The sequence below is a fragment of the Salmo salar genome, chromosome ssa27 (assembly GCF_905237065.1).
Source record: "Salmo salar chromosome ssa27, Ssal_v3.1, whole genome shotgun sequence".
In the NCBI taxonomy this organism is placed as follows: Eukaryota; Metazoa; Chordata; class Actinopteri; order Salmoniformes; family Salmonidae; genus Salmo; species Salmo salar.
Window position 1 is genome coordinate 42,296,210 of NC_059468.1, and position 274,046 is coordinate 42,570,255.

The window sequence follows — 274,046 nt, forward strand, 5'->3', positions numbered from 1 at the left end:
AATAGACATTCATTAGGGTTACAGAGAGGTGCTGTACCAATAGACATTCATTAGGGTTACAGAGAGGTGCTGTACCAATAGACATTCATTAGGGTTTACAGAGAGGTGCTGTACCAATAGACATTCATTAGGGTTACAGAGAGGTGCTGTACCAATAGACATTCATTAGGGTTTACAGAGAGGTGCTGTACCAATAGACATTCATTAGGGTTACAGAGAGGTGCTGTACCAATAGACATTCATTAGGGTTACAGAGAGGTGCTGTACCAATAGACATTCATTAGGGCGTTACAGAGAGGTGCTGTACCAATAGACATTCATTAGGGTTACAGAGAGGTGCTGTACCAATAGACATTCATTAGGGGTTACAGAGAGGTGCTGTACCAATAGACATTCATTAGGGGGTTACAGAGAGCTGCCGTACCAATAGACATTCATTAGGGGGTTACAGAGAGGTGCTGTACCAATAGACATTCATTAGGGGGTTACAGAGAGGTGCTGTACCAATAGACATTCATTAGGGGTTACAGAGAGGTGCTGTACCAATAGACATTCATTAGGGGTTACAGAGAGGTGCCGTACCAATAGACATTCATTAGGGTTACAGAGAGGTGCCGTACCAATAGACATTCATTAGGGGGTTACAGAGAGGTGCTGTACCAATAGACATTCATTAGGGGTTACAGAGAGGTGCTGTACCAATAGACATTCATTAGGGTTACAGAGAGGTGCTGTACCAATAGACATTCATTAGGGTTACAGAGAGGTGCTGTACCAATAGACATTCATTAGGGGGTTACAGAGAGGTGCTGTACCAATAGACATTCATTAGGGTTACAGAGAGGTGCCGTACCAATAGACATTCATTAGGGGGTTACAGAGAGGTGCTGTACCAATAGACATTCATTAGGGTTACAGAGAGGTGCTGTACCAATAGACATTCATTAGGGTTACAGAGAGGTGCCGTACCAATAGACATTCATTAGGGGGTTACAGAGAGGTGCTGTACCAATAGACATTCATTAGGGGGTTACAGAGAGGTGCTGTACCAATAGACATTCATTAGGGTTACAGAGGTGCTGTACCAATAGACATTCATTAGGGTTACAGAGAGGTGCTGTACCAATAGACATTCATTAGGGGTTACAGAGAGGTGCTGTACCAATAGACATTCATTAGGGGGTTACAGAGAGGTGTTGTACCAATAGACATTCATTAGGGGGTTACAGAGAGGTGCTGTACCAATAGACATTCATTAGGGGGTTACAGAGAGGTGCTGTACCAATAGACATTCATTAGGGGTTACAGAGAGGTGCTGTACCAATAGACATTCATTAGGGGGTTACAGAGAGGTGCCGTACCAATAGACATTCATTAGGGGGTTACAGAGAGGTGCCGTACCAATAGACATTCATTAGGGGGTTACAGAGAGGTGCCGTACCAATAGACATTCATTAGGGTTACAGAGAGGTGCCGTACCAATAGACATTCATTAGGGGGTTACAGAGAGGTGCCGTACCAATAGACATTCATTAGGGGGTTACAGAGAGGTGCTGTACCAATAGACATTCATTAGGGTTACAGAGAGGTGCTGTACCAATAGACATTCATTAGGGGTTTACAGAGAGGTGCCGTACCAAGACATTCATTAGGGTTACAGAGAGGTGCTGTACCAATAGACATTCATTAGGGTTACAGAGAGGTGCTGTACCAATAGACATTCATTAGGGTTACAGAGAGGTGCTGTACCAATAGACATTCATTAGGGTTACAGAGAGGTGCTGTACCAATAGACATTCATTAGGGTTTACAGAGAGGTGCTGTACCAATAGACATTCATTAGGGTTACAGAGAGGTGCTGTACCAATAGACATTCATTAGGGTTTACAGAGAGGTGCTGTACCAATAGACATTCATTAGGGTTACAGAGAGGTGCTGTACCAATAGACATTCATTAGGGTTACAGAGAGGTGCTGTACCAATAGACATTCATTAGGGGTTACAGAGAGGTGCTGTACCAATAGACATTCATTAGGGGGTTACAGAGAGGTGTTGTACCAATAGACATTCATTAGGGGGTTACAGAGAGGTGCTGTACCAATAGACATTCATTAGGGGGTTACAGAGAGGTGCTGTACCAATAGACATTCATTAGGGGTTACAGAGAGGTGCTGTACCAATAGACATTCATTAGGGGGTTACAGAGAGGTGTTGTACCAATAGACATTCATTAGGGGTTACAGAGAGGTGCTGTACCAATAGACATTCATTAGGGGTTACAGAGAGGTGCTGTACCAATAGACATTCATTAGGGGGTTACAGAGAGCTGCCGTACCAATAGACATTCATTAGGGGGTTACAGAGAGGTGCTGTACCAATAGACATTCATTAGGGGGTTACAGAGAGGTGCTGTACCAATAGACATTCATTAGGGGGTTACAGAGAGGTGCTGTACCAATAGACATTCATTAGGGGTTACAGAGAGGTGCCGTACCAATAGACATTCATTAGGGTTACAGAGAGGTGCCGTACCAATAGACATTCATTAGGGGGTTACAGAGAGGTGCTGTACCAATAGACATTCATTAGGGGGTTACAGAGAGGTGCTGTACCAATAGACATTCATTAGGGTTACAGAGAGGTGCCGTACCAATAGACATTCATTAGGGGGTTACAGAGAGGTGCTGTACCAATAGACATTCATTAGGGGGTTACAGAGAGGTGCTGTACCAATAGACATTCATTAGGGTTACAGAGAGGTGCCGTACCAATAGACATTCATTAGGGGGTTACAGAGAGGTGCTGTACCAATAGACATTCATTAGGGGGTTACAGAGAGGTGCTGTACCAATAGACATTCATTAGGGGGTTACAGAGAGGTGCTGTACCAATAGACATTCATTAGGGGGTTACAGAGAGGTGCCGTACCAATAGACATTCATTAGGGGGTTACAGAGAGGTGTTGTACCAATAGACATTCATTAGGGGTTACAGAGAGGTGCTGTACCAATAGACATTCATTAGGGGTTACAGAGAGGTGCTGTACCAATAGACATTCATTAGGGGGTTACAGAGAGGTGCCGTACCAATAGACATTCATTAGGGGGTTACAGAGAGGTGCCGTACCAATAGACATTCATTAGGGTTACAGAGAGGTGCCGTACCAATAGACATTCATTAGGGGGTTACAGAGAGGTGCCGTACCAATAGACATTCATTAGGGTTACAGAGAGGTGCCGTACCAATAGACATTCATTAGGGTTACAGAGAGGTGCCGTACCAATAGACATTCATTAGGGGGTTACAGAGAGGTGCTGTACCAATAGACATTCATTAGGGTTTACAGAGAGGTGCCGTACCAATAGACATTCATTAGGGTTACAGAGAGGTGCCGTACCAATAGACATTCATTAGGGGTTACAGAGAGGTGCTGTACCAATAGACATTCATTAGGGGGTTACAGAGAGGTGCCGTACCAATAGACATTCATTAGGGTTACAGAGAGGTGCTGTACCAATAGACATTCATTAGGGGGTTACAGAGAGGTGCTGTACCAATAGACATTCATTAGGGGGTTACAGAGAGGTGCTGTACCAATAGACATTCATTAGGGTTACAGAGAGGTGCTGTACCAATAGACATTCATTAGGGTTACAGAGAGGTGCTGTACCAATAGACATTCATTAGGGGGTTACAGAGAGGTGCTGTACCAATAGACATTCATTAGGGTTACAGAGAGGTGCCGTACCAATAGACATTCATTAGGGGGTTACAGAGAGGTGCTGTACCAATAGACATTCATTAAGGGGTTACAGAGAGGTGCTGTACCAATAGACATTCATTAGGGTTACAGAGAGGTGCCGTACCAATAGACATTCATTAGGGGGTTACAGAGAGGTGCTGTACCAATAGACATTCATTAGGGGGTTACAGAGAGGTGCTGTACCAATAGACATTCATTAAGGGGTTACAGAGAGGTGCCGTACCAATAGACATTCATTAGGGGGTTACAGAGAGGCTTCTATACTACCTGCTTCACTAGGTGTTTCCTGTCTCTCCTTCCTCTGTATTACTGTCAGGCTATTTTCATGATCCCCACCAACCCACCACCGACGTTCAGGAAGCCTGAGTTATGGACAGACGACTTCACACACTTTGTAAAGAAATGTCTGGTGAAGAACCCAGAACAGAGAGCTACAGCCACGCAGCTACTACAGGTGAGATATACACTACTACTACTACTACAGGTGATATATACACTACTACAGGTGATATATATACACTACTACTACTACTACAGGTGAGATATACACTACTACTATTACTACTACTACTACTACTACTACTACTACTACTACTACTACAGGTGATATATACACTACTACAGGTGATATATACACTACTACTACTACTACAGGTGATATATATACACTACTACTACTACAGGTGAGATATACACTACTACAGGTGATATATATACACTACTACTACTACTACTACTACTACAGGTGAGATATACACTACTACAGGTGATATATATACACTACTACTACTACAGGTGAGATATACACTACTACTATTACTACTACTACTACTACTACTACTACTACTACAGGTGAGATATACACTACTACAGGTGAGATATACACTACTACAGGTGATATATATACACTACTACTACTACTACTACTACTACTACAGGTGATATATACTCTACTACAGGTGAGATACACTCTACTACAGGTGAGATACACTCTACTACAGGTGAGATATACACTACTACTACTACTACTACTACAGGTGAGATATACACTACTACTACTACTACAGGTGAGATATACACTACTACAGGTGATATATACACTACTACTACTACTACTACTACTACAGGTGAGATACACACACACTACTACAGGTGAGATATACACTACTACAGGTGATATATATACACTACTACTACTACTACAGGTGAGATACACGCTACTACTACTACTACTACAGGTGAGATATACACTACTACTACTACTACTACTACTACTACAGGTGAGATATACACTACTACTGGTGATATATACACTACTACTACTACTACTACTACTACTACAGGTGAGACACACACTACTACAGGTGATATACACTACTACAGGTGATATATACACTACTACTACTACTACTACTACTACTACTACTACTACAGGTGATATACACACTACTACAGGTGATATACACTCTACTACAGGTGATATACACACTACTACAGGTGAGATACACTCTACTACTACTACTACTACAGGTGAGATATACACTACTACTACTACTACAGGTGAGATATACACTACTACAGGTGATATATATACACTACTACTACTACTACTACAGGTGAGATATACACTACTACTACTACTACAGGTGAGATACACGCTACTACTACTACTACTACAGGTGAGATACACACACACTACTACAGGTGAGATATACACTACTACAGGTGATATATACACTACTACTACTACTACTACTACTACAGGTGAGATACACGCTACTACTACTACAGGTGAGATATACACTACTACTACTACTACTACTACTACAGGTGATATACACTCTACTACAGGTGAGATACACACTACTACAGGTGAGATACACACTACTACAGGTGATATACACACTACTACAGGTGATATACACACTACTACAGGTGATATACACTCTACTACAGGTGAGATACACTCTACTACAGGTGAGATACACTCTACTACTACTACTACTACAGGTGAGATATACACTACTACTACTACTACAGGTGAGATATACACTACTACAGGTGATATATATACACTACTACTACTACTACTACTACAGGTGAGATATACACTACTACTACTACTACAGGTGAGATATACACTACTACTACTACTACAGGTGAGATACACGCTACTACTACTACTACTACAGGTGAGATACACACACACTACTACAGGTGAGATATACACTACTACAGGTGATATATACACTACTACTACTACTACTACAGGTGAGATACACGCTACTACTACTACTACTACAGGTGAGATATACACTACTACTACTACTACAGGTGAGATATACACTACTACAGGTGATATATATACACTACTACTACTACTACTACAGGTGAGATATACACTACTACTACTACTACAGGTGAGATACACGCTACTACTACTACTACTACAGGTGAGATACACACACACTACTACAGGTGAGATATACACTACTACAGGTGATATATACACTACTACTACTACTACTACTACAGGTGAGATACACGCTACTACTACTACTACTACAGGTGAGATATACACTACTACTACTACTACTACTACTACAGGTGATATACACTCTACTACAGGTGAGATACACACTACTACAGGTGAGATACACACTACTACAGGTGATATACACACTACTACAGGTGATATACACTCTACTACAGGTGAGATACACTCTACTACAGGTGAGATATACACTACTACTACTACTACTACTACAGGTGAGATATACACTACTACTACTACTACTACTACAGGTGAGATATACACTACTACAGGTGATATATACACTACTACTACTACTACTACTACTACTACTACAGGTGAGATACACACACACTACTACAGGTGAGATATACACTACTACAGGTGATATATATACACTACTACTACTACTACAGGTGAGATACACGCTACTACTACTACTACTACAGGTGAGATATACACTACTACTACTACTACTACTACTACTACTACTACAGGTGAGATATACACTACTACTGGTGATATATACACTACTACTACTACTACTACTACTACTACAGGTGAGACACACACTACTACAGGTGATATACACTACTACAGGTGATATATACACTACTACTACTACTACTACTACTACTACTACAGGTGATATACACACTACTACAGGTGATATACACTCTACTACAGGTGATATACACACTACTACAGGTGAGATACACTCTACTACTACTACTACTACAGGTGAGATATACACTACTACTACTACTACAGGTGAGATATACACTACTACAGGTGATATATATACACTACTACTACTACTACTACAGGTAGATATACACTACTACTACTACTACAGGTGAGATACACGCTACTACTACTACTACTACAGGTGAGATACACACACACTACTACAGGTGAGATATACACTACTACAGGTGATATATACACTACTACTACTACTACTACTACAGGTGAGATACACGCTACTACTACTACAGGTGAGATATACACTACTACTACTACTACTACTACTACAGGTGATATACACTCTACTACAGGTGAGATACACACTACTACAGGTGAGATACACACTACTACAGGTGAGATACACACTACTACAGGTGAGATACACACTACTACAGGTGATATACACACTACTACAGGTGATATACACTCTACTACAGGTGAGATACACTCTACTACAGGTGAGATACACTCTACTACTACTACTACTACAGGTGAGATATACACTACTACTACTACTACAGGTGAGATATACACTACTACAGGTGATATATATACACTACTACTACTACTACTACTACAGGTGAGATACACGCTACTACTACTACTACTACAGGTGAGATATACACTACTACAGGTGAGATACACACTACTACAGGTGATATACACTACTACTACTACTACAGGTGATATACACTCTACTACAGGTGAGATACACACTACTACAGGTGAGATACACACTACTACAGGTGATATACACACTACTACAGGTGATATACACACTACTACAGGTGATATACACACTACTACAGGTGATATACACACTACTACAGGTGAGATACACTCTACTACAGGTGAGATACACACTCTACTACAGGTGAGATACACACACTACTACAGGTGAGATACACACACTACTACAGGTGAGATACACACACTACTACAGGTGAGATACACACACTACTACAGGTGAGATACACACACTACTACAGGTGAGATACACACACTACTACAGGTGAGATACCACACTACTACAGGTGAGATACACACACTACTACAGGTGAGATACACACACTACTACAGGTGAGATACACACACTACTACAGGTGAGATACACACGCACACTACTACAGGTGAGATACACACGCACACTACTACAGGTGAGATACACACACTACTACAGGTGAGATACACACGCACACTACTACAGGTGAGATACACACGCACACTACTACAGGTGAGATACACACGCACACTACTACAGGTGAGATACACACGCACACTACTACAGGTGAGATACACACGCACACTACTACAGGTGAGATACACACGCACACTACTACAGGTGAGATACACACGCACACTACTACAGGTGAGATACACACGCACACTACTACAGGTGAGATACACACGCACACTACTAGTACAGGTGAGATACACACGCACACTACTAGTACAGGTGAGATACACACGCACACTACTAGTACAGGTGAGATATACACACGCACACTACTAGTACAGGTGAGATATACACACGCACACCACTAGTACAGGTGAGATATACACACACACACCACTAGTACAGGTGAGATATACACACACACACACACACACACACCACTAGTACAGGTGAGATATACACACGCACACCACTAGTACAGGTGAGATATACACACGCACACCACTAGTACAGGTGAGATATACACACGCACACCACTAGTACAGGTGAGATATACACACGCACACCACTAGTACAGGTGAGATATACACACACACACACCACTAGTACAGGTGAGATATACACACACACACACCACTAGTACAGGTGAGATATATACACACACACACACACACACCACTAGTACAGGTGAGATATATATACACACACACCACTAGTACAGGTGAGATATACACACACACACACCACTAGTACAGGTGAGATATATACACACACACACACACCACTAGTACAGGTGAGATATATATACACACACACATCACTAGTACAGGTGAGATATATATATACACACACACACACACCACTAGTACAGGTGAGATATATATAACACACACACACACCACTAGTACAGGTGAGATATATATACACACACACACCACTAGTACAGGTGAGATATATATATACACACACACACACCACTAGTACAGGTGAGATATATACACACACACACACACACCACTAGTACAGGTGAGATATATATACACACACCACTAGTACAGGTGAGATATACACACACACACACCACTAGTACAGGTGAGATATATACACACACACACACACCACTAGTACAGGTGAGATATATATACACACACCACTAGTACAGGTGAGATATACACACACACACACCACTAGTACAGGTGAGATATATACACACACACACACACCCACTAGTACAGGTGAGATATATATACACACACCACTAGTACAGGTGAGATATACACACACACACACCACTAGTACAGGTGAGATATATACACACACACACACACCACTAGTACAGGTGAGATATATATACACACACCACTAGTACAGGTGAGATATACACACACACACACCACTAGTACAGGTGAGATATATACACACACACACACACCCACTAGTACAGGTGAGATATATATACACACACCACTAGTACAGGTGAGATATACACACACACACACACCACTAGTACAGGTGAGATATATACACACACACACACCACTAGTACAGGTGAGATATATACACACACACACCACTAGTACAGGTGAGATATACACACACACACCACTAGTACAGGTGAGATATATACACACACACCACTAGTACAGGTGAGATATATACACACACACACCACTAGTACAGGTGAGATATATATACACACACACACCACTAGTACAGGTGAGATATATATACACACACACACCACTAGTACAGGTGAGATATATACACACACACACACACCACTAGTACAGGTGAGATATATACACACACACACACCACTAGTACAGGTGAGATATATATATACACACACACACCACTAGTACAGGTGAGATATATACACACACACACACCACTAGTACAGGTGAGATATATACACACACACACACCACTAGTACAGGTGAGATATATACACACACACACACACCACTAGTACAGGTGAGATATATACACACACACACACACCACTAGTACAGGTGAGATATATATACACACACACACCACTAGTACAGGTGAGATATATATACACACACACATCACTAGTACAGGTGAGATATATATATACACACACACACCACTAGTACAGGTGAGATATATATATACACACACACACACCACTAGTACAGGTGAGATATACACACACACACCACTAGTACAGGTGAGATATATACACACACACACCACTAGTACAGGTGAGATATATACACACACACACCACTAGTACAGGTGAGATATATACACACACACACACCACTAGTACAGGTGAGATATATACACACACACACACCACTAGTACAGGTGAGATATATACACACACACACACCACTAGTACAGGTGAGATATACACACACACACACACCACTAGTACAGGTGAGATATATATATACACACACACACACCACTAGTACAGGTGAGATATATACACACACACACCACTAGTACAGGTGAGATATATACACACACACACACCACTAGTACAGGTGAGATATATACACACACACACACCACTAGTACAGGTGAGATATATACACACACACACACCACTAGTACAGGTGAGATATATATACACACACACACCACTAGTACAGGTGAGATATATATACACACACACATCACTAGTACAGGTGAGATATATATATACACACACACACACCACTAGTACAGGTGAGATATATATATACACACACACACACCACTAGTACAGGTGAGATATATATACACACACACACACACCACTAGTACAGGTGAGATATATATATACACACACACACACCACTAGTACAGGTGAGATATATATACACACACACACACACCACTAGTACAGGTGAGATATATACACACACACACCACTAGTACAGGTGAGATATATACACACACACACCACTAGTACAGGTGAGATATATATACACACACACACACCACTAGTACAGGTGAGATATATATACACACACACACACCACTAGTACAGGTGAGATATACACACACACACCACTAGTACAGGTGAGATATATATACACACACACACACCACTAGTACAGGTGAGATATATATACACACACACACACCACTAGTACAGGTGAGATATACACACACACACACCACTAGTACAGGTGAGATATACACACACACACCACTAGTACAGGTGAGATATATACACACACACACACACCACTAGTACAGGTGAGATATATACACACACACACACACCACTAGTACAGGTGAGATATATACACACACACACACACCACTAGTACAGGTGAGATATATACACACACACACACCACTAGTACAGGTGAGATATATACACACACACACACACCACTAGTACAGGTGAGATATACACACACACACACCACTAGTACAGGTGAGATATACACACACACACCACTAGTACAGGTGAGATATATACACACACACACACACCACTAGTACAGGTGAGATATATACACACACACACCACTAGTACAGGTGAGATATATACACACACACACACCACTAGTACAGGTGAGATATATACACACACACACACCACTAGTACAGGTGAGATATATACACACACACACACCACTAGTACAGGTGAGATATATACACACACACACACCACTAGTACAGGTGAGATATATACACACACACACACACCACTAGTACAGGTGAGATATATATACACACACACACCACTAGTACAGGTGAGATATATATACACACACACATCACTAGTACAGGTGAGATATATATATACACACACACACACCACTAGTACAGGTGAGATATATATATACACACACACACACCACTAGTACAGGTGAGATATATATATACACACACACACACCACTAGTACAGGTGAGATATATATACACACACACACACCACTAGTACAGGTGAGATATATATATACACACACACACACCACTAGTACAGGTGAGATATATATATACACACACACACACCACTAGTACAGGTGAGATATATATACACACACACACACACCACTAGTACAGGTGAGATATATACACACACACACCACTAGTACAGGTGAGATATATACACACACACACCACTAGTACAGGTGAGATATATACACACACACACACACCACTAGTACAGGTGAGATATATACACACACACACACCACTAGTACAGGTGAGATATTTATACACACACACACACCACTAGTACAGGTGAGATATATACACACACACACACCACTAGTACAGGTGAGATATATACACACACACACACACACCACTAGTACAGGTGAGATGTATACACACACACACACACACCACTAGTACAGGTGAGATATATATACACACACACACACCACTAGTACAGGTGAGATATATATACACACACACACACACCACTAGTACAGGTGAGATATATACACACACACACACACACACACACACACACACACACACCACTAGTACAGGTGAGATACACACACACACACACACACACCACTAGTACAGGTGAGATATACACACACACACACACACCACTAGTACAGGTGAGATATACACACACACACACACACACACCACTAGTACAGGTGAGATATACACACACACACACACACACACCACTAGTACAGGTGAGATATACACACACACACACACACACCACTAGTACAGGTGAGATATACACACACACACACCACTAGTACAGGTGAGATATACACACACACACACCACTAGTACAGGTGAGATATACCACACACACACACCACTAGTACAGGTGAGATATACACACACACACACCACTAGTACAGGTGAGATATTCACACACACACACACCACTAGTACAGAGATATACACACACACACCCACTAGTACAGGTGAGATATAACACACACACACCACTAGTACAGGTGAGATATAACACACACACACACCACTAGTACAGGTGAGATATACACACACACACACACACACCACTAGTACAGGTGAGATATACACACACACACACACACCCACTAGTACAGGTGAGATATACACACACACACACACACACACACCACTAGTACAGGTGAGATATACACACACACACACCACTAGTACAGGTGAGATATTCACACACACACACACACCACTAGTACAGGTGAGATATACACACACACACACACACCACTAGTACAGGTGAGATATTCACACACACACACACCACTAGTACAGGTGAGATATTCACACACACACACACCACTAGTACAGGTGAGATATACACACACACACCACTACACAGAGAGCAAACATTAATAATATGAATGTCAATCTCTCCTGGCTCAAAGTGGAAGAGAGATTGACTTCATCACTACTTGTATTTATGAGAGGTATTGACATGTTGAATGTACTGAGCTGTCTGTTTAAACTACTGGCACACAGCTCAGACACCCATCCATACCCCACAAGACATGCCACCAGAGGTCTGTTTAAACTACTGGCACACAGCTCAGACACCCATCCATACCCCACAAGACATGCCACCAGAGGTCTGTTTAAACTACTGGCACACAGCTCAGATACCCATCCATACCCCACAAGACATGCCACCAGAGGTCTGTTTAAACTACTGGCACACAGCTCTGACACCCATACATACCCCACAAGACATGCCACCAGAGGTCTGTTTAAACTACTGGCACACAGCTCAAACACCCATCCATACCCCACAAGACATGCCACCAGAGGTCTGTTTAAACTACTGGCACACAGCTCAGACACCCATACATACCCCACAAGACATGCCACCAGAGGTCTGTTTAAACTACTGGCACACAGCTCAGACACCCATCCATACCCCACAAGACATGCCACCAGAGGTCTGTTTAAACTACTGGCACACAGCTCAGACACCCATACATACCCCACAAGACATGCCACCAGAGGTCTGTTTAAACTACTGGCACACAGCTCAGACACCCATACATACCCCACAAGACATGCCACCAGAGGTCTGTTTAAACTACTGGGACACAGCTCAGACACCCATACATACCCCACAAGACATGCCACCAGAGGTCTGTTTAAACTACTGGCACACAGCTCATACACCCATCCATACCCCACAAGACATGCCACCAGAGGTCTGTTTAAACTACTGGCACACAGCTCAGACACCCATCCATACCCCACAAGACATGCCACCAGAGGTCTGTTTAAACTACTGGCACACAGCTCATACACCCATACATACCCTACAAGACATGCCACCAGAGGTCTGTTTAAACTACTGGCACACAGCTCAGACACCCATCCATACCCCACAAAGACATGCCACCAGAGGTCTGTTTAAACTACTGGCACACAGCTCATACACCCATACATACCCCACAAGACATGCCACCAGAGGTCTGTTTAAACTACTGGCACACAGCTCAGACACCCATACATACCCTACAAGACATGCCACAAGAGGTCTGTTTAAACTACTGGCACACAGCTCAGACACCCATACATACCCCACAAGACATACCACCAGAGGTCTGTTTAAACTACTGGCACACAGCTCATACACCCATCCATACCCCACAAGACATGCCACCAGAGGTCTGTTTAAACTACTGGCACACAGCTCAGACACCCATCCATACCCCACAAGACATGCCACCAGAGGTCTGTTTAAACTACTGGCACACAGCTCAGACACCCATACATACCCCACAAGACATGCCACCAGAGGTCTGTTTAAACTACTGGCACACAGCTCAGACACCCATCCATACCCCACAAGACATGCCACCAGAGGTCTGTTTAAACTACTGGCACACAGCTCAGACACCCATACATACCCCACAAGACATGCCACCAGAGGTCTGTTTAAACTACTGGCACACAGCTCAGACACCCATCCATACCCCACAAGACATACCACCAGAGGTCTGTTTAAACTACTGGCACACAGCTCAGACACCCATCCATACCCCACAAGACATGCCACCAGAGGTCTGTTTAAACTACTGGCACACAGCTCATACACCCATCCATACCCCACAAGACATGCCACCAGAGGTCTGTTTAAACTACTGGCACACAGCTCATACACCCATACATACCCCACAAGACATGCCACCAGAGGTCTGTTTAAACTACTGGCACACAGCTCATGACACCCATACATACCCCACAAGACATGCCACCAGAGGTCTGTTTAAACTACTGGCACACAGCTCATGACACCCATCCATACCCCACAAGACATGCCACCAGAGGTCTGTTTAAACTACTGGCACACAGCTCAGACACCCATCCATACCCCACAAGACATGCCACCAGAGGTCTGTTTAAACTACTGGCACACAGCTCAGACACCCATCCATACCCCACAAGACATGCCACCAGAGGTCTGTTTAAACTACTGGCACACAGCTCAGACACCCATACATACCCCACAAGACATGCCACCAGAGGTCTCTTCACAGTCCCCAAGTCCAGAACAGACTATGGGAGGAGCACAGTACTACATAGAGCCATGACTACATGGAACTCTATTCCACATCAAGTAACTGATGCAGCAGTAAAAATGGATTTAAAAAGCAGATAAAAAACACCTTATGGAACAACGGGGACTGATGCAACACAAACATAGGCACAGACACATGATAACATACGCACTATACACACACATGGATTTGGTACTGTGGTGGAGTAGGGGCTTGAGGTCACAGTGTGTTGTGAGATCTGTGAAGGTATTGTAATGTTTTTAACATTTTATAAACTGCCTTAATTCTGCTGGATCCCAGAAAGAGTAGCTGCTGCTTTGGCAGGAGAGACGCAGACAGACAAACGACTACCACAGGTCAGACAGACTCCTGTATACTAAGACAGACAGGCAGGCAGACTCCTGTATACTGGGTCAGACAGACACACTCCTCCTGTATACTAGGTCAGACAGACAGACAGACTCCTGTATACTGGTAGAGCATCATAGTGTGGTCTTCTGTAGCTCATCAGAGCGTAGCACCTTGACATGTATCTGTCTACGCTGTCCCTTCCTCTACCAACATATTAAACCACTGGCAGGCATGTGGAGCTTCACCAACTAACTGCCTTCCTCCTCTCGCTCTCTCTCTCTCTCTCCTGTAGCATCCCTTCATCACGGCAGCCAAGCCAGTCATCATCCTGAGAGACCTGATCACTGAGTCCATGGAGATGAAGGCTAAGAGACAACAGGAGCAGCAGAGAGAGCTGGAGGAAGAGGACGACTCTGTGCGTATAGTATAGTCAGGGATCTACGTACACAGCCATTAATGCAGCTGGGTTCAGACATGTTCACCAAGCTGTCTTAATGGCTGGGCTTCTAGGGCCGTTATAGTTCTGATGATAGTCAACTACAAGTAGAGATTGGTTGATGCTGAATGTTATATTCAAATATTCCTACCAGTCCATCTAAGCCAATGTGACACCACTAAAACGTATCGTAATAGTTAGCTAAAACCAGTCTGCTGAACAGGCACAGAAAAGGAAGCTTCATTGGGTCATGGAACGTTTACACACATTACTTTTACCGTTAGCTAGCTAGAGGTAGAGAACAGCTGACTTTAACACTTCACATACAAGCTACATGTAACTGTCAAAATAAAGGAAACACCAACAGTGTCTTAACAGGGCGTTGGTCCACCATGAGCCAGAACAGATTCAATGCGTCTTCGCATAGATTCTACAAGTATTTGCACGGCCGGATAAAAAAACGTACCCGATTTAAACTGGTTACTACTCTTGCCCAGAAACGAGAATATGCATATGAATAGAAAACACTCTAAAGTTTCTAAAACTGTTTGAATGGTGTCTGTGAGTATAACAGAACTCATATGGCAGGCCAAAACCTGAGAAGATTCCATACAGGAAGTGCCCTGTCTGACAATTTGTTCTCCTTCTGTGGCATCTTTATCAAAAATACAGCATCTGTGCTGTAACGTGACATTTTCTAAGGCTTCCATTGGCTCTCAGAAGGCGCCAGAAAGTGGAATGACGTCTCTGCAGTCTCTGGACGAAAAACAGCAGGAGTTTTTGTGAGTGGTCAGGCAGGGAACAATGACACTGGAGATGCGCGTCCACGAGACGACTCCATGTTTTTCTTTCAGTATTTGAATGAATACAACGTCCCCCGGTTGGATTATTATCGCTTTTTTACGAGAAAAATAGCATAAAAATTGATTTTAAACAGCGTTTGACATGCTTCGAAGTACGGTAATGGAATATTTTGAATTTTTTTGTCACGAAATGCGCTCGCGCGTCACCCTTCGGATACTGACCTGAACGCACAAACAAAACGGAGCTATTTGACTTTAACTATGGATTATTTGGAACCAAAACAACATTTGTTGTTGAAGTAGAAGTCCTGGGAGTGCATTCTGACGAAGAACAGCAAAGGTAATCCAATTTTTCTTATAGTAAATCTGAGTTTGGTGAGGGCCAAACTTGGTGGGTGTCAAATTAGCTAGCCGTGATGGCTGGGCTATCTACTAAGAATATTGCAAAATGTGCTTTCGCCGAAAAGCTATTTTTTTAATCTGACACCGCGATTGCATAAAGGAGTTCTGTATCTATAATTCTTTAAATAATTTATGTATTTTGTGAACGTTAATCGTGAGTAATTTAATAAATTCACCGGAAGTTTTCGGTGGGTATGCTAGTTCTGAACATCAAGTGCTAATGTAAAAAGCTGTTTTTTTTTTATATAAATATGAACTTGATTGAACAAAACATGCATGTATTGTATAACATAATGTCCTAGGGTTGTCATCTGATGAAGATCATCAAAGGTTAGTGCTGCATTTAGCTGTGGTTTTGGTTTTTGTGACATATATGCTTGTTTTGAAAATGGCTGTGTGATTATTTTTGGCAGGGTACTCTCCTGACATAATCTAATGTTTTGCTTTCGCTGTAAAGCCTTTTTGAAATCGGACAATGTGGTTAGATTAACGAGAGTCTTGTCTTTAAAATGGTGTAAAATAGTCATATGTTTGAGAAATTGAAGTTATAGCATTTATGAGGTATTTGTATTTCGCGCCACGCGATTCCACTGCCCAGGGAGCAAGCGTCCCACCTTGCCCAGGAAGGTTAAGACCAATGCTTATTTTTCACTTAAAAGGTTGTTTTTGTGTTAATAGATACCTCGTATGAAAGCAGTATAATGAGCCAGCACACACTTGATATATTTGCTGGGTAACATGTCCTTCTTCACAGCTCAGGTTTGGGCCCGCACTTTCCGCAGTTAGTGGGTATTTGTATGAATGAATCCCAGTACCTTACTGTCCACCTGCTGATGTAAAAAGGGCTTTACAAGTTAGTTTGATTCTCCTGACTGTCCTCTCTCTCTCTGCGACCAGGAAGAGGAGGTGGAAGTGGACTCCCACACCATGGTGAAGTCTGGACCAGAGGGAGCTGGGACCATGAGAGCTACCAGCACCATGAGTGACGGGGCTCAGACCATGATCAAACACGGCAGTACCATGTTAGAGGCAGACCTGGGAACCATGGTCATCAACAGTGATGAGGAGGAGGAGGAGCAACGACGAAGGCTCCATGAGGAGTGAGTAGAGCTTGTCAAGATAGTACCGTAGGCTGTAGCATAGTATACTTATTATATTTAATTATATTTAGTTATATTTATTATATTTAGTATATTTAGTTAGATTTATTATATTTATTATATTTAGTAATATTTATTATGTTATATTTAGTTATATTTGTTATATTTAATTATTTATTATATTTGTTATTTGTTATATTTAGTAATATTTATTATATTTAGTTATTATATTTAGTTATATTTAGTTATATTTACTACAGTGAGCTGTCAGCGTAGTGCTGTAGCTGACATTATCTAGATTTTGTGATACATTTTTATTTGATTTGAGACAAGATGCACATGGAGAAAGACTTAAACCCCCAAGCTCCAACCCCCATGCCCTGTCCTGTAGCTTTATCTGTCTTTAGTATAGCAATGTTGCTACTGTAAACAAATATATCAATGCAAAATACAACAATTCCTGAGTTACAGTTCATATAAGGAAGTCAGTCAATTGAAATAACTTCATTACACCCTAATCTATGGATTTCACAAGACTGGGCAGGGGCGCAGCCATAGGCCTACCCACTGGGGAGACAGGTCCTGCCAATCTGAATGAGTTTTTCCCCACAAAAGGGCTTTATTACAGACAGAACTATTCTATTTCATCAGCTGTCCGGGTGGCTGGTCTCAGAATATTCCGTAAGGTGAAGAAGCCGGATGTGGAGGTCCTGGGCTGGCGTGGTTACATGTGGTCTGCGGTTGGACGTACTGCCAAATTCTCTAAAACAATATGGGAGGCGGCTTGTGGTAGAGAAATTAACATTGAATTATCTGGCAACAGCTCTGGTGGACATTCCTGTAGGCAGCATGCCAATTGCACGCTCCCTCAAAAATATAGATATCTTTGGCATTGTGTTATGACAAAACTGCACATTTTAGTGGCCTTTTATTGTCCCCAGCGCAAGGTGCACCTGTGTAATGATCATGCTGTTTAATCAGCTTCTTGATATGCCACACCTGTCAGGTGGATTGTCTTGGGGGGGGGAAGGCTCACTAACAGGGATATAAACAAATTTGAACACATTTGTGAGAAATTAGCTTTTTGTGCATATGGAACATGCTAGCAGATACCCATAGGCTTCCAGTTTCGTGCGGCTCACGAAACTAGCTCCAACTTCCTTCATACTGGACACAGAAACTAGCTCCACCTTCCTTCATACTGGACACAGAAACTAGCTCCACCTTCCTTCATACTGGACACAGAAACTAGCTCCAACTTCCTTCATACTGGACACAGAAACTAGCTCCAACTTCCTTCATACTGGACACAGAAACTAGCTCCAACTTCCTTCATACTGGACACAGAAACTAGCTCCAACTTCCTTCATACTGGACACAGAAACTACCTCCACCTTCCTTCATACTGGACACAGAAACTAAAAGAGTAAAGTAAATGTTTCCTTCTTTCTATTAGGATACCCCACCCCCCAGCAGGCCCTGAGACCCTCCTTCATGGACTACTTTGACAAGCAGGACTCTAATAAGGTCCAACAGGAGAGCTATAACCATAACCAGCAGCAGGAACCAGCCTATCACATCAGCCAGGCTAAGAACGTCTTCCCTGACAACTGGAAGGTTCCTCAGGACGGAGACTTTGACTTTGTGAGTTACACCTAATCACCCTTCCATGGAACTACATATAGAACCATCTATACACCTAATCACCCTTCCATAGATCTACATATAGAACCATCTATACACCTAATCACCCTTCCATGGAACTACATATAGAACCATCTATACACCTAATCACCCTTCCATGGAACTACATATAGAACCATCTATACACCTAATCACCCTTCCATGGAACTACATATAGAACCATCTATACACCTAATCACCCTTCCATGGAACTACATATAGAACCATCCATAGAGTTACATATAGAACTACATATAGAACTACATATAGAACCATCCATAGAACTACATATAGAACCATCCATAGAGTTACATATAGAACTACATATAGAACTACATATAGAACCATCCATAGAACTACATATAGAACCATCCATAGAACTACATATAGAACCATCCATAGAACTACATATAGAACCATCCATAGAACTACATATAGAACCATCCATAGAGTTACATATAGAACCATCCATAGAACTACATATAGAACTACATATAGAACCATCCATAGAACTACATATAGAACCATCCATAGAACTACATATAGAACCATCCATAGAACTACATATAGAACTACATATAGAACCATCCATAGAACTACATATAGAACCATCCATAGAACTACATATAGAACCATCCATAGAGTTACATATAGAACCATCCATAGAACTACATATAGAACCATCCATAGAACTACATATAGAACCATCCATAGAACTACATATAGAACTACATATAGAACCATCCATGGAACTACATATAGAACCATCCATAGAACTACATATAGAACCATCCATAGAACTACATATAGAACCATCCATAGAGTTACATATAGAACCATCCATAGAACTACATATAGAACCATCCATAGAACAACATATAGAACCATCCATAGAGTTACATATAGAACCATCCATAGAACTACATATAGAACCATCCATAGAACAACATATAGAACCATCCATAGAGTTACATATAGAACCATCCATAGAACTACATATAGAACCATCCATAGAACAACATATAGAACCATCCATAGAGTTACATATAGAACCATCCATAGAACTACATATAGAACCATCCATAGAACTACATATAGAACTACATATAGAACCATCCATAGAACTACATATAGAACCATCCATGGAACTACATATAGAACCATCCATAGAACTACATATAGAACCATCCATAGAGTTACATATAGAACAACATATAGAACCATCCATAGAACTACATATAGAACCATCCATAGAACTACATATAGAACCATCCATAGATCTACATATAGAACTACATATAGAACCATCCATAGAACTACATATAGAACCATCCATGGAACTACATATAGAACCATCCATAGAACTACATATAGAACTACATATAGAACCATCCATAGATCTACATATAGAACCATCCATAGAGTTACATATAGAACCATCCATAGAACTACATATAGAACCATCCATAGAACTACATATAGAACCATCCATAGAGTTACATATAGAACTACATATAGAACCATCCATAGAACTACATATAGAACTACATATAGAACCATCCATAGAACTACATATAGAACCATCCATAGAGTTACATATAGAACTACATATAGAACCATCCATAGAACTACATATAGAACTACATATAGAACCATCCATAGAACTACATATAGAACCATCCATAGAGTTACATATAGAACTACATATAGAACCATCCATAGAGTTACATATAGAACTACATATAGAACCATCCATAGAACTACATATAGAACCATCCATGGAACTACATATAGAACCATCCATAGAACCATCCATAGAACAACATATAGAACCATCCATAGAACTACATATAGAACCATCCATAGAACTACATATAGAACCATCCATAGAACTACATATAGAACCATCCATAGAACTACATATAGAACCATCCATAGAACTACATATAGAACCATCCATAGAACAACATATAGAACCATCCATAGAACTACATATAGAACCATCCATAGAACTACATATAGAACCATCCATAGAACTACATATAGAACCATCCATAGAGTTACATATAGAACTACATATAGAACCATCCATAGAGTTACATATAGAACCATCCATAGAGTTACATATAGAACCATCCATAGAACTACATATAGAACCATCCATAGAACTACATATAGAACCATCCATAGAGTTACATATAGAACCATCCATAGAGTTACATATAGAACTACATATAGAACCATCCATAGAACTACATATAGAACCATCCATAGAGTTACATATAGAACCATCCATAGAGTTACATATAGAACCATCCATAGATCTACATATAGAACCATCCATAGAGTTACATATAGAACCATCCATAGAGTTACATATAGAACTACATATAGAACCATCCATAGAACTACATATAGAACCATCCATAGAGTTACATATAGAACCATCCATAGAGTTACATATAGAACCATCCATGGAACTACATATAGAACCATCCATAGAACTACATATAGAACCATCCATAGAACTACATATAGAACCATCCATGGATCTACATATAGAACCATCCATGGATCTACATATAGAACCATCCATAGAGTTACATATAGAACTACATATAGAACCATCCATAGAACTACATATAGAACCATCCATAGAGTTACATATAGAACCATCCATAGAGTTACATATAGAACCATCCATAGAACTACATATAGAACCATCCATGGATCTACATATAGAACCATCCATAGAGTTACATATAGAACTACATATAGAACCATCCATAGAACTACATATAGAACCATCCATAGAACTACATATAGAACCATCCATAGAGTTACATATAGAACTACATATAGAACCATCCATAGAACTACATATAGAACCATCCATAGAGTTACATATAGAACTACATATAGAACCATCCATAGAACTACATATAGAACCATCCATAGAACTACATATAGAACCATCCATAGAACTACATATAGAACCATCCATAGAGTTACATATAGAACTACATATAGAACCATCCATAGATCTACATATAGAACCATCCATAGAACTACATATAGAACCATCCATAGAGTTACATATAGAACCATCCATAGAACTACATATAGAACCATCCATAGAGTTACATATAGAACCATCCATAGAACTACATATAGAACCATCCATAGAACTACATATAGAACCATCCATAGAGTTACATATAGAACCATCCATAGAACTACATATAGAACCATCCATAGAACTACATATAGAACCATCCATAGAACTACATATAGAACCATCCATAGATCTACATATAGAACAACATCTAGGGCCATCCATAGAACAGCATGTAGAACCATCTATAGAACTACAGTACCAGTGAAAAGTTTGGACACACCTACTCATTCCAGGGTTTTCTTTATTTGTACTATTTTCTACATTGTACAATAATAGTGAAGACATCAAAACTATGAAATAACACATATGGAATCATGTAGTAACCAAAAAAGTGTTTGAGATTCTTCAAAGTAGCCAAGCTTTGCCTTGATGACAGCTTTGCACACTCTTGGCATTCTCTGAACCAGCTTCATGAGGTAGTCACCTGGAATGCATTTCAATTAACAGGTGTGCCTTGTTAAATTAATTTGTGTAATTTCTATCCTTAATGTGTTTGAGCCAATCAGTTGTGTTGTGACAAGGTAGGTTTGGTATACAGAAGATAGCCCTATTTGGTAAAAGACCAATTACATATGAGTCCAAATTGTAATTTTTTGGTTCCAACCACCGTGTCTTTGTGAGACTCAGAGTAGGTGAACGGATGATCTCCGCATGTGTGGTTCCCACCGTGAAGCATGGAGGAGGAGGTGTGGGGGTGCTTTGCTGGTGACACTGTGATTTATTTAGAATTCAAGGCAGACTTTACCAGCATGCTACCACAGCATTCTGCAGCGATACGCCATCCCATCTGGTTTGGGCTTAGTGGGACTATCATTTGTTTTTCAACAGGAGAACGACCCAAAACACCTCCAGGCTGTGTAAGGGCTATTTGACCAAGAAGGAGAGTGATGGAGTGCTGCATCAAATGTCCAGGCCTCCGCAATCCCTCGACCTCAACTCAATTAAGATGGTTTGGGATGAGTTGGACCGCAGAGTGAAGGAAAAGCAGACAACAAGTGCTCAGCATATGTGGGAACTCATTCAAGACTGTTGGAAAAGCATTCCAGGTGAAGCTGGTTGAGAGAATGCCAAGTGTGTGCAAAGCTGTCATCAAGGCAAAGGGTGGCTACTTCGAAGAATCTCAAATATAAAATCTATTTTGATTTGTTTAACACTTTTTTTTTTGGTTACTACATGATTCCATATGTGTTATTTCACAGTTTTGATTTCTTCACTATTATTCTACAATGTAGAAAATAGTAAAAATAAAGAAAAACCCTTGAATGAGTAGGTGTGTCCAAACTTTTGACCGGTAGTGTACATAGGTACATAACATATACAGATAAATACATTTAAAAAGTGGTATTTGGTATTTTATTAGGATCTCCATTTGCTGTTGCAAAAGCAGCAGCTACTCTTCCTGGGGCTCCACACAAAACATGAAACATAATACAGAACCTTAATAGACAAGAGCAGCTCAAGGACAGAACTACAAAACATTTTTTTAAAGGCACACGTAGCCCACATATCAATACACACAAACTATCTGGGTCCAATAGGGGAGAGGCGTTGTGAGGTGTTGCTTCATCTGTTTTCTGAAACCAGGTTTGCTGTTCATTTGAGCAATATGAGATGGAAGGGAGTTCCATGCAATAAGGGCTCTATATAATACTGTACCCTTTATTGAATTTGTTCTGGATTTGGGGACTGTGAAAAGACCCCTGGTGGCATGTAATGGCATGTCTGTGATCAATAGGAATATAATATTATCTCTGTGATTAGTAGTATGTGATGTCATCTCTGATCAATAGGAATCAAATTATCTCGGTGATCAATAGTCGCGTGACATTATCTGTGTGATCAATAGTCGCGTGACTTCATCTCTGTCCATCCCTTGGTCTTTACTTCCTAACTGACACAGTGATTTATGTTGTGCCGTGTTCTAAAGTTGCCTTTCTCCGTGTGTGTGTGTGTGTGTGTGTGTGTTCTCGTGTGTGTGTGTGTGTGTGTGTGTGTGTTCTCTGTCTAAGCAGCTGAAGAACCTTGACTTTGAGGAGCTGCAGCTCCGTCTGACGGCTCTGGACCCCATGATGGAGCGAGAGATCGAGGAGCTGCGTCGGCGCTACACCGCCAAGAGACAACCCATCCTCGACGCAATGGACGCCAAGAAACGCAGACAGCAGAACTTCTGAAGAGCATGACCTGAGGATCACATTCTGACCTGGGCCCGTGTTCATACAGTGCTGATCTGGGCTTAAGGTTGTCCACTTTCCATGTAATCTCATTCCTTACGATCTGAAAGACAGAACTGATCCTAGATCAGCACTCTGGCAGCAGAACTGCTGAGGAAGGCATTCTGACCTGGTGCTTTCTGTTAAGACCTGACCAAGGGAGAGGAGAGACCTGACACCTGTCTGGAATTTTATTCACCCTGTGCTCCTAAAATGTCCTCCATTTTTGTCTCTCATCACCACCCCGGTAGTCAGTGTGACCTGGAGTTATTCTATCTTCCCATGGCTCTGCTGGGCCTCAGGACTATTTTAAACAATTATTGTTAATTATGAACCTGTAGGTAGGTAACCTTATACCCCTCTGTTAATTATGAACCTGTAGGTAGGTAACCTTATACCCCTCTGTTAATGATGAACCTGTAGGTAGGTAACCTTATACCCCTCTGTTAATGATGAACCTGTAGGTAACCTTATACCCCTCTGTTAATGATGAACCTGTAGGTAGGTAACCTTATACCCCTCTGTTAATGATGAACCTGTAGGTAGGTAACCTTATACCCCTCTGTTAATGATGAACCTGTAGGTAACCTTATACCCCTCTGTTAATTATGAACCTGTAGGTAACCTTATACCCCTCTGTTAATGATGAACCTGTAGGTAGGTAACCTTATACCCCTCTGTTAATGATGAACCTGTAGGTAGGTAACCTTATACCCCTCTGTTAATGATGAACCTGTAGGTAGGTAACCTTATACCCCTCTGTTAATTATGAACCTGTAGGTAGGTAACCTTATACCCCTCTGTTAATGATGAACCTGTAGGTAACCTTATACCCCTCTGTTAATGATGAACCTGTAGGTAGGTAACCTTATACCCCTCTGTTAATTATGAACCTGTAGGTAGGTAACCTTATACCCCTCTGTTAATTATGAACCTGTAGGTAACCATATACCCCTCTGTTAATTATGAACCTGTAGGTAACCTTATACCCCTCTGTTAATGATGAACCTGTAGGTAGGTAACCTTATACCCCTCTGTTAATGATGAACCTGTAGGTAGGTAACCTTATACCCCTCTGTTAATTATGAACCTGTAGGTAACCATATACCCCTCTGTTAATTATGAACCTGTAGGTAGGTAACCTTATACCCCTCTGTTAATTATGAACCTGTAGGTAACCTTATACCCCTCTGTTAATGATGAACCTGTAGGTAACCTTATACCCCTCTGTTAATGATGAACCTGTAGGTAGGTAACCTTATACCCCTCTGTTAATGATGAACCTGTAGGTAGGTAACCTTATACCCCTCTGTTAATGATGAACCTGTAGGTAACCTTATACCCCTCTGTTAATTATGAACCTGTAGGTAACCTTATACCCCTCTGTTAATGATGAACCTGTAGGTAACCTTATACCCCTCTGTTAATTATGAACCTGTAGGTAACCATATACCCCTCTGTTAATGATGAACCTGTAGGTAACCTTATACCCCTCTGTTAATTATGAACCTGTAGGTAACCATATACCCCTCTGTTAATGATGAACCTGTAGGTAGGTAACCTTATACCCCTCTGTTAATGATGAACCTGTAGGTAACCTTATACCCCTCTGTTAATTATGAACCTGTAGGTAACCATATACCCCTCTGTTAATGATGAACCTGTAGGTAGGTAACCTTATACCCCTCTGTTAATGATGAACCTGTAGGTAACCATATACCCCTCTGTTAATTATGAACCTGTAGGTAACCTTATACCCCTCTGTTAATGATGAACCTGTAGGTAACCTTATACCCCTCTGTTAATTATGAACCTGTAGGTAACCATATACCCCTCTGTTAATGATGAACCTGTAGGTAGGTAACCTTATACCCCTCTGTTAATGATGAACCTGTAGGTAACCTTATACCCCTCTGTTAATGATGAACCTGTAGGTAACCTTATACCCCTCTGTTAATGATGAACCTGTAGGTAACCTTATACCCCTCTGTTAATTATGAACCTGTAGGTAGGTAACCTTATACCCCTCTGTTAATGATGAACCTGTAGGTAGGTAACCTTATACCCCTCTGTTAATTATGAACCTGTAGGTAACCTTATACCCCTCTGTTAATGATGAACCTGTAGGTAGGTAACCTTATACCCCTCTGTTAATGATGAACCTGTAGGTAGGTAACCTTATACCCCTCTGTTAATGATGAACCTGTAGGTAGGTAACCTTATACCCCTCTGTTAATTATGAACCTGTAGGTAGGTAACCTTATACCCCTCTGTTAATTATGAACCTGTAGGTAGGTAACCTTATACCCCTCTGTTAATGATGAACCTGTAGGTAACCTTATACCCCTCTGTTAATTATGAACCTGTAGGTAACCTTATACCCCTCTGTTAATTATGAACCTGTAGGTAGGTAACCTTATACCCCTCTGTTAATGATGAACCTGTAGGTAGGTAACCTTATACCCCTCTGTTAATGATGAACCTGTAGGTAGGTAACCTTATACCCCTCTGTTAATGATGAACCTGTAGGTAGGTAACCTTATACCCCTCTGTTAATTATGAACCTGTAGGTAGGTAACCTTATACCCCTCTGTTAATGATGAACCTGTAGGTAGGTAACCTTATACCCCTCTGTTAATGATGAACCTGTAGGTAGGTAACCTTATACCCCTCTGTTAATTATGAACCTGTAGGTAACCTTATACCCCTCTGTTAATGATGAACCTGTAGGTAGGTAACCTTATACCCCTCTGTTAATGATGAACCTGTAGGTAGGTAACCTTATACCCCTCTGTTAATGATGAACCTGTAGGTAACCTTATACCCCTCTGTTAATGATGAACCTGTAGGTAACCTTATACCCCTCTGTTAATGATGAACCTGTAGGTAACCTTATACCCCTCTGTTAATGATGAACCTGTAGGTAACCTTATACCCCTCTGTTAATTATGAACCTGTAGGTAGGTAACCTTATACCCCTCTGTTAATGATGAACCTGTAGGTAACCTTATACCCCTCTGTTAATTATGAACCTGTAGGTAGGTAACCTTATACCCCTCTGTTAATTATGAACCTGTAGGTAGGTAACCTTATACCCCTCTGTTAATGATGAACCTGTAGGTAGGTAACCTTATACCCCTCTGTTAATTATGAACCTGTAGGTAACCATATACCCCTCTGTTAATTATGAACCTGTAGGTAACCTTATACCCCTCTGTTAATGATGAACCTGTAGGTAACCTTATACCCCTCTGTTAATTATGAACCTGTAGGTAACCTTATACCCCTCTGTTAATGATGAACCTGTAGGTAGGTAACCTTATACCCCTCTGTTAATGATGAACCTGTAGGTAACCTTATACCCCTCTGTTAATGATGAACCTGTAGGTAGGTAACCTTATACCCCTCTGTTAATTATGAACCTGTAGGTAGGTAACCTTATACCCCTCTGTTAATGATGAACCTGTAGGTAGGTAACCTTATACCCCTCTGTTAATGATGAACCTGTAGGTAACCTTATACCCCTCTGTTAATTATGAACCTGTAGGTAACCTTATACCCCTCTGTTAATTATGAACCTGTAGGTAGGTAACCTTATACCCCTCTGTTAATTATGAACCTGTAGGTAACCTTATACCCCTCTGTTAATGATGAACCTGTAGGTAACCTTATACCCCTCTGTTAATTATGAACCTGTAGGTAACCTTATACCCCTCTGTTAATTATGAACCTGTAGGTAACCTTATACCCCTCTGTTAATTATGAACCTGTAGGTAACCTTATACCCCTCTGTTAATGATGAACCTGTAGGTAGGTAACCTTATACCCCTCTGTTAATGATGAACCTGTAGGTAGGTAACCTTATACCCCTCTGTTAATTATGAACCTGTAGGTAACCTTATACCCCTCTGTTAATGATGAACCTGTAGGTAGGTAACCTTATACCCCTCTGTTAATTATGAACCTGTAGGTAACCTTATACCCCTCTGTTAATTATGAACCTGTAGGTAACCTTATACCCCTCTGTTAATGATGAACCTGTAGGTAACCTTATACCCCTCTGTTAATGATGAACCTGTAGGTAGGTAACCTTATACCCCTCTGTTAATGATGAACCTGTAGGTAACCTTATACCCCTCTGTTAATGATGAACCTGTAGGTAGGTAACCTTATACCCCTCTGTTAATGATGAACCTGTAGGTAACCTTATATCCCAAAGTGTGATTGATTAACCATATTTCCTTAAAGATACGTTTTTCCACTTCAAAGCATCCTCTGATTGATCAATACTGTGGGTTTATTTGCCTCTTGGGAAATGACCGGCGATATGGAAATAATGTTAAAGGAGCATACAACAACGCATTCTAAACTGCAGACGTTCTAGTTGACAGGAAAAGCTAGTTTATGTTGTGAAGACGGGGAAGCTTCACCCTCCTGACGTCGGCGTCACTAAGAGGCGTGGTCGTCAACGAGAAATGGCAGATTGGGGGAAGCGGCCGATGTCGAAATGGCTCAGTCATTTCCAGGTGATAAAATTCTACACTCAATTTCAGTTTGTGAGAAAACAATAATGTTTGTGAGAAACCGTCTAAATCGCTATAAAATATATTTTCAATAACATTTTTTTTTTTTTTTTTTTTTACGGCTGTTGAAAGTTGGACGAAACTGAAAGTGAATTGTTATCCGGGGTCCTTCGGACGTCCACCACCATTGTCCATGCTATCCGGTATCCTAGTACAGTCTAGCCATAACGACAATAGGTCCTGAGAATGTAACTCTAACGTTACCCCATTTGAAGTTGAACATTTTAAAATGTTCACGGTTAGGTAAGTGTTATGGGTAGGGACATTCCCTGAAACCCAGATAACCACCATGTTACAGGGAAATGGGATGCGGGGCAGGGGATTGGAGTTGTTTGGAATGCAGCCTAGATGTTGCAGTTCACCTAGCTTCCACATGGGTGGGGGACGTTCTACATGTACCCTTGAATATAGCCCTACTATTCTACACCAGTTGGTACATTCCACTATGGTCGTGGCAGCCCGCCTGGGGGATGATAGAGCGGTGCATCGATGGAAACCCTGTGGTGTGTATTTGATATATATCATGATGTAATACTGTATATAATCCAGTTACAAAACAACTGTTGGAAGTTTGTCGGACTACCAAAGACTAACTTGATGAGAATAAATGCCTTAAAATACGTGGGGTTTTTTTTGTTTTTTTTTTAAAGGAATGAATTCATGTGATCTGAGTGGACAGAATCTTTTCTCCCGTTTAGGAACTCGACCTGAAAACCGAATGGAGGGGATGTGATCTTATGTGAATGTCTTCCATGAAGTTAACTCCTGTTCTGCTTGATATTCTGAGCCAGTTGTTTATCCTTCCCTGTTCTGCTTGATATTCTGAGCCAGTTGTTTACTATTGTTTTCCCTGTAATGCAGGGGTGAAAATCTGATATCAACTTTGGAGGGGACAATTACATGAAATTTTCTCAAGAGCAATTCCTGAGGGGGACACCACAAGTAGTGCTGTAACACATAGCCTACATTGTAATATGGTAAATGTATATTGAGGAACCAAAATAAATAAGGTGTTTGCCGTACTCCTAACTACCGGTACCCAAAACTACACAACTAATCACAACAGCAATACCATTGCCTTTAACAAATCTTAGTTCAGTCACCAGTTTAAGTTGAGAGTGGGGGTATCCGTGGCATTTTCCAATTGTGTTCCTATTTTACAAGTAAAAAAAATTGAGACCCTTTCATAATGTTACCAAACAAAGACTCAACAAACTTACCTGAGACTCCCTGTCTCTGCCAGTCTGTCCCTGCATATCTGTCCCCAACTCTGCTGTCTGTGTGCCATCTGTTGCCTGCTCTGCCTAATGACATCATTGTGAAACATTTCCATTAGAATTTCATTTCTTTCTTATGAACATTTTATCAACTTGTCTTTGATATATTAGGCTACTAGGGTTCTTACTATGCGTTTTGGTGTACTGAAAAATACTCTGATGTCCGTCTTTTATTTTTCTGCCATTTTTCTACCTGGCTGGCTGGCTACACACACAGTGTGTAGGTTATTTACAGTAGGAGATGGGCTTCTATCATCTTCAATCATTCTATATGGGCTTCGATCTAAAAGGTAGCTAGCAAATGTGAAACGGATTAAAATGACAAGAGTTGACAGCTGTATGAGTTCACCATTTACACAACATATGCTGCAACCTTTTGTAATTTTAATAGTTTGTTTCATATTGGCTGGCTTCCAACAATAGCTGAATTTGCAAAGCTAGCGAGCACCAATTCAGTTTCAGTGGTGTTTGCTATAATCTTTGCTACCCGGGTTAAATAAAGGTGAAATAAAATAAATAAATAAGTTCCCTTGCGACAATTTAGCTTTTGCAACGAGACCATTAAATATATTTAAGACAATGGTAGAAGAGAGTGTAGTTCTGTTCAGTTTGGACTTCAGTTTATCGCTAACCTTATCACAGGGACTTTGAAGCACTAACTTACATCATCTGCATGCTGATTCCATCTTTGACCACGCCACATAAATGGAATAGGTACTAGCTAGCTTAATAGTTAATATTTGCGCGCTAGCTCTGCATATTCAGCTAGTGTGTGTGTGCACGATTGACTGGATGAACCTCACGGCAGTTACGTAGCAAGCTAAGGAACTGGCAGTGGATCAAACCATTGTGAGGCAAAGGGTGGGGGGGGGGGGTCGCAATCTTTTGAAACTTAAAAATGCGCTATTAAGTGTCTATAATCAGCACAATTGCTTTCATTGCGTATTATTAATATTATTTAAATTACATAGTTATGTTCAGTGATATATTGGGGGGGGACAAATCATATTTTTCCCAGGATGGGGGGGTCGTGTCCCCCCCGGGATTTCCGCCCCTGCTATAATGTAGACACAGGCTTTAGGTTTCCTGTACTCTTAGTGCTTCATGAGTCTTAACGTGCTCTCATTGTCATAAGATTTCCATACTCTGGTTCTGTCCCAAATGGAACACTGTCCCCTATGTAGTGCACTACTTTTGACCCGGAACTATAGGTACTACACAGGGTATAGGGTGCATTTGGAACACTGCCTCTGACTGTATATTCCTACAGACAGAGAGCAGCTCCTATCAAATGTATTTATGTAGCCCTTCTTACATCAGCTGATATCTCAAAGTGCTGTACATAAACCCAGCCTAAAACCCCCAAACAGCAAGCAATGCAGGTGTAGAAGCACGGTGGCTAGGAAAAACTCCCTAGAAAGGCCAAAACCTAGGAAGAAACCTAGAGAGGAACCAGGCTATGAGGGGTGGCCAGTCCTCTTCTGGCTGTGCCGGGTGGAGATTATAACAGAACATGGCCAAGATGTTCAAATGTTCATAAATGACCAGCATGGTCAAATAATAATAATCATAGTAGTTGTCGAGGGTGCAACAAGTCAGCACCTCAGGAGTAAATGTCAGTTGGCTTTTCATAGTCGATCATTGAGAGTATCTCTACCGCTCCTGCTGTCTCTAGAGAGTTGAAAACAGCAGGTCTGGGACAGGTAGCACGTCCGGTGAACAGGTCAGGGTTCCATAGCCGCAGGCAGAACAGTTGAAACTGGAGCAGCAGCACGGCCAGGTGGACTGGGGACAGCAAGGAGTCATCATGCCAGGTAGTCCTGAGGCATGGTCCTAGGGCTCAGGTCCTCCGAGAGAGAAAGAAAGAGAATTAGAGAGAGCATACTTAAATTCACACAGGACACCGGATAAGACAGGAGAAATACTCCAGATATAATAGACTGACCCCAGCCCCCCGACACATAAACTACTGCAGCATAAATACTGGAGGCTGAGACAGGAGGGGTCAGGAGACACTGTGGCCCCATCCGATGATACCCCCAGACGGCCAAACAGGCAGGATATAACCCCACCCACTTTGCCAAAGCACAGCCCCCGCACCACTAGAGGGATGTCTTCAACCACCAACTTACTATCCTGAGACAAGGCCGAGTATAGCCCACGAAGATCTCCCCCACGGCACGAACTCGAGGGGGGCGCCAACCCAGACAGGAAGACCACGTCAGTGACTCAACCCACTCAAGTGACGCACCCCTCCTAGGGACGGCATGGAAGAACACCAGTAAGTCAGTGACTCCTCCCCTGTAATAGGGTTAGAGGCAGAGAATCCCAGTGGAGAGAGGGGAACCGGCCAGGCAGAGACAGCAAGGGTGGTTCGTTGCTCCAGAGCCTTTCCGTTCACCTTCACACTCCTGGGCCAGACTACACTCAATCATAGGACCTACTGAAGAGATGAGTCTTCAGTAAAAACTTAAAGGTTGAGACTGAGTCTGCGTCTGCGTCTCTCACATGGGTAGGCAGACCATTCCATAAAAATGGATCTCTATAGGAGAAAGCCCTACCTCCAGCCGTTTGCTTAGAAATTCTAGGGACAATTAGGAGGCCTGCGTCTTGTGACCATAGCGTACGTGTAGGTATGTACGGCAGGACCAAATCGGAGAGATAGGTAGGAGCAAGCCCATGTAATGCTTTGTAGGTTAGCAGTAAAATCAGTCCTTGCATTAACAGGAAGCCAGTGTAGGGAGGCTAGCACTGGAGTAATATGATCAAATTTTTTGGTTCTCGTCAGGATTATAGCATTATTTAGCACTAACTGAAGTTTATTTAGTGCTTTGTCCGGGTAGCCGGAAAGTAGAGCATTGCAGTAGTCTAACCTAGAAGTAACAAAGGCATGGATTCATTTTTCTGCATCATTTTTGGACAGAAAGTTTCTGATTTTTGCAATGTTACGTAGATGGAAAAAAAGCTGTCCTTGAAACAGTCTTGATATGTTCTTTAAAAGAGAGATCAGGGTCCAGAGTAACGCCGAGGTCCTTCACAGTTTTATTTGAGACGACTGTACAACCATCCAGATTAATTGTCAGATTCAACAGAAGATCTCTTTGTTTCTTGGGACCTAGAACAAGCATCTCTGTTTTGTCCGTGTTTAAAAGTAGAAAGTTTGCAGCCATCCACTTCCTTATGTCTGAAACACAGGCTTCTAGCGAGGGCAATTTTGGGGTTTCACCATGTTTCATTGAAACACATGTAGCCTAATAGCTTTGCTTTAGCTAACGCTTCAATATATATTGGTTGTTTGAAAAAATATATATCCTAATATTTAATAAAGCAATATGCAGTGTTGCCCGGGTGCCATTTATACTGCTGGCGGCAATAATGGAATTACTTGTTCAGTAATTAAAGTAGGAAATTCCAGTTTTTCAGGTTATATAATAGTTTTGTTTAAAACAAATATATACACACACAAACACACACAACTGTCCTGTACAGGCCACCTGAGCGTGGGCCACCTGAGCGTGGGCCACCTGAGCGTGGGCCACCTGAGCGTGGGCCACCTGAGCCTGCATGACATGAGATGTCCTCTCACTCTCTCCCAGCTTGGATAGAAAGTTAAGTACAACCTGTCTATTAATGTCAAATAATAGTCAGTCCACCCTCAGCACTAGTTAACTAGGGATTGTTTCATTAGGCAGTGTACTACCAGTCCACCCTCAGCACTAGTTAACTAGGGATTGTTTCATTAGGCAGTGTACTACCAGTCCACCCTCAGCACTAGTTAACTAGGGATTGTTTCATTAGGCAGTGTACTACCAGTCCACCCTCAGCACTAGTTAACTAGGGATTGTTTCATTAGGCAGTGTACTACCAGTCCACCCTCAGCACTAGTTAACTAGGGATTGTTTCATTAGGCAGTGTACTACCAGTCCACCCTCAACACTAGTTAACTAGGGATTGTTTCATTAGGCAGTGTACTACCAGTCCACCCTCAGCACTAGTTAACTAGGGATTGTTTCATTAGGCAGTGTACTACCAGTCCACCCTCAGCACTAGTTAACTAGGGATTGTTTCATTAGGCAGTGTACTACCAGTCCACCCTCAGCACTAGTTAACTAGGGATTGTTTCATTAGGCAGTGTACTACCAGTCCACCCTCAGCACTAGTTAACTAGGGATTGTTTCATAAGGCAGTGTACTACCAGTCCACCCTCAGCACTAGTTAACTAGGGATTGTTTCATTAGGCAGTGTACTACCAGTCCACCCTCAGCACTAGTTAGCTAGGGATTGTTTCATTAGGCAGTGTACTACCAGTCCACCCTCAGCACTAGTTAACTAGGGATTGTTTCATTAGGCAGTGTACTACCAGTCCACCCTCAGCACTAGTTAACTAGGGATTGTTTCATAAGGCAGTGTACTACCAGTCCACCCTCAGCACTAGTTAACTAGGGATTGTTTCATTAGGCAGTGTACTACCAGTCCACCCTCAGCACTAGTTAACTAGGGATTGTTTCATTAGGCAGTGTACTACCAGTCCACCCTCAGCACTAGTTAACTAGGGATTGTTTCATTAGGCAGTGTACTACCAGTCCACCCTCAGCACTAGTTAACTAGGGATTGTTTCATTAGGCAGTGTACTATCTATAGCTATATACAGTATTTAGCTGCTATTTATAAACTTGTAAAAATTACACATCAAATAGCCAAATTAAGAGGAACAATGTAGTCGGCTTGAGGATAAATTCACTATTTATTGTTGAACTCAGTGGGGTTTGTCTGACTAAATGCCTAAACAAATAGTCTTCTTCGTGGAGGCCTGTAGGAGCTACAGATCCTTTCACCACACGGCCTCTAGGTCCAGGTTTCGCTACTGATTATTGAAACCCAGACTCTCTTTCCTGAGACATTGTGCCTTCAGATTGTATTTACATCGCTCAACTTTTTCCGCATTTTGTTACAGCCTGAATTTAAAATGAGTGGGGAGCGTGGAGAGGCTGTCGGAGGGGTGAGGCTGTCGGAGGGGTGAGGCTGTCGGAGGGGTGAGGCTGTCGGAGGGGAGAGGCTGTCGGAGGGGAGGGAGAGGCTGTCGGAGGGGAGGGGAGAGGCTGTCGGAGGGGAGGGGAGAGGCTGTAGGAGGATAGAGGCTGTCGGAGGGGAGGGAGAGGCTGTCGGAGGGGAGGGAGAGGCTGTCGGAGGGGGGGAGGCTGTCGGAGGGGAGGGAGAGGCTGTCGGAGGAGTGGATAAGATTAGATATTCCTTTGTCTGATTTTCAGAGATATTTACTTTGCGTACTAGAAGATGCAGTGAGACATGACATAGGCCAGACATAACATCACATTAATGAAAAAACTAAACAAGAATGACAGCTTAATGTCTCTGACCCCTCTCTTCCACATAGCTGTCCCTCCTATCCCTTAATGTCTCTGACCCCTCTCTTCCACATAGCTGTCCCTCCTATCCCTTAATGTCTCTGACCCCTCTCTTCCACATAGCTGTCCCTCCTATCCCTTAATGTCTCTGACCCCTCTCTTCCACATAGCTGTCCCTCCTATCCCTTAATGTCTCTGACCCCTCTCTTCCACATAGCTGTCCCTCCTATCCCTTAATGTAACACATCCCTTAATGTCCAAGGTCCCTGAACAACCCTATAGTTTCAATGTCCATGATTAATTTACACAGTTAGTTATATTTCACTATTTCCCATTCTGGAATGAGTGAATCTATCCCTGTGTCCCTGCTTATTTCAAATCAAATCAATTTTATTAGTCACATGCCCGGATACAACAGGTGTAGACCTCACAGTGAAATGCTTACGAGCCCCTAAGGGGGGTACAGGTAAGTAATGAGGCTATATGCAGGGGGTACCGGTTAGTAATGAGGCTATATGCAGGGGGTACCGGTTAGTAATGAGGCTATATACAGGGGGTACCGGTTAGTAATGAGGCTATATACAGGGGGGTACCGGTTAGTAATGAGACTATATACAGGGGGGGCACCGGTTAGTAATGAGACTATATACAGGGGAACAGGTTAGTAATGAGGCTATATACAGGGGGTACAGGTTAGTAATGAGGCTATATACAGGGGGTACAGGTTAGTAATGAGGCTATATACAGGGGGTACCGGTTAGTAATGAGGCTATATACAGGGGTACCGGTTAGTAATGAGGCTATATACAGGGGGTACCGGTTAGTAATGAGGCTATATACAGGGGTACCGGTTAGTAATGAGGCTATATACAGGGGGTACCGGTTAGTAAAGAGGCTATATACAGGGGGTACCGGTTAGTAATGAGGCTATATACAGGGGGTACCGGTTAGTAATGAGGCTATATACAGGGGGTACCGGTTAGTAATGAGACTATATACAAGGGGTACAGGTTAGTAATGAGGCTATATACAGGGGGTACCGGTTAGTAATGAGGCTATATACAGGGGGTACCGGTTAGTAATGAGGCTATATACAGGGGGTACCGGTTAGTAATGAGGCTATATACAGGGGGTACAGGTTAGTAATGAGGCTATATACAGGGGGTACCGGTTAGTAATGAGGCTATATACAGGGGGTACCGGTTAGTAATGAGGCTATATACAGGGGGTACAGGTTAGTAATGAGGCTATATACAGGGGGTACAGGTTAGTAATGAGGCTATATACAGGGGGTACCGGTTAGTAATGAGGCTATATACAGGGGGTACAGGTTAGTAATGAGGCTATATACAGGGGAACAGGTTAGTAATGAGACTATATACAGGGGGGCACCGGTTAGTAATGAGGCTATATACAGGGGAACAGGTTAGTAATGAGACTATATACAGGGGGGCACCGGTTAGTAATGAGGCTATATACAGGGGGTACAGGTTAGTAATGAGGCTATATACAGGGGGTACCGGTTAGTAATGAGGCTATATACAGGGGGTACAGGTTAGTAATGAGGCTATATACAGGGGGTACAGGTTAGTAATGAGGCTATATACAGGGGTACAGGTTAGTAATGAGGCTATATACAGGGGGTACCGGTTAGTAATGAGGCTATATACAGGGGGTACCGGTTAGTAATGAGGCTATATACAGGGGGTACAGGTTAGTAATGAGGCTATATACAGGGGTACAGGTTAGTAATGAGGCTATATACAGGGGGTACAGGTTAGTAATGAGGCTATATACAGGGGGGTACAGGTTAGTAATGAGGCTATATACAGGGGTACAGGTTAGTAATGAGGCTATATACAGGGGGTACAGGTTAGTAATGAGGCTATATACAGGGGAACAGGTTAGTAATGAGGCTATATACAGGGGTACAGGTTAGTAATGAGGCTATATACAGGGGTACAGGTTAGTAATGAGACTATATACAGGGGAACAGGTTAGTAATGAGGCTATATACAGGGGAACAGGTTAGTAATGAGGCTATATACAGGGGTACAGGTTAGTAATGAGGCTATATACAGGGGTACAGGTTAGTAATGAGACTATATACAGGGGAACAGGTTAGTAATGAGGCTATATACAGGGGAACAGGTTAGTAATGAGGCTATATACAGGGGGGGCACCGGTTAGTAATGAGGCTATATACAGGGGAACAGGTTAGTAATGAGGCTATATACAGGGGAACAGGTTAGTAATGAGGCTATATACAGGGGGTACAGGTTAGTAATGAGGCTATATACAGGGGTACAGGTTAGTAATGAGGCTATATACAGGGGAACAGGTTAGTAATGAGGCTATATACAGGGGTACAGGTTAGTAATGAGGCTATATACAGGGGAACAGGTTAGTAATGAGGCTATATACAGGGGAACAGGTTAGTAATGAGGCTATATACAGGGGTACAGGTTAGTAATGAGGCTATATACAGGGGAACAGGTTAGTAATGAGGCTATATACAGGGGGTACAGGTTAGTAATGAGGCTATATACAGGGGAACAGGTTAGTAATGAGGCTATATACAGGGGGAACAGGTTTGTAATGAGGCTATATACAGGGGGTACCGGTTAGTAATGAGGCTATATACAGGGGGAACAGGTTAGTAATGAGGCTATATACAGGGGAACTGGTTATTAATGAGGCTATATACCGGTGGGTACCGGTTAGTAATGAGGCTATATACAGGGGTACAGGTTAGTAATGAGGCTATATACAGGGGGCACCGGTTAGTAATGAGGCTATATACAGGGGTACAGGTTAGTAATGAGGCTATATACAGGGGGTACCGGTTAGTAATGAGGCTATATACAGGGGTACAGGTTAGTAATGAGGCTATATAAAGGGGAACAGGTTAGTAATGAGGCTATATACAGGGGGTACAGGTTAGTAATGAGGCTATATACAGGGGGTACCGGTTAGTAATGAGGCTATATACAGGGGGTACCGGTTAGTAATGAGGCTATATACAGGGGGGAACAGGTTAGTAATGAGACTATATACAGGGGGAACAGGTTAGTAATGAGGCTATATACAGGGGGTACCGGTTAGTAATGAGGCTATATACAGGGGAACAGGTTAGTAATGAGGCTATATACAGGGGAACAGGTTAGTAATGAGGCTATATACAGGGGTACAGGTTAGTAATGAGACTATATACAGGGGTACAGGTTAGTAATGAGGCTATATACAGGGGAACAGGTTAGTAATGAGGCTATATACAGGGGAACAGGTTAGTAATGAGGCTATATACAGGGGGAACAGGTTAGTAATGAGGCTATATACAGGGGAACAGGTTAGTAATGAGACTATATACAGGGGAACAGGTTAGTAATGAGACTATATACAGGGGGTACCGGTTAGTAATGAGGCTATATACAGGGGGTACAGGTTAGTAATGAGGCTATATACAGGGGAACAGGTTAGTAATGAGGCTATATACAGGTTAGTAATGAGGCTATATACAGGGGTACAGGTTAGTAATGAGGCTATATACAGGGGAACAGATTAGTAATGAGGCTATATACAGGGGTACAGGTTAGTAATGAGGCTATATACAGGGGTACAGGTTAGTAATGAGGCTATATACAGGGGAACAGGTTAGTAATGAGGCTATATACAGGGGAACAGGTTAGTAATGAGGCTATATACAGGTTAGTAATGAGGCTATATACAGGGGAACAGGTTAGTAATGAGGCTATATACAGGGGAACAGGTTAGTAATGAGGCTATATACAGGTTAGTAATGAGGCTATATACAGGTTAGTAATGAGGCTATATACAGGTTAGTAATGAGGCTATATACAGGGGAACAGGTTAGTAATGAGGCTATATACAGGGGAACAGGTTAGTAATGAGGCTATATACAGGGGAACAGGTTAGTAATGAGGCTATATACAGGGGAACAGGTTAGTAATGAGGCTATATACAGGTTAGTAATGAGGCTATATACAGGGGTACAGGTTAGTAATGAGGCTATAAACAGGGGGTACAGGTTAGTAATGAGGCTATATACAGGTTAGTAATGAGGCTATATACAGGGGAACAGGTTAGTAATGAGGCTATATACAGGTTAGTAATGAGGCTATATACAGGTTAGTAATGAGGCTATATACAGGTTAGTAATGAGGCTATATACAGGGGAACAGGTTAGTAATGAGGCTATATACAGGGGAACAGGTTAGTAATGAGGCTATATACAGGGGAACAGGTTAGTAATGAGGCTATATACAGGGGTACCGGTTAGTAATGAGGCTATATACAGGGGTACAGGTTAGTAATGAGGCTATATACAGGGGGTACAGGTTAGTAATGAGGCTATATACAGGGGGTACAGGTTAGTAATGAGGCTATATACAGGGGAACAGGTTAGTAATGAGGCTATATACAGGTTAGTAATGAGGCTATATACAGGGGAACAGGTTAGTAATGAGGCTATATACAGGGGAACAGGTTAGTAATGAGGCTATATACAGGTTAGTAATGAGGCTATATACAGGGGGTACAGGTTAGTAATGAGGCTATATACAGGGGAACAGGTTAGTAATGAGGCTATATACAGGTTAGTAATGAGGCTATATACAGGGGAACAGGTTAGTAATGAGGCTATATACAGGGGGTACCGGTTAGTAATGAGGCTATATACAGGGGAACAGGTTAGTAATGAGACTATATACAGGCTACTATTATAATTATTTCGGTGACAACCTGTTTTTGTTTTTTATATAAATAAATGTGACACAAAAGGAAGTGTAGAACACCATTGCCCATCATGCATTGCTCTAATAACTTTCAAAAGTTTGTTCCGAAGTTTGCCCCCAATAATTACATTTTCCTACGAATTAAAGCCGCACAAAACTCACGGAATCTACTGAAATACTTTTTGTACATATGTACACAAATTGAGTGTGAGATTGTGTTGCGACAACCTGTCACAAGAAAAATGTAACCATGATGAGATGATGGGTCTACATGCATTGTGAACTGCACTCCGTACTGAAATGCACTGTCTGTCCCATCCCTGAGCGTTGATGATTGATCATGCAGATAGCAGAGAGAAGGCCAAAGAGAAGCCAGATTTAGACATTGCATATCATTTAACAGTTCCATATTACATCATGCTGTTCATATAAATAATGTATTATAATTTACCGGTTTCTCAGTTATTTATTCCTGGAAAAAGGAGTGGGTTTGAGTGGGAAATCTCAGTAACCCCGGCACTGCTATTCAATCCTAGTTACCATACACTCCTTAAATATCTCCGTGTCAGTGAAGAGCTTGATGTGTTAGAGGTAGAGATACTCTCAAAGATCGGCTATGAAAAAGCCAACTGACACTTACTCTTGTGTTACTGACTTGTTGCACCCTCGACAACTACTATGATTATTATTATTTGACCCATGCTGGTCATTTATGAACATTTGAACATCTAGGCCATGTTCTGTTATAATCTCCACCCGGCACAGCCAGAAGAGGACTGGCCCACCCCTCATAGCCTGGTTCCTCTCTAGGTTTCTTCCTAGGTTTTGGCCTTTCTAGGGAGTTTTTCCTAGCCACCGTGCTTCTACACCTGCATTGCTTGCTGTTTGGGGTTTTAGGCTGGGTTTCTGTACAGCACTTTGTGACATCAGCTGATGTAAGAAGGGCTATATAAATACATTTGATTTGATGTGTTAAATTAAAACCAGGGCTCGAAGTGAGGGGGCACGTGGAGGGTATTGTGGGTTTTTTGTTAAATAATTGGACCTGATTTCTATAAAGCGATCTATAGCAACGCTGTAGTACACAATGCTTTATGCTAGAAAAAAGCTGTAAAATGCCGGGGGAAAACGTGATCGATGCATATGGGATATCTTTAGTTTGTGTCTCTGATTATTATGGAGGCTACGCTACAACCTTCTATAGGAGACAAATTACTTTCCTTGAAAAGTAGCCTGATGTTGGATTCTTTCACTATCATGTTTGAGGATCATGTGGTGAGCTATGCATGACTAGTTTGGTAATTTAGCCTAGCATATGCTCTTATATTACCATGTCCTAACCAGTCAACACGCATCTAAACTCAGCAACAAAAAGAAACGTCCCTTTTTCAGGACCCTGTCTTTCAAAGATAATTAATAAAAATCCAAATAACTTCACAGATCTTCATTGTAAAGGGTTTAAACTCTGTTTCCCATGCTTGTTCAATGAATCATAACAACCATTCCACAGGTGCATGTTCATTAATTGTTTAAGGCACTAACAGCTTACAGACGGTAGGCAATTAAGGTCACAGTTATGAAAACTTAGGACACTAAAGAGGCCTTTCTACTGACTCTGAAAAACACCAAAAGAAAGATGCCCAGGGTCCCTGCTCATCTGTGTGAACGTGCTTTAGGCATGCTGCAAGGAGGCATGAGGACTACAGATGTGGCCAGGGCAATAAATTGCAATGTTCGTACTGTGAGACGCCTAAGACAGTGCTACAGGGAGACAGGACGGACAGCTGATCGTCCTCGCAGTGGCAGACCACGTGTAACAACACCTTTTCTCAAATAAGATGATAGATTCATGCAGTGCTTTTATTATAATGGTTATCTTTTCACACACCCTTGTCTGCGGTGGATTGCGAATCCACAACCTTCTGGCTACTTTGCCATGTAATGTTTACAAAATGAAGAACAGTTTATAAAACTACTCTGGTCTGCCCTAGACGTGAGGGTAAATGGTGGAATGTTCTCTGATATTCACTTTGTTTTGATTATTATTTTGGGTAGAGGGGAGGGTCACTAGTTTTTTTTTTTTTCAGGTATGGTAAAAATATATTTTACTGAAGGGAGGGCCATCCATTTTCATTTCAGAGAGATCCCTCATTTGAAATAATGTAGTCCCTTACCAGTGAAATGTCCAAACTGCATCTACATGCAAATCATTTGATCTCAATCAGTCTCATTGGAATATGGATGTAAATCTTCTTGAATTACTGTTAGTGAGCAGGTTAGAGCAGATGGTATTAACTAGCTATATAGCCTTAAGCACATTTTGCCTAGTGGCGTGCGCTGTTGAGTATGATAATTTTTTTAGAACTATTCAGCTAACCATCCTAAAATCTATTCATCTAACCATCCTATTCATCTAACCATCCTATTCATCTAACCATCCTATTCAGCTAACCATCCTATTCATCTAACCATCCTAAAATCTCTTGAGAAATTAGGTGGTGTTTTTGGTGTAACAGTAACGTTATACGATGCTATTATTTTTTTGTTAGTCAACTTGCCTATAATTAGATAGTACCTTCGAAAATTATTCAGAACCTTTACTTTTTCCACATTATGTTACAGCCTTATTCTACATTTATGAAATTGTTCTTTCTTTTCATCAATCTACACACAATACCCCATAATGACATCACAATACCCCATAATGACATCACAATACCCCATAATGACATCACAATACCCCATAATGACATCACAATACCCCATAATGACAAAGCAAAAACTTTTTTTTTTTAAATTTTTTGCAAATGTATTAAAAATGGGAAATATCACATTTGCATAAGTATTCAGACCTTTTACTCAGTACTTTGTTGAAGCACCTTTGGCAGCGATTACAGCCACGAGTCTTCTTGGGTATGACGCTACAAGCTTGGCACACCTGTATTTGGGGAGTTTCTCTCATTCTTCTCTGTAGATCCTCTCAAGCTGTCAGGTTGGATGGGGAGCATTGCTGCACAGCTATTTTCAGGTCTCTCCAGAGATATTCGATCAGGTTCAAATCTGGGTTCTGGCTGGGCCACTCAAGGACATTCAGAGACTTGTCCCGAAGCCACTCCTGCGTTGTCTTGGCTGTGTGTTTAGGGTCGTTGTCCTGTTGGAAGGTGAACCTTCGCCCCAGTCTGAGGTCCTCAGCGCTCTGGAGCAGGTTTTCATCAATGATCTCTGTACTTTGCTCCGTTCATCTTTCCATCGATCCTGACTAGTCTCCCAGTCCCTGCTGCTGAAAAACATCCCCACAGCATGATGCTGCCACCACCATGCTTCACCGTAGGGGATGGTGCCAGGTATCCTCCAGACGTGACGCTTGGCAATCAGGCCAAAAGAGTTCAATCTTGGTTTCATCAGACCAGAGAATCTTGTTTCTCATGGTCTGATAGTTCTTTAGGTGCTTTTTGGCAAACTACAAGTGGGCTGTCATGTGCCTTTTACTGAGAAGTGTCTTCCGTCTGGCCACTCTACCAATAAGGCCTGATTGGTGGAGTGCTGCAGAGATCGTTGTCCTTCTGGAAGGTTCTCCCATCTTCACAGAGGAACTCTGGAGCTCTGTCAGAGTGACCATCAGGTTCGTGGTCACCTCCCTGACCAAGGCCCTTCTCCCCCGATTGCTCAGTTTGGCCGGGCGGCCAGCTCTAGGAAGAGTCTTGGTGGTTCCAAACTTCTTCCATTTAAGAATAATGGAGACCACTGTGTTCTTGGGTACCTTCAATGCTGCAGAAATGTTTTAGTACCCTTCCCCAGATCTGTGCCTCGACACATTTCTGTCTCAGCGCTGGAGGGACAATTCCTTCGACCTCATGGCTTGGTTTTTGCTCTGACATGCACTGTCAACTGTGGGACCTTATAGACAGGTGTGTGCCTTTCCAAATCATGTCCAATCAGTTGAATTTACCACAGGTGGACTCCAATCAAGTTGTAGAAACATCTCAAGGATGATCAATGGAAACAGGATGCACCTGAACTCAATTTAGAGTCTCATACCAAAGGGTCTGAATACTTATGTAAATAAGGTATTTCTGTTTAGTTATTTTTATACATTTGCAAAAATGTATAAAAAAATGTTTTTTGCTATGTCATTATGGGGTGTTGTATGCAGATTAATTCGTTTATAAAAAATCCACTTTAAAATAAGGCTGTAATGTAACAAAATGTGGAAAAAGGAAAGGATCTGATACTTTCCGAATGTCAGACTCTCCTATATATATATATATCTCCTATATATATATTTTATAAATGTGCAAAAAATAAAAATGTTATCGTTTTGTCATTGTGGGGTATTGTGTGTAGAATGGTGAGGAAAAATAGTTTTTCAATCCATTTTAGAATAAGCCTGTAACGTAACAAAACTAGGAAAAAGTGAAGGGGTCTGAATACTTTCTGAATGCACTGTAGTTATGTAGAATACTAATTAATCATTGTGATCTTCCATGAAATTGATTCAGCTTTGATCTAACTTTACTAAATGAGCACCATTGTGAGATGTGGCGGACCGACGCCCTGGGAGACAGCACTGCACCCCTGAAGTCCACCGCACCCAATGAACAATTCAATCACAACTCCTACTCTTTTTTTCCCTCAAGCAAAATTTGGTGGAAATCTGGTAATATTTGGCCGAGGAAACTTTTCTGGTTGGTCTCAGGTAATGTAAATCAGTTAGGATGGGAGACTTTTAAAACAGGATTGAGTGGAGTAGCAGCCAATATGGTGAGCAAATAATGAGGATGGAGAGCCTCAAGTTTGAAGAAATTACCTTTCAGTCTAATTCGGCTATGTAGTTACTTACCTTTCAGTCTAATACGGCTATGTAGTTACTTACCTTTCAGTCTAATACGGCTATGTAGTTACTTACCTTTCAGTCTAATTCGGCTATGTAGTTACTTACCTTTCAGTCTAATACGGCTATGTAGTTACTTACCTTTCAGTCTAATACGGCTATGTAGTTACTTACCTTTCAGTCTAATACGGCTATGTAGTTACTGTTGTAGCTCTTAATCAGCAGCACGTGGTTTGTAAGTTGTTAGGCCTCACTGTCCTCTCCAAATTCAGCCCGAAAAGATGTGAGAAATAGGGTTAGTTGAGGATCGGCCTATTGACCTACATCTCCTCTTGTGCTCTGCAAAATATCAGAACTCAAGTGTTCAACATCACCAGGGGCTTCCTCTTCCACATCCCTTATGATAGTCTATAACTCTTTTCATAAGCTCAATGTGATTGCAAGAGACCAGTCGGGAATGTCTGACTGAAATACGGGACAAATCAACTTGTTTTGTTGTGTTTAAATTTGTTGATAAAATTTGGGACGTGATTGTTTGGGACAAGATGCGGGACTGTGCCGCACATGATAGGGCTAAATATTATTGAAATAATACTTTTTAAAATAATCGATAAAGGTTGATGATGTCAATGCAGAGAGAGATGCGACTACCCTCATGAATATGCATAGCCATGTCGAGACAACTCCGATATAAAGTTTCCGGGAAGTGACGTGGTCTACTTATATCAGTATCACTCTTATCAACTTCAGCATTACGAAACTTCTATTCCATCAAATAAACCTCACGTAGAAAATAACCCAGTCATTTTTGTTGTTGATATAATTCGACAAACTCATTGAGAGAGAGATATTATCCGCCGAGGTGGACCTTTCTCTTCCTTCTGTGCCATTTATTATGACACAAACAGCAGACTCTTAAAAACAGACCAAGGATCAGTTCTGTGTTTGTCCTCTAGTTGGTAAATTAACACTTTCCATTATAAAAGCTGTTTCTAGATCTGTAGCGTATTGACCTTTGCTTTCTCGCGATAACATGCTCGGGTTGGGAATTGCCGCTGTGTACCGGATCTGATCTCCAAATCACCTGAAACCGGCGCACACCGGTTTTATGTAGTACCCATTCGCCCCAGATCAGCGGATCCGCGCCGCCCCGCCCCGGGCGGTACCGCATGGTCACCCCCAACCGGCCGCAAAGCACGCTGGGACTTCCTTTCTTTCCCAGGCCATATTGGAGCGACGTACTTGTAAGTTGAGCTCTGTGTTTAATCTTTAAAAATGAATGTATTTACGCCATTTTGGTGCACATCACTCGGTTAATTACTAACGTAAGATTGTCCATTTGTCACATTTTGTTCAGAAAGACCAGAACGGAGTAAATCACAGCGATGGTTGCCGCTAAGAAGACGGTGAGTCGCGCTGAACGCGTGGTGCTATCTGGGCTAAACCATCACATGTTGAGCTAACTGCCTTATGTTAACCCGACATATGTTCAACTTAACCCGACATACACTTTTCTAATTCCCAGGACGTGTCTAGCTTTTAGTTTTGACCAACTTGTTTCATCTAGCCATATAGCTAACTCTACCGACTAGTTAACGTTTAATTCATCAGCCAAACGGCCATTTCAATGACAGCATTTTTTTTTGGGGGGGGGGGGGTATTTTGTGTTGGTTTTATCGAGAAACGCGATGTAACAGTACTGTTATCGTTTAATATGTCTGATTAAATCCACTTAGTTAATTAACAGCTGTTCTTCAACACCATGTTGGTGTGTAATTAGTTAAAGTTACTCTGCTGGCTGGTTGGTAATCAGCCAAACAGATGAAATAAACTAGCATGTTATATACACTGAAATCACATGTATCTCAATTAGAAGACCGACCGTATCATGTTTGGTTCACTGGATGTGGGATATATTCATAGTTGACATGTTTCTTCACATGACAGAAAAAGTCCCTGGAGTCCATCAACTCCCGTCTCCAGCTGGTGATGAAAAGCGGTAAATATGTTCTGGGATACAAGCAGTCCCAGAAGATGATCCGCCAGGGTAAAGCCAAGCTGGTCATCCTGGCCAACAACACACCTGCCCTCAGGTAACTACATCACAATTATGGAGCAGTATTACTTAAAACGATCAATAATACACTTCACGCAAACTTTGGTGAGCTAAAGTTTACTGTACTAGCCTGTACTAGTCACATACACATGGTTAGCAGATGTTAATGCGAGTGTAGTGAAATGCTTGTGCTTCTAGTTCTGACCTTGCAGTAATATCTAACAAGTAATATAACTTAACAATTTCACAACTACCTTGTACACACAAGTGTAAAGGAATGAATACGAATATGTGCATACAAATATATAAATGAGTGATGGCCGAACAGCATAGGCAAGATGCAGTAGATGGTATAGAGTACAGTGTATATACATACGAGATGAGTAATGTAGGGTAAGTAAACATTATATAAAGTGGCATTGTTTTCATTAGTCGGATTCTGTTACTAAACATTTTTGCACCGGAAACTGTTTACACCAAATGGAAACTACAGTTGCTGTTGGACGAATTCATGTAAGTCCCTGGAGTAAAAGGTTTTTAACAGTTCCCGTTGCAAAGGGTTTTAACATAGACATCGAGTCTTGCAACGGAATCCGATTTAATGAATACACATCAGGGCCCTCATCCACCATAGTGTCTGGGACCATTTGAATGCGTTTTCAAAGCAGCCCAGAAGTTAGGCTTGGTGTGATGGGGTAATCCTAGGAATACTTCAATTTCTACTTCCATAAGTGTTTCAAATAGATATCGAACAAGTCACATTGAATTAACCAAAAATAAGCATATCAAGTGTTGTTATGGGTAATTCATTTTTCTGTACTCCTCCTACAAAGGCACACCTGTATTGGTCTGCTTGCAGGTGTGTAAGAACAGGAGGAACATTCAAATGAGGGCTGATTGTGTTACTGGCTGCACCTGCAGTTGGTCATTCAGCAATCAGACACTTTGAGAAAACAACCTAGCCTTTTTGTACCTTTATTTAACTAGACAAGTCAGTTAAGAACAAATTCTTATTTTACAATGACGGCCAAACCCGGACGATGCTGGGCCAAATGTGCGCAACCCTATCAGCCGGTTGTGATTCAGCCCGGAATCGAACCAGGGTCTGTAGTGACGCCTCTAGCACTGACATGCAGTGCCATATACCGCTGCGCCACTCGGAGGGGGGGGGATGAGTAATGTAGGATATGAAAACATTATATTAAGTGGCATTGTTTTCATTAGTCGGATTCTGTTACTCAACATTTTGCGATGGAAACTGTTTACACCAAATGGAAACTACAGTTGCTGTTGGACGAATTCATGTAAGTCCCCGGAGTAAAAGGTTTTTAACAGTTCCCCTTGCAAAGGGTTTTGCAATGGAATCCGATTTTATGAATACACATCATATATATATACACACACACACACCTACCTACCCACCTGTGGTCATACTTTGCTAAAAGGTATTTGTCCGTCCTCAGGAAGTCTGAAGTGGAGTACTATGCCATGTTGGCCAAGACTGGCGTCCATCACTACAGTGGGAACAACATCGAGCTGGGCACGGCCTGCGGAAAGTACTTCCGGGTGTGCACACTGGCTATCATCGACCCCGGTAGGTGTCCAATCAGACTGCATGTCCTGTTTACCACGCCCATTCTGTGGACAATCCTTTAGTAGTGAGCAGTTTGATGCGTATTTTTCTTTATCGTTTTCAAAAGATGGTAAACAACCTTATCAAACTGCTCTACTTTCACATGAATATGTTTGATTTAATCGTTTTTCACGAATGTGTAGATCTTTTTGTCTTGCACTGTTGCTCACCAATTGGATATATGGTGGTCTGACCAGCGCTAGTGATTCACGTGCTAAACATCCAATGGTGCATCTGAACTGACTGGGCGTTCTGCTCCCGTCAGTTACTTCCTGCTTCATTGGTGACACTGCCTTAGTTCTCCTCAAGTTAAAGACGCACTATGCAGAAATTGCTCCACTATTTCCTGGTTGCTAAAATTCTATTAGTTTGCCTAATTTCATTTTGTGACAAAACAAGTATAGTGTAGAGTCATTGTGCCATCTAAACCGATGTGAAATGTTTTCTATAACCACAAATATTGTATTTTCTGGTGTACAAAACCCAAAGTCAGATGCAAAAAAAAAAAAAAAACACTACAGGGAAAATCCACTATAACCATCATTCCTGTCATTTACTGTTAAATAAAACTGTTTCATTTTGGCTTTTTAGAGTAAGGATGGTAGCAACATGGAAATCAAGTCGTCAACAAAATCCACAATGCTCTCTTATGGGCTGGCTAGTTACACCACAGAAGTATGTGGATCTGGCTATCAAGGGGTCTTAAATCAAACTGCAAAATGGTCCTTGGTATGACCTTAAAACAATTCCATATAGCTCAGACAGGGTTTAGACTCTGCCAAACTTAAGGTTTAAGCAGTTGTGGAAAAAGTACAGATACTTTAATAGAAAATGACTCAAGTCGCCCAGTAAAATACTATTTGAGTAATAGTCTGAAAGTATTGGTTTTTAAATATACTTGTACTTTTGATATGTGTAAATCATTTCAAATTCCTTATATTAAGCAAAGCAGATGACCACATTTTCTATTTACCGATAGCCAGGGGCACACTCCAAAAATGTACAAATGAAGCATATATGTTTAGTGAGTCTGCCGGAGGGAAGTTCCCTTTAAGTGTGTGAATCAGACCGTTTTCCTGTCCTAAGCATTCAAAATGTATGGAGTAAAATACAATTTTCTTTAGGAATGTAGTGCTTTACACACCTGGTTTTACCTATATCACCTGTTGTTGATTGGATCTTGTATGCTCATGTATTATTGGTCTGTTAACAGGTGATTCTGACATCATCAGGAGTATGCCAGACCAGCCGCAGGGGGAGAAGTAGACATTTCACTCTAAATGTTACAAATAAACTTGGTTGAAATGGTGTTTCTTTGGTCTGTCTTTCTGTGCACAAACATTTAGCTACTTGTCCTGTTGCAGTAGACTGTTAGAATACGGCCTACTGCCACAGGATAGAATAAAACTACATTCTATAATGACACGGCCTACAGGATAGAATACAACTACATTCTATAATGACACGGCCTACTGCCACAGGATAGAATACAGCCACATTCTATAATGACACGGCCTACAGGATAGAATACAGCCACATTCTATAATGACACGGCCTACTGCCACAGGATAGAATACAGCCACATTCTATAATGACACGGCCTACAGGATAGAATACAGCCACATTCTATAATGACACGGCCTACAGGATAGAATACAGCTACATTCTATAATGACACGGCCTACAGGATAGAATAGAGCTACATTCTATAATGACACGGCCTACAGGATAGAATACAGCCACATTCTATAATGACACGGCCTACAGGATAGAATACAGCCACATTCTATAATGACACGGCCTACAGGATAGAATACAGCCACAGTGACACAGGATAGAATACAGCTACATTCTATAATGACACGGCCTACAGGATAGAATACAGCTACATTCTATAATGACACGGCCTACAGGATAGAATAGAGCTACATTCTATAATGACACGGCCTACAGGATAGAATACAGCCACATTCTATAATGACACGGCCTACAGGATAGAATACAGCCACATTCTATAATGACACGGCCTACAGGATAGAATACGGCTACATTCTATAATGACACGGCCTACAGGATAGAATACAGCTACATTCTATAATGACACGGCCTACTGCCACAGGATAGAATACAGCCACATTCTATAATGACACGGCCTACTGCCACAGGATAGAATACAGCTACATTCTATAGTGACACGGCCTACTGCCACAGGATAGAATACAGCTACATTCTATAATGACACGGCCTACAGGATAGAATACAGCTACATTCTATAATGACACGGCCTACAGGATAGAATACAGCCACAGTGACACAGGATAGAATACAGCTACATTCTATAATGACACGGCCTACAGGATAGAATACAACTACATTCTATAATGACACGGCCTACAGGATAGAATACAGCCACATTCTATAATGACACGGCCTACAGGATAGAATACAGCCACATTCTATAATGACACGGCCTACAGGATAGAATACAGCTACATTCTATAATGACACGGCCTACTGCCACAGGATAGAATACAGCTACATTCTATAATGACACGGCCTACTGCCACAGGATAGAATACGGCTACATTCTATAATGACACGGCCTACTGCCACAGGATAGAATACAGCTACATTCTATAATGACACGGCCTACAGGATAGAATACAGCTACATTCTATAATGACACGGCCTACAGGATAGAATACAGCTACATTCTATAATGACACGGCCTACAGGATAGAATACGGCCACATTCTATAATGACACGGCCTACAGGATAGAATACAGCTACATTCTATAATGACACGGCCTACAGGATAGAATACAGCTACATTCTATAATGACACGGCCTACAGGATAGAATACAGCTACATTCTATAATGACACGGCCTACTGCCACAGGATAGAATACAGCCACATTCTATAATGACACGGCCTACAGGATAGAATACAGCTACATTCTATAATGAAACGGCCTACTGCCACAGGATAGAATACAGCCACATTCTATAATGACACGGCCTACAGGATAGAATACAGCCACATTCTATAATGACACGGCCTACAGGATAGAATACAGCTACATTCTATAATGACACGGCCTACAGGATAGAATACAGCTACATTCTATAATGACACGCCTACTGCCACAGGATAGAATACGGCTACATTCTATAATGACACGGCCTACTGCCACAGGATAGAATACGGCTACATTCTATAATGACACGGCCTACTGCCACAGGATAGAATACGGCTACATTCTATAATGACACGGCCTACAGGATAGAATACAGCTACATTCTATAATGACACGGCCTACAGGATAGAATACAGCTACATTCTATAATGACACGGCCTACAGGATAGAATACAGCCACAGTGACACAGGATAGAATACAGCTACATTCTATAATGACACGGCCTACCGGATAGAATACAGCCACATTCTATAATGACACGGCCTACAGGATAGAATACAGCTACATTCTATAATGACACGGCCTACTGCCACAGGATAGAATACAGCTACATTCTATAATGACACGGCCTACTGCCACAGGATAGAATACGGCTACATTCTATAATGACACGGCCTACTGCCACAGGATAGAATACGGCTACATTCTATAATGACACGGCCTACAGGATAGAATACAGCTACATTCTATAATGACACGGCCTACAGGATAGAATACAGCTACATTCTATAATGACACGGCCTACTGCCACAGGTAGAATACAGCTACATTCTATAATGACACGGCCTACAGGATAGAATACAGCCACATTCTATAATGACACGGCCTACTGCCACAGGATAGAATACGGCTACATTCTATAATGACACGGCCTACAGGATAGAATACAGCTACATTCTATAATGACACGGCCTACAGGATAGAATACAGCTACATTCTATAATGACACGGCCTACAGGATAGAATACAGCCACAGTGACACAGGATAGAATACAGCTACATTCTATAATGACACGGCCTACAGGATAGAATACAGCCACATTCTATAATGACACGGCCTACAGGATAGAATACAGCTACATTCTATAATGACACGGCCTACTGCCACAGGATAGAATACAGCTACATTCTATAATGACACGGCCTACTGCCACAGGATAGAATACGGCTACATTCTATAATGACACGGCCTACTGCCACAGGATAGAATACGGCTACATTCTATAATGACACGGCCTACAGGATAGAATACAGCTACATTCTATAATGACACGGCCTACTGCCACAGGATAGAATACGGCTACATTCTATAATGACACGGCCTACAGGATAGAATACAGCTACATTCTATAATGACACGGCCTACAGGATAGAATACAGCCACATTCTATAATGACACGGCCTACAGGATAGAATACAGCCACATTCTATAATGACACGGCCTACTGCCACAGGATAGAATACAGCCACATTCTATAATGACACGGCCTACAGGATAGAATACAGCCACATTCTATAATGACACGGCCTACAGGATAGAATACAGCTACATTCTATAATGACACGGCCTACAGGATAGAATAGAGCTACATTCTATAATGACACGGCCTACAGGATAGAATACAGCCACATTCTATAATGACACGGCCTACAGGATAGAATACAGCCACATTCTATAATGACACGGCCTACAGGATAGAATACAGCCACAGTGACACAGGATAGAATACAGCTACATTCTATAATGACACGGCCTACAGGATAGAATACAGCCACATTCTATAATGACACGGCCTACAGGATAGAATACAGCTACATTCTATAATGACACGGCCTACAGGATAGAATAGAGCTACATTCTATAATGACACGGCCTACAGGATAGAATACAGCCACATTCTATAATGACACGGCCTACAGGATAGAATACAGCCACATTCTATAATGACACGGCCTACAGGATAGAATACAGCTACATTCTATAATGACACGGCCTACTGCCACAAGATAGAATACGGCTACATTCTATAATGACACGGCCTACAGGATAGAATACGGCTACATTCTATAATGACACGGCCTACAGGATAGAATACAGCTACATTCTATAATGACACGGCCTACTGCCACAGGATAGAATACAGCCACATTCTATAATGACACGGCCTACTGCCACAGGATAGAATACAGCTACATTCTATAGTGACACGGCCTACTGCCACAGGATAGAATACAGCTACATTCTATAATGACACGGCCTACAGGATAGAATACAGCTACATTCTATAATGACACGGCCTACAGGATAGAATACAGCCACAGTGACACAGGATAGAATACAGCTACATTCTATAATGACACGGCCTACAGGATAGAATACAACTACATTCTATAATGACACGGCCTACAGGATAGAATACAGCCACATTCTATAATGACACGGCCTACAGGATAGAATACAGCCACATTCTATAATGACACGGCCTACAGGATAGAATACAGCTACATTCTATAATGACACGGCCTACTGCCACAGGATAGAATACAGCTACATTCTATAATGACACGGCCTACTGCCACAGGATAGAATACGGCTACATTCTATAATGACACGGCCTACTGCCACAGGATAGAATACAGCTACATTCTATAATGACACGGCCTACAGGATAGAATACAGCTACATTCTATAATGACACGGCCTACAGGATAGAATACAGCTACATTCTATAATGACACGGCCTACAGGATAGAATACGGCCACATTCTATAATGACACGGCCTACAGGATAGAATACAGCTACATTCTATAATGACACGGCCTACAGGATAGAATACAGCTACATTCTATAATGACACGGCCTACAGGATAGAATACAGCTACATTCTATAATGACACGGCCTACTGCCACAGGATAGAATACAGCCACATTCTATAATGACACGGCCTACAGGATAGAATACAGCTACATTCTATAATGAAACGGCCTACTGCCACAGGATAGAATACAGCCACATTCTATAATGACACGGCCTACAGGATAGAATACAGCCACATTCTATAATGACACGGCCTACAGGATAGAATACAGCTACATTCTATAATGACACGGCCTACAGGATAGAATACAGCTACATTCTATAATGACACGCCTACTGCCACAGGATAGAATACGGCTACATTCTATAATGACACGGCCTACTGCCACAGGATAGAATACGGCTACATTCTATAATGACACGGCCTACTGCCACAGGATAGAATACGGCTACATTCTATAATGACACGGCCTACAGGATAGAATACAGCTACATTCTATAATGACACGGCCTACAGGATAGAATACAGCTACATTCTATAATGACACGGCCTACAGGATAGAATACAGCCACAGTGACACAGGATAGAATACAGCTACATTCTATAATGACACGGCCTACCGGATAGAATACAGCCACATTCTATAATGACACGGCCTACAGGATAGAATACAGCTACATTCTATAATGACACGGCCTACTGCCACAGGATAGAATACAGCTACATTCTATAATGACACGGCCTACTGCCACAGGATAGAATACGGCTACATTCTATAATGACACGGCCTACTGCCACAGGATAGAATACGGCTACATTCTATAATGACACGGCCTACAGGATAGAATACAGCTACATTCTATAATGACACGGCCTACAGGATAGAATACAGCTACATTCTATAATGACACGGCCTACTGCCACAGGTAGAATACAGCTACATTCTATAATGACACGGCCTACAGGATAGAATACAGCCACATTCTATAATGACACGGCCTACTGCCACAGGATAGAATACGGCTACATTCTATAATGACACGGCCTACAGGATAGAATACAGCTACATTCTATAATGACACGGCCTACAGGATAGAATACAGCTACATTCTATAATGACACGGCCTACAGGATAGAATACAGCCACAGTGACACAGGATAGAATACAGCTACATTCTATAATGACACGGCCTACAGGATAGAATACAGCCACATTCTATAATGACACGGCCTACAGGATAGAATACAGCTACATTCTATAATGACACGGCCTACTGCCACAGGATAGAATACAGCTACATTCTATAATGACACGGCCTACTGCCACAGGATAGAATACGGCTACATTCTATAATGACACGGCCTACTGCCACAGGATAGAATACGGCTACATTCTATAATGACACGGCCTACAGGATAGAATACAGCTACATTCTATAATGACACGGCCTACTGCCACAGGATAGAATACGGCTACATTCTATAATGACACGGCCTACAGGATAGAATACAGCTACATTCTATAATGACACGGCCTACAGGATAGAATACAGCCACATTCTATAATGACACGGCCTACAGGATAGAATACAGCCACATTCTATAATGACACGGCCTACTGCCACAGGATAGAATACAGCCACATTCTATAATGACACGGCCTACAGGATAGAATACAGCCACATTCTATAATGACACGGCCTACAGGATAGAATACAGCTACATTCTATAATGACACGGCCTACAGGATAGAATAGAGCTACATTCTATAATGACACGGCCTACAGGATAGAATACAGCCACATTCTATAATGACACGGCCTACAGGATAGAATACAGCCACATTCTATAATGACACGGCCTACAGGATAGAATACAGCCACAGTGACACAGGATAGAATACAGCTACATTCTATAATGACACGGCCTACAGGATAGAATACAGCCACATTCTATAATGACACGGCCTACAGGATAGAATACAGCTACATTCTATAATGACACGGCCTACAGGATAGAATAGAGCTACATTCTATAATGACACGGCCTACAGGATAGAATACAGCCACATTCTATAATGACACGGCCTACAGGATAGAATACAGCCACATTCTATAATGACACGGCCTACAGGATAGAATACAGCTACATTCTATAATGACACGGCCTACTGCCACAAGATAGAATACGGCTACATTCTATAATGACACGGCCTACAGGATAGAATACGGCTACATTCTATAATGACACGGCCTACAGGATAGAATACAGCTACATTCTATAATGACACGGCCTACTGCCACAGGATAGAATACAGCCACATTCTATAATGACACGGCCTACTGCCACAGGATAGAATACAGCTACATTCTATAGTGACACGGCCTACTGCCACAGGATAGAATACAGCTACATTCTATAATGACACGGCCTACAGGATAGAATACAGCTACATTCTATAATGACACGGCCTACAGGATAGAATACAGCCACAGTGACACAGGATAGAATACAGCTACATTCTATAATGACACGGCCTACAGGATAGAATACAACTACATTCTATAATGACACGGCCTACAGGATAGAATACAGCCACATTCTATAATGACACGGCCTACAGGATAGAATACAGCCACATTCTATAATGACACGGCCTACAGGATAGAATACAGCTACATTCTATAATGACACGGCCTACTGCCACAGGATAGAATACAGCTACATTCTATAATGACACGGCCTACTGCCACAGGATAGAATACGGCTACATTCTATAATGACACGGCCTACTGCCACAGGATAGAATACAGCTACATTCTATAATGACACGGCCTACAGGATAGAATACAGCTACATTCTATAATGACACGGCCTACAGGATAGAATACAGCTACATTCTATAATGACACGGCCTACAGGATAGAATACGGCCACATTCTATAATGACACGGCCTACAGGATAGAATACAGCTACATTCTATAATGACACGGCCTACAGGATAGAATACAGCTACATTCTATAATGACACGGCCTACAGGATAGAATACAGCTACATTCTATAATGACACGGCCTACTGCCACAGGATAGAATACAGCCACATTCTATAATGACACGGCCTACAGGATAGAATACAGCTACATTCTATAATGAAACGGCCTACTGCCACAGGATAGAATACAGCCACATTCTATAATGACACGGCCTACAGGATAGAATACAGCCACATTCTATAATGACACGGCCTACAGGATAGAATACAGCTACATTCTATAATGACACGGCCTACAGGATAGAATACAGCTACATTCTATAATGACACGCCTACTGCCACAGGATAGAATACGGCTACATTCTATAATGACACGGCCTACTGCCACAGGATAGAATACGGCTACATTCTATAATGACACGGCCTACTGCCACAGGATAGAATACGGCTACATTCTATAATGACACGGCCTACAGGATAGAATACAGCTACATTCTATAATGACACGGCCTACAGGATAGAATACAGCTACATTCTATAATGACACGGCCTACAGGATAGAATACAGCCACAGTGACACAGGATAGAATACAGCTACATTCTATAATGACACGGCCTACCGGATAGAATACAGCCACATTCTATAATGACACGGCCTACAGGATAGAATACAGCTACATTCTATAATGACACGGCCTACTGCCACAGGATAGAATACAGCTACATTCTATAATGACACGGCCTACTGCCACAGGATAGAATACGGCTACATTCTATAATGACACGGCCTACTGCCACAGGATAGAATACGGCTACATTCTATAATGACACGGCCTACAGGATAGAATACAGCTACATTCTATAATGACACGGCCTACAGGATAGAATACAGCTACATTCTATAATGACACGGCCTACTGCCACAGGTAGAATACAGCTACATTCTATAATGACACGGCCTACAGGATAGAATACAGCCACATTCTATAATGACACGGCCTACTGCCACAGGATAGAATACGGCTACATTCTATAATGACACGGCCTACAGGATAGAATACAGCTACATTCTATAATGACACGGCCTACAGGATAGAATACAGCTACATTCTATAATGACACGGCCTACAGGATAGAATACAGCCACAGTGACACAGGATAGAATACAGCTACATTCTATAATGACACGGCCTACAGGATAGAATACAGCCACATTCTATAATGACACGGCCTACAGGATAGAATACAGCTACATTCTATAATGACACGGCCTACTGCCACAGGATAGAATACAGCTACATTCTATAATGACACGGCCTACTGCCACAGGATAGAATACGGCTACATTCTATAATGACACGGCCTACTGCCACAGGATAGAATACGGCTACATTCTATAATGACACGGCCTACAGGATAGAATACAGCTACATTCTATAATGACACGGCCTACTGCCACAGGATAGAATACGGCTACATTCTATAATGACACGGCCTACAGGATAGAATACAGCTACATTCTATAATGACACGGCCTACAGGATAGAATACAGCCACATTCTATAATGACACGGCCTACTGCCACAGGATAGAATACGGCTACATTCTATAGTGACACGGCCTACAGGATAGAATACAGCCACATTCTATAATGACACGGCCTACAGGATAGAATACAGCTACATTCTATAATGACACGGCCTACTGCCACAGGATAGAATACGGCTACATTCTATAATGACACGGCCTACTGCCACAGGATAGAATACAGCTACATTCTATAATGACACGGCCTACTGCCACAGGATAGAATACGGCTACATTCTATAATGACACGGCCTACTGCCACAGGATAGAATACGGCTACATTCTATAATGACATGGCCTACTGCCACAGGATAGAATACGGCTACATTCTATAATGACACGGCCTACAGGATAGAATACAGCTACATTCTATAATGACACGGCCTACTGCCACAGGATAGAATACGGCTACATTCTATAATGACACGGCCTACAGGATAGAATACAGCTACATTCTATAATGACACGGCCTACAGGATAGAATACAGCCACATTCTATAATGACACGGCCTACAGGATAGAATACAGCTACATTCTATAATGACACAGGATAGAATACGGCTACATTCTATAATGACACGGCCTACTGCCACAGGATAGAATACGGCTACATTCTATAATGACATGGCCTACTGCCACAGGATAGAATACGGCTACATTCTATAATGACACGGCCTACAGGATAGAATACAGCTACATTCTATAATGACACGGCCTACTGCCACAGGATAGAATACGGCTACATTCTATAATGACACGGCCTACAGGATAGAATACAGCTACATTCTATAATGACACGGCCTACTGCCACAGGATAGAATACAGCTACATTCTATAATGACACGGCCTACAGGATAGAATACAGCTACATTCTATAATGACACGGCCTACTGCCACAGGATAGAATACAGCCACATTCTATAGTGACACAGGATAGAATACAGCTACATTCTATAATGACACGGCCTACAGGATAGAATACAGCCACATTCTATAATGACACGGCCTACAGGATAGAATACAGCCACATTCTATAATGACACGGCCTACAGGATAGAATACAGCTACATTCTATAATGACACGGCCTATTGCCACAGGATAGAATACAGCTACATTCTATAATGACACGGCCTACAGGATAGAATACAGCTACATTCTATAATGACACGGCCTACAGGATAGATTATAGCTACATTCTATAATGACACGGCCTACTGCCACAGGATAGAATACAGCCACATTCTATAGTGACACAGGATAGAATACAGCTACATTCTATAATGACACGGCCTACAGGATAGAATACAGCCACATTCTATAATGACACGGCCTACAGGATAGAATACAGCTACATTCTATAATGACACGGCCTATTGCCACAGGATAGAATACAGCTACATTCTATAATGACACGGCCTACAGGATAGAATACAGCTACATTCTATAATGACACGGCCTACAGGATAGAATACAGCTACATTCTATAATGACACGGCCTACAGGATAGATTACAGCTACATTCTATAATGACACGGCCTACTGCCACAGGATAGAATACAGCCACATTCTATAGTGACACAGGATAGAATACAGCTACATTCTATAATGACACGGCCTATTGCCACAGGATAGAATACAGCTACATTCTATAATGACACGGCCTACAGGATAGAATACAGCTACATTCTATAATGACACGGCCTACAGGATAGAATACAGCTACATTCTATAATGACACGGCCTACAGGATAGATTACAGCTACATTCTATAATGACACGGCCTACTGCCACAGGATAGAATACAGCCACATTCTATAGTGACACAAGATAGAATACAGCTACATTCTATAATGACACGGCCTACAGGATAGAATACAGCCACATTCTATAATGACACGGCCTACAGGATAGAATACAGCCACATTCTATAATGACACGTTCTACAGGATAGAATACAGCTACATTCTATAATGACACGGCCTACAGGATAGATTACAGCTACATTCTATAATGACACGGCCTACTGCCACAGGATAGAATACAGCCACATTCTATAGTGACACAGGATAGAATACAGCTACATTCTATAATGACACGTTCTACAGGATAGAATACAGCTACATTCTATAATGACACGGCCTACAGGATAGAATACAGCTACATTCTATAATGACACGGCCTACTGCCACAGGATAGAATACGGCTACATTCTATAATGAAACGGCCTACAGGATAGAATACAGCCACATTCTATAATGACACGGCCTACAGGATAGAATACAGCTACATTCTATAATGACACGGCCTACAGGATAGAATACAGCTACATTCTATAATGACACGGCCTACAGGATAGAATACAGCTACATTCTATAATGACACGGCCTACAGGATAGAATACAGCTACATTCTATAATGACACGGCCTACTGCCACAGGATAGAATACATCTACATTCTATAATGACACGGCCTACAGGATAGAATACAACTACATTCTATAATGACACGGCCTACTGCCACAGGATAGAATACGGCCACATTCTATAATGACACGGCCTACAGGATAGAATACAGCTACATTCTATAATGACACGGCCTACAGGATAGAATACAGCTACATTCTATAATGACACGGCCTACAGGATAGAATACAGCTACATTCTATAATGACACGGCCTACAGGATAGAATACAGCTACATTCTATAATGACACGGCCTACAGGATAGAATACAGCTACATTCTATAATGACACGGCCTACTGCCACAGGATAGAATACAGCTACATTCTATAATGACACGGCCTACTGCCACAGGATAGAATACAGCTACATTCTATAATGACACGGCCTACAGGATAGAATAGAGCTACATTCTATAATGACACGGCCTACTGCCACAGGATAGAATACGGCTACATTCTATAATGACACGGCCTACAGGATAGAATACAGCTACATTCTATAATGACACGGCCTACAGGATAGAATACAGCTACATTCTATAATGACACGGCCTACTGCCACAGGATAGAATACGGCCACATTCTATAATGACACGGCCTACAGGATAGAATACAGCTACATTCTATAATGACACGGCCTACAGGATAGATTACAACTACATTCTATAATGACACGGCCTACAGGATAGAATACAGCCACATTCTATAGTGACACAGGATAGAATACAGCTACATTCTATAATGACACGGCCTACAGGATAGAATACAGCCACATTCTATAGTGACACAGGATAGAATACAGCTACATTCTATAATGACACGGCCTACAGGATAGAATACGGCCACATTCTATAATGACACGGCCTACAGGATAGAATACAGCCACATTCAATAGTGACACAGGATAGAATACAGCTACATTCTATAATGACACGGCCTACAGGATAGAATACAGCCACATTCTATAATGACACGGCCTACAGGATAGAATACAGCCACATTCTATAATGACACGGCCTACAGGATAGAATACAGCCACATTCTATAATGACACGGCCTACAGGATAGAATACAGCTACATTCTATAATGACACGGCCTATTGCCACAGGATAGAATACAGCTACATTCTATAATGACACGGCCTACAGGATAGAATACAGCTACATTCTATAATGACACGGCCTACAGGATAGATTACAGCTACATTCTATAATGACACGGCCTACTGCCACAGGATAGAATACAGCCACATTCTATAGTGACACAGGATAGAATACAGCTACATTCTATAATGACACGGCCTACAGGATAGAATACAGCCACATTCTATAATGACACGGCCTACAGGATAGAATACAGCTACATTCTATAATGACACGGCCTATTGCCACAGGATAGAATACAGCTACATTCTATAGTGACACAGGATAGAATACAGCTACATTCTATAATGACACGGCCTACAGGATAGAATACAGCCACATTCTATAATGACACGGCCTACAGGATAGAATACAGCCACATTCTATAATGACACGGCCTACAGGATAGAATACAGCCACATTCTATAATGACACGGCCTACAGGATAGAATACAGCTACATTCTATAATGACACGGCCTATTGCCACAGGATAGAATACAGCTACATTCTATAATGACACGGCCTACAGGATAGAATACAGCTACATTCTATAATGACACGGCCTACAGGATAGATTACAGCTACATTCTATAATGACACGGCCTACTGCCACAGGATAGAATACAGCCACATTCTATAGTGACACAGGATAGAATACAGCTACATTCTATAATGACACGGCCTACAGGATAGAATACAGCCACATTCTATAATGACACGGCCTACAGGATAGAATACAGCTACATTCTATAATGACACGGCCTATTGCCACAGGATAGAATACAGCTACATTCTATAATGACACGGCCTACAGGATAGAATACAGCTACATTCTATAATGACACGGCCTACAGGATAGAATACAGCTACATTCTATAATGACACGGCCTACAGGATAGATTACAGCTACATTCTATAATGACACGGCCTACTGCCACAGGATAGAATACAGCCACATTCTATAGTGACACAGGATAGAATACAGCTACATTCTATAATGACACGGCCTATTGCCACAGGATAGAATACAGCTACATTCTATAATGACACGGCCTACAGGATAGAATACAGCTACATTCTATAATGACACGGCCTACAGGATAGAATACAGCTACATTCTATAATGACACGGCCTACAGGATAGATTACAGCTACATTCTATAATGACACGGCCTACTGCCACAGGATAGAATACAGCCACATTCTATAGTGACACAAGATAGAATACAGCTACATTCTATAATGACACGGCCTACAGGATAGAATACAGCCACATTCTATAATGACACGGCCTACAGGATAGAATACAGCCACATTCTATAATGACACGTTCTACAGGATAGAATACAGCTACATTCTATAATGACACGGCCTACAGGATAGAATACAGCTACATTCTATAATGACACGGCCTACAGGATAGAATACAGCTACATTCTATAATGACACGGCCTACTGCCACAGGATAGAATACAGCTACATTCTATAATGACACGGCCTACAGGATAGAATACAACTACATTCTATAATGACACGGCCTACTGCCACAGGATAGAATACGGCCACATTCTATAATGACACGGCCTACAGGATAGAATACAGCTACATTCTATAATGACACGGCCTACAGGATAGAATACAGCTACATTCTATAATGACACGGCCTACAGGATAGAATACAGCTACATTCTATAATGACACGGCCTACAGGATAGAATACAGCTACATTCTATAATGACACGGCCTACTGCCACAGGATAGAATACAGCTACATTCTATAATGACACGGCCTACTGCCACAGGATAGAATACAGCTACATTCTATAATGACACGGCCTACAGGATAGAATAGAGCTACATTCTATAATGACACGGCCTACTGCCACAGGATAGAATACAGCTACATTCTATAATGACACGGCCTACAGGATAGAATACAGCTACATTCTATAATGACACGGCCTACAGGATAGAATACAGCTACATTCTATAATGACACGGCCTACTGCCACAGGATAGAATACGGCCACATTCTATAATGACACGGCCTACAGGATAGAATACAGCTACATTCTATAATGACACGGCCTACAGGATAGATTACAACTACATTCTATAATGACACGGCCTACAGGATAGAATACAGCCACATTCTATAGTGACACAGGATAGAATACAGCTACATTCTATAATGACACGGCCTACAGGATAGAATACAGCCACATTCTATAGTGACACAGGATAGAATACAGCTACATTCTATAATGACACGGCCTACAGGATAGAATACGGCCACATTCTATAATGACACGGCCTACAGGATAGAATACAGCCACATTCTATAGTGACACAGGATAGAATACAGCTACATTCTATAATGACACGGCCTACAGGATAGAATACAGCCACATTCTATAGTGACACAGGATAGAATACAGCTACATTCTATAATGACACGGCCTACAGGATAGAATACGGCCACATTCTATAATGACACGGCCTACAGGATAGAATACAGCCACATTCAATAGTGACACAGGATAGAATACAGCTACATTCTATAATGACACGGCCTACTGCCACAGGATAGAATACGGCTACATTCTATAATGAAACGGCCTACAGGATAGAATACAGCCACATTCTATAATGACACGGCCTACAGGATAGAATACAGCTACATTCTATAATGACACGGCCTACAGGATAGAATACAGCTACATTCTATAATGACACGGCCTACTGCCACAGGATAGAATACGGCCACATTCTATAATGACACGGCCTACAGGATAGAATACAGCTACATTCTATAATGACACGGCCTACAGGATAGATTACAACTACATTCTATAATGACACGGCCTACAGGATAGAATACAGCCACATTCTATAGTGACACAGGATAGAATACAGCTACATTCTATAATGACACGGCCTACAGGATAGAATACAGCCACATTCTATAGTGACACAGGATAGAATACAGCTACATTCTATAATGACACGGCCTACAGGATAGAATACGGCCACATTCTATAATGACACGGCCTACAGGATAGAATACAGCCACATTCAATAGTGACACAGGATAGAATACAGCTACATTCTATAATGACACGGCCTACAGGATAGAATACAGCCACATTCTATAATGACACGGCCTACAGGATAGAATACAGCCACATTCTATAATGACACGTTCTACAGGATAGAATACAGCTACATTCTATAATGACACGGCCTACAGGATAGAATACAGCTACATTCTATAATGACACGGCCTACAGGATAGAATACAGCTACATTCTATAATGACACGGCCTACTGCCACAGGATAGAATACGGCTACATTCTATAATGAAACGGCCTACAGGATAGAATACAGCCACATTCTATAATGACACGGCCTACAGGATAGAATACAGCTACATTCTATAATGACACGGCCTACAGGATAGAATACAGCTACATTCTATAATGACACGGCCTACAGGATAGAATAGAGCTACATTCTATAGAGACACGGCCTACAGGATAGAATACAGCTACATTCTATAATGACACGGCCTACAGGATAGAATACGGCCACATTCTATAATGACACGGCCTACAGGATAGAATACAGCTACATTCTATAATGACACGGCCTACTGCCACAGGATAGAATACAGCTACGGCTTACTGCCACAGGATAGAATACAGCTACATTCTATAATGACACGGCCTACAGGATAGAATACGGCTACATTCTATAATGACACGGCCTACTGCCACAGGATAGAATACGGCTACATTCTATAATGACACGGCCTACTGCCACAGGATACAATACAGCTACATTCTATAATGACACGGCCTACAGGATAGAATACAGCTACATTCTATAATGACACGGCCTACAGGATAGAATACAGCTACATTCTATAATGACACGGCCTACTGCCACAGGATACAATACGGCTACATTCTATAATGACACGGCCTACTGCCACAGGATAGAATACGGCCATATTCTATAATGACACGGCCTACAGAATAGAATACAGCTACATTCTATAGTGACACGGCCTATAGGATAGAATACAGCCACATTCTATAATGACACGGCCTACAGGATAGAATACAGCCACATTCTATAATGACACGGTCTACAGGATAGAATACAGCCACATTCTATAATGACACGTTCTACAGGATAGAATACAGCTACATTCTATAATGACACGGCCTACAGGATAGAATACAGCTACATTCTATAATGAAACGGCCTACAGGATAGAATACAGCTACATTCTATAATGACACGGCCTACAGGATAGAATACAACTACATTCTATAATGACACGGCCTACTGCCACAGGATAGAATACGGCCACATTCTATAATGACACGTTCTACAGGATAGAATACAACTACATTCTATAATGACACGGCCTACTGCCACAGGATAGAATACAGCCACATTCTATAATGACACGGCCTACAGGATAGAATACAGCTACATTCTATAATGACACGGCCTACAGGATAGAATACAGCTACATTCTATAATGACACGGCCTACAGGATAGAATACAGCTACATTCTATAATGACACGGCCTACTGCCACAGGATAGAATACGGCCACATTCTATAATGACACGGCCTACAGGATAGAATACAGCCACATTCTATAATGACACGGCCTACAGGATAGAATACAGCTACATTCTATAATGACACGGCCTACTGCCACAGGATAGAATACAGCTACATTCTATAATGACACGGCCTACTGCCACAGGATAGAATACAGCTACATTCTATAATGACACGGCCTACAGGATAGAATAGAGCTACATTCTATAATGACACGGCCTACTGCCACAGGATAGAATACGGCTACATTCTATAATGACACGGCCTACAGGATAGAATACAGCTACATTCTATAATGACACGGCCTACTGCCACAGGATAGAATACAGCTACGGCTTAATGCCACAGGATAGAATACAGCTACATTCTATAATGACACGGCCTACTGCCACAGGATAGAATACAGCTACATTCTATAATGACACGGCCTACTGCCACAGGATAGAATACAGCTACATTCTATAATGACACGGCCTACAGGATAGAATAGAGCTACATTCTATAATGACACGGTCTACTGCCACAGGATAGAATACAGCTACATTCTATAATGACACGGCCTACTGCCACAGGATAGAATACAGCTACATTCTATAATGACACGGCCTACAGGATAGAATACAGCTACATTCTATAATGACACGGCCTACAGGATAGAATAGAGCTACATTCTATAATGACACGGCCTACAGGATAGAATACAGCTACATTCTATAATGACACGGCCTACTGCCACAGGATAGAATACAGCTACGGCTTACTGCCACAGGATAGAATACAGCTACATTCTATAATGACACGGCCTACTGCCACAGGATAGAATACGGCTACATTCTATAATGACACGGCCTACAGGATAGAATACAGCTACATTCTATAATGACACGGCCTACTGCCACAGGATAGAATACGGCTACATTCTATAATGACACGGCCTACAGGATAGAATACAGCCACATTCTATAATGACACGGCCTACAGGATAGAATACAGCCACATTCTATAATGACACGACCTACAGGATAGAATACAGCTACATTCTATAATGACACGGCCTACTGCCACAGGATAGAATACGGCCATATTCTATAATGACACGGCCTACAGGATAGAATACAGCCACATTCTATAATGACACGGCCTACAGGATAGAATACAGCTACATTCTATAATGACACGGCCTACTGCCACAGGATAGAATACAGCTACATTCTATAATGACACGGCCTACAGGATAGAATACAGCTACATTCTATAATGACACGGCCTACAGGATAGAATACAGCTACATTCTATAATGACACAGCCTACAGGATAGAATACAACTACATTCTATAATGACACGGCCTACTGCCACAGGATAGAATACGGCCACATTCTATAATGACACGGCCTACAGGATAGAATACGGCTACATTCTATAATGACACGGCCTACAGGATAGAATACAGCTACATTCTATAATGACACGGCCTACTGCCACAGGATAGAATACAGCTACATTCTATAATGACACGGCCTACTGCCACAGGATAGAATACAGCTACATTCTATAATGACACGGCCTACAGGATAGAATAGAGCTACATTCTATAATGACACGGCCTACAGGATAGAATAGAGCTACATTCTATAATGACACGGCCTACTGCCACAGGATAGAATACAGCTACATTCTATAATGACACGGCCTACTGCCACAGGATAGAATACGGCTACATTCTATAATGACACGGCCTACAGGATAGAATACAGCTACATTCTATAATGACACGGCCTACTGCCACAGGATAGAATACAGCTACATTCTATAATGACACGGCCTACTGCCACAGGATAGAATACGGCTACATTCTATAATGACACGGCCTACTGCCACAGGATAGAATACGGCTACATTCTATAATGACACGGCCTACAGGATAGAATACAGCTACATTCTATAATGACACGGCCTACAGGATAGAATACAGCTACATTCTATAATGACACGGCCTACTGCCACAGGATAGAATACAGCTACATTCTATAATGACACGGCCTACAGGATAGAATACAGCTACATTCTATAATGACACGGCCTACAGGATAGAATACAGCCACATTCTATAATGACACGGCCTACAGGATAGAATACAGCTACATTCTATAATGACACGGCCTACTGCCACAGGATAGAATACAGCCACATTCTATAATGACACGGCCTACAGGATAGAATACAGCTACATTCTATAGTGACACGGCCTACAGGATAGAATACAGCCACATTCTATAATGACACGGCCTACAGGATAGAATACAGCTACATTCTATAATGACACGGCCTACTGCCACAGGATAGAATACAGCTACATTCTATAATGACACGGCCTACAGGATAGAATACAGCTACATTCTATAATGACACGGCCTACAGGATAGAATAGAGCTACATTCTATAATGACACGGCCTACAGGATAGAATAGAGCTACATTCTATAATGACACGGCCTACAGGATAGAATACAGCTACATTCTATAATGACACGGCCTACAGGATAGAATACAGCTACATTCTATAATGACACGGCCTACAGGATAGAATACAACTACATTCTATAATGACACGGCCTACTGCCACAGGATAGAATACGGCCACATTCTATAATGACACGGCCTACAGGATAGAATACAGCCACATTCTATAGTGACACAGGATAGAATACAGCTACATTCTATAATGACACAGCCTACAGGATAGAATACAGCTACATTCTATAATGACACGGCCTACAGGATAGAATACAGCTACATTCTATAATGACACGGCCTACAGGATAGAATACAGCTACATTCTATAATGACACGGCCTACAGGATAGAATACAGCTACATTCTATAATGACACTCCCACAGTTGTCAAGTTGGCTGGATGTCCTTTGGGTGGTTAACCATTGTTAATACACACAGGAAACTGTTGAACGTGAAAAACCCAGCAGCACTACTACCATAACCCCTTCAAAGACAATTCAATATTTTGTCTCTCCCATTCACCCTCTGAATGACACACAGACACAATCCATGTCTCACGGCTTCATAATCCTTTAACCTGTTTTGTGGAGGCTATACACAGGGGTACCGGTACAGAGTCATTGTGGAGGCTCTGTACAGGGGGTACCGGTACAGAGTCAATGTGGAGGCTATATACAGGGTGTTACAGTACAGAGTCAATGTGGAGGCTATATACAGGGGGTACCGGTACAGAGTCAATGTGGAGACTATATACAGGGGGTACCGGTACAGAGTCAGTGTGGAGGCTATATACAGGGGGTACTGGTACAGAGTCAATGTGCGGGGGCGCCGGTTAGTCGAGGTAATATATACAGTTGAAGTCAGAAGTTTGCATACACCTAAGCCAAATACATTTAAACTCAGTTTTTCCCAATTCCTGACATTTCATCCTAGTAAAAATTCCCCGTCTTAGGTCAGTTAGGATCACCACTTTATTTTAAGAAAGTGAAATGTCAGAATAGTAGTAGAGAGAATGATTTATTTCAGCTTTTATTTATTTCATCACATTCCCAGGGGGTCAGAAGTTTACATACACTCAATTAGTATTTGGTAGCATTGCCTTTAAATTGTTTAACTTGGGTCAAACGTTTTGGGTAGCCTTCCACAAGCTTCCCACAATAAGTTGGGTGAATTTTGGCCCATTCCTCCTGACAGAGCTGGTGTAACTGAGTCAGGTTTGTAGGCCTCCTTACTCGCACACGCTTTTTAAGTTCTGCCCACAAATTATCTATGGGATTGAGTTCAGGGTTTTGTGATGGTCACTCCAATACCTTGACTTTGTTGTCCTTAAGCCATTTTGCCACAACTTTGGAAGTATGCTTGGGGTCATTGTCCATTTGGAAGACCCATTTGCCACCAAGCTTTAACTTCCTGACTGATGTCTTGAGATGTTGCTTCAATATATCTACATAATTTTCCTGCCTCATGATGCCATCTATTTTGTGAAGTGCACCAGTCCCTCCTGCAGCAAAGCACCCCCACAACATGATGCTGCCACCCCCGTGCTTCACGGTTGGGATGGTGTTCTTTGGCTTGCAAGCATCCCCCTTTTTCCTCCAAACATAACGATGGTCATTATGTCCAAACAGTTCTATTTTTGTTTCAACAGACCAGAGGACATTTCTCCAAAAAGTAAGATCTTTGTCCCCATGTGCAGTTGCAAACCGTTGTCTGGCTTTTTATGGAGGTTTTGGAGCAGTGGCTTCTTCCTTGCTGAGCGGCCTTTCAGGTTATGTCGATGTAGGACTCGTTTTACTGTGGATATAGATACTTTTGTACCTGTTTCCTCCAGCATCTTCACAAGGTCCTTTGCTGTTGTTCTGGGATTGATTTTTTACCTTTTGCACCAAAGTACGTTCATCTCTAGGAGACAGAACGCGTCTCCATCCTGAGCGGTATGACGGCTGCGTGGTCCCATGGTGTTTATACATGCGTACTATTGTTTGTACAGATGAACGTGGTACCTTCAGACGTTTGGAAATTGCTCCCAAGGATGAACCAGACTTGTGGAGGTCTACAATTTTTGGTAGGTCTTGACTGATTTCTTTTGATGTTCCCATGATGTCAAGCAAAGAGACACCGAGTTTGAAGGTAGGCCTTGAAATACATCCACAGGTACACCTCCAATTGACTCAAATGATGTCAATTAGCCTATCAGAAGCTGATAGGAGAATTTGGCAGTACGTCCAACCGCAGACCACATGTAATCACGCCAGCCCAGGACCTCCACATCCGGCTTCTTCACCTGCGGAATATTCTGAGACCAGCCACCCGGACAGCTGATGAAATTGAATATTTCTGTCTGTAATACAGCCCTTTGGTGGGGGGAAAACTCATTCAGATTAGGCAGGGGCGTAGCCATGGATCAGGGCCTAATGAATTTATTTTAATTAAATATTTTCCTTCTATGAACAATAACTCGGTAAAAGTTTTGAAATTGTTGCGTTTATATTTTTGATCAGAGCTGGCTACTCACTAGATTCCCATGGAGATGAGCTGGCTACTCACTAGATTCCCATAGAGATGAGCTGGCTACTCACTAGATTCCCATGGAGATGAGCTGGCTACTCACTAGATTCCCATGGAGATGAGCTGGCTACTCACTAGATTCCCATGGAGATGAGCTGGCTACTCACTAGATTCCCATGGAGATGAGCTGGCTACTCACTAGATTCCCATGGAGATGAGCTGGCTACTCACTAGATTCCCATGGAGTTGAGCTGGCTACTCACTAGATTCCCATGGAGATGAGCTGGCTACTCACTAGCACGTGGGCTTGTGCTTGAGAGATTGTTGAGACCTGTGTTAATTTTCTATAATGCCCGCTACAACAAGTTAGTCATTATTAGTGAATGTGCATTATTATGCATGTCTCTGATTAAATTTGTAACAAAAGCGTATTTTCAGACAGACTTGAAAGCGACAGTGATTATTGCAACAAAAAAAAAAGCTGATTAAACTATTTTGATAGAATAATGTAGTTATTAAATGGGTCTTATGGTTGTGGAAGGTTTATATCTAGGTATAACTTAACATGCCCTGAATTCATTACATTATAGCTGACTGGTTTAAATGCAGTGTATTAAATTGTACAACAAAGAGAAAACATTTAATTTTTATATATTGTGAATTGGCCATATGTTTGAAAAAAAAAAAAGAATGGCGATATGATTTTTAGGCCAAATCGCCCCAGCCCTATTATGTATACATTAATTGCTGTGAATGTGTTGAATTGCTGTCGAATAAAAGACCGGTCGTAGTTGCAGTAAAGCATTAGGAGTTATATTGTTTTATTTCAACAAACCTTGAAAAAAATCATTGCATTTCTTCATAAACAAAATCATTCTTCTAAAGGAGAAGGTATAAATACATGATTGAATCATCTTTTAAAAAGGTTAATGATCAACAGAGAGAGTGCAGGTGAGTGCAGTGTCACCAGACTGATCTAGTCTACAGAGAACTATGGGCTGTAAAACACTGAGCCAAGAGCCTCCATTTTGGCAACGCTCTTCTTCACACACTCAAAAGCTACCAATAATACAGCCCATTTGATTTCAGCTAAAGCGTAGGCAGGCTGTCAGCCCTCAATCCCAGTCCTTCCGCTCATTCAAGGCTATATACAGTGAGTGATAAAGTACCAAATCAGAAGTAGTAACCTGCCCGTTCTTTAAATCATACTGTATGAGTGCGGTCGTCAGTCAAGAGACTAAATGCATTTTTTTTTTTTTAGAACCAAACTATGCAATAGGATGGATGCGGTAACCCCCCCTCAGCCCTTGATCTGAAAACTATCACAAAACAGATGTAAATAAATGCACTTACTAATATACTACAGGTTAAGGCAATACAATTCAGTTCACTGATACCTTTAAAATGACTGACATGGAATTAAAGCTGCTTCACACGACGTCTCATCTTCAGTACCTCCTCCTCCTCCTCCTCCTCCTCCTCCTCTCCCTTATCAGCACATTGACTTCCATCTAAAGTCACAACCAGGAATTACACCTTCACATTCTGCTAAACGGTATTTTTTTTAAAAAAGACAAGAATCATGAAAACATCAAAGATAAAGTATAGGATCCAGCCTGACAGTGCAATCAATCAATCCCAGAAAAATGACACATTAGGAAAAGCCCTTGTATTCTGTACATATGGCATGGCCTTTTCCCACCAGATAGGTTGGAAGAAGAGAGGTTAAGATAAGAACCCTCTCATACACAGCAGAGAACAATACTACTGGTGTCTAAGTACTTCCTGTCTCATACTGGTGTCTGGAAGTGCTTCCTGTCATACTGTCTCTACTGGTGTCTAAGTACTTCCTGTCTCATACTGGTGTCTGGAAGTGCTTCCTGTCATACTGTCTCTACTGGTGTCTAAGTACTTCCTGTCATACTGTCTCTACTGGTGTCTGGAAGTACTTCCTGTCATACTGTCTCTACTGGTGTCTAAGTACTTCATATCTTCACCCCTCTTTATACTTCAATTGGTCCATATTTAAGCTAGGACTCTGGTACACAGGTGGGTGGGGCGACACTGTACTAGCTAGCTAGCTAGCTAGGACTCTGGTACACAGGTGGGGTGACACTGTACCAGCTAGCTAGCTAGCTAGGACTCTGGTACACAGGTGGGTGGGGCGACACTGTACTAGCTAGCTAGGACCCTGGTACACAGGTGGGGCGACACTGTACCAGCTAGCTAGCTAGGACTCTGGTACACAGGTGGGTGGGGCGACACTGTACTAGCTAGCTAGGACTCTGGTACACAGGTGGGGCGACACTGTACCAGCTAGCTAGCTAGGACTCTGGTACACAGGTGGGGCGACACTGTACCAGCTAGCTAGCTAGCTAGGACTCTGGTACACAGGTGGGGCGACACTGTACCAGCTAGCTAGCTAGCTAGGACTCTGGTACACAGGTGGGGTGACACTGTACCAGCTAGCTAGCTAGCTAGCTAGCTAGGACTCTGGTACACAGGTGGGGTGACACTGTACCAGCTAGCTAGCTAGCTAGCTAGCTAGCTAGGACTCTGGTACACAAGCTACTTTTGAATAATTCACAAACTTGTACCTCACCGCAAGTTAACAACCTCCCTCCTAAACCCCCTATTCCACTTCAGTGTAGCATTTAGTGTACATAGGTTAGATTAGGCTGATAGGTCCCCGGGGACCCCAGCTAAATGAGCTGGTCCCCAGACCCCAGCTAAATGAGCTGGTCCCCAGACCCCAGCTAAATGAGCTGGTCCCCAGACCCCAGCTAAATGAGCTGGTCCCCAGACCCCAGCTAAATGAGCTGGTCCCCAGACCCCAGCTAAATGAGCTGGTCACTCACTGTTCTCTCTCTTTTTTTGGGGATATTTAAAAAGTACAGTAAAACTATTCTGTATAAAAACTCTGTACTTGCAAATGATTGATTGCATTTATAACACATTGAACAATCCTTTTGCATAATAATTCATGTGGGTTCTTGTTTCTTAACTTCCTGTCTCTTTCCGGGCCTTCTTCTTCTGGGACGGCTTGGGAGCATCGAAGCTCGGGTCGGATATTTCTGAAGAGAAAAGAATGGACAATGTGATATTTATTATGGAAATAAAAAAAAACTTCCATATTTAATTTCAGGGAGATCTTTGGAAAGCAAGTCAGCAGTAGTGACACCAACCATTGTAAGAAAATAGTTTGGCTTCACACAGAGATCTGATCTGCCTTCTGTTCGGTGTTGATACACATGAGGAGTAACACACTGACTGTCCCAAAATGGCACCCTATTTAGAAAGTAGTGCGCTATAAAAGGGAATAGGGTGCCATTTTGGACGTAGGCTACAGTTAAGGTTGCTACTACTACTACTACTACTACTAGTATCTTACTCTGTGAGGACGGCTGAGAGATGGACTGTTTGGTCCCTGCTGGGGGAAGCGCTGAACTCTCCACTGGTGTGACTGGCATGCTGCCGTCAGAGGTCACCTGTACAGAGAGGGACAAATCCCCCATGTCATAGCTGGTTACGCAACACACTACAGTCAAGGGCCCGCGTGCCAAATAGCACCCTACTCCCTTTATAGTGTACTACTTTTGACCAGGGCCTTGGTTAAAAGCACTGCACTACCGTATATAGGGAATAGGCTGCCAATATGACCAGGTACACACCTTTCGCATCCTGTTCCAACTGCTCAACACGTTACAATGTACCAGGACACTGGAAATACAACATCATTCTCTGTCATGTAGATGACTAGATATTCATTACAGCTTTCTTAGCCATCTGGGATGCAGACCCGTCTGTTACCCGTCCCGTAGCCCCGCCCGTCTGTTACCCGGCCCGTAGCCCCGCCCGTCTGTTACCCGGCCCGTAGCCCCGCCCGTCTGTTACCCGGCCCGTAGCCCCGCCCGTCTGTTACCCGGCCCGTAGCCCCGCCCGTCTGTTACCCGGCCCGTAGCCCCGCCCGTCTGTTACCCGGCCCGTAGCCCCGCCCGTCTGTTACCCGGCCCGTAGCCCCGCCCGTCTGTTACCCGGCCCGTAGCCCCGCCCGTCTGTTACCCGGCCCGTACCCCCGCCCGTCTGTTACCCGGCCCGTACCCCCGCCCGTCTGTTACCCGGCCCGTACCCCCGCCCGTCTGTTACCCGGCCCGTAGCCCCGCCCGTCTGTTACCCGGCCCGTAGCCCCGCCCGTCTGTTACCCGGCCCGTACCCCCGCCCGTCTGTTACCTGGCCTGTCTGTTACCTGTCCTGTAGCACCACCTGGCCTGTCTGTTACCTGTCCTGTAGCACCACCTGTCCTGTCTGTTACCTGTCCTGTAGCACCACCTGTCTGTTACCTGTCCTGTAGCACCACCTGTCTGTTACCTGTCCTGTAGCACCACCTGTCTGTTACCTGTCCTGTAGCACCACCTGTCTGTTACCTGTCCTGTAGCACCACCTGTCTGTTACCTGTCCTGTAGCACCACCTGTCTGTTACCTGTCCTGTAGCACCACCTGTCTGTTACCTGTCCTGTAGCACCACCTGTCTGTTACCTGTCCTGTAGCACCACCTGTCTGTTACCTGTCCTGTAGCACCACCTGTCTGTTACCTGTCCTGTAGCACCACCTGTCTGTTACCTGGCCTGTACCACCACCTGTCTGTTACCTGTCCTGTAGCACCACCTGTCTGTTACCTGTCCTGTAGCACCACCTGTCTGTTACCTGTCCTGTAGCACCACCTGTCTGTTACCTGTCCTGTAGCACCACCTGTCTGTTACCTGTCCTGTAGCACCACCTGTCTGTTACCTGTCCTGTAGCACCACCTGTCTGTTACCTGTCCTGTACCACCACCTGTCTGTTACCTGTCCTGTAGCACCACCTGTCTGTTACCTGTCCTGTAGCACCACCTGTCTGTTACCTGTCCTGTAGCACCACCTGTCTGTTACCTGTCCTGTAGCACCACCTGTCTGTTACCTGTCCTGTAGCACCACCTGTCTGTTACCTGTCCTGTAGCACCACCTGTCTGTTACCTGTCCTGTAGCACCACCTGTCTGTTACCTGTCCTGTAGCACCACCTGTCTGTTACCTGTCCTGTAGCACCACCTGTCTGTTACCTGTCCTGTAGCACCACCTGTCTGTTACCTGTCCTGTAGCACCACCTGTCTGTTACCTGTCCTGTAGCACCACCTGTCTGTTACCTGGCCTGTACCACCACCTGTCTGTTACCTGTCCTGTAGCACCACCTGTCTGTTACCTGTCCTGTAGCACCACCTGTCTGTTACCTGTCCTGTAGCACCACCTGTCTGTTACCTGTCCTGTAGCACCACCTGTCTGTTACCTGTCCTGTAGCACCACCTGTCTGTTACCTGTCCTGTAGCACCACCTGTCTGTTACCTGTCCTGTAGCACCACCTGTCTGTTACCTGTCCTGTAGCACCACCTTCCTCAGCTTTCTTCCTCTTCTTCTTCTTCTTCTTCTTGGACCTGGCAGAGTCATCCTTCTCCGTGTCATCGTCTGACCCCTGTGCCCCCTGGGGGTGGTTGGGTGCGGGGTCCTGGGGCGGGGATCCGGGGGCCTCTACCACCTGGGGTCCCTCATAATGCCCCCACGGCTCTGTAGGGGCGTTCCAGTCTGAGCTGGGGTCCGCTGCTGCTGCAATACCGTCTGGAAACAGAACAGAGAAAATACCAAGTTACATATCGTACCCACCCGGTGAAGGCAGAAATCACAGCACATTTACTCTAAACGAAGTGTTTCTTACTTAGTCCTGACCAGTCATCAACAGGAGAGGGGCTTTCCCACTGCAGCTCAGAGGCAGGATGGGTGATGTGCTCTGGAGAAGAGAGACAGAGAGCATCTTAGCCTTCCTAAACCATACAGAATAGTCCGTTCTACAGTCCCTGACATCAGTGATGTGTTAATCACCTATAGTCTTCAGTCCCAGTACAGAGGAGGGTAATGTGTTGAGTTCAGTCTTCATCCTCCCATCAACCCCACTCCACGACCCTGGAAGGAATAAACCAAGAGAGACTGTTGTTCCCACAGAATATCCAGAAAAAACACAAAAGCTTTGAAATTCAGTTGGCATTCTCAAATCCATCTAAAGGATGGAAACGTTAAGGGCCCGATTCAGACTTATGAATGTATAAATCAAATCAAATTGATTTATAAAGCCCTTCGTACATCAGCTGATATCTCAAAGTGCTGTACAGAAACCCAGCCTAAAACCCCAAACAGCAAGCAATGCAGGTGTAGAAGCATGTATACCTTTCGACTTCTCAGTATTTGGTATTCAGACTTACCTTATAGAGTACCATAGTATGAGTCATAATACCCATAAAACATAGCAGTCAAACAGGGTAATTTTTCCAATCGTTTATTCCACCATTTCTTATTCCCATAGGGAATTTTAGAAACCCTTGTAGGCTTACCCTGGCGTGACGTTTTGATAACCATGTAAATCTCTCTCGGACAAGGTGACTTTTATCATAATATCCGCTTATAATTAACCCCCCCAAAATGAAACGCTAATTAGCTGCTAATGTGGCTATCATAAAGAACTACAAATACCACGATGATCTGGACGAGACTACAGAATCGAGACAAAGTTAACCCAGAGATTCTTACCTATCTAAATGTTAGCTAACTGTAGTGTTAAGTTTCCCAGCAAGAAAACCAAATAATGTATCATCTCAAACAGAACAGGGAACTAACAGAATCATTAACAACCAATATGAAAACAGGTGGGATTTTAGGGGAGGTTCTGAAAGATACTCATGGGGGGGGTCCACTGAAAGATACTCATGGGGGGTCCACTGAAAGATACTCATGGGGGGGTCCACTGAAAGATACTCATGGGGGGGTCCACTGAAAGATACTCATGGGGGGGGTCCACTGAAAGATACTCATGGGGGGTCCACTGAAAGATACTCATGGGGGGGTCCACTGAAAGATACTCATGGGGGGGTCCACTGAAAGATACTCATGGGGGGTCCACTGAAAGATACTCATGGGGGGGTCCACTGAAAGATACTCATGGGGGTCCACTGAAAGATACTCATGGGGGGGTCCACTGAAAGATACTCATGGGGGGTCCACTGAAAGATACTCATGGGGGGGTCCACTGAAAGATACTCATGGGGGGTCCACTGAAAGATACTCATGGGGGGGTCCACTGAAAGATACTCATGGGGGTCCACTGAAAGATACTCATGGGGGGGTCCACTGAAAGATACTCATGGGGGGGTCCACTGAAAGATACTCATGGGGGGGTCCACTGAAAGATACTCATGGGGGGGTCCACTGAAAGATACTCATGGGGGGGGGTCCACTGAAAGATACTCATGGGGGGGGGGTCCACTGAAAGATACTCATGGGGGGGGGGTCCACTGAAAGATACTCATGGGGGGGGGGGTCCACTGAAAGTTGACTAGTAACAACAACAACTGGGACCTAAAAGACGCCCACCATGAGACCCACTAAATTTACCCAAGAAGAGGAAAACACAATTAAAACCCGCACCAGCTTCCACTCTTAAATATCACCTGGGCCAGCCACTCTTAAATATCACCTGGGCCAGCCACTCTTAAATATCACCTGGGCCAGCCACTCTTAAATATCACCTGGGCCAGCCACTCTTAAATATCACCTGGGCCAGCCACTCTTAAATATCACCTGGGCCAGCCACTCTTAAATATCACCTGGGCCAGCCACTCTTAAATATCACCTGGGCCAGCCACTCTTAAATATCACCTGGGCCAGCCACTCTTAAATATCACCTGGGCCAGCCACTCTTAAATATCACCTGGGCCAGCCACTCTTAAATATCACCTGGGCCAGCCACTCTTAAATATCACCTGGGCCAGCCACTCTTAAATATCACCTGGGCCAGCCACTCTTAAATATCACCTGGGCCTTCCACTCTTAAATATCACCTGGGCCTTCCACTCTTAAATATCACCTGGGCCAGCCACTCTTAAATATCACCTGGGCCTTCCACTCTTAAATATCACCTGGGCCTTCCACTCTTAAATATCACCTGGGCCTTCCACTCTTAAATATCACCTGGGCCAGCAAAGGTGTAACACATACTGACTAACGAGGTAATACCAAATCGGTGCGCCCTACGTGCTAATGTCCAACCTCGAAATATAAATGGAAAAACCAAAAGACTAACAGTAGTAAAGATTAAATAGGATAAATTGCTTTAAAAATGTACAATTCTGTGAACAGTCTTGTGTAAGTTTTAATTGACAAAATACCTGTTCGCAAAGGTATCAGCTAGAGATGAGGTGCAGGAGCATGCTGGGATTTGTAGTCTTGCATGGTGTCTACTTTGACGCTAATTAGCATTTTCCGAATCAGAGTAAATAGAGCTGAATATACTGATAAGTCACCTTGTCCTAGAGAGAATTACACGGTTATCAAAACATCATCACGCCAAGGTAAACCTACACGAAAAACACAGCCCTTATTTTAAAAGTTTCTAAAATCCCCTATGGGAAAAATAAAATGGTGGGAAAACGATTGGAACCATTTCCGTTTGACCACTAGGTTTTATGGGTATTATGACATCTACGGTGGGGCTCTATTCAGCCGTGTGACACGCTCTGTGGGTGTGGCTACCTTGCCCACTCTGAATAAATGGCATTTAAATTAAGTAATCTAAATATCTGTCTCCAGCTCAGCACCAATTGGTAGATTGAAAAAAAAATACTGATTTTGTAGATTATTTAGGTTTAGTTATTTATGAATCATAAACTGACCTGGAAAGCCTTCACACAAAATAAAGAAAATTGTGGTTTGATTTATTCAGTTCTTCAACCCATGGTAATGTACATATAATTATAACAGGGAGAATAGTGTTATAGTAGGTTATACCCTGGTCTATTACCTGTACTGACCATGGGACTGTTATAACAGGGATAATACTGTTCAATAGTAGGTTATACCTGGTCTATTACCTATACTAACCAAGGGACTGTTATAACAGGGATAATACTGTTCAATAGTAGGTTATACCTGGTCTATTACCTATACTAACCATGGGACTGTTATAACAGGGATAATACTGTTCAATAGTAGGTTATACCCTGGTCTATTACCTGTACTGACCATGGGACTGTTATAGTAGGTTATACCTGGTCTATTACCTGTACTAACCATGGGACTGTTATAGTAGGTTATACCTGGTCTATTACCTGTACTAACCATGGGACTGTTATAGTAGGTTATACCTGGTCTATTACCTGTACTAACCATGGGACTGTTATAGTAGGTTATACCTGGTCTATTACCTGTACTAACCATGGGACTGTTATAACAGGGATAATACTGTTCAATAGTAGGTTATACCCTGGTCTATTACCTGTACTAACCAAGGGACTGTTATAGTAGGTTATACCTGGTCTATTACCTGTACTAACCATGGGACTGTTATAGTAGGTTATACCTGGTCTATTACCTGTACTAACCATGGAACTGTTATAACAGGGATAATACTGTTATAGTAGGTTATACCTGGTCCATTACCTGTACTAACCATGGGACTGTTATAACAGGGATAATACTGTTATAGTAGGTTATACCTGGTCTATTACCTGTACTAACCATGGGACTGTTATAACAGGGAGAATACTGTTATAGTAGGTTATACCTGGTCTATTACCTGTACTAACCATGGGACTGTTATAACAGGGATAATACTGTTCAATAGTAGGTTATACCCTCATCTATTACCTGTACTAACCATGGGACTGTTATAGTAGGTTATACCTGGTCTATTACCTGTACTAACCATGGGACTGTTATAACAGGGATAATACTGTAATAGTAGGTTATACCCTCATCTATTACCTGTACTAACCATGGGACTGTTATAGTAGGTTATACCTGGTCTATTACCTGTACTAACCATGGGACTGTTATAACAGGGAGAATAGTGTTATAGTAGGTTATACCTGGTCTATTACCTGTACTAACCATGGGACTGTTATAACAGGGATAATACTGTTCAATAGTAGGTTATACCCTGGTCTATTACCTGTACTAACCAAGGGACTGTTATAACAGGGATAATACTGTAATAGTAGGTTATACCCTCATCTATTACCTGTACTAACCATGGGACTGTTATAGTAGGTTATACCTGGTCTATTACCTGTACTAACCATGGGACTGTTATAGTAGGTTATACCCTCATCTATTACCTGTACTAACCATGGGACTGTAATAGTAGGTTATAACCTGGTCTATTACCTGTACTAACCATGGGACTGTTATAGGTTATACCTGGTCTATTACCTGTACTAACCATGGGACTGTTATAGGTTATACCTGGTCTATTACCTGTACTAACCATGGGACTGTTATAACAGGGATAATACTGTTATAGTAGGTTATACCTGGTCTATTACCTGTACTAACCATGGGACTGTTATAGTAGGTTATACCTGGTCTATTACCTGTACTAACCATGGGACTGTTATAGTAGGTTATACCTGGTCTATTACCTGTACTGACCATGGGACTGTTATAACAGGGATAATACTGTTCAATAGTAGGTTATACCCGGTCTATTACCTGTACTAACCATGGGACTGTTATAGTAGGTTATACCCTCATCTATTACCTGTACTAACCATGGGACTGTTATAACAGGGAGAATACTGTTATAGTAGGTTATACCTGGTCTATTACCTGTACTGACCATGGGACTGTGTGATGAGACAGCCAACTATTGCGTCGGGTTCAAACTTAGGGCTTGATCTGCGCTGCATAACGATCAATTAGCCAACATGTCTTTTATATCAATATTACCAACTGGTACTAATGATTCTCAGCAACACGGCTGTGACAGCGTTTACAGGAAGCAAATGATAAGGTAGGCTATACCAACTGATGGGAACCATGTCATTAAATGGAATGATAAGGCGGGCTATACCAACTGATGGGAACCATGTCATTAAATGGAATGATAAGGCAGGCTATACCAACTGATGGGAACAATGCCATTAAATGGAATGATAAGGCGGGCTATACCAACTGATGGGAACCATGCCATTAAATGGAATAAGGTAGGCTATACCAACTGATGGGAACCAACAGCACAACCTTATTGACCGTAACCTGTTGGCTTTTCAACCTCTGCCATATCGTTGACTCCGAGCCAGGTACAGTGCACTCTTGGTTATTGTCCAGCCATGTGGTCAAGTGCTGTAAAGAACGACTGAGTTAAGGTGCTGCTGACCCAGAACAGAGCAGCACGTCTTGCTCTTAAATGTATTTAGAGGGCTAATGTTAACACGATGCGTGCCAGTGTCTCTTGGGTAAAAAGTTGAGGAAAGACTGACTGTTCCTTATAAAAAATATAAAGCGATGCAATGTGTTGGAAATTCTTCCAAGTTATTTGCGTAGTCAACTTACACACTGCACTGACACACACTGCACTGACACACACTGCACTGACACACACTGCACTGACACACACTGCACTGCACTGCCCACCGTATGCGTTACTATGCATATTTTGACAGCAAGATAAAACGCCTTCGCATCAATAATCCCCAAAGCATGATCTCCATGTTCATTGAGTTGAAACAGCGTGAAACTGAGACAAAAGACAATAACGTCTGCATAAAACAATAAAGTAATCTGTCCTAAAATACAAAACTAGATAAGAACGTAACCTGATATTTTGCTCACACTGACAACAAGCAACAGCTAGGCTAACATACTGTAGTAATTAAGCTAGTGCTGTCCATCTATTCCACAAAGTAAACATACACATCCAAAATAACGCTCTGAACGGAAAGACGTACGCGAAAGGAATGAAAATACTAAACTGACAAAGCTTCCTAAGGCATACAACGCAATGGACGGATGACGATCGTAAGCAGACAACTGAAAACAGAGCACTCTGAGCTCAACATGAGGCAACAATGAACAACTTCCTCCTAACAGGCCTATTTTCTCAGTAAAGGAAAATACTCCAGATCAACACTAGGGGGAGCTAGAACTAAAACAGAGCACTCCCCACCTGGTGTGACAGAACGCCACTCTGATAACTATGGAATGTCCATATAAGAGAACTTGTTTAGGGAGAAGGACCGTCTCTGTGACAGGCCTAAGAAAGAGCTTAGTTCCTTCTTGCTTGCAGAGTCTAACCTCGACTTTACCATCCTTGCCGGGGGGGGGGGGGAGACCAGTCCAACAGGCCATTCATTCCTCTTGACTTGTTTGTCTTTGAGGAGCACAATGCTTCCAGGTTCAAGGTTGGGCTGGTTTGACTGCCACTTCCTTCTCATCTGAAGTGAGGAAACGTATGGTTTCCTCCACCTATCCCAGAAGGTATTTTTCAAGATGTTGAAGCCACTGCCGCTTAAAGTGGCCCTTGGCTCCATAGTCGCCAGCAGGACTCGAAGGGATACTCACTTTCTGTGTGAGGAGAGTAGCAGGTGTAAGTATGAGGGGGTCATCTGGATCTGTTGAGACTGGAACCAGAGATCTGGCATTGATGATGGCAGCCACTTCTGCCATCAGAGTAATGAGCGTTTCGTGACTTAGCGTTGAATGACCCTGTTGGAGGAACATAGCAAGGAGAATCCTGGATTCTACACCAATCATCCTCTCCCAGGCACCACCCATGTGAGAGACATGTGGCGGGTTGAATATCCAGATGCAGCCCTGTTCTGACAGGTTGGTATCCACGGAGTCGTCGTTGATGTTCAAGTTCCTTGCAGGCCCTAATGAAATTGGCCCCACAGTTGGAACGAATCTGCTTTGCTGGGCCTGGGATCGAGAAGAAACGCCTCAGGGTGCTGATAAAGCTTGATGTATCCAGTGACTCAAGGACTTCGGTGGAAGTTCGGTGGAAAGACGATCAGCAGGAAGGCTGGCCATCTTCTGTGCCTAAGGAGGACCGCGAAGTCTCCCGACAGGTGACACACTGGTGGATGATGCGGTTCACGCACCTTTTACCGCCAACTATCCAAAGACCGGCTGTACGGATGGCTCCTTCTGTGAAAAGGCATCCCTGACGTTGGATCCGTTTGTGGTAATGCCTCACCAGTAAAGTTGCGACATGATGCTTCCCCGGGATGATCAGGGGGTTAATCTGGTCATGTCCAAGTTATGCTTCTGTGATGCGACCCCCAACTCTCAGAAGGCCGTCTTTATCAATAATTGGATCTAAGGCTCTCAGGAGAGCTTGCTTAGGGATTTTTTTTCCTGGTTCCTGATCCACTCAAACTCTTGGATTGATTTCCTCTTGGACTGTCCGTATGACGATATCCTTCGACTGAGAAAATCTGTCTGGTGTGCATGCTTTCTGACAGTTGTGCCAGCCCTTACAGTTGCTGTTTTTTCCCCGCTGTAGTGTTGATGAAGAGACGAGTGATGCGGACGACGTGAGTGATGGCAGGAGTCGGCGACTTCCACGTGGAGAACCTTGAAAAGCGCAAGGAAGTTGTCTTCAGTGTGGACACTTAGGGATCAAACGTCAGCATCTGAGGGGGAGGGGGGGGGTTTGATGAGCTCAAAAGCATCCCTTTCAAGACAGAACAGCGTGTCAGAAACGCTGGGCCAGAGAGCCAGGTTGTGTCTGAGAGGTATGCTGATCTGTAGGTAGATAACACCACTGTTCTGGATGTGTAGATCTCCTTATCCAATGGACTCGATTACTGACAGACGTAGAAACACCGGGTCTCATTGTAGACGTAGCCTAACACCACCTTGCTGTCTGTGTGGAAGGTTGTATCATCAAGCTCAAATGTCTATTTCTGAGGTGATGAGCTCGGCCAACTCGACTGCCAAGACTGCTGCGCAGAGTTCCAACCTTGAAACCTCGTGTGTTCTGGGCGTGGCGTCAGTTTTGCTTTACCCAAAACAAAAGCCCATGTGACTCAATCCTTTGACGTCTGTCACTTTGAGGTAGGCAACTGCGGCTATTGCCTTCGTGGATGCATCCGAGAATTTGCATAGTTCTCTTCGTCTCGCTTCTGAGGGTGAGACCTTAGTGTAGGCCCAAGGGATATGGAGGTTACATAGCTCTTTCAAAGACTCTCTCCATGCAACTCATGGCTCCTCCATTTCTGGAGGCAGGGGGGAGTCCCATTCGCCGTTGGCCATTGTGAGCTCCCTGAGAATAGACTTGCCTTGAATGGTGACAGGGGCCACAAACCCCAGTGGGTCGTACAGACTCTTCCCAGTTGATAGCACTCCTCGGTGTGTGAAGGGCTTCTCATCTTCGGCTACCTTGAAGGTGAAAGTCTCAGTCCTGAGGTCCCAGTTGAGATCCAAGCTGCACTGCATAGGCAGAGTGTCTGACCCTATGTCAAGATCTTTGAGGTCATTTGCATGATCTTGAGATTGAAATGCTTCCATTACCTCCTTGCTTGAGGCAATGTTGTGTAACCTCAGATTAGAGTTTGCGAGAATCTCTTATGCTCTCTTGACCAGGGTGACTGCATCTTGGACTGTAGGAATATTACTTTATGCAGGTTGATTGGAAGCTTGGGCATTCCGGAATCTTTCTTTCACCAAGCAGAGGTTGGGACATGGCTCGAAGAGAGTAGAGCGTCCTTCCCCCAAAGTGTTTGTGTAAAAAGTACTCACTGAGAGAGGCTTGTGGAACGCTCCCCAGGCAGACGCTGCCTATTATGACCCAACCAGAGGTCAAGCTTCTGGGCGTATGATGAGAGTCATGGAACCCATTAACTTGCTTGTGCACCTTGTAGACTCTGGATAAGGAGCATGATGAGAGCCTTGGGTTCGAGTTCTGGGATGAGGTGAGCAAAGGGTTTCCGGTGAGCATGGTGGAGCACTGCGTCTGGAGTTGTTCTGGATCTCATTACACGCGATGAGAGTTGACAGCGGAAGACTGACTTGCCCATCCATAGATTCTACCTGGTAGCCGTTGGCTCGTCTTCCTACTGTCTCCATCACTTCAGTGCAGGTCTTAAGGGAGTAGGGAGAGCTGGGGCCTTGTACACTGAAGATATCGAAGAAGAACCAATGATCTGTTGCTTTGCTCGTCGAGGATGGCATAGAATTTCACTGCTCTCTCTCGGTAGCCTGTCGGGTAGATTTCGACAAGGCAGATCTTAGAGCAAGACTTGTCTGTGAGGTTCCTACCGCAGACTTGCGTACACTGAGACGTTACGTCGAAAGGAGGTGCGAGCTCTTCCTCCCCACTGTGCTCTGTAGGAAGGTCTGCTTTTTGACCCAGGGGGGTGGTCCTAGATGAAGGCCGGTGAAAGCCCACAACTTAGGATAGGGAGTAAAAAGAATATGGAGCAAAACGAACAGGGGAAACCAAAACTCAGACTTCTTTCAACCTTATAGAGGTTGAGCTTGAATTCACACCTCAGCTGATGTGAAGTGTAGCTCTCCCCAACATCTCTCAAGCTCCACTGGAGCACTGGGCCAGCCACTCCTAAATAGCACCTGGGCCAGCCACTCCCTAAATAGCACCTGGGCCAACAGGTGAAACACTTTCCCACTAACGAGACGGCAACCAGCACAGGTGTAACACATACTGACTGACGAGGTGACACCAATCTGTGCGCCTTAGGTGCTAAAATGCTATACGTGCTAAAAGTCCAACTTCTTAAAATGGAAAAACCAAAACCTTTAACAGGACCAAGATGATGAATCCACAATCCAAACCCCAGCCTAGGTTACCTTCAGTGACCTATCCCCAGGTGGGTTAGGGTTAAGCCCCAGCCTAGGTTACCTTCAGTGTCCTGTACCCAGGTGGGTTAGGGTCAAACCCCAGCCTAGGTTACCTTCAGTGTCCTATCCCCAGGTGGGTTAGGGTCAAACCCCAGCCTAGGTTACCTTCAGTGTCCTATCCCCAGGTGGGTTAGGGTCAAACCCCAGCCTAGGTTACCTTCAGTGTCCTATCCCCAGGTGGGTTAGGGTCAAACCCCAGCCTAGGTTACCTTCAGTGTCCTATCCCCAGGTGGGTTAGGGTTAAACCCCAGTCTAGGTTACCTTCAGTGTCCTGTACCCAGGTATGGCTAGGTGTACCCCAGGTGGGTTAGGGTTAAGCCCAGTAGGTTACCTTCAGTGTCCTGTACCCAGGTGGGTTAGGGTCAAACCCCAGCCTAGGTTACCTTCAGTGTCCTATCCCCAGGTGGGTTAGGGTCAAACCCCAGCCTAGGTTACCTTCAGTGTCCTATCCCCAGGTGGGTTAGGGTCAAACCCCAGCCTAGGTTACCTTCAGTGTCCTATCCCCAGGTGGGTTAGGGTCAAACCCCAGCCTAGGTTACCTTCAGTGTCCTATCCCCAGGTGGGTTAGGAGTGGTTTTCCAACTTTTCTTTCCCAGGGACTCCCACCCAGGCAAACCGGCGACCCAGGGATCCCATAATATGTTATGTTAGCAACAAAGGTCACATCTTGTCTTATCAGGTGAATGATAAAGGCAAGTACAAGTAATCAACATTTTAAAATGAATAGATGGACCTCCCCAAAGTTAATTGGAAGAGGAAGAGTAAACTAACAGTCTATTAGCTAGAAAGGCATCCTTGCAGCGTAGAGAAAATGTTGCTCTATTGTAAAGCAAATTTTCAGCAATTCAATACCTTCAGTGTCCTGTACCCAGGTATGGCTAGGTGTCCCCAGGTGGGTTAGGGTTAAGCCCAGTAGGTTACCTTCAGTGTCCTGTACCCAGGTGGGTTAGGGTCAAACCCCAGCCTAGGTTACCTTCAGTGTCCTATCCCCAGGTGGGTTAGGGTCAAACCCCAGCCTAGGTTACCTTCAGTGTCCTGTACCCAGGTGGGTTAGGGTCAAACCCCAGCCTAGGTTACCTTCAGTGTCCTGTACCCAGGTGGGTTAGGGTTAAGCCCAGTAGGTTACCTTCAGTGTCCTGTCTCCAGGTGGGTTCGGAGTTCAAGTGTCGGGGTCCTTTAGGGATGGCCGGCCACTTCTCCCCGTCCGAAGAGCATATATGGGTGGGCAGCTTCATGGAGATATCTGGCCACCCTCCACCGTTCACTGACGGCTCCTCTCTCCAGCTGGTGGACACTATAGAGGGAGGGAGACATGGATCGGTCAGTGTTACTTTGGCTTTAGTGAAAATGTTATCCTTCCATGGACACACTCAGCTGGATGCAACAAGCTGTGTTCTTTACAGGAAAGGACCGTCCAGGATCAAATATGTCTGTACAGGATTGAACAGTTTAGTTGACGAGACAGGAGTCATCCTCTAAGAATCATCAGACTAGGAGACAGCGGTACTTTACCCGGTGTCGTGAAAGAATCTCCTTTCCCAGTCCTCGGGTGCAAGGGCTCTAAGGGGGAAGAGAAGACACAGTCTCAATGGAGAGTACAAACTGAAAATGTTGCTCACAAGGGAACTAACAAAGAAAAATCACTGACAACCAAACAGACAGGGGTTCTGAAAAGGCACCTATCACGGACCCCACAACACCGGGGCCCTCCTCCTCGGGAGACCCCACAACACCGGGGCCCTCCTCCTCGAGAGACCCCACAACACCGGGGCCCTCCTCCTCGAGAGACCCCACAACACCGGGGCCCCTCCTCCTCGGGAGACCCCACAACACCGGGGCCCCTCCTCCTCGGGAGACCCCACAACACCGGGGCCCCTCCTCCTCGGGAGACCCCACAACACCGGGGCCCCTCCTCCTCGGGAGACCCCACAACACCGGGGCCCTCCTCCTCGGGAGACCCCACAACACCGGGGCCCCTCCTCCTCGGGAGACCCCACAACACCGGGGCCCCTCCTCCTCGGGAGACCCCACAACACCGGGGCCCCTCCTCCTCGGGAGACCCCACAACACCGGGGCCCCTCCTCCTCGGGAGACCCCACAACACCGGGGCCCCTCCTCCTCGGGAGACCCCACAACACCGGGGCCCCCTCCTCCTCGGGAGACCCCACAACACCGGGGCCCCTCCTCCTCGGGAGACCCCACAACACCGGGGCCCCTCCTCCTCGGGAGACCCCACAACACCGGGGCCCCTCCTCCTCGGGAGACCCCACAACACCGGGGCCCCTCCTCCTCGGGAGACCCCACAACACCGGGGCCCCTCCTCCTCGGGAGACCCCACAACACCGGGGCCCCTCCTCCTCGGGAGACCCCACAACACCGGGGCCCCTCCTCCTCGGGAGACCCCACAACACCGGGGCCCCTCCTCCTCGGGAGACCCCACAACACCGGGGCCCCTCCTCCTCGGGAGACCCCACAACACCGGGGCCCCTCCTCCTCGGGAGACCCCACAACACCGGGGCCCCTCCTCCTCGGGAGACCCCACAACACCGGGGCCCCTCCTCCTCGGGAGACCCCACAACACCGGGGCCCCTCCTCCTCGGGAGACCCCCACAACACCGGGGCCCCTCCTCCTCGGGAGACCCCACAACACCGGGGCCCCTCCTCCTCGGGAGACCCCACAACACCGGGGCCCCTCCTCCTCGGGAGACCCCACAACACCGGGGCCCCTCCTCCTCGGGAGACCCCACAACACCGGGGCCCCTCCTCCTCGGGAGACCCCACAACACCGGGGCCCCTCCTCCTCGGGAGACCCCACAACACCGGGGCCCCTCCTCCTCGGGAGACCCCACAACACCGGGGCCCCTCCTCCTCGGGAGACCCCACAACACCGGGGCCCCTCCTCCTCGGGAGACCCCACAACACCGGGGCCCCCTCCTCCTCGGGAGACCCCACAACACCGGGGCCCCTCCTCCTCGGGAGACCCCACAACACCGGGGCCCCTCCTCCTCGGGAGACCCCACAACACCGGGGGCCCCTCCTCCTCGGGAGACCCCACAACACCGGGGCCCCTCCTCCTCGGGAGACCCCACAACACCGGGGGCCCTCCTCCTCGGGAGACCCCACAACACCGGGGGCCCTCCTCCTCGGGAGACCCCACAACACCGGGGCCCTCCTCCTCGGGAGACCCCACAACACCGGGGCCCCTCCTCCTCGGGAGAGGAGTGAAAGGAGTTTCAGGTGTTCAAATCCAACTAAAAAGGGAGTGAAATATGAAATCTGCTTTGGAATAAAACTGGCCCTATAAAACGGCTTCATACACATATGTTTCTGTTCAATGTTGTACATTTTTTAAACTACACACCGGTACATATCCTTGAGAGAGTCTCTGACACACTTTATGAAGACAAAAAGACACAGTGAGTCAGTGCTAGGGTTGCAAGCTCTGAGTCACAGATGTCCTATTTATTCCTTACTGATTCTGATGATCTTCCAACCAGGATTCCTGGGAAAGTTACCAGCCTAATACAGATGGGCATACCTCTGTTCTTCCTGTTGACCGGGGCGGTGAGAGGGGGCTGTTCCACCTGGCGGTGAGGTACCTCCACCCCCTCCGGGCTTCCTGACCCGTCAGGCCCCTTCTCCTTCCTCTTCTGCTGCCGCTTCTCCCGGTTACTTACCTTAGTCTCCCACGCACCTGGAAGAGAGAGCAGCGGTTTGGTTTCTTTAGATCTACTATGACTATAAATGTTGTTGCACCTGGAAGAGAGAGCAGCGGTTTGGTTTTTATAAATCTACTAGGATTATAAATGTTGTTTCACCTGGAAGAGAGAGCAGCGGTTTGGTTCCTTTAGATCTACTAGGATTATAAATGTTGTTTCACCTGGAAGAGAGAGCAGCGGTTTGGTTTTTATAAATCTACTAGGATTATAAATGTTGTTTCACCTGGAAGAGAGAGCAGCGGTTTGGTTCCTTTAGATCTACTAGGATTATAAATGTTGTTTCACCTGGAAGAGAGAGCAGCGGTTTGGTTCCTTTAGATCTACTAGGATTATAAATGTTGTTTCACCTGGAAGAGAGAGCAGCGGTTTGGTTTTTATAAATCTACTAGGATTATAAATGTTGTTTCACCTGGAAGAGAGAGCAGCGGTTTGGTTCCTTTAGATCTACTAGGATTATAAATGTTGTTTCACCTGGAAGAGAGAGCAGCGGTTTGGTTCCTTTAGATCTACTAGGATTATAAATGTTGTTTCACCTGGAAGAGAGAGCAGCGGTTTGGTTCCTTTAGATCTACTAGGATTATAAATGTTGTTTCATCTCCCAACCTTTAAGATATCTGGGGTGAATTTTCCCCTGGGTACAGATGTAGGATCAGCATCCCCTCCCTCATTCTAACCTTGAGGGTATTTCCAAGGTTAACGGATTTGCGCCGAGACTGATTTTCCACTTCAAATGTACAACTATGCAAAAAAAATATATTTTGAAGTTTAACAAACCATAAAACTCTATGCACAAGGACTACTTATAACATTTTACAAAAACATTTACTGAAAGAGCTGTGCGGATGCAAAGTTTGGTAACAGAAATACAGTAAAATCTCACAAAAAGTTGTGTCCACATTTTCCAAAAACTCTTTAAATATCTGCTTTGGATTAAGATAAAAAAAATGTCTGCAGAAAGAAAATGGGGTGTCAGCCATGACATGACACACTGAAAAAAAATCTATTATTTTGGGTAGCTCAGTTGGTAGAGCATGGTGTTTGCAACGCCAGGGTTGTGGGTTCGATTCCCACGGGGGGGCCAGCACAGAAAAAATAAAAAATAAATGTTTAGAAATGAAATGTATGCATTCACTACTGTAAGTTGCTCTGGATAAGAGCGTCTGCTAAATGACTAAAATGTAAAATGTAAGTGGATAGTGGTAACGGAGAGACTAGTGGTAACGGAGAGTGGATCCTTGATCTGAGCTATACAGAAATCCATAATTATGGATATAAATATTCTCTTCATGGTGATGTATCCTAAATAGGTATAAAAAAAAAAAAAAAAAAAAAAAGGTAGAAATACACAAATATCCTCCTTTGCATATTTTGGTATTATTCTACACACTGGCTATTATTTTAATGAGCCCAAACACAACCAAATTTGGTTGGTCCGGGCCAAACCTGAACCAATCGTAGACTTCCATGTTTCACAAGTTTGGACATCAAAGCATAGTAGATTAGACTACAGTCCAGTACTATTGTTGTCACAGTATCAGAATTTATACTTCGACACCAGGTTTAGTATCATGATACACGACACCATCATGACACAAAAACAAAGGCGTATTAGCCAAAAAGTCCCAGAATGCCACTTTATCCAGACAAACTCAGCTACTGCGCTGTTCAATATCATTACATTTGAAAATGTTTGTCAATTTGTTTTTAGAGACAGCTATGTATGTATTAATGAATCAATGATACAATCCATTTGACTTACCAATCTAACTACAAAAACAACAGTAAAAAAATGTCTCTCTTTTGATAAACTGGGTAAATCAAGATGTAGCCTAGGTCTAGTCACAATACAGGTTAACACATTCAATAGGAGTATGAATGCATTGATCTAGTCAGCTTGTTTTAGCTGGTATCAGATGACAAACCGCCTCTTACACTTAGGATGCGTTTTATTGGCAAACGCTAAGAGAACATGTTTTATTGTACTGATTAACATTTGCATAGAAGACAAACAAATCTCTTTTATAAAACGTGTGTGTTGTCTCTAAGAAAGTAAAGACTTTGTTCCGAGGCAGAACGTGGCCGTGGAATCTAGTGGAAACCAGACGGGAGGCAGAACGTGGCCGTGGAATCTAGCGGAAACCAGACGGGAGGCAGAACGTGGCTGTGGAATCTAGCGGAAACCAGACGGGAGGGAGAACGTGGCTGTGGAATCTAGCGGAAACCAGACGGGAGGGAGAACGTGGCCGTGGAATCTAGCGGAAACCAGACGGGAGGCAGAACGTGGCCGTGGAATCTAGCGGAAACCAGACGGGAGGCAGAACGTGGCCGTGGAATCTAGCGGAAACCAGACGGGAGGCAGAACGTGGCTGTGGAATCTAGCGGAAACCAGACGGGAGGGAGAACGTGGCCGTGGAATCTAGCGGAAACCAGACGGGAGGCAGAACGTGGCCGTGGAATCTAGTGGAAACCAGACGGGAGGGAGAACGTGGCTGTGGAATCTAGCGGAAACCAGACGGGAGGGAGAATGTGGCCGTGGAATCTAGCGGAAACCAGACGGGAGGGAGAACGTGGCCGTGGAATCTAGCGGAAACCAGACGGGAGGCAGAACGTGGCCGTGGAATCTAGCGGAAACCAGACGGGAGGCAGAACGTGGCCGTGGAATCTAGTGGAAACCAGACGGGAGGCAGAACGTGGCCGTGGAATCTAGCGGAAACCAGACGGGAGGGAGAACGTGGCCGTGGAATCTAGCGGAAACCAGACGGGAGGCAGAACGTGGCTGTGGAATCTAGCGGAAACCAGATGGGAGGCAGAACGTGGCCGTGGAATCTAGCGGAAACCAGACGGGAGGGAGAACGTGGCCGTGGAATCTAGCGGAAACCAGACGGGAGGCGAGGGAGACAAGGAAGTGATAAATAAAGTTTTGGGGACAATCAGCTTTGAAATCAGTATATTTTGCATATCACAAACCAGGTAGTAGGGTAATGAATTAAATGTTAGAGTCAACTGTCAGCTTGCAAGTGAAGTCAGCCTCTAATTAAAGCTGGAAGCTCCCATAGGGCAGCACACAACGGGCCCAGCGTCGTCCGGATTTGGGGTAGGCCGTCATTGTAAATAAAAACGTTCTAAAACTGACTTGGTCTGTCTGTCTGTCTCTCACTCCTGTCTGTCTGTCTGTCGGAGCAGGGTGGAACGACTGTCCCCTCTCATTGAAGCCAAAGTTCAAGGTCGATCCAGGCACTGCAGGCATTGTTTTCAGAAAACAAACAGTGAATGTGAAAAATGGCAATCTTCGTGTAAATAAATACACATTTCAAAAGACAATCATGGTACCAATAATTTATTCTATTACTCCAGATGTATTGGCCTTGAACCGATTACTTTAAGAATCAGTAGCTAATGGAAGCCTGCAGTACCCTGGTCGGCCTTCAACTTGAGATACTCAATGAGAGGGGGCAGCACTGAGCTAGCCTGCAACGTCACTTCCTGGAGTAGCTCAAACTGAGCATGTTTTGTCCACATACATCTCCCACATGAGACGCCATGTTTATCAGAATTCCTTGTTCGCAAATGCTCTAGAGTCTTCACATATACTGAACAAATATATAAACATGCCAAATTTCTAAGATTTTACCGAGTTACAGTTCATAAGGAAATCAGCAAATTGAAATACATTAATCAGGTCCTGATCTATGGATTTCACGACTGGAAATACAGACGTGCATGTTTAGGTCACAGTTAACTTTAAAAGGTAGGGGTGTGGATCAGAAAACCAGTCAGTATCTGGTGTGACCACCATTTGCCTCATGCAGCACGACACATCTCCTTCACATAGAGTTGATCAGGATGTTGATTGTGGCCTGTGGAATGTTGTTCCACTTCCTCTTCAATGGCTGTGTGAAGTTTCTGGATATTGGCGGGAACTGGAACATGTGGTTGTACACGTCGATCCAGAGCATCCCAAACATGCTCAATGGGTGACAGGTCTGGTGAGTATGCAGGCCATGGAAGAAATGAAACATTTTCAACTTCCAGGAAGTATACAGACCTTTGTAAGTCCCAGACTTCATTGTGTGTTATCCTCTATGATTTTATTCATATGCATGTATGGCAGCGGATGAATGGCACGGCAATGGGCCTCAATATCTCATCACGGTATCTCTGTGCATTCAATTGGATTTTATCGATGGCAATTTGTGTTCGTTGTCAGTAGCTTATGCCTGCCCATACCATAACCCCACCATGGGGAACTCTGTTCACAAGTTTGACATCAGCAAACTGCTCGCCCACACAATGCCACACACGCTGTCTGCCATCTGCCCGGTACAGTCGAAACCGGGATTCATCCAGAAAGAACACACTTCTCCACCGTGCCAGTAACCATCAAAGGTGAGCATTTGCCCACTGAAGTCGGTTACGACGTCGAACTACAGTCAGGTCAAGACCCTGGTGAGGACGACGAGCACACAGATGAGCTTCTGAGATGGTTTCTGACAGTTTGTGCAGAAAATCTTCATTTGTGCAAACCAACAGTTTCAGCAGCTGTCCTGGTGGCTGGTTTCAGACGATACCACAGGTGAAGAAGCCGGATGTGGCGGTCCTGGGTTGGCGTGGTTACACGTGGTCTGAGGTTGCGAGGCCAGTTGGACGTACTGACAAATTCTCTAAAATGAGGAAGCTTATGGTAGAGAAATTAACATTAAATTCTCTGGCAACAACTCTGGTGGATATTCCTGCAGTCAGCATGCCGATTATACACTCCCTCAACTTGAGACATTGTGACAAAACTCCACATTTCAGAGTGGTCTTTTATTGTGCCCAGCGCAAGGTGCACCTGTGTAATGATCATGCAGTTTAATCAGCTTCTTGATATGCCACACCTGGCAGGTGGATAGATTACCTTGGCAAAGGAGAAATGCTTAAAACAGAGATGTTAACAAATTTGGAAAATGTATTTTCTTTCAACTCATGAATCATGGGACCAACACTTTACATGTCGCGTTCATATTTTTGTTCAGTGTACACACAGTCATTGTCAGAGCTAACAATGCAGCCAGACAGCTCTAGCAATGAATGAGGAAGTGGATCAGGCACTTTGCTCTTGGTGCTATAAAGGGGCTATTCTGATTGATAAGGTCATGTCTATCCATTTGACAGAAGTACCAAACATAAATTCTAGTAGTGAACTTTTCTTTATTTTGTATCAAAAGTGCATTAGTTTCAGTATAGTGTGAAAAACTATTCAGTCCAGTCCACTGTAGTACATTATAGTGTACTCAACTCATGTGCTCTGCATTACAGTACTCTTTACTGTGCTGTCCAAACTTGTGAACCCGACTGGTTTGTGACAACTTTGATTTCCCATTGTAGCAAATTTAAAATTGCAGAAATTCTGTTACCAATTTTTTTTAACAGAATTGAGTTTTAATCACTTAATTCATAAACAAATTTGATATCAAACAAATTAATTGATAGGTCCTTTACTTGTTACTTCTGTGAACTTTCATTATCCTCCTTCATGAGGGAGATTTTTTAAAAATATCTTAAAGATGTGGGCTTTTGGTAATGGAATTAAGGCACAAGGCAATGTTTCTTAAAACGTACATAAAGGCAAAAAAATATCTAAATATAAGTGTTCATATTAGTTGGCAGGGGTCTCGTTACGTTACTGTGTTTTGTTCTTAGACTTCAGGTAGATGTTTCCTTTTCCTGTTTGACCAGAAATCAAAGCCTTGGCTTATTCCTATTTTTTTAGGTTGGAAATGTAAAATACAGTGCATTCGGAAAGTATTCAGACACCTTGACTTTTTCCACATTTTCTTACGTTACAACCTTATTATAAAAGGGATTAAATATTTTTTTCCCCTCATCAAATCAAAAAAAAAGTTGTTATTTTTAATACATTTGCAAAAATGTCTAACTGAAAGAAAACAATATCAGATTTACATAAGTATACAGACCCTTTGCTCAGTACTTTGTTGAAGGACCTTTGACAGCGATTACGGCACAGAGTCTTCTTGAGTATGACACGACAAGCTTGGCACACAGGTAGCCTAGTGGTTAGAGCGTTGGGCCAGTAACCAGCAGGTAGCCTAGTGGTTAGAGCGTTGGGCCAGTAACCAGCAGGTAGCCTAGTGGTTAGAGCGTTGGGCCAGTAACCAGCAGGTAGCCTAGTGGTTAGAGCGTTGGGCCAGTAACCAGCAGGTAGCCTAGTGGTTAGAGCGTTGGGCCAGTAACCAGCAGGTAGCCTAGTGGTTAGAGCGTTGGGCCAGTAACCAGCAGGTAGCCTAGTGGTTAGAGCGTTGGGCCAGTAACCAGCAGGTAGCCTAGTGGTTAGAGCATTAGGCCAGTAACCGAAAGGTTGCTGGATCAAATCCCGAGCTAACAAGGTAAAAATCTGTCGTTCTGGCCCTGAGCAAGGCAGTTAACCCACTGTTCCCCGGTTGCATCTCTCTGATTCAGAGGGGTGGGGTTAAATGCGGAAGACACATTTCATTTGAAGGCATTCAGTTGTACAACTGACTAGGTATCTCCCTTTCCCTGTATTTGGGGAGTTTCTCCCATTCTTCTCTGCAGATCCTCTCAAGCTCTGTCAGGTTGGATGGGGAGCGTCGCTGCACAGCTATTTTCAGGTCTCTCCAGAGATGTTCGATCGGGTTCAAGTCCGAGATCTGGCTGGGCCACTCAAGGACATTCAGAGACTTGTCCCGAAGCCACTCCTGAGTTGTCTTGACTGTGTGCTTAGGGTCGTTGTCCTGTTGAAAGGTGAACCTTCGCCCCAGTCTGAGGTCCTGAGTGCTCTGGAGACAGATTTCATCAAGGATCTTTAAGTACTTTGGTCCGTTCAGCATTCCCTCAATCCTGACTAGTTTCCCAGTCCCTGCTGCTGAAAGACATCCCCACAGCATGATGCTGCCACCACCATTCTTCACCGTAGGGATGGTGCCAGGTTTCCTCCAGACATGACGCTTGGCATTCAGATCTGTGCCTCGACACAATCCTGTCTCGGAGCTCTACGGACAATTCCTTCGACCTCACGGCTTGGTTTTTGCTCTGACATTCACTGTTAATGGTGAGACATTTATATAGACAGGTGTGTGCCTTTCTAAATCATGTCCAATCAATTGAATTTACCACAGGTGGACTCCAATCAAGTTGTAGAAACATCTCAAGGAAGATCAATGGAAAAAGGATGCACCCGAGCTCAATTTAGAGTCTCATAGCAAAGGGTCTGAATCCTTATGTAAATAAGATAAATAAAAAAAAAAAGATATATAAAAATGTTAAAACATTTCTAAAAACCTGTTTTCGCTTTGTCATTATGAGGTATTGTGTGTAGATTGATGATTTTTTAGATATTTTTTTATTTTAGAACAAGGCTGTAAAGTAACAAAATGTGGAAAAGGGGGTCTGAATACTTGGCGAATGCACAGTATATAAACACACCTTCATTTCTCACAAATACAAACTATCATAGCTTTCATTTGTCATGTTGGTGTGCTTTTATAATGGAAATGACCTGAACTGATCTGAGATCAGTATCTATGGGAAACATCATCCCCCTCCCCCCCCCTTGAGCACCTTTATACATTTCTTAATGAAAAAGATGATATCTACAGAACTAAAAGTATAGCTTGATAACCTTTTAAGTGTGATTTTTAAAGGTTTTAATGGACGTCATCATACAGATATCCAACTTATTGTTGTATATCCTTAATTACTGCTTGGCCAACAATGGAAGTGTATACACAGCTTGATGTTACATAGATCAAGGTCAAATTACATCAATCATTAAAAACTTTAGGGATAGCCCCCCTTTTCCCCCCCCAATTTCCACCTACCGTAAATTCCGGACTATAAGCCGCAACTTTTTTTCCCAGGCTTTGAACCTCGCGGCTTAAACAATGACGCGGCTAATATATGGATTTTTCCAGCTTTCAATTTTTTTAATCCCAAAAAAACACATTCTGTGATGTGCTCAGTTTTTTGGCGGCATGAAGCTTTCATTAGACCAATGAAATTGCCGAACGGGTTAAGGTCAAATAACTTTTTGGTTTACAGTTTAGATTAAATCGAGCGCTCTCAAACTTCCCATCATTCTGATTACGGTAGTCATTTTGTCACCCTCATCATGGCAAAGACACGGAGAAATGCATATGATGCAGCTTTCAAGTTGAAGGCGATTGATCTGGCTGTTGGTAAAGGAAATAGAGCTGCTGCACGGGAGCTTGGTCTTAATGAGTCGATGATAAGACGTTGGAAACAGCAGCGTGAGGAATTGACTCAGTGCAAAAAGACAACTAAAGCTTACTGCAAATTTTGTATTTTTTGTTACAAGCCGTGTTTCGTTAAAGCCTGTGTAAAGTTCATTTGTTTCAATGTACCGGTAGGCACCTGCGGCTTATAGACATGTGTGGCTTATTTATGTTCAAAAAAATATATATATTCAATTCAGTGGGTGCGGCTTATATTCAGGTGCGCTTAATAGTCCGGAAATTACGGTAAATGACATACCCAAATCTAACTGCCTGTAGCAAGGATATGCGTATTATTGGTACCATTTGAAAGGAAACACGTTGAAGTTTGTGGAAATGTGAATTGAATGTAGGAGAATATAACACAATAGATCTGGTAGAAGAAAATAATAATAAAATTCAAAAACAACCAGTGTTTTACCACCATCTTTGAAATGCAAGAGACAGGTCACTGTTATAGCCATAACTCTGGTTGTAATTCCGATAGTGTCCCCAAGATGGCAGCAGTGCATGTGCAATGTTTCAGATGGATAACTTGGAGTATGACTGATCCTCAAGACTTTATGTGAAGTCCACGGGTACATTTGGGCAAATCGTGAAGGAGACATTTGCATTCATATTCCATTTTTCTGCAAGAATATCGTCAAATCTGTATACTTGGACTTTGATTTAGCTTTCCCAGTATTAGTAGCCATAAGTTCTACATTTGCAAAACAACCAGTTTCCATAACTCTGAATATCCTTATATATTTTGTCCAAAATGAAAAGGCCTGCTGTCATACAAGGTTGGTTGCTACATTTTATGACATATACATGGTTTCCGGGTACTCCCGTAAAGCCCAGCTCATTGGCTATCTAGATAGCTTTGTTTGACCCCAATTGGTGCTTATTTGACAAAGATAGTCGTTCAAGTGACGGCTGCCCGCGTCATCGGCGTGCCATGAAGGCGTCGCTCTCTTACCAAATATGGTGTCCTGTAGGATATACTACACCCCGAATGAAATAGTGAAGTCTTGTTACCTTCTAGGATCTCTGAGGAATAGATACGAACGTGATTTGACTGGTTGAAACAACGTTTAGGGTTAGATTTTCACAGATTCCTTTCTTTGCAAATTGAACGAGTGGAAAAACAAAATCGATTGTGCATGCTATATGGACCTTTTTAGGATATGAAAAATGATTTTATCTAACAAATGACACTTCATGTTATCTCTGGGACCCTTTGGATGGTAAATCAGAGCAAGATTTCAGAATGTAAGTACACATTTCACAGGTGAATTTATCAAACCTATCGCGGCGAAAACTTCTGTTGTTAAGAGCTCTCCTCAAACAATAGCATGGCATTTTTTCACAGTAATAGCTACTGTAAATTGGACAGTGCAGTTATATTAATAACAAGAATTTAAGCTTTCAGCCAATATAAGACACTTATATGTACCGACGTTTGTTGTTTCTCTAAAATCTGTGATCTTGACATAACGCGCTGAATGATTTACAAACAACTGCCCCTTTCCAGATGAAGTGCCACTTTCCAGATGCGTCCTGTGAGTCACTGCCTAATCCCCTAACAATGCCACTGCGGCCTTATACAAGTGTCTTCAACGGCACAGTCTGAATGAAATCAGTAGAATTCTGCAGGATACATTTAGCTACAAGGGTATAAAGAAGTCAACCAAGGTGACGGGTTCATACAGGGGTTAAGGGTCATACCATCATCAGGCTCTTTGCCATCGCCAGCAGAAACCCTCTTGGCTGGTTTCACCTCGGGTTTGGCTTTCTTCTTGGTTTTCTTCACCTATTCAATTAAAGACAACAAAAAGTCCAACTTTCAAAAAGTGCAAGCAATAGCAGTCCTTATGCTCATTCACTGGTAATGGGTGTATTGAAATTATTTATATATATACACACACACTAGATGAACGATAGGGTTGCTGTGTTGAATCCACCATGTCTCCTTCTCGGCACAAAGCAATAGAAATGCATTTATTAAAATGTGGATACGGGGCTTTCATCAACTCTAACTACTGTGGAGACGGGGCTTTCATCAACTCTAACTACTGTGGAGACGGGGCTTTCATCAACTCTAACTACTACAGATGCTGATTTGCAGGTGCAAGGATCGCTTAGCCTTTTGGAATTGGATGACAAATACATTCCCCCTTGTCATCCAAAATACACTTTCAGAAGACTTAAAAATATATGTTATTGTTGGGTACTACAAACCTCAGTTTTAATCTCTGGAGAAGGTTTGGTAATTTCTTCTCTCACTTCCTCCTGAGGCTCTGGCACTGTTCGTCCATTATACTGAGCCTTCTGCTGGCAGAGAGAGAAACGACATATTAAACTATTACTGAAGCCTTGTGACTGACAAATAACATGATAAACCAAGACATCAGGCAGGCTGACCGTGATCAGACAAGCTGTCGCTAACCAGCCAGGCAGCTTACTACGCAAGCTAGCTAAACTGGCTAGCTAGCTAAACTGGCAAGCTAGCTAAACTGGCTAGCTAGCTAAACTGGCTAGCTAGTTAAAGTGGCTAACTAGTTAAACTGGCTAACTAGTTAAAGTCGCATGTCTAGTACTAACTAGGTCATGTATGATTCACATGGAATTGATAGCTAACTAACATTACATGAGAATATGATGACTCATACTAACGAAGAGTAGCTATCTGCAAGGTAAACTTTCAAAAACAAACCTAGATGTTAGAAAACGGTTTCGCCATTCAGCTAGCTAGACGGACAACAACACAAAACTCAGCTGAATGGAAGTTTGCCAGTGCCACGACAATGGCCATTTCCAAACTAGTTAGTTAGCTATATGTACCTTTTCAGTTGATTTCTTTTTCGTCTTTTTATTTTGTGCCTCGGGCTTCACAATCTTATTCACTTGGGCCTTGAGGGAATCACCACTGTCTTGTGTAACTGGAGCTCCTAGCTTCTTCCCAGCGAAGAGTCGGCCACAGACCGCGGCCCACGACAGAACCAGCACCGCCAACAGCCCAACCGCGGCCGTGGAGAGTATCACCCAGGACGGGTACAGCTCAGGCGTCAGTCCCAACTCCGACCGGATAAATCCCTCCCCGGTGGATAACAGGTCTCTGAGACGACTGGATATCAATTCGGCTTGCTCAATAGCTGAAGCTTGCCAGTCCGTTGCCATCTTCTCAAAGCGCCAGCTAGCATGTAGCTTAGCCACTGCTATCACTGCTAGCTGGGGGAGGGGCTCGGGACGGTCTGACGAGCTGTTCCAGGAGCTGGGGAACCGGGCACCGGGAAAAGGCCTGTTACGTCATCGAGAGAAAGCGGGGGACCGAGGAGCGCCCTGATAAAACCGGGATATATTATCTAAAAATACTTCGTTTTTAGAATATTGGTTCCTATATAATATCCTATTGGTGAGCCAACTTGTAAATGCAGAGTTAAAAAAAAAAAAAAAACGTAGTTATAAGGAATTCTGATCACTTTACAAGATCCCTGAAACACCTAAAGATTTTGCAATTGTTTTAGATGTTATTCCCTCAGGTGTTTTATTATTCAGGAACCTGACCCTCAGAGCCTACCTTCCACTAACCCCGTTGACTCATCAGTAGGATAGACTGGGTTCTCTGTTGGTCCATTCAACACCAGAATGATACGAGGATGTTATATCTAAACCCTTATCTCATGCCTTATTGGAACGGTTTTATTGATCATATCAGCTGGGGAAAAGTTTGGATGTTGCAACACACATACCTACTTGTTAACAAAATTAAGGAAGTTTCCTTTAAAATTATTCACAAATATTATCCTGCCAACCACTATATGAAGAAGTCTAAGAAAAACATCAATTAAAATTGCTCCTTTTGTAATGACCACCCAGAAACAGCGTTGCATCTTTTTGGGCATTGTATTCATGTAAGGAAACTGTGGTAAGACATCAGTAGATTTATAATTGAACACATTTCTAAAGATGTTACACTATTATGGAGAGATGTACTAGGATTCTTTACCTACGATATAAATAAGTTGAAACAATTTTATGTAATTCATTTCATTATTCTTTTGGACAAATTTCATATTCACAAATGTAAATTTACAAACAAAACACCACATTTTCTTACATTACAAAAATAAATGTAACTATATTTTAAGACAAATACTCTACTCACAAAAAAAGCTGTGTATGCCCCTTTAAGGGCCTTGTGTAATGTGATATTGTACCCCCCCCAACCCCGCCCCCAACCCCGCCCCTAGCCCAATTGTCCTTTGTATATTATTTATATATACACTGCTCCAAAAAATAAAGGGAACACTAAAATAACACATCCTAGATCTGAATGAATGAAATAATCTTATTAAATACTTTTTTCTTTACATAGTTGAATGTGCTGACAACAAAATCACACAAAAATAATCAATGGAGATCCAATTTATCAACCCATGGAGGTCTGGATTTGGAGTCACACTCAAAATGAAAGTGGAAAACCACACTACAGGCTAATCCAACTTTGATGTAATGTCCTTAAAACAAGTCAAAATGAGGCTCAGTAGCGTGTGTGGCCTCCACGTGCCTGTATGACCTCCCTACAACACCTGGGTATGCTCCTGATGAGGTGGCGGATGGTCTCCTGAGGGATCTCCTCCCAGACCTGGACTAAAGCATCCGCCAACTCCTGAACAGTCTGTGGTGCAACGTGGCGTTGGTGGATGGAGCGAGACATGATGTCCCAGATGTGCTCAATTGGATTCAGGTCTGGGGAACGGGCGGGCCAGTCCATAGCATCAATGCCTTCCTCTTGCAGGAACTGCTGACACACTCCAGCCACATGAGGTCTAGGATTGTCTTGCATTAGGAGGAACCCAGGGCCAACCGCACCAGCATATGGTCTCACAAGGGGTCTGAGGATCTCATCTCGGTACCTAATGGCAGTCAGGCTACCTCTGGTGAGCACATGGAGGGCTGTGCGGCCCCCCAAAGAAATGCCACCCCACACCATGACTGACCCACCGCCAAACTAGTCATGCTGGAGGATGTTGCAGGCAGCAGAATGTTCTCCACGGCGTCTCCAGACTGTCACATCTGTCACATGTGCTCAGTGTGAACCTGCTTTAATCTGTGAAGAACACAGGGTGCCAGTGGCGAATTTGCCAATCTTGGTGTTCTCTGGCAAATGCCAAACGTCCTGCACGGTGTTGGGCTGTAAGCACAACCCCCACCTGTGGATGTCGGGCCCTCATACCACCCTCATGGAGTCTGTTTCTGACCGTTTGAGCAGACACATGCACATTTGTGGCCTGCTGGAGGTCATTTTGCAGGGCTCTGGCAGTGCTCCTCCTGCTCCTCCTTGCACAAAGGCGGAGGTAGCGGTCCTGCTGCTGGGTTGTTACCCTCCTACGGCCTCCTCCACGTCTCCTGATGTACTGGCCTGTCTCCTGGTAGCGCCTCCATGCTCTGGACACTACGTGACAGACACAGCAAACCTTCTTGCCACAGCTCGCATTGATGTGCCATCCTGGATGAGCTGCACTACCTGAGCCACTTGTGTGGGTTGTAGACTCCGTCTCATGCTACCACTAGAGTGAAAGCACCGCCAGCCTTCAAAAGTGACCAAAACATCAGCCAGGAAGCATAGTAACTGAGAAGTGGTCTGTGGTCCCCACCTGCAGAACCACTCCTTTATTGGGGGTGTCTTGCTAATTGCCTATAATTTCCACCTGTTGTCTATTCCATTTGCACAACAGCATGTGAAATTTATTGTCAATCAGTGTTGCTTCTGTAACAGATGTATATCGTACTCTCCTTGCGTTGTGTTTTTTTCCTAATAAATCACATCAGCCAGCGGTCCCAGTTGAGCATCATTTATTCCTGTTGTTAAATGGGAAACAGCACGGTAGTTGTGCAGGGCTTAATGATACTGATGGCTGTCGATGGCAGAAGCCCTTGCATCACATTTTCATACTGGGTCACAAAATACAAAAATACAATACAAAATATAAGCTGTGTAAATACCTGTTGTTAAATGGGAAACAGCACGGTACTTGTGCAGGGCTTAATGATACTGATGGCTGTCGATGGTAAAATCTGTAGCATGAAGACAACTGTGTTAGCAGTGGGCTTATGTGACCATTACAACGGTGTATGCTAGCTAACACACTTATCTACAGCAATCATATGCCAAAGCACATCGCAGAAAGCCCCTCAATCCCTAACAGGTACCATATACCCACACATGTATAAATCAGTAACTTACAGCAAACTTGTACACGTTGTAAAATATAAAATATAAAACAGTATTCAGAATGTGACCTACCCCTTGCATCACATTTTCATACTGGGGAGATCTGACGTTCGCGATCTCATCCCTATCTGCAAGCGGGTCCAATCACAACACACCTTATTGTCATCAGAGTTGAACCAACCAATAAGAATGCTTGAACATTAAATACGCCTTTCTTTAGAGGCAAGTGGAAACATAACCAACCCTGTTACATTCTCCCCTGCTGAATTACACTTGCACACTATAAAGAAACAAAATGAGGTATGCAATACCTTGCAATACATATGTCACCAAATATTCCAGTGCAAAGACTATTCTCTAAAGAGAATTAGGGGAATTCAAAGAGCCCGTAGAAAAACATGCCTGTTACATGTCCAGTACACTCAGTGACAATAAGAACCTCAGACAGAAAAACCTTGGTCTACTTGACCTCAGACCCATGACCTCCATGGGGTCTCTTGAACGAGAAAAAAATAAAAAATAAAAAAATGGGCTACAGACTTGGATTCTAATCCGACACCCACACAGGTATTCTAATGAATTCTGTATGAAAAACCCTCTGTGTCTGCATTAGTCTCTATGAGTCTCACTGGGGCGTTTTCTTAACCCGACCAGCCCCTGACCTGACAGTCCTAACAGAGTTATTATGTTTAACCTGTTCACCTACAACCACCACTGGTGGGTCACTGTCCACAGTCGGTGGGGAGTCAAGGTCAAGGGTTCTGTGACTGTTGCTGGAGCTTGTGCCACCAGCGGCATCTTCAGAATGTGGTGAGTTCTGAGGGTCCCTCGCCAGTGGGCCATCTTCCAGCACATCTGGGGTTTCGACTGTGCTTCCCCCGAGGTCTGTTCTGATACCCACACACTAGTCCTCTCACCAATGTCCATTTCTGGTATATCGTTCATGGATGAGTCCTCCATCTCCTCACTCGGAACCCTGTTACACTTCCTAAGTGGACAGTTTGATTTCACAGAAGTGTGATTGACTTGGAGTTACATTGTGTTGTTTAAGTGTTCCCTTTATTTTTTTTTGGAGCAGTATACTTGTGTTCCCCCATGTACTTTCTGTATTGATTTGTTAATAAAAAAAATGTTTAAACAGCGCTCTGATAAATCGAACAGTAATCTGTGCCGCTCCGGTCAAAAAAGCAGCATGGTGCATCGTCCAGAAACCTACAACACCTCTTTTCCATAAAATAAATGTTTGAATTTTCTAATTCGTTTTCATTGGGAAGGCAGATAAAGCTCAAACGCCTTCACTTTTGCATGTGAAAACACAGAATGCGACTCATTACTCCACGTGTTCCTACATCACTTTTGTTTTGAGTCGACTTCGCTGTAGGAATGTGGTAACTGACTCAAGCCCGGGAAGCAGCCTTGTTCCAAAACGAATACAGTCAACTTTCACCCGGTGCCGACACAGGCGCTAATGCCAAGATGAATCGATTTGATCATTCATGGGGCTGGAAATATGCAGAGAAGACTGTCTGTTAAAGGAATAGTTCACTATTTTACAACTTGATGTTAGATGGTTCCTCACCCTGAAAGTAGTCTTTGGGCCAAAATAAACTGTAATCCATGGGTGAGTTCTTTAAATAGCCAAGATAAACTATAAACTTCAGCTAACTATCAATGGAATGGATGGGGGCAAGTGAGTATGTTTATTTTGGAAATGGCCAAATCACCTTTAAGTAGCCCTTTGCCCCACAGCCCTCCTCCTGTGCCCCGTAGCCCTTCTCCTGTGCCCCGTAACTCTTCTCCTGTGCCCCGTAGCCCTCCTCCTGTGCCCCGTAGCCCTCCTCCTGTGCCCCGTAGCCCTCCTCCTGTGCCCCGTAGCCCTTCTCCTGTGCCCCGTAGCCCTTCTCCTGTGCCCCGTAGCCCTCCTCCTGTGCCCCGTAGCCCTCCTCCTGTGCCCCGTAGCCCTTCTCCTGTGCCCCGTAATGCTTCTCCTGTGCCCCGTAGCTCTTCTCCTGTGCCCCGTAGCTCTTCTCCTGTGCCCCGTAACTCTTCTCCTGTGCCCCGTAGCTCTTCTCCTGTGCCCCGTAACTCTTCTCCTGTGCCCCGTAGCCCTCCTCCTGTGCCCCGTAGCCCTCCTCCTGTGCCCCGTAGCCCTCCTCCTGTGCCCCGTAGCCCTTCTCCTGTGCCCCGTAGCCCTCCTCCTGTGCCCCGTAACTCTTCTCCTGTGCCCCGTAGCCCTCCTCCTGTGCCCCGTAGCCCTCCTCCTGTGCCCCGTAGCCCTCCTCCTGTGCCCCGTAGCCCTTCTCCTGTGCCCCGTAGCCCTTCTCCTGTGCCCCGTAGCCCTTCTCCTGTGCCCGTAGCTCTTCTCCTGTGCCCCGTAGCCCTTCTCCTGTGCCCCGTAGCCCTCCTCCTGTGCCCCGTAGCTCTACTCCCTTAAAAGTCATGTTTGTTTGGCTGCTCAGTCTACCTAAGTTATCCCTCACCCATCAGAGCCCTGCCATTCCAAACCAATCAGAGCGCTTGGAAATGGGCATCTGGATACTGCTACCCGCCCACTCAGGTCATGGTCTTCCGAAGGGAGAATATGCACATTTCTGAGGACTTTTTATTGTCGACAGTAACACCAATGTATGATTGTGCTTGCATCAAAATGTAAGTTGCAAGGGGAATTTGTTGGTGAGTTTACATGCTGTGTAATAATAGGTAATTACCACTAATTACTTCCTGTTACTTTGCTAAGTTTCAGCCATATGTTTTACTGTATGGCTGTTACTACTCTTCAGTCATGTTTTGAGCCCCATATTGTTTGGGGGCTTGCCTGTTTTGAATGTTATTTTGGCATTAATACATGTCACATATCTGTTTGCAAACAATGTAAAAAATATATATACACTACAGTTCAAAAGTTTGGGGTCACTTAGAAATGTCCTTGTTTTCCATGAAAACATACATGAAATGAGTTGAAAAAATGAATAGGAAATATAGTCAAGACGTTGCCAAGCTTATAAATAATGATTTTTAATTGAATTAATAATTGTGTCCTTCAATCTTTGCTTTCGTCAAAGAATCCTCCATCCCACAAGTTGGATTGGCTTGATGGGCACTTCTTACATACCATACGGATGGTATGTACATACCATACATACCATACCATACGGGGAAGCTGCTTGAGCTACTGTCATTTATTCCCCTGAGCTACTGCCGTTTAGCATTTTAGAAATTATATGGTTAAGACAATTATAGGGTACCACACCTAACAGACCCTCTCGTCCATCCTACTTCTATAGGGTACCACACCTAACAGACCCTCTCGTCCATCCTACTTCTATAGGGTACCACACCTAACAGACCCTCTCGTCCATCCTACTTCTATAGGGTACCACACCTAACAGACCCTCTCGTCCATCCTACTTCTATAGGGTACCACACCTAACAGACCCTCTCGTCCATCCTACTTCTATAGGGTACCACACCTAACAGACCCTCTCGTCCATCCTACTTCTATAGGGTACCACACCTAACAGACCCTCTCGTCCATCCTACTTCTATAGGGTACAACACCTAACAGACCCTCTCGTCCATCCTACTTCTATAGGGTACCACACCTAACAGACCCTCTCGTCCATCCTACTTCTATAGGGTACCACACCTAACAGACCCTCTCGTCCATCCTACTTCTATAGGGTACCACACCTAACAGACCCTCTCGTCCATCCTACTTCTATAGGGTACCACACCTAACAGACCCTCTTGTCGTGTCTTTGGACATCATTCACTTGAAGACATGTTTATCAAATAACTCTCTGTAATTATTATTACGCGATTAACTGATTAATCGTGTAACTGTAATTAACTAGTAGGTTGGGGCACCAAGGAAAATATTCAGATTACACAGTTATAATTTTCCTAATATAACTGTCAGATATTATAACATTATATATTATATTATAAGATCTGATCTATTATCTTCTTGTTTTAATGATGTGTTATTACCTCGCGTCCAGTCTCATTCCAAAACGTCGTAAATTGTTGGTATATCTGCACGAACCCAGTCTTCACTAAGTCATCCATACATCAATTGTCTTAAAATCATTTATTTACTAAACTAAGCAATTCACAGAAAGGATACAAAACAGTAGGTATCGTTACAAAGCAATGGTAAAGGAATGTGCCCTAGTGGGCTAAACCGGCATGGCGGCTTGTTAAACAAAGGATGATAAGGGTCAGCTGAGACGGCACTACAGAGTTGATAAATATTAACAATTGATATGCTAACTCTTTGCACATGAACGCTCACTCATTCGGAAACAATTGCAATCAATATATGTATTTACGCTCAGTGTGTCGTCGTGATCTTTGTTGGAGAGTTTCGTTCTCTCTCTCTCTCTCTCTCTCTCTCTCTCTCTCTCTCTCTCAGAATGGATCTTTCAAAGCGACATTCATTAATGTCATTATAGAATGGATGTTTCGTCGGTCTTCGCGTTCAGTGATACCGAATTTCTAGCTGCAGACTAGTAATTAATATCAAAGACTTGTTATTATTCTGTCGGTATCGATAGTCTAAAAGTTTAACCACATGGTATGGTTAAAGTTCAGTAGAGGAATGCATGGTCAAACCTTGGCTCTCTCTCTTCTCGAGGTAAGCTGGTCTGCAGAAAGAAACCCTGGGTGGGCTTATATACTGAACGTAGAAAAGGCTGTCACATGACGCCTTGTCATGTCTGTGTCCCTGGGGGCGTGCCGATGACTTAAATACAATTCTCTGTTCAAAGCTTAACTATCACATTAACATAAGTACATAGCATCTCAACATATTCCAAATAGCTTTATCCTTATTCATAAATGTTATACAACCATTAGATGTAAGTCTCATCGCTGAGGCTAGTATGGTAATATGGCCATATTGTCTCTAATGAGTTTCACAAAATTGTACCAAGCGGATCAGTTCGTAGCTGGATTCTTCACTGATCTTTTATACCTTCTCCAGAACATAAATGTCGTTCAGTTCCCCCGTCCGGTGAGGTGGAAGAATTCCTTTGTCTCTATGAAACCATTCTGTCTCAAAACTGTGGCCTGTGAGGCAGGACATTCCCTTTGGAATTTACGACCGCCTTCTGACCACAGCAGCCTGGGTAGGGGGAGGTAGGTAGGGGGATGGTGCATAGAAAAGGCCTGGTGCAGAGGGAGGGGGTTCGACTGTGCTCGCTGTACCCAAAGAGGGAAACGTCATGACACTCTCATCCATCCTAGTTCTCCACTCCACCCTCACCACTGTAATTTTAAAACCCCCGAACACCCTCTAAAATAACATTGCGGTCATGTGTTGTACTGATTCTCTGTCTTCCTCCCTGACCAACAGGCCACTATGGACATCCCAGGGTTGAACCTGAGCCAGCAGGACTACTACCCTTATGTTAACTACAAGATAGACTGCAACCTGCTAGACATCAAGTAGAAACCACAACGTCACTTCCTGTTTCCTGTGACATCATCTCCCGCATGGAACGCCTCCCCTCCCCTCTCCCACCCCACCAGCGACTGTGCTTTAACGCTCAGACAACTCCAGCTTTCATTTACCGATCCTCTAAAGCTCTCTCTCACACAGCACACCTGCACCTCTTTTTGTCTTAATGTACTTGTCTTACTTCCCCTTTACGCCCTTTCGTAGACACTCACGCTCTCTCCAAGAGAACATTCACAATTGAATCTTCAAGTGTTTTGGAAATTCAATTAACATTGCTTTTCATTCCCATCATCTTAGCTTTTTCAGAGAGAGAAACACAACCAAGGTTTTTTAAATGTTTAGGGGAAGTGACAAGCTGTATGTTCCTATTTTTATATAGAATGAATCCTTAGAAATTACAGTTTTTTTTTAAAAAGGTGTTTTCCTCTCCACCCTGGTGTAAGTGGTGCAAGTTTTGTCGATATACAGTGTACAGTATTGTCTATGGTGGAACAAGCTCCCTCACGACGCCAGGACAGCGGAGTCAATCACCACCTTCCGGAGACACCTGAAACCCCACCTCTTTAAGGAATACCTAGGATAGGATAAAGTAATCCTTCTAACCCCCTCCCCCCTTAAAAGATATAGATGCACTATTGTAAAGTGGTTGTTCCACTGGATATCATAAGGTGAATGCACCAATTTGTAAGTCGCTCTGGATAAGAGCGTCTGCTAAATGACTTAAATGTAAATGTCTATATGCCGTGTTCGGTATTGTCTATATGCCGTGTACGGTATTGTCTATATGCCGTGTTCGGTATTGTCTATATGCCGTGTTCGGTATTGTCTATATGCCGTGTTCGGTATTGTCTATATGCCGTGTTCGGTATTGTCTATATGCCGTGTTCGGTATTGTCTATATGCCGTGTACGGTATTGTCTATATGCCGTGTTCGGTATTGTCTATATGCCGTGTACGGTATTGTCTATATGCCGTGTTCGGTATTGTCTATATGCCGTGTACGGTATTGTCTATATGCCGTGTTCGGTATTGTCTATATGCCGTGTATGTCACGTCCTGGCCAGTATAAGGGTTAATTAGTATTGTAGTTTGGTCAGGACGTGGCAGAGGGTATTTGTTTTATGTGGTTCAGGGTGGTGTTTTTGTAGTAAGGGCATTTGATTTAGTATTCCGGGGTTTTTGGGCACTGTTTGAAATTCACGTATTTCTATGTTGATCTAGTTAGTTGTATGTCTATGTTTGGTTAATTGGGGTGGACTTCCAATTGAAGGCAGCTGTGTGGTGTTGCCTTTGATTGGAAGTCCTATATTAGTTGGGTGTGTTCGTCTGTTTAATTGTGGGAGATTGTTCTGAGTTTAGCCTTGTGCCTTGCCAGACTGTTTTGTTGTTCGTAAGTTCGTTTTGGTGTTCATTTAGTTTGTAAATAAATACACACGATGAGCATCCACATACCTGCTGCGTTTTGGTCCTCCATTACCGACGACAACCGTGACAGTGTACAGTATTGTCGATATACAGTGCATTCGGAAAGTATTCAGACCCCTTGACTTTATCCACATTTTGCTACGTTACAGCCTTATTCTAAAATGTATTAATAAAAACAATTCCCTCATCAATTTTCACACAATACCCCATAATGACAAAGCAAAAACTGGTTTTTAAATTTTTTTACAAATGTATTAAAAATAAAAATGTATAATAAATTACCAGATCAAAAGTGTTCAGACCCTTTGGTATATTTACATAAATATTCCCACCTTCTGCCATGAGACTCTAAATTGAGTTCAGTTGCATCCTGTTTCAATTGATCATCCTTGAGATGTTTCTACAACTTGATTGGAGTCCACCTGTGGTAAATTCAATTGATTGGACATGATTTGGAAAGGCACACACCTGTCTATATAAGGTCCCACAGTTGACAGTGCATGTCAGAGCAAAGACCAAGCCATGAGGTCAAAGGAATTGTCCGTAGAGCTCCGAGACAGGATTGTGTCGAGGCACAGATCTGGGGAAGGGTACCAAAACATTTCTGCAGCATTGAAGGTACTCAAGAAGACAGTGGCCTTCATCATTCTTAAATGGAAAGAAATTTGGAACCACCAAGACTCGATGTAGAGCTGGCCACCCGGCCAAACTGAGTAATCGGTGGAGAAGGGCCTTGGTCAGGGAGGTGACCAAGAACCCGATGGTCATGTTGGTACCGTTTTTCTGTGCTCCGTTTTATTTACTTAACAAATAAGGAACACTCAAAATGTGCACTTATAAATCATAACAATTGTAATCAAAATACAGCTGTAGACAGAAGTCAAAGATCAAACATCACACATACAACTGGTGTCTCCTGAATTCTGCAATATAGGAAAAGTCCCAAGTTATTTTATTAAGCCCGAAGTCCAGCCCTAGTGACGTCACTGCATACGTCATTACCTTCTACTCATCAGACCAAGCCCATGCATACACAGCTATACAAACTTGCAAGAGAGATACAATAGTTCCAGTGTTTTCTAAGGTCTCAGCAGTCAATGTCCACTCCCCAATTTGATTTATAGAGGTATGTCTGACTAGTCTCTTATCTCTTCTACTCCCCTGCAGGGTTCTGTGTTTATCTTTGAAGCGCTTTCTCCCAGACCCCATGCAATAATTCACACATCTCTCAGACTGTTTCTTTATAAGAAGCAGAGACTAGAAAAGAACTGTAAAACTATTTTAAACCTTATAATGTATATATATATTGTTCATCTGTAGTCTAGGACCCTATAAATGTAGTGGGGGAGGGGGTCTTATAACCCTTCCCCTTCTATTAATACAACATAAGCATAATCAATTATTATAATACATCAAACATTTGGTGCAGACCCAATCATGACCCCAATTTGACCCCATCAGTCACTCTGACAGAGCTCCAGAGTTCTTCTGTGAAGATGGGAGTACCTTCCAGAAGGACAACCATCTCTTCAGCACACGACCAATAAGGCCTTTATGGTAGAGTGTCCAGACAGAAGCCACTCCTCAGTAAAAGGCACATGACATGGAGAGACCTGAAAATAGCTGTGCAGCGACGCTCCCCATCCAACTTCGCAGAGCTTGAGAGGATCTGCAAAGAAGAATGGGAGAAACTCTCCAAATACAGGTGTGCCAAGCTTGTAGTATTATACTCAAGAAGACTGGAGGCTGTAATTGCTGCCTAAGATGTTTCAACAAAGCACCTTTTATTTTTAATAAATTTGCAAAAATGTCTAAAAACCTGTTTTTGCTTTGTTATTATGGGGTATGGATTGATAAGGAAAGCAACATTTTAATCAATTTTAGAATAAGGCTGTAACGTAACAAAACGTGGAAAAAGTCAAGGGTTCTGAATACTTTCCGATGCATGGTAATTGAAAACAATCTACCAAATATCTAAATAAAATGATGCAGTAAAACTGTGTGATTTCAGAAGCACCAATGCAAGTAGGTTGTGACAGAAATTGATTTTGGGCTGAACAGGGCGGCTGCTGTCCATGGTTCCAGACTGAACTCTGACACGGAACCCAAACCGGGCTGCGCGCCATCGTCCGCTATCGTGCATAAATGTATTTTGTCCCCCCACACCAAACGTGATCACGACACGCAGGTTAAAATATCAAAACAAACTCTGAACCAATGACATTAATTTGGGGACAGGTTGAAAAGCATTAAACATGTATGGCAATTTAGCTAGTTAGCTTGCACTTGCTAGCTAATTTGTCCTATTTAGCTAGCTTGCTGTTGCTAGCTAATTTGTCCTGGGCTATAAACATTGAGTTGTTATTTTACCTGAAATGCACAAGGTCCTCTACTCCGACAATTAATCCACACATAAAACGGCGAACCAAATATTTTCTAGTCATCTCTCTTCCTTCCAGGCTTTTTCATCTTTGAACTTATATGGTGATTGGCATCTACACTTTACTAGTATTACCATGACAACTGGCAAAACATTTCGTCTTTCAATCACCCACGTGGGTATAACCAATGAGGAGATGGCACGTGGGTACCTGCTTCTATAAACCAATGAGGAGATGGTAGAGGCAGGACTTACAGCGCGATCTGCGTCAGAAATAGAACTGATTTCTATTTTAGCCCTTGGCCAACGCGAGCAGTGTGGGTGCAATAATTCCTTTCTACATTTATCGCGCACGCGATGTGTCCGGTCTGGTCAGCATGTGAGAAACATTGGGGAAACGATCTAACTTTCAAGCAATCTCAGAAGAGGTTTTTTTTTTTGTGATTAAATTGCAGTAACATTTAGAATTTAGCCTGTGTCTAATGAGTTCATTACATAATTCATGATTTTGACAGATTATGTGAGGGTCCTTACTATCTGGGATCATTGGGACATCCCCGTTGACGTTAAAATGTAAAATGGTCAAGGGTTAGGTAAGGGTTACGTTAGGGTGAGAGTTTAGGGTAGGGATGTCCCAACGACCCGGATAGTTAAACTGGTCTCAGAGCATGTATTACTATTCTGTATGTAAATCCGAGACTATTCTGTATGTAAATCCGAGACTATTCTGAATGTAAATCCAGGACTATTCTGTATGTAAATCTGAGACACCTCATCTATTATGATGTATTAAATGTCCTATGGTATGGATTAATTTGTGGATGTCCATCACCAATTTCGTTTGATATGTTATGAATTAATATTCGTATTATACGTTATGAATTTACAAAATGTATAATGTTAGGAATTGGCAAAACGTACTATATGTTACGAATTGAAAACATTTATACGTTATGAAATTCTATCTAGGTGGATAATTAGCTAAAATGCTAAATTTATCCCTGATAAGATTCGAACTCGCAACCTTTGGGTTGCTAGACGTTCGCTTTATATGTTATGATATGTTACGAATTCTAGCTAGGTGGCTAACGTTAGGCTAGGGTTTAGGGTTAAGGTTAGGAGTTAGGTTAAAGGGTTAAGGGAAGGGTTAGCTAACATTCTAAATAGATGCAAAGTAGCTAAAAAGTAGTAAGTAGTTAAACAGTTGCTAATTAGCTAACGTTGTCCTTGATGAGATTCGAACTCGCATCTTTTGGGTTGCCAGATGTTCGCACTATATGTAACCATACCAAATGTAACATATCATACTAAAGAAAAATATCAATGCAATATGCAACAATTTCAACAATTTTACAGTTCACATAAGGAAATCAGTCAATTGAAATAAATTAATTAGGCCCTAATTTCACATAACTAGGCAGGGGTGCAGCCCCAAGGGTGGGCCTTGGAGACTTGGGAGACTGGACCACCCACTGGGGTGAAAGGCCTAGCCAATCAGAATGAGTTTTTCCCCACAAAAGGGCTTTATTACAGGCAGAAATACTCCTCAGATTCATCAGCTGTCCGGGTGGCTGGTCTCAGATGATCCCGCAGGTGAAGAAGCCGAATGTGAAGGTCCCGGTTTGGCGTGGTTCCCCGTGGTCTGGAGTTGTGAGGCCGGTTGGACGTACTGACAAATTCTCTAAAACGACGTTGAAGGCGGCTTATGGTAGAGAAATTAACATTCAATTCTCTGGCAACAGCTCTGGTGGACATTCCTGCAGTCAGCATGCCAATTGCACACTCCCTCAAAACATCTGTTGCATTGTGTTGGGTGACAAAACTGCACATTTTAGAGTAACCTTTTATTGTCCCCAGAACAAGGTGCACCTGTGTACTGATAATGCTGTTTAATCAGCTTCTCGATATACCACACCTGTCAGGTGGATTGATTATCTTGGCAAAGGATAAATGCTCACTAACAGGGATGTAAACAAATTTGTTCACTAAATTTGAGAGTAACACATTTTTTTTGGCGTTTGACAAATTTCTGGTAACTTTTATTTCTGCTCATGAAAAATGGGACCAACACTTTACATGTTTAGTTTGTATTTTTGTCAGTATCATTTTAGTGTCCCGGAGTTACGTTTACTATGTTACGTCTGGTGTATGAGACTAGGCTGGGATAGCACTAACCATTCTGTGAGCTATGCGGTGCTGCAAAGCGCAGAATCTTCGCGGTGGATAGAGGCAAACGGTGTAATGGAAGATGCTTTAGCCTAGATGAATCTAACGGGCATTTCGTGGACAGCTGTGTGTCAGTAAAAATTGACACTTTGAAGCGAGCGGTGCAGTGGATGATATTCTGATGGGTTGTGGAGGAAGCCGGTCCGACACAATAATCGAACCGAGGTATCATGAAAGCTGGACCCGAGAAACCGAGTCGACATGGCTCACCAATACAGACGCCGAGGCTGCTCTTTCTACTATCAACAGTAAGAAGTGTCGTGATTGTGGAAAATATTCTGGATTTAAAGCTGAAAAATACGCATGTTGGGTTGGGTAGCTGCTATCATGTAGCTTGTCTATTATACTGCTGTATAAACCCACTGTAGTTTCCCGATACTTTTTTTTAATTGAGGCAGTGAGTATATCATGTATCCGTTCATTGTCATGGTGAATAGCGGCAATTTGGTGTAAATGTATTGGATAAAGACGGGTCAATAATAAGTAATACTGTATGCAGAATCATCTTCACACCAGTGTGCTGAGATGGCCCATATGAACTGTGTGGTTAAGATTGTTTCAATCCACCTCTGTTACAAAGGGTCAGTCTCTCAATGCCCCAATCTGTTTTCATGTACAGTACAGTCAAACTACATAAGGTTATAATCTCACTACTTCTGCCACCTTGTATTGATATGTAATCCCCTACTTCTCTGTGATTTACCTAGACAGCAAAGTACATGTTACAACCTTCATTTAAAATGGATTCAATATTTTAAAAAAAAATCTCACCCATCTACACACAATAACCCATAATGATAAAATGAAAACATGTTTTTAGAAATTGTTTTAAATTTATTGAAGATGAAATGCAGAAATGTAATTTACATTAAGTATTCACACCCCTAAATCAATACTTTGTAGAATCACCTTTGACAGTGATTACAGCTGGGAGTCTTTCTGGGTCAGTCTCTAAGAGCTGGGAGTCTTTCTGGGTCAGTCTCTAAGAGCTGGGAGTCTTTCTGGGTCAGTCTCTAAGAGCTGGGAGTCTTTCTGGGTCAGTCTCTTAGAGCTGGGAGTCTTTCTGGGTCAGTCTCTTAGAGCTGGGAGTCTTTCTGGGTCAGTCTCTTAGAGCTGGGAGTCTTTCTGGGTCAGTCTCTAAGAGCTGGGAGTCTTTCTGGGTCAGTCTCTTAGAGCTGGGAGTCTTTCTGGGTCAGTCTCTAAGATCTTTCCACACCTGGATTGTGCAACATTTGCCCATTTTATTATTTTCTAAATTCTTCAAGTTCTGTCAAATTGGTTGTTGATCATTGCTAGACAGCCATTTTCAGGTCTTGCCATAGATTTTCAAGTAGATAAACTTGGCCACTCAGGAACATTCACTGTCTTCTTGGTAAGCATCTCCAGTGTAGAGTTGGCCCTGTGTTTTAGGTTAATGTCCTGCTGAAAGGTGGATTCTTCTTCTTCAGGTAAAGGGCTGGAGGGTATTCAGAAGGAGAAGAGGATGATGGTGACCACAGGGACCCAGTGTGGGAAGCAGACCCTCACCAGCTCAGGACCCAACCACTGGCGGTCCTGCCACGATATAGGCCTCACTGTATGTCCATACCAAACGGGTAGTCTCCTGACAATCAGATGATGATTGTCATAATCAATGAAACCAGTGTCCTAACAATCAGGATTAAACAGGAGTGGTGGGATTATCATATATAACTTGTTGTTTTGTCTGCTCAGTATTTATCTAAACCATATAGTAGCCTATATAACATGGGTGGTTTATTAATGAATCAGTGCAACTCAAGATGACAGTGTGGGCCTATATACTAAACTATACTACTGTACAGGGTCTGTAATACTAAACTGAAGCCTCCATGTCTATGACTGTTAGGGTGAAATCTTCTCTTGTCCTTTTACAGCAAACAAAAAAGGAGTCCAGAAGAAGAGCATCTAAGGAGGTGCCTGCTCCGTCTAAAGCGGTCCAGTCTGTCAGTGGGGATACCGTCCCACTCAGTCAGGCCGGTGATGAAAGGTGAAAACAGCCAAAGGAGGCTGGAGAATGATGATCCACTGTCTGGTGGAGCTGGAATAGGACTGGAGGGTTGAGCTGGAATAGGCTTGGAGGGTTGAGCTGGAATAGGCCTGGAGGGTTGAGCTGGAATAGGACTGGAGGGTTGAGCTGGAATAGGCTTGGAGGGTTGAGCTGGAATAGGCCTGGAGGGTTGAGCTGGAATAGGCCTGGAGGCTTGAGCTGGAATAGGCCTGGAGGGTTGAGCTGGAATAGGCTTGGAGGGTTGAGCTGGAATAGGCTTGAAGGGTGGAGCTGGAATAGGCTTGGAGGGTGGAGCTGGAATAGGCCTGGAGGGTTGAGCTGGAATAGGCCTGGAGGGTTGAGCTGGAATAGGCCTGGAGGGTTGAGCTGGAATAGGCTTGGAGGGTTGAGCTGGAATAGGCCTGGAGGGTTGAGCTGGAATAGCCCTGGAGGGTTGAGCTGGAATAGGCCTGGAGGGTGGAGCTGGAATAGGCTTGGAGGGTGGAGCTGGAATAGGCCTGGAGGGTTACAGACAAGCCCTGATTCCTGGTGACAAATGTTGCTTGTGTCCCAAATGGCACCCGATTCCCTATGCAGTGCCCTATGCAGTGCCCTATGCAGTGCCCTATGCAGGGAATAGAGTGCCATTTGGGATGCATTCTTTATCTTCACCCCAGGGGTGTGAATTGGGTAAGGCAGACATACCCTAGTTTAACGCCAACTATTTAAAATAGGCTACTAAAATCAGTCCAATCCCCAGTAAAAAGGCAAATGCAGTTTAGTGGGTATTTGGACTGACTTTAGGACCATGCGGAGGGCAGGGAGTGGGAGGGAAGGCTGTTTGTATGTCTGGCTGGCTTTATGAAGAGCGCACACAGCTGCAGGGAACGTTTTCTCAAAACAGTGCAGAGTTAAGATGTCTTTGGCTTCTTTTAGCTGTTCTCCAATTTGCTTTTTAGAATTTTTAAATTGTGTAGAAATAAAGTAAATGAGCTTCAATTTGGTTCAGCTGAAATGACCACCTGCCTCACCCTGCTTCAGCCCCTGCTTCACCCCAATGCACCCTCTCACCCTCCCTCCCTCTCACCCTCCCTCCCTCTCACCCTCACACAGAGACATCGATTACACATGTGGAGGAGGTGCAGAAGGTTCTGGAATGGATGAACTGTGAGCTGGGTGAATGGGTGAACTGCAGATGGATGGATGGGTGAACTGCAGATGGATGGATGGGTGAACTGCAGATGGATGGATGGGTGAACTGCAGATGGATGGATGGGTGAACTGCAGATGGATGGATGGATGGGTGAACTGCAGATGGATGGATGGGTGAACTGCAGATGGATGGATGGGTGAACTGCAGATGGATGGATGGGTGAACTGCAGATGGATGGATGGGTGAACTGCAGATGGATGGATGGGTGAACTGCAGATGGATGGATGGGTGAACTGCAGATGGATGGATGGATGGGTGAACTGCAGATGGATGGATGGGTGAACTGCAGATGGATGGATGGGTGAACTGCAGATGGATGGATGGGTGAACTGCAGATGGATGGATGGATGGGTGAACTGCAGATGGATGGATGGGTGAACTGCAGATGGATGGATGGGTGAACTGCAGATGGATGGATGGGTGAACTGCAGATGGATGGATGGGTGAACTGCAGATGGATGGATGGGTGAACTGCAGATGGATGGATGGGTGAACTGCAGATGGATGGATGGGTGAACTGGGTGAAACAGAGTGGGTGAGTGGGAAGCCAATGAATGATTGAATGGTGTGTATTTACAGGTAGTTAAAAACACGTGTGTGTGTGTGGTCCTGTGAGGCTCAGTCGGTAGAGCTTAGCGTCTTGCAACACCAAGGGGTCGTGGGTATGATTCCCGATGGGGACAACCATATGTAAAATGTATACATGCTAGCTGTGTATACACGCTAGTATTTACACACTAGTGTTGCTGGGAATTAGCTTGCATGAAAACGGAATAGTCCACCGGAAGCCAGAAGTTAAATTTTAACTTACTCTGTTGATTGTCTGTATGTTCTGTCCTAATACAGGGAGGAATTTGAGAAAACGCGTCGAATAGCATATCAATTTACATTCCAAACCTGGGTCTGTTGTGGACCCGCTTCCCTCATGTCAAAAATAAAAGTCCTGCGTGTGTGCCATACCTGCACAAAATTTAAAAAACGCAAGAACTTGTGGGCGACTTTTATTTTGACATGAGGTAAGCGGAGAGAAATTGACCTCTGAGGAACTGTACGGGCCCACAACAGACCCATGTTTGGGAAGTCTGTTTAGTTATAGTACATTCCATGAGATGTTTTTCCTCTCTCATTCTCCCCTGCATAAGGACCAAGCCTACAGACAAAAAAAAAAAAATCGACAGAGTAAGTTGAAATTTTAATTTTGTTACCTGACAAACGGCTTCCGGCGGACTATTCTAATACCCAGCAACACTAGCGTGTAAGTACTGGCATTACTAAACGCAGCTAGATACACAATAGATACACTAAGCGACTTTGGATACAAGCGCCTGCTAAATGGCATGTTATCGTTAGACCAAAAGTGCTGTCCACCGACGACTACAGGGGGCTTTTACAACTAAATATAAATATCCCGCATGTGCCTATACAATAATATTGTCTTATTCCTCTGGGCTCGTATTCATAAAGTGTGTCCGAGTAGCAGTGCTGTTCTCGGATCAGGTCTCCCCTTTCCCATATAGTCTTACCCATTATCTAAAAACGTATCCTAGATCAGCAATACTACTCTGAGACACTTGATGAATACAGACCCTGATTCCTTGTTGAGTTTAGTTATTGTGAATATGATAAACTGCTCTGTAATGGGGTTTTAATCTAGCTGCTCTGTAATGGGGTTTTAATCCATCTGCTCTGTAATGGGGTTTTAATCTAGCTGCTCTGTAATGGGGTTTTAATCTAGCTGCTCTGTAATGGGGTTTTAATCTAGCTGCTCTGTAATGGGGTTTTAATCTAGCTGCTCTGTAATGGGGTTTTAGAGTGGTTTTAATCTAGCTGCTCTGTAATGGGGTTTTAATCTAGCTGCTCTGTAATGGGGTTTTAATCTAGCTGCTCTGTAATGGGGTTTTAATCTAGCTGCTCTGTAATGGGGTTTTAATCTAGCTGCTCTGTAATGGGGTTTTAGAGTGGTTTTAATCTAGCTGCTCTGTAATGGGGTTTTAATCTAGCTGCTCTGTAATGGGGTTTTAATCTAGCTGCTCTGTAATGGGGTTTTAATCTAGCTGCTCTGTAATGGGGTTTTAGAGTGGTTTTAATCTAGCTGCTCTGTAATGGGGTTTTATTCTAGCTGCTCTGTAATGGGGTTTTAGAGTGGTTTTAATCTAGCTGCTCTGTAATGGGGTTTTAATCTAGCTGCTCTGTAATGGGGTTTTAATCTAGCTGCTCTGTAATGGGGTTTTAATCTAACTGCTCTGTAATGGGGTTTTAAGCTGCTCTGTAATGGGGTTTTAGAGTGGTTTTAATCTATCTGCTCTGTAATGGGGTTTTAGAGTGGTTTTAATCTAGCTGCTCTGTAATGGGGTTTTAATCTAGCTGCTCTGTAATGGGGTTTTAAGCTGCTCTGTAATGGGGTTTTAGAGTGGTTTTAATCTATCTGCTCTGTAATGGGGTTTTAGAGTGGTTTTAATCTAGCTGCTCTGTAATGGGGTTTTAGAGTGGTTTTAATCTAGCTGCTCTGTAATGGGGTTTTAATCTAGCTGCTCTGTAATGGGGTTTTAATCTAGCTGCTCTGTAATGGGGTTTTAATCTAGCTGCTCTGTAATGGGGTTTTAGAGTGGTTTTAATCTAGCTGCTCTGTAATGGGATGCTGCTCTGTAATGGGGTTTTAATCTAGCTGCTCTGTAATGGGGTTTTAGAGTGGTTTTAATCTAGCTGCTCTGTAATGGGGTTTTAATCTAGCTGCTCTGTAATGGGGTTTTAATCTAGCTGCTCTGTAATGGGGTTTTAATCTAGCTGCTCTGTAATGGGGTTTTAATCTAGCTGCTCTGTAATGGGGTTTTAATCTAGCTGCTCTGTAATGGGGTTTTAATCTAGCTGCTCTGTAATGGGGTTTTAGTGGTTTTAATCAGTGGACAAAGTCCTCTACCATTCTGCTATCTCAGGACAAGCTTCTGAAATAAATGTATGACATGTTTTTATGCATTTAATTTGAAGTTTTTGCCAGCTGTGTATTCCAGTATGTGTGTTCTGCATGTGTTTGAACCATCTGAGCCTCATAAAGTGGTTTCATCTGACCAAGCAATCTTTGTTGATGACTGATTGGTTTTTTTGGGCTCTTTTCCTACACAAAACAAAGGGCCTCATCCAATCCTAGGCTTATCTTTCCTTCCTCGAAGTAATAATCACTAATTACAATTTCTAAATGGCTGGAGAGGTGAAAGGTCATCTGGTGGAGCCCTTGCGTACACCTTCTTTGGCAGGGTTTTAGGGAAATGGAGGAAAAAAAACAAACATACAAAACAAAATAATCATCAATCAAGTTTACTCGCAGCCCTCAGCAGATCCAGAGACCTGAGAGGACGTCACTGCCCGAGCAATGGACAGCGATGTCTCCATGGCAGCCAAACCACTCTCACCGCTTCAGCATAAGAGACATGTTGAACAGCTCTTATCCTACAATCTCTGCTTCTTTAACCCTTACCGGCCATTCAGTGGACTCAGGTTCAAACGCTTCCCATCACAGTGGAGACATTCAACCTCATCTTCTTTCAGAAAATTAAAAATCACTCGTGTCCGTCTCTCTGCAAACATTCATCACATGTCCAAAACATGCAATTAGAACTCTGCAGCCCCATGGGGACCAATGCCCTCACAGGGAACCTCACTATATCCTATCTATGTGTAGGGGGCCCTTGCATACACCTCTCCAAATCAGTGATTACTTAAAAGGAAGGGAGAAATTGTATTTATTTAACTACGCAAGCCAGTTAAGAACACACTCTTATTTACAATGACGGCCAAACCCGGACGACGCTGGGCCAATTGTGCGCTGCCTTATGGGACGCCTAGTCACAGCTGGATGTGATACAGCCTGGATACAAACCAGGTACTATAGTGACGCCTCTTGCAGTGAGATGCAGTGCCTTAGACCGCTGCGACACTCGGGAGTCCAAGGAAGACAGAGTGCACTTTAAAAAGAATTGGAATGGGGCCTGTGAGTTCAACACGACAGGAGTGCTTGATGTGAATGGACCATGATGGTTGGATAACAATACTGTGTCACCTGTCCAGTAGATGGTGGAGAGACCCTTTATGCTTGAGAGGGTTTGGTGATTGACCATCTTTCTACGGTAGCTTATTTGGACACAACTAAATAGACCTTTCTATTAGGTGGAGTATGATTGTTCCTTAAAAGATAGGGAGGGAAAAGGCAATCCTTTAGGTCATAAATATCTTTACTTTAATTAAATGTCTGACTTCTAGTGGAACCCAGGGTGCATCCAAAATGGCACCACATTCCCTATATAGTGCACTAGGGCCCACAGGACTCTGATGAAAAAAAAGTAGTGTACTACATAGGAAATAATAGGGAGCCATTTCTGCCTCAGTCACAGTAATGGGTAATGGCTTGTCCATGATGAAGGGTTGGTTGTACCAGTTGATGCAGTGGAGAAAAAAAAATGGCTCCTCTTTTGAATGAAGTGTCAAAACACATTAATTCAACTGAACCCACTGGGCACCCATAGAATCAACGTTGTTTCCACGTCAGTAGCCAGTGGGTATTTTTACAGTATGTACACTACATGGCCAAAAGTCCGTGGACTCACCTTCACATTTGTGGACTAGGCAATTTCAGCCACACCAGTTGTTGACGGGTGTATAAAATCGAGCATACAGCCATGCAATCTCCATAGACAAACATTGGCAGTAGAATGGCCTGTACTGAAGAGCTCAGTGACTTTCAAGGTGGCACAGACATAGGATGCCACCTTTCCAAACAAGTCAGTTCATCAAATTGATTCCCTGGTAGAGCTGCCCCCCGGTCAACTGTAAGTGCTGTTATTGTGAAGTGGAAGCATCTAGGAGCAACAACGGCTCAGCCGCTAAGTGGTAGGCTACAAAAGCTGTCCTTGGTTGCAATACTCACTACCGAGTTCCAAACTACCTCTGAAAACAACTGCAGCACAATAACTGTTCATCAGGAGCTTCATGAAATGGGTTTCTATGGCCGAGCAGACGCACACAAGCCTAAGATCACAATGCACCATGCCAAGCGTCGTCTGGAGTGGTGTAAAGCTCGCCGCCATTGGACTCTGGAGCAGTGGAAACGCGTTCTCTGGAGTGATAAATCAAGCTTCACTATCTGGCAGCTCGACAGGCGAATCTGGGTTTGGCGGATGCCAGGAGAACGCTACCTGCCCACACGCATAGTGCCAACTGTAAAGTTTGGTGGAGGAGGAATAATGGTCTGGGACTGGTTTTCATGGTACGGGCCCCTTAGTTCCAGTGAAGGGAAATCTTAATGCTACAACATACAATGACATTCTAGATGTTTCTGTGCTTCCAACTTTGTGGCAACAGTTTGGGGAAGGCCCTTTCCTCTTTCAGCATGACAATGCCCCTGTGCACAAAGCGAGGTCCATACAGAAATGGTTTGTCAAGATCAGTGTGGAAGAATTTGACTGGCTTGCACAGAGCCCCGACCTCAACCCCATTGAACACCTTTGGGATGAATTGGAAAGCCGACTGTGAGCCAGGCCTAATCGCCCAACATCAGTGCTCGACCTCACAAATGCTCTTGTGGCTGAATGGAAGCAAGTCCCTGCAACAATGTTCCAACATCTAGTAGAAATCCTTCCCAGAAGAGTTGAGGCTGTTATAACAGCAAAGGGGGGGGACCAACTCCATATTAATGACTTCCCTGAAGAGTGGAGGCTGTTATAGCAGCAAAGGTGGGGACCAACTCCATATTAATGACTTCCCTGAAGAGTGGAGGCTGTTATAGCAGCAAAAGGGGGACCAACTCCATATTAATGACTTCCCTGAAGAGTGGAGGCTGTTATAGCAGCAAAAGGGGGGGATCCAACTCCATATTAATGCCCATGATTTTGGAATGAGATGTTCAATGAGCAGGTGCCCACATACTTTTGGCCATGTAGTGTATTTCCTCTGTTTTTAGTTCAATAATGTCAACCCTCACCATGAATCTATCTGATGAAAAGCCCCTGAACATCAATGAATACGTGTGTGGACAAGTATAATGAATAATACGTGGACAACTACAAATACTTAGGTGTCCGGCTAAACTGTAAACTCACCTTCCAGACTCACATTAAGCATCTCCAATCTAAATCTAGAATCGGCTTCCTATTTCGCAAAACAAAGCCTCCTTCACTCGCGCTGCCAAACATACCCTCGTAAAACTGACTATCCTACCGATCCTTGACTTCTACGATGTAATTTACAAAATAGCCTCCAACACTCTACTCAGCAAATTGGATGCAGTCTATCACAGTGCCATCCGTTTTGTCACCAAAGCCCCATATACTACCCACCACTGCGACCTGTATGCTCTCGTTGGCTGGCCCTCGCGTCATACTCGTCGCCAAACCCACTGGCTACAGGTCATCTATCAGTCTTTGCTCAGTAAAGCTCTGCCTTATCTCAGCTCACTGGTCACCATAGCAGCACCCACCCGTAGCACGCGCTCCAGCAGGTATATTTTACTGGTCATCCCCTAAAGCCATTTCCTCCTTTCCTTCCAGTTCTCTGCTGCCAATGACTGGAACGAACTGCAAAAATCTCAGAAGCTGGAAACACTTATCTCCCTCACTAACTTTAAGCACCAGCTGTCAGAGCAGCTCACAGATCACTGCACCTGTACATAGCCCATCTGTAATTAGCCCATCCAACTACCTCATCCCCATACATATCTATTTTGCTCCTTTGCACCCCAGTATCTCTACTTGCACATTCATCTTCTGCACATCTATCACTCCAGTGTTTAATTGCTAAATTGTAATTATTTCGCCACTATGGCCTATTTATTGCCTTACCTCCCTTATCCTACCTCATTTGCACACACTGTATATAGATTGTTTCTATTGTGTTATTGACTGTATGTTTGTTTATGTGTAACTCTGTCTTGTTGTTTATGTCGCACTGCTTTGCTTTATCTTGTCCAGGTCGCAGTTGTAAATGAGAACTTGTTCTCAACTGGCCTACCAGGTTAAATAAAGGTGGAATAAAATAATTAATAAAAATACACTACCTTTGTCTGTCTGGATAAACCAGATATTTATAGATATGGATAAACTAGATAGTTATCATATCAACCAATCAAAACAGATATGGATAAACCAGGTAGTTTTTGATATGGATAAACCAGGTAGTTATAGATAAACCAGATATTTATAGATATTGTTAAACTAGATAGTTATCATATCAACCAATCAAAATAGATATGGATAAACCAGATATTTATCACAACAACCAATCAGAATAGATATGGATAAACCAGATATTTATAGATATTGATAAACCAGATATTTATAGATAAACCAGATAGTTACCAATCATCTATTTTCCTTTTCAATAAAAAAAAACCACATGTATGATGAACCTTAAACTATAACAACATCTATTTATCATAATCCACTGATGGAGAACAACATTTTGGTTCAAAAGGATGACATATTTGGATGTTTTATTTATTTTTTACTTTTATTTAACTAGGCAAGTCAGTTAAGAACAAATTCTTATTTCAATGATGGCCTAGGAACAGTGGGTTAACTGGCTTGTTCAGGGGCGAAACGACAGATTTTTGCCTTGTCAGCTCGGGGATTTGATCTTGCAACCTTTCGGTTACTGGTCCAACGCTCTAACCACTAGGCTACCTGCCATGGTTCACAGATAAGGTGCTGAAGAAAATGTAGATGTATGTATGTTGTAAGTCTTTGTACGCAATGCAAGGTATAAAGTACTTTAAAGTATTACTTAATTCATTTTTTGGGATATATGTACTTTAATTTACTATTGATATTTTTGAATACTTTTACTTCACTACATTGCTAAATAAAATTACATTTTGAATGCTTAACAGGACAGAATAATGGCCCAATTCACACACTTATCAAGAGAACATCCCTGCTCTTCCCGACTGCCTCTGATCTGGAGGACTCACTAAACAGAGAACATCCCTGGTCGTCCCTACTGCCTCTGATCTGGTGGCCTCACTAAACAGAGAACATCCCTGGTCATCCCTACTGCCTGTGATCTGGAGGACTCACTAAACAGAGAACATCCCTGGTCATCCCTACTGCCTGTGATCTGGAGGACTCACTAAACAGAGAACATCACTGGTCATCCCTACTGCCTGTGATCTGGAGGACTCACTAAACAGAGAACATCCCTGGTCATCCCTACTGCCTGTGATCTGGAGGACTCACTAAACAGAGAACATCCCTGGTCATCCCTACTGCCTGTGATCTGGAGGACTCACTAAACAGAGAACATCCCTGGTCATCCCTACTGCCTCTGATCTGGAGGACTCACTAAACAGAGAACATCCCTGGTCATCCCTACTGCCTCTGATCTGGAGGACTCACTAAACAGAGAACATCCCTGGTCATCCTTACTGCCTCTGATCTGGAGGACTCACTAAACAGAGAACATCCCTGGTCATCCCTACTGCCTGTGATCTGGAGGACTCACTAAACAGAGAACATCCCTGGTCATCCCTACTGCCTCTGATCTGGAGGACTCACTAAACAGAGAACATCCCTGGACATCCCTACTGCCTCTGATCTGGAGGACTCACTAAACAGAGAACATCCCTGGTCATCCCTACTGCCTCTGATCTGGAGGACTCACTAAACAGAGAACATCCCTGGTCGTCCCTACGGCCTCTGATCTGGAGGACTCACTAAACAGAGAACATCCCTGGTCATCCCTACTGCCTCTGATCTGGAGGACTCACTAAACAGAGAACATCCCTGGTCATCCCTACTGCCTCTGATGGAGGACTCACTAAACACACATGCTTCGTTTGTAAATTATGTCTGAGTGTTAAAGTGTGCCCCTGGCGATCCATAAATAAAAGAAAAAACAAGAAAATCGTGACATCTGGTTTGTTTAAAATACTTTAAAACTTTTACGCAAGTAGTATTTTACTTGAGTCATTTTTATGAAGGTATCTTTACTTTTACTCAAGTATGAGAATTGGGTACTTTTTACACCGCTGTTTGTACGTTGTTTAAGTCATGTGTAGCTTTTTTGTTTGTTTTGTTAATCAATGTATGTTATTCGTTGTTAAACGAAAACGTTAGAATATCTGGTAGGCTCTGAGACCATGCGGCACATGCCATCACTGGCGTCAAAGATGATCTATTATATTGACAAGAAAGCCGAGGGACCGCTCTACCTACATGTCCTCAAAGAGTTAAGGCAAGTGAGATCAGGTGGGCCCATTGTAGCCACTGACAGGACAGATACGCACAACTGAGTCGTTTTCCTCAAAGTTGCCGAAATGTCACCTGCATCCACTTATATCAGTACATTTGTAAAAGTTCAAACATTACGAACAGTCTATTCGATCAAATAAGCCTCACGTAATTCGACACTCTCTCGCAAACCTCCAATGCAAAAAGGTTTTAGCTCACGGAGACAGATTTTGGGCGGAGTAAATCCTCTCGCTTTTCTTCCTCTGTGTTGGCGGCCATAATAAACCCCTGTACGTGAAATCAGTGGATGAAACACTGTTGAGGAATACGGCCGTAACCATCTCTTTTTCAGTAACAACACGCGTTTCTCATACAGCTATATAGATATATGTTTTTCTCTCTCGAAGACTGCCATTATTTACGTGGATATAATATTATGTTGTTTAGATGGCTTAACGGCCGGGGACGGAATGTTAATCTCACCAACGCTTCTCCAAGATATCCGCGTTGACCAGTATCTGAACTCCTGGGACATGAACATGGACATCGCCGATGGATCGGAGGATCTTTCCTTGGAGGAGATTTTATCATTGTACAGCCAGCCGATCAACGAAGAGCAGGCGTGGGCTGTTTGTTACCAATGTTGCAGAACTTTAGCGCGGAAACACCGGAAGACAAATTCCAAGACTTCTGGCTCATCTGTTGGGGATTTGACGAGAAGGATAGAAGGACCTGGAGATGTACGGATTCTGAGAGATGGAACGGTTACATTGCACCACCAAGACAGCACAGGTAAACAACACAATGTCTGTCAAAATCTTAATACATTTTTGGTCCCACTAGGCTTTTTGATTACTATCTAGGTTCCCCTATTTGCATTATTACCTAAGGTGAACATATCTAAGTGGTTAGGATACATTTGCATTGGATACACAAATATTTGTATTTATAATTCCATAATCTATGGTGATAATAAAAGCTATACTTTCCTGTCGCACCCAAGGACAAGCTTTTGGAGACATCCTGCATCAGAGTGGCCATATTGTTTATTTCTGCCAGGTGTTGATATGGTTTACACACCTGCAATGCATTTTATTAGACAAGTCAGTTAAGAACACGTTGTTATTTACAATGACGCGCTACCAAAAGGCCTCCTGCGGGGGACGGGGGCTGGGATTAAACATATAGGACAAAACGCATCATGAGGAGACACACCACAATACTACATAATGAGACCTAAGACCAACATAGCATGTGACAGCAACACAGCGTGGCAGCAACACAGCGTGGCAGCAACACATAGTACAAAAATGATTGGGCACAGACAACAGCGCAAAGGGCAAGAAGGTAGAGAGAACAGTACATTACGTGAAGCTGCCACAACTGTCAGTAAGAGTGTCCATGATTGTGTCTTTGAATGAAGAGATAAAACTGACCAGTTTTAGTGTTTTTTGCAGCTCGTTCCAGTCTCTAGCTGCAGCGAACTGAAAAGAGGAGCGACCCAGGGATGTGTGTGTGCTTTTGTAACAGTGTAGGTTCCGTCCCTCTCTTCGCCCCAACCTGGGCTCAAACCAGGGACCCTCTGCACACATCAACAACTGACGACATCGGTTACACTTTGGGGACCTTTAACAGAATGTGACTGGCAGAACGGGTGTTGTATGTGGGGGATGAAGGCTGCAGTAGATATCTCCGATAGGGGGGAGTGAGGCCTAAGAGGGTTTTATAAATAAGTGTCAACCAGTGGGTCTTGCGACAGGTATACAGAGATGACCAGTTTACAGAGGAGTATAGAGTGCAGTGATGTGTCCTATAAGGAGCATTGGTGGCAAATCTGATGGCCAAACCACATTACCTTTTGTTTTGGAGGTGTTCAGAACAAGGTTAAGGGTAGAGAAAGCTTGTTGGACACTAAGAAAGCTTTGTTGTAGAGCATTTAACACAAAATCCGGGGAGGGGCCGGCTGAGTATAAGACTGTATCATCTGCATATAAATGGATGAGAGAGCTTCCTACTGCCTGAGCTGTGTTGTTGATGTAAATTGAGAAGAGTGTGGGGCCTAGGATCAAGCCTTGGGGTACTCCCTTGATGACAGGCAGTGGCTGAGACAGCAGAAGTATTCATGCAACTGGTGTGAAATGGCTAGCTAGTTAGCGGGATGCGTGCTAATAGTGTTTCAAGTGGTGACGTCACTCGCTCTGAGACCTTGAAGTAGTTGTTCCCCTTGCTCTGCAAGGGCTACGGCTTTTGTGGAGCGATGGGTAACGATGCTTAGTGGGAGGCAGTTGTCGATGTGTGCAGAGGGTCCCTGGTTCGAGCCCAAGTAGGGGCGAGGAGAGGGACAGAAGCAACTCTGTTACATTCACACCCCATAACCTTTTCCACATTTTGTTGTTACCGCCTGAATGTAAAATAGCTTAATATGAGATTTTGTGTCACTGGCCTAATACCCCATCATGCCAAAGTGGAATTATGCTTTTAGAATTGTTTACAAATGAATAATAAAAAATATGAAATGTCTTGAGTCAATAAGTATTCAACCCCTTTGTTATGGCAAGCCTTAAATTCAGGAGTAAAAATGTGCTTAACAAGTCACATAATAAGCTGCATGGACTCACTCTGCAATAATAGTGTTTACCATGATTTTGTAATGACTACCTCATCTCTGTACCCCTCACATCGAATTATCTGTAAGGTCCCTCAGTCAAGTAGTGAATTTCAAACACCGACTCAACCACAATGACCAGGGAGGTTTTCCAATACCTCACAGAGAAGGACACCTATTGGTAGATGGGTAAAAAAAAGCAGACATTGAATATCCCTTTGTGGTGAAGTTACTAATTATACTTTTGGATGGTGTATCAATACACCCAGTCATTACAAAGATACAGGTGTCCTTCCTAACTCAGTTGCCGGAGAGGAAGGAAACCACTCAGGGATTTCACCATGAGGCCAATGTTGACTTTAAAACAGTTACAGAGTTTAATGGCTGTGACAGGAGAAAACTGAGGATGGATCAACAACATTGTAGTTACTCTACAATACTAAGCTAAATGACAGAGTGAAAAGAAAGCCTATACAGAATAAAAATATTTTAAGGCACTAAAGTAAAACTGCAAAAAATATGCCAAAGAAATCAACTTTGTCCTGAACACAAAGCGTTATGTTTTGGGCAAATCCAAAACAACACTTCTGAGTACAATGGTGGTGGCTGCATCCTATTATGAGTATGCTTGTCATCGGCAAGGACTAGGGAATTGTTTTTAGGATAAAAATAAATGGAATAGAGCTAAGCAGAGGAGAAAATGTAGAGTAAGTTAAGGGGTATGAATACTTTATTTAGGCACCGTATACATTTATTTAGCCTAGGCAGCCGATAACGGTCGCTAGGTCTGCACTATCGCGACCAGGGGGTCTGTCTATAGTGACGCCGCATGCAGTGAGATGCACTGAGATGCAGTGCCTTACAGGCTTGACCACACCGCTCGCGTCACATGCACAAGCATTGCAAAATAAATTTAGAAATCTGTTATTGAAATATTGCACCCACACTGCTCGCGCGCACCAACGAGCGTCTGCGTTGCCAAGGGCTAAAATAGAAGTCAGTTCTATTTCTGACGCAGATCGCGCTGAAAGTCCTGCCTCTCCCATCTCTTCATTGGTTTATAGAAGCAGGTACCCACGTGCCATCTCCTCATTGGTTATACCCACGTGGGTGACTGAAAGACGAACGAGGTCGGTGGCGGTAATGCACCTAATTTATGAAAGTTGCCAATCGCAATATAAAGTCAAGAGAAGAAAAGGCCTGGAAGGAAGAGGGATGACTAGAAAATATTCGGTTGGCCGTTTTATGTGTGGATTAATTGGCGGAGTAGAGGACCTTGTGCATTTCAGGTAAAATAACAACTCAATGTTTATATCCCAGGACAAATTAGCTAGCAACAGCAAGCTAGCTAAATGGGACAAATTAGCTAGCAAGTGCAAGCTAACTAGCTAAATAGCCATAAATGTTTAATGCTTTTCAACCTGTCCCCAAATGAATAATTGGTTCAGAGTTTGTTTTGATATATTTAACCTGCGTGTCGTGATCACGTTTGGTGTAGGGGGACAAAATACATTTATGCACGACCCGCGCAGCCGATTTGGGTTCCGTGTCAGACCGCTGCGCCACTCGGGCAAATAAGAGCCACGTTAGCAGCCACCACTGATCTAATGTCATAGGTGCACAAACCACAAAGTGAAAAAGATAATTTTAGAGTATTTAGAACACCCACTGTCCTCTAAACAAGATTGTGCTGCTGATGCCAAGTCCCATAGCAGTCTCTTTCTGCTGTGAAGCAGAGGGTAACAACACAAGTAGTGCAGGTGATGGGAGATTGCTTGTGGCACAGAGTACAACGACGCCTCCCTGCTGTGCTCTTTTGGCCCTGAGGCACATTCAGGTCTGCAGTTATGTATTTTGGCAGGGGTGGGTGTGGAGCCAGAGACAGCAGCAGGGGTCAGACTGGAAGAACCAGTTCCTACATTTGAATGACTGGGGGATGGAGGACTTGAATGTGGTGTCTTTGGAGTCCCAGAGGCCATCGGAGTCTCTACCATGATTTAAAAAAAAATCAGTTAGAACTCAAGTTTACTTATTTTATTAACCTTCATTTTAGCAGGGGGTGAACCCTGCGTTTTTCATTTTTTATTTCACCTTTATTTAACCAGGTAGGCTAGTTGAGAACAAGTTCTCATTTACAACTGCGACCTGGCCAAGATAAAGCAAAGCAGTGCGACAGAAACAACAGAGTTACACATGGCATAAACAAACGTACAGTCAAAAACACAATAGAAAAAGTCTATATACAGTGTGTGCAAATGGCGTGAGGAGGTAAGGCAATAAATAGGCCATAGTAGCAAAGTAATTACAATTTATCAAATTAACACTGGAGTGACAGATGAGCAGATGATGATGTGCAGATGATGGTGTGTAAGTAATGATACTGGTGTGCAAAAGAGCAGCAAAGTAAATAAAAACAATATGGGGATGAGGTAGGTAGATTGGATGGGCTATTGACAGATGGGCTATGTACAGCTGCAGCGATCGGTTAGCTGCTCAGATAGCTGATGTTTAAAGTTAGTGAGGGAAATAAGTCTCCAGTTTCAGCAATTTTTGCAATTCGTTCAAAGGCCAAAGGGCCAAAGGAGGTGTTGGCTTTGGGGATGACCAGTGAGATATACCTGCTGGAGCGCGTGCTACGGGTGGGTGTTGCTATGGTGACCAGTGAGCTGAGATAAGGCGGGGCTTTACCTAGCATAGACTTATAGATGACCTGTAGCCAGTGGGTCTGGCGACGAATATGTAGCGAGGGCCAGCCGACGAGAGTATAAGGGGCTTTGGTAACAAAACGGATGGCACTGTGATAGACTGCATCCAATTTGCTGAGTGTTGGAGGCTATTTTGTAGATGACGTCGCCGAAGTTGAGGATTGGTAGAATAGTCAGTTTTACGAGGGTATGTTTGGCGGTGTGAGTGAAGGAGGCTTTGTTGCGAAATAGGAAGCCGATTCTAGATTGAACTTTGGATTGGAGATGCTTGATGTGAGTCTGGAAGGAGAGTTTACAGTCTAACCAGACACCTAGGTATTTGTAGTTGTCCACGTATTCTAGGTCAGAACCGTCCAGAGTAGTGATGCCGGACGGGCGGGCAGCGAACGGTTGAAAAGCATGCATTTGGTTTTACTAGCGTTTAAGAGCAGTTGGAGGCCACGGAAGGAGTGTTGTATGGCATTGAAGCTCGTCTGGAGGTTAGTTAACACAGTGTCCAAAGAAGGGCCAGATATATACAGAATGGTGTCGTCTGCGTAGAGGTGGATCAGGGAGTCACCCGCAGCAAGAGCGACATCGTTGATTATATACAGAGAAAATAGTCGGCCCGAGAATTGAACCCTGTGGTACCCCCATAGACTGCCAGAGGTCCGGTCACTACTTTAACCTTTATTTAGCAGGGGGTGAGCCCTGCATCACTACTTTAACCTTTATTTAGCAGGGGGTGAGCCCTGCATCAATACTTTAACCTTTATTTAGCAGGGGGTGAGCCCTGCATCACTACTTTAACCTTTATTTAGCAGGGGGTGAGCCCTGCATCACTACTTTAACCTTTATTTTAGCAGGGGGTGAGCCCTGCATCACTACTTTAACCTTTATTTTAGCAGGGGGTGAGCCCTGCCATCACTACTTTAACCTTTATTTTAGCAGGGGGTGAGCCCTGCATCACTACTTTAACCTTTATTTTAGCAGGGGGTGAGCCCTGCATCACTACTTTAACCTTTATTTTAGCAGGGGGTGAGCCCTGCATCAATACACAACACATCCTATTAAACAGAGCATTTGGAAAGTATTCAGACCCCTTGACTTTTTCCACATTTTGTTATGTTACAGCCTTAATCTAAAATGGATTAAATTGCCCCCCCCCCCAATCTACACACAATACCCCATAATGACAAAGCAAAAATAGGTTTTTAGAAATGTTTCCAAATATCGCATTTACTTAAGTATAAGTATTCAGACCCTTTACTCAGTACTTTGTTGAAGCACCTTTGGCAGCAATTGCAGCCTCGAGTCTTCTTGGGTACGATGCTACAAGCTTGGCATACCTGTATTTGGAGAGTTTATCCCATTCTTCTCTGTAGATCCTCTCAAGCTCTGTCAGGTTGAAGGCAGAGCGTTGCTGCACCGCTATTTTCCAGAAAAGTCCAGGTTCTGGCTGCGCCACTCAAGGATATTCAGAGACTTGTCCCAAAGCCACTCCTGCATTGCGTTGGCTGCATGCTTAGGGTCGTTGTCCTGTTGGAAGGTGAACCTTCTCCCCAGTCTGAGGTCCTAAGCGCTCTGCAGCAGCTCTACGGACAATTCCTTCGACCTCATGGCTTGGTTTTTGCTCTGACAAGCAATGTCATTGTGAGACCTTTATATAGACAGGTGTGTGCCTTTCTAAATCATGTCCAATCATTTGAATTTACCACAGGTGGGCTCCAATCAAGTTGTAGAAACATCTCAAGGATGATCAATGGAAACAGGATGCACCTGAGCTCAATTTAGAGTCTCATAGTAAAGGGTCTGAATACTTATGTAAATAAGGTATTTCAGTTCTTTTCACTTTGTCATTATTGGGTGTTGTGTGTAGATTCAGGGGACGATTTAATCCATTTCAGAATAAGGCTGTAACGTAACAAAATGTGTAAAAATGGAAGGGGTCTAAATACTTGCACTGTATGGGGAACACAATCACTACAATGAAATATGTGGACCAATGGGCAATAAGACACTCAACACCACAGCCAATGTATGTCACAGCCAACATCACATCACATCACATCACATAGGCTATGCTAATACATAGCCAACATCACATACACATAGGCTATGCTAATACATGGCCAACATCACATACACATAGGCTATGCTAATACATGGCCAACATCACATAGGCTATGCTAATACATGGCCAACATCACATACACATAGGCTATGCTAATACATAGCCAACATCACATACACATAGGCTATGCTAATACATAGCCAACATCACATACACATAGGCTATGCTAATACATAGCCCACATCACATACACATAGGCTATGCTAATACATAGCCCACATCACATACACATAGGCTATGCTAATACATAGCCCACATCACATACACATAGGCTATGCTAATACATAGCCCACATCACATACACATAGGCTATGCTAATACATAGCCCACATCACATACACATAGGCTATGCTAATACATAGCCCACATCACATACACATAGGCTATGCTAATACATAGCCAACATCACATACACATAGGCTATGCTAATACATAGCCAACATCACATACACATAGGCTATGCTAATACATGGCCAACATCACATACACATAGGCTATGCTAATACATGGCCAACATCACATACACATAGGCTATGCTAATACATGGCCAACATCACATACACATAGGCTATGCTAATACATTGTATACATCACATACACATAGGCTATGCTAATACATAGCCCACATCACATACACATAGGCTATGCTAATACATAGCCCACATCACATACACATAGGCTATGCTAATACATAGCCCACATCACATACACATAGGCTATGCTAATACATAGCCCACATCACATACACATAGGCTATGCTAATACATAGCCCACATCACATACACATAGGCTATGCTAATACATGGCCCACATCACATACACATAGGCTATGCTAATACATGGCCAACATCACATACACATAGGCTATGCTAATACATGGCCAACATCACATGCACATAGGCTATGCTAATACATGGCCAACATCACATACACATAGGCTATGCTAATACATTGTATACATCAGGTTATGTATGTCTGTAAAATCTCATGAATATGCAACCATATAAACAACTCCATTAGCATAAGAAGCAAAAACATATTTTTCTTACTGATCTAAAAGTGGATAGTTTCCTTCCCAAAACATTTTATTCTGCTCTGGAATCAAAACTGTGTTAACTCAGTCCTCATCCATTCGTTCCGTGTCACTCTCTCGGTCAATTTCTGCAATAATCTCATCCAATTTTGTATACTTGGACTTTGATTTAGCTTTAGCACTCTTATTGCTATGTTTTACTTTTTCAGTTTTTAAAAGTTATTAGAAGAGAACGAACCGCTGCGTAACGTAAACTACCGTTCATCCTGTTCGCTTTCGCCTTTAGAATGAACACTGGCTCATTGGCTATCTAGCTAGCTTTGTTTCAAAACGATAGGTGGTCATTGGACCAAGACACTGTCACTCAAGTTAACACCGCTCATCTCATTGGTGTGTAATGATGGCTGACCTTCATGGGCTAATTACGTAATGTAGAATGATGAAACAAGTTTGGTTGCCTTTTTTAGAGTGTCTGAGGATTGCACAGAAACCGGACTTGACCGGGTTAAGCCAGGTTTTGCCGACTAGTAAGCCAGAGAACAACTAGTCTAGCACAGGCAGGAACCCACCGAACACAACAACAACGGTTATCAAAACGTCACGCCACGGTAAGCCCACACAAAAGTGTTACTAAAATTCCCTTCGGGTTAAATGAATGGTAGAAAAACGTTTGGAACCATTTCCCTGTTTGACCCCTAGGTTTTATGGGTCTTATGACACCTTCACAGTGGGGCTCTATCACAGCCATTGAACTCTGTCACTATTTTTTTAAAGTCACCATTGGCCTCATGGTGAAATCCAGAAAGGTTTCCTTCCTCTCTGGCAACTGAGTTATTGATGCACCTTTCAAAGTCTAATTCATAACTTCACCATGCTCAAAGGGATAGTCACTTTTTAATTTTTGTAATGTTTTTGTAAAAATGTTTTACCCATGTACTGTACCAATAGGTGCCCTTTACGAGGCATTTGAAAACCTCTCTGATCTTTGTGGTTGATTCTGTGTTTTGAAATTCACTGCTCGACTGAGGGACCTTACAATTATCTTTATGAATGGGGTACAGAGATGAGGTAGTCGTTCAAAAATCATGTCAAACACTTTCACACGGTGAGTCCATGCAACTTATGTGACTTGTTAAGAAAAAAAATCTCAATTAATTTAGGCTTGCCATAACAAAGAGCTTGAATAATTATTGACTTGAGACATTTAAGCTTTAAATGTGACATTTCAGTTTTAAATGTGTAAAAATGTCGACAAACTACTCCACTTTGACATTATGGGGTATTTTGTGTTAATTTAATCAATTTTAAATTCAGGCTGTAACACAACAGAATGTGGAATAAGTCAAGGGGTGTGAATACTTTCTGAAGGCACTGCATTTGTTTCTAACAGTGAATGATTTCAGAACAATCTGAGATTGTGGATGTGGAAATCCTCTTGTGCTTTTTGAGGTGGAACGATCCACCTCTTGTTTTCCTGTTTGCGCTGTTCTGTTTGGCGCTTATTCACGATCCACCTCCCCCCTCTGAGACACACACACACACACACACACACCCTCCACTCTCTCTCCCTGTTGATACACAGCACGGGAGGCCATTTAGATAGTGAGACATAGTGTGACACCAGCTGGTTTCTGTTGTCTTTTGGGTTGTCAAACCTACGTAATATCACATCCAGAGCACAGTCTCTGAGTGGGCATTAGACACCTTTCATAGGATGACACGGGTCAGGCGTCAGAACATGAAAAATAACCTTCCTGTTTGACTGAATCAGAGCCTGAGTGAGGTATTTCGGCAAGGAACGTCTGCCTGTCCTGCCGCTGATTATGTCAGGATGAGAAAGACGTGAGGTTTATTAGGCAGATGCCTAGCGCTGGCTAGTTCAGGAGGTCGCTGGCAGATGCCTAGCGCTGGCTAGTTCAGGAGGTCGCTACCAGAGCGGAGCGCTGGCTAGTTCAGGAGGTCGCCACCACCAGAGCGGAGCGCTGGCTAGTTCAGGAGGTCGCCACCACCAGAGCGGAGCGCTGGCTAGTTCAGGAGGTCGCCACCACCAGAGCGGAGCGCTGGCTAGTTCAGGAGGTCGCCACCACCAGAGCGGAGCGCTGGCTAGTTCAGGAGGTCGCCACCACCAGAGCGGAGCGCTGGCTAGTTCAGGAGGTCGCCACCACCAGAGCGGAGCGCTGGCTAGTTCAGGAGGTCGCCACCACCAGAGCGGAGCGCTGGCTAGTTCAGGAGGTCGCCACCACCAGAGCGGAGCGCTGGCTAGTTCAGGAGGTCGCCACCAGAGCGGAGCGCTGGCTAGTTCAGGAAGTTACTACCCTATACTACCAGATAAGCAAATCAGTGGTTAGTCTGTTAGACTATGCCCTATTCCCTAGAGCTGACTGTAACCCAGGCAACCAGTGCTTAGACCTATCTGATCAATGACACTGACCCTTAGACCTGTCTGAACAATGACATACTGACTGTCGCAGCAAGGGCCTATCTTTCAGACAGAAGAAGACATTTGCATTCTGATTCAGGCCAGAAGGAATTGAACAAATCATCCTTGGAGATTGTTTCAGTATGTCCGGCTCTAGTATACACATAGCTGCGCTAAAGATCAGTCCGTAGAATGAAAATTGCTCTCACTCCCCCTCCTCATTGCTGCATCTACAGCAGTGTCTGAATACCCACTGTGATTTAAGAAGGAGAGGGGCGAGTAGAGCGAGCAGGAGACTGAGATGAAGAGAGAGGGGGAGGGAGATGAAGAGAGAGAAGGGGAGGGAGATGAAGAGAGAGGGGGAGGGAGATGAAGAGAGAGGGGGAGGGAGATGAAGAGAGAGAGGGGGAGGGAGATGAAGAGAGAAGGAGAGAGGGGGAGGGAGATGAAGAGAGAAGGAGAGAGGGGGAGGGAGATGAAGAGAGAGGGGGGAGGGAGATGAAGAGAGAGAGGGGAGGGAGATGAAGAGAGAGGGGGAGGGAGATGAAGAGAGAGAGGGGGAGGGAGATGAAGAGAGAGAGGGGGAGGGAGATGAAGAGAGAGAGGGGGAGGGAGATGGAGGGAGATGAAGAGAGAAGGAGGGAGATGGAGGGAGATGAAGAGAGAAGGAGAGAGGGGAGGGAGATGAAGAGAGAAGGAGAGAGGGGGAGGGAGATGAAGAGAGAGAGGGGGAGGGAGATGAAGAGAGAGAGGGGGAGATGAAGAGAGAAGGAGAGAGGGGGAGGGAGATGAAGAGAGAGAGGGGGAGGGAGATGAAGAGAGAAGGAGAGAGGGGGAGGGAGATGAAGAGAGAGGGGGAGGGAGATGAAGAGAGAGAGGGGGAGGGAGATGAAGAGAGAGGGGGAGGGAGATGAAGAGAGAGAGGGGGAGGGAGATGAAGAGAGAGAGGGGGAGGGAGATGAAGAGAGAGAGGGGGAGGGAGATGGAGGGAGATGAAGAGAGAAGGAGGGAGATGGAGGGAGATGAAGAGAGAAGGAGGGAGATGGAGGGAGATGAAGAGAGAAGGAGAGAGGGGGAGGGAGATGAAGAGAGAAGGAGAGAGGGGGAGGGAGATGAAGAGAGAGAGGGGAGGGAGATGAAGAGAGAGAGGGGGAGATGAAGAGAGAAGGAGAGAGGGGGAGGGAGATGAAGAGAGAGAGGGGGAGGGAGATGAAGAGAGAGAGGGGGAGATGAAGAGAGAAGGAGAGAGGGGGAGGGAGATGAAGAGAGAGAGGGGGAGGGAGATGGAGAGAGGGGGAGAGAGATGAAGAGAGAGAGGGGGAGAGAGGGAGATGAAGAGAGAAGGAGAGAGGGGGCACTGGCGTCATGTCTCCAACTAACAGACGGTCTGTGTTCTCTTGTTCTGGACTGGAGGTGAGCCTGGTGCTGTGTGTGTGTAGTATAGTGTCTTCCACTATAAATCGTAAGGCGAGGAGGTTCTTTGCTCTGAGCCGAGGTCATTTGCTGCCTGAATAGCTCAAGGTGATTCAGTCTTGATTTTGGCTTTCAATTAATTAACGTATTTTTTTTTTTTGCTAATGAATACGTCTACTACAAACCAAGCCGCTGCAGTTGAAGAAATTATTTAATTGAGGATCTGATGAACACAGCTTTGAATCCAATTTCCTTTTACTACAGCAGTATGTTAGTGTAGTATTCTCCATGTAGAGTTGTTAGTACTACAGCAGTATGTTAGTGTAGTATTCTCCATGTAGAGTTGTGTTAGTTAGTACTACAGCAGTATCTTAGTGTAGTATTCTCCATGTAGAGTTGTTAGTACTACAGCAGTATGTTAGTGTAGTATTCTCCATGTAGAGTTGTTAGTTAGTACTACAGCAGTATCTTAGTGTAGTATTCTCCATGTAGAGTTGTTAGTACTACAGCAGTATGTTAGTGTAGTATTCTCCATGTAGAGTTGTGTTAGTTAGTACTACAGCAGTATGTTAGTGTAGTATTCTCCATGTAGAGTTGTGTTAGTTAGTACTACAGCAGTATGTTAGTGTAGTATTCTCCATGTAGAGTTGTGTTAGTTAGTACTACAGCAGTATGTTAGTGTAGTATTCTCCATGTAGAGTTGTGTTAGTTAGTACTACAGCAGTATGTTAGTGTAGTATTCTCCATGTAGAGTTGTTTGTTAGTACTACAGCAGTATGTTAGTGTAGTATTCTCCATGTAGAGTTGTGTTAGTTAGTACTACAGCAGTATGTTAGTGTAGTATTCTCCATGTAGAGTTGTGTTAGTTAGTACTACAGCAGTATGTTAGTGTAGTATTCTCCATGTAGAGTTGTTAGTTAGTACTACAGCAGTATGTTAGTGTAGTATTCTCCATGTAGAGTTGTGTTAGTTAGTACTACAGCAGTATGTTAGTGTAGTATTCTCCATGTAGAGTTGTTAGTTAGTACTACAGCAGTATGTTAGTTTAGTATTCTCCATGTAGAGTTGTTAGTACTACAGCAGTATGTTAGTGTAGTATTCTCCATGTAGAGTTGTGTTAGTTAGTACTACAGCAGTATGTTAGTGTAGTATTCTCCATGTAGAGTTGTTAGTTAGTACTACAGCAGTATGTTAGTGTAGTATTCTCCATGTAGAGTTGTTAGTTAGTACTACAGCAGTATGTTAGTGTAGTATTCTCCATGTAGAGTTGTTAGTACTACAGCAGTATGTTAGTGTAGTATTCTCCATGTAGAGTTGTGTTAGTACTACAGCAGTATGTTAGTGTAGTATTCTCCATGTAGAGTTGTTAGTTAGTACTACAGCAGTATCTTAGTGTAGTATTCTCCATGTAGAGTTGTGTTAGTTAGTACTACAGCAGTATGTTAGTGTAGTATTCTCCATGTAGAGTTGTGTTAGTTAGTACTACAGCAGTATGTTAGTGTAGTATTCTCCATGTAGAGTTGTTAGTTAGTACTACAGCAGTATGTTAGTTTAGTATTCTCCATGTAGAGTTGTTAGTACTACAGCAGTATGTTAGTGTAGTATTCTCCATGTAGAGTTGTGTTAGTTAGTACTACAGCAGTATGTTAGTGTAGTATTCTCCATGTAGAGTTGTTAGTTAGTACTACAGCAGTATGTTAGTTTAGTATTCTCCATGTAGAGTTGTTAGTACTACAGCAGTATGTTAGTGTAGTATTCTCCATGTAGAGTTGTGTTAGTTAGTACTACAGCAGTATGTTAGTGTAGTATTCTCCATGTAGAGTTGTTAGTACTACAGCAGTATGTTAGTGTAGTATTCTCCATGTAGAGTTGTGTTAGTTAGTACTACAGCAGTATGTTAGTGTAGTATTCTCCATGTAGAGTTGTTAGTACTACAGCAGTATGTTAGTGTAGTATTCTCCATGTAGAGTTGTGTTAGTTAGTACTACAGCAGTATGTTAGTGTAGTATTCTCCATGTAGAGTTGTTAGTACTACAGCAGTATGTTAGTGTAGTATTCTCCATGTAGAGTTGTGTTAGTTAGTACTACAGCAGTATGTTAGTGTAGTATTCTCCATGTAGAGTTGTTAGTACTACAGCAGTATGTTAGTGTAGTATTCTCCATGTAGAGTTGTGTTAGTTAGTACTACAGCAGTATGTTAGTGTAGTATTCTCCATGTAGAGTTGTTAGTACTACAGCAGTATGTTAGTGTAGTATTCTCCATGTATAGTTGTTAGTTAGTACTACAGCAGTATGTTAGTTTAGTATTCTCCATGTAGAGTTGTTAGTACTACAGCAGTATGTTAGTGTAGTATTCTCCATGTAGAGTTGTGTTAGTTAGTACTACAGCAGTATGTTAGTGTAGTATTCTCCATGTAGAGTTGTTAGTTAGTACTACAGCAGTATCTTAGTGTAGTATTCTCCATGTAGAGTTGTTAGTACTACAGCAGTATGTTAGTGTAGTATTCTCCATGTAGAGTTGTGTTAGTTAGTACTACAGCAGTATGTTAGTGTAGTATTCTCCATGTAGAGTTGTTAGTACTACAGCAGTATGTTAGTGTAGTATTCTCCATGTAGAGTTGTGTTAGTTAGTACTACAGCAGTATGTTAGTGTAGTATTCTCCATGTAGAGTTGTTAGTTAGTACTACAGCAGTATGTTAGTGTAGTATTCTCCATGTAGAGTTGTGTTAGTTAGTACTACAGCAGTATGTTAGTGTAGTATTCTCCATGTATAGTTGTTAGTTAGTACTACAGCAGTATGTTAGTGTAGTATTCTCCATGTAGAGTTGTTAGTACTACAGCAGTATGTTAGTGTAGTATTCTCCATGTAGAGTTGTGTTAGTTAGTACTACAGCAGTATGTTAGTGTAGTATTCTCCATGTAGAGTTGTTAGTTAGTACTACAGCAGTATGTTAGTTTAGTATTCTCCATGTAGAGTTGTTAGTACTACAGCAGTATGTTAGTGTAGTATTCTCCATGTAGAGTTGTGTTAGTTAGTACTACAGCAGTATGTTAGTGTAGTATTCTCCATGTAGAGTTGTTAGTACTACAGCAGTATGTTAGTGTAGTATTCTCCATGTAGAGTTGTGTTAGTTAGTACTACAGCAGTATGTTAGTGTAGTATTCTCCATGTATAGTTGTTAGTTAGTACTACAGCAGTATGTTAGTGTAGTATTCTCCATGTAGAGTTGTTAGTACTACAGCAGTATGTTAGTGTAGTATTCTCCATGTAGAGTTGTTAGTTAGTACTACAGCAGTATGTTAGTGTAGTATTCTCCATGTAGAGTTGTTAGTTAGTACTACAGCAGTATGTTAGTGTAGTATTCTCCATGTAGAGTTGTTAGTTAGTACTACAGCAGTATGTTAGTGTAGTATTCTCCATGTAGAGTTGTTAGTACTATAGCAGTATGTTAGTGTAGTATTCTCCATGTAGAGTTGTTTGTTAGTACTACAGCAGTATGTTAGTGTAGTATTCTCCATGTAGAGTTGTTAGTTAGTACTACAGCAGTATCTTAGTGTAGTATTCTCCATGTAGAGTTGTTAGTACTACAGCAGTATGTTAGTGTAGTATTCTCCATGTAGAGTTGTTAGTTAGCACTACAGCAGTATGTTAGTGTAGTATTCTCCATGTATGTAGTGATGCTGCTGTGGTAGGGTCTGTATGTATTGATGCTGCAGTGGTAGGGTATGTATGCATGTAGTAATGCTGCAGTGGTAGGGTATGTAGTGATGCTGCAGTGGTAGGGTATGTGTGCATGTAGTGATGCTGCAGTTGTAGGGTATGTGTGCATGTAGTGATGCTGCAGTGGTAGGGTGTGTATGCATGTAGTGATGCTGCAGTGGTAGGGTGTGTATGCATGTAGTGATGCTGCAGTGGTAGGGTATGTGTGCATGTAGTGATGCTGCTGTGGTAGGGTATGTATGCATGTAGTGATGCTGCAGTGGTAGGGTATGTATGCATGTAGTGATGCTGCAGTGGTAGGGTATGTATGCATGTAGTGATGCTGCAGTGGTAGGGTATGTATGCATGTAGTGATGCTGCAGTGGTAGGGTATGTATGCATGTAGTGATGCTGCAGTGGTAGGGTATGTATGCATGTAGTGATGCTGCAGTGGTAGGGTATGTATGCATGTAGTGATGCTGCAGTGGTAGGGAATGTATGCATGTAGTGATGCTGCAGTGGTAGGGTATGTATGCATGTAGTGATGCTGCAGTGGTAGGGTATGTATGCATGTAGTGATGCTGCAGTTGTAGGGTATGTATGCATGTAGTGATGCTGCAGTGGTAGGGTATGTATGCATGTAGTGATGCTGCAGTGGTAGGGTATGTATGCATGTAGTGATGCTGCAGTGGTAGGGTATGTATGCATGTAGTGATGCTGCAGTGGTAGGGTATGTATGCATGTAGTGATGCTGCAGTGGTAGGGTATGTATGCATGTAGTGATGTTGCAGTGGTAGGGTATGTATGCATGTAGTGATGCTGCAGTGGTAGGGTGTATATGTGGTGATGCTGCAGTGGTAGGGTATATATGTAGTGATGCTGCAGTGGTAGGGTATGTATGTATGCATGTAGTGATGCTGCAGTGGTAGGGTATGTATGCATGTAGTGATGCTGCAGTGGTAGGGTATGTATGCATGTAGCGATGCTGCAGTGGTAGGGTATGTATGTATGCATGTAGTGATGCTGCAGTGTTAGGGTATGTATGTATGTTTGTATGTAGTGATGCTGCAGTGGTAGGGTATGTATGCATGTAGCGATGCTGCAGTGGTAGGGTATGTATGTATGCATGTAGTGATGCTGCAGTGTTAGGGTATGTATGTATGTTTGTATGTAGTGATGCTGCAGTGGTAGGGTATGTATGCATGTAGTGATGCTGCAGTGGTAGGGTATGTATGTATGCATGTAGTGATGCTGCAGTGGTAGGGTATGTATGTATGCCTGTAGTGACGCTGCAGTGGTAGGGTATATATGTAGTGATGCTGCAGTGGTAGGGTATATATGTGGTGATGCTGCAGTGGTAGGGTATATATGTAGTGATGCTGCAGTGGTAGGGTATGTATGTATGCATGCATGTAGTGATGCTGCAGTGTTAGGGTATGTATGCATGTTTGTATGTATGTAGTGATGCTGCAGTTGCAGGGTATGTATGTATGTAGGGATGCTGCAGTGGTAGGGTATGTATGTATGCATGTAGTGATGCTGCAGTGGTAGGGTATGTATGCATGTAGTGATGCTGCAGTGGTAGGGTATGTATGTAGGGATGCTGCAGTGGCAGGGTATGTATGTATGTAGGGATGATGCAGTGGTAGGGTATGTATGTATGCATGTAGTGATGCTGCAGTGGTAGGGTATGTATGCATGTAGTGATGCTGCAGTGGTACGGTATGTATGTAGGGATGCTGCAGTGGTAGGGTATGGATGTATGTAGTGATGCTGCAGTGGTAGGGTATGTATGTATGTATGTATGTAGTGATGCTGCAGTGGCAGCGTATGTATGTATGTATGTAGTGATGCTCTAGTAGCAGGGTATGTATGTATATAGTGATGCTGCAGTGGTAGGGTATGTATGTATGTATGTAGTGATGCTGCAGTGGTAGGGTAGGTATGTATGCATGTAGTGATGCTGCAGTGGTAGGGTATGTATGTATGTATGTAGTGATGCTGCAGTGGTAGGGTATGTATGTATGTAGTGATGCTGCAGTGGTAGGTTATGTATGTATGTAGTGATGCTGCAGTGGTAGGTTATGTATGTATGTAGTGATGCTGCAGTGGTAGGGTATGTATGTATGTATGTAGTGATGCTGCAGTGGTAGGGTATGTATGTATGTAGTGATGCTGCAGTGGTAGGGTATGTATGTATGTATGTAGTGATGCTGCAGTGGTAGGGTATGTATGTATGTAGTGATGCTGCAGTGGTAGGGTATGTATGCATGTAGTGATGCTGCAGTGGTAGGGTATGTATGCATGTAGTGATGCTGCAGTGGTAGGGTATGTATGCATGTAGTGATGCTGCAGTGGTAGGGTATGTATGCATGTAGTGATGCTGCAGTGGTAGGGTATGTATGCATGTAGTGATGCTGCAGTGGTAGGGTATATATGTGGTGATGCTGCAGTGGTAGGGTATGTATGTATGCATGTAGCGATGCTGCAGTGGTAGGGTATGTATGCATGTAGCGATGCTGCAGTGGTAGGGTATGTATGCATGTAGCGATGCTGCAGTGGTAGGGTATGTATGTATGCATGTAGTGATGCTGCAGTGTTAGGGTATGTATGTTTGTATGTAGTGATGCTGCAGTGTTAGGGTATGTATGTTTGTATGTAGTGATGCTGCAGTGGTAGGGTATGTATGCATGTAGTGATGCTGCAGTGGTAGGATATGTATGCATGTAGTGATGCTGCTGTGGTAGGGTATGTATGCATGTATGCATGTAGTGATGCTGCAGTGGTAGGGTAGTATGTATGTATGTATGCATGTAGTGATGCTGCAGTGGTAGGGTATGTATGTATGTATGCATGTAGTGACGCTGCAGTGGTAGGGTAATATGTAGTGATGCTGCAGTGGTAGTGTATGTATGTATGTATGCATGCATGTAGTGATGCTGCAGTGTTAGGGTATGTATGCATGTTTGTATGTATGTAGTGATGCTGCAGTGGCAGGGTATGTATGTATGTAGGGATGCTGCAGTGGTAGGGTATGTATGTATGCATGTAGTGATGCTGCAGTGGTAGGGTATGTATGCATGTAGTGATGCTGCAGTGGTAGGGTATGTATGTAGGGATGCTGCAGTGGTAGGGTATGTATGTAGGGATGCTGCAGTGGTAGGGTATGTATGTATGTAGGGATGCTGCAGTGGTAGGGTATGTATGTATGTAGTGATGCTGCAGTGGTAGGGTATGTATGTATGTAGTGATGCTGCAGTGGTAGGGTATGTATGTATGTATGTATGTAGTGATGCTGCAGTGGTAGGGTATGTATGTATGTATGTAGTGATGCTGCAGTGGTAGGGTATGTATGTATGTATGTAGTGATGCTGCAGTGGTAGGGTATGTATGTATGTAGTGATGCTGCAGTGGTAGGGTATGTATGTATGTAGTGATGCTGCAGTGGTAGGGTATGTATGTATGTAGTGATGCTGCAGTGGTAGGGTATGTAATGATGCATATTTGACTAACACTTTTTTTCTTTTCTCTTTCCAGATAAATCCAGACCTCCCAACACTTCCTTAGAGGTGAGTTACAGGTCAAGGACTGTTTTGGTTTGTCAGATGAGGTTTCTACTGGTAGAGAATGAATCACGTTTCCGTTGTTTTAAGGGTGCTTTAGAAACCAAGCTTGAATTTGTTCTACATCAAGGAGTACTGGTTACTCCGATGAGCCAATGAACAGTCATGTTTGTATGGTTTAATAGCATTGAATAAAAACACTACAATTGAGTTTAGGTGGATATACAGCACCATTGAGTTGTTTGAGATATACCATGCTTCCAGAACTGGGCTTTGTGTTTTTTCTCTTATGTTTCTTTAGTAGCGTCGGACTATTGTGTATTATTCCATCGTATGCATTTGTGTCTTACATGTAGTCAGCTGAGACTTGTTTCTATCAAGGTCCCACTGGGGGAATATTTGTTAAAGTGTGTGTTTTCATGGAACGGAAATCATCCCAAATACAGAGCCCAGTGCTCACCATGGAAACCATGAGCGACCATTTATACCGAGTTGGCGTGACAACTACGATACAATGTGAAGCCCGTGAACGGTTATGTTGGCGCTGAGATAAGGCGTTTTTCTCTCTCTTTCCTTTATCGCTGTCCAGCTCCCAGACATTTGATTGTCACACTGAATTGGAAAAAAGCTAAATCACTGAAACGGAAATTGAATCTCAATGGAATAAAACACTGACAGGAGTTGAGGCTGTGGAAATCTACCCACACTGCGCCTATGTCAATATATGACTTCTTTGGAAGGCCTCGCAGCAGGCGCAGATGGAGAGAGACAGGGGGGCATGCTTACATAGACACATTCACGATGCTTTGTCTCATAAAACACTTTAGTTTAGATAAAGACCAGCTGTACATGGTTTGTTTTTTTTAAAAGGGGAACAATGGCACAGTTTAGAGAAGGATTTTAGGCGAAGCATGAATATGTTAGCTACATGAAGTACCTAAGAGAACATTTTAATGTAGCCAAAAAATTATCGGGTGCCTTAGGAAACTTCTGACCAACACTTAGGTTCCTACCCTGTCACAATAACTCGTCCCTAGCATTTGCATTCGTTGTCATATCAAATACTGTATTTAAAGTGACCACTTATATTCTAACTATAGAATTATAATAAACATTTTTCCATGATTCCAACAGTTGACCTAAGTGTTTTGATCTAAATCGCAAGTCAAATTAACATGGTTAAAAATATGGTTAGACATATATTGCCAATATCGTGCAGCCCTATGTGGTAGTGTGGAATTCTTTTTATTATTATTATTATATATATATATATTTTAACCGTTCATTTAACTAGGCAAGTCAGTTAAGAACTAATTCTTATTTACAATGACGGCCTACCCCGGCCAAACCTGGACGACGCTGAGCCAATTGTGCGACGCCCTATGCAATGCAACTCCAATCATGAAATGATTACAGGAAATGCAGAAATCGATAAATGCTGAAAATTGTTTTTGGTTGAAGGTTAATTGAACAGTTTTTAGAAAAAAAAATAATATATATATATATATATATATATTATTCCAAAACATATATATATAATACCGGCATACTGTCAACATATTTAGAAAATACTGTGATATGATATTTAGGACATATCACCTGCTAGACTTGTTGTCCAAGAAGGTCATCTCTCTACTAACTAAGCCTACAAATAAATGATTTCCTCATTGCGTTGTTTACTGTAGTTCATTTTGAGACGTCGTAACGGGACAGTTAGTGAGCCCAATGTAACACTGTAGGCTAATGATGTTTATATCTTTAGAACAGATTCTTGAATATTCATAACGACTTACTGTTTGGCCTCTCCATTCGATCTATCCCAAAACGTAAAGGGTCAGGGAATATAGCATAGGTCTAACGGCTAGCTTGTGCTTCTTATTGCACATCATGATGCTCTTGTTGTTTATCATGGAAGTGAAGACGATATCGACTGGTCTCGTACTACATTAGTCTTGTTTATGCTCTACCGGTGGTGTTTTCATGAATGAGTCCGTTTCGTAGCGGGTATGTACACGATCAGTCCAACACCCCACCACTGTACAGCCATTGTTGACAGATGGTTTACAAGTGTACAAATTAAAAACGTAAAAGTACACCACACCAAACATCACACACTACCCCACACCATACTACCCTACACCACACTACCCTATACTACCCTATACTACCCTATACTACCCTATACTACCCTACACTACACTACCCTACACCACACTACACTACCCTACACCACACTACACTACCCTACACCACACTACACTACCCTACACCACACTACCCTACACCACACTACCCTACACCACACTACCCTACACCACACCACACCATACTACCCTACACCATACTACCCTACACCACACCATACTACCCTACACCACACCACACTACACCACACCACACTACCCTACACCACACCACACTACCCTACACCATACTACCTTATACCACACCACACTACCCTACACCACACCACACTACCCTACACCATACTACCCTACACCACACCACACTACCCTACACTACACCATACTACCCTACACCACACTACCCTACCCTACACCACACTACCCTACCCTACACCACACTACCCTACCCTACACCACACTACCCTACACTACACCATACTACCCTACACCACACTACACTACCCTACACCACACTACCCTACACCATACTACCCTACACTACACCATACTACCCTACACCACACTACCCTACACTACACCATACTACCCTACACCACACTACCCTACCCTACACCATACTACCCTACACCACACCATACTACCCTACACCACACCATACTACCCTACACTACACCATACTACCCTACACCACACTACCCTACACCACACTATACTACCCTACACCACACTACCCTACACTACACCATACTACCCTACACCACACTACCCTACACCACACTACCCTACACTACACCATACTACCCTATACTACCCTACACCACAACACACTACACTACCCTACACCACACTACCCTACACCACACTACCCTACACCACACTACCCTACACTACACCATACTACCCTACACTACACCATACTACCCTACACCACACCATACTACCCTACACTACACCACACTACCCTACACCACACTACCCTACACTACACCATACTACCCTATACTACCCTACACCACACTACCCTATACTACCCTACCCTACCCCATACTACCCTACCCTACACCATACTACCCTACACCACACCATACTACCCTACACCATACTACCCTATACTACCCTACATTACCCTACACCATACTACCCTACACCATACTACCCTACACCACACCATACTACCCTACACCACACCATACTACCCTACACCATACTACCCTACACTACCCTACACCACACTACACCACACTACCCTACACCACACTACCCTACACCATACTACCCTACACCATACTACCCTACACCACACTACCCTACACCACACTACACTACACTACCCTACACCACACTACACCATACTACCCTACCCTACACCACACTACCCTACACCACACTACCCTACACCACACTACCCTACACCATACTACCCTATACTACCCTACACCATACTACCCTACCCTACACCATACTACCCTACACCACACTACCCTACATCATACTACTGTATACTACCCTACACCACACTACCCTACACCATACTACCCTACACCACACCACACTACCCTACCCCACACTACCCTACACTACCCTACACTACCCTACACTACCCTACACCACACTACCCTATACTACCCTACACCACACTACACTACCCTACACTACCCTACACCACACTACCCTACACCACACCACACTACCCTACACCATACTACCCTATACTACCCTACCCTACACTACCCCACACCATACTACCCTACCCCACACTACCCTACCCTACACCATACTACACTACCCTACACTACCCTACACCACACCATACTACCCTACACCACACTACCCTACACCACACTACCCTACACCACAATACCCTACACCACACCATACCAACCTACCCTACACAATACTACCCTACACCACACTACCCTACACTACCCTACACCATACTACCCTACACCACACTACACTACCCTACACCACACCACACTACCCTACACTACCCTACACCACACTACCCTACACCACACTACACTACCCTACACCACACTACCCTACACCACACTACACTACCCTACACCATACTACCCTACACCACACTACACTACCCTACACCACACTACACTACCCTACACCACACTACCCTACACCACACTACCCTACACTACCCTACACCACACCATACTACCCTACACCATACTACCCTACACCATACTACCCTACACCACACCATACTACCCTACACCACACCATACTACCCTACACCACACCATACTACCCTACACCATACTACCCTACACCATACTACCCTACACCACACTACCCTACACCACACTACCCTACACCACACCATACTACCCTACACCACACTACACTACCCTACACCACACTACACCACACCACACTACACTACCCTACACTACACTACCCTACACCACACTACCCTACACCATACTACCCTATACCACACCATACTACCCTACACCATACTACCCTACACCACACCATACTATCCTACCCTACACCACACTACCCTACACTACCCTACACTACACTACCCTACACCACACTACCCTACACCACACCATACCACCCTCCACTACCCAATACTACCCTACACTACACTACCCCACACCATACTACCCTACACTACACTACCCTACACCATACTACCCTACACTACACTACCCCACACCATACTACCCTACACCACACTACACTACACTACCCTACACCACACCATACTACCCTACACCACACCATACTACCCTACACCACACCATACTACCCTACACCACACTACCCTACACCACACTACCCTACACCATACTACCCTACACCATACTACCCTACACCACACCACACCATACTACCCTACACCACACCATACTACCCTACACCACACCATACTACCCTACACCACACCACACTACCCTACACCACACTACCCTACACCACACTACCCTACACCACACTACACTACACTACACCATACTACCCTACACCACACCATACTACCCTACACCACACCACACCACACCACACCACACCACACTACACTACCCTACACCACACTACACTACCCTACACCACACTACACTACCCTACACCACACTATACTACCCTACACACACTACCCTACACCACACTACACTACCCTACACCATACTACCCTACACCACACTACACTACCCTACACCATACTACCCTACACCACACCATACTACCCTACACCACACCACACTACACTACCCTACACCACACTACACTACCCTACACCACACTATACTACCCTACACACACTACCCTACACCACACTATACTACCCTACACACACTACCCTACACCACACTACACTACCCTACACCATACTACCCTACACCACACTACACTACCCTACACCACACTACCCTACCCTACACCACACCATACTACCCTACACCACACTACACTACCCTACACCATACTACCCTACACCACACTACACTACCCTACACCACACTACCCTACCCTACACCACACCATACTACCCTACACCACACTACACTACACTACACCACACCATACTACCCTACACCACACTACCCTACACTACACCATACTACCCTATACTACCCTATACCACACTACACTACCCTACACCACACCATACTACCCTACACCACACTACACTACCCTACACCACACCATACTACCCTACACCATACTACACTACCCTACACCACACCATACTACCCTACAGCACACTACACTACCCTACACCACACTACACTACCCTACACCACACCATACTACCCTACACCACACTACACTACCCTACACCACACTACACTACCCTACACCACACGACACTACCCTACACCACACTATACTACCCTTTACTATAATACACCATACTACCCTATACTACCCTACACTACACTACCCTACACCATACTACCCTACACCACACCATACTACCCTACACCACACTACACTACCCTACACCACACTACCCTACACCACACCATACTACCCTACACCACACTACACTACCCTACACCACACTACACTACCCTACACCACACTATACTACCCTATACTATACTACCCTATACTACACCATACTACCCTACACCACACCATACTACCCTACACCACACCATACTACCCTACACCAAACATCACACACTACCCTACACCATACTACCCTACACCATACTACCCTATACTACCCTACACTACACTACCCTACACCACACTATACTACCCTACACCACACTATACTACCCTACACCACACTACCCTACACCACACTACACTACCCTACACCACACTACACTACCCTACACCACACTATACTACCCTATACTATACTACCCTATACTACACCATACTACCCTACACCACACTATACTACCCTATACTATACTACCCTATACTACACCATACTACCCTACACCACACTACACTACCCTACACCATACTACCCTACACCACACCATACTACCCTACACCACACGACACTACCCTATACTACCCTACACCACACCATACTACCCTACACCACACCATACTACCCTACACCACACTACACTACCCTACACCACACTACACTACCCTATACTACCCTACACCACACCACACTACACTACCCTACACCACACTACACTACCCTACACCACACTACACTACCCTACACCACACTATACTACCCTATACTATACTACCCTATACTACACCATACTACCCTACACCACACCATACTACCCTACACCACACCATACTACCCTACACCAAACATCACACACTACCCTACACCATACTACCCTACACCATACTACCCTATACTACCCTACACTACACTACCCTACACCACACTATACTACCCTACACCACACTATACTACCCTACACCACACTACCCTACACCACACTACACTACCCTACACCACACTACACTACCCTACACCACACTATACTACCCTATACTATACTACCCTATACTACACCATACTACCCTACACCACACTATACTACCCTATACTATACTACCCTATACTACACCATACTACCCTACACCACACTATACTATACTACACTACCCTACACCACACCATACTACCCTACACCACACTACACTACCCTACACCATACTACCCTACACCACACCATACTACCCTACACCACACGACACTACCCTATACTACCCTACACCACACCATACTACCCTACACCACACCATACTACCCTACACCACACTACACTACCCTACACCACACTACACTACCCTATACTACCCTACACCACACCACACTACACTACCCTACACCACACTACACTACCCTACACCACACTACACTACCCTACACCACACTATACTACCCTATACTATACTACCCTATACTACACCATACTACCCTACACCACACTATACTATACTACCCTACTCTACACTACCCTACACCACACTACCCTACACTACTACTAAATGAAGGAACCGCTTTTCAGATTTTGCTAGAAGGTGTCATGGGAATTATGACTCGCACTTTGGTAGTCAATTCTTACCATGCCCGTTATTAAAATAGGATTTCCTGCATATAGAAAGTTTTTGTTTTCAGCATTCATCACAGGTAACTTAAACTCTATTTTTATTATTCAAACAGTTGAGAGTATTTGTCTCCTAAGCAGACCCTTCAGTATCGTTGTCACTTCAGAGCTGTGTGTGTGTGTGTGTGTGTGTGTGTGTGTGTGTGTGTGTGTGTGTGTGTGTGTGTGTGTGTGTGTGTGTGTGTGTGTGTGTGTGTGTGTGTGTGTGTGTGTGTGTGTGTATATATATCATAATAATAATAATCGGCCGATTAATCGGTACCGGCTTTTTTTTTTGGGTACTCCAATAATCGGTATCGGCGTTGAAAAATCATAATCGGTCGACCTCTACCCTGCATCATACCACCCTACACTACACATCATACCATACTACACTATCCCCTGCATCATACCACCCTACATCATACTACACTACACTATCCTGCATAATACCACCCTACACTAAACTACATTATACTACACCAATCTACTCTACACTATACCATACTACTAGTGATGCACTGATATGGCATTTTTGCCTGATTCCGATATTTTCCTTAACAAAAAAAACGATACCGATATTTACAATTTTAACGGCCTTTAAGTTTTCAAGTACAGTTAAATAGTTAACACACCCACACATGGACACAGCATCTCAGTGCAAGAGGCGTCACTACAGTCCCTGGTTTGAATCCAGGCTGTATCACATCCGGCCATGATTGGTAGTCCCATAGGGCGGCACACAATTGGTCCGGGTTTGGCCAGGGTAAGCAGTCATTGTAAATAAGAATTTGTTCTTAACTGACTTGCCTAGTTAAATAAAGGTTTTACACACACACACACACACTGACCAAAAAGTTATTTTGTTTGCATTTACGGATGTCCCCATTATCAGTAAAACACAACTTATTTCTTGCACTTACTTGCTGTTTCGTTGTTCATATTTGTTCATATTTGTTCCAGGATTTCTATGGAGCGCCATTTGGGTCTTTGCATGTCAAAATATACTATTTGATGTGTCAAATAATTTGTTGACCAATTAGGACCTGGATGTGACTGCACGTCACATCATTTAATGCGTTCATATATTTCTTTACGTAGTTATTACACATTGATTACATTATAGGCAGGTTTCTATATTATGGTTGTGGACGCAACCTACATTTTCTCTCAGTGTGTGTTTAGCAACATGGCTGCCCGTGTTTGTTTTCTGGCTCTGTGTTGCCGGATGCGGCTGAGTTTCCTTCCTTCCTCCCCTCTCTCTTTCCTTCAGTAACTCCTACCCTCCTGCCTGCCTGCATCATTCCTCTGAGTCACAAGTCTTCAAATGAGATTGTGATGCAGATCTGTAATTGGAGAGAAGTCCTGTTTTTCCAGGAGTGTCTCTACACGCTTGAAGGGACTGAGTGTTACATTCTTACATTCTAGTCATTTTAGCAGACGCTCTTATCCAGAGCGACTTACAGTAGCGAATGCATACATTTCATACATTTATTTCTCCGTACTGGTCCCTCGTGGGAATCGAACCCACAACCCTGGCGTTGCAAACACCATGCTCTACCAACTGAGCCACACGGGACCACTAAGGCTGCATTTCACACCGTATGGGTCCTGCTCAAAAGTAGTGCACTACATAGGGAATAGGCTTCCATTGTGAATGCGTCCAGACCTCTAGCCAAACCAGAGGGGTATCATACGAGCAGGTTTGAGGAGTTATTAGCAAGGTAACTTTGGTCAACTCTGAATTCAACTCGGGATAACCGGTCATATGATAGTAGCTCACCTTTTAGCCAGGTACATTTCCATGGCAACAAATCCTTCAGAACGGTCCTGTTCTGGGGCAGGCTCGCACACGGCTAACTCCACTTATCCTGAATGAAATGACTGAGCCACGAGTTCAGGACCAATGAAATCAGATTCCCTCCATCTTGCAAAGATTATGTCATCATCCCCTTCATTTGCCGAAGACGACTGATTTTTATTTTATATATTTTTTTTGGTGTGTTAAATAGTCATGTTAAAATACCTTTCACATTACACATTTAGTAATGACAGAATGCATTTGAAACTTCACACACAGTATCACTTTTGTATGACTTCATAGAATCATTTTATCACAGAAGTGGGGGAAAAGGCTGCTTGTGCATTGCTAAGCACACCAAAGACTGTATTAACAATAAGTTATAAAATACAGACTGCACTTTATGTGGTGTTGTGGTGTCTTGTTGCGATGTCTGTTTGTGTCCTACATTTTTATTTTTAATCCCCGTTCCCACAGGAGGCCTTTTGGTACGCTGTCATTGTAAATTAAAAGTTGTTCTTAACTGACTTGCCAAGTTAAATAAAAAATAAATAAACGCCTATTTCACAACACAGCCTGCTGAATTTGCAAGAATATATTTTTGATTTCGGTACAAATGAAAATGTGGCTCTGGCTGGTCCATGGATAGATATTTCAGTATTGTCTCAATGAGGAGTTTGGCGTTCGACTAGCACGCGCAGTTACAAACCTGCTAAAGTTAGCGGCAGGCGGACGAGCAATATCCATTGTTGTAGGACGGATGAAGCCTGAGCTGGAATGTGAAGCTAACTGAAGCCGGTCAGCATTGGCTTGCTTCGTAGGATGGCCCTCAGATAGGTGAACTCAATAGTACCTAGTATAGGATTCAGATCCTAACATTTAGGTTTCAAACCTGATCATCTATTTACATTGTAGATGAGGAAGTCTTTAACATTCCTAACTAGCTTCATCTAGGTAGTGATTATACTACAGGAAACCCACCTTTATCTAGGTAGTGGTTATACTACAGGAAACCAACCTTTATCTAGGTAGTGGTTATACTACAGGAAACCAACCTTTATCTAGGTAGTGGTTATACTACAGGAAACCAACCTTCATCTAGTTTGTGGTTATACTACAGGAAACCAACCTTTATCTAGGTAGTGGTTATACTACAGGAAACCAACCTTTATCTAGGTAGTGGTTATACTACAGGAAACCAACCTTCATCTAGGTAGTGGTTATACTACAGGAAACCAACCTTCATCTAGGTAGTGGTTATACTACAGGAAACCAACCTTTATCTAGGTAGTGGTTATAGTACAGGAAACCAACCTTTATCTAGGTAGTGGTTATAGTACAGGAAACCAACCTTTATCTAGGTAGTGGTTATACTACAGGAAACCAACCTTCATCTAGGTAGTGGTTATACTACAGGAAACCAACCTTCATCTAGGTAGTGGTTATACTACAGGAAACCAACCTTTATCTAGGTAGTGGTTATAGTACAGGAAACCAACCTTTATCTAGGTAGTGGTTATAGTACAGGAAACCAACCTTTATCTAGGTAGTGGTTATACTACAGGAAACCAATCTTCATCTAGGTAGTGGTTGGGATACTCCACTACTGTGTAATCTGCACTTGGCCTTAAAAGTGATTGCAGAGATGGGCCATAATCAGTTGGGATTTGTGTCGGTCAGCCTCCCTGTCTTGGCATTATCAATGTGAGGTCAGTCCGCTATTCATTCACACTGACTGTGGTTCATCCCTTCCTCTCCCCGCCTGGTGACTCTTTGTCTGGGTCTTGGCATGGACAGGGGCCAAGCTGTCTTTATACCAGGGTGCTCTGGTACATTCTAATGCCTTGATTCCAGCCGAAATACACCAAAATGATTGAATATTTCAACGACTTTACCTCCCAGAGTTGTGGTATTGAGTAGAAAGACATTACGTGATCAAAAAAGATTATTGTAAATGTCTGAATTCAGTGTTTTGGATATCGTCTAGACTATATGATCAGAACTATTTTCTAAGGACCTTTTTTAACGTTCAACCTTCTCTTGAGATTAGTCAAATTTACAATTTTGTGACTATGAACGCTAAGGGTAAGGAAACCAATGTGTCATTTTGTGATTTAGGTCAACCAAACAAATGTATTTTTAGAGCCCTTTTTACAACAGCAGTTGTCTCAAAGTGCTTATACAGAAACCCAGCCTAAATCCCCCAAACAGCAAGCAATGCAGATGTAGAAGCACGGTGGCTAGGAAAAACTCTCTAGAAAGGCCAAAACCTAGGAAGAAACCTAGAGAGGAACCAGGCTATGAGGGGTGGCCAGTGCTCTTCTGGCTGTACTGGGTAGACCAGAGGAACCAGGCTCTGAGGGGTGGCCAGTGCTCTACTGGCTGTACTGGGTAGAGAGGAACCAGGCTCTGAGGGGTGGCCAGTCCTCTTCTGGCTGTACTGGGTAGAGAGGAACCAGGCTATGAGGGGTGACCAGTCCTCTACTGGCTGTAGTGGGTAGACCAGAGGAACCAGGCTCTGAGGGGTGGCCAGTCCTCTACTGGCTGTACTGGGTAGAGAGGACCCAGGCTCTGAGGGGTGACCAGTCCTCTACTGGCTGTACTGGGTAGACCAGAGGAACCAGGCTCTGAGGGGTGGCCAGTCCTCTTCTGGCTGTACTGGGTAGACCAGAGGAACCAGTCTCTGAGGGGTGACCAGTCCTCTACTGGCTGTACTGGGTAGAGAGGAACCAGTCTCTGAGGGGGGGCCAGTTCTCTTCTGGCTGTACTGGGTAGAGAGGAACCAGTCTCTGAGGGGTGGCCAGTGCTCTTCTGGCTGTGCCGGGTTGAGATTATAAGAGTAGATGGCCGTTAAGGTCAGATCGTTCTCGAAGACGTTGATAAAATAATAATCGGTGGATTTAGGGTTGTGCAGCAGCATATCTAAGATCACCCTGGACACCAGATAAGACAGGATCATTTCATCAGATAGGACGGACTGACCCTAGCCCCCTGGCACATAGACTATTGCAGCACATACACTGGAGACGGGGGGGGATATAACAGGCAGGATATAACCCCACCCACTTTGCCAAAGCACAGCCCCCACACCACTAGAGGGATATTAACAGACCACCAACAGCAGACAAGATTTAGTTAGAGTTCCATGGCATTATTTTATAGTATGAAGAATACAATTGAACAAAGCTGAATAAAATAGAAAGGATATTTATCCAAATGATTTGAGGGAGTGCGCACATGTGGCTATTCGGTGTTGAGCGGTTAACAAAGAAATAGGTCCTCCTATATGCTTCATTAAGAGATAATGTAGCTTTAGTTGTGATACAAATGTCGGGCTATATGTTTTGATTTGTATTACATTGTAATGCTGCCTGATGGGACTCTAATGATGATTTGAAAAAGTTGCATGAACGGCACGAGCTCTGCTTTGTTTTTTTTTGCACAGGCTGCACACACTTCATCAGTCTCTCATTCACAATTTGACAAGCACTTGATAATGCCTAGAATTTCCGGGCTCCATCCCCTTTGTGTGGCTGTAATGCCACGCCAACAAATCCATTCCTTTTGAGGCCAATGGCCGTTTTGCCCTTGGGCTGAAAATTAATAACCTTTTCCCTGCTGCATGCTCCAAAGCACCTCTGTCACGGGATTGGCCCTTTCTCACAGCCTACAAGTGAAGACGGACACATTGGGGACGCAACTGCGTGTATCCTTATCCAGTTCCAAGGTGCATATTGAAGATATTGGAAGAACTGTCTACATTTAACTTTCGTCAACCAACAAGATGAGCCTAACGAACAGCAAAGCACTAGCCTATGTCAATCTACTACCCCCCCCATAGTACAAAAGTTGACCTATTCTGTGCAATAAATAATTATTCCAAACAATAGTCAAGGACAGTTGTGGGATACGATAGATCCCAAATTAATACAACCACTAACATCAAAAACTCTGTTTTAAGCATTGAACCTGATGCAACAGATTTAATATTTAGCTTAAAATGTTGATAAACTATTTGGCTATTTATTCACATAAGCGCAACAATGCACACACGGCAGAAGGCTATAAGCACGTATGTTCCATTAGCAGGAAAACACCATTCTCAAATGTGACCACACATGCGATTTATGAATGTAATGCTTTTATTATAAAGGTACATTTGAAATTCACGAGCTGCGTATTTATGCCAGTTAGGCTCTACACCCGTTATAAAGCGGATTAATGTGCTTCATTTTTTAAAGTTATTTGACCACTTTAGTTGTGAGAAGATGGTGGCTGACGTTTTACACGTTTTACATGTCCTAACCAACTGTGCTATTTTGTTTCGTTTTTTGTTGTTGCGTTGTTTAACTTATTTTGTTCAGGTCCCGTGTGGCTCAGTTGGTAGAGCATGGTGTTTGCAACACCAGGGTTGTGGGTTTGATTCCCACGGGGGGGCCAGTACGGAGAAAAAAATGTATGAAATGTATGCATTCACTACTGTCAGTCGCTCTGGATAAGAGCGTCTGCTAAATGACTAAAATGTTAAAAAATAATGTTGCTGCTACCATCTCTTATGACCGAAAACAACTTTAGGACTCGCCTCGAACTGGAAGAAGCTTTTTTTCCTTTACAGTCCGACGAGAAGGATATACTGCTTTCCTCGGAAAAGGCCCAAATCTAATCATTGGAAAATTAAATTCATGACCTATGATTATCCTACCAACGGGACATTAAAAACTATAATATCTTATGTTTCACCGAGTCGTGGCTGAGCGACGACACGGCTAATATAGAGCTGGTGGGATTTTCCTGCACCGTCAGAAAACAGAAGCTACTTCTGGTAGACGAGGGGTGGGTGTGTGTCTCTTTCTGTCAATAACAGCTGTGATGTCTAATATATTAACTAAGTCTTGAGGTATTGCTCGCCTGAGGTAGAGTACCTTTATGATAAGCTGTAGACCACACTATCTACCAAGAGAGTTCTCATCTATATTATTCATAGCCGTCTATTTACCACCACAGACCAACGCTGGTACTAAGACCACACTCAACCAGCTGTATATGGCCATAAACAAACAAGAAAATGCTCATCCAGAAGCGGCGCTCCTAGTGGCCAGGGACTTTAATGCAGGCAAACTTAAATCAGTTTTACCCCATTTTTACCAGCATGTCAAAAGTGCAACCAGAGGGGAAAAAAATCTAGACCACCTTTACTCCACACACAGAGACGCATACAAAGCTCCTGCCCTCCATTTGGCAAATCTGACCATAATTCTATCCCCCTGATTCATGCTTACAAGCAAAAACAACTAAAGCTGGAAGTACCAGTGACTCACTCAATACGGAAGTGGTCAGATGACGTGGATGCTACGCTACAGGACAGTTTTGCTGCACAGACTGGAATATGTTCCAGGATTCATCCAATGGCATTGAGGAATACACCACCTCAGTCGCTGGCTTCATCAATAAGTGCATTGACGACATCGTCCCCACAGGGACTGTACGTACATATCCCAACCAGAAGCCATGGATTACAGGCAACAGCCGCATCGAGCTAAAGGCTAGAGCTGCCACTTTCAAGGAGCGGGACACTAATCTGGACACTTATAAGAAATCCCGCTATGCCCTCAGACGAACCCATCAATCAGGCAAAGCGTCAATACAGGATTAAGATTGAATCCTACTACACCGGCTCTGACGCTTCTCAGATGTGGCAGAGCTTGAAAACTATTACGGACTACAAAGGGAAACCCAGACGCGCGCTGCCCAGTGACGCGAGCCTACCAGACGAGCTAAATGCCTTTTATGCTTGCTTCAAGGCAAGCAACACTGAAGCATGCATGAGAGCACCACCTGTTCTGGATGACTGTGTGATAATGCTCTCGGTAGCCGATGTGAGCAAGACTATTAAACAGGTCAACATTCACAAAGCCGCGGGGCCAGACGGATTACCAGGACGTGTACTCAAAGCATGCTGCTGCTCCAGTTTCAACTGTTCTGCCTGCGGCTATGGAACCCTGACCTGTTCACCGGACGTGCTACCTGTCCCAGACCTGCTGGAACCCTGACCTGTTCACCGGACGTGCTACCTGTCCCAGACCTGCTGTTTTCAACTCTCTAGAGACAGCAGGAGCGGTAGAGATACTCTCAAAGATCGGCTATGAAAAAGCCAACTGACATTTACTCTTGAGTTACTGACTCGACAACTACTATGATTATTATTATTTGACCATGCTGGTCATTTATGAACATTTGAACATCTTGGCCATGTTCTGTTATAATCTCCACCCGGCACAGCCAGAAGAGGACTGGCCACCCCTCAAAGCCTGGTTCCTCTCTAGGTTTCTTCCTAGGTTCGTGCCTTTCTAGGGAGTTTTTCCTAGCCACAACTGGCAAAGGTCTTCACTGACATTTTCAACCTCTCCCTGACCGAGTCTGTAAAACCTACATTTTTCAAGCAGACCACCGTAGTCCCTGTTCCCAAGGAAGCGAAGGTAACCTGCCTGAATGATTACCGTCGGTAGCCATGAAGTGCTTTGAAAAGCTGGTCATGGCTTACATCAACAGCTTCCTCCCGGATACCCTAGATCCACTCCAATTCGCATACCGCCCCAACAGATCCACAGATAACACAATCTCAATCGCACTCCACACTGCCCTTTCCCACCTGGATAAAAGGAACACCTATGTGAGAATGCTGTTCATTGACTACAGCTCAGCGTTCAACACCATAGTGCCCACGAAGCTCGTCACTAAGCTAAGGACACTGGGCCCAAACACCTCCCTCTGCAACTGAATCTTGGACTAATTGACCGGCAGCCCCCAGGTGGTAAGGGCAGGCAACAAAACATCTGCCACACTGATCCTCAACACTGGGGCCCCTCAGGGGTGTGTACGACGGGGCTGTAGTGGAGCGGGTCGAGTTTTTCAAGTTCCTTGGTGTCCACATCACCAACGAACTGTCATGGTCCAAACACACCAAGACAGTCGTGAAGAGGGCACAACAACACATTTTCCCCCTCAGGAGACTGAAAAGATTTGGCATGGGTCCCCAGATCCTCAGAGTTCTACAGTTGCACCATGGAGAGCATCCAGACCGGTTGCATCACCGCCTGGTATGGCAACTGCTCGACATCTGAACGTAAGGCTCTACAGAGGGTAGTGCGTACGGCCCGGTACATCACTGGGGCCAAGCTTCCTGCCATCCAGGACATCTATATAAAGCGGTGTCAGAGGAAAGCCCATAAAACTCCAGTCCCCCAAGTCATGGACTGTTCTCTCTGCTACCGCACGGCAAGCAGTACTGAAGTGCCAAGTCTAGGACCAAAATGCTCCTTAACAGCTTCTACCCCCAAGCCATAAGACTGCTGAACAACTAATCAAATGGCCACTGGACAATTTACATTGACACCCCCACCACCCCTCCTGTTTGTTTTGTACTCTGCTGCTACTCACTGTTTATTATCTATGCATAGTCACTTCACCCCTACCTACATGTACAAATGACCTCGACTAACCTGTGACCCCGCATATTGACTTGGTACCGGTACCCCCTGTACATAGCCTCGTTATTTTTTTTTACTTTGTTTGGAAAATATTTGAACTATTTCTTGAACTGCACTGTTGGTTAAGGGCTTGTAAGTAAGCTTTTCACGGTAAGGTCTACACCTGTATTCAGCGCATGTGACAAATAAAACGTATAGTCCTATGGGCTACATGAGATGTGCGACTATGATTTTGAAAAATGTAGGAAACGACAGCAGTTGCCGTTTCCTTACGCTGTGCCTCAAGTGATAAATCCCATTTTTATTGGTCACACACATTTTTTGCAGATGTTATTGTCCTGTTGAAAAACAAATGATAGTCCCACTAAGCCCAAACCAGATGGGATGGCGTATCGCTGCGGTAGCTATGCTGGTTAAGTGAGCCTTTAATTCTAAATAAATCACAGACAGTGGCACCAACACACCTCCTCCTCCATGCTTTACGGTGGGAACCACACATGCGGAGATCATCCGTTCACCTACTTTCCGTCTCACAAAGATGAGTGTTATTTCATAGTTTTGATGTCTCCACTATTATTCTACAATGTAGAAAATAGTAAAAATAAAGAAAAACCCTGGAATGAGTAGGTGTGTCCATACTTTTGAATGGTACTGTACGTATCGTGTCTGAGCCGTTGAATTGCGACTCCATTTTGTCTCTGTACTGACGTTTTGCCTGTTAAGGTGAGAATAACTACACTGTTTGTATTCGGGCATATTCCCAGTCACCTTGCCATGGTTAAATGCGGTGGTTCGCACTTTCAGTTTTGCGCGAGTACTGCCATCTCTCCACAGTTTCTGGTTTGGGTAGGTTTTAATAGTCACAGTGGGAACAACATCCCTTAATACAATTCCTGATGAACTCAGTCACTTTGTCTGTGTAAATGCCAATGTTATTCTGAGGCTACCCAGAACACATCCCAGTCCTCGTGATCAAAACAATCTTGAAGCGTGGATTCCATTTGGTCAGACCAGTGTTAAATAGACCTTAACACAGGTACTTCCTGTTTGAGTTTCTGCCTATAGGAAGGTAGGAGCAAAACGGAGTTTTGATGTGATTCCCCGGGGCGTTGACATAGTCTCGAGGGATGAAGGCCTATATACTGAGGCCGATCGCCTATACACATTTCAAAATGTATTTTATAAAGCCGGTTTCTTTTCTTTTTTTATATATCACCTTTATTTCATAATTAAAATCTAATTGAGAATGATGTATCAGTTAGGTCATGACTCATGCTAAAGAAATATTCCACTGCCACACAGCTCAGTCAACACCTCTCCTTCCTTCAGACAGACTGGTGCTCTACCCAGCCAGATGAGACGTCTCCCTGGCAGCTACTGGGCCGTAGCCAGCCTCACCCTCTCTCAGCCTCACCCTCTCTCACCCTCACCCTCTCTCAGCCTCACCCTCTCTCAGCCTCACCCTCTCCCAGCCTCACCCTCTCTCAGCCTCACCCTCTCTCAGCCTCACCCTCTCTCAGCCTCACCCTCTCTCAGCCTCACCCTCTCCCAGCCTCACCCTCTCCCTCTCCCAGCCTCTCCCTCTCCCAGCCTCACCCTCTCCCAGCCTCACCCTCTCTCACCCTCACCCTCTCCCACCCTCACCCTCTCCCAGCCTCACCCTCTCCCAGCCTCACCCTCTCTCAGCCTCAGCCTCACCCTCTCCCAGCCTCACCCTCTCCCAGCCTCACCCTCTCCCAGCCTCACCCTCTCCCTCTCCCACCCTCACCCTCTCCCAGCCTCACCCTCTCCCAGCCTCAGCCTCACCCTCTCTCAGCCTCACCCTCTCCCTCTCCCAGCCTCACCCTCTCTCACCCTCACCCTCTCCCACCCTCACCCTCTCTCAGCCTCACCCTCTCCCAGCCTCACCCTCTCTCAGCCTCACCCTCACTCTCTCCCAGCCTCACCCTCTCTCAGCCTCACCCTCTCCCAGCCTCACCCTCTCTCAGCCTCACCCTCACCCTCTCCCAGCCTCACCCTCTCCCAGCCTCACCCCTCTCCCAGCCTCACCCTCTCTCACCCTCACCCTCTCCCAGCCTCACCCTCACCCAGCCTCACCCTCTCCCACCCTCACCCTCTCCCAGCCTCACCCTCTCCCAGCCTCACCCTCTCCCAGCCTCACCCTCTCCCAGCCTCACCCTCACCCTCTCCCAGCCTCACCCTCTCCCATTCTCACCCTCTCTCAGCCTCACCCTCTCCCTCTCCCATTCTCACCCTCTCTCAGCCTCACCCTCTCCCTCTCCCATTCTCACCCTCTCTCAGCCTCACCCTCTCCCACCCTCACCCTCTCTCAGCCTCACCCTCTCTCAGCCTCACCCTCTCCCAGCCTCACCCTCTCTCAGCCTCACCCTCTCCCAGCCTCACCCTCTCTCAGCCTCACCCTCACCCTCTCCCAGCCTCACCCTCTCCCAGCCTCACCCTCTCCCAGCCTCACCCTCTCCCAGCCTCACCCTCTCTCAGCCTCACCCTCTCTCAGCCTCACCCTCTCCCAGCCTCACCCTCTCCCAGCCTCACCCTCTCTCAGCCTCACCCTCTCTCAGCCTCACCCTCTCCCAGCCTCACCCTCTCCCAGCCTCACCCTGCAGGGCTCAGTTTGGGCACCTCACTTTCACACTACACCACCTCGGAACCAGAGATAATGGCCCACACTACACCACCTCAGAACCAGAGATAATGGCCCACACTCCACCACCTCAGAAGCAGAGATAATGGCCCACACTCCACCACCTCAGAAGCAGAGATAATGGCCCACACTACACCACCTCGGAACCAGAGATAATGGCCCACACTAGACCGCCTCGGAACCAGAGATAATGGCCCACACTACACCGCCTCGGAACCAGAGATAATGACCCACACTACACCACCTCAGAACCAGAGATAATGACCCACACTACACCACCTCAGAACCAGAGATAATGACCCACACTCCACCACCTCAGAAGCAGAGATAATGGCCCACACTACACCACCTCGGAACCAGAGATAATGGCCCACACTACACCACCTCAGAACCAGAGATAATGACCCACACTCCACCACCTCAGAAGCAGAGATAATGGCCCACACTACACCACCTCGGAACCAGAGATAATGGCCCACACTAGACCGCCTCAGAACCAGAGATAATGACCCACACTACACCACCTCAGAACCAGAGATAATGGCCCACACCGCCTCAGAACCAGAGATAATGGCTGTACTCCCAGTGGAGGCTGGTGTAACTTTAGATGGGAGGACTGGCTCATTGTAATAGCTGGAATCCTCCTGATTTCTCCAGCCTCCAGGGGTATGTCCGCTGACTAACCTGTTCATCTATGAACTTTAACACTGATCTGGACTGACTGGGGTTAACCTTTTTTGTTTGTTAGATAAGTATTAGACCTACCTCGTATTGTACTGTGTGGCTAAATATAGAGCTGAGCTGTTCCCTTGCCTGTACCAGCCCTTGCCTGTACCTGCTGTTAGCCAGCTGTCTGTCTGTGGACATAGCTGATTGTAGATGCCCTTTGTGATGTAATGCTCAAAGCCAATGCTTCCATGTTCAGTGCTGCATGACTGCAATCGGCCTTAGACAGTAATATCTCTTATCTCTGTGGTATCACCCACAATCACTTTCAGGTCCACAATTGTATTAGCCGTAATTGATGCCTCATGAAGTTTGTACAGGTTATGCCAGGTTCCTGGACATGTGTTCATAAAGCATCGGAGTCCTGATCTAGGATCCGTTTTGCCCTTTAGATCATAATAAGTAGGAAGACCTGATCCTAGACCAGCACTCCTACTCTTTGTGAATCTAGGTTCAGCTCTCTGTTTTGGTCTGCTTGTTGGCCCCTCCCTCTCACCTGGTTAGTGAGGACATGTCTGTAAATCAGATGCCTGGCCTTGTTGGCCCCTCCCTCTCACCTGGTTAGTGAGGACATGTCTGTAAATCAGATGCCTGGCCTTGTTGGCCCCTCCCTCTCACCTGGTTAGTGAGGACATGTCTGTAAATCAGATGCCTGGCCTTGTTGGCCCCTCCCTCTCACCTGGTTAGTGAGGACATGTCTGTAAATCAGATGCCTGGCCTTGTTGGCCCCTCCCTCTCACCTGGTTAGTGAGGACATGTCTGTAAATCAGATGCCTGGCCTTGTTGGCCCCTCCCTCTCACCTGGTTAGTGAGGACATGTCTCTAAATCAGATGCCTGGCCTTGTTGGCCCCTCCCTCTCACCTGGTTAGTGAGGACATGTCTGTAAATCAGATGCCTGGCCTTGTTGGCCCCTCCCTCTCACCTGGTTAGTGAGGACATGTCTGTAAATCAGATGCCAAGCCTTGGTGAGTTTTCACAGGGTCAAGGCAGGTTCCTGTTCAGCACTGTTTGTTCATTTAATATCTAGGAGAGTCATATATCCTGTCCATCTATGGTCCTGTAACAAACAAAGTTCCACATTTGGGATGATTGAGTTATTTTGCAGGACATGGGGGGCGGGGCACCTCCACCAACGCCTCCACCTCCACCTCCTCCACCACCACACCCACCTCCTCCATCTCCACCACCACACCCACCTCCACCTCCTCCACCACCTCCTCCACACCCACCTCCATCTCCACCTCCACACCCACCTCCATCTCCACCACCACACCCACCTCCACCTCCTCCACCACCACACCCACCTCCACCTCCTCCATCTCCACCACCACACCCACCTCCACCTCCTCCACCACCACCTCCACCTCCTCCACACCCACCTCCATCTCCACCACCACACCCACCTCCACCTCCACCTCCTCCACCACCACACCCACCTCCTCCATCTCCACCACCACACCCACCTCCACCTCCTCCACCACCACCTCCACCTCCTCCACACCCACCTCCACCTCCTCCACCACCACACCCACCTCCACCACCACACCCACCTCCTCCACCACCACACCCACCTCCACCTCCTCCATCTCCTCCTCCACCTCCACCACCTCCTCCACCTCCTCCACCACCACACCCACCTCCACCACCTCCTCCACCTCCACCTCCTCCATCTCCTCCACCACCTCCTCCACCTCCTCCACCACCACACCCACCTCCTCCACCTCCATCACCACAGTGTAGCTCTTTATGTTCTTAGTTTAATATCAGTTTGTATGAGGTGAGGACGGTCAGTGGCTGAGGTCGGATGTGACAGCAGTAGAGGGGTCCTGTCTGATTTGACGGCCAGTGGGTCATGTCTGATTTGACGGCCAGTGGCTGAGGTCGGATATGACAGCAGTAGAGGGGTCACGTCTGATTTGACAGCAGTAGAGGGGTCCTGTCTGATTTGACGGCCAGTGGGTCCTGTCTGATTTGACGGTCAGTGGCTGAAGTCGGATGTGACAGCAGTAGAGGGGTCATGTCTGATTTGAGTGACAGAACCAGTCACAGAATAAACCACCAAATAGACTACTTGGGTTCAGGAACTATTTTGTCACGGCTTCACGTGGGCCTGAGGTCATTTGTCTGTCTGGTTATTGAGGAGTTGGTTACCATCCTGATCTGGTCCAGGATGGTTGATCTGATACATGATGTATATGTCTGGACTGGTCTTCACATTGTGTCATTGGGGAATCCTAATGGTAGCAGGAGTTGGTAGCAGTTGGTTAGTGTCTACTGGCTCTGTATGTGACTGAGTTAACCGCCTGTTGTTTTTTTTGTCCTGTAGGTGATTGAATCTCTGGGAATCATGATCTACAAGGCGTTGGACTACAGTCTGAAGGAGAGCGAGGAGAGAGAGCTCAGTCCGCCTCTGGAACAACTCATCGACATGATGACCAACATGGCAGAGAAGGAGAGGGACAGTGACCCCTGCCCTGATGAAGGTTACGAGGCCACCGAGGAGGAGGAAGACGAGGGAGACCCAAACACTGTCTGTCACGTAAAAGGATTCAGAGACATCATCATGGTACGTCCTGTCTCACTGTATCAACTATAGTTACACGTTAGAGCGGTACGACGCGGTAGAGTGGTACGACCCGTTAGAGCGGTGCGACGCGTTAGAGCGGTACGACGCGGCGACGCGTTAGAGCGGTACGACGGGGCGACGCGTTAGAGCGGTACGACGGGTTAGAGCGGTACGACACGGCGACGCGTTAGAGCGGTACGACGCGGCGACGCGTTAGAGCGGTACGACGCGGCGACGCGTTAGAGCGGTACGACGCGGCGACGCGTTAGAGCGGTACGACGCGGCGACGCGTTAGAGCGGTACGACGCGGCGACGCGTTAGAGCGGTACGACGCGTTAGAGCGGTACGACGGGGCGACGCGTTAGAGCGGTACGACGCGTTAGAGCGGTACGACGGGTTAGAGCGGTACGACGGGGCGACGCGTTAGAGCGGTACGACGGGTTAGAGCGGTACGACACGGCGACGCGTTAGAGCGGTACGACGGGTTAGAGCGGTACGACGCGGCGACGCGTTAGAGAGGTACGACGCGGCGACGCGTTAGAGCGGTACGACGGGTTAGAGCGGTACGACGCGGCGACGCGTTAGAGCGGTACGACGCGGTAGAGCGGTACGACGCGGTAGAGCGGTACGACGCGGTAGAGCGGTACGACGCGGTAGAGCGGTACGACGCGGCGACGCGGTAGAGCGGTACGACGCGTTAGAGCGGTACGACGCGTTAGAGCGGTACGACGCGGCGACGCGTTAGAGCGGTACGACGCGGCGACGCGTTAGAGCGGTACGACGCGTTAGAGCGGTACGACGCGGCGACGCGTTAGAGCGGTACGACGCGGCGACGCGTTAGAGCGGTACGACGCGTTAGAGTGGTACGACGCATCAGAGCGGTACGACGCGGTGACGCGTCAGAGCGGTACGACGCGGTGAAGCGTTAGTATCCTATGATCCCTGGTCAACAGTAGTGCACTATAAAGGGAATAGGGTGCCATTTGCAGTAATAAGTCTAGAAGTTCTGTAGGTACTGCTACGTTCTAAATGAACCTATTAAAACTCACGGACGCTTAATCAAGCTCAAACCACGTTAATTCACCCATTGGGTCAATACAGCTGCATAAGACCAAATACATATTCACACAAGCACTGATATTTAACCTTTTTCTCCTATGCTGAATCTCCTCCTACACATCTGAACAGCCAAATGCATCTCTGTTGCTAGACAGAACCTTAATGATATCTGTTCTTCCTCACTTCATCTGACCTGACATCTGGCCCTTGTCTTTTCCTCCCGTAGGATCCCTGATTGGCTAACAATGACATATCCAGAATGTAAACATTATACATTCCCCTCTCCCTCAGTGACATGAATAAGTACATTTCATATTTTCAGAACACAATAGTAGACACAGCACTTCAACCCGGATGCGGACAAGAAAATGACTGGAATATGTTGATACACACCTATCACTTGTTTAACAGGTTGTTGTTTGGCTCATGTGGAAAAAATTGATTCACCAGAGCTTAGTGTCTGTCTGTCTGTCTGTCTGTCTCTGAGGAGTACATTCATACATAAATGGCATCCTATTCCCTATATAGTGCACTGCTGTTGACCAGGGCCCATAGGGAAAAGGATGGTATTTGGGATGCAGTCATTAGCAGAGCTTTCCCCACAGACCAGACTACTCCCTCTGGAGACCTCCCGTCACATCTCAAAGAGATGCAGCCGCACGGCTATATTAGATATGTCTGCATTCCTCATAAACTCTCCTTCCATCTCACTCCTTCCTTCCATCTCACTCCTTCCTTCCATCTCACTCCTTCCTTCTCACTCCTTCCTTCCTTCCTTCACTCCTTCCTTCTCACTCCTTCCTTCCTTCCTTCACTCCTTCCTTCTCTCTCCTTCTCACTCCTTCCTTCTCACTCCTTCCTTCCTTCCTTCACTCCTTCCTTCTCACTCCTTCCTTCCTTCCTTCACTCCTTCCTTCTCACTCCTTCCTTCGCACTCCTTCCCAGACTAAGGGATTGATAGGGTAGCTCGTCAGCATCCTAAATGACACCCTATTCCCTATGTGCCCTGGTCAATAGTAGTGTACCACATAATAGTGTACCACATGAGGGAATAGGGTGCCATTTGGGATGCTGACTAGGGTGAATCTAACTGACGTGACACGTTAACAGAAGCCTCCACAGGGACGTCTGAAACTGCTCTGTGTCCCGCGGTGCTCGATGCTCTCGTCTGAGAAAACACTTTCTGTCTTTTCCACACACTCAGACCTTTAGACAGGTTGTCTTTCACAAGGCCGCGGGGCCAAACAGACTACCAGGACGCGTACTCGGAGCATGCTTTGACCAGCTGGCAGGTGTCTTCACTGACATTTTCAACCTCTCCCTGACCGAGTCTGTAATACCAACATGTTTCAAGCAGACCACCATAGTTCCTGTGCCCAAGAACACTAAGGTAACCTGGCTAAATTACTATCGCCCTGCAGCACTTACATCTGTAGCCATGAAGTGCTTTGAGAGGCTGGTCATGGCTCACATCAACACCATCATCCCAGACACCCTAGACCCACTCCAATTTGCATACCTCCCCAAAAGATCCACCGATGACATAATCATAAACTGGATCCTGGACTTCCTGATGGGCCTCCCCCAGGTGGTGAGGGTAGGCAACGACATCCGCCACGCTGATCCTCAACACGGGGGCCCCTCAGGGGTGCATGCTCAGTCCCCTCCTGTACTCCCTGTTCACCCAAAACTGCTTGGCCAAACACGACTCCAACCCCATTAAGTTTGCCGACGACACAATGGTGGTAGGCCTATAGGGAAGGAGGTCTCAGAGACCTGGCGGCGTGGTGCCAGGACAACAACCTCTACCTCAAAGTGAAGAAGACAAAGGAGGTGATCGTGGACTACAGGAAAAGGAGGGCCGAACAGGCCCCCATTCATATCAATGGGGCTGTAGTGGAGCAGGTCCAGAGCTTCAAGTTCCACATCACTAAGGACTTAACATGGTCCACACACACCAACACAGTCGTGAAGAAGGTACACAGCCTCTTCCCCCCTCAAGAGGCTGAAAAGATTTGGCGTGGGCCCTCAGATCCTCAACAGCTGCACCACTGAGAGCATCTTGACTGGCTGTATCACCACTTGGTTATGGCAACTGCTTGGTATCCGACCGCAAGGCACTACAGAGGGTAGTGCATCCGACCCAGTACATGGGGCTGAACTGCCTGCCATCCAGGACCTCTATACAAGGCGGTGTCAGAGGAAGGCCCAACAATTGTCAGACTCCAGTCACCCCAGTCATAGACTGTTCTCTCAGCTTATTCTTAAATGGATGAAGTTTAGAAGCATTCCACCAATCAGGTCTTTATGGTAGAGCGGCCAGACGGCAGTCACTACTCAGTAAAAGGCACATGACAGCCCGCTTGGAGTTTTCCAAAAGGCACCTAAAGGTATCAGACCATGAGAAACAAGATTCTCTGGTCTGATGAAACCAAGATTGAACTCTTTTGGCCTGATTGCCAAGCAGGAGGAAACCTGGCACCATCCCCTACGGTGAAGCGTGGTGGTGGCAGCAGCATCATGCTGTGGGGATGTTTTTTCAGCGGCAGGGACTGGGAGACTAGTCAGGATAAAGGCAAAGATGAACGGAGCGAATTGCAGAGATCCTTGATGTAAACCTGCTCCAGAGCACTTAGGACCTTAGACTGGGGGGCGAAGGTTCACCTTCCAACAGGACAACAACCCTAAGCACACAGCCAAGACAACGCAGGAGTGGCTTCGGGACAAGTCTCTGAATGTCCTTGAGTGGCCCATCCAGAGCCCGGACTTGAACCCGATCGAACATCTCTGTAGAGACCTGAAAATAGCTGTGCAGCAACGCTCCCCATCCAACCTGACAGAGCTTGAGAGGATCTGCAGAGAAGAATGGGATAAACTCTCCAAATACAGGTGTGCCAAGCTTGTAGCGTCATACCCAAGAAGACTCGAGGCTGTAATCGCTGCCAAAGTTGCTTCAACAAAGTACTGAGTAAAGGGTCTGAATACTTATGTAAATGTCATATTTCAGTTTTTTACGAATTTGCCCAAAAAATTATAAAGCGGTTTTTGCTTTTTCATTATTGGGTATTGTGTGTACATTGTCCCCCCCATCAATGAAATCCTTTTTTTTTTTTTTTAAGGCTGTAACGTAACAAATTGTTGAAAAAGTCAAGGGGTCTGAATACTTTCCGAATGCACTGTATACAGTACCAGTGAATATTTTGGACACAGCTACTCATTCCAGGGTGTTTCTTTACTTTGGCTATTTTCTACATTGTAGAATAATAGTGAAGAAATCAAAACTATGAAATAATTATAACACATAATAATAACACATATGGACAATCTTGTAGTAACCAAAAACAAATCAAAATATATTTTATAGTCGAGATTCTTCCAACTACCCACCCTTTGCCTTGATGACAGCTTTGCACACTCTTGGCATTCTCACATGCATACTCACACACAAATATACATACTGTGTATATGCTTTTTTTCTCCAATTAATTCAGTTTCTTAATGTTCCTGTTAGCTTTCTGGGAATGAATGCTGCACCTTAATAACCCTGTACTGTTGTCTTTGATGTGAAAGCCGATTTCTAGATTTGATTTTGGACTGGAGATGCTTGAGGTGAGTCTGGAAGGAGAGTTTACAGTCTAACCAGACACCCAGGTATTTATAGTTGTCCACGTATTCTAGGTCAGAACCGTCCAGAGCAGTGATGCTAGGCGGGCGGGCGGGTGCTGGCAGCGAACGGTTGAAAAGCATGCATTTTGTAATCAAAGCGTCTTTGATGTGATTCGGCTGGTCTCGCTCTGTCTCTCTGTGTGTAACATAACAAATTGTGTAAAAAGTTAAGGGGTCTGAATACTTTCCATATGTAGTATATATTTTATAGGAACTCAGTCCGGCTCTAAACCTATCCGTGAAAGTTGTAATCGTAGAATGTTAGTGCATCATCCGTTCCTGTTGTCTTCCTTTAGAGAGCTATTTAAAACGTGTCAGAAATGACCAGAGCAGCCCATGTTGGCTGTTTTTTTTAGTTATGTTTTTTAGCCCATAGATTTTGTTGTACATTTTTTTTTTCTCTCACTCATATCACATGAATACACATTAGACATGACAAAATGTATAGAATTGCAAATAATCTATATTTTAAAACTGCAAAAATGTGAAGGCTCCCGAAGTAAGGCAGCAGTCTTAGGCACTGCATCTCAGTGCTGGAGGCGTCACTACAGACCCTGGTTCGTTCCCGGGCTTTATCACAACGGGCCGTGATCGGTAGTCCCATAGGGCAGCGCACAATTGGGTCTGCGTCGTCCGGGTAAGGGGAGGGTTTGTGGCGGGCCGGGTGACTGCAGGCTGACCTCAGCGTTTCCTCCAACACATTGGTGTGGCTTTCGGGTTAAGCAGGCGGATGTTAAGATGCGCGGTTTGGCGGGTCATGTTTCGGAGGACTCGTGACTCGACCTTCGACCCCCCCCTGAGCTCGTTGGGGAGTTGCAGTGATAAGAAGAGATCGAAATTGGGGAGAAAAAATGATAATGTGTAGAATTGCAGAAAATAAGCTTTAAACCTGCAGATTTCTCTCCACCAACAAGAAGGGTGTGTGTCATGTGTCAACAGTTTGTGTCATGAACAGTGCTTGTGCCGATAGAAATAGACGCAGGGGGGGGGGATCTTCCCCAATGCTGGAATGGGGTCCCTGAGTGAAAACGTTTGGGAACCCCTGCAATAGGGTGCCATTTAGGACTCAGCCATGGAAATACCCAGCAAATGGATTTGTAATGTGGTGTCCACACTCAGGCTGCGCTGCTGTCAGTTTACCTCAGAGGAGGAAGAAGAAAGATAACACCTTTATGTCCCAAATGGCACCCTATTCCTTATGGCCCCTGGTCAAAAATAGTGCACTTCATAGGGAATAAGGGTGCCGCTTGGGACAAAGCCCCCTCACCTGGCTGTTTCAGGCATTCCTGTTTTGGGTGGTGACATGCACAATAACAAAGACTTAAAACCAGACGAATTACATTTTCCAACTCCTCCTTGAATGCATCATTTGGCATGACAAGTCAGGTATCTAGCAAGACCTGTTAGTCACAGCAGCGTATCGTGGAGGGTCACAGCTTTTAAATGTCAGTTTTTTGCTAGTCATGCACTTACAGTAAGTATTCATACCCCTTTTCTCACCCATCCACACAACATAGCCCAAAATTACAAACTGAAAACATGTTTTTAGAAATTGTTGCAAATTTATTGAAAATGAAATACTGAAATATCTAATTTACATAATTATTCACACCCCTAAATCAATACTTTGTAGAATCACCTTTGGCAGTGATTACAGCTGTGAGTCTTCTGGGTCAGTCTCTAAGAGCTGTGAGTCTTCTGGGTCAGTCTCTAAGAGCTGGGAGTCTTTCTGGGTCAGTCTCTAAGAGCTGTGAGTCTTCTGGGTCAGTCTCTAAGAGCTGGGAGTCTTTCTGGGTCAGTCTCTAAGAGCTGTGAGTCTTCTGGGTCAGTCTCTAAGAGCTGGGAGTCTTTCTGGGTCAGTCTCTAAGAGCTGGGAGTCTTTCTGGGTCAGTCTCTAAGAGCTGGGAGTCTTTCTGGGTCAGTCTCTAAGAGCTGGGAGTCTTTCTGGGTCAGTCTCTAAGAGCTGGGAGTCTTTCTGGGTCAGTCTCTAAGAGCTGGGAGTCTTTCTGGGTCAGTCTCTAAGAGCTGGGAGTCTTTCTGGGTCAGTCTCTAAGATCTTTACACACCTGGATTGTGCAACATTTGCCCATTTAAAAAAAAAAATAATAATAATAATAATCTGAATTCTTCAAGCTCTGTCAAATTGGTTGTGGATCATTGCGAGACAGCCATTTTCAGGTCTTGCCGTATATTTAAGTAAAAAAAAAACAATTGAATCCATTTTAGAATACGGCTGTAACATAACAAAATGTGGGAAAAGTCAAGGGTCTGAATATTTTCAGATTTTTGGGGGAGGGGTGTATATTTATTTTTGTATTTATTTTTGTGTGTGTATACAAAAAATATGAGTGGGATTGGAAATGAAACAATTACATTGATAGAAGCAAAAATCTATATGAAAATATTGAAATGAGTTACCCCCCCCTAAAAAATAAACGTGACTGGCAGGAGTGGGCAACGGGTCTACGGTTGACCTAGTTAGCTACTGTTGTCGCCCCGCCTCTTTTTTCTGTGGAGTTTATCGGCGGTTGAAATCCAACGTTATGGTGCATTACCATCTCCTGGTGTACTGGACCTGTCCTGGTGTACTGGACCTCTCCTGGTGTACTGGACCTCTCCTGGTGTACTGGACCTGTCCTGGTGTACTGGACCTCTCCTGGTGTACTGGACCTCTCTTGGTGTACTGGACCTGTCCTGGTGTGCTGGATCTGTCCTGGTGTACTGGACCTCTCCTGCCTGTGTACCGGAGTCATAGCTTAGAAATGGACCAATAGAAGTATTAAGAGGACCGCCCACATGCAGGACCGCCCACATGCAGGACCGCCCACATGCAGGACCGCCCCGAATTGCGGGCTGCAATTGTACCCTTCTTGGCTGGACTGCCTCCTCTAAAAACTAAAGGATATGAATTCCATGTTCATGATGGAGAAAGAGACTACTTATCATTATTTTCTGAATTCCTTCATGTAAAATACAGTTCTCTTCATAGAAACACCACCTAGATCAATGGTCTGGAGTTCACTAGCCATTGATTTGTTATTACATAATCACTCAAATGTAGCCTAGTAGCAACAGGTGTAATTAGTGTTACTGCTGTTTATAAAAGCAACTTAATTGGTCAATTGTTAACGTGGTATTGGTAAGGTTTTCCGTGTTCAAAATAATATTTTTGTACTGATGATAATGGTTTACTGACTAGGGCCCGTTGCTCCCCAGGGAACATCAGGGTTTACTGGCTAGGGCCCGTTGCTCCCCAGGGAACATCAGGGTTTACTGGCTAGGGCCCTAGCCAGGGAACATCATGGTTTACTGACTAGGGCCCGTTGCCCCCCAGGGAACATCAGGGTTTACTGGCTAGGGCCCGTTGCTCCCCAGGGAACATCATGGTTTACTGGCTAGGGCCCGTTGCTCCCCAGGGAACATCATGGTTTACTGACTAGGGCCCTAGCCAGGGAACATCAGGGTTTACTGGCTAGGGCCCGTTGCTCCCCAGGGAACATCAGGGTTTACTGGCTAGGGCCCGTTGCTCCCCAGGGAACATCATGGTTTACTGGCTAGGGCCCGTTGCTCCCCAGGGAACATCATGGTTTACTGGCTAGGGCCCGTTGCTCCCCAGGGAACATCATGGCTTACTGACTAGGGCCCGTTGCACCCCAGGGAACATCAGGGTTTACTGGCTAGGGCCCGTTGCTCCCCAGGGAACATCATGGTTTACTGGCTAGGGCCCGTTGCTCCCCAGGGAACATCAGGGTTTACTGGCTAGGGCCCGTTGCTCCCCAGGGAACATCATGGTTTACTGGCTAGGGCCCGTTGCTCCCCAGGGAACATCAGGGTTTACTGGCTAGGGCCCGTTGCTCCCCAGGGAACAGCATGGTTTACTGGCTAGGGCCCGTTGCTCCCCAGGGAACATCAGGGTTTACTGGCTAGGGCCCTAGCCAGGGAACATCAGGGTTTACTGGCAAGGGCCCGTTGCTCCCCAGGGAACATCAGGGTTTACTCACTAGGGCCCGTTGCTCCCCAGGGAACATCATGGTTTACTGGCTAGGGCCCGTTGCTCCCCAGGGAACATCAGGGTTTACTCACTAGGGCCCGTTGCTCCCCAGGGAACAACAGGGTTTACTGGCTAGGGCCCGTTGCTCCCCAGGGAACATCATGGATAACTGGCTAGGGCCCGTTGCTCCCCAGGGAACATCATGGTTTACTGGCTAGGGCCCGTTGCTCCCCAGGGAACATCAGGGTTTACTGACTAGGGCCCGTTGCTCCCCAGGGAACATCAGGGTTTACTGACTAGGGCCCGTTGCTCCCCAGGGAACATCAGGGTTTACTGGCTAGGGCCCGTTGCTCCCCAGGGAACATCAGGGTTTACTGGCTAGGGCCCGTTGCTCCCCAGGGAACATCATGGTTTACTGGCTAGGGCCCGTTGCTCCCCAGGGAACATCATGGTTTACTGACTAGGGCCCGTTGCTCCCCAGGGAACAGCATGGTTTACTGACTAGGGCCCGTTGCTCCCCAGGGAACATCATGGTTTACTGGCTAGGGCCCGTTGCTCCCCAGGGAACAGCATGGTTTACTGACTAGGGCCCGTTGCTCCCCAGGGAACATCATGGTTTACTGGCTAAGGCCCGTTGCTCCCCAGGGAACATCAGGGTTTACTGGCTAGGGCCCGTTGCTCCCCAGGGAACCTCAGGGTTTACTGGCTAGGTCCCGTTGCTCCCCAGGGAACATCAGGGTTTACTCACTAGGGCCCGTTGCTCCCCAGGGAACATCAGGGTTTACTCACTAGGGCCCGTTGCTCCTCAGGGAACATCAGGGTTTACTGACTAGGGCCCGTTGCTCCCCAGGGAACATCAGGGTTTACTGGCTAGGGCCCGTTGCTCCCCAGGGAACATCAGGGTTTACTGGCTAGGGCCTGTTGCTCCCCAGGGAACATCAGGGTTTACTCACTAGGGCCCGTTGCCCCCCAGGGAACATCAGGGTTTACTGGCTAGGGCCCGTTGCTCCCCAGGGAACATCAGGGTTTACTCACTAGGGCCCGTTGCCCCCCAGGGAACATCAGGGTTTACTGGCTAGGGCCCGTTGCTCCCCAGGGAACATCATGGTTTACTGGCTAGGGCCCGTTGCTCCCCAGGGAACATCAGGGTTTACTGACTAGGGCCCGTTGCTCCCCAGGGAACATCATGTTTTACTGACTAGGGCCCGTTGCTCCCCAGGGAACATCAGGGTTTACTGACTAGGGCCCGTTGCTCCCCAGGGAACATCATGGTTTACTGGCTAGGGCCCGTTGCTCCCCAGGGAACATCATGGTTTACTGGCTAGGGCCCGTTGCTCCCCAGGGAACATCATGGTTTACTGGCTAGGGCCCGTTGCTCCCCAGGGAACATCATGGTTTACTGACTAGGGCCCGTTGCTCTCCAGGGAACATCAGGGTTTACTGGCTAGGGCCCGTTGCACCCCAGGGAACATCAGGGTTTACTGGCTAGGGCCCGTTGCTCCCCAGGGAACATCAGGGTTTACTGACTAGGGCCCGTTGCTCTCCAGGGAACATCAGGGTTTACTGGCTAGGGCCCGTTGCTCTCCAGGGAACATCAGGGTTTACTGGCTAGGGCCCGTTGCTCTCCAGGGAACATCAGGGTTTACTGGGTAGGGCCCGTTGCCCGTTGCTCCCCAGGGAACATCAGGGTTTACTGGCTAGGGCCCGTTGCCCGTTGCTCCCCAGGGAACATCAGGGTTTACTGGCTAGGGTCCGTTGCTCCCCAGGGAACAGCATGGTTTACTGGCTAGGGCCCGTTGCTCCCCAGGGAACATCATGGTTTACTGGCTAGGGCCCGTTGCTCCCCAGGGAACAGCATGGTTTACTGGCTAGGGCCCGTTGCTCCCCAGGGAACATCATGGTTTACTGGCTAGGGCCCGTTGCTCCCCAGGGAACAGCATGGTTTACTGGCTAGGGCTTGTTGCTCCCCAGGGAACATCATGGTTTACTGGCTAGGGCCCATTGCTCCCCAGGGAACATCAGCCATCAACAACTTCTCTCCATCACACTCTGTTCTGGGCTGTCTTCTCGATCTCCTTCCACTAATGATTTGTGTATACCTTATGTTATTATCAGTGTGTGACTTTGTCCTCCGTCCCTCTTCCCTCCAGCTGTGTACGTCCCACCTGCCCAGCCCCTCTGATGCCCCTAACCACTACCAGGCTGTGTGTCGGGCGCTCTACACCGAGACCAGAGAGCTACGCACCTTCCTGGAGAAGATCAGGAGTGCCAAAGAGGTGAGAACGCCCCTGACGTGTTTGTTCACCCAATCACTGACTCACTAGAGAGGTGAACGCCCCTTACACGTTTGTTCACCCAATCACTGACTCACTAGAGAGGTGAACGCCCCTCACACGTTTATTCACCCAATCACTGACTCACTAGAGATATTCACCCAATCACTGACACACTAGAGAGGTGAACGCTCCTGACTCAGCAGCAGTTTGACATAATGGGTGTTGGAGAGGCCTGGAGTCTGATCAACAGCTCTACCAGTAGAAAGAAGTGTTCAACTGATCAATTAGCTAGAATGATCTCATATTCTGCAGACCTGCTCAGAATATTACCATCTCAACCAGGAATGGCAAAAGGAGACAAAGCTGCTTGTAATCAGTTTATCCATATTTGACCAGAAAGTTGTGTCCAGTTCTCAGCCTAATCAGAATGGTTCCTTGACCAAATGAATTAGCCTACTTAATGCTAGTACTTACTGCTAGAAATCATTTCAATTAATTGAGCCAGTAAAGATTCACACGGGAGAGTTTCAACAGATTAGAGATTCACACGGAGAGTTATTTTGTATGACCTGCGTAGTGGACCAGAATACCGGCTCCTGACAGGTTAACTCTGTGATATTCAGGGTTGTAGGGGAGGAATGTAGTAGTAAACCCTGAAGTTAATGTTATTTTCTGGGGGAAATCACTACGCTGGGACTTAGAGTACACCAGAACAAAATGACATGTAAGAAATGAGAAACATTTCCCTACATATCCACTGTAAGCTTTGGTCATCATCTGTTCAAGAAGCTGCCTGCTTTCTAGAGTGCTGTATACACTCACTCCATGCATGTCTATGCATATCAGTCCTTGGCACTCATTTCCATATTCCTTAGGTTGTCATGCCAACTTACTTTGGGCAAGTTGTAGTGAGTAAGAACACTCCAATATAACGTTAACACACTAAGATTTGTTCTGCTGGCTGGCGGTTAGTTACAACAGGTGTGGACTGTATTGTGAAATGCTTGCTTACGAGCCCTTCCCAACGATGCAGAGTTTAAAAATAAAATGGTAACACGAGGAATAAAATAAAATACGCAAGAATGGAACTATATACGGGAAGTACCAGATCAATGTAGAGCTAAATACAGGAAGTACCAGATCTATGTGGAGCTATATACAGGAAGTACCAGATCAATGTGGAGCTATATACAGGAAGTACCAGATCAATGTGGAGCTACATACAGGAAGTACCAGATCAATGTAGAGCTATATACAGGGAGTACCAGATCTATGTGGAGCTATATACAGGAAGTACCAGATCAATGTGGAGCTACATACAGGAAGTACCAGATCAATGTGGAGCTATATACAGGGAGTACCAGATCAATGTGGAGCTATATACAGGAAGTACCAGATCAATGTGGAGCTATATACGGGAAGTACCAGATCAATGTGGAGCTATATACAGGAAGTACCAGATCAATGTGGAGCTATATACAGGAAGTACCAGATCAATGTGGAGCTATATACAGGAAGTACCAGATCAATGTGGAGCTATATACAGGAAGTACCAGATCAATGTGGAGCTATATACAGGAAGTACCAGATCAATGTAGAGCTATATACAGGAAGTACCAGATCAATGTGGAGCTATATACGGGAAGTACCAGATCAATGTGGAGCTATATACAGGAAGTACCAGATCAATGTGGAGCTATATACAGGAAGTACCAGATCAATGTGGAGCTATATACAGGAAGTACCAGATCAATGTGGAGCTATATACAGGAAGTACCAGATCAATGTGGAGCTATATACGGGAAGTACCAGATCAATGTGGAGCTATATACAGGAAGTACCAGATCAATGTGGAGCTATATACAGGAAGTACCAGATCAATGTGGAGCTATATACAGGAAGTGCCACTACCATATAATTTGAGGTAGATATGTACATGAAGGCAGGGTGTAGTGACAAGGCATCAGGATAGATAATAAGGTACAGTTGAAGTCGGAAGTTTACATACACCTTAGTCAAATATATTTAAACTCAGTTTTTCACAATTCCTTACATTTAATCCTAGTAAAAATTCCCTGTCTTAGGTCAGTTAGCATCACCACTTTATTTTAAAAATGTGAAATGTCAGAATAATAGTAGAGAATGATTTATTTCAGCTTTTATTTCTTTCATCACATTCCCAGTGGGTCAGAAGTTTACATACTCAATTAGTATTTGGTAGCGTTGCCTTTAAATTGTTTAACTTGGGTCAAACGTTTCGGGTAGCCTTCCACAAGCTTCCCACAATAAGTGGGTGCATTTTGGCCCATTCCTCCTGACAGAGATGGTGTAACTGAGTCAGGTTTGTAGGCCTCCTTGCTCGCACACACTTTTTCAGTTCTGCCCACAAATGTTCTATAGGATTGAGGTCAGGGCTTTGTGATGGACACTCTAATACCTTGACTTTGTTGTCCTTAAGCCATTTTGCCACAACTTTGGAAGTATGCTTGGGGTCATTGTCCATTTGGAAGACCCATTTGCGACCAAGCTTTAACTTCCTGACTGATGTCTTGAGATGTTGCTTCAATATATCCACATAATTTCCTGCCTCATGATGCCATCTATTTTGTGAAGTGCACCAGTCCCTCCTGCAGCAAAGCACCCCCACAACATGATGCTGCCACCCCCGTGCTTCATGGTTGGGATGGTGTTCTTCGGCTTGCAAGCCTCTCCCTTTTTCCTCCAAACATAACAATCGTCATTATGGCCAAACAGTTCTATTTTTGTTTCATCTGACCAGAGGACATTTCTCCAAAAAGTGTGATCTTTGTCCCCATGTGCAGTTGCAAACCGTAGTCTGGCTTTTCTATGGCTGTTTTTGAGCAGTGGCTTCTTCCTTGCTGAGCGGCCTTTCAGGTTATGTCGATATAGGACTTGTTTTACAGTGGATGTAGATACTTTTGTACCTGTTTCCTCCAGCATCTTCACAAGGTCCTTTACTCTTGTTCTGGGATTGATTTGCACTTTTCGCACCAAAGTACATTTATCTCTAGGAGACAGAACATGTCTCCTTCCTGAGCGGTATGACGGCTGCGTGGACCCATGGTGTTTATACTTGCGTACTATTGTTTGTACAGATGAACACGGTACTTTCAGGCTTTTGGAAATTGTTCTGAGGTCTTGGCTGATTTCTTTTGATTTCCCCATGATGTCAAGCAAAGAGGCACTGAGTTTGAAGGTAGGCCTTGAAATACATCCACAAGTACACCTCCAATTGACTCAAATGATGTCACTAAGCCTATCAGAAGCTTCTAAAGCCATGACATCATTTTCTGGCATTTTCCAAGCTGTTTAAAGTCACAGTCAACTTAGTGTATGTAAACTTCTGACCCACTGGAATTGTGATATAGTGAATTATAAGTGAAATAATCTGTCTGTAAACAATTGTTGGAAAAATGACTTGTGTCATGCACAAGATAGATGTCCTAACCGACTTGACAAAACCATAGTTTGTTAACAAGAAATTTGTGGAGTGGTTAAAACGAGTTTTAATGACTCCAACCTAAGTGTATGTAAACTTCCGACTTCAACTGTATTTGAGGTAGATATGTACATGAAGGCAGGGTAAAGTGACTAGACATCAGGATAGATGATAAGAGTAGAACAGCAGCAGCAAATTCTGAGTGTAAAAGTGTGTGAATGTGTGTAGGTTTTCTGTGGGAGTGTCAATGTAGTGTGTCTATAATACACTGAGTGAACATAACATTAGGGACACCTGCTCTTTCCATGACAGACTGACCAGGTGAATCCAGGGGAAAGCTATGATCCCTTATTGATGTCATCTGTTAAATCTACTTCAATCAGTGTAGATGAAGGGGGAGGAGACAGGTTAAAGAAGGATTTTTTTTTAGCCTTGTGACAATTGTGATGTGTGTGTCATTCAGAGGGTCAGTGGGCAAGACAAAATATTGAAGTGCCATTGAACAGGGGTGTGGTAGTAGGTGCCAGGTGCATTGGTTTGTGTCAAGAACTGCAACACTGCTGGATTTTTCACACTCAACAGTTTCCCATGTGTATCAAGAATGGTCCACCACCCAATGGACATCCAACACTACGGTGGGAAGCATTGGAGTCAACATGGGCGAGCATCCCTGTGAACGCTTTCGACACCTTGTAGAGTCCATGCCCGGACGATTGATGATGTTCTGAAGGCAAAAGGGGGTGTAACTCAATATTAGGAAGGTGTCCCTAATGTTTTGTACATTCAGTGTATGTAGTCTAGTGAGTGTGCGAAGGGGTGCTGCCGTGCCCTCTTCACGACTGTGTTGGTGTGTGTGGACCATGTTAAATCCATAGGGAAGTGGACATTGAGGTGTGTGTGGACCATGTTAAATCCTTAGGGAAGTGGACACTTGAGGAACTTGAAGCTCTGTCCTTTGGTCTTCTAGTGCATAACAACACCTCTCTGCATAACAATATCTCCCACAGTGTGTTACAATCTCTCTCTTCCTGTCTTCCTCTTCCTGTCTTCCTCTTCCTGTCTTCCTCTTCCTGTCTTCCTCCTGTAGAACCTGCGGCGGATGGAGGGTGACACGAGAGAGGAACCAGTCAGAGATCTCAACGAGCTACAGAACGCTGACTGGGTAAGAGAGTAACTGTAGCAGGTGTAAAAAAAAAAAAAGCAGCTGAAGCGCAGTCCACACGTCTGTTTTTTCAGAGGAAACGGAAGTTGGGTTGAAAAGTACTGTATCCCTGAAACCCGGAAACATTATTTTTCTGGGGACACCGTGGAGAGCGGACCACAATCCTCTCTCATATACAGTTTTGGCCATGTAGTGTACTATGTGGACACACCCCTTCAAATTGGTGGGTTCGGCTATTTCAGCCACGCCCGTTGCTGACAGGTGTTTAAAATTGAGCACACCGTCGTGCAATCTCCATAGACAAACATTGACAGTAGAATGGCCTGTACTGAAGAGCTTAGTGACTTTCAAGGTGGCACGGACATAGGATGCCACCTTTCCAACAAGTCAGTTCGTCAGATTTCTTCCCTGCTAGAGCTGCCCCCGGTCAACTGTAAGTGCTGTTATTGTGAAGTGGAAACGTCTAAGAGCAACAACGGCTCAACCATGAAGTGGTAGGCCACACAGTTGCAACACTCACTACTGAGGTCCGTACAGTCTCTGGTGCAACGTCAGCACAAGAACTGTTCGTCGTGAGATTCATGAAATGGGTTTCCATGGCCGAGCAGCCGCACACAAGCCTAAGATCACCATGCGCAATGCCAAGCGTCGTCTGGAGTGGTGTAAAGCTCGCCGCCACTGGACTCAGAACGCATTTCCACTGCTCCAATCAAGTGATGGATCAGGCGTCACCATCTGGCAGTCCTACGGACGAATCTGGGTTTGGCGGATGCCAGGAGAACGCTACCTGCCCCTATGCATAGTGCCAACTGTAAAGTTTGGTGGAGGAGGAATAATGGTCTGGGGCTGTTTTTCATGGTTCGGGCCCCTTAATTCCAGTGAAGGGAAATCTTAATGCTACAGCATATAACAACATTCTAGATGATTCTGTGCTTCCAACTTTGTGGCAACAGTTTGGGGAAGGCCCTTTCCTGTTTCAGCATGACAATGCCCCCGTGTACAAAGCGAGGTCCATATAGAAATGGATTATCGAGATCGCCCAACATCAGTGCCCGACCTCACTAATGCTCTCGTGGCTGAATGGAAGCAAGTCCCCACAACAATGTTCCAACATCTAGTGGAAAACCTTCCCAGAAGTGTGGAGGCTGTTGTAGCAGCAAAGGTGGGACCAACTCCATATTAATGCCCATTATCCACATACTTTTGGCCATGTAGTTTGTCTGATAGTGTAAATCTATTCACACTGTATAATTACTTCTACACCTTCTAAAACTCTTACAGTCTTCACACTATAATCCGAGGTTCGTAAACAAGTGTAGACTAAGAGTGAAATACTCTCTCCTACGGGCCCTTCCCAGCAATGCAGAGTGAAATACTCTCTCCTACGGGCCCTTCCCAGCAATGCAGAGTGAAATACTCTCTCCTACGGGCCCTTCCCAGCAATGCAGAGTGAAATACTCTCTTCTACGGGCCCTTCCCAGCAATGCAGAGTGAAATACTCTCTTCTACGGGCCCTTCCCAGCAATGCAGAGTGAAATACTCTCTTCTACGGGCCCTTCCCAGCAATGCAGAGTGAAATACCATGGAGAGGTAATAGTGTTCAACCGTGATCATAAATACACTATGAGGAATCGCTATGTGCAGGAGGAATCGCTATGTGCAGGAGGAATCGCTATGTGCAGGAGGAATCGCTATGTGCAGGAGGAATCGCAATGATGGCTTGCCAAAAATGTAGATTTTATACTGACAGTCCTGGTTATAGCTAACAATCCTTCGTAGGAAATGCCTAAATTATTACGCATATTATGCGACAGTTGTGTAAATAATAAATATCCGACATTTGTGTATAGTCAAAAGTTTGGACACACCTACTCATTCAAGGGTTTTTCTTTATTTTTACTATTTTCTACATTGTAGAATAATAGTGAAGACATCAAAACTATGAAATAACACATATGGAATAATGTAGTAACCAAAAAAGTGTTAAACAAATCCAAATATATTTCATATTTGAGATTCTTCGAAGTAGCCACCCTTTTCCGTGATGACAGCTTTGCACGCTCTTGGCATTCTCTCAACCAACTTCACCTGGAATGCTTTTCCAACAGTATTGAAGGAGTTCCCATGTTATGCTGAGCACTTGTTGACTGTTTGTCCTTCATTCTGCGGTTCAACTCATCCCAAACCATCTCAATTGGGTTGAGGTCGGGTGATTGTGGAGGCCAGGTCATCTGATGCAGCACTCCATCACTCTCCTTCTTGGTCAAACAGCCCTTACACAGCCTGGAGGTGTGTTTTGGGTTATTGTCCTGTTGAAAAACAAATGATAGTCCCACTAAGCCCAAACCAGATGGGATGGCGTATCGCTGCAGAATGCTGTGGTATCCATGCTGGTTAAGTGAGCCTTTACTTCTAAATAAATCACAGACAGTGTCACCAGCAAAGCACCCCCACACCTCCTCCATGCTTCACGGTGGGAACCACACATGCAGAGATCATCCGTTCACCTACTCTGAGTCTCACAAAGACACGGCGGTTGGAGCCAAAAATCTCAAATTTGGACTCATCAGACCAAAGGACAGATTTCCACCGGTCTAATGTTCATTGCTCGTGTTTCTTGGCCCAAGCAAGTCTCTTCTTATTGGTGTCCTTTAGTAGTGGTTCCTTTGCAGTAATTCAACCATGAAGGCCTGATTCACACAGTCTCCTCTGAACAGTTGATGTTGAGATGTGTCTGTTACTTGAACTCTGTGAAGCATTTATTTGGGCTGCAATTTCTGAGGCTGGTAACTCTAATGAACTAATCCTCTGCAGCAGAGGTAACTCTGGGTCTTCCTTTCCTGTGGCGGTCCTCATAAGATCCAGTTTCATCATCAGCGCTTGATGGTTTTTGCGACTGCACTTGAAGAAACTTTTAAAAGTAATTAATTTTCCGTATTGACTGACCTTCATGTCTGAAAGTAATGATGGACTGTCGTTTCTCTTTGCTTATTTGAGCTGTTCTTGCCATAATATGGACTTGGTCTATTTGGAAAAAGACCATCTTCTGCATACCACCCATACCTTTTCACAACACAACTGATTGGCTCAAATGCATTAAGAAGGAAAGGAATTCCACCAATTAACTTTTAACAAGGCACACCTGTTAATTAAAATGCATTCCAGGTGACAACCTCATGAAGCTGATTAAGTGAATACCACTGTGGCTACTTTGAAGAATCTCAAATATATTTAGATTTGTTTAATACTTTCTTTTGTTACAACATGATTCCATATGAGTTATTTCATTCACTAGTATATAGAAAATAATAAAAAAATAAAGAAAACCCCTTGAATGAGGTAGATGTTCTACTGTATATAAATAAATAAATTGTGTGTTTCCTGATCTTTTTTTTTTTATCTCTCAGATATAGGACAGACACTTCAGAACAAACTTCCTATTGGCTATCTGTTGTTCCATGTGGTGACTCTGTTATTCAATGCATTTCTATTGGCTAATAGTGGTAATGCCAAATTCAATGTTTCATCCAATAATTGTTTAAATATTTTTTTGTTTGTAGCTTATGGGGTCCTAAAATTCCAAATGAAATAGCTAAATGATCCTTGGTATGACCATCTTAAAACAATTCCATATGTTAGTTTAGAAACTCCCTCCCCTGGCTTAGACTCTAGAGGGTTAATACCCTCTCAATGTTGATGCTATTTATCCGGTTGGGGTCTGTTTTCAATTCAGGAAGTACACTGAAAGTTCAATTCCAATTATCTTCAATGAGGAAAATGTGGAATTGTGATTTGGTTTACTTTCTGAATGAACTGGAATTAGAAATGATATGGACCACGTCAGGTCCTAATGGCCTGGTACTCAGGGCTCTATCGTCCCTCCATCAGGTCCTAATGGCCTGGTACTCAGGGCTTTATTCTCCCTCCATCAGGTCCTAATGGCCTGGTACTCAGGGCTCTATTGGCCCTCCATCAGGTCCTAATGGCCTGGTACTCAGGGCTCTATCGTCCCTCCATCAGGTCCTGATGGCCTGGTACTCATGGCTCTATTGTCCCTCCATCAGGTCCTAATGGCCTGGTACTCAGAGCTCTATTGTCCCTCCATCAGGTCCTAATGGCCTGGTACTCAGGGCTCTACTGTCCCTCCATCAGGTCCTAATGGCCTGGTACTCAGCGCTCTATTGGCCCTCCATCAGGTCCTAATGGCCTGGTACTCAGGGCTCTATTGGCCCTCCGTCAGGTCCTAATGGCCTGGTACTCAGAGCTCTATTGTCCCTCCATCAGGTCCTAATGGCCTGGTACTCAGGGCTCTATTGGCCCTCCATCAGGTCCTAATGGCCTGGTACTCAGGGCTCTATTGTCCCTCCATCAGGTCCTAATGGCCTGGTACTCAGGGCTCTATCGTCCCTCCATCAGGTCCTGATGGCCTGGTACTCAGGGCTCTATCGGCCCTCCATCAGGTCCTAATGGCCTGGTACTCAGGGCTCTATCGTCCCTCCATCAGGTCCTAATGGCCTGGTACTCAGAGCTCTATTGTCCCTCCATCAGGTCCTAATGGCCTGGTACTCAGGGCTCTACTGTCCCTCCATCAGGTCCTAATGGCCTGGTACTCAGAGCTCTATTGTCCCTCCGTCAGGTCCTAATGGCCTGGTACTCAGGGCTCTATTGGCCCTCCATCAGGTCCTAATGGCCTGGTACTCAGAGCTCTATTGTCCCTCCGTCAGGTCCTAATGGCCTGGTACTCAGGGCTCTACTGTCCCTCCATCAGGTCCTAATGGCCTGGTACTCAGGGCTCTATTGGCCCTCCGTCAGGTCCTAATGGCCTGGTACTCAGGGCTCTATTGGCCCTCCATCAGGTCCTGATGGCCTGGTACTCAGGGCTCTATTGGCCCTCCATCGGGTCCTGATGGCCTGGTACTCAGGGCTCTATTGGCCCTCCGTCGGGTCCTAATGGCCTGGTACTCAGGGCTCTATTGTCCCTCCGTCGGGTCCTAATGGCCTGGTACTCAGAGCTCTATTGTCCCTCCGTCAGGTCCTAATGGCCTGGTACTCAGGGCTCTATCGTCCCTCCATCAGGTCCTGATGGCCTGGTACTCATGGCTCTATTGTCCCTCCATCAGGTCCTAATGGCCTGGTACTCAGAGCTCTATTGTCCCTCCATCAGGTCCTAATGGCCTGGTACTCAGGGCTCTACTGTCCCTCCATCAGGTCCTAATGGCCTGGTACTCAGGGCTCTATTGGCCCTCCATCAGGTCCTAATGGCCTGGTACTCAGGGCTCTATTGGCCCTCTGTCAGGTCCTAATGGCCTGGTACTCAGGGCTCTATTGGCCCTCCATCAGGTCCTAATGGCCTGGTACTCAGAGCTCTATTGTCCCTCCGTCAGGTCCTAATGGCCTGGTACTCAGGGCTCTACTGTCCCTCTAACCACTCTGACATCAAACACTTATCTTCTTTTAAAACTCACCTCACAGTGGTAATACATTTTGAAGTTCAACAGCAGGTTGAAACAGTGTTAAACATGGTTGTTGTGGATGTTTCAATGCCTAACTCAACGTAATGTGATGCCGAAACGTTGGTAAATACCCATTAAATTGCTGGGAGATTACACATTTTGATAACTCAACGAAATGAACAGCACTTTCTAAGGTGAATAATTCTCTCTCCTTTATTCCTGGGTTGTCAACAGTTTAGTGAAATGTTTTATTGCCAAAACATGTTACTATCGATGCTATTATCTGGTGTTCCTCAGGCGAAGTTCTGGATGCAGGTGATGGGTGATCTGCGTAACGGGGTCAAGCTGAAGAAGGTCCAGGAGAGACAATACAGCCCTCTACCTATAGAGTTCCAGCTCACACCTTACGAGATGCTGATGGACGACATCCGCTTCAAACGATACAAACTACGGAACGTCATGGTGAGGGGACGTGGAAGACTCTCATCTTAAGGAAGGGTTCATGTTTTAGGTCAGGGATGGGCAACTCCAGTTCTCTGGGGCCTGATCGGTGTCACACTAACATGCCTGACTTCAATAATCAACTATTCATGATCTTCAGTTTAGAATGCAATAAGTTTAATCAGCTGTGTTTTGTTAGGGATGGAGGGGGGAAAAGCGGTGGTTGGCCGTCCTTGTTTTAAGTCGTGGCGAGGGAGGGCCCAGTGAGGATGGGCGATGCTGAACTCCAATAGCATCTGATGTTATTCACTAGGAAGCAAACGGGGAGGGACCTGCATGAATCTGTCCAATAAAAACATTTGGTGTGCACTAATGCACTAATGAATACACCCCTGATATAGCTTAGATACCTCAGACTGCAGTGTAGATTTCTTATTTTAAATTTTATTATTCTTTTACTCCTTTTTCTTCCCAATTTCATGATATTCAATTGTAGTTCGTCTTGTCCCATCTTTGCAACTCCCGTACGGACTCGGGAGAGGCGAAGGTCGAGAGCCGTGCGTCCTCCGAAACACAACCCTGCCAAGCCGCACTGCTTCTTGACACACTGCTCGCTTAACCCAGAAGCCAGCCGCACCAATGTGTCGGAGGAAACACCGTACAGCTGGCGACCGAAGTGGAAATGTTGTTCAGTCTGGGTGTGCAAAGCTCTTAGACTAACCCAGAAAGACTCACTGCTGTAATCGCTGCCAAAGGTGCCATAGATTTTCAAGCAAAACTAAGTAAAAACTGTAACTCGGCCACTCAGTAACATCCAATGTTGTGTTGGTAAGCATCTCCAGTGTAGAGTTGGCCTTGTGTTTTAGGTTATTGTCCCGCTGAAAGGTGAATTCATCTCCCAGTGATTGTTGGAAAGCAGACTGAATCAGGTTTTCCTCTAGGATTTTGCCTGTGCTTAGCCCCTTTCATAAAAAAAATTCAAAACTCCCGAGTCCTTGCCGATGACAAGCATACCCATAACATGATGCAGCCACCACCATGCTTGAAAATATGAAGAGTGGTACTCAGTGATGTGATTGATTTTCCCAAAACATAACGCTTTGTATTCAGGACAGAAAGTGAATTTCTTTGCCAATTTGTTTGCAGTTTTACTTCAGTGCCTTGAGTGCATGCATATTTTGTCCAGTCTTCCTTCTATTCACTCTGTTAAAATCAAATTTTATTGGTCACATAAACATATTTAGCAGATGTTATTGCGGGTGTAGTGAAATGCTTGTGTTCCTAGCTCCAACAGTGCAGCAGAATCTAAAAACGATTCGCAACAATACACATATCGAAAGGTAAAAGAATGGAATTAAGAAATAAGTATTAGATCGAGCAATGTCGGAGTGGCATTGACTAAAATACAGTAGAATAGAATACAGTATATACATATGAGATGAGTAAAGCAGTATGTAAACGTTATTTAAACATTATTAAAAGTGGCCAGTGATTCCAAGTCTATGTTTATGGGGCAGCAGCCTCTAAGGTGCAGGGTTGCGTAACCGGGTGGAAGCCGGCTAGTGATGGCTGTTTTTCATACTCTCGGACCCAGGTTGAATGCACCTGTACTGACCTCACCTTCTGGATGATAGCGGGGTGAACAGGCAGTGGCTCAGGTGGTTGTTGTCCTTGATGATCTTTTTGGCCTTCCTGTGACATCGTGTGCTGTAGGTGTCCTGGAGGGCAGGTAGTTTTCCCCCCCGTGATGCGCTGGGCAGACCGCACCACCCTCTGGAGAGCCTTGCGGTTGTGGGCGGTGCAGTTGCCGTACCAGGCTGTGATATTGCCAGACAGGATGCTCTCAATTGTGCATCTGTAAAAGTTGAGGGTTTTAGAGGCCAAGCCAAATTTCTTAAGCCTCCTGAGGTTGAAGAGGCTCTGTTACACCTTCTTCACCACGCTGTCTGTGTGGGTGGATCAGTTCATATCGTTAGTGACGTGTACACGAGGACCTTCAAGCTTTCTACCTTCTCCACTGCGGTCCCGTCGATGTGGATAGGGGCGTGCTCTCTGCTGTTTCCTGAAGTCTACCATCAGCTCCTTTGTTTTGTTGACCGTTGAGTGAGAGGTTATTTTCCTGGCACCACACTCCCAGGGCTCTCAACACCTCCCTGTAGGCCGTCTCGTCATTACTGGTCATCAGGCTACTGTTGTCATCTGCAAACACCGCACCCTTGTGGGGCCCCAGTGTTGAGGATCAGCGAAGTGGAGGTGTTGTTTCCTCCCTTACCACCTGGGGGCGGCCTGTCAGGAAGTCCAGGACCCAGTTGCACAGTGTGGGGTTCAGACCCAGGGCTTCGAGCTTAATGATGAGTTTGGAGGGTACTATGGTGTTGAATGTTGAGCTATAGTCAATTAATAGCATTCTTACATAGGTATTCCTCTTGTCCAGATTGGACAGGGCAGTGTGCAGTGGCGATTGCATCGTCTGTGGACCTATTGGGGCGGTAAGCAAATTGAAGTGGGTCTAGGGTATCAGGTAGGGTGGAGGTGATATGATCCTTGACTAGTCTCTCAAAGCACTTCATGATGACAGAAGTGAGTGCTACGGGGCGATAGTCATTTAGCTCAGTTACCTTTGCTTTGTTGGGTACAGGAACAATGGTGGCCATCTTGAAGCAAGTGGGGACAGCAGACTGGGATAGGGAGAGATTGAATATGCCCGTAAACACACCAGCCAGCTGGTCTGCACATGCTCTGTGCCGGCAGCCTTGCGAGGGTTAACACGCTTAAATGTCTTACTCATATCGGCCACGAGGAAGAAGAGCCCTTGGTAGCGGACCGCGTCGGAGGCACTGTGTTTAATTCAAAGCGGGTGAAGGTGTTTAGCTAGTCCGGAAACAAGGCGTCGATGTTCGCGACGTTTCTGGTTTTCCTTTTGTAGTCTGTGATTTTTCTGTAGACCCTGCCACATATGTCGCGTGTCTGAGCCGGTGAAATTGCAACACCACTTTGTCTCTACTGATATTTTGCTTGTTTGATTGCCTTATGGATGGAATAACTACACTGTTTGCATTCGGCCATATTCCCAGTCATCTTGCCATGGTTAAATGTGGTGGTTTGTGCTTTCAGTTTTGTGCGAATGCCGCCATCTATCCACGGTTTCTGATTAGGGTAGGTTTTAATAGTCACAGTGGGTACAACATCTCCTATACACTTCCTGATTAACTCATTTACCGTATCCATGTATTTGTCAATGTTATTCTCGGAGGCTACCCGGAACATATCCCAGTCCGTGTGATCAAAACAATCTTGAAGCATGGTTTCCGATTGGTCAGACCAGTGTTAAATAGACCTTAGCACGGGTCCTTCCTGTTTGAGTTTCTGCCCATAGGAAAGGGAGGAGCAAAATGGAGTCGTGGTCCGAGGGGGAGGGCCTTATAGGTATATATATGGCCAGCATCCCAGAGTCGCCTCTTCACTGTTGACGTTGAGGCTGGTGTTTTGTGGGTACTATTTAATGAAGCTGCCAGTTGAGGACTTTTGAGGCGTCTGTTTCTCAAACTAGACACTCTACTGTACTTGTCCTCTTGCTCAGTTGTGCACCGGGGCCTCCCACTCCTCTTTCTATTCTGGTTAGAGACGGTTTGCGCTGTTCTGTGAAGGGAGTAGTACACAGCGTTGTACGAGATCTTCAGTTTCTTGGCAATTTCTCGCATGGAAAAGCCTTCATTTCTCGGAACAAGAATAGACTGATGAGTTTCAGAAGAAAGTCTTTGCTTCTTTTTTGAGCCTGTAATCGAACCCATAAATGTTGATGCGCCAGATTCTCAACTAGTCTAAAGAAGGCCAGTTTTATTGCTTCTTTAATCAGAACAACAGTTTTCAGCTGTGCTAACATAATTGAAAAAGGGTTTTCTAATGATCAATTAGCCCTTTGAAATGATAAACATGGATTAGCTAACACAACTTGCCATTGGAACACAGGAGTGATGGTTGCTGATAATGGACCTCTGTACACCTATGTAGATATTCCATTAAAATTCAGCCGTTTCCAGCTACAATAGTCATTTACCACATTAACAATGTCTACACTGTATTTCTGATCAATTTGATGTTATTTTAATGGACAAAAAAACGTGCTTTTCTTTCCAAAACAAGGACATTTCAAAGGGACCCCAACCTTTTGAACGTGTGTGTGTGTGTGTGTGTGTGTTGTGTGTTGTGTGGGTGTGTGTACTCACTACCTTTCCTGTTCCTATGTGTTGTTACTCCAGCTGAATGGAGACATCCCTCCCAGGTTAAAGAAGAGTGCTCACGACGTCATCCTGGACTTCATCCGCTCCAGACCACCTCTCAACCCTGTGAGTACTGCTGTGCTATGACCACCTCTCAACCCTGTGAGTACTGACCTGGTCTCTGACCACCTCTCAACCCTGTGAGTACTGACCTGGTCTCTGACCACCTCTCAACCCTGTGAGTACTGACCACCTCTCAACCCTGTGAGTACTGACCTGGTCTCTGACCACCTCTCAACCCTGTGAGTACTGACCACCTCTCAGCCCTGTGAGTACTGACCTGGTCTCGGACCACCTCTCAACCCTGTGAGTACTGACCTGGTCTCTGACCACCTCTCAACCCTGTGAGTACTGCTGTGCTATGACAGACATGATGGTGATAATGAGGAGGATGAATTGAGATGGTGTCTTGTCAGCTCCCTATTGCTAGCGTTGAGTGATACACACTAAACCGTAATTAGTGCCCTTACTGTGACACCTTGCCCCTAAGTGGATGAACCCAGTTGTATTGGATTGAACGTGAGCTGCCTCAGTACGTGTTTCATTGGTGATGGTTGATGAGCTGTCTCTCCTGCACATAATTCATTATCTCTGCATGTGTGTCTCGGCAGGTTGCTGCCAGGAAGTTGAAGCCCCACCCTGCGCGGCCGCGAAGCCTCCATGAGCGCCTCCTAGAGGGCATCAAACAGGAAAGGAAGCTACGGCCTGTATCACCTGACATGACCCGGCGCAGTCACCTGGGTGAGCAGGACACACACACACACACACACACACACACACACACACACACACACACACACACACAGAGAATGCTCTTACTCAAAGGGTAACACTTACATACAGTATCTCCATTTCACAGTCACATGTTCATGCACAGATACAGTGCAGTGGGAAAGTATTCAGACCCCTTTAACTTTTTATCCATTTTTGTTCCTTTACAGCCTTATTCTAAAGTTGATTTTAAAATAAAATTAAAGATCTCATCAATCTACACACAATACCCCATAATGACATCGCAATACCCCATAATGACATCGCAATACCCCATAATGACATCGCAATACCCCATAATGACATCGCAATACCCCATAATGACAAAGCAAAAACAGGTTTTTGGGATATTTTAGCAAATGTATTAAAAATAAAAATGTGTAAATCTAACATTTACATAACTATTCAAACACATACTTGTAATTGCGGTGTTAAAATACATGAAGATGAAATGCACGAAAGTTTCTGGATAAGAGTGTCTGCTAAATGACTGAAAAATCTAAAACATTTTGTTTTTAGGGTTGCTGGTAGTTTTGATAGGAATTGACGTAAAGTTATTTATTTATTCATATGGTTTATTTTCATCTTAGCAGCAGGCACTTATCTTTCCTGATATTCTTTCAAATTCGTCTTCCTCGATTGTTGTGAATTGAGTCGTTAAGAGTTCAGGCAGCTGTCGGCGTATGTTGTGAAAATAAGCTTGGCGTTCTTATCCCCTCATACTCGGATACATTTATATCCCTAAGAGGATCAATGTGTGACAGCATACTGTACAGCTCACAGGGCAGCCATTGTTAGGGGTAATTCTGGATGTTTGGTTTCTGGATTCTACTGAGTTGTTGTGTAATTAGTGAAGTACCTCAGGGAACTGTGGTTTTACTGCAGACATACCTTGCCTTTAATGACATGGATGTCGAGATTGTTTACAAATAGGTTTTCCGTCTTAAAGATTAAAGATCCAGTGTAGTCGAAAATGTGATTTTTTTTTCACGTTTTATATATATTTCCACACTGAGGTTGGAATAACACTGACAAATTTAGGAAATTATTATGCCTTTTCAGTGTAAGAGCGGTTTCAAAAACACGCCTGAAATTTCTGCTTGTTTTGGTGGGATGGAGTTTTTGCCTGCCCGCCCAGACCACACGGCCTGCCCGCCCAGACCACACCCAGACAGTCTCAGACCACACCCAGACAGTCTCAGACCACACCCAGACAGTCTCAGACCACACCCAGACAGTCTCAGACCACACCCAGACAGTCTCAGACCACACCCAGACAGTCTCAGACCACACGGCCTGCCCGCCCAGACCACACCCAGACAGTCTCAGACCACACCCAGACAGTCTCAGACCACACCCAGACAGTCTCAGACCACACCCAGACAGTCTCAGACCACACCCAGACAGTCTCAGACCACACCCAGACAGTCTCAGACCACACGGCCTGCCCGCCCAGACCACACCCAGACAGTCTCAGACCACACCCAGACAGTCTCAGACCACACCCAGACAGTCTCAGACCACACCCAGACAGTCTCAGACCACACGGCCTGCCCGCCCAGACCACACCCAGACAGTCTGACCACACCCAGACAGTCCCAGACCACTCTTAGACAGTCCTAGACCACTCCCCACCACACCAGGATCTGAGGACCCATGCCAAATCTTTTCAGTCTCCTGAGAGGGGAAGGTTTTTTCATGCACTCTTCACGACTGTCTTGGTGTGTTTGGACCATGATAGTTTGTTGGTGATGCGGACACCAAAGAATTTGAAGCTCTCAACCCGCTCCACTGCAGCCCCGTCGACGAGAACGGGGGCGTGCTCTGTCCTCCTCTTCCTGTAGTCCACAATAATTTCCTTTTGTCTTGATCACGTTGAGGGAGAGGTTGTTGTCATGGTACTACACAGTCAGATCTCTGACTTTCCTATAGGCTGTCTCATCGTTGTCGGTTATCAGGCCTACCACTATTGTCGTCAACAAACTTAATGATGGTGTTGGAGTCGTGCCTGGCTGCTGCTACCGTCATAAGAGACGGTAGCAACAACATTATGTACAAAAAAAGTTACGAACAACGTGAAAAAACTATCAAAATAGCACGGTTGGTTAAGAGCCTCTAACATGGCAGCCCTCCCCTCTGGCGCCATCATTCACCACCTCTCCCTCTGCTATGGTGTCTGTCTGAATCCCTCCAATCACTTTTACTGAATCAGGGTGATAGTTGTGTCAAGTGGAATCATTATTTTTTTGCTGTGCCCCCCCTTCTCGCTGTGCCCCACCCCTCCTTCTCGCTGTGCCCCCCCCCCCCTTCTCGCTGCATTCCGGGTGCTGATTGAGCTCACTGGCTGACCTGACTAACACAGACTGATGATTAGGGAGGAATACAGTGTTGATGATGACTGGACCATATTGAAGATGTTCCCTCCTATAGGAGCAGTCTAAAGACCTGACTGTAACAGACTGATGATTAGAGAGGAATACAGTGATGATGATGATGATGAAGATGTTCCCTCCTATAGGAGCAGTCTAAAGACCTGACTGTCTTTTACTACAGATTAAATGATATGACATGTTATTTTATAAAAATCTATTCTCTGTAATTAATATTACCTGATTAAACTAATCATGTAAATGTAATTAACTAGGAAGTCGGGGCACCACGGAAGAATGTTTATGGAGCTGTTGTCTTCCGAATAAACTCTTAAAGATCTGGTAATCTTTTATATCAATAGCAGTCAATTATTAATCGTCACCTTAGTCTTATCTGAACGTCGTACAATTCTTGGTTATCTTCACGAACCCTGGCTAATAGATTTAATCAGCAATACAAAATGTGGTTTATTTATTTACTAAATACATAAATAAATCACACAGAATTTTATATATACACAGGATGGATTGATTACTAATTATGTCATAAAAGAAAACGTCCCTTGTGGATGGAATCGATATGACGGCTGGTTACACAAAGAAAGGGGGTTGGGTTTGAATGAAAGCGCGGCAAGACTGAGGAACAAAATGATTGGGTCTCTATCGGACCTTATGAAGCTGTGCTATCGTAAATACACAATCTAATGCATTCTAAATAACCGCCCATTCGGAAAAGGAAAATGCAAGAAATATATTTACTTTGAGCTGCTCTTAGATAGATTGGTGGAAGATGGAAGGCTGGGTTGCCCAGCAGAGATCTCCCTTGTCCTTTGAAGAATATTTCTGGGCAGATACGTTGTAGTCTGTCGTCTTGTGGTAGAACGGATACATCGTCCGTACCCTGTCTTTCTGAAGAGATTGTTCATCCTTTCCTAGGCCACTCACGTTTACAGCGGCTGCTGATAACTCGACGTCTAGGATGTATCACTTCTTTAGTGAATGAGAGTTCAAAGTTCATACCAAGTTGCCATACTATAAGCTCATGCTATATTCTGGCTGGTGTAGTCAAAATTCATCCTTCCAGCGTGTCGATCGTCATCTCCATGTTGAAATTTGCCCTTCTAAACGTATGGACGTCAGTCCTCAACATCATCGGGAACACAATGTTAATTAGGTCAGGTTGTAGTCGTTCAACCATTCACAACCAGAGCTCACGCTGAGGTTGGCTTAGTTACGGTTACGGGTCACGGGTTAGGGTCACGGGTTAGGGTCAGGGTCACGGGTTAGGGTCACGGGTTAGGGTCACGGGTTAGGGTCAGGGTCACGGGGGCTCTTATAGAAAAGGGGTTGGGTCATCATTTCCAACCAATCACGTGGCCACTGATTTTGAGCATATTTTACTTCTGAAAGCAATTCTCTCATTTTAAAAACTAAAATTACATTTCATCTTTTCACAAATTGTTTCATATTTAAACATTTTAAATTGCACAACAATTCCATGTGAATCTGATAACTATAATGTGTAAACCTTCCAAGATTATTTTTTTCGTCCTGTCATCAGTAATCATGTCTCAGACGACAACTGATCTGACATCATATTCTTTAAGTACCAACGGATACTTTCAATTGGTTGGATTACCGAAATATTATTCGGTTCCCAGTCTTTTAATGTTTCAACACTCTTATGTTAACAAAGGGCTTTCCAAGAGTCCATTTTGTAGAGTACAGAGAGAGAAAAGGGGGAAAGGTATTTATGGGGGGGGTCATAAACCTCACCAACAGGGCAACGTCATGACAACAGACTGATGATTAGGGAGGAATACAGTGTTGTTGATAATGCCAGGACCATATTGAATGATGATGTTCCCTCCTATAGGAGCAGTCAAAAGCATCAGCACCCCTCAAGATCTGAACCGCTGCTCAGGTAAAGCATTGTTACTGTTCTACCACTTATCGCCTACACCTGTGGGGTGTGAGGATGTACACAGTGTTGGACTTGAATGAGTGTCAATAAACACTACATGACCAAAAGTATGTGGACACCTGCTTGTCGAACATCTCATTCCAAAATCATGGGCATTAATATAGAGTTGGTCCCCACCTTTGCTGCTATAACAGCCTCCACTCTTCTGGGAAGGCTTTCCACTAGATGTTGGAACATTGCTGCTATAACAGCCTCCACTCTTCTGGGAAGGCTTTCCACTAGATGTTGGAACATTGTTGCGAGGACTTGCTTCCATTCAGCCACAAGAGCATTAGTGTGGTTGGCATTGATGTTGGGCGATTAGGCCTGGCTTTCAGTCGGCGTTCCAATTCATCCAAAAGGTGTTAAATGAGGTTAAGGTCAGTGCTCTGTGCAGGCCAGTCAAGTTCTTCCACACCGATCTCGACAAACCATTTCTGTATGGACCTCGCTTTGTGCACAGGGGCATTGTCATGCTGAAACAGGAAAGGGCCTTCCCCAAACTGTTGCCACAAAGTTGGAAGCACAGAATCATCTAGAATGTTGTTATATGCTGTAGCATTAAGATTTCCCTTCACTGGAACTAATTTGACGAACTGACTTGTTGTGAAGTTTGCATCCTATGACGGTGCCACGTTGAAAGTCACTGTGCTCTTCAGTAAGGCCATTCTACTGCCAATGTTTGTTTATGGAGATTGCATGGCTGTGTGCTCAATTTTATACACCTGTCAGCAACGGGTGTGGCTGAAATAGCCGAATCCACTAATTTGAAAGGGTGTCTACATACTTTTGTGTATTTCAGACTATTACTAAAAATCAACAGTTGATTTAACAATCTTTGTGGGCACCTATTGTGTCTTCACTAACGCTATTATCAATTTATTATTCAGTTTTTCTTTTCACAGTAATTCATGTAAACTAGTTTATCGCTAAACACAACGTGATGAGCAGTTCTGATGAGAATGGGTGTGTTACTGTGTGTAGGGATGGTGTGTTACTGTGTGTTACTGTGTGTAGGGATGGTGTGTTACTGTGTGTTACTGTGTGTAGGGATGGTGTGTTACTGTGTGTTACTGTGTGTAGGGATGGTGTGTTACTGTGTGTTGGGATGGTGTGTTACTGTGTGTTACTGTGTGTAGGGATGGTGTGTTACTGTGTGTTACTGTGTGTAGGGATGGTGTGTTACTGTGTGTTACTGTGTGTAGGGATGGTGTGTTACTGTGTGTTACTGTGTGTAGGGATGGTGTGTTACTGTGTGTAGGGATGGTGTGTTACTGTGTGTTACTGTGTGTTACTGTGTTGGGATGGTGTGTTACTGTGTTGGGATGGTGTGTTACTGTGTGTAGGGATGGTGTGTTACTGTGTGTTGGGATGGTGTGTTACTGTGTGTTGGGATGGTGTGTTACTGTGTGTTGGGATGGTGTGTTACTGTGTGTTGGGATGGTGTGTTATGGTGTGTTACTGTGTGTAGGGATGGTGTGTTACTGTGTGTTGGGATGGTGTGTTACTGTGTGTTGGGATGGTGTGTTACTGTGTGTTGGGATGGTGTGTTACTGTGTGTTGGGATGGTGTGTTACTGTGTGTTGGGATGGTGTGTTACTGTGTGTTGGGATGGTGTGTTACTGTGTGTTGGGATGGTGTGTTGCTGTGTTGGGATGGTGTGTTGCTGTGTTGGGATGGTGTGTTACTGTGTGTTGGGATGGTGTGTTACTGTGTGTTGGGATGGTGTGTTACTGTGTGTTGGGATGGTGTGTTACTGTGTGTTGGGATGGTGTGTTACTGTGTGTTGGGATGGTGTGTTGCTGTGTTGGGATGGTGTGTTGCTGTGTTGGGATGGTGTGTTGCTGTGTTGGGATGGTGTGTTGCTGTGTTGGGATGGTGTGTTGCTGTGTTGGGATGGTGTGTTGCTGTGTGTTGGGATGGTGTGTTGCTGTGTGTTGGGATGGTGTGTTGCTGTGTTGGGATGGTGTGTTGCTGTGTTGGGATGGTGTGTTGCTGTGTTGGGATGGTGTGTTGCTGTGTTGGGATGGTGTGTTGCTGTGTGTTGGGATGGTGTGTTGCTGTGTGTTGGGATGGTGTGTTGCTGTGTTGGGATGGTGTGTTGCTGTGTTGGGATGGTGTGTTACTGTGTGTTACTGTGTGTAGGGATGGTGTGTTACTGTGTGTTACTGTGTGCTGAATGGTGTGTTGTCTTCTTTAAGCTGTGTGATTATTCATTCATGGACGTGGATGCTTCACTTCATGCCTGGAAAATTCCCTGCTAGTCGACATATTGAATGTGCAGTTGAGTCGACAGAAGAGGATAAATACATAGTAGCTGTTATGAAAACTGTAAATGTAACTTCATCCCCTTCAGGTGTATAATGGTTATCGTGTTCAACGTGCGGTCTGAAGACATTCTCCTGTCTTTGTCCTGTAACTGAACACCACACGTAAACCCTCAGTGGTCATGCTGAACAGTTGTTCAGACAGCCCAATGTTCAATGCTTGCATCTCAAATGGCACATTTACTCCCTATATAACGCACTACTTTAGCCTGTGCTCTGGTCAACAGTAGTGCACTATGTAAGGTGCCATTTGGGACGCGGACCAGTGAATCCCTGGAGTAGTGTTGTTCAGTTAGAGTTATTCCATGTTGAAGAGTATTGTCAACCTGTAACTGATGTCCTCTCTGACTCCTCCCACAGACCTGTCCAGTCCGGATGCCCTCAGAAAGCACGCCAGCAGCAGCAGTACCCAGGCCCTGTCCTGTCCACCAGCTCACGAGGTGGGAGGGGCTCTTGGTCAGAGGAAGAGGCTGCTGAAGGCTCCCACGCTGGCTGAACTCTACAGCTCCGAGTCTGACGTATGTGTGTGGTGGGGCTGACCCCATTTAGTCGACTGGTGAATTGTTTGGTCAATAGACTGTTAGTACCAGTCAAACGTTTGGGGTTTTTCTTCATTTTTAGACGTCTATGTTTGGTTCAGATTTGGTGCGGTCCAGACCGGCCTGGACTTCAACGTCCACGGACATGGATTTTTGGTCCGGACCAGATCTGAACCAATCATAGACGTTTATGTTTGGTTCAGATTTTGTCCGGTCTGGACCAGCCTTGATTTGGCCCAAACATAGACAATATAAATGACTTCTTTTCAACTTTCATTCGGAACCGAAAATTAACCTGATTTCAATGCCTGGAAAATATGCCTTTTCAACGTCCTCGAAAACATATTTTAAACATAGGGAAAATACCTTTTCACCTTTCATTCAGAACTAAATTGTACCGAGCTGTAACGTCTGGAAAATACTTATTTTAGAGGTCTTTTCGATGTCGTTTTGCTCTCTGGGACTATTCTAGTTTTGAGGGTGCAACATTTTTTGGTCTTGCCTATGGCAGCAGATCAGCACAGACCGGCCCTGGCTGTAATTATGTGCACGAGCACAAAATACCACATCTGTAATTTTAGTCCCGTTCGAATCTGCCATTTCAGTAATTTTTACATGGCGGTATTTATAAAAAACGTGTACATTTAAAAAAAATATAACCTTTATTTAACTAGGCAAGTCAGTTAAGAACAAATTCTTATTTACAATGACGGCCTACCGGGGAACAGTGGGTTAACTGCCTTGTTCAGGGGGCAGAACAACAGATTTGTACCTTGTCTGCTCGGGGATTCGATCCAGCAACCTTTCGGTTACTGGCCCAACGCTCTAACCACTAGGCTACCTGCTGGTTACTGGCCCAACGCTCTAACCACTAGGCTACCTGCTGGTTACTGGCCCAACGCTCCAACCACTAGGCTACCTGCTGGTTACTGGCCCAACGCTCTAACCACTAGGCTACCTGCCCAACGCTCTAACCACTAGGCTACCTGCTGGTTACTGGCCCAACGCTCTAACCACTAGGCTACCTGCTGGTTACTGGCCCAACGCTCTAACCACTAGGCTACCTGCTGGTTACTGGCCCAACGCTCTAACCACTAGGCTACCTGCTGGTTACTGGCCCAACGCTCTAACCACTAGGCTACCTGCTGGTTACTGGCCCAACGCTCTAACCACTAGGCTACCTGCTGGTTACTGGCCCAACGCTCTAACCACTAGGCTACCTGCTGGTTACGGGCCCAACACTCTAACCACTAGGCTACCTGCAGGTTACTGGCCCAACGCTCCAACCACTAGGCTACCTGCTGGTTACTGGCCCAACGCTCCAACCACTAGGCTACCTGCTGGTTACTGGCCCAACGCTCTAACCACTAGGCTACCTGCTGGTTACTGGCCCAACGCTCTAACCACTAGGCTACCTGCTGGTTACTGGCCCAACACTCCAACCACTAGGCTACCTGCTGGTTACTGGCCCAACGCTCTAACCACTAGGCTACCTGCTGGTTACTGGTCCAACACTCTAACCACTAGGCTACCTGCTGCAGTAGAGTAAAAATTCCAGCCAGAATAACCTACTTTTTTTGGCGAACTCCAATGTCCTCTGGTAATACTCGTATCGACATCTCTGTGTTTTGAGAGAAATGTCTGAGTTTCACAGGTGTTACTCGCGGTTTGAGCTAGAAAACTAGAACTGATTTGATAAATTGAACTAAGTGCTGCACATAAGAATGTTATATATGAATGGCCCACATGTAGCAATGGCCCACATGTAGCCTGTCAACTTTCACAGTGAATGCTTTCGTTTGTTTTGTGCGTATGATTGTATCTTACCAAAGGCATCCGTAAGAAATATTGAGCCTATTTAATCCCTTGCTGTTAATAGATCGCAGAGCAACTGACTTCGTTTGGAACAAGTTAACTTTCTCAACCATAACCTTAAAACGCATCACTATGAAACAAAGATAAATGACATAAAGATTGATAGTAAAAAGCTTTGGAGCACCTTAAATGACATTTTGGGGAAAAAGCCAACTCGGCTCCTTCATTCATTGAATCAGATGCTCATTCATCACTAAACCCACTGATATTACCAACTACTTTAATGACTTTTTCATTGACAAGATAAGCAAACATAGGGATGACATGCCAGCAACAAATGCTGACACTACACATCCAAGTATATCTGACTAAATTATGAAAGACAATTGTACTTTTGAATTCTGTAAAGTCAGTATGTAAGAGGTGAAAAGTTATTGTTGTCTATTAATGACAAGCCACCGGGGTCTGACAATCTGGATGGAAAATTACTGTAAGATAATAGCGGACGATATTGCCACTCCTATTTGCCACATCTTCAATTTAATTGTTACCTACCCAAAATGGTAGACATGTTATGTAAATCAAATGATACAAACCCCCTCCCCAAAAATCAATTTCAATTCCAGGTTGTAAGGCAACAAAATAAGAAAAATGCCAAGGGGGGGTGAATACTTTCGTAAGCCACTGTACATGTAAATCCGGAACACTCAAATTAGTAGGATATATTCCGTTTGATATGGTTACATAAGACAGATGGTTACTGAAGGCAACAAAACTAGTAGGGTGGATGGGTGGGCGTATAAAGCAAACCTCTAGCAACACAAAGAGTTCAAATCACAGACAACTTCATCATTTTAGTTTATTAGCAACTTTTCTACTACTTACTACTTTTAGCTACTTTGCATCTATTTAGAATGTTAGCCAACCCTTCCCTTAACCCTTTAACCTAACTCCATTTAAAAAATTCATAACATATCATACGAAATGGGTGATGAACATTTCAAATTAATACATACCATACGAAACGTAACATATCATAGTAAATGGAGTGTCTCGGATTTACGTACAGAATATTATGAAATGCTCTGAGACCAGGTTGTGCATGGCTACACTTATGAGCTCCACAGAGGCATTCGCATGGGGTAGAGAGAATCCTCTGGTCACCTATAGAGACCTGCCAACAGGAAGTGGTCACCTATAGAGACCTGCCAATAGGAAGGATGTTAAGTGTCTCATGTGGTAGAGAGAATCCCCTGGTCACCAATAGAGACCTGCCAACAGGAAGTGGTCACCTATAGAGACCTGCCAACAGGAAAGAGGTTAAGTCCTACATGCCTTTCAATGCATGACTTTGAACCTTGAAACGCATTTGTTGTAAGAAATGTGCAATATAAATCAAGTTTGATGACATTACAGCTGTGGAATATTTAATAAACGGATTTTCACGAGGACACATTTTCTGTTGGGGCGGTATGAGAATTGGAGTGGGTCTAGGGTATCCGGGAGGATGCTGTTGTGAGCCATGACCAGCCTTTCAAAGCACTTCATGGCTACCAACACTAGTGCTACGGGGCGGTAATAATTTAGTCAGGTTCCCTTCACTTCCTTGGGCACAGGGACTATGGTGGTCTGCTTGAAACATGTAGGTATTACAGACTCAATCAGGGAGAGGTTGAAAATGTCAGTGAAGATACTTGCCAGTTGGTCCGTGCATGCTTTGAGTACACGTCCTGGTAATCCATCTGGCCCCGCGGCTTTGTGAATGTCGACCTGTTTTAACCTGTTGGGGCTACAGGTTAGCAATGAACCCCGAGCCGGGATTGCTAACAAGGCTGGAAATTCAAAACATCAAAAATCTAATAATTTCAATTTCTCAAACAATCAACTATTTTACACAATTTAAATGATAAACATCTCCTTAATCTAACCACATTGTTCGATTTTCAAAGAGGCTTTACGGCAAAAGCATAAAGTTAGATTATGTTAGGACAGTACATAGCCACAAAAGTACAAACATCCATTTTCAATTCAAGGTCAGGCGTCACCAAAAGCAGAAACCAGCTTGAATTATGCACTAACTTTTGTCAATCTCCATCAGATGACACTCCTAGGACATTATGTTATACAATACATGCATTTTTTGTTCCATCAAGTTCATATTTATATCCAAAAACAGCATTTTACAGTAGCGTGAAATTCAGATTTTTTTCTTCTCTGAAATGCTTCCGGTGAACATAACAAAATTACTATTCGAAAACATTGGTAAATTATAATATTGTCATTCAAAGAATAATATATTATCATCTCGTAATTGCTACCGAATGGCCAGATCTCAAAATAACTTTACTGGGAAATCACATTTTGCAATAAACGGGGTGCTATGCTAAGAACAACAGGCTATGCTATACAGTTAGCATCATCTAAAATCGATAATAACATTGTAAATACCCCCTTACCTTTGATTATCTCCATCAGAAGGCAGGATCCCAGGTCCGGAAGGCATTCCAGGTCCGGAACAAATGTGGTTTCTTTTGACAAAGTTCATAATTTATGTCCAAATAACACCAAGTACTTAGCGTTCATTATGCTCCCACAAAACGTGGTTGGGGGGCTGGTAAAATCACGCCGAAAAGCTAAAAAAAACCAGTAAATAATCTATTTATGTTCGTTCAAACATGTCAAATGTTGTTTAGCATTAATCTTTTGGTCCATTTTTAACGTTAAACATCAGTAATATTTTCACACAACCTATCCTATGTCTAGATAAAAAATGATGACAAACTCACGTTTCTCAGATTTATGCGCAGGCGCAAAAAAATGAAGTGATGACATGTCAACTTCCTTGGATTCTAATTTGCTCTCTGTTTATCATAGATGCTTCAAACAACTTTATAAAGATCGTTGACATCTAGTGGAAGCCGTAGGTGTTGCGAAATGAATCCTTTCTCACTATGGTATCTATAAAACAATGACACTAAATAGTACAGTCACAAAATTCAAATTTTTTTTGATCTATTTTTCACAGGTTTTTGCCTGCAATATGAGTTTTGTTATACTTACAGACACCATTCAAACTGTTTTAGAAAATTCAGAGTGTTTTCTATCCGAATGTGTTAATAATATGCATATCCTAGCTTCTGAGTTGGTGTAGGAGGCAGTTAAAAATGGGCACATATTTTCTTCAAAATGTCTCAATACTGCCCACGAGCCCCAACAATGTCTTGCTCACATTGGCTACCGAGAGTGTTATCACACAGTTGGCCAGAACAGCTGGTGCTCTCATGCATGCTTCAGTGTTGCTTTCCTCGACGTGAGCATAAAAGGCATCTAGCTTGTCTGGTAGGCTTGCGTCACTGGGCAGCTCGCATCTGGGCTTCCCTTTTTATAGTCCGTAGTAGTTTAAGCATATAGGGAAGGACATTCAACAAGCACAGCACTTACACAAATGACTGATGATTGACAGAGAAATTGATGATTCAATTATTGTGGTGGGCTGTCTTGTTAAACTTCAGTGCAGCTTTTGACATTATCGATCATAGTCTGCTGCTGGAAAAACATATGTGGATAGAGAGTTACCTGTCTAACAGAGGGTGTTCTTTAATGGAAGACTCTCAAACATAATCCAGGTAGAAACAGGAACTCCCCAGGTAGCTGTTTAGGCCCCTTGCTTTTTTCAAAATTTACTAACGACAGGCTTTGAGTAAAGCTAGAGTGTCTATGTATTTTACTTTTTTTTTTTTTTTTTACATTTTAGTCATTTTAGCAGATGCTCTTATCCAGAGCGACTTACTCATGCATTTTTTTTTTTTTGTACTGGCCCCCCGTGGGAATCGAACCCACAACCCTGGCGTTGCACACACCATGCTGGCGTTGCAAACACCATGCTCTACCAACTGAGCATGACTCAACAGTATACATTAGCTTTAGCTACCACAGCGACTGAAATGACTGCAACACTTAACAAAGAGCTGCAGTTAGTTTCGGAATGGGTAGCAAGGAATAAGTTAGTCCTAAATATTTCCAAAACTAAAAGCATTGTATTTGGGACAAATCATTCACTAAACCCTAAACCTAAACTACATCTTGTAATGAATAATGTTGAAATTGAGCAAGTTGAGGTGACTAAACTGCTTGGAGGAGCCCTGGATTGTGAACTGTCATAGTCAAAACATATTGATACAACAATAGCTAAGATGGGGAGAAGTGTACAGGCCTAGTTTTGTCGCACGTAGACTACTGTTCAGTCGTGTGGTTAGGTGCAACAAAGAGGGACTTGGGAAAATTGCAGTTGTCTCAGAACAGGGCAGCATGGCTGGCACTTTCAAAAGTACACGAAGAGCTAACATTAATAATATGCATGTCAATCTCTCATGGCTCAAAGTGGAGGAGAGATTGACTTCATCCTTACATGTTTTGTAAGAGTTGTTGACAAGCTGAATGTACCGAGCTGTCTGTTTTTAAAATACTAGCACACAGCTTGGACACCCATGCATACTAGAGGGCCGATTTTAATCGGAATGGCCGATTTTAATTAGGGCCGATTTTCAAGTTTTCATAACAATCAGTAATCGTCATTTTTGGACACCTATTATGGCCGATTAAATTCCGCTCCACGAGGAGACTGCGTGGCAGGCTGACTACCTGTTATGCGAGTGCAGCAAGGAGCCAAGGTAAGTTGCTAGCTAGCATTAAACTTATCTTATAAAAAACAATCAATCTTAACATAACCACTAGTTAACTACACATGGTTGATGATATTACTAGTTTATGGAGTTTGTCCTGTGTTGCATATAATCGATGCGGCGCCTGTTAATTTATCATTGAATCACAGCCTACTTCGCCAAACAGGTGATTTAACAAGCGCATTCGCAAAAAAAGCACTGTCGTTGCACCAATGTACCTAACCATAAACATCAATGCCTTTCTTTAAAATCAATACACAAGTATATATTTTTAAACCTGCATATTTAGTTAATATTGCCTGCTAACATGAATTTCTTTTAACTAGGGAAATTGTGTCACTTCTCTTGCGTTTTGTGCAAGCAGAGTCACGGTATATGCAGCAGTTTGGGCCGCCTGGCTCTTGCGAATTGTGTGAAGACCATTTCTTCCTAACAAAGACCGTAATTAATTTGCCAGAATTGTACAGAATTATGACGTAACAGCAATATTTAGACTTAGGGATGCCACCCGTTAAATAAAATACAGAACGGTTACGTATTTCACTGAAAGAATAAACGTTTTGTTTTCTAAATGATAGTTTCCGGATTTGACCATATTAATGACCTAAGGCTCGTATTTCTGTGTGTTATTATATTATAATTAAGTCTATGATTTGATATTTGATAGAGCAGTCTGAGCGGTGGTAGGCAGCAGTAGGCTCGTAAGCATTCATTCAAACAGCACTTTCCTCTTCGCTGTGCTTCAAGCATTACGCTGTTTATGACTTCAAGCCTATCAACTCCCGAGATTAGGCTGGCAATACTAAAGTACCTATTAGAACATCCAATAGTCAAAGGTATATGAAATACAAATGGTATAGAGAGAAATAGTCCTATAATAACTATATATATATATATATATATATATATATAGGCCGATTAATCAGTACCGGCTTTTTTGAGCCTCCAATAATCGGTATTGGCGTTGAAAAATCATAATCGGTCGACCTCTAATGCATACCCCACGACATGCCACAAGAGGTCTCTTCACAGTCCCCAAGTCCAGAACAGACTATGGGAGGAGCACAGTACTACATAGAGCCATGACTACATGGAACTCTATTCCACATCAAGTAACTGATGCAGCAGTAGAATCAGATTTAATAAACAGATAAAAATACACCTTATGGAACAGCGGGGACTGTGAAGAGACACACACACACACACACACACACACACACACAGACACACAGACACACAGACACACACACACACACACACACACACACACACACACAAAGCTTAAAGGTACAGACACATTCATACACACATGGTGATATTGTTGTATGGTGGTATTGAACATGCTGTGGACATGTGGTGCTTTAGGGATGTTATATGATGTTCAGTACAAACAGTTCACTGTTTCATCTTTAGTTCATTCAGTTAAAACATAGTTCATCTTGTTTTATATGTAATGTGGGAGTTTTGGTGTGTTTGGACCTCAGGAAGAGTAGCTGCTGCCTTCCCTAATAAATAAAATAACAAATAAGTGCATTGTTTAGCTCACATCTGACGGCTGGGGGGCATTTAGGACGTACTGCGGGGCGTAAAATATCCTAATGATTATGATCACACTTCCTCAATTGAAATATTCTGGCCACACTATAGGAAAGATAGTTTGCTATGGTTTAGAAACTTGGGAGCTGGAGTTATCCGTGTGGCCCTGGACATTTTGAAATACTGTATTTTCACGTCTAGAATTAAAAACCTCCAGGCCTCCTGGAGTTCCATAACTCTCAATTTATTGGAAAAAATAAGAATTACAGTTTAGGGAAAAAAATACAAATCCCGTCTGAATTGTCTTCTGGAATAAGGGACATTCTGGAGTCAAATTAAATCCAGCTTTATTGTTCACATACACATGGTTAGCAGATGTTCATGCGAGTGTAGCGAAATGCTTGTGCTTCTAGACAGTGCAGTAATATCTAACAAGTAATTTAACAATTCCACAACAACTCCCTAATACACACAAATCTAAAGGGATGGAATATGTACATAAACTCAGCAAAAAAAGAAATATCCCTTTTTCAGGACCCTGTCTTTCAAAGATAATTCATAAAAATCCAAATAACTTCACAGATCTTCATTGTAAAGGGTTTAAACACTGTTTCCCGTGCTTGTTCAATGAACCATAAACAATTAATGAACATGCACCTGTGGAACGGTCGTTAAGACACTAACAGCTTACAGACGGTAGGCAATTAAGGTCACAGTTATGACAACTTAGGACACTAAAGAGGCCTTTCTACTGACTCTGAAAAACACCATAAGAAAGATGCCCAGGGACCCTGCTCATCTGCGTGAACGTGCATTAGGCATGCTGCAAGGAGGCATGAAGACTGCAGATGTGGCCAGGGCAATAAATTGCAATGTCCGTACTGTGAGACGCCTAAGACAGCGCTACAGGGAGACAGGACTGACAGCTGATCGTCCTCGCAGTGGCAGACCACATGTAACAACACCTGCACAGGATCGGCACATCCGAACATCACACCTGCGGGACAGGTACAGGATGGCAACAACAACTGCCAGAGTTACACCAGGAACGCACAATCCCTCCATCAGTGCTCAGACTGTCCACCATAGGCTGAGAGAGGCTGGACTGAGGGATTGTAGGCCTGTTGTAAGGCAGGTCCTCACCAGTAACAACGTCACCTATGGGCACAAACCCACCGTCGCTGGACTAGACAGGACTGGCAAAAAGTTCTCTTCACTGACAAGTCGCGGTTTTGTCTCACCAGGGGTGATGGTCGGATTCGCGTTTATCGTCAAAGGAATGAGCGTTAAACCGAGGCCTGTACTCTGGAGCGGGATTGATTTTTGGAGGTGGAGGGTCCGTCATGGTCTGGGGCGGTGTGTCACAGCATCATGGGACTGACCTTGTTGTCATTGCAGGCAATCTCAACGCTGTGCGTTACAGGGAAGACATCCTCCTCCCTCATGTGGTATCCTTCCTTTGTTCAGGGACACACTATTCAATTTATTAGTCACGTGTCTGTGGAACTTGTTCAGTTTGTCTGTTGTTGAATCTTGTTATTATGTTCATAGAAATATTTACACGTGAAGTTTGCTGAAAATAAACGCAGTTGACAGTGAGAGGACGTTTATGTTTTTGCTGAGTTTATAAATATATGGATGAGCGATGACCGAGCGGCATAGGCAAGATGCAATAGTTACATAATTACATAACCTACATTTCTAGTAATACTAGTCAAGTGCAAATGGGGGCTTTGGTAATGTGTATGCGATGCATACGTGTCACGTAAAGAGAGCAAAGGTTGAGGGAATAGGGAATGTTTTTCCAAAACAAATTAGAGAGTACTTTCCAGTCAGAAATGGCTGTGATTATGTTAGTTTCAGCAACACGGACAGAGAGAGAGAGAGAGACAGACAGCACTATACACACTGATGTTCTGTGGTGGTCACCTGCAGCAGGGAGGAGAGAGAGACAGCGGGTGCTAGTCAGTCACTCGCTGTTTTTTTAAATTTATTTCATCAAACTGTGTGCTTAAAGCATCAGACAAGCTCAGTGAATATATACTGCTCAAAAAAATAAAGGGAACACTAAAATAACACATCCTAGATCTGAATGAATGAAATAATCTTATTAAATACTTTTTTCTTTACATAGTTGAATGTGCTGACAACAAAATCACACAAAAATAATCAATGGAAATCCAGTTTATCAACCCATGGAGGTCTGGATTTGGAGTCACACTCAAAATTAAAGTGTAAAAACACACTACAGGCTGATCCTACTTTGATGTAATGTCCTTAAAACAAGTCAAAATGAGACTCAGTAGTGTGTGTTGCCTCCACGTGCCTGTATGACCTCCCTACAATGCCTGGGCATGCTCCTGATGAGGTGGCGGATGGTCTCCTGAGGGATCTCCTCCCAGACCTGGCTAAAGCATCCGCCAACTCCTGGACAGTCTGTGGTGCAACGTGGCGTTGGTGGATGGAGCGAGACATGATGTCCCAGATGTGCTCAGTTGGATTCAGGTCTGGGGAACGGGTGGGCCAGTCCATAGCATCAATGCCTTCCTCTTGCAGGAACTGCTGACACACTCCAGCCACATGAGGTCTAGCATTGTCTTGCATTAGGAGGAACCCAGGGCCAACCGCACCAGCATATGGTCTCACAAGGGGTCTGAGGATCTCATCTCGGTACCTAATGGCAGTCAGGCTACCTCTGGCGAGCACATGGAGGGCTGTGCGGCCCCCCAAAGAAATGCCACCCCACACCATGACTGACCCACCACCAAACCGGTCATGCTGGAGGATGTTGCAGGCAGCAGAACGTTCTCCACGGCGTCTCCAGACTCTGTCACGTCTGTCACATGTGCTCAGAGTGAACCTGCTTCATCTGTGAAGAGCATAGGGCGCCAGTGGCAAATTTGCCAATCTTGGTGTTCTCTGGCAAATGCCAAACGTCCTGCATGGTGTTGGGCTGTAAGCACAACCCCCACCTGTGGACGTCGGGCCCTCATACCACCCTCATGGAGTCTGTTTCTGACCGTTTGAGCAGACACATGCACATTTGTGGCCTGCTGGAGGTCATTTTGCAGGGCTCTGGCAGTGCTCCTCCTGCTCCTCCTTGCACAAAGGCGGAAGTAGCGGTCCTGCTGCTGGGTTGTTGCCCTCCTACGGCCTCCTCCACGTCTCCTGATGTACTGGCCTGTCTCCTGGTAGTGCCTCCATGCTCTGGACACTACTCTGACAGACACAGCAACTTTCTTGCCACAGCTCGCATTGATGTGCCATCCTGAATGAGCTGCACTACCTGAGCCACTTGTGTGGGTTGTAGACTCCGTCTCATGCTACCACTAGAGTGAAAGCACCGCCAGCATTCAAAAGTGACCAAAACATCAGCCAGGAAGCATAAGAACTGAGAAGTGGTCTGTGGTAACCACCTGCCGAACCACTCCTTTATTGGGGGTGTCTTGCTAATTGCGTATAATTTCCACCTGTTGTCTATTCCATTTGCACAACAGCATGTGAAATTTATTGTCAATCAGTGTTGCTTCCTAAGTGGACAGTTTGATTTCACAGAAGTGTGATTGACTTGGAGTTACATTGTGTTGTTTAAGTGTTCCCTTTATTTTTTTGGAGCAGTGTAGTTGGTTTGATTTAAAACACATAGGATGTGTCTATATATGGAAAATTACACATTTTAAAAAGATCTTTCTTGTACTCCTCGTTGTAAAAGAGGCTTTTATTTGTGATGTATGGAACAAGACACAAACAATCACATTCTATCCACGCATGACGGCTGTCCCCTACAACAACAAAAGAAAATCTTGGTCGACCAAGAGTCTTCTGGTCAAGAAAGCTATTGACTTTCACAGAGAGACAAATGTATATGTTCCTTCATCGAGCCCACATCCAGAAACTACTGCACATTCCTTACTATCCAAGTTGTAACAGCAGGTTAGTCTGTTTCTAATGGGGGTGTCTATGCCTACATCAGTCATGTATATCTCCTCATTAACAGGATGAGTCCAGTCACAGCTCCTCCAGTTTGTCGACATCCATTTTGGACGCCTCGTCTCCTGAATCTGTCCTGGGGAAGAACAGTAAGATACTCTCTTCACTCTCTTTTTGTTGCTTTTTTGAAAGTTGTATTTATTATGTTTTCACTGAATTCGTAAAACTGTTACATATTCCACATAAACATACACATTATTACATGGAAAAAGTACATTTCCAGACATTTCATAACACCAATCATGAATACGAACTAGTACACTAGATCCCTCCACTCTTTGAAGGCTCCCGAGGTATAGAAAACTAAGGCTGCATCCTAAATGGTGTGCTACTGTTTTTAACAAGTTTTTTTTAAATTTGACATATGAAAGATTATACAGACAATACAGTCAAACGGGTAGAGAGCCAAACACACACTGATGCCCTAGCACATCGAACCCACCCACCAAGTCTCTACGGCTGGCCATGCTTTCCTCCTGGCTTCCCGGCCAACAGCTCCGCACCTCCCGCAGTTACTTGCCCAAGCCTCCCCAACTTCTTCTTTACCCAAATCCAGATAGCAGATGTTCTGAAAGAGCTGCAAAACCTGGACCCGTACAAATTAGCTAGGCTAGGCAATCTGGACCCTCTCTTTCTAAAATTATCCGCCGCCATTGTTTCAAACCCCTATTACCAATCTGTTCAACCTCTTTCGTATCGTCAGAGATCCCTAAAGATTGGAAAACTGTCCCGGTCATCCCCCTCTTCAAAGGGGGTGACACTCTAGACCCAAACTGTTACAGACCTATATCCATCCTGCCCTGCCTTTCTAAAGTCTTCGAAAGCCAAGTTAATAAACAAATCACTGACCATTTCGAATCCCACCGTACCTTCTCCGCTGTGCAATCCGGTTTCCGAGCTGGTCACGGGTGCACCTCAGCCACGCTCAAGGTCCTAAACGACATCATAACCGCCATTGATTAAAGAAAATACTGTGCAGCCGTCTTCATCGACCTGGCCAAGGCCTTCGACTCTGTCAATCACGGTATTCTTATCTGCAGACTCAACAGCCTTGGTTTCTCAGATGACTGCCTCTCCTGGTTTACCAACTACTTCTCAGACAGAGTCCAGTGTGTCAAATCGGAGGGCCTGTTGTCCGGACCTCTGGCAGTCTCTATGGGGGTACCACAGGGTTCAATTCTCGGGCCGACTCTTTTCTCTGTTTACATCAACGATGTCGCTCTTGCTGCGGGTGACTCCCTGATCCACCTCTATGCAGACGACACCATTCTGTATATATCTGGCCCTTCTTTGGACACTGTGTTAACTAACCTCCAGACGAGCTTCAATGCCATACAACACTCCTTCCGTGGCCTCCAACTGCTCTTAAATGCAAGTAAAACTAAATGCATGCTTTTCAACCGTTCGCTGCCCGCACCCGCCCGCCCGACTAGCATCACTACTCTGGACGGTTCTGACCTAGAATATGTGGACAACTACAAATACCTGGGTGTCTGGCTAGACTGTAAACTCTCCTTCCAGACTCATATTAAACATCTCCAATCCAAAATTAAATCTGGAATCGGCTTCCTATTACGCAACAAAGCCTCCTTCACTCACGCCGCCAAACACACCCTCGTAAAACTGACTATCCTACCAATCCTCGACTTCGGCCATGTCTTTTACAAAATAGCCTCCAACACTCTACTCAGCAATTTGGATGCAGTCTATCACAGTGCCATCCGTTTTGTCACCAAAGCCCCATATACCACCCACCACTGTGACCTGAATGCTCTAGTTGGTTGGCCCTCACTACATATTCGTTGCCAGACCCACTGGCTCCAGGTCATCTATAAGTCTTTGCTAAGTAAAGCTCCGCCTTATCTCAGCTCACTGGTCACGATAACAACACCCACCCGTAGCATGCACTCCAGCAGGTAGATCTCACTGGTCATCTCCAAAGCCAACACTTCCTTTTGCCGCCTTTCCTTCCAGTTCTCTGCTGCCAATGACTGGAATGAATTGCAAAAATCGCTGAAGCTGGAGACTTATATTTCCCTCACAAACATTAAACATCAGCTATCTGAATAGCTAACTGATCGCTGCAGCTTTACATAGTCCATCTGTAAATAGCCCACCCAATCTACCTACCTCATCCCCATATTGTTTTTATTTACTTTCTGCTCTTTTGCACACCAGTATCACTATTTACACACCATCATCTGCTCATCTATCACTCCAGTGTTAATCTGCTAAATTGTCATTCTTAGTAGTGCACTGCTTTAGTCCTACGGGCCCTGGTCAAATTTAGTGCACTATTTTAGTCCTACGGGCCCTGGTCAAATGTAGTGCACTACTTTAGTCCTATGGGCCCTGGTCAAATGTAGTGCACTACTTTAGTCCTATTGGCCCTGGTCAAATGTAGTGCACTACTTTAATCCTATTGGCCCTGGTCAAATTTAGTGCACTACTTTAGTCCTACGGGCCCTGGTCAAATGTAGTGCACTACTTTAGTCCTATGGGCCCTGGTCAAATGTAGTGCACTACTTTAGTCCTATGGGCCCTGGTCAAATGTAGTGCACTACTTTAGTCCTATGGGCCCTGGTCAAATGTAGTGCACTACTTTAGTCCTATGGGCCCTGGTCAAATGTAGTGCACTACTTTCGTCCGGGATAGAGGAGGGTTTGGCCGGCAGGGATGTTCTTGTTCCACCGCGCTCTAGCGACTCCTGCGGCGGGTCGGTGCGCAGTGCACGCTGACACGGTCGCCAGGTGTACGGTGTTTTCCTCCGACACATTGGTGCGGCTGGCTTCCGGGTTAAGCGAGCAGTGTGTCAAGAAGCAGTGCGGCTGGGTTGTGTTTCAGAGGACGCACGGCTCTCGACCTTCGCCTCTCCCGAGTCCGTACGGGAGTTGCAGCGATGGGACAAGCCTGTAACTACCAATTTGATACAACGAAATTAGGGAGAAAACGGGGTAAATGTAAAATAAATAAAAACTGCCTGTTCCCTCCGTCCTTCCAGCCTGTCTTTTCTCTCTCTCCTCCAGCACCCCCTAGGTTCCTGCCCATCTCCATGACTCCCCAGCCTGACAGTCGCCCCTCCCCTCAGAGGAGACGCTCCATTGAGAAGGAGCCCCCCACCAGCGTACGACCCTTCACAGCCCCCACCAGACAGAGCTCCAAGTCTCTGGTATGTACACTGTGTGCTGCAGACAGTCAAGCCTCCATGGTATTATAGTGTACACTACTGTGTGCTGCAGACAGTCAAGCCTCGTGTTTTCAATTACCTGGTTGGCCTCGTGTTTTCAATTACCTGGTTGGCCTCGTGTTTTCAAACACATTGTATGAGGCTTCAAATGGCATAACAATATTGTCCCATCTCCCTGCCCTACTGTGAGATGGTTTCTCTGAGGTAACTTACTTGCTGAATGACCTGGTACTGGTCAGGTCAGGCAGTGTGTCATGGAGGGACAGTAAACCCCAGGATGAACAGCAGCCAGAGGAGCAACAAGGGTACAGAGAGAAACTGTGTTGTAGTCGAAACATTTCGGACGCAATTAGCTCGTTACCTTCAACTACAGTTGCAACAAAGTTGTCCAGTGTCTTAACGCTAGCCTCGTCAACAACAGTCATGACCGGTTTAACGTTACCTCAGGCTCCATTGACTCGCGTCGCCGCCTCTGTTCAGTCCGGCTTTTGCTTGACTCCGAAGTCAGCGACGTTGTTTTTTTAAAATGTTTAATTTATTTCACCTTTATTTAACCAGGTAGGCCAGTTGAGAACAAGTCCTTTATTTAACCAGGTGGGCCAGTTGAGAACAAGTCCTTTATTTAACCAGGTAGGCCAGTTGAGAACAAGTTCTCATTTACAACTGAAACCTGGCCAAGATAAAGCAAAGCAGTGTGACACAAACAACAACAGAGTTACACATGGAATAAACAAACAAACAGTCAATAATACAATAGAATAAGTCTATATATAGTGTGTGCAAATGAGGTAGGATAACGGAGGTAAGACAATAAGTAGGCCATAGTGGAGAAATAATTACAATATAGCAATTAAACAATGGATTGGTAGATGTGCAGAAGATGAATATGCAAGTAGAGATACTGGAGTGCAAAGGAGCAAGATAAATAAATAAATAAATACAGTATGGGGATGAGGTAGATAGATAGATGGGCTGTTTACAGATGGGCTATGTACAGCTGCAGTGATCTGTGAGCTGCTCTGACAGCTGGTGCTTAAAGCTAGTGAGGGAGATATGAGTCTCCAGCTTCAGTGATTTTTGCAGTTTGTTCCAGTCATTGGCATCAGAGAACTGGAAGGAAAGGCGGCCAAAGGAGGAAATGGCTTTGGGGATGACCAGTGAAATATACCTGCTGGAGCGCGTGCTACGGGTGGGTGCTGCTATGGTGACCAGTGAGCTGAGATAAGGCGGGGCTTTACCTAGCAACGACTTATAGATGACCTGGAGCCAGTGGGTTTGGCGACAAATATGAAGCGAGGGCCAGCCAACGAGAGCGTACAGGTCGCAGTGGTGGGTAGTAAATGGGGCTTTGGTGACAAAACGGATGGCACTGTGATAGACTGCATCCAGTTTGCTGATGGTCGGTCGTTGATGGTCGGTCGGTAACCCCTACACCATAACCATCGAAATTGAAAATTGAGGGGCAAGCAGAGGGCTTCAACGTAGGCCTATGACTCCTTTCCATTCGGAAACTCCCAGGTTGCCGCATCAAAAGTGCCCTTCCTCCGTGAAGTGCTGGCTGCAGATCCTGTTAGCTCGAGCTTACACGTCCTTCCTCTTCAGGACATGGAGCCACTTCTTCAGACGTTGTGGGTCGTTGGGCAGCCGATGGTAGCTTACCGAGGGAATTTATACAGTTAATGTTTGAATTACTACGTTTTGTTGCCATCTTCGTTGTCCTAAACCTCACTCTCTCTTTCGATTCACTCTCCGTGTGAAAACTCAATACCATTGACACTTTACTGTTTCCTGCCAGTGACGCACTGGCGTGAGTCGTTACTATGGCAATTTAAAATGACGCTGACCATAGCTCAAATAAACCTTGTTGACGATCAAATTAGTAAATATAGAGATGTTTTTTTATGTTAAATGCACATGTTTAGTATTAGTGGATTTAATACATCTCTTTGCTTAGATTTACTTCCTAAGGTGTTTCCATTCCCCTTTAAGGTGCCACCAACCTCCTGTGCTGCACAGTGATGGAGTATACAAACAGAAAAGAGTAATCTCTCATATAATATGATTCATCTGAATTAGCCCAGATGGTTCACTCTCCTAGAGAGAGAGAGAGAAAGAGGTGTTTCTGGGAAAGGTGTAGCAGAAAGTCCAACCTTCAGAACTACCTACCTACCTTATCATCTCGCCACCTTCAGAACCAACTACCTACCTTGTCATCTCTCCACCTTCCACCTCTCCACCTTTTCCACCTTCAGAGCCTTATCATCTCATTCTCCCTATATTATCCCTCCACTCTCTCATATTCTCTCCATTCGATCTCTCCTCTCCCTCTCTTCTCTCTATATTCTCCCTCTATTCTCGCTCTCCCTCTTAGGCTTGTGTGCTGCTGCTCGACTACGGAAACCCATTTCATGAAGCTCCCGACCAACAGTTATTGTGCTGACGTTGCTTCCAGAGGCAGTTTGAAACTCGGTAGTGAGTGTTGCAACTGAGGACAGACGATTTTTACGGGCTACGTGCTTCAGCACTCGGCAGTACCGTTCTGGGAACTTGTGTAGCCTACCACTTCGCGGCTGAGCCGTTGTTGCTCCTAGATGTTTCCACTTCACAATAACAGCACTTACAGTTGACCGGGGGGCAGCTCTAGCAGGGAAGATATTTCACAAACTGACTTGTTTGGAAAGGTGACATCCAATGACGGTGCCACGTTGAAAGTCACTGAGCTCTTCAGTAAGGGCCATTCTACTGCCAATGTTTGTCTACGGAGATTGCATGGCTGTGTTCTTGATTTTATACACCTGTCAGCAAAAGGTGTGGCTGAAATAGAATCCACTAATTTGAAGGGGGTCCACATGCTTTAGTATGTATGTGTGTGTGTGTGTGTGTGTGTGTGTGTGTGTGTGTGTGTGTGTGTGTGTGTGTGTGTGTGTGTGTGTGTGTGTGTGTGTGTGTGTGTGTGTGTGTGTGTGTGTGTGTGTAATGGTGTTATTATGGTGAATGTGGCGTCTCCAGAGGCTGATAGAAGGGTGTTATTATGGTGAGGCTGATAGAAGGGTGTTATTATGGTGAGGCTGATAGAAGGGTGTTATTATGGTGAGGCTGATAGAAGGGTGTTATTATGGTGAGGCTGATAGAAGGGTGTTCTGGAGGAGAAGTCAGTGCTCCAATGAGTTCTACTGAACTGTTTTATTTCCTTTACGTCAGGTGGAAAACCCGGCCCCCAGCAGTGGTGCTAAGGTGGTACGTCGTGGATGTATTATGTCACTCCTCTCAGAATAACTCTGGATGCCGTCCAGGTCATCACCACGTTGATGTATCATACAGCAGCATTCAGAGATTATTGGACCCCAGACTGCAAATAAAAGATGACCTGGACGCACACAATGACGTCATCAATGATCACCTAATGCAACTTATAGTGTTAAAACTGACATGGCTTGGGAACACATTTTAGACTTTATACACTCCAACTAACCACATGACTCACTGGGTGTTGAGATGGGCTCAGAGCTGCTGTGTTGCTCATCTTCATCATCATCATCATCAGTCTGCTCTGTGTGCTCCCTGGGAGTAATATCATGCTGGTGGCGCGGTAACGGGTGTACCGCGCGGTAACGGGTGGCGTGTTAACGTAACGGGTGGCGCGGTAACGGGTGGCGCGGTAACGGGTGGCGCGGTAACGGGTGGCGCGGTAACGGGTGGCGCGGTAGCGGGTGAGGTGGCGCGGTAACGTAACGGGTGGCGTGGTAACGGGTGAGGTGGCGCGGTAGCGGGTGAGGTGGCGCGGTAACGGGTGAGGTGGCGCGGTAACGTAGCGGGTGGCGCGGTAACGGGTGAGGTGGTGTGGTAACGGGTGAGGTGGCGCGGTAACGGGTGAGGTGGCGCGGTAACGGGTGAGGTGGCGCGGTAACGGGTGAGGTGGCGCGGTAACGGGTGAGGTGGCGCGGTAACGGGTGAGGTGGCGCGGTAGCGGGTGAGGTGGCGCGGTAGCGGGTGAGGTGGCGCGGTAGCGGGTGAGGTGGCGTGGTAGCGGGTGAGGTGGCGTGGTAACGGGTGAGGTGGCGTGGTAGCGGGTGAGGTGGCGTGGTAACGGGTGGCGTGGTAACGGGTGGCGTGGTAACGGGTGGCGTGGTAACGGGTGGCGTGGTAACGGGTGGCGTGGTAACGGGTGGCGTGGTAACGGGTGGCGTGGTAACGGGTGAGGTGGCGTGGTAACGGGTGAGGTGGCGTGGGAAATTGAACTGCATGCTTCAACAATGGTTTTGTCTCCTGTTTCCGTGGTAACCAACATCATCATCATCCTGTGCTGTTGGGCTGGAGGTTCACTTTTAGATTCTTTAAAGATCATTTTCACTTTTAATGTGATCGCCTCATTTTCATGCTGTCAGAATAAAGGTGCAACTCCTCTATGGCATGTTTCCTTTCCATTGGTCATGGAGCTTTGATAACAGCCTGGTTCCCACACCTGTTTGGCATGATGGCACAAACAGACAATAGCCTGGTTCCCACACCTGTTTGGCATGATGGCACAAACAGACAATAGTCTGGTATCCACATCTGTTTGGCATGATGGCACAAACAGATAACAGCCTGGTTCCCACACCTGTTTGGCATGATGGCACAAACAGACAATAGCCTGGTTCCCACATATGTTTGGCATGATGGCACAAACAGACAATAGCATGGTATCCACATCTGTTTGGCATGATGGCACAAACAGACAATAGCCTGGTATCCACATCTGTTTGGCATGATGGCACAAACAGACAATAGCCTGGTATCCACACCTGTTTGGCATGATGGCACAAACAGACAATAGCCTGGTTCCCACATCAGTTTGGCATGATGGCACAAACAGACAATAGCCTGGTATCCACATCTGTTTGGCATGATGGCACAAACAGATAACAGCCTGGTTCCCACACCTGTTTGGCATGATGGCACAAACAGACAATAGCCTGGTTCCCACACCTGTTTGGCATGATGGCACAAACAGATAACAGCCTGGTTCCCACACCTGTTTGGCATGATGGCACAAACAGATAATAGCCTGGTATCCACACCTGTTTGTGTTGTCCCAGCTTGCTCTTTTAAGATGAAAGCACAAATTGTAAGTTGCTCTGGATAAAAGCATCTGCTAAATTACTCAAATGTACTCAGGCTACTTTGTTAAAGCTAATCAGCTAACTGTCCGTCTCTCTCTGTCCCTCTCTCTCGCTCTGTCTGTCCGTCTCTCTCTGTCTCTGTCCCTCTCTCTCGCTCTGTCTGTCCGTCTCTCTCTGTCTCTGTCCCTCTCTCTCGCTCTGTCTGTCCGTCTCTGTCTGTCCCTCTCTCTCGCTCTGTCTGTCCGTCTCTCTCTGTCTCTGTCCCTCTCTCTCGCTCTGTCTGTCCGTCTCTCTCTGTCTCTGTCCCTCTCTCTCGCTCTGTCTGTCCGTCTCTGTCTGTCCCTCTCTCTCTCGCTCTGTCTGTCCGTCTCTCTCTGTCTCTGTCCCTCTCTCTCGCTCTGTCTGTCCGTCTCTGTCTGTCCCTCTCTCTCGCTCTGTCTGTCCGTCTCTCTCTGTCTCTGTCTCTCTCTCTGTCTCTGTCCCTCTCTCTCGCTCTGTCTCTGTCCCTCTCTCTCACTCTCTCTGTGTGTCTCTCTCTGTCTCTGTCCCTCTCTCTCACTCTGTCTGTGTGTCTCTCTCTGTCTCTGTCCCTCTCTCTGTCTCTGTCCCTCTCTCTCACTCTGTCTGTGTGTCTCTCTGTCCCTCTCTCTCGCTCTGTCTGTCTGTCCGTCTCGCTCTGTCTGTGTGTCTCTCTCTGTCTCTGTGTGTCTCTCTCTGTCTCTGTCCCTCTCTCTCTGTCTGTCCGTCTCTCTCTGTCTGTCTCTGTCTGTGTGTTATTTCAGGAGGACTTCTGCTACCCTGTAGAGTGTCTGGCTCTAACAGTAGAAGAGGTGATGCACATCAGACAGGTTCTGGTCAAAGCTGAGCTGGAGAAGTTCCAACAGTACAAAGACATCTACAACGCACTGAGGAAAGGAAAGGTGAGACCTGGGCCTGTCTAGATACTGTACCAGCAGGACTAGACCCTGGGCCTGTCTAGATACTGTACCAGCAGGACTAGACCCTGGGCCTGTCTAGATACTGTACCAGCAGGACTAGACCCTGGGCCTGTCTAGATACTGTACCAGCAGGGCTACACCCTGGGCCTGTCTAGATACTGTACCAGCAGGGCTAGACCCTGGGCCTGTCTAGATACTGTACCAGCAGGGCTACACCCTGGGCCTGTCTAGATACTGTACCAGCGGGGCTAGACCCTGGGCCTGTCTAGATACTGTACCAGCAGGGGTGGACCTGGGCCTGTCTAGATACTGTACCAGCGGGTCTAGACCCTGGGCCTGTCTAGACACTGTACCAGCAGGGCTAGACCTGGGCCTGTCTAGATACTGTACCAGCGGGGCTAGACCCTGGGCCTGTCTAGATACTGTACCAGCAGGGCTACACCCTGGGCCTGTCTAGATACTGTACCAGCAGGACTAGACCCTGGGCCTGTCTAGACACTGTACCAGCAGGGGTGGGCCTGGGCCTGTCTAGATACTGTACCAGCAGGGCTACACCCTGGGCCTGTCTAGATACTGTACCAGCAGGGCTAGACCCTGGGCCTGTCTAGATACTGTACCAGCAGGGCTAGACCCTGGGCCTGTCTAGATACTGTACCAGCAGGACTACACCCTGGGCCTGTCTAGATACTGTACCAGCAGGGCTAGACCCTGGGCCTGTCTAGACACTGTACCAGCAGGGCTAGGACCTGGGCCTGTCTAGATACTGTACCAGCAGGGCTAGACCCTGGGCCTGTCTAGATACTGTACCAGCAGGGCTAGACCCTGGGCCTGTCTAGATACTGTACCAGCAGGGCTAGACCCTGGGCCTGTCTAGATACTGTACCAGCAGGGCTAGACCCTGGGCCTGTCTAGATACTGTACCAGCAGGGCTAGACCCTGGGCCTGTCTAGATACTGTACCAGCAGGGCTACACCCTGGGCCTGTCTAGATACTGTACCAGCAGGGCTACACCCTGGGCCTGTCTAGATACTGTACCAGCAGGGCTAGACCCTGGGCCTGTCTAGACACTGTACCAGCAGGGGTGGACCTGGGCCTGTCTAGATACTGTACCAGCAGGACTAGACCCTGGGCCTGTCTAGATACAGTACCAGCAGGGGTGGGCCTGGGCCTGTCTAGATACAGTACCAGCAGGGGTGGGCCTGGGCCTGTCTAGATACTGTACCAGCAGGGCTAGACCCTGGGCCTGTCTAGATACTGTACCAGCAGGGCTAGACCCTGGGCCTGTCTAGATACTGTACCAGCAGGGCTACACCCTGGGCCTGTCTAGATACTGTACCAGCAGGACTACACCCTGGGCCTGTCTAGATACTGTACCAGCAGGACTAGACCCTGGGCCTGTCTAGATACTGTACCAGCAGGGCTAGACCCTGGGCCTGTCTAGACACTGTACCAGCAGGGGTGGACCTGGGCCTGTCTAGATACTGTACCAGCAGGGCTAGACCCTGGGCCTGTCTAGATACTGTACCAGCAGGGCTAGACCCTGGGCCTGTCTAGATACTGTACCAGCAGGGCTAGACCCTGGGCCTGTCTAGATACTGTACCAGCAGGACTACACCCTGGGCCTGTCTAGACACTGTACCAGCAGGGGTAGACCCTGGGCCTATCTAGATACTGTACCAGCAGGGCTAGACCCTGGGCCTGTCTAGATACTGTACCAGCGGGGCTAGACCCTGGGCCTGTCTAGATACTGTACCAGCAGGGCTACACCCTGGGCCTGTCTAGATACTGTACCAGCAGGGCTACACCCTGGGCCTGTCTAGATACTGTACCAGCAGGGCTACACCCTGGGCCTGTCTAGATACTGTACCAGCAGGGCTAGACCCTGGGCCTGTCTAGATACTGTACCAGCAGGGCTAGACCCTGGGCCTGTCTAGATACTGTACCAGCAGGACTACACCCTGGGCCTGTCTAGACACTGTACCAGCAGGGCTAGACCCTGGGCCTGTCTAGACACTGTACCAGCAGGGGTGGACCTGGGCCTGTCTAGATACTGTACCAGCAGGGGTGGGCCTGGGCCTGTCTAGATACTGTACCAGCAGGGGTGGGCCTGGGCCTGTCTAGATACTGTACCAGCAGGGCTAGACCCTGGGCCTGTCTAGACACTGTACCAGCAGGGGTGGACCTGGGCCTGTCTAGATACTGTACCAGCAGGACTACACCCTGGGCCTGTCTAGATACTGTACCAGCAGGACTACACCCTGGGCCTGTCTAGATACTGTACCAGCAGGGCTAGACCCTGGGCCTGTCTAGATACTGTACCAGCAGGGCTAGACCCTGGGCCTGTCTAGATACTGTACCAGCAGGACTACACCCTGGGCCTGTCTAGACACTGTACCAGCAGGGCTAGACCCTGGGCCTGTCTAGACACTGTACCAGCAGGGGTAGACCCTGGGCCTGTCTAGATACTGTACCAGCAGGGCTAGACCCTGGGCCTGTCTAGATACTGTACCAGCAGGGCTAGACCCTGGGCCTGTCTAGATACTGTACCAGCAGGGCTACACCCTGGGCCTGTCTAGATACTGTACCAGATGGGCTAGACCCTGGGCCTGTCTAGACACTGTACCAGCAGGGGTGGACCTGGGCCTGTCTAGATACTGTACCAGCAGGGGTGGGCCTGGGCCTGTCTAGATACTGTACCAGCAGGGCTACACCCTGGGCCTGTCTAGATACTGTACCAGCAGGGCTACACCCTGGGCCTGTCTAGATACTGTACCAGCAGGGCTAGACCCTGGGCCTGTCTAGACACTGTACCAGCAGGGGTGGACCTGGGCCTGTCTAGATACTGTACCAGCAGGACTACACCCTGGGCCTGTCTAGATACTGTACCAGCAGGGCTAGACCCTGGGCCTGTCTAGATACTGTACCAGCAGGACTACACCCTGGGCCTGTCTAGATACTGTACCAGCAGGGCTAGACCCTGGGCCTGTCTAGACATTGTACCAGCAGGGCTAGGACCTGGGCCTGTCTAGACACTGTACCAGCAGGGCTAGACCCTGGGCCTGTCTAGATACTGTACCAGCAGGGTTACACCCTGGGCCTGTCTAGACACTGTACCAGCAGGGCTAGACCCTGGGCCTGTCTAGATACTGTACCAGCAGGGGTGGGCCTGGGCCTGTCTAGATACTGTACCAGCAGGGCTACACCCTGGGCCTGTCTAGATACTGTACCAGCAGGGCTAGACCCTGGGCCTGTCTAGATACTGTACTAGCAGGGGTGGACCTGGGCCTGTCTAGATACTGTACCAGCAGGGCTACACCCTGGGCCTGTCTAGATACTGTACCAGCAGGGCTAGACCCTGGGCCTGTCTAGATACTGTACTAGCAGGGGTGGACCTGGGCCTGTCTAGATACTGTACCAGCAGGGCTAGACCCTGGGCCTGTCTAGATACTGTACTAGCAGGGGTGGACCTGGGCCTGTCTAGATACTGTACCAGCAGGGCTAGACCCTGGGCCTGTCTAGATACTGTACCAGCAGGACTACACCCTGGGCCTGTCTAGACACTGTAACGGCGGGGTGGTGTTCAGTAGGAAATCTTTGCAGATATAAATGGCATGAATAGATATTGATTGATATTTACTTGATATTAACCGTTCTCCTCCTCTCTCCTGTAGCTGTGCTTCTCCTGTCAGACTAAAAGGTTCTCCTTCTTCACCTGGTCCTACACCTGCCAGTTCTGCAAAAGGTACATTTAGAATATAGTTCTCTATTATGGCTGTAATTATATTAGAATACAGTTCTCTATTATGGCTGTCACTTTGGTGACTAAGTATTTTTAAAACCTCTGGCTTTGGGCTGGATATGTCAATGTGTAGTTCATACATGTATAATCTATGAGCAGAATTACTGTGTTACCTCAATTAGCCACGAAATCTCTAGTGTGTAAGCGACTGTGTTTCTAGAAGCTGTGTGGCGCCATTTTCCCCCATGATTGCAAGGCCCCTAGCAGTTCTAGCCAATGAGCTTCAGCCCCTCGCCATTTTGAGCGACAGCAAGCAAGACACACACACACACAGCAGAGCGAGAGAGCGCAATGACGTGGGGCACAAATGTAATGTAGTATGACATTTTCAAGGGACCACTTGACTCGTGAGAGCTACATTCAAAACTACTGACTCAAAAAGTATCGGAGAATCTCTTTCACATTAATCCGAATTAAGGGGGTTTCTAGGACATAAGATCATATGTAAATCAAAGAGCATAGTATATACAGTGCATATATATGTATACAGTGCATATATATATACAGTACATTTGGAAAGTATTCAGATCCCTTGACACACATTTTTTTTTTTTTTTATGTTGCAGCCTTATTTTACATTTCTAAGTATTCAGACCCTTTTACTCAGTACTTTGTTGAAGCAACTTTGGCAGCGATTACAGCCTTGAGTCTTCTTGGGTATGACGCTACAAGCTTGGCACACCTGTATTTGGGGAGTTTCTCCCATTCTTCTCTGCAGATCCTCTCAAGCTCTGTCAGGTTGGATGGGAAGCGTCGCTACACAGCTATTTTCAGGTCTCTCCAGAGATGCTCGATCGGGTTCAAGTCCGGGCTCTGGCTGGGCCACTCAAGGACATTCAGAGACTTGTCCCGAAGCCACTCCTGTGCTGTTTTGGCTGTGTGCTTAGGGTCGTTGACTGGGGGCGAGGTCCTGAGTTCTCTGGAGGAGCACTCAAGGGTCATGTAGGATCTCTCTGTGCTTTCCTCCATTCATCTTTACCTCAATCCTAACTAGTCTCCAAGTCCCTGCCGCTGAAGAACATCCCCACAGCATGATGATGCTTGGCATTCAGGCCAAAGAGTTCAATCTTGGTTTCATCAGACCAGAGAATCTTGTTTCTCATGGTCTGAAAGTCTTTAGGCCACTCTACCATAAAGGCCTGATTGGTGGAGTTCTGCAGAGATGGTTGTCCTTCTGGAAGGTTCTCCCATCTCCACAGAGGAACTCTGGAGCTCACCCGATTCTTGGTCACCTCCCTGACCAAGGCCCCTTCTCCCCCGACACTGTGTTCTTGTGGACCTTCCATGCTGCAGAAATATTTTGGTACCCTTCCCCAGATCTGTGCCTCGACACAATTCTGTCTCGGAGCTCTACGGACAATTCCTTTGATCTCATGGCTTGGTTTTTGCTCTGACATGCACTGTCAACTGTGGGACCTTATATATACAGGTGTGTGCCTTTCCAAATCATGTCCAATCACTTGAATTTACCACAGGTGGACTCCAATCAAGTTGTATAAACATCTCAAGGATGGTCAATGGAAACAGGATGCATCTGACCTCAATTTCGAGTCTCAAAGCAAAGCGTCTCAATACTTACGTATTTAAATACTTTTGAAATTACAACACTTTCTACAAACCTGCTTTCGCTTTGCCATTATGGGGTATTGTGTGTAGATTGAGTTTTTAATCAATTTTAGAATAATGCTGTAACATATAAAATGTGGAAAAATTCAAGGGGTCTGAATAATTTCCGAAGGCACTGTATATAGCATAATTCATGCAATTCGTTGTGACTGAAATATTTCACTCTCTCTCCAGGCCTGTGTGCTCGCAGTGCTGTAAAAAGGTGAGCCAATGTCGTCCTCGTCCATCCATTGACCACACTAGCCCTTTAATTGTTGACAGATGTTCAGATTATGCCTATATATCTGACCCTCCTAACTCTGTCCTGTTGTTCCAGATGAGACTTCCCTCTAAGCCGTATGCCAACCTGTCCGTCTCCTCTCTGGGTCCTACTGACACTCTACCCAGGGAGGAGGCTGGCGGGACATCAGCCTTGGACACCCCGGAGAAGCCCTCGTCCAGCCAGCACCACAGCCTGACCGTCTCAAGGTACACATATCATTACCGGTCTTGGGCTTAGGGATGTGACAAATAACATTTCCACTGCTATTCTTTTTATAGATTTAAACGATAATAAAAAAAATATATATATATAAAATGACATGTGAATTCACAATTCAGATATGGTCTGCCGTTTGACCACTAAGGGGCAGTGCAGTTCAATCTACTGCTGTCCTGGCTACCTACCAGACTGAGCAGTTCAATCTACTGCTGTCCTGGCTACCTACCAGACAGAGCAGTTCAATCTACTGCTGTCCTGTCTACCTACCAGACAGAGCAGTTCAATCTACTGCTGTCCTGTCTACCTACCAGACAGAGCAGTTCAATCTACTGCTGTCCTGGCTACCTACCAGACAGAGCAGTTCAATCTACTGCTGTCCTGGCTACCTACCAGACAGAGCAGTTCAATCTACTGCTGTCCTGGCTACCTACCAGACAGAGCAGTTCAATCTACTGCTGTCCTGGTTACCTACCAGACAGAGCAGTTCAATCTACTGCTGTCCTGGCTACCTACCAGACAGAGCAGTTCAATCTACTGCTGTCCTGGCTACCTACCAGACAGAGCAGTTCAATCTACTGCTGTCCTGGCTACCTACCAGACAGAGCAGATCAATCTACTGCTGTCCTGGCTACCTACCAGACAGACCAGTTCAATCTACTGCTGTCCTGGCTACCTACCAGACAGAGCAGTTCAATCTACTGCTGTCCTGGCTACCTACCAGACAGAGCAGTTCAATCTACTGCTGTCCTGGCTACCTACCAGACAGAGCAGTTCAATCTACTGCTGTCCTGGCTACCTACCAGACAGAGCAGTTCAACCTACTGCTGTCCTGGCTACCTACCAGACTGAGCAGTTCAATCTACTGCTGTCCTGGCTACCTACCAGACAGAGCAGTTCAATCTACTGCTGTCCTGGCTACCTACCAGACTGAGCAGTTCAATCTACTGCTGTCCTGGCTACCTACTCAGCAACGTATTAATGCCGTTTTAGGTTCTCTGCTGTGTTCCTCTCCTCCATGTTCTCAGGACACGGGACTTCATGTCTCACTACTCATCAATGTGACTCGTTGCAGTGATGTATGACAGCGTGTTCGTAGACTGATGCATGACAGCGTGTTCGTAGACTGTGTGACGGCGTGTTGGTAGACTGATGTGTGACAGCGTGTTGGTAGACTGTGTGACAGCGTGTTCGTAGACTGATGCATGACAGCGTGTTCGTAGACTGTGTGACAGCGTGTTCGTAGACTGATGCATGACAGCGTGTTCGTAGACTGATGCATGACAGCGTGTTCGTAGACTGATGCATGACAGCGTGTTCGTAGACTGATGCATGACAGCGTGTTCGTAGACTGTATGACAGCGTGTTCGTAGACTGATGTGTGACAGCGTGTTCGTAGACTGATGTCTGACGGCGTGTTCGTAGACTGATGTGTGACGGCGTGTTGGTAGACTGATGTGTGACAGCGTGTTCGTAGACTGATGCATGACAGCGTGTTCGTAGACTGTGTGACAGCGTGTTCGTAGACTGTGTGACAGCGTGTTCGTAGACTGTGTGACGGCGTGTTCGTAGACTGATGTCTGACGGCGTGTTCGTAGACTGATGCATGACAGCGTGTTCGTAGACTGATGCATGACAGCGTGTTCGTAGACTGATGCATGACAGCGTGTTCGTAGACTGTATGACAGCGTGTTCGTAGACTGATGCATGACAGCGTGTTCGTAGACTGTGTGACAGCGTGTTCGTAGACTGTGTGACAGCGTGTTCGTAGACTGATGCATGACGGCGTGTTCGTAGACTGTGTGACAGCGTGTTCGTAGACTGTCTGACAGCGTGTTCGTAGACTGTCTGACAGCGTGTTCGTAGACTGATGCATGACAGCGTGTTCGTAGACTGATGCATGACAGCGTGTTCGTAGACTGATGCGACAGCGTGTTCGTAGACTGTGTGACAGCGTGTTCGTAGACTGATGTATGACGGCGTGTTCGTAGACTGATGTATGACGGCGTGTTCGTAGACTGATGCATGACAGCGTGTTCGTAGACTGTCTGACAGCGTGTTCGTAGACTGATGTGTGACAGCGTGTTCGTAGACTGATGTGTGACGGCGTGTTCGTAGACTGATGTGTGACGGCGTGTTCGTAGACTGATGTGTGACGGCGTGTTCGTAGACTGATGCGTGACAGCGTGTTCGTAGACTGATGCATGACAGCGTGTTCGTAGACTGATGCGACAGCGTGTTCGTAGACTGTGTGACAGCGTGTTCGTAGACTGTGTGACAGCGTGTTCGTAGACTGATGCATGACAGCGTGTTCGTAGACTGTGTGACGGCGTGTTCGTAGACTGATGCATGACAGCGTGTTCGTAGACTGATGCATGACAGCGTGTTCGTAGACTGTGTGACAGCGTGTTCGTAGACTGTGTGACAGCGTGTTCGTAGACTGTGTGACAGCGTGTTCGTAGACTGATGTGTGACAGCGTGTTCGTAGACTGATGTGTGACGGCGTGTTCGTAGACGTCCAACAATCTATTGTTAACGCCACATACGGTGTTTGAGAGCTCGCACTTTGTTCTTCAAATCACATTTTATTTGTCACGCTGAATACAACAGATGGTAGACCTTATCATGAAATGCTTGCTTACAAGCCCTTAACCAACAATACAGTTCAAGACATAGAGTTAAGAAAATATTTACTAAATAAACTCAAGTAAAAAATGTCATAAAAAGTAACACAATAAAATAACGAGGCTATATTCAGGGTATTACGGTACAGAGTCAATGTGGAGGCTATATACAGGGGGTACCGGTACAGAGTCAATGTGGAGGCTATATACAGGGTATTACGGTACAGAGTCAATATGGAGGCTATATACAGGGGGTACCGGTACAGAGTCAATGTGGAGGCTATATACAGGGTGTTACGGTACAGAGTCAATGTGGAGGCTATATACAGGGTGTACCGGTACAGAGTCAATGTGGAGGCTATATACAGGGGGTACCGGTACAGAGTCAATGTGGAGGCTATATTCAGGGGGTACCGGTACAGAGTCAATGTGGAGGCTATATACAGGGGGGTACCGGTACAGAGTCAATGTGGAGGCTATATTCAGGGGGTACCGGTACAGAGTCAATGTGGAGGCTATATACAGGGGGTACCGGTACAGAGTCAATGTGGAGGCTATATACAGGGGGTACCGGTACAGAGTCAATGTGGAGGCTATATACAGGGGGTACCGGTACAGAGTCAATGTGGAGGCTATATTCAGGGTGTTACGGTACAGAGTCAATGTGGAGGCTATATACAGGGTGTACCGGTACAGAGTCAATGTGGAGGCTATATACAGGGGGTACCGGTACAGAGTCAATGTGGAGGCTATATACAGGGGGTACCGGTACAGAGTCAATGTGGAGGCTATATACAGGGGGTACCGGTACAGAGTCAATGTGGAGGCTATATACAGGGGGTACCGGTACAGAGTCAATGTGGAGGCTATATTCAGGGGGTACCGGTACAGAGTCAATGTGGAGGCTATATACAGGGGGTACCGGTACAGAGTCAATGTGGAGGCTATATACAGGGGGTACCGGTACAGAGTCAATGTGGAGACTATATACAGGGTGTTACGGTACAGAGTCAATGTGGAGGCTATATACAGGGGGTACCGGTACAGAGTCAATGTGGAGGCTATATACAGGGGGTACCGGTACAGAGTCAATGTGGAGGCTATATACAGGGGGTACCGGTACAGAGTCAATGTGGAGGCTATATACAGGGGGTACCGGTACAGAGTCAATGTGGAGGCTATATACAGGGGGTACCGGTACAGAGTCAATGTGGAGGCTATATACAGGGGGTACCGGTACAGAGTCAATGTGGAGGCTATATACAGGGGGTACCGGTACAGAGTCAGTGTGGAGGCTATATACAGGGGGTACCGGTACAGAGTCAGTGTGGAGGCTATATACAGGGGGTACCGGTACAGAGTCAATGTGGAGGCTATATACAGGGGGTACCGGTACAGAGTCAATGTGGAGGCTATATACAGGGGGTACCGGTACAGAGTCAATGTGGAGGCTATATTCAGGGGGTACCGGTACAGAGTCAATGTGGAGGCTATATTCAGGGGGTACCGGTACAGAGTCAATGTGGAGGCTATATTCAGGGGGTACCGGTACAGAGTCAATGTGGAGGCTATATTCAGGGGGTACCGGTACAGAGTCAATGTGGAGGCTATATTCAGGGGGTACCGGTACAGAGTCAATGTGGAGGCTATATTCAGGGTGTTACGGTACAGAGTCAATGTGGAGGCTATATACAGGGTGTTACGGTACAGAGTCAATGTGGAGGCTATATACAGGGAGTACCGGTACAGAGTCAATGTGGAGGCTATATACAGGGGGTACCGGTACAGAGTCAATGTGGAGGCTATATACAGGGGGTACCGGTACAGAGTCAATGTGGAGGCTATATACAGGGGGTACCGGTACAGAGTCAGTGTGGAGGCTATATACAGGGGGTACCGGTACAGAGTCAGTGTGGAGGCTATATACAGGTGGTACCGAGCGGTTGGATGCCGAGCAGTTTCCATACCAGGCGGTGATGCAACCGGTCAGGATGCTCTCGATGGTGCAGCTGTAGAACTTTGAGGATCTGGGGACCCATGCCAAATCTTTTCAGTCTCCTGAGGGGGAAAAGGTGTTGTCGTGCCCTCTTCAAAACTGTCTTGGTCTGTTTGGATCATGATAGTTTTGTTGGTGATGTGGACACCAAGGAACTCAAAACTCTTGACCCGCTCCACTACAGAACCTTTGATGTTAATGGGGGCCTACTCGGCCCGTCTTTTCCTGTAGTCCACGATCAGCTCCTTTGACTTGCTCATATTGAGGGAGAGGTTGTTGTCCTGGCACCACACTGCCAGGTCTCTGACCTCCTTCCTATAGGCTGTCTCATCGTTGTCGGTGATCACGCCTACCACTGTTGTCTCATCAGCAAACTTAATGATGGTGTTGGAGTTGTGCTTTGCCATGCAGTCGTGGGTGAACAGGGACTACAGGAGGGGACAGCGTGGCAGATGTGTTGTTACCTACCCTTACCACCTGGGGGAGGTCTGTCAGGAAGTCCAGGATCCAGTTGCAAAGGGAGGTGTTTAGTCCCAGGGTCCTTAGCTTAGTGATGAGCTTTGAGGGCACTATGGTGTTGAACACTGAGCTGTAGTTAATGAACAGCATTCTCACATAGGTGTTCCTTTTGTCTAGGTGGGAAAGGGCAGTGGGGAGTGCAGTAGACATTGCATCATCTGTGGCTCTGTTGGGGCGGTATACGAATTGGAGTGGGTCTAGGGTTTCTGGGATAATGGTGTTGATGTGAGCCATGACCAGCCTTTCAAAGCACTTCATGGCTACAGATATGAGTGCTATGGGGCGGTAGTCATTCAGGCAGGTTACCTTCGCTTTCTTGGGCACAGAGACTATGGTGGTCTGCTTGAAACATGTAGGTATTACAGACTCGGTCAGGGAGAGGTTGAAAATGTCAGTGAAGACACTTGCAAGTTGGTCTGCGCATGCTCTGAGTACAGGTCCTTGTAATCCGTCTGGCCCTGCGGCCTTGTGAATGTTGACCTGTTTAAAGGTCTTGCTCGCATCGGCTACATCTGGAACAGCTGGTGCTCTCATGCATGCATCAGTGTTGCTTGCCTCGAAGTGAGCGTAAAAGGCATTTAGCTCGTCTGGTAGGCTCGCATCACTGGGCAGCTCGCGGCTGGCATATCTCCTCCTAACTTTACATCATTGTTGCATTAGGTATTTGTTTGATTAAAATGTTTAATTTTTGACGATGATGGGGACCTGTTAGTGGTAGTTGTGTGATAACTGCCCTGGGTTTTAAATTTTGTGGGGGGAAAAACAGGTTTTCTAAACGTTAACTATCCCAATTTTGTTTAAAGGTTCACACCCCTATTTACGTAACATTAGGTCAGTCCAGACGGCGGTCCTCTGTGAGGAGTGCTATGCCACTAGGTTGATCGAGCAGCATTGAGGGCTGCACGGTCTTTCCAAGCTAGTCGGACGACTTCTAATTTGGTAGAGATCCATTTCCATTCCAATTATCTGGAAGCTTGCTTCAGGGCTCGGGTATTTTCTGTATACCAGTTTCTTGTAGTCATGGCAGATATTCAAAAAAATGTATTGTCACACAGTCCGATAGGAATTCAGGGAACTCGTTGAGGAACGCTGTATATGTCCCAGGAGGCCCGTGAACAATAGCTATAAAAAGTGATTGAGTAGAAGAAGTCTTTTCCGCCCTCTTCTGACTGGTAGCTATAAATGTAAGATTGCACACAGTGCAACAATATGATGAAGTGTGAATATTTCTGCCACCAGCCGACATACAGGAAAACGGTTCCAAATAAATTACATTATTACGTGTTCCACCAGCCATGTTATTTACATTATTACATGACCATGTGGGCTGTGCTATGTAGGTAAAAACCTCTCGTTCTCTCAAACAGAGAATCAGTGAACATAAAGGTTAAATTAGGAAAAACAGGGATTATCCAGTCGCAGTACAATTTAATGACCTAAAACATGACATATCTACCTTTTTAGATTTTGTGGCATAGAGAAAGTTAAGACATCAGACAGGGGAGGTGATATTAATAATATTGTACCCAATGATTAATGAAAACTTGCTGGATGGGTTGATGTCCTCACTGTGGTTTTACAGACTTGTTTTATGTACACACTTTATTAGAATATTTATGGAATGTACATTGCTATATTTGGTAACACTTGTTTTCCCTCGACTCCAACCCCATTTGGTGCGTTGAACGGATGTGGGTGGGCTATGTCTAAATAAGGGTGCTAATTTAAAAAAAACTCACAAAAGCTCTGAGGAAGGCCTTGAGGCCGATACGTAAAGCTCTGAGGAAGGCCGTGAGGCCGATACGTAAAGCTCTGAGGAAGGCCGTGAGGCCGATACGTAAAGCTCTGAGGAAGGCCGTGAGGCCGATACGTAAAGCTCTGAGGAAGGCCGTGAGGCCGATACGTAAAGCTCTGAGGAAGGCCGTGAGGCCGATACGTAAAGCTCTGAGGAAGGCCGTGAGGCCGATACGTAAAGCTCTGAGGAAGGCCGTGAGGCCGATACGTAAAGCTCTGAGGAAGGCCGTGAGGCCGATACGTAAAGCTCTGAGGAAGGCCGTGAGGCCGATACGTAAAGCTCTGAGGAAGGCCGTGAGGCCGATACGTAAAGCTCTGAGGAAGGCCGTGAGGCCGATACGTAAAGCTTATTAAAGAGCAGTGAGCGGGTTTTTTCTTTTTTCTCATGACTGGAACGTCAAAAGACACAGACGCAGTCATTTTTGGGGAGTAAATTGAAATTTTGCTGTTGTAAATGTTAGCAACACCTCCGACACAACAGGCAGGCTGGCTAACAGCGCTCTCCACCCCCAGGTTATCTGAATACAACAGGCTGGCTAACAGCGCTCTCCACCCCCAGGTTATCTGAATACAACAGGCAGGCTGGCTAACAGTGCTCTCCACCCCCAGGTTATCTGAATACAACAGGCAGGCTGGCTAACAGCGCTCTCCACCCCCAAGTTATCTGAATACAACAGGCAGGCTGGCTAACAGTGCTCTCCACCCCCAGGTTATCTGAATACAACAGGCAGGCTGGCTAACAGTGCTCTCCACCCCCAGGTTATCTGAATACAACAGGCAGGCTGGCTAACAGCGCTCTCCACCCCCAGGTTATCTGAATACAACAGGCAGGCTGGCTAACAGCGCTCTCCACCCCCAGGTTATCTGAATACAACAGGCTGGCTAACAGTGCTCTCCACCCCCAGGTTATCTGAATACAACAGCGGTGAGGGGTCTCGTGACGAGCCGGAGCTGGATCTTCCCAAAGAGCTGACCGACGACTGGTGTACCATGGAGGTCTGCATCAACTGTAAGAAGTTCATCTCTGAGATAGTCTGCAGCAGCAAGCTCTCTCTAACCCTGGCCACCAAGCGAGCCCGTCTGAAGAGGAAGACCCAGTCCTTCTACTTGTCTTCGCCGAACACGGACGATTACAGACCCTCTGAGAGGACCGTCAACCAGGTTTAGTTTTAGGGTTAGACCTCTCGCTCTCTCGTCCCCTCCTTGGGGGGGGGGGGACCCTGTTCCCTAGATAGTGCACTACATTTGACCATGGACCCTGGTAGTGCACTACATTAGAGTTCATAGGGGACCAGGCTACAGGACCCTGGCTGTCACAGTACTCTATGGACCCTGGCTGTCACAGTACTCTATGGACCCTGGCTGTCACAGTACTCTATGGACCCTGGCTGTCACAGTACTCTATGGACCCTGGTGGAAAGTGACACGCAATCATAATGTCTCAGCTCTGTGCTGCTCATCACTGTGTAATAATGATAGAGATGACCATTGTAGAAGATGTGTTAGTGTATATACTACCTACCTGGATGGATGGTTCTAGACAGGTGTTCAGTGTGTTAGTGTATACTACCTACCTGGATGGATGGATGGTTCTAGACAGGTGTTCAGTGTGTTAGTGTATACTACCTACCTGGATGGATGGATGGTTCTAGACAGGTGTTCAGTGTGTTAGTGTATACTACCTACCTGGATGGATGGATGGTTCTAGACAGGTGTTCAGTGTGTTAGTGTATACTACCTACCTGGATGGATGGATGGTTCTAGACAGGTGTTCAGTGTGTTAGTGTATACTACCTACCTGGATGGATGGATGGTTCTAGACAGGTGTTCAGTGTGTTAGTGTATACTACCTACCTGGATGGATGGATGGTTCTAGACAGGTGTTCAGTGTGTTAGTGTATACTACCTACCTGGATGGATGGATGGTTCTAGACAGGTGTTCAGTGTGTTAGTGTATACTACCTACCTGGATGGATGGATGGTTCTAGACAGGTGTTCAGTGTGTTAGTGTATACTACCTACCTGGATGGATGGATGGTTCTAGACAGGTGTTCAGTGTGTTAGTGTATACTACCTACCTACCTGGATGGATGGTTCTAGACAGGTGTTCAGTGTGTTAGTGTATACTACCTACCTACCTGGATGGATGGTTCTAGACAGGTGTTCAGTGTGTTAGTGTATACTACCTACCTACCTGGATGGATGGTTCTAGACCGATGTTCAGTCCATGAGTTGTGGAACAGACCGTTTGGATTTGTTATTGTACTGACTCCAAACTGTCTCCAGATTGACAACAGAACTAAACTAGGTTGTATTCATTCCACCTGATTGTTTAATGATCTGAATTCCTCTTTATTACCCTGTAATGTTATGTAGTTCCCTTTAAGAAGTGGTGATGATGCACCCTAAATGGCCTAACCCCTAACTCGGCATGGGTTCTCGTCCCCTAACCCCTAACTCAGCATGGGTTCTCGTCCCCTAACCCCTAACTCAGCATGGGTTCTCGTCCCCTAACCCCTAACTCAGCATGGGTTCTCGTCCCCTAACCCCTAACTCAGCATGGGTTCTCGTCCCCTAACCCCTAACTCAGCATGGGTTCTCGTCCCCTAACCCCTAACTCAGCATGGGTTCTCGTCCCCTAACCCCTAACTCAGCATGGGTTCTCGTCCCCTAACCCCTAACTCAGCATGGGTTCTCGTCCCCTAACTCAGCATGGGTTCTCGTCCCCTAACCCCTAGTCTCAGGAACCATTTGGTTAGTGTATTGATACAGCTGTGGATGGACGTCTAGCTAGCCTCTGACAGGACAACTCCCTCACAGTATAATAGTACATCACTGAACTATCTACCACAGTATAGATGAGCTAGTAGAGTACTGAACCATTACTTATCCTCATGTGATGTGAATAATACTTAGAGGAATTGAAGGAGAGGGAACAATCAGACTGATGCTGAGATCACCAAGGTGGAGCCAAGATCATATATACAGTAGTGTGGTCGGTCGGTCGGTGAGACCTGTAGTCCCCGTCCAGAGATAATATATATTTAACAGTAGTGTGGTCGGTCGGTCGGTGAGACCTCTAGTCCCCGTCCAGAGATAATATATATTTAACGGTAGTGTGGTCGGTCGGTGAGACCTGTAGTCCCCGTCCAGAGATAATATATATTTAACGGTAGTGTGGTCGGTCGGTGAGACCTCCAGTCCCCGTCCAGAGATAAGAAGTTAATTAACAAACGAGTAGTTTCTGTCTCAGGAAGAACAGACCCTTCGGCTGCGTCCCAGATGGCTTCCTATTCCCTACGTAGTGCACTACCATTTGGGACACAGCACTTGTCTAACAGGCAATGCACTATAGAGCCATCAGTCAGGTCTTAACAGGCTAATCTCCAGTTTCCATAGAAATAAAATGCCTAGAGTGGTCATGCCAAAGGTAGTCTCTGCCACTCCCCAGCCAATGAAATTAAACCAAATGACATGCCTATGGTAGTCTCTGCCACGCCCCAGCCATTTTCTCCCCAAAAATATTTGTCCCATCTGCAGATCTAATTGGCTGGGAAACAGGAAGTGTTCAGAGGTTAAATGATTGGGTGGGTTTACTATGATTTATTTTTATTTCTGAGCCTGGTGCCAAACTAAATTCCCCTCCTGTCTGAATGCCATGTCATTCTACGGACCTGTAGTTATATTGTAAATAACACGGTGAGGAAGTGATATGGGAGATTCTAGAAGCAGAATCTGTTGTTTTTACAGGTTTTAGCTGACCAATAGGATCTCAAAATGGTGGGATGTGATTGTGTACATCAGTGGATCTGCTGAGGGGAGAACGGAGCCAACCACATGGAAACCAGCCATTACCACGAGCCCGTCCTCCTGTGGTCTACATGCTGTATCCAAAATCATCCAAAAATCCATGATCTATTATTATATTGTAATGTATTATTCTGATGTTTTTTCATTAATATTATCTTAAAGATGTATTTTTTATTTTATTTGTAATATTGGATTGTCATCTCCTGTTGGGATCAGACCAGATCAGATAGATGGGCCTCTGAGATCAGTCAGGTCTGGATCAGACCAGGTAGATGGACCTCCGAGACCAATCGGGTCTGAAAAGCACTTTTACTGGACCAATGTATTGTTGGTTTGAAGTTCCTTCTTTTTATTCATTTAATTTCTTCATCTTTTGTTTGTTTCACCTCTTGAATTTAGTGTGGTGACGGTATCCTAGGGTTAGTGGTGACGGTATCCTAGGGTTAGTGGAGACGGTATCCAGGGGTTAGTGGTGACGGTATCCTAGGGTTAGTGGTGACGGTATCCTAGGGTTAGTGGTGACGGTATCCTAGGGTTAGTGGGGACGGTATCCTAGGGTTAGTGGTGACGGTATCCTAGGGTTAGTGGTGACGGTATCCTAGGGTTAGTGGAGACGGTATCCTAGGGTTAGTGGGGACGGTATCCTAGGGTTAGTGGGGACGGTATCCTAGGGTTAGTGGGGACGGTATCCAGGGGTTAGTGGGGACGGTATCCAGGGGTTAGTGGAGACGGTATCCAGGGGTTAGTGGAGACGGTATCCTAGGGTTAGTGGTGACGGTATCCTAGGGTTAGTGGAGACGGTATCCTAGGGTTAGTGGTGACGGTATCCTAGGGTTAGTGGAGACGGTATCCTAGGGGTTAGTGGTGACGGTATCCTAGGGTTAGTGGTGACGGTATCCTAGGGTTAGTGGGGACGGTATCCTAGGGTTAACGGTGACGGTATCCTAGGGTTAACGGTGACGGTATCCTAGGGTTAGTGGAGACGGTATCCTAGGGTTAGTGGGGACGGTATCCAGGGGTTAGTGGTGACGGTATCCTAGGGTTAGTGGGGACGGTATCCTAGGGTTAGTGGTGATGGTATCCTAGGGTTAACGGTGACGGTATCCTAGGGTTAGTGGTGACGGTATCCAGGGGTTAACGGTGACGGTATCCTAGGGTTAGTGGAGACGGTATCCTAGGGTTAGTGGGGACGGTATCCTAGGGTTAACGGTGACGGTATCCTAGGGTTAGTGGTGACGGTATCCAGGGGTTAACGGTGACGGTATCCTAGGGTTAACGGTGACGGTATCCTAGGGTTAGTGGGGACGGTATCCTAGGGTTAGTGGAGACGGTATCCTAGGGTTAGTGGTGACGGTATCCTAGGGTTAGTGGTGACGGTATCCTAGGGTTAGTGGGGACGGTATCCTAGGGTTAGTGGGGACGGTATCCTAGGGTTAGTGGGGACGGTATCCTAGGGTTAGTGGTGACGGTATCCAGGGGTTAACGGTGACGGTATCCTAGGGTTAGTGGGGACGGTATCCTAGGGTTAGTGGTGACGGTATCCTAGGGTTAGTGGAGACGGTATCCTAGGGTTAGTGGTGACGGTATCCTAGGGTTAGTGGTGACGGTATCCTAGGGTTAACGGTGACGGTATCCTAGGGTTAACGGTGACGGTATCCTAGGGTTAGTGGTGACGGTATCCTAGGGTTAGTGGGGACGGTATCCTAGGGTTAGTGGAGACGGTATCCAGGGGTTAGTGGGGACGGTATCCAGGGGTTAGTGGGGACGGTATCCTAGGGTTAGTGGGGACGGTATCCTAGGGTTAACGGTGACGGTATCCTAGGGTTAGTGGGGACGGTATCCTAGGGTTAGTGGGGACGGTATCCTAGGGTTAGTGGGGACGGTATCCTAGGGTTAGTGGGGACGGTATCCTAGGGTTAGTGGAGACGGTATCCTAGGGTTAACGGTGACGGTATCCAGGGGTTAGTGGTGACGGTATCCTAGGGTTAACGGTGACGGTATCCTAGGGTTAGTGGTGACGGTATCCTAGGGTTAGTGGAGACGGTATCCAGGGGTTAGTGGGGACGGTATCCTAGGGTTAGTGGTGACGGTATCCTAGGGTTAGTGGAGACGGTATCCAGGGGTTAGTGGAGACGGTATCCTAGGGTTAGTGGAGACGGTATCCTAGGGTTAGTGGAGACGGTATCCTAGGGTTAGTGGTGACGGTATCCTAGGGTTAGTGGAGACGGTATCCTAGGGTTAGTGGTGACGGTATCCTAGGGTTAGTGGTGACGGTATCCTAGGGTTAGTGGTGACGGTATCCTAGGGTTAGTGGGGACGGTATCCTAGGGTTAGTGGGGACGGTATCCTAGGGTTAGTGGGGACGGTATCCTAGGGTTAGTGGGGACGGTATCCTAGGGTTAGTGGGGACGGTATCCTAGGGTTAACGGTGACGGTATCCTGGGGTTAGTGGTGACGGTATCCAGGGGTTAGTGGGGACGGTATCCTAGGGTTAGTGGAGACGGTATCCTAGGGTTAGTAGGGACGGTATCCTAGGGTTAGTGGAGACGGTATCCAGGGGTTAGTGGTGACGGTATCCAGGGGTTAGTGGGGACGGTATCCTAGGGTTAGTGGTGACGGTATCCTAGGGTTAGTGGAGACGGTATCCAGGGGTTAGTGGAGACGGTATCCAGGGGTTAGTGGAGACGGTATCCTAGGGTTAGTGGAGACGGTATCCTAGGGTTAGTGGAGACGGTATCCTAGGGTTAGTGGTGACGGTATCCTAGGGTTAGTGGAGACGGTATCCTAGGGTTAGTGGTGACGGTATCCTAGGGTTAGTGGTGACGGTATCCTAGGGTTAGTGGGGACGGTATCCTAGGGTTAGTGGGGACGGTATCCTAGGGTTAGTGGGGACGGTATCCTAGGGTTAGTGGGGACGGTATCCTAGGGTTAACGGTGACGGTATCCTAGGGTTAGTGGTGACGGTATCCAGGGGTTAGTGGGGACGGTATCCTAGGGTTAGTGGAGACGGTATCCTAGGGTTAGTAGGGACGGTATCCTAGGGTTAGTGGGGACGGTATCCAGGGGTTAGTGGTGACGGTATCCTAGGGTTAGTGGTGACGGTATCCAGGGGTTAACGGTGACGGTATCCAGGGGTTAGTGGGGACGGTATCCTAGGGTTAGTGGTGACGGTATCCTAGGGTTAGTGGAGACGGTATCCTAGGGTTAACGGTGACGGTATCCTAGGGTTAGTGGTGACGGTATCCTAGGGTTAGTGGGGACGGTATCCTAGGGTTAGTGGTGACGGTATCCTAGGGTTAGTGGGGACGGTATCCTAGGGTTAGTGGTGACGGTATCCTAGGGTTAGTGGTGACGGTATCCTAGGGTTAGTGGGGACGGTATCCTAGGGTTAGTGGAGACGGTATCCTAGGGTTAGTAGGGACGGTATCCTAGGGTTAGTGGAGACGGTATCCAGGGGTTAGTGGTGACGGTATCCTAGGGTTAGTGGTGACGGTATCCAGGGGTTAACGGTGACGGTATCCAGGGGTTAGTGGGGACGGTATCCTAGGGTTAGTGGAGACGGTATCCTAGGGTTAGTGGGGACGGTATCCTAGGGTTAGTGGTGACGGTATCCTAGGGTTAACGGTGACGGTATCCTAGGGTTAGTGGTGACGGTATCCAGGGGTTAACGGTGACGGTATCCTAGGGTTAGTGGGGACGGTATCCTAGGGTTAACGGTGACGGTATCCTAGGGTTAACGGTGACGGTATCGAGGGGTTAGTGGGGACGGTATCCTAGGGTTAGTGGAGACGGTATCCTAGGGTTAGTAGGGACGGTATCCTAGGGTTAGTGGAGACGGTATCCAGGGGTTAGTGGTGACGGTATCCTAGGGTTAGTGGTGACGGTATCCAGGGGTTAACGGTGACGGTATCCAGGGGTTAGTGGGGACGGTATCCTAGGGTTAGTGGAGACGGTATCCTAGGGTTAGTGGGGACGGTATCCTAGGGTTAGTGGTGACGGTATCCTAGGGTTAACGGTGACGGTATCCTAGGGTTAGTGGTGACGGTATCCTAGGGTTAACGGTGACGGTATCCTAGGGTTAGTGGTGACGGTATCCAGGGGTTAACGGTGACGGTATCCTAGGGTTAGTGGGGACGGTATCCTAGGGTTAACGGTGACGGTATCCTAGGGTTAACGGTGACGGTATCGAGGGGTTAGTGGGGACGGTATCCTAGGGTTAGTGGGGACGGTATCCTAGGGTTAGTGGTGACGGTATCCTAGGGTTAGTGGGGACGGTATCCTAGGGTTAGTGGTGACGGTATCCTAGGGTTAGTGGGGACGGTATCCTAGGGTTAACGGTGACGGTATCCTAGGGTTAACGGTGACGGTATCCTAGGGTTAGTGGGGACGGTATCCTAGGGTTAACGGTGACGGTATCCTAGGGTTAACGGTGACGGTATCGAGGGGTTAGTGGGGACGGTATCCTAGGGGTTAGTGGTGACGGTATCCAGGGGTTAGTGGTGACGGTATCCTAGGGTTAGTGGAGACGGTATCCTAGGGTTAGTGGTGACGGTATCCTAGGGTTAACGGTGACGGTATCCTAGGGTTAACGGTGACGGTATCCTAGGGTTAGTGGGGACGGTATCCTAGGGTTAGTGGTGACGGTATCCAGGGGTTAGTGGGGACGGTATCCTAGGGTTAGTGGTGACGGTATCCTAGGGTTAGTGGGGACGGTATCCAGGGGTTAGTGGAGACGGTATCCTAGGGTTAGTGGAGACGGTATCCTAGGGTTAACGGTGACGGTATCCTAGGGTTAGTGGAGACGGTATCCTAGGGTTAGTTGTGACGGTATCCTAGGGTTAACGGTGACGGTATCCTAGGGTTAACGGTGACGGTATCCTAGGGTTAGTGGGGACGGTATCCAGGGGTTAGTGGGGACGGTATCCTAGGGTTAGTGGTGACGGTATCCTAGGGTTAGTGGTGACGGTATCCTAGGGTTAGTGGTGACGGTATCCTAGGGTTAGTGGTGACGGTATCCTAGGGTTAGTGGTGACGGTATCCTAGGGTTAGTGGGGACGGTATCCAGGGGTTAGTGGTGACGGTATCCTAGGGTTAGTGGAGACGGTATCCTAGGGTTAGTGGAGACGGTATCCTAGGGTTAGTGGGGACGGTATCCAGGGGTTAGTGGTGACGGTATCCAGGGGTTAGTGGGGACGGTATGCTAGGGTTAGTGGCCTATGCTAGGGTTAGTGGCGTATGCTAGGGTTAATGGCGACGGTATCCTAGGGTTAGTGGTGTATGCTAGGGTTAGTGGCGTATGCTAGGGTTAATGGCGACGGTATCCTAGGGTTAGTGGTGTATGCTAGGGTTAGTGGCGTATGCTAGGGTTAGTGGCGTATGCTAGGGTTAGTGGCGACTGTATGCTAGGGTTAGTGGCGTATGCTAGGGTTAGTGGCGTATGCTAGAGCTTGGGGTTTGGTAGCAGGTGTTTGGTACCAACGTCTTCTAAACTTTATTTCACATGCAATGTAAATCTACGTATACAGAATTTTAATGCTCCCTGTAAATTATTTTGTCACGCTTACTATCCATGCATAGTCCACCTACATACAATACATGGACACATTGTCATTCATACACTTATTACACACACTCTCCCAATTTGTCAATTATTTATTTTCTGACCTCTTAAACTAACTGCGATAGAAAGATCAGAATTATAACACATTAGTAATGTCAATATCAACCTCCCATTAAAATATTCCATTGGACCATATGGATTCCAGTGAGGAAGGAATGGTGTACATGCTATAATTTTTTATTTTTTTTAATGCCAATAAAATGATCTCTGTTTGAATTCTGTGTTGTAGTATTCATGCTCTGCAGGGTTGAACCCAAATATTTCCTGTTTAATAAATGACAGTATTGTATCATGTGTCAGCTCAACAGTAAATTAAAAATGTAATCACTGCATAATAGTGTAGTGGTATCAGCCATTGATATCGCTGCATGATATCACTGAAGCTAAGCAGGGTTGGTCCTGGTCAGTCCCTGGATGGGAGACCAGATGCTGCTGGAAATGGTGTTGGAGGGGCCAGTAGGAGGCACTCTTTCCTCTGGTCTAAAATAAATATCCCAATTCCCCAGGGCAGTGATTGGGGACATTGCCCTGTGTAGGGTGCCGTCTTTTGGATGGGACGTTAAACGGGTGTCCTGACTCTCTGAGGTCATTAAAGATCCCATTGCACTTATTGTAAGATTAGTGGTGTTAACCCTGGTGTCCTGGCTAAATTCCCAAGCTGTCCCTCATACCATCACGGCCATCTAATCATCCCCAGTTTATAATTGGCTCATTCATCCCCCTCTTCTCCCCTGAAACTATTCCCCAGGTCGTTGCTGTAAGTGAGAATGTGTTCTCAGTCAATTTACCTGGTAAAATAACGGTAGTATCAGTACTGTATCAGTATCAGTATCGGTTATTGATATCACTGCATGATTAAAGTAGTGTAGTAGTATCAGCCATTGATATCACTGCATGATTAAAGTAGTGTATCAGCCATTGATATCACATTAAAAGCAAAGGGAGGAAAAGCATCTGAAAATAGAGGCCCATCCTACAAGTCAGGCACAATGGTCAGAAATCGGCAGAGATTTTGGAGATCATTGCAATTCTCCGTTTTGTGCAGGAGCTGTCGATGGAAATCCTGTTGGGATTAGAGATCTGAGAAACTCAGGCAGCGAATCCTGTTTGGGATTAGAGATCTGGTGAATCCTGTTTGGGATTAGAGATCTGGCAAACTCAGGCAGCGAATCCTGTTTGGGATTAGAGATCTGGTGAATCCTGTTTGGGATTAGAGATCTGGTGAATCCTGTTTGGGATTAGAGAGCTGGTGAATCCTGTTTGGGATTAGAGAGCTGGTGAATCCTGTATGGGATTAGAGATCTGGTAAATCCTGTTTGGGATTAGAGAGCTGGTGAATCCTGTTTGGGATAAGAGAGCTGGCGAATCCTGTTTGGGATTAGAGAGCTGGCGAATCCTGTTTGGGATTAGAGAGCTGGCGAATCCTGTTTGGGATTAGAGATCTGGCGAATCCTGTTTGGGATTAGAGAGCTGGCGAATCCTGTTTGGGATTAGAGAGCTGGTAAACTCAGGCAGCGATTACTACAACTACTAGGGCTTTTTCTCAATGGTCCTGATGGCAGTCTGAAATGGAAGGTACCACTCCACCATGATCAACGTGGGTCCTGATGGAAGGTACCACTCCACCATGATCAACGTGGGTCCTGATGGAAGGTACCACTCCACCATGATCAACGTGGGTCCTGATGGAAGGTACCACTCCACCATGATCAACGTGGGTCCTGATGGAAGGTACCACTCCACCATGATCAACGTGGGTCCTGATGGAAGGTACCACTCCACCATGATCAACGTGGGTCCTGATGGAAGGTACCACTCCACCATGATCAACGTGGGTCCTGATGGAAGGTACCACTCCACCATGATCAACGTGGGTCCTGATGGAAGGTACCACTCCACCATGATCAACGTGGGTCCTGATGGAAGGTACCACTCCACCATGATCAACGTGGGTCCTGATGGAAGGTACCACTCCACCATGATCAACGTGGGTCCTGATGGAAGGTACCACTCCACCATGATCAACATGGGTCCATATAGTCCTGATGGAAGGTACCACTCCACCATGATCAACGTGGGTCCTGATGGAAGGTACCACCCAGACACAGAGCCCATATGCCTTACCTGAGACACAAACACAGAGCCAATATGTCTTTGTGGGAGACGAGGCATTCCCTCTGATGGTAAACCTGATGGGACCATATCCAGGTAAAATATGCTAAATACATGTGAGTATATACAGTACCAGTCAAAAGTTTGGACACACCTACTCATTCAAGGGTTTTTCTTTATTTTTACTATTTTCTACATTGTAGAATAATAGTGAAGACATCAAAACTTTGAAATAACACATGGAATCATGTAGTAACCAAAAAAGTGTTAAACAAATCAAAATATATTTTATATTTCAGATTCTTCAAAGTAGCCACCCTTATTGGTGTCCTTTAGTAGTGGTTTCTTTGCAGCAATTCGACCGCTCTGGTGACAAACAAACTTTGCTGCCCTGTTTTCAATCTTCCACATGGCTGGGAGAACCTCCTCAGATTACTGCAGATGAAGGGAGTTAGATATGCATAGGAAGTGTAGTGTACAGTTTTTTTTTTCTGTATATATGAATTACAAATCAGCCTTTACTTAAATCATGTTTCTAGTCTATTGCATAGTTACAATGTGTAATCATTGATGTCCCAGGTGCGGGAGCGGTAAACACTGTTGACGTGTATAATTGTAATACATACATGCAGACACAGCATCATTCAAAGACTGGAGTTTGATACACCTGGTTTTGGATATGACTGAACAAACTTGCTAAATAACGATTTTCATAAATCGGTCATATAAAAACCATGGGACCCAAATGCATAATAACTGCTGTCTGTTACTTGAACTCTGTGAAGTATTTATTTGGGCTGCAATCTGAGGTTCAGTCAACTCTCATGAACTTAGCGTCTTCAGCAGAGAACTCTGGGTTTTCCATTCCTGTGGCGGTCAACATGAGAGCCAGTTTCATCTTAGTGTTTGATGGTTTTTGCGACTGCGCTTGAAGAAACTTTCAAAGTTCTTGACATATTCCGTATTGACTGACCTTCATGTCTTAAAGTAATCATGGACTGTTGTTTCTCTTTGCTTATTTGAGCTGTTCTTGCCATGATATGGACTTGGCCCTATTTGGTAAAATACCATCTTTTGTATACCAACCCTACCTTGTCACAACACAACTGATTGGCTCAAACGCATTAAGAAGGAAAGAAATTCCACAAATTACCTTTTAATAAGGCACACCTGTTAATTGAAATGCATTCCAGGTGACCACCTCATGAAGCTGGTTGAGAGAATGCCAAGAGAATGCCAAGCTGTCATCAAGGCAAAGGGTGGCTACTTTGAAGAATCCCAAATGTAATTTTTTTTGTTGATTTGTTTAACACTTTTAGACATCTTCTGACAGACGATGGCGCCGACAGATGGTCGCCTCGCTTCAGGTCCTTAGAAAACTATGCAGTTATTATTATTATTTTTTTAATGTATTATTTTGTGTATTATTTCTTACATTGTTAGCCCAGAAAATCTCAAGTGTTATTACATACAGCTGGGAAGAACTATTGGATATGAAAGCGATGTCAACTTACCAACATTACGACCAGGAAAACATCTTTCCCGAAGCGGATCCTTTGTTCGGACCTCCACCCTGGACATTGGATCTAATCCCAGAAGCCGACCCAAAACAACACAGTCGCCACAGGAGAGGCAGACGGAGCGGCCTACTGGTCAGACTCAGAAAGCGAGCACACCATCCACCGCTCCCGAGCATATTACTCACCAATGTCCAATCTCTAGATAACAAGGTGGACGAAATTAGGGCATGAGTTGCCTTCCAGAGAGACATCAGAGATTGTAACATTCTCTGTTTCCCGGTTTCTTCAGGCATCGCGCCGACAGAAACAAACATCTCTCTGGTAAGGAGAAGGGTGGGGGTGTATGCCTTATGATTAACGACTCATGGTGTAATCACAACAACATACAGGAACTTAAGTCCTTTTGTTCACCTGACCTAGAATTCCTTACAATCAAATGCCGACCGCATTATCTTCCAAGAGAATTCTCTTTGATTACAGTCAAAGCCGTGTATATCCCCTCCCAAGCAGATACCTCATTGGCCCTGAAAGAACTTCACTGCACTCTATGTAAACTGGAAACCATACATCCTGAGACTGCATTTATTGTAGCTGGGGATTTTAACAAAGCTAATCTGAGAACAAGGCTTCCTAAATTCTATCAGCATATCGAATGCGCGACACGAGCTGGTAGTACTATGGACCATTGCTACTCTAACTTCCACTATGCATACAAAGCCCTCCCCTGCCCTCCCTTCGGCAAATCTGACCATGACTCCATCTTGTTGCTCCCCTCCTATAGACAGAAACTAGTCTCAAGCAAAGCGTCAGTATAGAGACAATGTAGAGTCACAATTCAATGGCTCAGACATGAGACGTATGTGGCAGGGTCTACAGTCAATCACGGATTACAAAGGGAAAACCAGACACGTTGACGTCTTGCACCCAGAAAAGCTATACATCTTCCCCTGCTTTGAAGATAATAGAGTACCATCGACGTGGCTCCCAAAGAATCTGGGCTCTCCTTCTCTGTGGCCGACGTGAGTAAGACATTAAAACGTGTTAACCCTCGCAAGGCTGCCGGCCCAGACAGCATCCCTAGTCGCATCCTCGGAGCATGCGCAGACCAGCTGGCTGGTGTGTTTACGGACATATTCAATCAATCCTTATCCCAGTCTGCTGTTCCCACATGCTTCAAGATGGCCACCATTGTTCCTGTTCCCAAGAAAGTAAAGGTATCTGAACTAAATGACTATTGCCCCATAGCACTCACTTCTGTCATCATGAAGTGCTTTGAGAGGCTAGTTATTAAGGATCATATCACCTCCACCTTACCTGATACCCTAGACCCACTCCAATTTGCTTACCGCCCCAATAGGTCCACAGACGATGCAATTGCCATCACACTGCCCTATCCCATCTGGACAAGAGAAATACCTTTGTAAGAATGCTCTTCATTGACAATAGCTCAACATTCAACACCATAGTACCCTCCAAACTCATCATTAAGCTTGAGACCCTGGGTCTCGACCCCGCCCTGTACAACTGGGTCCTGGACTTTCTGACGGGCCGCCCCCAGGTGGCGAAGGTAGGAAACAACATCTCCACCCTCTCTGTTGACCCATGACTGCGTGGCCATGCACGCCTCCAACTCAATCATCAAGTTTGCAGAAGACGCTATGGTGGTAGACTTGATTACCAACAACGACGAGACAGCCTATAGAGAGGAGGTGAGGGCCCTCGGAGTGTGGTGTCAGGAAAATAACCTCACACTCAACTTCAACAAAACAAAGGAGATGATCGTGGACTTCAGGAAACAGCAGAGGGAGCAGCCCCCTATCCACATCGACGGGACAGTAGTGGAGAAGTTGGAAAGTTTTAAGTTCCTCGGTGTACACATCAAGGACAAACTGAAATGGTCCACCCACACAGACAGTGTGGTGAAGAAAGCGCAACAGCGCCTCTTCAACCTCAGGAGGCTGAAGAAATTTGGCTTGTCACCAAAAACACTCACAAACTTCTACAAATGCACAATCGAGAGCATCCTGTCGGGCTGTATCGCCGCCTGGTACGGCAACTGCTCCGCCCACAACCGTAAGGCTCTCCAGAGGGTGTTGCGGTCTGCCCAACGCATCACCGGGGGCAAACTACCTGCCCTCCAGGACACCTACACCACCTGATGTCACAGGAAGGCCAAAAAGGTAATCAAGGACAACAACCACCCGAGCCACTGCCTGTTCACCCTGCTATCATCCAGAAGGTGATGTCAGTACAGGTTCATCAAAGCTGGAACCAAGAGACTGAAAAACAGCTTCTATCTCAAGGCCATCAGACTGTTAAAACAGCCATTACTATCACAGAGAGGCTGCTGCCAACATACTGAGTCATCTCAAGCCACTTTTAATAATGAAAAATTTGATGTAATGTATCACTAGCCACTTTAAACAATGCCACTTTATATAATGTTTACATACTCTACATTACTCATCTCATATGTATATGCTGTACTCTATACCATCTACTGCATCTTGCCTATGCCGCTCGGCCATCACTCACCCATATATTTTTATGTACATATTCTTATTAATTCCTTTACACTTGTGTGTAAAAGGTAGTTGTTGTGAAATTGTTAGATATTACTGCATGGTCGGAACTAGAAGCATAAGCATTTCGCTACACTCGCATTAACATCTGCTAACCATGTGACCAATAAAATTTGATTTCATTTGAGAAATGAATGGTGGAAAGGCTATTGGAACCATTTCCGTGTTTGACCGCTAGGTTTTATGGGTATGTGAGGCTGTTTGACCGCTAGGTTTTATGGGTATGTGAGGCTGTTTGACCGCTAGGTTTTATGGGTATGTGAGGCTCTATTACTTAAGGCTTTATGCAATGTCACATAAAGCCAGACATTTTATACACTAATGGTATCGTCTTATAATCTTAATTTAATTGTGTAACGCTTTAAAGCCGTCAAGATGGCTCAATCAGAACTATACTGGTAACTAACCCCTTCATCTGTGTTGTGGATTTTACCTAGAAGGCCTAGCTAAAATGTAAGACCCAAAAGAACTCTGAAAACTCACCCACAAGGCCTGAAAACTAACCTCCAAAACATTTCACAGCAAGAGAGGAGTTTTAACGACGTAGGCTAAAAGGCAAAATTTGGGTTTTCAATCAAATTAATAATTCTTGCCCTCACCTCCTCCCTGTAGGCCGTCTCGTCATTTTTGGTAATCAAGCCTACCACTGTAGTGTCGTCTCACATAATACATTTTACAAATTAAGTAAGTGTTTGGTATAGCCTTACAAGGTGAGTTTTATCAATATGTTCACCTCAATTTACTCTAAAAATGGCTAAATGCTAATTAGCAAAAGAGACCTCAGCAAGTCTAGAAATTCCTGCAGGAAGCTGCTGCACATCATCTCTAGCCGACACAGTCAGCTACCGTTCACCAGCGCGATCAGAGATCTGTGCCCAATCCATGATGAATCCATGTGCTGTATGGAAAATGAATTGAATAAAGTGTTGGAACTTATTCCATCCCCTTTCTCAGTCTTAGCTAGCCACTGACTACACTTTAGCTAGCTAGTTAGCAGAGAACTAGTAAAAAAAAAAAGCATCTTAGAAATACAATGTGTTCTATACAGCTGTCGCTATTATACAAGGAAAGAGCCACTTAATTAATTGTAGAATCATTAACCAGATTATCCAGGATACCGGATTTAGATCAGTGATAACTCAGTTCTAGAATGTTGTAATTAATGAGAATGAATCTAAAAATCTATTGACATTCAGAATGTATTTTTAGACATCCAGCCTGAATTGTAGTTTCATGACCAGAGACAAATCTTCAAAGGTATAGTATTTATTTATTCAGAGTGATACATGCATTCACACAGTCTTGATTTATAGGATCCTTTCCACGTTATCAGTTCGAAGTTTATGGAAAAAATGTGTCCTCGTGAAAATCCGTTTATTAAATATTCCACAGCTGTAATGTCATCAAACTTGATTTATATTGCACATTTCTTACAACAAATGCGTTTCAAGGTTCAAAGTCATGCATTGAAAGGCATGTAGGACTTAACCTCTTTCCTGTTGGCAGGTCTCTATAGGTGACCACTTCCTGTTGGCAGGTCTCTATTGGTGACCAGGGGATTCTCTCTACCACATGAGACACTTAACATCCTTCCTATTGGCAGGTCTCTATAGGTGACCACTTCCTGTTGGCAAGTCTCTATAGGTGACCAGAGGATTCTCTCTACCCCATGCGAATGCCTCTGTGGAGCTCATAAGTGTAGCCATGCACAACCTGGTCTCAGAGCATTTCATAATATTCTGTACGTAAATCCGAGACACTCCATTTACTATGATATGTTACGTTTCGTATGGTATGTATTAATTTGAAATGTTCATCACCCATTTCGTATGATATGTTATGAATTTTTAAAATGGAGTTAGGTTAAAGGGTTAAGGGAAGGGTTGGCTAACATTCTAAATAGATGCAAAGTAGCTAAAAGTAGTAAGTAGTAGAAAAGTTGCTAATAAACTAAAATGATGAAGTTGTCTGTGATTTGAACTCGCGTCCTTTGTGTTGCTAGAGGTTTGCTTTATACGCCCACCCATCCACCCTACTAGTTTTGTTGCCTTCAGTAACCATCTGTCTTATGTAACCATATCAAACGGAATATATCCTACTAATTTGAGTGTTCCGGATTTACATGTACAGTGGCTTACGAAAGTATTCACCCCCCTTGGCATTTTTCTTATTTTGTTGCCTTACAACCTGGAATTGAAATTGATTTTTGGGGAGGGGGTTTGTATCATTTGATTTACATAACATGTCTACCATTTTGAAGATGCAAAAATATTTTTTCTTGTGAAACAAACAAGAAATAAGACAAAAAACAGAACTTGAGCGTGCATGACTATTCACCCCCTCAAAATCAATAATTTGTTGAGCCACCTGTTGCAGCAATTACAGCTGCAAGTCTCTTGGGGTATGTCTCTATAAGCTTGGCACATCTAGCCACTGGGATTTTTGCCGATTTCTTCAAGGCAAAACTGCTCCAGCTCCTTCAAGTTGGATGGGTTCCGCTGGTGTACAGCAATCTTTAGTCATACCACAGATTCTCAATTGGATTGAGGTCTGGGCTTTTACCAGGTCATTCCAAGACATTTAAATGTTTCCCCTTAAACCACTCGAGTGTTGCTTTAGCAGTATGCTTAGGGTCATTGTCCTGCTGGAAGGTGAACCTCCGTCCCAGTCTAAATCCTCTGGAAGACTGAAACAGGTTTCCCTCAAGAATTTCCCTGTATTTAGCGCCATCCATCATTGCTTCAATTCTGACCAGTTTCCCAGTTCCTGCTGATGAAAAACATCCCCACAGCATAATGCTGCACCACGGTTCACTGTGGGGATGGTGTTCTCCTTGATGGCTAAAAAGCTCAATTTTAGTCTCATCTGACCAGAGTACCTTCTTCCATATATGTCTGGGGAGTCTCCCACATGCCTTTTGGCGAACACCAAACGTGTTATTTTTTTCTTGAAGCAATGTCTTTTTTTTCTGGCCACTCGTCCATAAAGCCCAGCTCTGTGGAGTGTACGGCTTAAAGTGGTCCTGTGGACAGATACTCCAATCTCCGCTGTGGAGCTTTGCAGCTCCTTCAGGGTTATCTTTGGTCTCTTTGTTGCCTCTCTGATTAATGCCCTCCTTGCCTGGTCCATGAGTTTTGGTGGGCGGCCCACTTGGCTGGTTTGTGGTGCCATACAGTGCCAAAAGTATTCATCCCCCTTGGCGTTTTTCCTATTTCGTTTTATTACAACCTGTAATTTAAATTGAGTTTTATTTGGATTTCATGTAATGGACATACACAAAATCGTCCAAATTGGTGAAGTGAAATGAAAAAAATTACTTGTTTAAAAAAAAAAATGTAAAAGAAGAAAAGTGGTGGGTGCATATGTATTCACCCCCCTTTGCTATGAAGCCCCTAAATAAGAAGTCACATAATTAGTTAAATTGCACACAGGTGGACTTTATTTAAGTGTCACATGATCTCAATATATATACACCTGTTCTGAAAGGCCCCCAGAGTCTGCAACACCACTAAGCAAGGGGCACCACCAAGTAAATGGCACCATCAAGACCAAGGAGCTCTCCAAACTGGTCAGGGACAAAGTTGTGGAGAAGTACAGATCAGGGTTGGGTTATAAAAAAACATCAGAAACTTTGAACATCCCACAGAGCACCGTTAAATCCATTATGTGGTTCTAAAAGCTTATTTCACAACATAGCCTGCTGAATTAGCAAGACATTGTTCATTTCATTTTGATTTCGGCACAAATGAAAATGTGGCACTGCCTCACCAATAGATAGATCTTTCAGCATTGTCTGGTTAGCTTTAGAAAACCCTGAGTACCCCTTAGGACTTGGCTGGTCCTACCTCTGATGAACAATGTGTTTATTCTGGTCTGTTGCTCAGATACTCTGGGTTACTGAGGACCTACACATTTTGTCCACATGGGGGAAGAGAAGAGCTTCTGTCTATGTCCTTGGGTGTGCAGAGAACAGCTATCGGTCTGTATGTGGCCTTAAACATACAAACCAGATCTATAACTATAGTCAGATCTATAACTATAGTCAGATCTATAACTATAGTCAGATCTATAACTACAAACCAGATCTACAACTATAGTCAGATCTATAACTATAGTCAGATCTATAACTACAAACCAGATCTATAACTATAGTCAGATCTACAACTACAGTCAGATCTACAACTACAAACCAGATCTATAACTATAGTCAGATCTATAACTATGTTAACTGTGTTAAATGAGGCCTCACCCCCTGGTTACATTAGTGACCATACCCCCCGTGCATCCGGCAAAGGCGGAGGTGTTGCTAACATTTACGATAGCAAATTTCAATTTACAAAAAAAAAAACAACAATGACGTTTTCGTCTTTTGAGCTTCTAGTCATGAAATCTATGCAGCCTACTCACTCACTTTTTATAGCTACTGTTTATAGGCCTCCTGGCCCATATGCAGTGTTCCTCACTGAGTTCCCTGAATTCCTATCGGATCTTGTAGTCATAGCAGATAATATTCTAATTTTTGGTGACTTTAACATTCACATGGAAAAGTCCACAGACCCACTCCAAAAGGCTTTCGGAGCCATCATCGACTCAGTGGGTTTTGTCCAACATGTCTCTGGACCTACTCACTGCCACAGTCATACTCTGGACCTAGTTTTGTCCCATGGAATAAATGTTGTGGATCTAAATGTTTTTCCTCATAATCCTGGACTATCGGACCACCATTTTATTACGTTTGCAATTGCAACAAATAATCTGCTCAGACCCCAACCAAGGAGCATTAAAAGTCGTGCTATAAATTCTCAGACAACCCAAAGATTCCTTGATGCCCTTCCAGACTGCCTCTGCCTACCCAAGGACGTCAGAGGACAAAAATCAGTTAACCACCTAACCGAGGAACTCAATTTAACCTTGCGCAATACCCTAGATGCAGTTGCACCCCTAAAAACTAAAAACATCTGTCATAAGAAACTAGCTCCCTGGTATACAGAAAATACACGAGCTCTGAAGCAAGCTTCCAGAAAATTGGAACGGAAATGGCGCCACACCAAACTGGAAGTCTTCCGACTAGCTTGGAAAGACAGTACCGTGCAGTATCGAAGAGCCCTTACTGCTGCTCGATCATCCTATTTTTCCAACTTAATTGAGGAAAATAAGAACAATCCGAAATTTCTTTTTGATACTGTCGCAAAGCTAACTAAAAAGCAGCCTTCGCAAATGGAGGATGGCTTTCACTTCAGCAGTAATACATTTATGAACTTCTTTGAGGAAAAGATCATGATCATTAGAAAGCAAATTACAGACTCCTCTTTAAATCTGGGTATTGCTCCAAAGCTCCATTGTCCTGAGTCTGCACAACTCTGCCAGGACCTAGGATCAAGGGAGATACTAAAGTGTTTTAGTACTATATCCCTTGACGCAATGATGAAAATAATCATGGCCTCCAAACCCTCAAGCTGCATACTGGACCCTATTCCAACTAAACTACTGAAAGAGCTGCTTCCTGTGCTTGGCCCTCCTATGTTGAACATAATAAACGGCTCTCTATCCACCGGATGTGTACCAAGCTCACTAAAAGTGGCAGTAATAAAGCCTCTCTTGAAAAAAGCCGAATCTTGATCCAGAAATTATAAAAAACTATCGGCCTATATCGAATCTTCCATTCCTCTCAAAAATTTTAGAAAAAGCTGTTGCACAGCAACTCACTGCCTTCCTGAAGACAAACAATGTATACGAAACGCTTCAGTCTGGTTTTAGACCCCATCATAGCACTGAGACTGCACTTGTGAAGGTGGTAAATGACCTTTTAATGACGTCAGACCGAGGCTCTGCATCTGTCCTCGTGCTCCTAGATCTTAGTGCCGCTTTTGATACCATCGATCACCACATTCTTTTGGAGAGATTGGAAACCCAAATTGGTCTACATGGACAAGTTCTGGCCTGGTTTAGATCTTATCTGTCGGAAAGATATCAGTTTGTCTCTGTGAATGGTTTGTCCTCTGACAAATCAATTGTAAATTTCGGTGTTCCTCAAGGTTCCGTTTTAGGACCACTATTGTTTTCACTATATATTTTACCTCTTGGGGATGTCATTCGAAAACATAATGTTAAATTTCACTGCTATGCGGACGACACACAGCTGTAGATTTCAATGAAACATGGTGAAGCCCCAAAATTGCCCTCGCTAGAAGCCTGTGTTTCAGACATAAAGAAGTGGATGGCTGCAAACTTTCTACTTTTAAACTCGGACAAAACAGAGATGCTTGTTCTAGGTCCCAAGAAACAAAGAGATCTTCTGTTGAATCTGACAATTAATCTGGATGGTTGTACAGTCGTCTCAAATAAAACTGTGAAGGACCTCGGCGTTACTCTGGACCCTGATCTCTCTTTTGAAGAACATATCAAGACTGTTTCAAGGACAGCTTTTTTCCATCTACGTAACATTGCAAAAATCAGAAATTTTCTGTCCAAAAATGACGCAGAAAAATTAATCCATGCTTTTGTTACTTCTAGGCTGGACTACTGCAATGCTCTACTTTCCGGCTACCCGGATAAAGCACTAAATAAACTTCAGTTAGTGCTAAATACGGCTGCTAGAATCCTGACTAGAACCAAAAAATTTGATCATATTACTCCAGTGCTAGCCTCCCTACACTGGCTTCCTGTTAAGGCAAGGGCTGATTTCAAGGTTTTACTGCTAACCTACAAAGCATTACATGGGCTTGCTCCTACCTATCTTTCCGATTTGGTCCTGCCGTACATACCTACACGTACGCTACGGTCACAAGACGCAGGCCTCCTAATTGTCCCTAGAATTTCTAAGCAAACGGCTGGAGGTAGGGCTTTCTCCTATAGAGCTCCATTTTTATGGAATGGTCTGCCTACCAATGTGAGAGACGCAGACTCAGTCTCAACCTTTAAGTCTTTACTGAAGACTTATCTCTTCAGTAGGTCCTATGATTAAGTATAGTCTGGCCCAGGAGTGTGAAGAGGAACGGAAAGGCTGGAGCAACGAACCGCCCTTGCTGTCTCTGCCTTGCCGGTTCCCCTCTTTCCGCTGGGATTCTCTGCCTCTAACCCTTTTACAGGGGCTGAGTCACTGGCCTACTGGTGTTCTTCCATGCCGTCCATGGGAGGGGTGCGTCACTTGAGTGGGTTGAGTCACTGACGTGGTCTTCCTGTCTGGGTTGGCGCCCCCCCCCCTTGGGTTGTGCCATGGCGGAGATCGTTGTGGGCTATACTCGGCCTTGTCTTAGGACGGTAAGTTTGTGGTTGGAGACATCCCTCTAGTGGTGTGGGGGCTGTGCATTGGCAAAGTGGGTGGGGTTATATCCTGCCTGTTTGGCCCTGTCCGGGGGGTATCATCGGATGGGGCCACAGTGTCTTCTGATCCCTCCTGTCTCAGCCACCAGTATTTATGCTGCAGTAGTTTATGTGTCGGGGGCTAGGGTCAGTCTGTTACATCTGGAGTATTTCTCTTGTCTTATCCGGTGTCCTGTGTGTATTTAAATATGCTCTCTCTAATTCTCTCTTTCTCTCTTTCTGTCTTTCTCTCGGAGGACCTGAGCCCTAGGACCATGCCTCAGGACTACCTGGTATGATGACTCCTTGCTGTCCCCAGTCCACCTGGCCGTGCTGCTGCTCCAGTTTCAACTGTTCTGCCTGCGGCTATGGAACCCTGACCTGTTCACCGGACGTGCTTGTTGCACCCTCGACAACTACTATGATTATTATTATTTGACCATGGTGGTCATTTATGAACACTTTAACATTTTAACATTTTGACCATGTTCTGTTATAATATCCACCCTGCACAGCCAGAAGAGGACTGGCCACCCCTCATAGCCTGGTTCCTCTCTAGATTTCTTCCTAGGTTTTTGGCCTTTCTAGGGAGTTTTTCCGAGGGAGTTTTTCCTAGCCACCGTGCTTCTTTCACATGCTTTGCTTGCTGTTTGGGGTTTTAGGCTGGGTTTCTGTACAGCACTTTGAGAATATCAGCTGATGTACGAAGGGCTATATAAAAATAAATTTGATTTGATTTGATCTACAACTACAGTCAGATCTACAACTACAAACCAGATTTATAACTATAGTCAGATCTACAACTACAAACCAGATCTACAACTATAGTCAGATCTATAACTACAAACCTGATCTACAACTATAGTCAGATCTACAACTATTGTCAGATCTATTGTCAGATCTATAACTACAAACCAGATCTATAACTATTGTCAGATCTATAACTACAAACCAGATCTACAACTATAGTCAGATCTATAACTACAAACCAGATCTATAACTATAGTCAGATCTACAACTATAGTGAGATCTACAACTACAAACCAGATCTATAACTATAGTCAGATCTATAACTATAGTCAGATCTATAACTACAAACCAGATCTATAACTACAGTCAGATCTACAACTACAAACCAGATCTATAACTACAAACCAGATCTATAACTATAGTCAGATCTATAACTACAAACCAGATCTATAACTATAGTCAGATCTATAACTACAAACCAGATCTATAACTATAGTCAGATCTACAACTACAAACCAGATCTATAACTATAGTCAGATCTACAACTATAGTCAGATCTATAACTATAGTCAGATCTATATCTGTAGTCAGATCTACAACTATAGTCAGATCTATATCTGTAGTCAGATCTAAAACTACAAACCAGATCTATAACTATAGTCAGATCTACAACTACAAACCAGATCTATAACTATAGTCAGATCTACAACTATAGTCAGATCTATAACTACAAACCAGATCTATAACTATAGTCAGATCTATAACTACAAACCAGATCTATAACTATAGTCAGATCTACAACTATAGTCAGATCTATAACTACAAACCAGATCTATAACTATAGTCAGATCCATAACTACAAACCAGATCTATAACTACAAACCAGATCTATAACTACAAACCAGATCTATAACTATAGTCAGATCTATAACTATAGTCAGATCTACAACTATAGTCAGATCTACAACTATAGTCAGATCTATAACTACAAACCAGATCTATAACTATAGTCAGATCCATAACTACAAACCAGATCTACAACTATAGTCAGATCTACAACTATAGTCAGATCTACAACTATAGTCAGATCTATAACTATAGTCAGATCTATAACTATAGTCAGATCTATAACTACAAACCAGATGTGTAATTATAATCGGATCTTTAGCTAGTCTTTAGCTAGCCAGATCTACAGTACCAGTCAAAAGTTTTAGAACACCTGCTCATTCAAGGGTTTTCTTTAATTGACTATTTTCTACATTGTAGAATAATAGTGAAGACATCAACACTATGAAATAACACATTTTGAATCATGTAGTAACAAAAAAGTGTTAAACAAATCAAAATATATTTTCAAATTTAGATACGTCAAAGTAGCCACCCTTTGCCTTGATGACAGCTTTGTACACTCTTGGCATTCTCTCAACCAGCTTCATGAGGAATGCTTTTCCAACAGTCTTGAAGGAGTTCCCACGTATGCTGAGCACTTGTTGGCTGCTTTTCCTTCACTCTGTGATCCAACTCATCCCAAACCATCTCAATTGGTTTGAGGTTGGGTAAATAAGAATTTGTTCTTAACTGACTTGCCTAGTTAAATAAAGGTTAGATAAAATGTTTAAAAATTAAATAATTGTGGAGGCCAGGTCATGTGATGCAGCACTCAGGTCATCTGATGCAGGTCATCTGATGCAGGTCATCTTTCTCCTTCTTGGTCAAATAGCCCTTATGTAGCCTGGAGGTGTGTTGGATCATTGTCCTGTTGAAAAACAAATGATAGTCCCACTAAGCCCAAACCAGGTGGGATGGTGTGTGGCTGCAGAATGCTGTGGTAGCCATACTGGTGAAGTGTGCCTTGAATTCTAAATAAATCACAGACAGTGTCACCAGCAAAGCATCCCCAAACCATCACACCTCCTCCTCCGTGCTTCACGGTGGGAACTACACGTGCCAAGATCATCCGTTCACCTACTCTGCGTCTTACAAAAAAACTGGACTCCAGACCAAAGGACAGATTTCCACCGGTCTAATGTCCATTGCTCGTGTTTCTTGATCCAAACAAGTCTCTTCTTATTTTTGGTGTCCTTTAGTAGTGGTTTCTTTGCAGTAATCCAACCATGAAGGCCTGATTCACACAGTCTCCTCTGAACAGTTGATGTTGAGATGTGTCTGTTACTTGAACTCTGTGAAACATTTATTTGGGCTGCAATTTCTGAGGCTGGTAACTCTAATGATCTTATCCTCTGCAGCAGAGGTAACTCTGGGTCTTCCTTTCCTGTGGCGGTCCTCATGAGAACCAGTTTCATAGCGCTTCATGGTTTTTGAGACTTAACTTGAAGAAACTTTCACATTTCTTGTGTTGTGACAATGTAGGGGTGATATACAGAAGGTAACCATATTTGGGAAAAGACCAAGTCCATATTATGTTAAGACCAGCTCAAATAAGCAAAGAGAAATGACAGTCCATCATTACTTTAAGACATGAAGGTCAGGCAATCCGGAACATTTCAACTGATTGGCTCAAACCTATTAAGAAAGAAATCAATTTCACAAATTACCTTTTAACAAGGCACACCTGTTAATTGAAATGCATTCCAGGTGACTACCTCATGAAGCTGGTTGAGAGAATGCCAAGAGTGTGCAAAGCTGTCATCAAGGCAAAGGGTGGAAACTTTGATTCATTTAACACTTTTTTGGTTACTACATGATTTCATGTGTGTTATTTCATTTTGATGTCTTCACTATTATTCTACAATGTAGAAAATTGTAAAAAATTCAGAAAAACCCTGGAATGAGTAGGTGTGTCCAAACCTTTGACTGCTACTGTAAATATATTTTCAGATTTATAACTACAAAACCAGATCTATAACTATAGTCTAGAGAAGATTTTGCAGTTTTATAACTAATTTCGTGCATTTCTACACATTTTGCCATAGGGCAGAGAGAAATATCTGTAATATCTGTGACTGAGAGTGACTAATGTAACAGTACTCTGTAATATATGTGACTAATGTAACAGTACTCTGTAATATATGTGACTAATGTAACAGTACTCTGTAATATATGTGACTAATGTAACAGTACTCTGTAATATATGTGACTAATGTAACAGTACTCTGTAATATATGTGACTAATGTAACAGTACTCTGTAATATATGTGACTAATGTAACAGTACTGGTAACCATATTTGGGAAAAGACCAAGTCCATATTATGTTAAGATGGATAGATTAATTATCTGATAGGAAACAACATGGATAGATGTATTATCTGATAGGAAACAACATGGATTGATGAATTATCTGATAGGAAACAGCATGGATAGATGTATTATCTGATAGGAAACAACATGGATAGATTTATTATCTGATAGGAAACAGCATGGATAGATGTATTATCTGATAGGAAACAACATGGATAGATGAATTATCTGATAGGAAACAACATGGATAGATGTATTATCTGATAGGAAACAGCATGGATAGATGTATTATCTGATAGGAAACAACATGGATAGATTTATTATCTGATAGGAAACAGCATGGATAGATGTATTATCTGATAGGAAACAACATGGATAGATTTATTATCTGATAGGAAACAGCATGGATAGATGTATTATCTGATAGGAAACAGCATGGATAGATGTATTATCTGATAGGAAACAACATGGATAGATGTATTATCCGATAGGAAACAACATGGCCCCTCGTAAACAAGCCTCGCAAACCAGCCAGTAAGATTCCATGTTAAGTAAATCAAGGATAGACAAAACAAAAACCCCAAAACAAATTGGTTAACAAAAAAGTGGCAAGGGAATCACCCATAATAACTCTGATACACTAACAAAATCAATGGGGGCCTTGCTTCGACCATGATTTCTTCAAGTTTAGATAGTTGGCCGCAAGACTAATTTACAATCTGACTTAACAAGAGAAAAACAAATGATGCACAACCAAATTTCGAAATTGCACCTTGGGTATTCTACTATTCTAACTCTCAACAGTAATTTGAGACCCCAACGGAGTCCCCACCCCAAAAAATGTTTAACTTCTTAGTGATCCCTTCGCGCGCCTATCCAGTTAACGGGATTGATTTGACAACACCCAGTGAAATAGCAGCGCGCCAAATTCAAAAACAGAAATACTCAAAATAATAATTCATGAATCATACAAGTGTTATACACCGGTTTAAAGATGAACTTCTTGTTAATCCAGCCACAGTGTCAGATTTCAAAAAGGCTTTACGGTGAAAGCAAACCATGCGATTATCTGAGGACAGCACCCCATCAAACAAACACATGAAAATCACATTTCAACCCGCCAGGCGCGACACAAAAGTCAGAAATAACGATATAATTCATGCCTTACCTTTTGAAGATCTTCTTCTGTTGGCACTCCAATATGTCCATTAAACATCACAAATGGTCCTTTTGTTCGATAAATTCTGTCGTTACATCCCCAAAATGTCCATTTATTTGGCGTGTTTGATTCAGAAAAATCCCGGTTCCAACTCGTGCAACATGACTACAAAATATCTCAAGTTACCTGTAATCTTTGTCCAAACATTTCAAACAACTTTCCTAATACAACTTTAGGTATTTATTAACGTAAATAATCGATACAATTTAAGACGGGATAAACTGCGTTCAATAGCGGATAAAAACAAAGTGGAGCGAGCTTTCAGGTCGCGCCCCCCAACCACAACAGTACACTAAACTTGACCCTTGTTCTGAACAGCCCTACTTCTTCATTTCTTAAAGGAAAAACATCAACCAATTTCTAAAGACTGTTGACATCTAGTGGAAGCGATTGGAACTGCAAGCAAGTGCCTTAGAAATCTAGATCCACATAGAAAACCCATTGAAAAGAGAGTGACCTCAAAAAAGAATTTTCCTGGATGGTTTGTCCTCGGGGTTTCGCCTGCCAAATAAGTTCTGTTATACTCACAGACATAATTTTAACCGTTTTATACACGTTAGAATGTTTTCTATCCTAGCTTCTGGGCCTGAGTATCAGGCAGTTTACTTTGGGCACACTTTTCATCCGGATGTGAAAATAGTGCCCCCTAGCCTTGCGTTTTTTAATTATTTTTTTTAGTCCGAGGGCCTACAAAAGGGGGGCAAAAAATGCCAGTTGCCCATCCTTGATCTATCCCCATCCTAGTGCTCTCAACACATCTATAGAATCAGAATCCTTTTCCTATAGCTCTGAACTAATTTATAGAATCAGAGTGCTGTCCTTTTCCTATAGCTGTATTTTCACCTGCATCCAAAATAGCACCCTATTCCCTATGGCACTACTACTACACTATGAGCCCTGGTCAAAAGTAGTCCACTATATACAGTCAGGTCCATAAATATTTGGACATTGACCAAGTTATTATTATTTTAGCTATCTACCACAGCATATTGGAGTTGAAGTTAAATCACGAATATGAGCTATTAGTATGGACTTTCAGCTTTAATTTGAGGGTATTTACATCCATATCGTGTGAACGGTGTAGACCCTGGTTCAATTCCAGGCTGTATCACAACCGGCCGTGATTGGGAGCCCATAGGGCAGTGCACAATTGGCCCAGATTCATCCGGGTTTGGCCGGGGTAGGCCGTCATTGTAAATAAGAATTTGTTCTTAACTGACTTGCCTAGTTAAATAAAGGTTCAATGAAAAAAAAATTAGAGTAAGACGTCAGATACTTGGCAGCTAGTTGTAGTCAGAGCTGTACCCCAACACTGTTTATACTGGTTGGTTACCAAGAGCTGTACCCCAACACTGTTTATACTGGGTGGTTACCAAGAGCTGTACCCCAACACTGTTTATACTGGGTGGTTACCAAGAGCCGTACCCCAACACTGTTTATACTGGGTGGTTACCAAGAGCTGTACCCCAACACTGTTTATACTGGTTGGTTACCAAGAGCTGTACCCCAACACTGTTTATACTGGGTGGTTACCAAGAGCTGTACCCCAACACTGTTTATACTGGGTGGTTACCAAGAGCCGTACCCCAACACTGTTTATACTGGGTGGTTACCAAGAGCTGTACCCCAACACTGTTTATACTGGGTGGTTACCAAGAGCTGTACCCCAACACTGTTTATACTGGGTGGTTACCAAGTGACTTGAGCCTATGGCAACCTATTCCCTATATAGTGAACTACTTTTAACCAGAGCCCAATGGCACCCTATTCCCTATATAGTGAACTACTGTTAACCAGGGCCCAATGGCACCCTATTCCCTATATAGTGAACTACTGTTGACCAGCGCCCATAGGATTCTGGTCAAAAGTAGTGCACTATAAGGAGTCATTGAGATGCACCCTAAGTGAGTTTCGGTGCTTTTACTCATCTTTGAGCTCTGCGTCTTCTCACACTGAAAGCCTGTGGCGAGGTTAACTTCCAGTCCAGTACTTCAGACAGTTGATTTATGTCATACATTTTTACAGTATGAAAGTTGGAATATCTATGTGGTCAAATGCAAAAAGCCATATCAGACTAACTGGAGGTTATTTATTTATACCTAATAAGTTTGAAAACATTTAAACATTTCTCAATTAGACTTTGTTGGACCAGTTTCATGTGGATGTGTGAGATAGTTTGACATTATTAGCCACCAGCCAGACCGTTTATATTATATGACCATTATGCTCGACGTTAGAAATAATTATGGACATTTACTTTACAAAGTCAGTACACATTGCTGGAAGGGAGCCAACCGTATAATTTTCTTAATTGACACAAAAACATTTACATTGAGTTTGATGCAATAATCATTTTATCAGTGTTCATTTCTACTGCCGTCCCTCATCGATCATTCAACATCCGCTGGTCACGTCTTGGAAGGAAGTGACGAATTTAGCCCAAAAACCTGACGAAAATACAACAAGGAAGTGGATATTTATTAAAAAGGAAAAATTACTTATCTTCAGATAGGAAACGTTTGAATTATCAAGTGAATTTTTTTGATGTTTCGGGGATATAGTTATCTTGGACTATAGTTATCGTATCGTCGATCCATATTCACTCAAGCAATGAACACAGACGTTGAATTCCACATCAGGCAGAATTATCCGTGGAACAAGCTACCAGCAAATGTCAAACAGGTATGTGATCTAGCTAACAGGTTTTTCCACAGCTGGCTAGCTACATCTGTCCGTTAACGTTCTCCGGTGCGTTTAGAAATAGCTGATCAAGTCTTCCGGCGCATCTGCAACAACAGTGATTTTTGTGAATAACCTGAAAGCATCACTAAAGCACAGCTCCATTAGCTAGGTAGCTGGCTAGCCCAATAACCTTAGTCCTTAGTCCAAGGACCTTAGTCCTTAGTCCAAGGACCTTAGTCCTTAGTCCAAGGACCTTAGTCCTTAGTCCAATAACCTTAGTCCTTAGTCCAATAACCTTAGTCCTTAGTCCAAGGACCTTAGTCCTTAGTCCAAGGACCTTAGTCCTTAGTCCAATGACCTTAGTCCTTAGTCCAATAACCTTAGTCCTTAGTCCAAGGACCTTAGTCCAAGGACCTTAGTCCTTAGCCCAATAACCTTAGTCCAAGGACCTTAGTCCTTAGCCCAATAACCTAAGTCCTTAGTCCAAGGACCTTAGTCCTTAGCCCAATAACCTTAGTCCAAGGACCTTAGTCCTTAGCCCAATAACCTTAGTCCAAGGTCCTTAGTCCTTAGCCCAATAACCTTAGTCCAAGGTCCTTAGTCCTTAGCCCAAGGACCTTAGTCCTTAGCCCAATAACCTTAGTCCAAGGTCCTTAGTCCTTAGCCCAAGGACCTTAGTCCTTAGCCCAATAACCTTAGTCCAAGGACCTTACTCCTTAGTCCAAGGACCTTACTCCTTAGTCCAAGGACCTTAGTCCTTAGTCCAATAACCTTAGTCCTTAGTCCAAGGACCTTAGTCCTTAGCCCAATAACCTTACTCCTTAGTCCAAGGACCTTAGTCCAAGGACCTTAGTCCTTAGTCCAATAACCTTAGTCCTTAGTCCAAGGACCTTAGTCCTTAGCCCAATAACCTTACTCCTTAGTCCAAGGACCTTAGTCCAAGGACCTTAGTCCTTAGTCCAATAACCTTAGTCCTTAGTCCAAGGTCCTTAGTCCTTAGCCCAATAACCTTAGTCCTTAGTCCAAGGACCTTAGTCCTTAGCCCAATAACCTTAGTCCTTAGTCCAAGG

General features: G+C 44.5%; 6 protein-coding genes and 2 long non-coding RNA genes across 14 annotated transcripts in view; 6 read left to right on the plus strand and 2 right to left on the minus strand.

Moving 5' to 3' along the window:
* LOC106590679 (serine/threonine-protein kinase 3-like) overlaps window positions 1-31,063 on the plus strand; it is a 45,659-nt gene extending 14,596 nt beyond the window's left edge. Inside the window, 14 exon segments of the mRNA XM_045709807.1 lie at window positions 4,080-4,217; window positions 16,340-16,462; window positions 18,586-18,765; window positions 18,767-18,788; window positions 20,245-20,432; window positions 25,662-26,196; window positions 26,402-26,635; window positions 26,718-26,955; window positions 26,993-27,337; window positions 27,412-27,567; window positions 27,831-28,351; window positions 28,553-28,671; window positions 29,058-29,283; window positions 29,329-31,063. Of these exon segments, the coding sequence (XP_045565763.1) occupies window positions 4,080-4,217; window positions 16,340-16,462; window positions 18,586-18,765; window positions 18,767-18,788; window positions 20,245-20,432; window positions 25,662-25,820 (810 nt within the window). The 3' untranslated portion in view covers window positions 25,821-26,196; window positions 26,402-26,635; window positions 26,718-26,955; ... (4 more) ...; window positions 29,058-29,283; window positions 29,329-31,063.
* On the minus strand, window positions 27,326-27,545 carry LOC123730980 (uncharacterized). The gene is made up of 3 exons (XR_006762487.1): window positions 27,521-27,545; window positions 27,447-27,483; window positions 27,326-27,368 (listed from the first exon to the last, which is right to left on the minus strand). It is a non-coding gene; the product is annotated as an uncharacterized lncRNA (long non-coding RNA).
* A 16,648-nt stretch (window positions 31,064-47,711) lies between the features above and the next one.
* On the plus strand, window positions 47,712-51,666 carry LOC106589133 (60S ribosomal protein L30). Of its 2 annotated transcripts, none has more exons than XM_014178836.2 (5): window positions 47,712-47,911; window positions 48,025-48,073; window positions 48,615-48,760; window positions 50,187-50,317; window positions 51,570-51,666. In XM_014178836.2, the coding sequence occupies exons 2-5, from the start codon at window positions 48,053-48,055 to the stop codon at window positions 51,620-51,622; spliced, it is 351 nt and encodes a 116-aa protein (XP_014034311.1). In that variant the 5' UTR covers window positions 47,712-47,911; window positions 48,025-48,052; the 3' UTR covers window positions 51,623-51,666. The 2 variants fall into 2 exon arrangements, with proteins under 2 accessions (XP_014034311.1, XP_014034312.1); XM_014178837.2 differs by having other exon boundaries at window positions 47,835-47,911; window positions 48,029-48,073.
* Window positions 51,667-74,814: 23,148 nt separating this feature from the next.
* On the minus strand, window positions 74,815-104,952 carry mtdha (metadherin a). 2 transcript variants are annotated; one of them, XM_045709775.1, is made up of 11 exons: window positions 104,522-104,952; window positions 103,919-104,011; window positions 103,406-103,490; window positions 93,263-93,418; window positions 91,237-91,284; window positions 90,851-91,018; window positions 79,918-79,998; window positions 79,754-79,825; window positions 79,415-79,656; window positions 77,402-77,498; window positions 74,815-77,084 (listed from the first exon to the last, which is right to left on the minus strand). In XM_045709775.1, the coding sequence occupies exons 1-11, from the start codon at window positions 104,855-104,857 to the stop codon at window positions 77,011-77,013; spliced, it is 1,452 nt and encodes a 483-aa protein (XP_045565731.1). In that variant the 5' UTR covers window positions 104,858-104,952; the 3' UTR covers window positions 74,815-77,010. The 2 variants fall into 2 exon arrangements, with proteins under 2 accessions (XP_045565731.1, XP_045565732.1); XM_045709776.1 differs by having other exon boundaries at window positions 103,919-104,008; window positions 104,522-104,950.
* Window positions 83,292-83,833, plus strand: LOC123730977 (uncharacterized). The gene is made up of 3 exons (XR_006762474.1): window positions 83,292-83,339; window positions 83,641-83,710; window positions 83,760-83,833. It is a non-coding gene; the product is annotated as an uncharacterized lncRNA (long non-coding RNA).
* Window positions 104,953-119,345: 14,393 nt separating the features above from the next.
* Window positions 119,346-130,599, plus strand: LOC106589127 (brain and acute leukemia cytoplasmic protein). Its single transcript, XM_045709473.1, has 4 exons — window positions 119,346-119,655; window positions 120,856-120,983; window positions 121,303-121,415; window positions 130,502-130,599. Exons 1-4 carry the CDS (start codon window positions 119,529-119,531, stop codon window positions 130,509-130,511), a joined length of 378 nt encoding a protein of 125 aa, XP_045565429.1. The 5' UTR covers window positions 119,346-119,528; the 3' UTR covers window positions 130,512-130,599.
* Window positions 130,600-132,120: 1,521 nt separating this feature from the next.
* LOC106589129 (protein spire homolog 1) lies at window positions 132,121-243,593 on the plus strand. Of its 4 annotated transcripts, none has more exons than XM_014178832.2 (17): window positions 132,121-132,632; window positions 151,367-151,398; window positions 174,098-174,337; window positions 185,204-185,329; window positions 189,877-189,951; window positions 195,702-195,866; window positions 200,105-200,191; window positions 200,737-200,866; window positions 205,142-205,189; window positions 207,916-208,073; window positions 220,125-220,206; window positions 223,144-223,286; window positions 229,189-229,326; window positions 233,016-233,086; window positions 234,944-234,971; window positions 235,086-235,237; window positions 243,086-243,593. In XM_014178832.2, exons 1-17 carry the CDS (start codon window positions 132,311-132,313, stop codon window positions 243,345-243,347), a joined length of 2,259 nt encoding a protein of 752 aa, XP_014034307.1. In that variant the 5' UTR covers window positions 132,121-132,310; the 3' UTR covers window positions 243,348-243,593. The 4 variants fall into 4 exon arrangements, with proteins under 4 accessions (XP_014034307.1, XP_045565427.1, XP_045565426.1 ...); XM_045709472.1 differs by lacking the exon at window positions 132,121-132,632 and adding an exon at window positions 144,020-144,128; XM_045709471.1 differs by lacking the exon at window positions 229,189-229,326.
* Window positions 243,594-272,702: 29,109 nt separating this feature from the next.
* LOC106589122 (protein FAM91A1) overlaps window positions 272,703-274,046 on the plus strand; it is a 94,720-nt gene continuing 93,376 nt past the window's right edge. For both annotated transcript variants that reach the window (XM_045709877.1, XM_045709878.1), the window contains exon 1: window positions 272,703-272,976. In XM_045709877.1, the coding sequence (XP_045565833.1) occupies window positions 272,905-272,976 (72 nt within the window). In that variant the 5' untranslated portion in view covers window positions 272,703-272,904. The remainder of the gene's footprint in view (window positions 272,977-274,046) is intronic.

Bases quoted from the DNA above. Each gene is read 5' to 3' on its own strand.
- LOC106589129 (XM_014178832.2), top strand. From the start codon at position 132,311: ATGTTAATCTCACCAACGCTTCTCCAAGATATCCGCGTTGACCAGTAT. The intron at 132,633-151,366 runs GTAAACAACACA...TTCTCTTTCCAG, and splicing joins GCACCACCAAGACAGCACAG to ATAAATCCAGACCTCCCAAC. The intron at 151,399-174,097 runs GTGAGTTACAGG...TTTGTCCTGTAG, and splicing joins CTCCCAACACTTCCTTAGAG to GTGATTGAATCTCTGGGAAT.
- mtdha (XM_045709775.1), bottom strand. From the start codon at position 104,857: ATGGCAACGGACTGGCAAGCTTCAGCTATTGAGCAAGCCGAATTGATA. The intron at 104,012-104,521 runs GTACATATAGCT...TCTCTCTGCCAG, and splicing joins AAAAGAAATCAACTGAAAAG to CAGAAGGCTCAGTATAATGG. The intron at 77,085-77,401 runs GTAAGATACTAG...TTTTCTCTTCAG, and splicing joins CTCTCAGCCGTCCTCACAGA to AAATATCCGACCCGAGCTTC.
- LOC106589133 (XM_014178836.2), top strand. From the start codon at position 48,053: ATGGTTGCCGCTAAGAAGACG. The intron at 48,761-50,186 runs GTAACTACATCA...GTCCGTCCTCAG, and splicing joins AACAACACACCTGCCCTCAG to GAAGTCTGAAGTGGAGTACT. The intron at 50,318-51,569 runs GTAGGTGTCCAA...GTCTGTTAACAG, and splicing joins ACTGGCTATCATCGACCCCG to GTGATTCTGACATCATCAGG.
- LOC106589127 (XM_045709473.1), top strand. From the start codon at position 119,529: ATGGGTTGTGGAGGAAGCCGGTCCGACACAATAATCGAACCGAGGTAT. The intron at 119,656-120,855 runs GTAAGAAGTGTC...CTTCTTCTTCAG, and splicing joins TGCTCTTTCTACTATCAACA to GTAAAGGGCTGGAGGGTATT. The intron at 120,984-121,302 runs GTATGTCCATAC...GTCCTTTTACAG, and splicing joins GCCACGATATAGGCCTCACT to CAAACAAAAAAGGAGTCCAG.